Genomic DNA, 288,358 nt, shown 5'->3' on the forward strand with positions numbered 1-288,358 from the left:
AATACAGTCATTTTTTATATATAATTTAACGGTATGAACCCTGTTAGTTCTGTTCACCAAAACTGCCCAAAATAAACTCAAAAACAGTATTTTCTTCCATAATTGCTGGCAAAGTTATATATTATTAGATCCCTGACATAAAATATACAGGCGAAAAAAACTGTGTCGCTAAAACCGTTACAACTTTAAAAATAACCCGTTTTGAAACGTTGTCAAGATAGTTTTTCAATACATTTATTCTAAATTGTACACCTCAAGAAAGTGTCCGAATGGTCAAAGTGCGCTGCAATTGGGTTATGTAAAACTGTCGCAACAAGCTGGTGTCATGTAAACTCGTCAACGGAGTCAAGTATTTCTAACGGCGATATTTCTACATGAAAACCATCGGGAGAAACTGTACAACGTTGCCTAACTACGCTTACCGTTGTTGTCTTATGTTTTATCGGACACAAAGCGATATGTACATCACGTGAGGTGACGTTCGTAAATATCAAACAGATGAAAAAAAATAAGGAATACGCTAGTGCTTGGGCTAGTAATGAGACCGTTGGCAAAATTGCAATAAGCAGAATTTTTGAGTCGTTGACAACTGGCAGGAACGGTAACGGTTTTGTCAAATGCTCCTCCGTTCTTGAATTATGACAAGTTTTAAGAAGAAAATGTGTTCTAGTGAAGGGATAGGATTTGCTAAAGACAAAGGTAACAACAATTCCAATTTAGTGCTGACTTCGTGTCTACTGGGGCAATCAGGAATACAAAGTCTTGCATTTGATTTGGACAACGGCAAGCGGAATCACATTGCTGTGGATGCCGAATTATAATCAGATTTAGGATCGCGTTTTGCTGGCAATCCTAGCAAATTTCCCCTCCTCAACGGACACTCCCGGAACATCGTCCGCACACACACACACACACACACACACACACACACACACACACACACACACACACACACACACACACAAACACACACACACACGCGATACAGGGCGGGGGCTGCCGTATATACCAGCGAAAGTGCCATCGGAATCGGATGGTTGGCTGGGCGTGCGATGGAAAATAAGTCTGCATTGTGATTGACAACACGCAAGGGTCGAAACTAGACTCGATACAGGTACCGTGGCGTCAGCCGATGGTCGGACCGGGAACCCGCACACTGTTGAAGTGGGAAAGTCGAGCGACAGAGCGCGTTTGGAAAATGTCAAAGTGTGCTGGCGGCGGTCACGACACTGCCGCGAATATCACGATTGTGTGCATTTCGCTCGTGCGCAACGACAAATGCACTCGTATGTGACTACATCGACCGCTCTGGAAACGGTTCAAGACATTTTAAATCTCACTGCCTTTATAACAAACACAACAAAAGTACCACGAATGATTTCCTAATATCGGAAATTCTCGAATAATTTAATCAAACCTAGAATGCCAAGATGGAGTCAGCCATATAGAAACAAGTGACATCTGTAAGCCATTTTCACTGTAAGCCCAAACATTCTATTGAAGAAAAAGCAACATGATTCATTTGATTGAGTTATCCACGACAGGTGCGACGTGGGTCCAAAGTTTACATCACAAAATATTAACTCATTTTTTGTCCTCTTAACAGCACACGGTGTTATACAATCAGACCTCAGGCACGTGCAATTTCGACTTCGTCGATTGTCACCAGCTTGGCAAAACAAAAAATATATATATGACAAACATTTGGATTTTTGTTTCCATCTTAACGACAAAGTGATGTCTACGTCGAAAACTGTAAAACTTACTGAGATTTTCTCCTTAGGCCTGACCACGGTAAATGCCGCAAACGTTAGCCATATTCTGCCTCATTTCATCGTTCGGCTCATCAATAGAAATAAGTCCAAATAAACCAATTAAATAGATACGACCTTCTGTTTGGAAAGAGATAGCTCGTCCTGTTTCGATCCCATCACTAACTACATATGTACAAACTGAACATTATTTACAATGTACGGAAAATGAAACGATAATGTTCATTGAATGACGATAGCGGCAGCTCTTGCTGTTTGTTTGGATTTCACATTTGACTATTTCCTAATTGTTGTTGGTTTTTAATCCAGTTTTTTTTTCTCATGATATCAAATTTTCAACACTAAAATTGTTCACTGATATGCGATGTACGAGATTTCCATTCGAGGGCCTGGTTGCACTTTCCCGGGCTTGTCTTGAGCTTACTCTAAGATCTTCGGGCATCAGGCTTTGGAACGAAGAAGAGGACGACGAGGCAGCGGCGGCGGCGGCAGCAGCAGCAGCAGCGAGCGAGGCTTGATGGGCGGCGTGCGCTGGTAGCTGTGCTTTGGCCAAGTGCGTTTGTGCCCTGACGTGGTGCTGCAGGGCCTCCAGTGCTGGGTATCGGTAGCCAGGTGGCAAAAGTCCTTGGTAGTAGGGAGCTAAAATGCCGTGGTGGTAGGCCGCTGGTGTGGGACCGACTAGAGCGGCGCTGATTCCTGGTCCGGAGACGGCATACCCGAGAAGTTTGCTTCTTTCGTAAAGTTCATGTTGGTGCAAAATTAGTCTCTGGTGTTCAACGCCGTTCACACTGACTATCCTACCTGGCCATGCTCCGTGCGACGGTGCAGCAACAACCACAGTTGAATCGGTCTGCAGAAGATGGGAATTTTCATCCGTGGCCTTGCCGAGTATGCTGTCGATGGCAAAGGGACTGTTGAACTTCTTTCCGCTAGCGTCCCCGAGGGAAGCAACTTCGTCACATCGCTTAGCTGCATCACTCTTCGACCTTTTGCGATTTATTCTCTTTCTGCGGCGTCGGAAAACTCCGTCAGCGAAAGTATATTCGCTGTTTTCGTTGATCGTCCAGTAGTTATCTTTGCCCCAGGGTCGCGAGGGGTCCCTCAACACTTTGGTGAAGCACTCGTTGAGCGAAAGGTTATGCCGTACGGAGTTTCTCCAACCGGTGTAACTTCCACGAAAGAACGGATATTTTTTCATTAAATAGTCATTAATCTCGGCCAAGGTTAATTTCTGGGTTGGCGATTCTTGAATCGCCATAGCAATCAAGGCGATGTACGACAACGGGGGCTTCGGATGGCGATGATAAGTCGGTTTCCCCGTCGTCGTCGCGCCGGTCGTCGTCGTCGTCGTCATCTTTGGCATCGCGGAAGAAGCTTGCTTTTCTTCGCCGGCCACATGATGCACCGCTCCATGGTTAGATTCGGATTCTTTTGTGTCGGCTGTGATCTGGGAGTCGTGTTCGGCGATCTCTTCCGTCTCGTCGTTGGCGGGGGACATACTGTGGTGCGGCATTGAGTCTTCCAGCAGGATAGAATCTATCATCTTCGCGTGAGATGAGCGTGAAAAAAGAATAAGAAGGCCGACGGGGACGACAAATTTCCTAAACGGCGGAAACGTCCACTTCCAGATTTTATCAGGAACACTCGAGTTCCGATACCAAATAACTGTTTATGTATATATAAGAGCTGTCTCCTGTGTGTACACCTGACGGGACAATATAACTTACGTGAAGTATGGATAGGCCCGCTCTTTCCTCTTCGCTCCCGCTCAAATAAACTGAGTACGATTCAAGTGGACGGTTGAACTTTCGTAGTGGTGCCTTCCTGTGGCTCACACGTCGAGTGTTGGAGGCATAATGTTTTTTTATGAAAAAAGTTACCTTCCAAATGGCCAACGCTGAAGAGCATGGAGCGAGCTTTTGAAGCTGTCTGTCTGCAGAGGGCGGGGCAACTGTCAGATAAATTATGACCGCCCTAGCCACGTGATGCATTTCGCTATGGCTTTCACGACCCCCTCCCCCAGGTCAACCCTTCGGTGGGCGTCGAAAAAAGGTGTTATAGAAAACACAAATTATCACGCTTTCTCTCTCTTTCGAGACGAAAAACCAACTTAAACAGTGTTTGCATGTCAATTAAGTCCAAGGAGGTTTCGGCAAGCTGACCTTCATCAGAAAGTGAACTTCATGTTGTAGCTATTAGTTTCGCACAAAATCGTGATGGAAATATTATTCTTTGTTTATTCACTGAAATTAATGGTTTAAGTGCGGGCGTGCACGTCTATATCTGTAGTTCAGTGGCCCTGCCAATAATCTATCGTCTAAATTACTTATGTTCGCTGTCGGTATTCATTAAATTTTACTTATTTCTCTGCCCTTTCAGTTAAGCTGAGTTTATGTATCATCAACGGAGCCGGTTTAATGAGGTTGCAAAAACGACCCAAATCGAGAAGGTGGCGATCTCGGTGACCTTGCTTGCCGCAGTCCGCATTCTTGATCGTGTTTGTCTTTAGAAAGTGATGGCAAGGTCTCAATCCAAGCAACGCATCGAAATGTTATTTTCGACTTGGAGGTAAACTCTGTAAAGGTTCGCAATTACCTATGAAGCTAGAGGGCCTTTATACATGTGAGGGAGAACTACCGACCGCCCACCAGGCCGCCGTGCATCCAGTGTTCTGCTGTCGCGCAGCAGTTCATGCAGGTATCCACTGTATCCCACGCTCGTTCACCTGGTAAAATACAGAGAGCGGCCGGTTTTTCGGTCTTAGATGATTTTTTTACTCGTGAAATATCGTGCGCGCTGTGGCCAAAGCTTCGCATGCGCATTCTGATTAACCAACGCGGAGTTTCCGATGTGTGTCCGGCAACGCTTTCTCGGAGTCGCTTTCCCCTGAACTCCACAAAGCGACATGTTTAAATTACTAGCTTGCGAAAAAATGGAAGTAAGCTTACTGTTAGAATAAAGAGTTGTGACAGCGCCCCTTTTGTGCAAAGGGCACTGTTTGCTAACATGTCAAGCCGGAGTACAAACAGAAAGTGACTCGATCGACCTGGACGAGGTGAACGTTACCGGTGATGGGGTCAATCTACTCTCACAGAGGGGGGTTTGAACAAGATTTACTGAACAGAAATTTATTTTCACCATCGCACCGAAGCGGTTCAGTTTCGTTGGCATCGAAGATTCAAGCTTTACGTTTACGCCGATACGGACATTCTTTTGTGTCATATTTTTTTTATATAAACAGTACGCATCCACTCTGGAGTTTGAGCTCATGAACAGACGAAGTTATGCATGGTCACGAACCATCCACAAGGCTCAATTGACATAATGTGTTCATTTGACAGTCTGTGTGTCGTAAACATCGATTAAAAACGGTCCCGTCGTGTTTGTTTCTCCCCATCCCTGTCATCTTTTCTGCCATGATTAATGGCTGGAAAGCAAACCTAAAAAAGCCACCTTGTTTCCATGGCAACCCCCGAGGTCAGGTCAGAGGTGTGTGCCCTCTCGAGACAGAATGTCTCGGGGCACGGTGGCGAAAAGCGGAAGTGGCGATATTTTCAGCCAGATCGAGAAATAAGTCTCGAGCAAAGTGTCTGTAGTGATTGGGAATTTAAAATCTCTATCATATGTCGCTTTGTCTGTCTTTCTCAGCCATGTCATTAAGTCTCTGACATATATATTCTTCGTTACGCTGAAATTAGTTTGTGTAATTTGCCTAATAAAGTTTGCATGTCTGTGAGTCCCCTTTCCCTCGTTGGCTGCCCGGATAAAAAAAATCACTCAACAAATTTTAAACATGATGGATTTGTTAATGGTGGAGTGTAATACGTGTTGAAATCTAAAAGCATGGCACCCCATCTTGTTCAATATTTGCAAACTCATTTTCATAATTTGTTGTTGTTGACAGGCTGTTTTATAGGGCGTCTGTCTGTTTTGTTCCGATTCTTCTTTCCCGCCCTCAGCTGCCAGGTGTTTAGCGAATTCCCTGGGCTTTCTCCCAGACATTACAATGGATGGTGAATAATTACCCCGAAACGGGGAAATGTAAATCACGCGAAAAAAATAAATAAATATATGGGGCATGAACGGAACATCACTTAACCTCGTGTTTGTTTAATCTTTTGTCGAGTGTTGTTTGATGTATGCAAATAGTTAAATTACGCCATTCATCAAGGTGATTGACAGATGGTGAAGTGACAGATATGTTGGAAGCATGGAAGATATGCTGCCTTTTGGTGGATGGTGTTGGATGAACAGAACTAAGAGAGACATACGAAGGCATCTGTATAGGAAAATCGACAACCGATCGTCCCGTCAGACAAAAAAGGACAGTTGACAGACAAACGAATGGTAATACATACAGAAGAAAAAAAACAGGATGGGCAAGCATAGACAGAGGGGCAGACAGTCAGACAGACTAAACCCTGATGAGAAACAACAGACTTTAAATCCTGCCCCGTCCATCATAGTCGCGATACTGCAGGACAAGATAATTCTACAAAGCTGTCAAATTACCAAAGTTGAGGCCTGAACTACAGTGAGATGTTTTCTGCTTTCGAACATATCAACTTTCATAACAGTAAATTTGACCATAGATAGTAGAAGCGAGTCTAATGTCGATAATTTGACGTTTAAACGGTCTACTTTCCCTGTGTGTATCAACTTTAGTTTTTTTAAATCCTTTCCTAACGAATATTGAAAAACACGTTTCATCGGTTTATTTAGCCACAATTGTTCTTGTGGACAATTGAATTTTTGTCCGCATTTGAATTCAACAGACAAACACCCCCATGCCTCACGCATATCAGAGCTTAGTAAAAAAGAACCGGGTATTCCGCATTCTGTCGAGGGTTATGCCTAGAAAAAGATACCCATTCAACGAAAATCAAATTACATAAGGTTACTTTGGCCTTTAAGCGTCATGCATGTATGTATGTATGTATGTATGTATGTATGTATGTATGTATGTATGTATGTATGTATGTATGTATGTATGTATGTATGTATGTATGTATGTATGTATGTATGTATGTATGTATGTATGTATGTATGTATGTATGTATGTATGTATGTATGTATGTATGTATGTATGTATGTATGTATGTATGTATGTATGTATGCATGTATACTGTGTGAATGTATGTATGCATGTATGTGATATATGCTGTACATATAGAGATGTATGCATATATACACACATGAATATGTAATAAATATTCAAACACACAAACACATAATGTATATATGTGTGTGTTTGTGTCTGTGTGTGCTCCCTAAGTGGATATATTTTTGATCTTTTTTCCCCTCAAAAACATCTTATTAAACAATACTGTTCATCCTCTGTTAAAGGAAACTTTCCTTGTAACAAAACTTACAAGCAAATGGTGAATGAAAATAGATCTAGAGTCATTATGGACAAATGTGGATAACAGCACCTGTAGTTACATGTGGCTCATATAAATATAATACGTGACAAAGTACAGACGCATAAATAGAAAGTGGAATTATCAACGACAACAGAACAGAATTCAAATGCAAAAAAAAATTAGGAACAAGTAGGATATTTCAGGCAGATTTAGAATTTGAAAACTACGTCGGTGAAACAGACAACGGGAAAAGCTGATTATATTGCTTGACCAGCTTCTGGAATCATCATCTAAAATGGAGTCCGGGATGCTACATCTTGACAATTCTATCCAAAAAATCCACGTGATCTTTGTCAAAGTATTATGAGGATGAAGACGAGTGTCGTTGTAACATGTCCCGTTTCCAAGGAACAAGGAATTCAGCTGTGTGGCGCACCTGTAGAACATTGGTAACTTTAAGAAGAGTCTAATATAGTAAAATACGATTCCCCTTGTTTTGGTTGTATTCTCTCTCTCTCTCTCTCTCTCTCTCTCTCTCTCTCTCTCTCCTCTCTCTCTCTCTCTCTCTCTCTCTCTCTCTTATATATATATATATATATATACACACCGTGTATTGTATAAAACATTATATATATATATATATATATATATATATATATATATATATATATATATATATATATACACCGTGTATTGTATAAAAATAATATAAAATGGTTATAATAAAAGTCAATTAAACGTGAGTTGAAATCTAAAAAGCCTATTCACAGGGTAATTCTCAGCCCACCAAGTGAAATAAATCCATGACATACATCAGGTATAATGAGCATCATTTATTCTTTTTTGCGGGCATTTTTTCGGGTCAAAGGTCACTGTTGATTAACGAAGCTCTCCGTGACATTTGATTGCACGATTGTAAAGAAAACATCGTGACGAAGAAGCATCTTTTTTTTTTTGAAATATTAAAGTAAATACACAGAAATGCCTATTTTTTTTTTTTGGGGGGGGGGGTTATGAAACAGTACCAATGACGCACAAGGTATTTTTATTTCCCGATCTTCAGTTGACATGCATTTGCATTGCTTTATCATCGTTGTCGTCTTTGAAATTGTTTCCGTGTGCAGTTTACCCATTCGCTTCCTATTTACTTACATATCAAAAACCCTGTCGATTAGTATTTTGATTGTAATCAATCTGTGATGTCATCATCACCAACTGATCAACGAAAACAAAGTGTTATTTTTCGCCTCTATTTTGTTCTCTGTTTCAACAACTTTACCATTGTGAATTATGCGAACTTTGCGATCATGTCAATAATACAAGACTGCATCTGTAAACTGTTGTCGGGTATATGATAATGATTATGAAAGCTGCCACAGAGTGGGCGAATTTGAAAATGTCATTTCTGTGAGAAAACAAAAAGAGAAGCCATGTGGGGTGTTCAGCCGGTCTAAGCTGACAAAACCATCTGCTGACACTTAAAAGTACTTTTTGCAAAGTCGTATAAATGACACTAAAAATACCGCCTGACACCCGTCTGCAGTGCTAAAATGGAAGACCAAAACTCTCGTCTCGTTCAACTTTTTCTTTAGAAAAACTAGTTATCGGCTCCAAGTGTCACCTATCCTGAAGACGATTTTTCTTATTTCGATGTTGGCGGTAAAGCCGGTCACATTATATGATATCCAAACAAGTTTTTTCCTTCTTTCCGCGTTTGCCATATTAAAACTGTGCTATCGTACCAGAGCACTTCTGTATCAATCACGTTATTGTCTGCTTTTCGAGGTGGCTGGACGCCAATTGCTGTCAGGTGCGATTAGGGCAAAGCTATCCTAGGAGAAACAAAACACTTTTAATAAAAACTAATGCACCGCAGAATTCCTGCGGATTTTTCCTTTGGTCTCTGCACAAGGTAAATCGCTTTTTCACTGTCACAACACGTTGACGGCTGAGCGGTGTCGCAATAACTTCAGTGTCGTCCGTACGTCGTATATGCGCGTCTTTAGAAAGGATTTTTTTCGGCTTGCTTGACTTAGGGTGCCTTCCTCAATGAATAAGTATGAAAAGCTCTCCTCGAATGATGTTTAATTGTGTATGCGTTATCGCGGATCCTGAGTGTTCTCCAGCCCAGTCGAATCACGTGATAGGGCAACGAAAATTATACTGATAAAATTCACGTAAATCTTCTCCCCTTGGGTGTGGTCCCGCCCGTTTCTCCTCCTAAAGGCAGGTCGAAATAGCACACCCACACTGTCTCCCTCTGCAGCCTCCTTACAAAATCATTTCAAAACAATTTTTTCATGAGTGTGGCATCGTCAAAAAGCAACACATACGATCGCTGGAGATGTGAAGCACGAACGACATCTCAGTTTAAATATCTGTAAGTTATACAAATACATATATATATTTGCGAAGCTACCCTGCCAGTGTCAAGGTCATGAATCTGATGAGCTGAGGTGGAGGGCAAATGATCAGACTAAAAAGAGGTTAATATTTCAGCATTTGTGCTAAAGACAGCTGCAATGAGTTAATTGTCAAATAAGCGGGTAGCCTCCCCGTTGCTCGGCGTGACAATTACACGAAACGAGATCGCGCTTGCTCAAAGTTTCGTCGCGCGACAACACTGCCCTCAATTGGTAGTGTGAAACACAGCGCTTTACTCTCATCAACTCGCCACAATGTATACAGTTATTCTCGTTTGAGTTCTTTCACTGGGGTGGATAATTAAATCTATGGATAGGATGGTCAGGGCACTGGCATGCAATCTTTCTCATGTTTCCGAAATTTGACGAGTTTAATCGACTTTTGCTGATTTTACACGTTGACTTCATGCTCCGTTTCATGTGAATTTATCTCTCAAAAATCAGCGTGACCGCATAAAACACTTTCAAATTTCATTTTTGTAGAGTTTTCTCATTTATTACCATCCCTCCAAAGACATAGGTAAACGTTTGTAAGAGTCGAGAGACTTTCAGAGTTTAATATGTATGCTTGTGCATATATATATATATATATATATATATATATATATATATATATATATATATATATATATATATATATATATATATATAATATTATATATATGTATGTATGTATGTATGTATGTATGTATGTATGTATGTATGTATGTATGTATTATAGCATATTCTAGCACGCCACACACACGTGTATGGAGGGAGGCGGGGACAGAAACAGACAGGCAGACAAGCAGAGACAGACACACGGAGAATGAGACAGACTGAAACAGACATACTGTGGCAGACAGACAGAGGCACAGAGAGAAACAGAGGCTGACAGAAGGGGGATAGAGAAAGACAAAGGAAGAAGATAAGAGACAGAGGGACAGAGGCAGACGGAGCGTACGCAAGAGGGCGCACTGGGCACGCAATTTTGAGAAGGCAGGGCTACTTTCGTTGACAACGCAAAGACAAAACCAACATAGATTCCCAAGAAGGCTATAATGCTTTGTCATTTCGCCAGTGGGACGGAAACACTCAGACTATATACGTCATAAACCCAACCGTATAAGGTTTGTCAGAGCAGCAGAATGACTCGTAAATCCATAGAAAGTCAAACAACACATTTATTATTCGTATCCAAATTTGTAAGAACTGAGGGTACCGTCCACTGCACGAAGTCAATAGGAAGAACACAAATATTCTTTCACCAGTAAAATTAGGGTGATGGGTCTTATTGTGCTATTCTTATGCGTGTCAATGGGCACTGAACTTGCCATAAACATATGTTTTCAATCGTACAGAATACATTAAAAAAGCCACCGCTTTCGAGTAAAGCTACATGACTCTTGACCCAATGACTACATAGGTTTTAATCAATGACAGTTTAACTGTGACAGTTTAACTGTCTATGCCGTGACCAGCAAACCTTCGCTGTTGTCCTGTCTACATTATGCCATTTTCTGGAAGATTTTTCGCAAACTTTGTGATGATTTTATTTCGAGACAAGGAGTAGAAATCCTTATCAATTTTTATCGTCCAGCGAGATAATGTAATAGTTACAGTGGCGATAACGAATCTCATTCTAAGATTCAAAAATCCATCCACCAAACTTAAAACCTTGTTAGCATGAGGGGAATATCTTGTAAATATAAATGAACGTTCATTATGGATGCTTGCGTATTTTGTCGCGCAAAGTCTGAAGTCATGAATACGACGGAAAAGTCAAAATTCGGCAGGCCGCTTGGGTTTGTGGCCTTTCCGTCTGCAACAAGTGTGTCGAGAACACGTTCTGTCCTGCCGGGAGTCATGCTTCAAGAGCAGCGATTTGGTAACAGTGTATTAAACATATCCATGTACTGCTATCACGAAGCAACGTCCGTCAAGCACGACCGCTCTTTTACGACCCAGGTTCATTGCCTTGTACAGTACTCTGTCGGTTGACCATTCTATTCGTGGTCACTGCCTTTGAGCTCCGCAAGTCTAGTGAGAATGTTGGTCGGCAGTTAAGGTAGAACGCGCTTTGATCGGGACAGATATTGAGACTGAAACATTTCAAATTCTTTTCTGATCTGCCACTAGCGAAGGCTCATTTCGAAGCCCTTTGAGTGAGAAAAACTTTCACCGACTTACTTTTTTGAAAATCGGAACTTTTTGTTGTTCGCAGCTTCATTAACTGGTAGATTCCTGTCCTTTTTTTTGTTTTGTTCCGTGCTTATTGTGTAGATCATGTCTATTTGTTTATTTTGCTTTTTGTACATGTATCTATTGTACATTTTAACTTTGGAATTAGTTCAAATGGATGAAAATCTGCCTATGACTCTTCACAAAGAAATGAATGAATGGAACTCTGTCACAAAGAAATGAATGAATGGATAAATAAATAGATAAATCAATCAATCAATCGATCAATCTATCAATCCTCAGTCCAGTCAAAAGGCAATAAATATCATACATGGAAAATAAGGTAAAGACAGTTCAAACACAGCATTTTGGTATGCGGCCACGGAGGGACCGTGATACAGCATTTCTCAGTCGGTGGTTCCACTACGCTGTACCAACGGCACGCAGATTTCACAAACTTTTGTGAGCCTTTTTCAGTCCTCGCAATGTCATAATATTCTTTACAGCTCCATCGGTAGGCCTTCGCTGCCAAAAAACATGGTGTTCACTGGCTTCCACCGCACGGTTGTATTGAAACTTGGCTGAAAGTTGAAAAGGGTTTGGGGAATTAATAATTCTATGTCGTCCGTGGAAATGACTCTTCTTGTATCACAGACTGTAATGTTTGAAATATAAAGTAAGCAGCTTGATGAAACATAGTTCGTAAAATCAAAGTAAAAAGGGAATATGAATGTCCAACTATTGAGACGACGAGGGATGAAAGTTCGATCACTGATAATTGATTGCAAAAAGGAAAGACAAAGCTGCCGATTTCACATTGTTTCCAGCTATTTCCCACATTTCACATTTTAGTACTTTAGAAACCATAAACTGACGAGAGAGAGAGAGAGAGAGAGAGAGAGAGAGAGAGAGAGAGAGAGAGAGAGAGAGAGAGAGAGAGAGAGAGAGAGAGAGAGAGAGAGAGAGAGAGAGAGAGAGAGAGAGAGAGAGAGAGAGAGAGAGAGAGACAGACAGACAGACAGACAGACAGACAGACAGACAGACAGACAGACAGACAGAGGGGGGGGGGATAAAGATGAACTTCCCATTGTGTGATTCCCAGAATCTTATCTACACATAGCATGACTTTCTCTGGCCCAGGTTTACTAACATGCGTTTTCAGAGAAAGCAATCGATCAAACTAATAATACAGACACTCGCCTCGAAAATAGAGACGTCACTGTCATATTTTACAATGTACGGGTGCCTGCTCCCTCACAAGCTGGATTGTGGTGAACCTGCCCTTTGTAAAGAGACATTAATAAAAACGGACACCTATTTTTGATGCTTTTGTTTAGCCGTCAATGAGAGATTAAACGGACATCAACAGATGTTTGCACTGTTACACAATTCATTTGAATGAGCAAAGCAGAAGGTACAACGCTGATCTTTTTTTAAGGGTTGTCCGTGTATAGGACATGCTTGTCGAATGACTTTGCTGAAGGTCGTTTGTGCCACAGGGAGTAGCGGAGAGTAACTTGCGGAATTACCGCAGTATGCGCCTCGGAAGTGAAAGACGTAAGGTAGTTCGCGCCTCGAAAGTAAAAGACTTAAAATTTCGCTCAAAATTTCCTTAAGGAATCTGTCAACTATTCACTTAAAAAATCAAGAATAAAAATCGGGGGTCACAGTGAAAATTTTGGTACTAGAGAAACAAATAACTCAAGATTTACCGATATTTGAAATTCAAAATGGCCGCCATCCCTGTGTGAACTCTATGGAGAAAAATGAAATATTCTGATTTCGAAAAAAATAAGCCGGTTAAAAGTTTCTTTACACCAAGAGCTTTAAAATGAACCCCCACAGCTGTATCTTCTGGCGATTTTTCCGTTAGTTTTGATTGAAATGATCACTGGCTCATGTTGAATAGCCTGTCAAGTAACAGAGAATCGCATATTATTCGGAAACATTACGTGCCCTACAACTAAATAACATGTGATTTTACAACAAAAAATTCAATTTTTGTCCGGACAGAAATACAAACTCTGTTGACACGCGGATTGCAACGTAGGCATTCTTCTGCGCCTGCGCGAACCATTTACAGTAATTTCAAAATAAATATTCATTACTTATGCCCGGTACTTACGTCGTAGTCCATTGTCCGAGCACGTTGCGTAGCCAGATGTCTGGCAATCCACGACGCGATGTTGTTTTGATCCCGCAATAAACGTGAACTTGTACATCTCGCATGATCGCGGCGTCACCATATCTGCGTTCTCCCCTGCACGCTGAGCATGCCAGACGTCAACAAACGAGCTCGGAAGGGCAACACGTTTGAACAAAAATTAGCAGTTTTATGTGGCTATAACATCACTAATCATGTTTGTTTCTTCGTAAAACAACACTTTGCAACAAATATGAGCCTCCAACATGGGATTTTCCGAGGTAAAAAATGGTCAAAAGTTACAAATAATGGCCCTTTAATGTTTGTTATTTCATTTTTTTTTTGGTGACACGACTTGTCTTCTCTACCAAGGGTTTTCTCTCCCTTCACTGAACGCGGAGATCCTTAATTTCTGATTCTCGCGTATGTCCTCGTTGACATTGACTATTTACAAGAAGCTGATCCTTTGTTCTCTTTTGTGCGTCTTCGGTTACAATCTTTGGTTACAAAGCTGATGTAAACCTGGCTTTTCATGTGAAGGGAGAGAAGGCCGTTATTATTTACAAAGGAAAGTCGTTGCAGACAATTTATGAACTTTCCACAATCGCCCTCAAATTATCAATAAGCCTTAATACTGACAGATTCATCGCTGGTTATAATTTGAAGGTGTCACTGCATATATATAAAAAGTGTGCCTGACAATTTGTGTGAATGCCTTTAAAATCATAAACAGTATTCTTGCCTCGGCACATTTTTTATCGTTGTCAAAATTCCAAGAGACAGATCATCTTAAATGCGGAAAACGACGGCAATAATCGGAGACACGCTTTCCAATTAAGCTTATGCCGCACAGCTGAGAATACACAATAATGTCACGAGTATGTTCATTTGCGCGCCCAGTCACTGAGAATGATGCTGTTCTCCTTTGAAACCGTGTGATAGTTTCGCACTGAAATCTATTAGCCCTAGCACATGACGAGTTATTTCGCGCCGCTCATCAGGCCACACTAAGCTTGAGCAATTATGACCCCTCTGGTCTTCGAATAGTACCGTTCTCTCTTTTATGGTTCGGTTAAAGCCCCATTAGCTGTGTCTTGTTGGGTTTGACTTACCGAAAAAAGTTCATCCGATGTTCGGGGAGATGTTTTTGATTCATGTTCTATTGTCTTTGAAAATTTCACCATCTCAACCCTAGTGATGGATTCGGTCTATTTAATTCAGGCGCTTAAAGGGCCATTATTTGTAACTTTTGACCATTTTTTACCTCGGAAAATTCCATGTTGGAGGCTCATATTTGTTGCAAAGTGTTGTTTTACGAAGAAACAAACATGATTAGTGATGTTATAGCCACATAAAACTGCTAATTTTTGTTCAAACGTGTTGCCCTTCCGAGCTCGTTTGTTGACGTCTGGCATGCTCAGCGTGCTGGGGAGAACGCAGATAATGTTGACGCCGCGATCACGCCAGATGTACAAGTTCACGTTTATTGTGGGATCAAGACAACATTGCGTCTCGGATTGCAAGACATCTGGCTACGCAACGTGCTCGGACAATGGACTACGACGTAAGTACCGGGCATAAGCAATGAATATTTATTTTGAAATCGCTGTGAATGGCTCGCGCAGGTGCAGAAGAATGCTTACGTTGCAATCCGCGTGTCAACAGAGTTTGTATTTCTGTCCGGACAAAAATTGAAAATTTCGTTGTAAAATCACATGTTATTTAGTTGTAGGGCACGTAATGTTTCCGAACAATATGCGATTCTCTGTTATTTGACAGGCTATTCAACAAGAGCCAGTGATCATTTCAATCAAAACTAACGGAAAAATCGCAAGAAGATACAGCTAATGGAACGCGTACATGCCGCGGCCATATTTTAATCGCAACTCGAAAGTTATTCTCTCGTTTAAATTTTAAGTTGTGCGTCCGTTGCCAATCTTTGGAAAACCTTCTGCGGTCACACTTCGGTGAGCTCTATTACGTAAGTTGCCTTGATTTCAAACAAAGTTACTGAAAAAAGGTACCAGTGGAACTGAATGCGCAAAGGAAACAAAAAACCTGACTTTGTTTAAGAAACTTTTTATTGCTTGCCAGGTCTATGGATTGTGGGGGCCCATTTTAAACGTTTTTACCAATTTGGGGAGCTGTCATTCATTTACGGCCGGAGGTCGGGAAGAATGGTTGGGGAGGGGTCACCAAAATGATGCACAGTGTAGTAAAGCGATACTCAATATGATAAACAAGGGGGGTTACGCAAAAATGTTCACGTGTCGACAAAATAGTTCGAATTATCACAAAATGTCATTATTTTAAAATAAAAGTTTCAAACATTTCCAACTCCCTCCAGCGTTAAATTTCCCCACCTTCTAAACCCCCTCCCCCATGCCAGTGGATTCACTGCTTTACAGCTGTCTGGTCATCAAACACACATGCCGGTATAATGCAGTGACTGTATACAAACACCACATTTGGCTTGGATGTGCTTGCCTTTCTTGCATCTCCTGCTGGAGGATCCCAAGGCAGTTATTGTTGGACACCACACGTATCAATGTATGTTTGACGCACAGCTTGTACTTTTATACTGCCAGGGCTGTCACTTTCCCATCTGCCAATTGAAGTCAGAAAAAAGATGTATTGAAGCAAAACTGGCAGTCTTTTAACTACTCAGTATAGTATGTTATAGCAAGTTTAGTCATTAAAAACCATCTATGCTGTATCTGTTTCTGAGGGCCTTCAAATGTCTAAGTCTTTGATTAAATGCAAAATTGTCATGCTTTGCCTTGCTGGTATTAACCAACTTGACCTGAGTGATGGTGACATGAACTTGGCAGGATATGTCAGATGTGATTAAGTGTTCTAGATATAACATAATGATACAATTTCAAAGTAACGTTTTCAAAAAGTGCAGTACATGGACGGAAACTCCCCCTATTCCCCAGAGTCGGTTGCTTAACAAACACGAGTTAGAGAGATTTTCATGCCTATAATCACTTAATATTACATCCCAAAAGCTAAATAATTTTTTCAGCAATCACCGAATATAAGAGACAAATCTATCGGTTTTTGATACAACAGAATCTCATGTTATGGGAAAAAAAATTCGAGGGAACAAGGGAGGTTGTTGAAAATTCGCTCCCGGGGGAGGGGGCTGCTCAAGATGCCTTAATGCCCGAGACAATTCTTTCGAAAACTCCTCCCCCGACTGTAAATTATTATTTTATATGTGAAAATCGGAAACGTAATTTTCATCGTTGAATTAACACAGGGATGGCGGCCATTTTAAATTTCAGATTTGTTTCCATAGTATCGAAATTTGCAAGGAGACCCTGGATTTTCATTTCTTATTTTGGAAGAGAACGTTGAATGTTTCGTCTATGAAAGCACGGTTACTCTACTAGTAGAGAAATCTTGATGAAAGTTTGAGTCTTTCATTTTCGGGGGGCGAACTTCCTTGATTTAACACAAGATATTAGGCACCGGCGGAGCTTTCATCTTTTAATTTGCCTTCCATGTATTACTGGTTATAGGCAAATGTATATTCCCACATTTGAGCACTCGTGGTCGAGTTCACAGTCCCTAGAAGCGAATAGTAATACTTGGGCAATAATATGTTTGTTAGAGCGATATAAGGAGTATATAGTCACGACCGAGTGGACAGTATGAAAGTAGGCGGTGATATTTTCCAACAGCTCCATCATGAGGAACAAACTCTGATGAATATTAATCGCCTTTATAGGTACATCTATTACTTCGTTCATGAGAGTTTTACATTTAACATCACAATAAAGCGCTATCTACCATCGTAGCATTGAAAGAAAAGGAACTGCTCTGCGTGTGCATGTTAACATGGTAGCAATTCGATCAGGAGAAAACGTTTACGCTGTCCAGTATTGTCCATGGCCTTTGTACATTTTGACATCGTTAGCATATGAAACAAAAGATTTGAAGTTGATGATTCGCGCCGAATATGTTCAAACACCACAGATGGTCTATCGACATAGCGTGCGTTCTCTGTTTATTTCTGATCCATCCACACAGCTAAAATTCTTCAAGTACAACTTTGGGCAATTTTTGAAGCTGCCTTTCCAACTCTACAGAAGAGGAACACCGAACGTCGCTGCCGTGCTTTCTACTCTTGTCACTTAACTTTGTAATCGTCATAAGTTGTGAGACGTCGTCTGTGCAAATAACGGTTTGATAGAAATACAGCCAGCGCCCCACACCACTACATGGCAGTACGTCTCTAGGGTACCCACGCCGACACAAATGCTCCCCCTATCGCATATATACCTTTTGTTAGTGTTGGAAGCACTGAGTATATCTCACAAAACTGCTCTCGATTTACATACCTTTGTTTCAATGGGATACAAATGAGTGAGTATTTTTTCAGGATTTTGTCGCGGAGAAAGATGCCAAACAAGAGCACTGTTATTTACATTCAAGAACCGTGAAGTTCAAATTGTGCACTGCGAGTCATTTTCACGTCTGTACATTAGTATGCCTGTTTTCATAAATCGTGTAAATATTAACAGAAAAGAAAGTTGTAATATTTTTATCCGTGATACCAAGCGATTAACGGAACAGCTGGCGACAGGTAAACAGAGTGGGCTCAGGAAAAAACTACAAAACATAAGCAAATAATTTCCTTCAATGGTTTGTTTGACTCTACGTTTATAGAACATCAGCGACAAGGTAAACAATCCTACATTAGAAATGGTGCCGTGCAGTACTCAGGGACGTCTAATGCTAAGACGTGGTACTTGTCTGAGTCCAATGTAACGGTAGAAGTAGAAACCAAGTGTAATTCAGTAAATACGTTTATATTTGAACCTTTGAATGCAGGGGATATTTCTGTGGTTGTCGAAAGACAGTCGCTAGAGGGCGTGCTTCGCTACACGTTCATGTTTGGTGCCAGTTGTGTGGTATACGTGTACACTTGCAGCGACATAGCAGTCGTCAGGGACGGGTGGATGTATGTTCTAAAAGATCCACCATCTGTAATTTTGACACATTTTCCAGTCTTTTTATTGCGACGTTTTTTCTGTAAAGACGGTGTCTCTTGTCAGACTCCCAAAATCCAGTCGAAATACTTCGGTTTCAACTCGCTAATGCAGCCTGTTTGTTTGTACCCTGTACAACTTTGTCAACAACAATAAATTGATGCATACTGTACAACCTATGTTGTGTTTCTATAGCTGGTGTATTGTATTTCGACATATCTTAGGATGGAGAGTCAAGATAATGTATTTGTTTTGATAGGATAGTTTTATACTTGCAGTTATTGAACCTCTGCTGCATCAAAGGATATATGTTACTCGCAACTGCACGAAGATTTCTATGAGATATGCAACGGTCAGGTTTATTCCAACGGTTCTCAGCTGGTGACCAGCCCGTACATGTAGACATCCTAGGAAAACTGATTTCCAATACCGCTCAGACCGAACACCAAGCAATGTGCTGTATACTTCAGAATGGTTAAAGAAGCATGTGGAATGTGGTGTAGATTCGGTTTTCAGAGGACTGGGAGGCTGCCGTGAAATCACTTTGTAAGTACTGAAGTGAAAGTACTGTTCAACGTCTTTCACTCGGTTTTTTACAGAATCATTTTGTAAATTGTTTTAATAGCTTGAAGCCACAATTTGGAGTTCTTTCGCAATCGACGACTTTGCGTGCCGCAAATCTCCATAGAAAATCGGAGAGAGATATCAAATCCCTATGATGAAAATTCGATCATTGAAAATTGATCAGGAAAAACAAAGCTGTTGATTTGTTTCCAGTTTCCACCACAGTTTATTACTTTAGAAACCATGAACTGACGAGAGAGAGAGAGAGAGAGAGAGAGAGAGAGAGAGAGAGAGAGAGAGAGAGAGAGAGAGAGAGAGAGAAGAGAGAGAGAGAGAGGAGAGAGAGAGAGAGAGGAGAGAGAGGAGAGGAGAGAGAGAGAGAGGGAGAGGGGGGGAGATTTTCAAAGCCGTTACGCCCATTACAGATAATTCTGCTAGCAATGTCAGATTTCACATTTTTCTATATCGCTTTAGTTTACAACATTTCTGAGTCGTTATTGAGAGTTTCACAAAGAGCTCATTTTCATACTTGGGCCATGTTGATGACTAGTTTGGCGAGTCAGACTTTACTGCAATAATACTGTACACGAAACTCTTTCAGTGCGATAGAGCACGCCCTAGCTGCGGAAACTACCCAGAGCGCCACCACCGGTGACGGCTATTGTTTGCTCGAATGTGGCGGATGCCAACTGCTTGTCACATACAAGATGTTGCAGATAACAGTATCCATGTCAAAGGAAAACTGACTTTATTCAGAAAATCGAGAGTCCAAGTACTGAATAAGGAAGCTCTAGTACCATTAGTACATCAGTGCTCATATCAAAGGAAGCTCGACTTCGGCAAAAAACAACAACAACAAAACAAAACAAAAAAAAAAAAACAAAACAAACAAACAAACAAAACCCAGTCTTTCCACGATGGTGAGGGACAATGCGCCACAGTCTTGTGGAGGGTCTGTCATGAATACACAGAGAAATGTCACCAAATAGATCCACCATAATAAAAAAACGTAGACAAACACGTGATAATATACTGTATACAATTCTGAAAACAGAACCTTCGAATTTAACAATGAGTTCAGCCTCTAAATGTAGAATTACCCCTCCCCCAACCCCCCTCAGCTGCACCGGAAGTAGCCGACATTACATTTTGCGAGGCGGAAAGGATACAAAATCAAGCCACGAAAATTTTTCACTTGTTTCTATTCAAGACGGACTTGATATAAGTGTCACTAAATTGAGAACCCCCCTCCCTTCAAAGTTTCTTTAGAAACCATATCTCATTGTAGCGTGTCATGTCAATTCATGTCAATCGATCAACAACGGAGGTAGCAGAAACACAGGTCTAAGTTTCGACAATAATTCTTTCCATTTTCTAAAACATTCGTGCAATCCGATGTAAACAGTCAAGAGAGAACATTCAAAAACATTTGAACGCGCAACAAGGAAAGACAAATTCGTCGTTAAAGAAGAAAACACTCGGTATTAAAGGTATTCGGTCACCTGTTTTTTAATAGCAAATCAGATTTTACGCGGGTGGCCGCTTTTTAAAAAGGGCGCCTCCACACGACCAGCCACGGCATACTCAGCAGCATAGACCACTACCATGTTCTTTGACGTATCAAATATGTAGGACCGACAGCTACAGGTGTTACGGGGTAGTACGCTAAGCCCCGCCCCTTCACCATATATGGAATATGCAAATTTACGGCGACCAATCTCGGAGTCAATATACACTGATGTACACATTGAAAGTAGTATGCACCTCAAAAGTGGAAGACTTAAAGGTATACAGTCACCTGTAATCTAAATATGCCCATATATGGTCAAAGGGGCGTTCCTTGGTATTAAAATTGCTCATGTGAGGGCGCTGTTTTTAAAAAGCGGCCGCCCGCTTAAAATCTGTGATTGGTTAGATATTCTCTTTCCATGGTAACTGTAGCAAAATTGGAACAAGTGACAGTATACCTTTAAACTTTTGCCTGAACTTTCCTCAATGATTGAAACTTTCAATCATTCTCTTATCAAATCAACAACAAAAGTCATGGGTCACTATGTTAAGTTTTTGTACTAGAAAAATACATTACCTAACATATGCCGATATTTGAAATTCAAAATGACCACCACCCTTGTGTTAACTGTACGGGGAAAATTTTCGAAAAATTAAGGTAGCATCGCCTCGAAAGTGAAAGTTGTAAACTTTTGCGCAAACTTTCTTGAAGGCATCTTTTAACTATTCTCTTTTAAAATCAAGAATAAAATTTTGCGCAGATTTTTGTACTAGAGAAACAAATGACAAAATTTACCGATAATTGTTCAAATTGGCCGCCATCTCTATGCAGAAAAATAAAATTTTCAAATTTCGAAAAACTAAACCGGTGAAAAGTTTTCTTACACCAAGAGCTTTAAAATGAACCCCCGCTAGTGGTATACCAGAACAGAATTCTAAAAGTTTGAGAGTCCGAAAAAATATTGTGAAAAGATGAGAGTCTAAATATTTTTCCCGAGGCGTATAGAAGTGTGCTTTGACTCCAGGACTCAATGACTCAATCGAACCCATGTTTCCGGCTGTAATAGTGGAAGCACAAAACATGTAGGCAACAGGAAATTGCTCAGATCATAGACAAAAGAACGTTCCACTGTCCACGCACAGAACAAGGGAACAACAATACGGCAATCCAACCACGGTTACCGTGATGACGCCTACAGGATAACAAACAGCGTTTCGGTAATAAGACGGTTTTGCGGTATGGCGACAAGCAGTCCAAACGTCCAGGCAAAGTCATGTCAGAAAGCGAACGTTGTCGAAAAACAGTCTGTCCTAAAAAAACAAGGACGTTGCAAAAATCGAAACCCGATCGAAATCATCATCCAATGCAAAATGGACAGAATGATGAGCGATGCAAACGTTTGCAAATGTGGCAATTCCACAACAGGTACTACATATGGTGAACACTTGAGGAAGACCGAAATCACACTCCCGTCACCATCCCACAATCCCTGTGTGAATGGCTGTGGTCATGAAAATGCGCATATATCCAAACGTTCTATGACTTGGAGTACAAAATCGAAACAAATGTTGGCAAAACATGAGGGAAATCCCATCTTTACTGTCTAACAGCATCCTTTTTAGCTCCGTGCTAAGACTAAGAGCGAACGCATTCTATACAAAGCGTTTTTTTTGTGTGAGAGTTTGATTTGCCCCACGTGGCGTAGAGTAGCCGAGCCCGAAGCCATGTCCCCTACATGCAATTAATTTCAAGTTATCATAGACTTGAAGGTGAACATGGCACAAATTTATAGAACTGACCGATTTGACCACAGTTAGGCCACACAAAAAATTTGTTCATTACCGGTACCATAAGTTTACCTCTCAAATAAGGGTAGGTACTTGGTTGCAGGAATTTTTATTTACTTTTTTCACCCTTTACCGAGACCCATACGATATAAAATTTGGAGAATTTACTCTATTTTATTTGAAAATACCAAAAAGTGTCTTGGTTTTTCTAGATTCGATAAGTTTACCGGAAACACATATATTTATTTGGCCTTACTCTACACGTGCTCACTGCCTCCATATCCCATGCACATGATAAGATCAGCGGTTAGATCTCGCTTCTTATGGTCTGAGGTTGCACCGAGTGTATTCTCTGACATGATCTCCAGCCCTATGCACGGAGCACACTCGACTCCCTGTCTGTGACTCAACGAATGAAACATATAAACTGTAATGGTTGTAGAAGAGAGATTCTGAGAAAGTCACCAAAGTTGCTGACTGCTATGTCGACAACCCAGGTATGGTACAGTGCATGACCCCAACTTTCAAGACGGTGATGTTGAACGTCAAAGTCGTCACCACAGGCTCTCCTATAGATCAGCCACAGACTAGCACTGTGTCAATCGTTTGTCCATGTTTCAATACTAGATCGGGAAGTTATAGTTGAACTTATTATAAACGTGAAAAGTACCCTGTTGTCAGTCCGGACTAAAATTCGGAGTGCAGTCTTTACACGTACAGGTTGAAATCACACGCTAGTCAGAATACTGCTGCAGTTCCGCAACCCACAACTTTCCCGGTTTTTTTTTGGTTTCTCCACCAATCAAAATCGTCGGCGAAAGTTGGTTAGCACAAGAAGTTGGAAATAAGGATTTATTTTTATATGAGTTTGAATTAAGAGTAAAAGATGTCTGTAAACAGCAATGGTGGGTTAACATAAGTGGAAAACCAAAAATGCGTAATTATGTTAATTTCAAAAGTGCACTTGAACCTGAAAAATACTTGACCCTTCAACTTAATTTTAAATTTCTTCAGTTGTTTGCTTGTTTTCGTTGTGGGTGTCTTCCACTAAATATTGAAGAAGGTAGACACACGGGCATAATATCTAGTGAAAGATTTTGTACCTTATGCAATCTTAACAAAGTCGAGGATGAATTTCACTTCTTATTAGAATGTCCTGCCTATAAAGATTTTCGTGTACTTTATATTTCAAGTGAAACTTATATCCATCCAAATTATTGTAAATTTAACCGTTTGCTACAATCATCAAATGAAGGAACGATACGTAAGCTGTGTATATTTATTTATAAGGCATTTAATTTCCGAAAACAATGTCTTAGTAATTAATTTTCCTAACGATTGTAAATACTTTGTTTCATACTATATTTACTTCATACCAAATTGTAACTTTTCTTGTGTAATGTAACTCTTTGCAATGGGGCCGGAGGCCTTGAAATGCAAATAAAACAAACAAACTAGCCACAGACTAGCACTGTGTCAATCGTTTGTCCATGTTTCAATACTAGATCGGGAAGTTATAGTTGAACTTATTATAAACGTGAAAAGTACCCTGTTGTCAGTCCGGACTAAAATTCGGAGTGCAGTCTTTACACGTACAGGTTGAAATCACACGCTAGTCAGAATACTGCTGCAGTTCCGCAACCCACAACTTTCCCGGTTTTTTTTTTGGTTTCTCCACCAATCAAAATCGTCGGCGAAAGTTCTGGGCTGCGCAGCTCACGGACGTCCTGTTTTAGCTCCATGCGCTACTGCAGTAAATATAGATACTGCGTATTCCAACCAGCTTTTGGGATTAGAACTTTGGTTGATATTAAAATCAGAAATATTTCAATAATCACCCAAAGTTACAGTAGGGTTACTACAACGTCACTGTCAAATATATCTTTTGTATGAAGTACTAGTATTTCATTTCATCTATGAAAGTTTTCATTCTGTATCATGGTTGGCTGTCGGCAGAAAGATTTCGCCGTCCCTCATTTGCCTTTCACCGCATAACTGGCGACGCAACAAAGCATTTGGTGAAGTTTTACTCCTTAATATATCTCAGACAACTACCACAAGCGTCGAGGTTTTTAGATTTCAGGTGTGTTCATGTTCGTAGTGATGAAGGCGATACTGTGTAGTTTCGATGACGCCGACTCCTCTGACTGAATCGAGATGTGTTGTTTATTGCGCAAGACACTTGATTAGCATAATGCACAGGACAAGCATCGTAATTTTCAATCCCAGTTTCGTTCCCTCTTATGACTGAGGACAGAAAGACTGCCTTTGTCCATAGATAGTCCCCCTCTACTGTCTATACTTTGTCTTATCATAGATGTAATAATGGCATTTTTTCTAAATTTCGACGTTTGAAGTTTTTTTAGAATGAGTATAGAATGAAAAGTCTGTTCACTGAACCGATAACATTCGTTCCGTATTCGCCCTTGAATTTCTATGTCCAATGCTTTGCTTCGCAGAGCAAATGGATTTCCAGGATATCATCGGTACAGGATAAAACCTAACAGTCCAGTCAGTCATAGCTCTGCATGGCAGGGCTGTGTGTTACCGGCATTATACGGTCTCCCACCGGGCCGTATAACGCCGGTAGCACACAGCTCTGCCATGCAGAGCTAAGTCAGTCAATGATGACGAAAAACGTTCTGTGGAATATGTGTGCATAAGTCATTTCTCACAAAAAGGGAGTCCACACTGCGATTATCCATTTAAAAGAAAAGAGAGAAACTGTGATTTCATATTTCTGTTCAAATAAACTTTCGATTTTTGTAAACCTAGCTGGATATCACACTTTTGACCACAATGTTTATTCAACTGTTACCGGACGAGTGACTTTCCGGAAAAACCACTTTCACGGCCATGGTCGGATTAAGGGACGATGAAAGCAAAACACGAAATGGAGGGATTAACGGGTAACCAGCTGACTTGTTCTGCTGGATGCCGGGTTGGGTTTAGTTTATCTGCTCACCGGGAAAATTGGAAAAATAAATTCATTGATGAATGAATTTGTTTTCATTTCAGCCACGTCTGTTCCTGAGTCGCGTGATTATCATTGTCCATGGATAGACAATGAGATAGAATGATAGATAGGATAGATCATGGAACGGGGGGAGAGAGAGAGAGAGAGAGAGAGAGAGAGAGAGAGAGAGAGAGAGAGAGAGAGAAAAAGAGAGAGAGAGAGAGAGAGAGAGAGAGAGAGAGAGAGAGAGAGAGAGAGAGAGAGACTTTGACAAGCAAAAATTAGTACTTTTTGCATCTAGGCTTGGCCTAGACTTGCTCCAAGTCTGTGGGCATATAAGATCAAAACATTTTATAAATTGAAGGACTAAACATCAGCAGACCGGTCTCGCTATAAGTGATTGATCGCTGGGTAAACGCCTTGGCCAACAGGCGCTTTGCCAGCCAGTAACTCAGCTGCCGAGGAAAGCCGGGCGACTCGGGCCAGTTAACACTTGGTCCAAAACAGCATGACATGGCCCAAAGCCTGTGGTCTTCGTTAGGGGTGAACCATTTGATTTCCGGGGGGGAATGGAGGAAATGGGTGGGGCAACAAATTTTTTTTCCCATGACTGTGACAGCAAATTTTTTTCTATTGTCAGTCCTGCATCAAATTATTTTTTCTGTATGCAGTGGCAAAGCAAATTTTTTTTCTCGCTTGCCAATTTTTAATACAATATGCTATACATACACGTTATTGGTTCACAACCGGATGTTTTAATAACTTGTTGTGTTCATGGTTCTGCTATTAAAATTTTATGTACAACAAATAACTAGTAAAAAACCAGACTGACAAACTTGACCAGCTGTACTTAAGCTGTGTAGCAGACGTGGAAAAACTCAACAAGAAATCTGCGTCATACCAAGAAAGTATGGTTTTCTACCACTCTCTACAAGCCAAGGTCAAGGCAGTTGTGCAAATGGTAAATGAGAAAATGGCCACCATATCAGCTGTGCATGAGAAATACAAAGAACTGTACGGAGCTAGCCAGCAGGCAGCAGCCAATAAAAGGAGAGCTGCTAACGAAAACAGAAAGAAGAAGAAAAGAGCTGCGATATCAGCATCACTCAATACCAATCCACATGTCAAGGCAAAGTGCCGAAGAGAGATGGCAAAGGACATCCACTCAACTGACATTGCCACTTTATTCAACAGACAAGAAAGGGGAGACAAAGGTAGTCATATAAGCAGATTATTTTGAGTGATGACTTTGTTTATGTTGGAGTAATATAAAAATGCATATAAAAATCACCAATATTAACGCTTTTGTCCCTTTCCAAAGTGAGAAACCTTTTAATCAAACACAAAACTACTGCAGACAATTTTTAATAAAAATAACAATTTTCCTTTCTTTCAATTTTCCTTTCTTACAGGTGCTCAGCAGGTACCTGCATGTACCGAACCAAAAAGATATGGGATCTGCCTACTGTCATCCATGAAGCCACTGCCATAGTCTCCTGAGTAGAGTAATAGTAGCCTGGTTAAACCAGACCGCTGATCTGTTCAATCCACTGAACAGATCAGCCGTCTGGTTAAACCAGGCTGATAGTGACTAGTATAGAAGTGTAGTGATCATACAGTTGTGAAAGTCAGTACTATAGCTGTGTTTTATATAAAATCAGTACTGTCAACTTCTTAGGAAAGAAGTCATGTTTTACAAAAGTTGTGTTTGTATTTCATTATTTGTTATTGTATTTTCATTGCAAGGAAAGACATATATTTTGAGAATAATATATTGCTTTTAAAAGTAGTTCATTGAATCGTGTCGTTTGTTTTAAATTTTCAGTAGATACAGATCACAGCAAGTCCAATGGTTCCCCTTTTAATACTGACTGTGTCAATGCTTTATTGCAACGTATTTAAAACACTGTCATCACAATGAAACTTTGAACGTCTTGAAGTATTCAAGTTTATTTATATGCCAGATTTTTAACATCAGGATTCACTCTAAAATATTGAAAATATTAGTGCCGCCGTAGGCGGCCGCCCTCCAGCGGTTTTTTTAGAATCAGTCCCAAACTTTGGTGATTTTAGCACATGGCGACAAATTTTTTTTTCTGTCCTGTCTGTTGGAACAATTTTTTTTCTCAAGCCATTGTTGGATCAATTTTTTTTTCTGTCCTTCACCTGCCGACAAATTTTTTCCCCAGATCCTCCATCCCCCCCCCCAGAAATCAAATGGTTTTCCCTTATGTCACAATGCAGTGGGTAGCATGATTGGTGTTTTCGCGTCAAATTTTGTATGAACGAGTATGCCCAGCCACGGACTCTCTGCGATAGAGGAACCGTGGCCTAGCAGAGGCTTTCTCCATGGGGTCCGTAGCTGAGCAGTGGAGGTAGTTTTCTGACGGGTTTCCTGTCTTTCATGTGCTGATTTTGACTTCGACGACTTTTTACACCACCACCGTGGTGACGGCACAGTCGTTTGGAGAGCTATTCAGCGCTGGGACTATTCGCCCTATAGACGAGTGTGCAGAAGCGAGAAATACTCGCTTCTGCACACTCGTCTATAGGGCGAATAGTCCCAGCGCTGAATAGCTCTCCAAACGACTGTGGTGACGGTGATGCGCACAAGACGGAAAGCCTTCAGAAAACGATCACCACGACTTCTAACCAACAGCTAAGCAAAGGCAAACATTCAAAACGTATCAAATGATGAAAATTTGTAATACAAATAAGAGGCGGGAACAACTAACGACATATGTAAAGAAAGAAAAGCTAAGCTTACAGTAGGATAGTCAAGTTTGCATCGTCAACTAGGGTTAAAGATCATACGCAAGCGTACAGAGATTAGGAACTTTGATATAGATGCCTATAAACACCATGAAACTTTTCACCGCTTTTGCCTAGAACATTGAGGCATGGAGCTTTAGCTCCATGATTGAGGCAAGCTTGTCCCTTTGTGCCTGTACATGCCCATCGGCTATCATTACACCTAAGTGCACTCTCTACTGGTACTTGCATTATGAAATGTACACAAGGAACCATCATGAATATTCATGCCATTCCTTATCAACGAAGCCTGCATAACGTGCTACTAATCGGCTATTTTATGAGGAAATGGAGCATTACTTATGGAAATCCCGCGAACAATACCCGTGTTGACACTTCACCTGTCGAAAGCTGTCAGCTTTGAAAAGAAAATTGTTATCAGTTTGACATTTACAGTGATTGGGGAAGAATAGAGAACCAATTGTGATAAATCTCTCGCTTCTACTGTCAATGAACTCGATAACGAGTAAATAGAGTGAATTTTATCTTTGACGGTCAAAGCAGGGCTACAATTTTTGTCATAATGTACAGTCTTTTATGGCCTTTTCTTGTTTTTTTTTGAAAATAAGGTTTCCTGTCCCCTAGTGTAAACTCGTCAATGGCGATAACCTGTGTATTATATTCGATGTCATTGTTTGCGACTTCTGTTTCAAGGGCTAGAATTGAGTTGTCAACGTGTTTTACATAATGTGTGTGTGTTTGCAAAGGTGGTAGTTTTTAGTTTACTCACAGTTTAGAGGGAAGTAGAAAGAAGTTTAATGGTAATTTTAATAAAGCAACAACTACTTGCAAAATTCAAGCCATACCCTAGGAGCTAATATTGATTGTAAACCCAGGAGACGTTAAGTCGAAAAGTTGTCATTTTGAAATTATGAACCGTCGATCACGAAAACTGGTGCATGTGAAATGCTAGAGCTTTATTTCCGCTTCATAATGCTCTGCAGAAATTTTGGAGGTCTCGCTTCTACTATTCCTTGGCAAAATAACAAACACACTTTTTTGGGGGTCAGACTGTTGCCGCAAACAGGCCAGTGGTTTACAACGGTGGCGACACGTAATTCTTTCGTTTTTATAGCTTAACCCCCTTTATCTATCCTCCAAAGGAAATTTCTCCATGTGTCCGTGATTTCCAACTAAATTTGTATCTCTATTCATTTTTGAGGGCATAGTAACTTATTTTATAATCTGGTGTATCTGGTGTATCTGAAAACACAAAATCACAAAATTCAACGCACCAAAACAAAGGGGATATATGTGTGCAGACAATTCAAAACTTTTCCTCAAGAACATTCACCCCCCACCCCCCCGGTCCCCGCCCGCCCTGCCTCTTGCATATGATCTTGCCTCCATGGTTACGGCAGTTGTCGCGTGCAGCTCAACATCAAACAAGCTTACAACGCGGCTTATACCATCGCTTGACACCATCCGCACAACTTCTATTGTTGAGACAGGAAGTTCTAACATCGCGAAGGTGTTGAGGTGATGATCGTTGGGCAAACTGTGAAAATCGAACAAATACAACCATTGGAAGAAAAGGGCGAACCAGGTAGGGTGAAAAAAAACCCGAAAAATATCCCCCGTGTGTTTGAGTCCATTTCGTTGCAAGTGTCACGGTATCATTAAATCGATTATCTTTTTAGAATAAGGACGCAGTTGCACCTCGTCGCGTGCGAGGTGCTACATGGCTTGGGCGGTGCTAAGTAATCATTTTCTCATTAATTGCCAGCATCGGATTATGCAAAGCGTTTCTTCCCGGGTGGTTGCCTACACCTTCTAGCAGATAATCCAAGGTGTCAAAAGCTTAATCCGTCGTTGGAACACTATAAACGAGTGAGATTTCGGCATTGTAGTTCATTCATTTTGCTCGTTCAAGAAGCAGCACACCGAACTTACAAGACAGCGCTTGAAAAATGGCCAACTCGAACGGAGATTCCCTGGCTCGGCAGTCCCGCACCAGAGGCGTTACGCGGCCACACTACACGAGACACAGCAAACCGCCGTTCTCCTTCGTGGAGCTGATCACCATAGCCATCGAGTCGTCCCTGACTAAAATGCTTACCTTGCGAGAAATAACAGATTACTTGGAGCGAACCTTCGTCTGCTTTCAGGGTGACTACACGGGCTGGAAGAACAGCGTTCGCCACAACCTCTCCGCCAGCGGCCGCTTCGATAAAGTGCTGCGGGACTTCCGCCGGCCGTTCGGGAAGGACAACTTCTGGGCAGTGAAACCGAATTCCAAACTGGACATCAAGAAGATGCAGGCACGACTTGTGAGCTATCTGGCCAAGGACGCCGCATCGTCGACCAAAACAGGTACGAAGCATATCAGTTATTTCGAATCCCTGAAGAACAACTCAACGACAGCCTTGCAATCTTGCAGAGTACCGACACAAGGCCGCTCTGCTGCAGAACTAAACCGACATCAGAAAATTCAAACCCAGTCGGCACCTCCCTCGATAAGTGAGACGACGGGCTGTCAACGGCAGAGTGGCGAAGCGTTGCACGGCGATCAGTCGTACGGACAGTATCGACACATGCAACAATGGTACCCGAATTACTTTTACCACACGACACCGTCTTCGCAAAACCAGCAAGATTTCTACACCCCTGCAAACCACCAGACCCACTGTCAATTTGAACAGAGTGCGACAAGTCCCAACCACATCACAGCTTACTCCGACAGCGCGTGCCCGGACGATGGAGGAGTACAGAACAGATTCGCGAACGACGCCCGTGACCAAGAAGCACCATCAGGTCTTTCAACAGAACTCACTGACCATTACGACGAAAATTTCTACTCCTTTGCAGAAGACAGCAAACATTTTCAAAGCAAAATGCCAAGCTCTCAACCGGATCAGGTAAGCAATTTTCTTTAAAGAAAACAGTAATTCTACATTATATGACAGCAACTTTGCATTGTTTGCCCGAGAATCAATATTCAAGTAAACAACGATGCTGCCAATGTAGCATAAAGCGTCCAGGGATGAAAATTTTATTATTTGAACTCTGAACCATTTTAATCTTGAATAGGATTGTTGAAGTGACGAAGATAAATTTGGTCTCTTTATGATTTATTTGATCACAAAGTGAAAAGCACAAACCAAAAGCTCCTTCACATCATCAGAGCTGATGGGAGAGGTAGCGCTTAGAAATTTTGCATTCTTTTGTCACAGATGAAGTTTTCCTTAATCACTATTTGCGCTTTTGACGATACACACAACAATCAAACACCCTATGATTACAATTATCATTTTATGTGTCGTGAAAACTGTGGTGTTGACATTTAAAAGATTGCCACTCGACGAAATGTTTGATCGTTAGTCGCATTAGCGAGAATTATGGTACACATACATTAATCACTTCCGACACTTTTGGCAAACGCTACTTATTATCTACGGATTTTCTGTAATCACTAGCATGATTGGAGTCAAATCAACGACGCCCCCACTCGTATTCTGTACTTATGCTTTTGTTTTTCTTCCATCGACAGAAACCCCAGTGGACGCACTTCAGAAGCGGGGACCAGAGTTCGGAGATCAACGCACCAATCTACGACCGAGTTACGGAGTGCACATGTTCATACAATCACACCAACAGCATCGTGAACGCCAAGACGGGTGACTACCAATCGGTGCACGACGTCCTCGATGAAATGTCTGCTATGGTGGATGACACAAGCCTAGATTCCCTGGCAGCGATAGCTATGGCCAGGTATTTCTAGTCCGGTCACGGTGATAACGACACTACGACGTACCAATGAAGGACGAACAAGGCCCTGAAGATGAACCTGAAACAGTCGCATTTAAATTACTGAACATCTTTAATTCATACATAATCAAGAGATTGGTTTTTTATGTATATATTATGATTTTAACTTTTATGAGTTTTTTTCCCTTTGTATAACATGACACAATTGACAATCAATTTCAAACGGACAAAGCAGGCTGTCAGTTGTTTCTCGATATTTGTTTTTGAAACAAAATTTTTATGAGTAAATGAACTTTATTATTTTACCCTCACTGTTCTGAGGACATACAACATTTAGTAACTTGTTGGCATCAGTCATAACGTTGACATTGACATCAAATCATGACGCCGAATGTCAGGTTGTAAATGTTTTTCACAAATGGCTGTAAAAGCTGCTACATTGAACTTTTGAGTGCTGTAATTTATCATAAGAAAACTGATCACAAAATGGAAAGCAAGACGCAGTAGTTTTCTTTCATTAGTACAGTTTATTTGACTCCAGGCCAAATGAAAACTTGTTACAGAGAGGTTAATGCACCCATGGAACTGCCAGAACATATATTTTCCTTAATCTGTGTACGTTTATACAACGCTAAGGACAATTTCATTACCTTTAGATGTACAAGTTTACGTACAATCTTGAGCAAAAAGCATCCCTGGTCCGGAAAACAGACATATCATATGCCACTCTCCTCGTTACTGTAACAAGCCTAGCTCCTTCCATGCATTAGTCCTAAGATATGTGCGACAATATTCAAAACAAATTACTCAAAAATGGAATGCAAGTGTTCTAAAGCACAAACCAACAAAATACACAATTTGCACTGTATTACAGCAATAATTATTTCATCCTTTGTTTTGCAATTGTTTTTAAAATAAAATTTGTAAATGTGAAATCTTGGGTGTGATTCCTCTTGTTAATTACTGATCACTTTTTCCAAGTTCCAATCTTTTGTCATTATTTACTGGCAATGGATCAACATTCTCAAAGTGACATTCACCACTGTTTTTTTCAAAGCTGAAACAATCTAGTATAGTATGTACATGCAGGTCAACAGAAAACACGGTCAAGACTCAAAAAGATTATATGAATATGGTGTAAATCAACTATACAGTTTTTTAAAATTTCAGAGTTACTTGGATAACTGAAAAGTGTCCTGATACGGGCGACTGTCCTGGAAGGTAAAGAAATGTAAAAATGCTCCTAAATACGATTATATGCCGTGATTTTAATTTTCATTTTTTTTTACCCTGACCCTTTATCCTTTGAACTTTGACCCCTGGTAACTTATGACAAATCATCACGCAGAGATTTTCATGGTGCAAAGGGTTAATTGCGACAAGAAAACTTTTGGACTAGGTTTTTGCACGTTTGTGTAACATAACTCAAAGTAAAACACTAACTTTCAAAATAATATGGCTTGATGAGTGAATCTTTCACCATAACATAGACTCTCGGTTACGCTTAGATCCACTCTAAAAATTCACATCTTTTCATATTTAAAGAGGTATAAATTGACACAAGTATTTTCATTGATTGGGCCATCTTAGGGACGCCATTGGTTCAATTCTGTTGTCTTTCTTTTTCTCTTTTGTTTGGACCTCTGGGGATATGCAGAACAGATTTGGCATCTGAGGGTCAGGAGGTCACTCAACAAACAAAGGCAGACATCTACATCAACACTTCCAGCAGTGGTGGCGCTCTAGAAGTGGCTCACACCACTGCAATTACAAGTTGAACAACTGTGGTGTTTTACCACTTTTTGTGGAAAGTCATAAAGAACCATCCCTATTTGGGAATTTAATGCACAGGATAACTCTACTTGCATCTAAAATCACGGAACACTGTAAGAGAACATGTTCACCATCATTTGGTAAAAAATATTTGTGGATGAAATATTTCCTAACATGAAAAACCTTGTTGTGACATTAGGTGGCAACACTGAAGTGTCTTTTTGGTGCAAGTCAAGTTGTATATTGCTGTGATGTGAGGCTTATCTAGAGCGCCACCAACGCCGTCATCTTTCACAAGCATCGTTTGCCCACACTCTGTTGTTACCGACAGTGAGTGTAGACTCCGTTCTTGGTAATGTGAGTGAGAAAGGTTACAACAGCTATTATATTTCACAGACATTATAAATGATCAAGCGCCTATAAACACATGGGGTGTAGAAATGTATGACATCTGTAAAGGTAAACAGCGTAGCAGTACTTGCACTATGTACACACCTTGAGTACGTGTATATAAAATCTTGCAGGAAAAAATGAAACACAGAAACACATCTTGAATTGTTGTTAATTGAACCACGATTTGGGACAGAGGGATCGTGGATTGAACAGAGTAAGTCTTAGGAAATAAGAGTTCAAGGCAATGGTTCTCATGAAACCTCATGGGTAACAGAAACTGTTCCCATTACGAAATTCAAAATAACACAAAACTAAAGTAAACCTAGAAGAATATCCAACTTAAAGGTCTGTCTGCTTCCCGAAAAAAAAAGAAGAGATTTTGTTATTGTCATTGTAATGTGGAAAATGTACAAGATTTTGAAAATTGCAACTGTAATATGTACAAACATATTTTGTCATGTGTATGCAAGTACATTTTTATGAACAAGACATTTCTGAAGTCAAATTCCATGATGAAACGTGGAGAAAATCGGCAAAACAGCTATTTTTGTCTCATTATTTCACCCCTTAACTCTCCAAATAACTCAAAAGCCCTATTAGGATTTAACTGTTTTCTATAGTCTCGCTGGCTATTGGCCATGAAAACCTCCGTGAAGAGGTGCCTCATAAACAGGGAATATCATTCGTAAAACATCAGGCATCCTGCACGTTGTACAGTGACAAGTTTATGAGGAAAGTATACAAATAACCCTCAATACAAAGGAAAAATAAATTGAGTAATTCTTTATACAGTAAGAGTTGAGAGCTATGGCAAACAGTTTGGGATAAATTCTTGTTTGATCAGCTTAATATAACAAAACAATGATATTCAAGATATATTGCTCGTAATTGGTTATTTGAAGGGAATGGCCATTACCATATAATGAATGACCTTTCAACTGTCTCCTCACGGTCGGTACACATATTTCATTTATCTTATTGTCAAAATCAATCTCATACATTGTACACAAAAAGTACACAGGAGTGCAGTTGATGTCTTGCCATGTATGAGTATGGGCATCTAATCAAGAAAATCTGAAGCCAAAAAAAAATCCATGCTTCTGCCACAGCATGCCTTTGTATGTACATTCTGATATATATATTCAAAGTTAGTATATAGTTTCGTGTTCTCTATTAATTTGTCTGTCTGGGAACTAACCATCTGGTTGATCCAAAGCTGAAAATCATATTAGGCAATATCACAAACACTTTCTGACAAGTCTATGTACATTTTGCAATTTTTGCATGGAGTTCTGTAAAGTAATTGGCAAATACACAAGGAAAAATTTCCATCATCTTGAGAAAGTATACATGCAACAATAAAGTAATGTTCTTTCCCCTCCCTAAATAACTTCCCTTCTATTAGAAATGTACCTTACTTGAAGCACAATGGCACCTTTGAATATCATTAGCTACTGGAAAGTGTAAAGACGTAATATCTCAGAGCATGCAGCTGCTATGTTAAAGTCCAGTCAGACTCTTTGGAAAGTACAAAAATGTAATTAGACTAAATTTTATATCAATTAGATGAGTTGTCTGTTTGAAAATCAACAAAGGATGTTTGCGGTGCAACGACTGCAAAAAAGTGAACTTTTAGTGCTTTAAAAAGTGCACTTGTATGTATGTATTTATAATACACAGCATGTAAGAACTACCCTAAACTTGATCAGCTTACTAAGTTATAATAAATTTTAGTGATATTTTTGACATACTTAAAACAGTATAAACTAGCACTTTTGGGTAATAGTAACTCGTAATTCTAATTCATATTTCAAACACTGTGACTCTATCATTGAAAATTGAATAGAGAACATGTTAACCCTACATGTCCTTTGTATTTCTTAACATATATTTTGCGTGCTTTTTTCGTATCTGGTTTGAAACACATTTTTACCCCTTCTCTGATTTGCTTCGTTACACTGAGTTTATCAGGATTGTAATACATTGCTGTAAATTTGAAATATTTTTGACTGAAACAAACAAAATGAAGAAATCTAAAACACATGAAGCAAGTATGATACACACATCCCCATACTTTGAGAGTTAACCACTCAACTCAACGAGCAGTGTCAATAAGCACTGTATTGCAGAGATCAGTGTCAGGGCACAAAGTATTAAATTCTGGGCTTTCACAGCGCCCAGCATCCCTGCCACCACGATCAGCAGTCTGATAAATATATTTCAAAAATTAATCTTGGTATATACATGAAATGATTTATCAATTTCATCACGACAAATTAATCATTTTTCGGTAGTTCATGACACAGTTTTAAAACATGTGTCCTCTACCTACAATTTTTTGTAGTTCAGACCTGGTTTGATTGGAGTAGTGGTAGTACTGTTATGTACCATGGGCAGTCTCCGAGGTTTCACAGCTGTCAAGTTGGCTCAATCATGTGACATCACAAACGCACACTCTCACCTTGGCTCTTGCAAGGGAAGACGTTGCTGTACCAACTGAAACCAAAAGTCAAAATAAATGGAATTATTGTCACATAAGTATTGCAATTCACAACAATCACGTTTAGCCATTGTCGTGTGCATTGGTCAGCCTTTTTCAAGGAACATCTTTGAAGGAAATTGATGTTACTTGGCATTTTAAAAACTGTTAGTACTCGGTTTACAAAATATAGGAAGAAATGTGTGACACTTATAAATCAGACTGCAAAGTTCTATCTTTCGCTTTTCACATGTTCTTAAGATGTGTACATTTTTGTATTCCAGAAATGTCAATGAAATGTAGCTGAAATGTCAAAATGGCTGACATGGGTGTATTTTCTGAACATGTTTTCCATGAAAAAAGTTCAAATATTTTATGTTGGCAATCAACCTGTGACCTAAATATCGTCAAAAGGCTGACATGCACAACAGAAACCTATTCATTTGTTTCTTGCCGGCTATTTTTGTTTGGAGACATACGAATATAACTTTCAAGCTAAGACTTACATGAGAAAGCAAAGTGTTTCAGACTTGTTTGATAAGGATAGAGGGAACATGGTGAGGGCATTAACTGACAAGGGAAGGCAACACCATTTTAGTTATATGGTTTGTGACTAGACTCATATTCTCTGTCTACTCCACACTCTCCCAATCTGACCCTACCTACATTGGGCTATCCATGATCTAATATAAGATGTTATGTAGGGATTTTTGTGGATTTCAAACAAGGAAAGACTCAGACACAGCATAAACCTTAAAGCTTCTACAAAGAATATCACTGGTGGAAAAAAAGATTATAATCAGATGTAGAGATGACACTTGCTGGTATCACTTCTCTGTAGAAAGTTGTATTGCGTATCCCTAAATCTGATTTTATTAAAATTGAACCAGGTTCCTCTTTGGTAGGTGATAGAGCATGTAGTGTTAATGCCATACAGCGCCCTCTATGGCATGAATATGCACTGTCTTCTACACATGGCAAGAAAACATGCAGAACCACTCACCTCAAGCAGCCTGTGAGTGTATTGGGCTATGGTGTCTTTCTTTCGATCTGGAACCTTGATTTCGTTTCTCTTCAAAATAGTTGAAAGGGTGTCTGCTTTGAACATGACAGCTGGATCAATTTGCTTGTTCTTGATGAGCTCAACCAGATATTCGGAGTAATGGATTCTGCAATGCAGGAAATGAGAAGAATGTTGCAAAATGACGGTGTTGCGATCTAAAATAACTGCTGACAGTATAGGGTACAGTAATGTGAAGTCAATGATTTGCTTTCAGAATAACAAAGGATGCACATTGTTTCAAAGACCCAGTACACCAAAGAGATCATGTGATCGCTGTACAAAAACCCATAACTACCGGTACATACAAATGGAAATACAAGTAGATCTCCGTTTGTACACAAGATTTTGTTTGTACCATGGTCCATTTGAATTCCTGGTTTGACCTATCATGACTACATATGCAATAATGAAGTAATTACTCTTCAGACATAGCGGTGGATGCTAAATCTTTCAAGCTTTTTCCTCTACTCATCAATTTACAGGCTACAGACCTTACCACCTTACTTTTGTCTCCAAGAATTACAGATATTTCTCTTTTTCTGTTATTTTGTCATGTACATGTCACCATACTTACTTGCAGAGGCCTGCGTATCCCGGCATGGTTTCTCTGCCGCAGAAATCATCCTTCAGACCGTCGGTGGTCTCCTTCTGTTCTTCAACTCTGCATTTCCCCGCGGGAGGTAGAGCGGCCGCGGCGCCCTCCTCCTGCTGGTTGGCAGCCTCTGCATTCTGCTGGGGGGCCTCGGTATCAAAGGCCACGATGTGATCCTGCAGACAAACCAAGAAAATTAATGGAGGATGAAAGCAGTGTCATCTCATTGACAGGGGCTCAGTCTATAGCCTTTGGTGGCTCTGTATCTAGTATTTTTCATTGTGAATGAAAAACAATATATGTACATATATTTTGATCAATTGTTTGATATATAAAGTTTAGACTGATTCTGTTAATGAGATTGTAAATACATTCCTCCAGTGAGCTGTAATATGACACTCGGCTAAATTAAGGGAATCTACTGACAACATCTCTCTGTCATGAACAATGGTAGGTCAGTCGTGCAATGTTACTCTTCCACCCACATTTCCCTGTGTGGAGGTCCAACTTTGCCATAGGAAACAATGGGACTGGGTCAAACCACAGTGGTGAAGGGTTAATTGGAAGGGGCAGGGCCATTCTACTTTGGTATTGATTTGTCAATTTTGTGCCACTTGAGAAGTCAGCTGTGTTGGCTAGGACTTTAAAACATGCTGAAATAGTGGTCCACTGGTGAACAGAACAGATATAGGAAACCATGGCAACTACTTTTAGAAATAAATGCGGACAGGAAATGACTGCGCAGAGAAACTGAGACACTTCTCATGCATAATCATCATTATAATACGCTCAGCTCAAATCTGGCCATCTGATTGGCTGGTTTGTGATCTCAACAAGACCTGTGTGACATACAGAAACTCACGCAAATTTCAAACTCCAGCCTGACAGCTCAGTGAACCATTATCTAATTATTGATGAAGTTTGTGTTTGACACATAGGGTTTTCATGAAGGTTCTGTTTGATACAAAAAAAATGCAACTTTGTCCATACCAGCAAATTTTCCACAGAAATCAGTGTGGCAGCCAATTGGCATAACAATGTATAATTTGCATATTCATATTTCTTTGATGTGAAAAATGTATTTTTTTTGTTGTTGTCAAAACATATGAATAGACTGCTTGGAAAAAACAAAGGGGGTGACCCAACCCCTAGACAACCTCCTTGCAGAGAACCCTGGCACACTAACCTTGAGTAACTTTTGAAGATCCTCGATGTTTTCATCTCGGAGATAAAAGAGACAGTTCCTAGGGTGATGGGCATGCAGGCCCTTCTTGCTGACAGCTCTTGAACTGGTTACATTTTGTCTTGAAAGGCTTGTAGCAACCACTGCAGAATTCATGGCGGCACTGCGTACACTTGAAATGCATACAGCCGCCTTTGGCCAGTGCGTAGCGGAATTTGCAGTTTGGACAGTCTGGCAACAAATTACAAAGGCATGTAAATATGTGTGTTGACTATAATTATACGATACCGTTATATTGATGGCACAAATGAAGTGATGTGATTGGTCATGGTGTGAAAATACCCGTGCTATATACATGTGTAGTGGCCCTGCACATTGTTTTAGTTCTTATCCAACGGCTTGTATCCATTTACATGTATTTGTATTTGCACTGTAAATCCCATCTTTACCACAGTGATGTGATGAAAACATTATCAGATATTTACCTATGCCATTCTCTTTGAGATGTGCGGCCAGACCAGCTGCCTGCCGATCTGGGTCGTTTGCTTCCTTCCACGCCTGAAAGGCTTCGCATGATATTCCCTCGTGCTGATCCAGCCACTTTATAAAGTTAAGATGAAGAAATTATGATTAGTGCTGTTAGGATATTCACTCTACCCTGAAATTTTTGTAAAAAAGTTTTCTTATCAGTAATGAGGGTGATTCTCCACTTGGGAAAGGCAAGTTGCTTAAAGTAGAAACAGACTTCACTGATAATTTTGCTGCCTGACAAACAAACCCAGCCTTGAATTACGGACACTTAGTATTTGATATATCGGCTCCCCATTTTGACTGTGACAAACACGTGGCATTTTACATGTTAAAGGTCTACAACAGAACAGCCATTTCTCTGATGTAGTCAGTGGCCACATGCAATTGCTCCTATTGGGAACAAAACCTGTATATAATGGTCAGCATATTTGAATTTGAATGTTGAATGACCTCTGCCAGAAAATGATTTGAATGGAAAGCAAAAAATGGGTCTATTTAAACTGATTTTATAGCTGCAAAATGATTCTTTCAGAAATAAAATTCATATACCGCGATTTTCATGAGATTTATGATATTGAACTTTATTACTGCCGTTATCTGTTCCTAAATTTCTCACTCAGCACACCACCTACAGTGAAAGTAATGCCACACCCACCAACTGTAGAAAGGCCACCTCCATATAGTGGTCACTCTTTCTTGGTCCATTGAGTGACCACTATACACAGCTTTGACTGTATACAGAGGTTTACTTGGCAAAATTGAAGAATGTTCTGTAGGGGATGTACACATTGAGCCTGGATGGAATATTAGACCATGATTCACTGATAGTAAGAGGCACACTAGCCAACAATTGGATCAGCAGACCAGACTTGTGTGCTTATCACTTGTGCCATATAATAGCTGCAAACTCACTGAACAGGGCAGATAAGTGGTGGACTTCTGACTTACCGGTTTTTTACAATCGAAGCATGTCAACTGCTTACACTCTGGACAGTGCATTTTCTTTCTGTTGGGATTTTCATTCAAGAAGCCAAAGTCACACTGAAGATAGAAGGAGAGACATCACGGAGATGTTAGCATGACATACAATAGCAAGGATGCTCTTACATTTAAATGTAATGTGGTCATTCCATGCCATATGGATACAAAAATACTAGATATCGGTGCAACTTTTTATATACTGGATCATATGATCATATGTAATGAAAGCACGATGTGATAGTTGTTTTGGGGGACATAATTTTTGTACATTCAGGTCATCGTCATACTGTTCTTTCTTTCACCAAACTATAATTGAATATTGAGAAGTATTGACGTTGAATGCGATTCAGAGACATTTATGTAGGACAGTGAAACATTTACAATACTTCCTGGTCTGGTTCTTGCATAGACTCATGTTGCAGTCTATGCAGTAAACGAAGATTTTAAGGTAGTGTGCGCCTCGAAAGTGAAAGACTTAAACTTTTGCTCAAGCTTTCCTCAGGGAATCTTTCAACCATTCTCTTTAAAATCAAGAATACAAATTGGCGGTCACCGTGCAAATTTTGGTACTAGAGTGACAAGTACCCCAAGATTTACTGATATTTGAAATTCAAAATGGCCGCCAACCCTGTGTTAACTCTATGGAGAAAAATAAAATTTTTTTGAATTTCAAAAAACTATGCTGATGAAAGTTTTCTTACATCAAGAGCTTTGTATATCAGAAAAGAATTGGACAAGTTTGAGAGTCCGAATATCTGTCCCTAAGGTACATTCTACCTTAACAATTTACTTTTGTGAAAATCTAAACTTAATTCTTTACTCATTGAATACACAGAGTATAGCGGCTATTTTGAATTTTGTATTTTGATAAATTTCAGGAAATTTATTACTTTATTTCTCTAATCACAAAATGATGCATAATTTTTATCTTCAAATACTTAAAGGGGAAGTTCACCACGGATGATTTTTACATATGTGGTAGCTCTGTGGTCATTTACCAAGGAAAAACTATTTTCACCATTTATAACTCGCAAGAATTTTTACAAAAACGATAAAAATAGTACAGGAAGTTGCCCATGTAATTTGAATCATGGGAAAAAAGCTCCAAGCTTGGAGCTTGCATAATGTGATATGGAAGGGACCATCTTCGGATGGGTATGGCCCCACGTTGTCCTCTCACAGTAACACAGTAGTAAACAGCAACACAAAATCTGACAGAGGAAAGTTTATTATAAGTGATTCATTGTTTATGCAAGGATACTCAGTATAGACAAAAATTATGTAAATACGCACAGCCTGGTTTAAGCAAGGGTGAGTGGACAATGCCATACCCATGGAAAATGGTCCCTTCCATATCACATTATGCAAGCTCCAAGCTTGGCGCTTTTTCCCATGATTCAAATTACATGGGCAACTTCCTGTACTATTTCTATCGTTTTTTGTAAAAAATCTTGCAAGTTATAAATGGCGAAAATAGCTTTTCCGGGGTAAGTGACCACAAAACTAGCACATATGTAAAAATTATCCTTGATGAACTTCCCCTTTAAGAGAAAAAGTTCAAAACTTTCTGTTTTGAATCACATAAGGGTTGCCACAAATGTTAAGCACTTTTTTGGATTTTATGTCAGAGTCAGGGGTCTTGGGTCTTCCATTAGAAAGTCTATACAAACGATAACTGAGTCATACTTACAATCGAGCACCATCGAAAATTTGGGTCTTTCATCAGGTTCATATCTCTCAGTTTCTGCTGGTACAGTGTGTAAATTTCCTCCTCAAAGTAGTACTGGACCTAATAGGTAAAGAAAGCAATGGAAGCATGGATATATGGCCTTGATTCTCATTATAGCCATGGGGACTACAGCTTTCTAGCCTTGGAATCAGAACTCCACTTGTTCAGGGCCTGGGGAAACGTGTTTTTGATTTGATTTGATTTGATTTGATTTGATTTGATTTGATTTGATTTGATTTTGATGTGATGTGATTTTGATGTGATTTGATTTGATTTGGGTGTGATGTGATTTGATTTGATTTTGTTTGATTTGATTTGATTTGATTTTGATGTGATTTGATTTGATTTGATTTGATGTGATTTTATTTGATTTGATGTTTGATTGCCATTTTGGCAGCCTAGTTGGTTGCTGAGCTAAAAGTGTAGTTGCATATTTCTGAATACAAAGAAAATCACTGTCCATGTACACTTGACGACTCTAATGCACTGCTTGTCCAGGGATATCAAGAGTCCCATAGAAGTTGGTGGTGCCTCCACGTACTGAACATGGTTTGAACACATCTTGACACAGTTCAGCTGCTGATACCCTTTCTGTAATGCTGTGCTACAACTTTTGTTGTTCAAGAGCGCCCTCAATTGACAAAATTTACTTTCAGACTTGATTTCATCTTGAAGACCTGAAATCCATGACACCGAAAATCCCCTATAGAGTAGAGACATGACATTCAGGAAAGGTGAACTCACAACATTGTCCAAAAACTGGAAATACTGCTCGGCAATCTCAGCATCCTCCATGTCCGGTAGACCGCACACTGGGCAAACACACTGGCGTATGTTCTTTTCTCGGATCTGAATACGGAAATAATCCACCATGCACTCTTTACACATCTTGCACTGACAGTGAAACAGTGTCACCAGCTGTGTAAAAACAGACAAAGGAAAAAAAAAAGAATATTAGATTTTTTGCAAGATATAGTTCGGGAGGTGTAGACAAATTTCTGCATGCCCTTTCAATGAGATGACCATTTTTGCAAATGACCCAAGTTTCATATAGGGCACATACAATACCTAGTTATAAATCTACTTGTTTATCAGCACATTTTGCTATATATTTACGAATTTCACTCTGATCTTCAAAGTGACTCAAATTTATTCTGTACAGACTTTTGTCAGTGATGATTAAAACATACATATACATGAATGCTGAAAATGTTTTTGAAACTGACCTGATGGTGAAATATCAACTTGGCGGGAAAAGGGTTAAAATACTTGGAAGGTACCAAGATTACTTGAAATTGAGTATGTAAATATACTGAGTATGTATTATAACAGGGCATTCACAAAATGAATATCTCTTTCAATGCGTGATCCATGAGTGTCTTGTCATGTACATGCTGATATCATCCAGCCCTAGCCTTGGGACTAGACTACATCATACCTTGTTCATGGAAACCGTAGCGTAGCAGATTTCACATTCCTTTTCCAGGAACTCCTTGGCCCTCTGCAATGTGCCACACTCCTTGGCGGCAATGATGGCGTCTTCCGTGTCATACTTGCCCATGTCTACGAGTTTGATCGCAGTCTCTGCGCGTCCCCAGCTCGGCATGGTGTACTCGGCCAAGACCAAACGCACCCGAATCTGAAATTTAAACGTAGTTGAGTCGATGAAGGTGACCCTATCGCACTTTGATTTCGGTTATTCACTAAAAGCTTATGATCCGTTGCAACAAAAATCATTTGGAAGTTGCCGATGCAATGAAAGATATCGTGAAATCATAGTATGGTTTTTGGTGTTATAGGTAGGGCACTTCCATCTAGTCAAAAGCTAATTAATGATAGCAGTTTTGTGGCATGTATGGTATGTCAAAAAGTGGTTTTTAAATCAAGCTTTTGAAGTAATCAAACTACTGTAATATTCTACAGGTGACTACAAATGGAAGAACTGTCCTTGAACTACATTTACATTATCAGTGTTTGTAATAAACTAGTACAATAGTGTTCCGATGCTAGATTCATGCTTCCCTGAATCACAGAAAAATCACAAAGGCCTATGGTCAAACTCGGTGTCTTTCTCTCCTCCAAAGAGAACACAAAAATAGAAGAAAACCAATCCACTGACAGACTTTTTAAACAATTCCGAACACACATACAATGAATGCAATTTTTGTTGACAAGTGGTTCTTTTCAATGAAGTCTCTGTATCTTTGATAAGAACATTATTTGTCACTCTATCTGTGTTTATAACACGTATTGAACTAGCTTGTAGATGTTCAGTGTAAAGCAGAAAACACTGTACAAGACAATACCAAATGTGTTTCACTATTCCCGGTGTTCTACCATTTTAAAGTTTCCACACGTCACACAGTCGGGCAAAGGCCAAGAAAAGTAGCCCCAGAAAAGAGTGAGCTATGTCTTTCCCAGCTAATCCTCAGTTAATGATATCTCACAAGGGCAAGACTGCAGAATACTGGTACCATGCTAATCTGTAGTGCAATTCGACATTATCATAGGGAGCGTGCTTGTATTCACCATGAGGGGGGTCCTAAGACAAGCACCAGTGTCCACTATGAGAAGGATGTGTCCTCTTATTTCATCGGGATTCACAGCTTCCTACTCTACTAACCTCATGTTCCACATTCTTGTCATTAGCGCGAGTCTGGTGTATTCCACTGCTTCCGTCACTCAGTTGCCACAGCCGATCAAGGAAGGGTTGCACAATCTGCTGCTGTAGATCCACCAACGCCTTGTCGACGTCGCCTTTGTTTCTCTTCAGCGCTTCGCCGGCATTATCTCGGCTGAAGTTGCCTAAATCAAGTATCTCGTCAATCTGCGGAACAGGGTAATACCATGCTGAGTATGAGTGGTCTGTCACTCAAGAAACAGTGGCTTAATCACAAAGATACCCATACGTACCCATCCATACGTGAGTTGGTGTGCATAGAATTATCAACCTCACATAATTTCAACTTTTGAGACTTTGATGAGTGGCAATACATTTCAACACAAAATTCGTAGAATGGAAATACTGGACTTAAGATAATTGAAACAAGTCATCGTTGATGACACAGTCCCCACTTGTTAATGGGTATTTTGATTACAGGTCCTCAGAGAGGATAGAGTCCTCTTCATTAGGTCTGTGATAAAAATACTTTTGAATGAATTCGCTTGATACATGTCTGAGTTATGGTTCAGGACATGAAAAAATCGTAATAAAATGGTCGCACAGTGGCCATATTGGATCGCATCACAAAACAAATTGATGTGCATAGCTATGACATTGGTCGATGTCCTTGTACCAACTTTAAATGAAATCGGTTGAAACATGCGGATATGCCTGAGAAACGGCTCTGTACATGAAAAAATCGTAATAAAATGGCCTCCTGGCGGCCATATTGGATCGTATCACAAAACAAATTGACGTGCATATGTATGACATAGGTCAATGTCCTTGTACCAACTTTGAATAAAATCAATTGAGATATGCCTGAGTTATGGCTTTGTAAATGAAAAAATCGTAATAAAATGGCTGCAGAGCGGCCATTTTGGATTGTATCACAAAACAAATTGACGTTCACAGCTATGACATTTGTCAATAATGTTGTACCAAGTTTGAATAAAATCAGTTGAAAAGTGCCTGAGTAATGGCTCTGTACATGAAAAAATTGTAAAAAAATGGCCGCCTGGCGGCCATATTGGATCGTATCACAAAACAAATTGACGTGCATATCTATGACATTGGTCAATGTCCTTGTACCAACTTTGAATAAAATCGGTTGGAACATGCCTGAGTTATGGCTCTGTACATGAAAAAATCGTAATAAAATGGCCGCCTGGCGGCCATATTGGATCGCATCACAAAACAAATTGACGTGCATCTGTATGACATATGAAGTAATCCTTGTACCAAGTTTGAATGAAATCGCTCCAGGCATCTCTGAGATATCTGCGTGAACGGACGGATGGACGCACGCACGCAAGCACGCACGCACACACGGACATGACCAAACCTATAAGTCCCCCCGGACGGTGTCCGTGGGGACTAATAATGCTTCAGTAGTAATTGTAAATGGCCAATGCCTAAAAAAAGTTTTGTAATGACCATCAAATGATGACTTTTCGGGCAATTTGTATAGATTTCTTTTACGCAAGTTCCACAAAGCAATCTGTTCAACAAGAATTCACTTCATGATCCAGGCTGGCTTCGATTGCCACTAAAGAATGTCTGAGACCACAATTACCAGCACCTTAATGAGGCTGCAATGACTTACCTTCTTTCTCCTTTGGTTGACGCATTCTTCAACAGCTTTTTCCACATTACCGTTGTGACGCTTGAGGGCCTCCTTGGCTTCGTGGATGCTGGTTTCTCCCAGGCCGCCGCCTTCCCTGTGATTGGTCACCATGGCGGCGACGGTCTCAATCCTGTTCGGCCACTGCTCTTTCAACCACTTGAGGGGGTCTCCATTCTCTGCAAAGTTCATGGCCATCTCCAGCTCCTCAGCCTCAAATTCAAAAGCTTCAGCTTCCTATATAATGGCCAAAAAAAATTGACAATAATAATAATTTTTGTACAGCCTAGTCCTACTGGGCACTTGACCAAATGAAGCACTGGAAATTGCTTGCTTGATATAAGTAACCAAAATATCAAAGCTTCTGCAGAATATTTTTGAACACTGACTGCAGCATATTGAATTAAAAATATTGCTGTCTTAGGATGTTGTTTTTGTCAATTTTGTACCATTTTTAGCATTATCTATTGTTCATTACACCACAGCACCATGAAACAGAGAGAGGTCACTACAAATTTTCAGCCCTGCTTCCAGGCACAGTGGATAAAGAAAGCATGTACAACATCATCAATCAAATACACGCTGATGTGCTCACATTTGCTCGAGCACTTATCAAACCTTGAATTAAGCCCATCTATACTTGACATTCATCAATCACTCATCAGCATTTGTACTCAAGGTCTGTTTTGGAGGGCATTTGCATCTTTCTTCACATACAGAAACACCAGTGAATACAGACTTCAAGCCCTTCACCCATTCGGAGTATTTGCTGATTTGCATTTTTTCTCCATTGCTGATTCTGTTTTTGCTGTTATACCTGTTTCCCATTGTCATGAGACAAGCATTTTGGTACAACAGTCTTGTCAGATGCCAAGAATAGTCACCAAGGTGATATCTCAACACTTGTCACTGTGTAAAAATAAACACAAACTTATTGTGTGCTCGAGAAGGAAAATCTTCATGCGGCTATTATGTTATTGACATGAATGATCATTTCTGGAGGAGGAAAGGAATCATAAAAGAAAACCATTTTTAAAAGTGAATGCAATAACCAACGCCATCAGCTAACTGTACCAAACATCACAACCAACCTATCTTTAACCCTACCCTCTAGGGTTAAAGATAATGATGCAATGAGAGTTAAGAATGCGTAACATACCCTTAGTAGAGTTACAAATTTCAGTCCGTCGGTTCTCTGCTCTTCAAGCAGTTTCTTTTCCCTAAGGTCCTGTGCCATGAGGTCCTGTTTCTGCCAAGTTTGCTGAAGTTGATCCTTGTCTCTGTTGAGCTCGTCCACTCTGCCCTGCTCCCATTTGGAGATGTCGATTTTGTTTGGCTTTGTTTGCGGTCTGTCAAACACTGGCTTATCAGGAATTGCTGGCTTTGCCGCTGTAACATGATCAACCGCAGAGGGTGAGTTCGGATGTTGTTGGTTAGGCTGTTGGCCTGTATGAGACTGGCTGGCAGTGGGTTCAGGTGGGTTGGGGCGGGTTTGTTGATGAGCTGGGGCTTGGTAGGGAGGGGCCCTTGGTGGGAAGTAGAAAATGTAGTGGCGACGCCTTGATGAGAGTTGACTGGCAGTCTGCTTGGACTGGAAATTTGACCTTTGTTGGACATTGTTGATATTAGGATTTTGCCTTGTTCTGGGACTTAAAGAATATTGGCGGGCGCTGGGGTCATACTGGAAGTGGTGAGCATTGGGGTAATACTGGGCTTGGCCGGAACCAGGTCTGTTCTGGAATTGATTGGGCTGGTATTGACCATTGGATGACTTTGACCAGTGGTAAACACTGTAGTTTCCCTGGTGGTGGCCAGCATTCAAAGCCCAGAATCCATTTTCGCCGTAAAGCCAGTACTGTTGGTCGGGCTGGCATTGGTACACGTGAGCTTGCTGTTGGTATCTAGTACATGTAGCTTGTTGCCAGTTGTACTGCAAAGCTAATAATTCTGGAGGCGCCATTGTCAATGGTTTGCTTGTTTTCTATCCCACACGCAGACGATCTGGGTTCAGCATAGACCCTCGAGAAAAACGGGACAGGCAACTGCTGAGGTTTCTTTGTGCGATCTATCTTGGAATATATTAAAGTTTATTTACCAAGCGGTCCCCGACAACAATACTTCGTACTTAACACTGAATCTCATTAACGATCAAACTGACGTTCTGAATATGTACAGTTTGCTCTTGCATGGCACGTTCCGAGTAATGACACAGAGAATTTGAGGGTTTTTTGATACTAGTCATGGTGAATGTTCTGGTAACGATGAAGATCACATTTTGGTTTCTAGCCGAAGCCAACGGGGAAAAAACAGACAATAAAAACAGTGTACATTTAGCCATAGACGCTGCAGAAAACTCTTGCTAGTATCGACAATATAAGTTTACATTCCCTACCATAAAAATCTCCTATAACAACAAACATTTACAAGTTAGACAGCTTTACACTTCCCCAGTCCTGCGAAACGAAAATCTGACCTTTATTTCATCTGTCACGTAACATTTGACGAAAATCAGGGAACAAAAAATGACTACTCCATCGGAGCTCAAATACACGACCTCTAACATTTTGGTACTGTTTTAGCCTAAAGAAACACCAAAATTCGGATAAGATACACAGGTTTACATCCGCAAAGTACTAGAAAATACATTTGTAACACTGACTTTCGCTGTCAGGAGAAACTTCGCGATAAATCGGGACTAGCCATCGGTTGATGGAGTCTGAAGCGGTAAGGTAGACATGCATTTACACAAAGCTGAACGCTGTCCTCGTAAATTTGGCCGTTGACAGTTTTCAAACAACAACATTTCAGTAGTTAACATACATACTTTACCGAATCATGGAGCACTCCTCGCACAGAAAATATTCCGACGGTTAAAAAACTGCAAAAACGAGGGAAAATTCGGAGATACACGGACGATTGTGGAATGTAAACAACTCTGTGATGTCAACTGCTGTTAAGTCTGGAACTGCAGCGGTATGTGTTTCAGATTTCTATTCAAAACTTGTCACTATACAGCAACATACTGACTCCCTGCAGACTTCTAGTTGCATCGAATCTCGCTACCAATATGTAAAAAGTACTTTAAAACCATTTTGACGAATTCTTCTCAAAATAGTTGTAACACTTTTATTTCTAAAAATGGACTTGCGGGTAATCCGAAATAACTTGTAATCTGAAAACATTATACCGTATACCCGCATGCACGTGTCTATGAACCGGACGTTGTGCAGTCGATCGGTCCAGCTTCATTCCGTCCCCGACCCATTAACACCTCTTAATTATTCCAAGATAGATCGCAGGCTGCTAATCCCATAGACCCTTTGTTCTCTATCGCAGTTGCCTGTCCCGTTTTTCTCGAGGGTCTATGGTTTCAGCAACAGCAACTTTGCAGCTTGCACTTTTATGACAACAATGCTCTACAACACAGGCTGAATTGGGAAAACAACAGATCATGAGTTTTTCTTTCTGCTCAAATTTATGCAAAACTTCCAGAATTTCACAGCTGCTGAATGACCCAACCTGCAGGGCAAACATCTGAATACAGATATAACCTTTACTGATTGGCTGGTTTCAGATGATGATTTAAATATTATGCAAATGAAACATTCTCGACTGCATGGAGACCTACACCTGATTGAAGATACCAACAACAGAGGTAATAAATATGGAAGTACAGTTTCAATAACTGTTCTTTGATCAATACTAGTTCTACTCAATATGCTGCTTTGTTTTCATTGCTTTACATTTTATAACATGTTTCAAAGCTTGACATAAACCAGTACATCTAACACAGCTGTCTTCTGAAACTCTGTACTTCTTAACCCTTTGAACCCGGCTCGGACAGAAATGTCCGATGACGTCATAGAGTACCAGGGGGTCAGGGTGCAAAGGGTTAATAAACAACAAAGTGGGACTCTGATATTTCAAAGAAAGGAGCTTATGAGTGAATGACTGTGTGTTTATTTCATTTCTTAAATTTTTTGTGAGTGGTCCTGGCAAACTTGTAGTTATCGAGTTTTTCAAAACGTTGTGCATCAGTCTATCTCTTGGATCTGAGGCCTCAAATGCAATGGATTTTATCATAATCCATGGTTAAAGTTATTACTTGATATAATAATCCCTGAATCCTTCGAAGTATACCAGTGTGTTGCTTGATGCACTTTAACAAGGCAAGCATAAAATATACCATAATTCTCCTCAGGCAGAAGACATTTTGTGTTCAATGAAATATCACAATTTCAACTGAACTAATGACATGGAAATCTCACTGAGAAAATCAACAAGTCTGTGTGTTATATTTTGGTAAATTTTTTTTACCTTCTCTCAATAAAAAATTGGCTGGATCTGGCGCTTTCACCGGTGCTTCAATGCCTTTCTCTTTGCTGCTTTCATTTCTTCTTCTTCTTTCTTCAGCCTTTCTTCCCATTCTTTCTTGGCTTGTAGCTTCTCCTTCACAACCTGGTTTTTTTTTCCGTACATGGAAACAAGACCTCAATCAGTATAGTAATTGTACACAAAATAGCCTCATGAGCTCAAAATGGTGAACATAATATCGAGAACTAAACAGTAGTACTGCTTAGGAAGTTGAAAAACAACAGATATTGATGCTTTCATATGTTTCTTCACTGCCACATGAGAATGGCGATGAATTTCTGTCAATTACAACTGTACATACCTGTTCTTGTTCCTCTTGCATATGAACAAAGCGTTGTGGAACGTTATCGGCTGGTTCTGTGGTCGAGTTGCCTGCTGCTTTGGGCACGGGAGATGGTGGGCTGTCTGTTGCCGCAGCAAAGGACCTTCTGTGTTCAAGCGTTGGCTTGGGTTTGATTTCCGGTTTCTTCTTCAGCGGGATGGAGAGGCTAGTCTTGTCACATATTGAGCATATGCGGGTATTGGGGTCCGTGTTCAGGAAGGTGCAGTGTTCGCACGCCCAGGCTTGGTTTCCTGCCAGCCGATCTTCGGCCTTTGAGGGCTGGGGGACCACCACTGGTGGCTGCACCAGTGGTGATGCTGCCTGACCGCTGTCAGCACGGAGAAAGTTGTATGCGGGTGGCTGGTGCGATGATGTAAAGTTTACCCTGTCAGTCACCGAGAGTGTATTAAAGCACTTTGCACATCGTTTGCTGTCGTGCAAGTTATAATGTCCACAGCCATCACACATATTTGCCCCTGGCATGTGGGGAGACATGTTTGCAAACCGCTGTTCGGCGCCATGTTTCATTTGTCCGGATTCAACCCCTCCGTGAGGATGGGGGAACTGGCTGTATGGCGGTGGTGCACCAAGCCTGTCAGCCGGGCCTGATACCATGTGGTCATACGCGCCATACTGCGGTATCTGTTGCATCTGGGGCGCATTAACCGACCCGTGCCGCATACCAGCCATGGGGTAATACATGGACGCTGCTATTCCTTTGTCCCCAGCTGATGGCTGCCCTTCGTGGGACCAGTGCAAATCGTTCGGGGGACGAGTCACAGTTGGTGGCAGCGACTGATTCACGTGTCTCGCATCGGACATGTACGCCCTTTTCTCTGCTTGATGTTCTGCCAGTTGGTTGTTTATATCTTCTAACTCCTGCATGAATTCCTCAAGTCCTTTCATTTTGAACTTCATCGAGTGCTCTAGTTCCTGATACTGAGTTGATTGTTTTGCAGCCGGATCGCTTGTACTCAATCGACTCAGTTGCAAACAGATTTCTTCAATTTCTCTTCTTGCCACCTCAATGTCGATAGTCTTCAGTTCGTGGGTCAACTTCAACCGCTTCTCCTCTTCCGGGGACAAAATTTTCCGACGCTTGGGTTCAAAGAACGCTGGGTAAGGGGTGCTTTCGATTAGGGTATTGGACTGTGCCTGAGGAGGGTATGCCGTGGGACCATTTACTGATGGTGCGAACTGCCCGTAGTGCTGGTCAGGTCTGGCTGCAGGTCTTGGTGGAGTCGGTGGCTTCCTGGGTAATGTTTGTGACTTCATTTCCATGTTCTCCTGTTGGCAAAAACACACCAAGTGTTGGAACAGAGTAAGCGAAACACGACCATGGCAAAGTAGGGAAATTTATTCTATCATTCTATGAGCACTGAATTCAAATTAAGCCACAATGTACCCCCTCGTGGCCCATAATGGCCAAAAGCAAGCTTTGCATGACATACCGGTAATGTACAAGGCAAAGCTGAGAACATTATGGAGTGCACAGTCTTTTTCAGTCCATTATGGGCCACGATGGGGTACATTATTGCTATAGTTTTGGTGTGGTGAATTTGTAGATGCAGAAAACATCCGGGCCACAATGCTGGATCATCAGATACATCATCAGTGATAATCTGAGGGTATGATGTCACAAAATTTATTGGTATTGACAAAGATGTAATATAATGTTACATAAGGTGTTAATATTCTTTAAAATTAGGTTTAAGTTTAAGTCTTTTAATGTTGAGGCAAGAACTACCTTAACAACTAAAAATGGGTGAATGTGTTTGACATTGCTACATCATGAGCTTATTTTGAGATTTTGAGGACTAGGTAATCAAGTTGATTTTCATACTTACACTGAAGTTGGCTGATGTTGTTCTGGGGAGTGTTTGACTTAGTGTGGTCAACCCTGAACTCAGTGTTGACCCCTCTGGCAGACTTCCCAGCCGTTTTGATCTCGGTGCAGGAATTGGTTTCTTGACGGAGAGCAGGCTTGGGTCACTTCTGTGAGTAAAATCAATGACACAGAAAACCAGAGTTGAAACAAAGGCAGCCTATGGAACTAAATATTCTTGCCGGTAAAGATCGTGTAGAATTAAAGAGGGACCATGTATTGTCAAACGTACAATTATAGTGATTTCACTTTCAACAAAGCAGTTATTTTTTTTGGCAATAAGTTAAGCCACTACCCATTTTTGACATTCACACTGATACTGAGACGGAAATGCAGACTGACTGTCTTGCTGAACAGTGACTAAAATCACGGAATTGGAATGATTGGACAGACATCATCAGTGGGAGAACTTGTAAAATGCTAGGTAAACAGACAGAATGAAAGGGCTATCACACGGATGACAGACTGCTACAAACAATAAGTGATGGAAGACAGAGGAACTGAAAATAGACCACCACCATGATAACGAGCGAACACATGTGACAGTAATGTATGTATGACCATCAAAATTGTATGGGAAAACCCTCATAAAAGCCCAACAGTGAAAATTTGCAGGCAAATAAAATTGTCCCGGTTTCACTGACAGATGTGTGGCAATAACCATGCAGGTAGAATGGCCAGACTTACAGTATTGTACATCTTATTGGCCCCTTTCATGACCCCTACCTTGACTTTACATCCTTGAATAAAATCTTGCTGCAAAACTAATGCAAACTTTTGCTTGAAAATAACTCACAGAGACAATCCAGTAAAGAATTCAGTGCTTACGCTTGGCTTTTACAGAGCATTGAATAAACTCGTTGATTAAAACTGCCAGAGTATACCCAAGATGTCTTGCGTCATGTGGGGATCATGAAAATGGCTATTTTTTTTATTGGTTGCATAGATATCACCTAGTGTTCATGACATTTTTGAAATTGACGTTGCAAAGGGGAGCCCTGTATGGGTAGCATGAATGTATGTTATATCTTACAATTCAGAAGTGTAGACTGGAATATCCATGGTATGAAGGCATTCCCAAATTTGCTGAAGGGACTGCCCTGACCAGGGGGGATTTTCCCCTTTACCAGAACATTTAGGGGGATTTCACCAGTTCATGTGTTCTACTCGTATCTCTCAGGTGTGACTGGCACCATTTTCATGGGGGGATGGTCCCCTTAACAAATTACTTGGGGGTGCCGACATGTCAGCAGAGGGGGAATCCCCATCCCCCTGTCTAGATGAAACACTGCCTGATACAAGAGACTAATTTTGTGCAATCCTGAGAAGATATTTCAACATAAAAATCTTGTCTTCAAAACAAATATAATTACAATACATACTGGCTTTTCGTAATGGACCTGCCAGTAGTATCATCAGCCTGGATTTCCCGTCTCTCAAAGTTCTCATAGCTACGCCTGCTTGGTGTCGTTGGTGAAGGTATTATCTGCGTCCGCTTGTGGTCCCTTCTGGCTGCATGTTTATGCCATCGCTCGTCACACTCGTCGCAGCGCTTGTCACCGCATGTTTCGCATGCCTTGGTTGCTGCCTCTTCGCCACAGAGATCACATAATTTTTCCTCATCTGTTGATAAATTCATAAATTAATAATTTACGCAACACTTGCCATGATTTTTGTGACCATATCTGTCATATTTCCCCCAGTAATTGAGGTCAGAAACAGTGTACAGTTACCAAATGCTTCATATAAAGATCTAATAAATAATAAATAAATAAATAAATAAATAAATAAATAAATAAATAAGTAAACAGAAAAATAAATAACTAAACATTTGCAAGTGATTGAGATAAAAAACTACTCGGTTGTTTGTTAAACAGCAGTGTAAATATTGCACACCATGAATTGTACACAGAACAAGTACAGTCAATTAGTCATTCTGGTTTTATTTTTTGAGTGCATAACAGAATCAAAATATTTATGATATGCTGTGGTATTTTTGGTGAAGCAAAACTCACCTTTGTGGATTCTTTCCTTTTTGACATGTTGAACCATGAACTTTTTAAAGTTCTGTCATCGTACAGTATATCACCACGAATGCGAACGGAAGTTTTTTTAGTGATGATTGATACAACATTGGAGTTTGCTGTCTGACTTCAAAGTGCCCTTAAATGCTACATATATCAGTAATAAGGTATCCTTCACTGAAGTTGATACTTAAGCAAGCTTGGTAAATTTGTATTCCAAGCTGCATTTCAAGGAAAATATAGGTCATAAAACTTACTATGACCTTGAACTGACCAAGACTCTACGTGACCTTATGGTACTACTATGACCTTGAGCTGACCAAGACACTATTTAACCTTACCTAGAACTTTCCTAAGTGGAAACTGTGGCTCTGATGGACTTCTCTTCGGCTGTGCTGGCTTTGGTGATAGAGGGCTGGATGCCATCATTTGGTAAGGGGAGACAGGGCCAGCAGTTGTACTGGGCAGCAGAGTGCTTGGCCTCACAGGGGCACCAGGGCTTAATAGGCCATGTCTGGACACGACAAAATCTTCCGGTTTCTTAAGATAGGTTGTATCAGGGTCGCTGGACATTGAGGAACCGGGTGATGTGGAGTTTAGCCCATCTGTCACAAGGCCAGAAGAGGCTATGGCCGATGATGATGAAACTGCAGGTTTTAAATTCGCTTGACCAGCTGACTGGGTTTGTTCTGCGTCCTTCGCTGTCCTTGTTCTTCCTTCCTGGTTAGTGTTTGTTCCTGCTCCTGGGGTGGCGGTGGTGTTGATTTGATGGCTTCTACTGGTGGCCGTTTGATTCCCAAGGCACCTGGCACCTAGTGGACATTCAGCCAATACACACAAAAGTTAAATGTAGAAATCAACATTAGACTCTCTGACTCTCCTCAGATTTCAATTTGAATATAAATAATCGTACTTTGCATTCATAATTTTCTCTGAATTACACTTGAAGAAACTTTCCCTGTTTCAAATGCACAAACTATTAATTTTACTCTATTTATCCTGCGGGATAAATTGTGCAAGATGAATTTTTTGAATTTTTTCAAGGATTTTAACACTGATATTATAGAGTATTACTATTTTTAAACGTGGGTGTACGGTATTGACGCTAGTAACCTCTTCCATATACAGGCAAATCACAAAAACATGCACTCAAGACTCCGAAAACTGAGTTCTCTAAAACTATGATGAGACCTGTACAAGGTTAACGGTCTTGAAATAACAAAGACTATTTGTCATACCATTCCTGGTAAGGCTATGGCTCCCGCTGCAAGTGCTTTGGGTGGTAACGTCCCACTGGGTTGCCTTCTCAACATCTGCTGGGCAGATTTCACCTGGCCGCCCATGTACTGTTTTGTGGAGTCTGGGTTAGGGTGGCTGTTAGTTCTCAAACAGTCCACTTCGTGCTTGGCTATGATCAGATCAGCTGTGAGTTTGGTGACTTCCTCCATGTTCGGCGCCTCAACTTCGTCGGGGTAGGCGAGGCCATCTTCGATGTCTTTTGTGTAGCCAAGAAGCTTGAGGATGTCCCTAGCACCCTGTGATTTGACAGAAATAGACGACAAGTTTATATTTGCAGGTAAACGTCAACTTTATAAAGTGACATAGAGCTGGAAAATCTCAAAGCATGTTTAAGAGTACTGTTTGGTTTGTTCAAACAAACAGTAATAATAACTTTATTACATAATAATAATAACTTTGGTAATATACACTTTGAACATTTGATCATAAACTATACTACATTAATTACACAAAAGACAACTTTGACTATACTGGTTTTCAAAATTAGTTTCATTTTACAGCGAGTGATGTGAGTAAAATTTGCTGTCGTTTGATAATGATAAATATACATGTACGTATCCCAGTATTATTATTGTTTTACAAAACATTGGAGAATGCAAATTGTAAACACAGGTCCAGAGTATGACTCATTGTAACCCAAGCAAATGGCCCGAGTCTTGAATTTTGTCATGCAAAATGCGCCATGCACTGCAAGAAATCAACCATGACCAAACGCAAAACCTTCGCAATAATTTTGCTCATGTAGCTATGTATGTATCGTAGGCCATACTATTTGTTCCCTATTAAACGTTTAACATCCTGGTACACATAAAACAATTGTTTAGAATTCTTATTGACATGTCAAACATCCCCAAGGACAATCAACGCCTTCAGGCCACACCTCAGTGACCTTTGAAATCATTGACAAAGGCTACCCGCACTGAAGATAGTACATACTAGCAGTGTTTGAGCTGAATGAGGAAATGAATTTGGAAGGAAAATAGTGACTGACTAATCTCTGTACTGGCAATAACAAAACGTTGGCTTCATTGAATAAATTGTTTCATAGAAGGGCTCTTCAAAAGGAAACCTCTGCATGTTCATCATCATATTTTTACACTCACTGATTGATCATATGTGTATGAAATACGTACGACAGTGGCTATTTAGAGTTTTCTACTGATTCTGCTTTTGTCTGCCTCACTAAATTTGCTGTATAAACTTCCTATGTGCGACGAACAGAGAGAAAGCATATTTGCCTTGTGTTGCCAACTAGAATTGAAGATAAAATATAGGCATTCATCACAAAACACACAATGCACAAATTATCTGTGATGTTGGAATCACAAACACCTATTCAACAAAAATTTTGAGAACTACTGACTCTACCTAAGGATTCAGTGAGTCATATCATGGCTTCAAATACGCAAACAAGTTTAAGAAAAGTTGTGATGCTGTTTCACTTTCGTTTTAACATTGACAGCAACTGTACAATTTTATCTCCCTCATGTTTGTCACACATATTTTGCAGTCTCTTTGACTTCTTGGTTTAACATTTGTGTTTATTTTAGTTTATTTATTTACTGGTTTTGCTTGTCTTTTTTGTTTCTCTTTAGTCTCTTTCGTTTTGTCTTAATTGCTTGTTGACTTGTTTGTGTTTGTTTTTGTGTTTATTTGTTCGTTATTCAGCCTGACGAGGCCCCCCTACAGTTTTATCATCGCTGATCAGGTAATGTTCATATATCATCATTTCTGTATCCTGACAAGTTTATTGTGTTTACAAGTCAACAACACTAGACATTTGCATGTACATGTACTGTAACAGTCATTATTGCTTACATCGAGGCACAACTGGCAGACTTCTAGCAAAATTTGAGATACTCTACACTGTACCATAATTAATCTTCCGTGTCTGTTTCTCTTTCAAAAGTATTTTAGTTTACACAAAACATCACAAGTGTATTTATTGTTTCATAAACGTGGGCCCAGTGAAAAGACAGACAGCAGAATAGGGCATACAAGAGCTTAATTTGAAATGTTAAGTACATTTGAAAGGAAGATTGAACTCTGCGACCAAGGTTTGTTATTTACAGCTGTTAAGGTAACAACACCTATAATATGATTCAACTCCTTGCAAAGTTCCCCTTGGGCTAACTTACTTCACCATACCCAGACACCAGTTCTAACCGCCTTTCTCAGTGTCCATAATACCGGTCACATTCTGGCTGACATTTGACCTTTGTACCTGTTACTTGTTCAAGCCTGCATAACAAATTACCTCAATAATGTCCACTTTCTGGTTGAAGACTGCGTTTGAAAAACGAACGCATCGCCACACAGCTGGCTTGTTTTCCCGGAGTAGATTCCGTCCATATTTGGCTAGGATTCCCAGCGCTGATGCAAGGGTGGGCAATGCTTCTTGACCCTGAAAGAGACATTGAACTTGATACATTACTTGGAGTGGGGGTGGGGGATGAATAAAACACACATGTATGCATTGTACGAGTGCAAGTTGTTCTGAATTTTGTGTTTGTCAACAAAATTCGATAATGTTTTTATCATTATCCACAAGACAGGATTCTTAGAAAAATAAATTTACAGAATTTCAGAATATTTGACTCGCATAACTGAAGTGTGCTCTTTCTCTGTCTATATCCTTGTGTATGTGTGTGTGCGTTTGTCTGTGTCTCTCTCCTCATACCTCTATATTAAAATTTACATTAAAAATTTTCATTTTATTGTGTAGCCGGGTCTTTAGATATTACACAAAAACAGCACAGTGACTGAATTTGTTTGTACTGAGAACGTTGGCGTCACTAAATGAAGACTCGTGAAGCAAAATCTTAATGACAATGACAAAAGGTGAAGTTATGTAGACAGAACCACAGCGATAAACAAGCACTTTCTTTGGTTACACAGACAGCTACAGTCTATAGCTGAAAAAATGAATTGCATCTTATAGTGAAAAGTGTGACAACATGTGTCTATCCCCGATTATACACTCACCAAAACATTTACAAGAAATATTTGTAATTAAATACATTGGGTACAAGTTGTAAGAGTATCAGCCTTGCAAACACAATGCTTGTATACAGTATGTACTGTTTTCATTGATGAATAAATTATAGTCTAGATTAATGTCAATATGTCATGTCAGTATTGAGTGTAATATCCTTACAAACATAATGCTTGCACATGTGTGGAGGGACTGTGCCTACAATCATAGACGGTAGAGGGGGGAAGACCCCTTCCCCTCTACTGTCTATGATACAACATGCAATATACAATGTTTTCGTTGCAAAATAATTCTTGCCAAGACAAAACTTCATCGACAAAGCCATGGGCATTACACACAGACAGCCTGTGTTAACGACGAGTTGAATACTCGGTAAATTTCAACACAATTTTTGGGAGAAGAACAAGAGTTTCTGGATTTTCCTAACAAGCAAAAATTACTGTTGAAAATAGACTTGAAATCGTTGCAAATCATCATTTGGTAGTCTCTGCTAAGTTTAATCAGGGGGGAATACCCAGTGACAATTGGTGTCTGATGTTGATGGTTTACTACATTTGATGGTAGATACGCCTACAGTATATTGTATAACATCCAGTGAGTCATTCATGAAAAATGTAACACATGTAAAGATTCTTTTCTGCATGCAAAACATATAACATGAAGATCAAACTAAAATTACACACTAAGGTCAATGTCGCGAAACTCATGTTAAATGTCAGATAAACAAAGCAACATTAGCTTGACCAACTACCAGCAATGATATTTGGGATCTGTAGGACATGTACTATTTGATTGTAAAGAGTTGGCAAATGTGCTGTTTATCATGTTATCACTCTTTATACATCAACGATTAATGAGGACTGCCGTTGTCGGTCAGCAATGCTTGTATGACGGTATTTCTGAAAATGGCATACTTATGAATTTATCACCGCATCATAATAAATTCTAAAGTGTAAATGGAATTTTTGAAAATATTTTGGACATCTGCCGTGCACCACTTCAAAACACTTTGACTTTGAGTGGAAGACAACAGAATTATGTATGTTTTCTGGAAGATACCTGACTCTGTTTACATGTATTTTTACCTCTCCAAAGGAAAGTGCGCCGCAAAGATTCCAAATAACATGAGATAATTTGGATATTTGAAAAAATTGGCACCATTTAGACTCCTGGGGTGGGCATTGCATAAAATCAAACTGTGATAGTTAGAACTGCCATATCACTGTGCATTGGGCATACTTTCCGCTGGATTCATCTTACAAGGTTTGAATTGGACCACGTACATGTACTCCTAACCATTCCCCTATGTCAAAGAAAAAACTAATACTGTCACTTCTCTCCCTGTTCACATGTATATTCAAACATACTTGCAAACAATACTAACGGGACCAAATTATTGCAATAATAAAATTAATTATAATTATATATAAATCATAATCATATAAATAAATTATAATTATATAATTATCTTCCCAAATTGTGCCTTCTGTAACCAGGTAGGTAGAATGCGTCATGAACTTGTTATTTGGAATCTTTGCGGCGCTTTTTTTGGAGAGGTAAAAATACATTGTACATGTAAACAGAGTCAGGCATCTTCCAGAAAACATAAATGTATAAAACCTGTACTGTATTGTATTGGTTTCCATTGCTAGCCTTACATGTATGGTCTGAAGAATTCATGTTTACATGACAACGCGCTGTAACTTATGATCACTCCAGCTACATGTACGAAAGTCACATACAATGTACACATAGTATTTATCTAACTTTTTAGACATTTGTGCCATGACATTGTTACATATTTACTCATCGTGTTTAATTAATAGTGTTCCATGGTTACAGGCTTTGGACAACACTCTGGGCAAGGTCGCTCCTTTGTAGAGTGACCGTAGATGACTTTGCCAATGGTCAATGTACACTGGGAATTTCCAACACTGTACAGTACAGTGCACACCATGTTATGGCACTACAGCGACATCGAAACAACTGCTGACAAATTTTGTTATAAATAAACAATTTATAACAACCACACTCTGGTCAATATATTGGAAGTTTTAACAGATTGACTGGAACCAATAAAGTACTACAGAAGGGCAGTGGACTGTATAAGCGGGCTGGTACAATGGCTAGGTGTGGGGGTGGTAGGGTTATGGAGCAATGCATAGCAGGTTGGTTACAGTAGCTGTGGGGGTGGAACTAGTAGGGTTATAGGGCATATGCGGCATACACATAATATTACTATCAAACCAAATCTTAAATTCAGCGATGTATCCAACTCAAGGCCATAATAACACTATTCTGTTCACTGGAAGACATCACCAGATCAGTGCTTGTTCAAGATTATACAGACATGTTGATTACATGATCCTAAATCTCTGCAAACGACAGCTTGTCTCCAAATCTAGTCCACCTACACAAATGCCAAGATCACTGTGGTAGCGCCTATACAGTTATATCATATTCAAATAAACTCATTGGTACATTTTCCCATTAAGAAGGCTAAGTATCCAGATTATGAGTTCCATAGTGGACTCTTTCTTGTGCATTTGATTGAATTTATTCCTACACAGACACATTTTTAACCCTTTCACCACTGTGGTTTGGCCCAAACCTATTGTTATCAATGATGATTGTGGACCTGTTTACAGGGAATTGGGGGTGGACAGGTTCATACTGTAACACCTTCCTTTAAATCTTGGCATGTTATTGTTCACATAGCAGTGTTTACTAGTGTTACTTTGGCAGGCATTCTACGCTAGAATTCATAATCAAAAATTAATTTTCCTCCTTTTCCTTGTATGTCAGGAGTATTTTTTCAAACTACGGAAACCGTTGTACCTATTGAGGAAGTATATCGCCGAAATCTCCTGCATGTTATGAAGTACTGTAAAAGCCTGAATTATCCACTGGATTTAATTTCGCTATTTTCGCTGAAACATAAAATCCGCCAACTTAAATCTCAGTGAAAAATGTTAAATAACAATCTATTGTTTTACTGGCAAAAACAGTGAACATATCCAGTGAAATGTCTCAAACAACAAAATGGGGAAATAAAATCCTCGTGAAAATTAATGATTTTACATGTAATATTTAGTTATGTTGAAATCATCCAGGGCAGGAATGGCAGTTTCTTGAATATTTGTGAAAAAAAAAAAGAAAAAACAAAAAAAGACATTTAATTTGAAGGTCTGCACCACGATTGAAGGTAGCTGATAAGTTAGTTACCGAATATACATTTTGCTTCAGGACAGTTGCTGCTCTGTGCGATTAATCAGCAGACCAACTGACACATGATTTTTTTAGTTATTGTCAAAACAACTGGTACATGTACTTCACACAAAGAGTACTGTTTTCATGACTCCTGCAGGACTTATATCTTACTAAAGTTTAACCCCCTTGAGTGCTGTAATTTCTCCCCACCAATTTAAATGTAGCATTTTACCGATTTTCATGAATTTTTCTGTAATTTTTTGATGGTTTTGGACCAAACAGACATAACTTTTCATTGGCTACAGTTTTTGATCAAAATTTCGGGAAAAATCTGAAGAAATTTTCTACAATAGCGCTGTTCACGGTTACAGGTGTGTTACTAAATATAGCTGTACGCGCGCGACATCGGACAAGCAGCTTGAAATGCGGACAAATTTTATCAATGTTGCATACATGGCTGTTTTGGCAGCTTGTACTCTGAGTTGTGAATATGTTTTTTTTTAGTATTCACTGTTACACTAGCAGTCGCCCACTGAGATGTATTTTCGTCGTTCTTGCATGCGTAATTTTCAAAAGTGTAATCTAAAAATGCGGACAAATATTTATTTTTGCATATTAATGAGAGAACAGTGACGTAAACTGTGAACAGCCCTATTGAAAAATGTAGTTGGTGTTTTACTCTGATAGGGGCAACAAAAATTGACTCTGGCACTCAAAGGGTTAATACAAATTTTGGACAAATATTATTTTGGTATAATGGTGAGATAAGTGTGACTACATCCAAAATCAACCTTATTTGAGTTGAGTCAGTTATTTTGCCCTCTTATGACAGCATCGCCGGCTTCCAAGATGATGAAATAATCAACAGAAAAAGTGCTAACTTTGTGAAATGGAGCCACGGCAGGCAAATTTTCTATTGAATCAGAGAAGGATATTGCAATAGCTGAATAGGACATGTTGCAACTAAAGTTTAGTCCAGCCTCCAGTCATTGTATATGTGTCTGCCATAATGACTCAGCTGATCTAAATCTATCAACACACCCTACAGCTCAATGATATCACAAAGCAAGGGACGGACAGCAGTAAACAAGTACTGTATATAGCTAACCATTCAATTTTACAGCATACTTGTTGTACAGTATATCGATTACACTTCGCCAATCAATTTAAAAAAATTTGTACGCTAACAATTTTTAGGTCAGGTCAGCACAACCAGCAATTAGATTCAAACAATCAAGGTACATGTGTGCTCCAAAAGGTAAATTTGTATCATCAACATCTCTATGTGACTGTCTCTGGTATTTCTACATGCGTTAAGGGGGCTTAAAATCATTATTTCAGTTACAATACATTTTCCTTCTATCATGGGACATATGTAAAGTTGGACACAATATAGAATAGAATATAGGATGTTTTGTTTTCATTGACCCAACATGGAAATAGCAGCAAAGCTTGTTGGAAAACGCTTTCAAAGCTTACTTTCACTTTGACAGTTCTGGCTAGAACACACAAGTTTTTGACTTCATAAACACAATAAACAGTTTCCTGCCTTGTTCACCTCAGATCGAGCTGGTTATATGATATTCAGAGTACAAAAATGATTGATCCATGAAAACGAATCAGCCATCGTCCATGAAACACAGCCTGAGTTTGAAATAAAACAAAAAGCTAGTATTGTACACATGCATGCTCACGCCAATTGAAATTACCACCACACACGATTATTCTGTTTATCCTAAATGCGTGTACAATACCCTTACAGGAATACAAGTATGACATGTATGCCATATATATTAATCAAAAGTAACATTAGGTAATATTAATTAAAAGTACAAAGATTTGGCGTGCCATAGTTCCTCTTGATCCAAACACGCTTCCCAGAAATAGAAGTGAAACTGATGACAGCATAACAACACTCCATTACAGTGTAGCATGCTGCCCATGGATCTTTTGCAGATTAAATATAGACAATGACGGCAAAAATATCATCCTATATCTCACATACATCATATGGTGAACCAGTTTCTCTTTAATATTTGGAAGTTAATTATACAAACACCTTCATGTTCATAATGCGTATACCGTTAAGCGGTGTCCTGTTTTAATGTCTATGGTTTATAGATGTCTGTTTCTATTGTGCATCGTTCATTTAAAACTAAACAATCCATAAAAATATTACAGGTTCATTTCAACATAGCAAAGTTGAATATGGAAACAACACGTAGCAGCATGATTACTCCACACACACCTAAGGAGTCTATTCACTGGATACCATGTGTGAGGGCCCTCTAGCAATTCTCAAAGACCAAAACATATTCTTGAATCCATCTATCTTCCAATGGCCTTTTCTGTCATTCAAATGATTTTTTCCCATATGTCAAGATATTGAATGTTTTGCGTATGGAGTATTTTCCGCAGATCTACAGTGTTTATCTGTCTTCAAAAAACATACATCTTTGTTTCTGCCATACCTTTATGACTATAGAATCAATTCTGTGTTTTGCCATTTCAGGGATGGTTTGTCACACACCATAGCAGACAGAGTCTTGAACTTGAAGCCTAGTTTGTGGTCCAGCTTAGTGAACTTGATCATTAAATTTTGTAAGCATTATGCATATCAGACCAGTTGATCAGAGATTTCACACTCACAGTATATATGAATAACTCTGGTGGTTCCACACCTTGAACCTTTCGATATTGGTGACCCTTCCATGGAATCAAGTTTCAGAAATCTGTATTCTGTGTTACGATTAGTCTTTCAGTTGATCAGAATACAAAATACGTTCCTTCATTGATTCCAAAGACTACACATGTGGACCATCACTCTACCATAACAATGCACAGAAATAATGCAATTTTGCTAATATTAGAAGCAATCTAATTATGGTGGCATCGTTTTCTTGCTTACAAACGGGCTCAATTATTATACCAATTTGACCTTGACTTTGTAAAATTGATAAACACCTGATGGCTATTGAGGACAGGTTTGAATTACATCCATCCGAGTTATAAGTTCTAGAGGCTAAACAATCTTTACCACCACTCCTTTTGTCTTTATTGTAACTCCCTATGAAGATGTTATTCATAATGATATAACACACCTTTGTGCATCTGTTCAAAATCAGAATTTTTTTTTGAGGGTACATGTAGAATGCCTCTCACAGACAATTCTTTTCTGATCTACAATGTATGGGGCTCATTTCTCATTTTAAAGCTGTTGGAGTAAGAAAAAAATTCATCATCTTAGATTTTTGACAATTTAAATCCCCCAAATAGTCTTAACACATAGATGGCGGCCATTTTGAATTTCAAATATTGGTACATGTAAATGTTCCGTAATTTGATTCTCTAGTATCAAAATTTGCATTTTATTCTTGTTTTGGTAAGAGAATGGTTTAAAGGTTTAAAGTATCATTTAGGGAAGTTTAAACAAAAGGTGAAGTCTTTCTCTTTCAACTTTGCCTGTACATGTGTTGATCACATTGTTATTGTTAACAAGTAAATTTAAGTCACGACCAGAATTCAAATGTATACAATTAATAATTCATTATTCATCATCTAATTTACAAAATCTCAAAAAAGTTCATATCTGAAATGCCTCTATTAGTATTGTGAATGTTTCTCTTCATACAAAACTGGCTACCAATTGTTGGCGATTAAGGTGGAAATGTGCCCCGGGCACCGATATTTGGACTCCAAAATTATTACAATATTATTTTAACCTTCCTCTTGTAGGTGCTCATTTTGACACTTACTGAGTAAATAAAGTTTTCACTGGCTTAGTTTTGTGAAAATCATGAATTCCCCCCACACCTCCCCAGAGTAGCACTGGGATGGAGCAACTTTTGAATTTCAAACATTATTAAATACCGGATAATTTGTTTCCCTGGAAACTACATTTGTACAGTGACAGGTCCCCCAATTTTTATTCTTTATTTGAAAGAGAAGGTTCAATGTGGTTGAAAGTTTGCTTGTGGAAAGTTGGAGCAAACGTTTATGGATTTCATTTTCAGGGGTTATCTTATGTAGACATTTTTTGACAGCAAAAATGAATGAGAGGTATTGCAGATCATCAGACACAAAGAATAATCCCCAATATAAAATTAATACAACGATTTTACGATATATATTTATAATTTTCGCATGTTTACAATCTGGGATAATACGTAATATAGTCTGGAATGCATAATTTGCAAAAAAGTGCAGTTGAGAAAAAGTTTGATGAAGTATGAGTAATCTCTAACCTACCTTTACAGCTGTGTTTCTTTTCAGCAAATCCGGGAAATCCAGTTTGGTGTATTTCATTCCCAGAGGACACGGAATGTTCACCACATCAGCGGCGAGCTGCACAGTCTCATCGCTGTTGGCAGCGTTGTCTTGCAAATGCTGCTCAAGCCTGGCTCTCGTATTCCGTATTGTCTGTTCGACGGTGAGAGCGAGGGTGGTGTGTGGCACTTGGCTGCCGGTGTTGGCAGACTGACTGCTATTGGTGTCACCACCGTCATCACTTCTGTCCGGTGATGGGAGGGGGATTCTTGGATCAAAGTGTGGGGCTGAATATCCTTCAATTACAGACATCTTGAACAAAAAACAAACTTCGTTGACTTTTTAATCACCGGAAACTAACTTTTAGTTACTGGGCTGCCTGAAAAACAGAAGTAAAAATATTCACTCAACACCTGTTTATATAACATGAAAGGCAAAACCAAACCACCTGAAATTTGCAGATCAATCATGTGACCTTACCTCGATCAGGGGGTCATCTCTACATGCCCCTTACCATCTTTGCAGACAACAATGCTTGAAACTGCCCAATATTCACCGGGATCAACATTTGTGACTTTCTTGTAAATGTTTTGTCATTGGCATTATATAGTTCTTGTGTAGTTTAAACATCTTTCGATGCAACTGGAATGAAAACTGGGGCTGTGCATTTCAGTATGATTACATTTTCAGTAATGGACAATTTTTTCCAATATATTCAATGGATGTTCATTGAAAACATTTCTTTTAAGACTTTTACTGCCACTTTCACTTGTCTGCCAAATAATCATTACATCCAGTGAGCATTCTGCAGGTTGATAATGAGATTTTCACAGGGGATGTCCGACAGTCGTCAAAGTAAATGTGACACTGACATTACCAATGCGCTTCATCCCCTGTCAATGAAGACTTAACGGTAGTTATTAATCTGGAATATGTGTACTTGTTCCTCTTTGCCAATTTTCATGAGAAAATTTAAGACGATTTTAGGAACTTACACACCCAGAGATTCTTCTTCTAGAGAAGTATTAAAAGGATACTTATACATAGGGACAATGTCCCTGAAGCTTTTAAAAGTGTTAGTGATTGAATTCCAGGGCATGACTTTGATGTTAAAAAGTACTCATGGAGTTGATCCACATGGCTGAAATACATATTTCATGTCAATGACAATTATGTCTTTTTGCAGACGACATCACAGTCACTATTGAGTATCATTGAATAAATGCGAAAATATGCAAAGAAAGCAATTGTGAACTTTTCCAGAACAATATAATCCAATCTAAAATTTGATAGTGAACATACTGGTTCACCTTTTTTGAATGCCCAAATGTCTATTAAATTGCAAAGAACCACTCTGTCAAAAGAAGTCTCCATATCGGGAGAAATTCTCCTGATCAGGGGGGTCATTTTTCTCCCGATACTTTAGTATTAGTTTACCTTGCAGCTTGCTGTCCTATAAGTAAAGGCTGGACTTAGATTAGAAAGAAACACCATAAGGGCTGGTACTAGAGGGCGCAGTGGGTTGTTGCATGGAAGCAGCAGCGATTCTACCTCCATAGTTATTGAAGGTTACCAACAAGAATGCATGAGGGGAATCCCTAGGTTATGACACATCAACACATGCTGTGGAATGGTGTTGTGTACTTATGCTTCCTTGTATGATGATTCCTGGCTTGTCAAAAATTCTGTCTTCCAATACATGATTACACTTACAGCCAGGGAGGAAAGGGTAGCTGCAACTTTAAGACAATCAAATGTCCCGTCACAGAAAACTACTGGCTTTACGTATTGGAAGCACCACAGACACAAATAACAAGAGATAAATTTGACGACGCAGCAATGATTTGAAAATGGCGTAAATATGAAGCAAATTCAACTTCCGCTTGAATTTTAGGCTACGTTCATCGAAGTCTAAACGAGTGCTTTAATATGGTGACGAAAAGCCTGATTACGAGTCTTGAAATTTACTTTTTTTTTACATACACTATGCAGTATGGGGAACAAAAGGTCTTATCTCTCGCTCTCTCAAAGTCTGTGGCATGTGGAGTCCAGAGCAGAGAACGCGTCCTGGTTTGAAATTTTAGAGACAGTTTAGCAAGTGGCCAGTTGAACGTCGCGATAAAATATACCTCACACGATACTATCAATAATGTATTAGATAAAGCTTCTAGAAATACCAACTAGAGGCAGATAAAATAAGTTCGTATCCGTTAGCTGCCTATGGCACAATCTCTTAGCTCGAAAACGTTGGTATGTTTACCTTAGAACCCAGCAATGGACAGGAACACTGAGGCGGCCATATTGCGCGGTCGTTACTTACAGATTGAACAGTGAGCTTACGAAAAACACTTCGTTCGTGTTGAAACGTTGATTCTGTGAGTGTACAAATATTACTTGGAACAACATCTTTTAGGTGGGCATTCTGGTAGCACCTGCAAAACACGTTTCCGCAAATCCAACAACCAAGAGCAGTCAGTGCTTTTTGTACGTCAACAACCAGACTAAATTTAGTCATAAAGTAATGCAAACGGTACATCGCATCCCGTGATGAGGGACTTTCCCATTACCTCTGACCTGTACATTACGTCATCATTTTGCCGATCAACAAAGACAGTAGAAAAAAATAAGATATCTTTATCACGGTCGATTTTTTTTTCTTATCTTACCTATTCATTTTTGTAGATTTTACAGTGCTTAACGTACAGATGTGTGAAAAAAATGTTCTTTGTTCATTGTATCGTGTGTGCCCAGTCATCTGTGCGCAAGGGTTTGTGGGTACAGGATGGAGGGGATTCCCAGAATTGCATGCAAATTCGTGATGTTTTAAAAACGAAAATACCACGGCTGCCGCTAGCCGGGGAACCTACGGGGACCCAGAAGTCTGGCTGTTGTTATTGTTATTTTTATTGTTTTGTTGTCTGTGTTTATTAGTCGTGTTCTTGTTCTTGTTCTTGTTGACCAATAAAATTAAACGAACATAACTATTGTGTTGTTGTTGTTGTTGTTGTTGTTGTTGTTTCAAAAGTAATCATTATGAATAGAGTGTACGTTTAGAGAGTGAGATAATGATAACGTCCTTACAGTCCTTTGTTAGGACATTGATATTCAGTTTGAAACGACAAAAACAACAACACAGTAGTTATGTTCGTTGAATTTTTTGGTCAACAACAACAACACGACTACTGAACATAAACCACAACACAAACAACAACAACAAAACAACAACAACAACGGACTTTTAGGTCCCATGTGGGGCAACAACTTCGCTTTTGTCAGTCCTTCAGGGTCTTGATATATATTTACTAAGATATCTGCTGATATTTACAAAAAGGGTCATAAATTTTGTATGACTCGTTTCTATCGTGGACATACGTCCAAGTACGCCGGATGTTCTGTCTATTTTTTTGTTTAATCATGTTTATTTGTTCTTTGCTCTTCCATTCAATTTATTTATTTATATATTTCATAGTATATTGTAAGGATGTTGTTGTTTTCCTTTAAGGATGGAGGGTTCATGATAACTGGGATATGATAGCTTATGTTCATATTTTTTTTGAAAAAGATAAATTTATTTCAACGCAGTCGCAAATAAAAACAAATCTACATAACTGTGAATGCGTTAAATGCAACTTGCCTGAAAAAAAACCCCCAAAAATCAGTCATTTAACTACAACGATCATCATATAAATGCATTCAGAATGGATTCATCTCCTTCAAGTCTTACAAGGCTTGAAAACTTTGTGATAAAACTTCTATGTTGGTATTAGCTACCACGGTTTGTATCAGCGCAGACGCCGCCAACGACGAAACTGTGAAACAGCTACCCTGAGATAACGGAATCAATTCAATGTGCTTTGCTTGAAAAGTCACCGTAAAAACAGGTTCAATATATTAGTTTCTTTTCTGCTCTTCAGTACATGGAAATTTTTCAAGTCACCAAATGCATGAAATGGATCACATTTGACATGATTGTTGACGGCGTGTTTAAAATAGTATCTGTGTAGGCCTATACAGTCAAACCAAAATAAAGTCCATATATAATAATATGGATATTTTTGATATATGAGAGCATAAGTGCCCTGCAAGTGCCTGTGTATCGGAGTATATTGTGTCATGATATTTTTGTCTTTCAAAATTATTTTACAGAAATCGCATTTATTTACAGAAAGTGTGTGCGCGTTAGTTGTTAGAGATACTTCATCATTGAATCTTGGGAGGCAGTAAAAATGGCGGGAAACAATATTTTTCGCATTCATTCTTAATTTCGGATTTTGCATGGCATATAAAATGCATCTCAAAATAATATCAACCTTCTCAACCTACCTTCATTTGAATGTTATTTGAGCGGACCAATAAGTTTATGGCTGCATGAAAAATCTTGTATCCATTTCCCGCTCTGATCACTCCCGCCAAAGATCTAATTGTTGAATCCTTATTATCAGTCCCTCCGCCTACCTGGAATGTGACATTCAGTCGAGTCTTTGCATACACCTCACCCGCAACTGCTGCCAATAGCCGCTTTTGTGCGGCAGAGATCAGAGTCTTTGTGGACGCATCCTGCGACGCCTCGCTGGGGTGCGACCTCTAGCGACAGCATTCATAAAACTTTCGGTTGGTCAGGTTCGAGGGACACGAGTCGAAGAGTGAGTTCATCTGAATTTTGAATCCCGGAACCTCGCATCAATGCATCCTGCATGTAATGATAGATAATAAGCCTACAGGTTCTGAAAATGCAGAAACTGCAATTCGTCCATTTTCTTCATTGTTGCAGAAATTCTTTAATAGTGTAGAAGACGGACAACAAAAACAAAGTATTTTAACTGAAGACCTTACTTGGAATAATTTCTCATTTCAACAGGATCGCTCATTGATTCCTTGCGACGGTGACAGCTCTTGTGAACACTTGATAGCAAGATCGCGATTTGTTGCACTCTAAAAGGATGGTGCTCCTGACGGAAACATTGATGATGCTAGCGTCGAAGGCGAGGGTCACATCAATATTACCGTCATGAGCACCAGCACGACACGCACACACCCAAGATATGAACGACGAGTGGAGTTCCTTTAACTTTATTTCACCCGCTCTGTTGATGATCCGCTTAACAACAAAAATGGCTGCACGGTAGAATATACATAATATTATGAATGGGATGAATGCGCATATTCATATCGTGAAAGCACATCATAACAACATAAACACAACTGATATTATAGTAAATGCTTACCTCAACGTAATAAATCCACATAATATATGATACATGCATGCACACCACGATGTGATAATGCATATAATGGTATAATAAATGCACACCACAATGTTAATGTACATAGTGATATAATAAATGATAAATGCAAATAATGATATAATAAATGCACACAAAAACATGACAAATGCACGCCGGGCACAATATGATATAGCAAATGTACACCATAACATAATAACACACATGCACATAATGATATGGCAAATGCACACCATGACATGACAAATGCACATAATGATATAGCAAATGTACACCACAGCGTGACAAATGCACACAATGATATAATAAGTGACACCACAGCGTGATAAATGCATATAATTGCACACAAAAACAGCATGCACAGAGTGATGTAAGTTATTCAGGGCTCGAAATTAGCGGTAGTCCCGCGTCCACACGTCCCGCGTCCACGTCCGACTTTTCCCTGGGGCTAATAAAACCCATGAAATGGTAGTCCACACGGACTACCAAAGCCTGGGACACGAAATTACTCAGTGGGCGACAAGATGTTGATCTCTGTGAGATGACCGGCTCTCATACAGTCAACGCAGCTGGACACAGAATGGACAGAATATGACTTTGTTATGCAAATTGAAAGGTGACATTGCAGTCGAATTTGTTGCGACAAACTTTTAATAAAATATCATTATCTGAACTGATGTACTCAGATGACAGGCTCGGGAAATAATGGCCGATGAAAATTCATTTTCATAGTTATTTAATCACAATGTATCAATCACAATTAAACACAAAGTTATTCAAACTGCAAAGAAAAAGCTGTCGGGCCATCCACAAATTACGCTTTCCGAAGTGTACAAGATCATCCCATGATAGTGTACTATGGTGGAGAAATATTGTCAAAACGAAAGTATTAGGAACGTGACTGTACCAAGTTAGGCCAATTTAGCCATGTTATGTTTATACGTGCTGAGTGAAGTGTCATGGCGAACATCAAAATTTGCATATAAGCTCTGCGTATGTGTCAAACTTTGAGGCGTCATCGTTCTATTAAGGCTATGATAATCTGCGGGTATTGATGTAAAAATAAATCTTTCATTGTCTAGATATAAATAAAAATATCCTTTACAGAGAAAATTCTTCATTCATGCATGGGCTACCAGACCATGTCACTGGACTACCAACTTCAGAATATGGTAGCCCAATGGGACTACAAGGGAAAAAAGTTAATTTCGAGCCCTGTTACATGCCTTAATGTGCGTGCAAAGCAGTGGATTGATTTGAATAGGAACACCCGGGGAGTTAGCGGGCCGTGTGAACGATGAACTGACCGGTTTTCATAGTTACCAGGTCTGGTGAAGCCATTTCACGTTTTCAACGTGAAACTAGACGCTTAACGCTAAATGTAAAATATCAATGTGCGCACTGCTATTTTGACTTTTTTGTTAAAATCTGTTTGATGCTGGTCGATGATGGTAAAATTGTTTGTGAATGCCCAGTGGTAAAGGCACATATTTATGTTCTAAATGAACACCTTGGTTCAGCGAATGCCCATATTGACGCAGTAATTGCAAATGGAGAAGTGATGAATTCACAAATAGTGTGGAAAATGGACAACATGTGACAGCAAGCAACTGCATTCCATAGTGTACAGTTATAACACGCCATATGCCCGTTTTTTTTCACAGGTGCCTGGGCATTGCCGGTGTGGTATACATACACGAGACGGCAAGATGCGCTGAAATACCTGCTGATTTGTCAACTTTTTATTGGTAAGAGGTAAAAATGTTTGAGTATGATTGAGAAGGACTAATGTGCTTTGACCCTACGTCGAATGTTACCACTTTCGATGCTTGATAGGTGCATTTTTGGCGATGGCAAAATGTGCGTGAAAATGAAGAGACATCCCTTGTGTATAGTTGGGCTGTATTGAATTTTGCAGCGCATACTTTGTTCTTTTCTGCAAATGCGATCAACAACAACAACTTTACTGAGTCCAAACATATTTTTATTTTTCTTCATTTTTTAAATGTTTAATCATCATCATCATCATCATCATCATCATCATCATCATCATCATCATCGTAGATCGAGGCACCTCAGTATAGTACTACACGTCAAGAGACTGAACGATTCAGTCGTGTACGGGTCTCCAGAACTCCAATCCTAACAACTTTTTCATATTCCAGTTGGTGAAAACCATTACACGATTGAATCTTTCAGTCTAAACTATCCATCGCTTTCAAGTTTGCGAAAATATGTTTTAAATACAAATTTTTCAACTGTCTCGTTTATACATCAGCATAGCTAATATTGTCATTTCTTGAGACGCGTTTTTCGACCTATTACTCACTACCGTACGCGCACAGCTGTTTAGCAATGCACAGAACTTTCTACATTTAAAAGCAAAATAAAAACAAAAACTCAATTAGTCAAATAGTCTAAATATTCAGATACTTTGTAAATGTTGCCAACATCTCTTTATTGAAGATATATACAAACGTACATGAACTAACCTATGGTGTAAAAAAATATATGATATGCAAATACCTGTAACTTATGATGTGCTTTCCACTATTCCAATATGATTAAATCCTCTCAAATATAATGCTTAGTATACATCTTTTCAGCACTGTCTATAAGCTTACTGAATGTATTGATCTGTGTAATTGTAAGCTACTGAACTTCGGTCCGGACAAGAATCCATTTATCAACAATAAATTTATATTGTTTACGAGGTGTTCTTTTGCCGAGACAAATACTTTCAAGTTTAGATAAAATTTAGACAAACGCTTCAAATGGTAACTTTGGCAAGTTAAATGAATTGGAAATTGTTTTGTAGGTAGATTTCAAAAACCTTCAGTACAATAATAGCTGATACAGCCTTCATGTGATTGATTGCGGGTTGCTTTTGTAACTTTTAGTAGGCCAAACTGATAGAGAATACAAAGGTCAACAAAAATGAACAATTTCAGAGACTTCCTCTCCAAGCGTGAAGTCAGGTGCAGCCAATGAAATAAAAAGGTGTTCATGCGTTGTTTTTCAGCAGGCAGGCCAATTTAAGTTAGGGCAGATTACCTTCAAAAGTTACACATGATTATCTTACAAGTACTCAAGACTGTGCACAGTGTCAACTTTCCTAGGCACACAAATTCTGAAGAGCAAATGATATAAAATAAGTTTTAAGATGAATGAAACACGGTTATTAAGCAAACCCTGCCCACTGCAGCCAAATGATAAATTCAGTCAATTTTACAAAAATCATCACGAAACATATTTTTAAGCTCATATACTGATTTTACGTGTTTTTGACCTTGACCTTATAATTTGGAAGGGAAAGAGAAGCTGTTCATAACTGCCCACCCACAAGCATACACGAAAACATGCGCTCCGACTTAATCATAATGCCCTTCAGTATCTATGGTCTGCCAACCCCCCTCTCCCCACAATAATTCAAGCTCCCCACTGCCCTCTCCCAACCACGACTGACGCTTCTTAATATTCCCTAAAGTTTTATCAGCCACTGCATTCCCTTCCCTCTACCTATTTTCCAGTATTCACTGTCAGGAATTTTCTGCCCGCCTCGCGCAGAAACTTAAATTTCTTCCCAGTCCACAATAAAATTTGACTTTTCCTCCCTACCAACTGATGTATATTTAAATTGGCCTGCCTGCTGAAAAACAACGCATGAACACCTTTTTATTTCATTGGCTGCACCTGACTTCACGCTTGGAGAGGAAGTCTCTGAAATTGTTCATTTTTGTTGACCTTTGTATTCTCTATCAGTTTGGCTTACTAAAAGTGACAAAAGCAACCCGCAATCAATCACATGAAGGCTGCATCAGCTATTATTGTACTGATCCACTATTTGTTGTTATTTACTGCAGCATCATACGCCGGGGGAGGAACGGACGGATTCGATTCTCCCGTGGACGGCTGCGGAGGCGGTGGATACATTGGGCTGTAGGCGGCCGGGGTCGGTGGGTTAATCCCTTGTGGAGGAGGAGGATACATAGTCAAGGGTTGCAAATGTCCTGGAGGAGGGTATGCAGGATCATTCATCGACCCTGGAAGAGGCGGTGGATAGGTCGATTCAGGGGATGGGTTAATCCCTTGTGGCGGAGGAGGATACATAGTCGAAGATTGCCCTCCAGGAGGGTATGTAGGATCATTCACCGAACCTGAAAAAGGCGGTGGATAGGTCGATTCATCGGGGAGCTGTGCCCATTCCAGGTGGTTGTGGGTATCCCTGGCCCTTATCTTGTCCAAAAGTAGGATTGTTGTAAGTGTTGTGATTGGCAGGAGCGGAAGGCTGATAGTATCCAGTCAGACTTGTAGACAAAGGAGCTCTGTGTAAAAAGGTGAAAAAGAAATGCAAGTTGTAAACATTGATATCAGACTGACAAACAAGCGACTTTTCGGCCGATAGAGCATCGCTGTATTATGTAGAGACTAACTATTTGTGAAAAATGTTTTGCTGAAGGTGGAAATCTTTCACAGTCTTTGATATGTTTGAAGGTGAAATAAAGACATGGGACTCATTCAGATGAATTAAGGCCAAGAACCTCTGGTCTTGCTGAGTGACAGGAAGGATAAAACTTACATGTCTGACCTTGACCTTGACTTTGATTAAGGTCATTCCTAAGAAAATGTCTACCAAATATAAAAGGTATCAGACAAGCAGTTTTTGAAAAACAAATATTTTGACCAAAAATGGCAAAATTTGCCCTCCCTCCCGATTTTATCACAATTTCAATATATCACATTTTGATCATCCATATGAACCTGCATACCAAATATCAAAGTTATAAGAAAAGCGTTTTGGTGAAATAAATTTTTGACCAAAAATGACACAAAAAATGCCCTAAAATACAAATCTAAGGACCTGTATCCCAAATATCAAGGTATGAAGACTTTTTGACAAAACATTACAAAATTTACCCTAAAAATACAAATTTGTATATTTCATCACAATTTGAACAAATCTGGAGGAGGTCATTCCTAGGGACTTGTATTCGAAATGTTAAAGCTGTCGGTCCAGTTGTAAAGGAGAAAATATTTTTGCCTAAAAATAGCAAAATTAACATGGAAAATACAAATTTGCGTATTTCATCAAAATTTGAACAAATCTGATGAAAGTAATCCCTGGGACCTGTACTCCAAATATAAAAGGAATAGAACCGGCTGTTTAGAAGAAGAAGCTGGGAATGTAAAACGATGCCGGACTCTGGAGGTCGGACACTGGACAACGTACACCGCCACTCGTCCACCTATAGATAAGTATAGATAAGCTCCGCGTCGATGACAGCGAAGTTAACAATTTGGCAAGAATCATGATGTGTTTCATTCCACCGTGGTGAAAAATGAGTGAAATGGAAGTTTAAGATTGGTCATTATGCGATATTGACAGAAAACACTTTGTTGAGTTCTAAACAGTAGCCGACGATGAGGAGATGCACGCAAATTCTTTTATGAAATCAATCTCACTTATATTTGCGAGTTGAAAAAGTTAGTAATAATCACAAAGATTACGTACGTTTCTCTGGGTTCGGCTTGTGTTCTGGCTGTAGCTCTGTTTGTCGTGTTGGTTGAAGGCGATATTGAAGATTTTTGTTTACAACAACACACAACGAAGATGAGGGCGGTGACAATAATCACGGTAGTACCGGGCACTCCAGCAGCAATGACAGCGACTAAGATGAATATATTTTAAAAAAAGAATTAAAATAAGCGAGGAAACAGGAAATTCTCCTCTGCTCTCTGTGTGCGGAGTGGTCTTCGCTCAAGACTGTTTCCAGTACTAGAGACATCTTTTTTGTCAAACCCCCTCTGGCTGATTTTTTTCATTGATATTTGCCGGGAATCTTTTTTTTCGAAAATCTCCCAGACCCCCCAGATGTCAAATGGTCCACTTCTTAGTACTTCCACGGTCACTGACAGACACACAGAGAGGTGAGATCGTTTCGCTATACTGCTGTGCTGCTTTCTATTCAATAATCGAAGGAAACTTGTGGCATATATGTGAAGCGAAATACACACAAAGACTTGGTTCATTTGCCTTTCACCAGAGATTTCACATTTCAAATACGGTGTACTATATTCGCCCGGGAATATACCCTGTTATGTAGGTCATTCCCCCACACTCATGACCTGAGATTAATTAGTCTAGAACATTCTCAAGGTCACTGTCCTTCACGACCTCACGACCTTGAAGTCAATTAGATGTGTTTGGAACGTTTTGGAAATTCAATTAGTCGTAGTCGTGTGTTTACTGTAAGTGGAGATAATTTTGGAACAGCAATAAGCACTTCAATAGAAGTTCCAGAATGTTCTTATTACATAACCACATGAGTATAAATACTGGGACAGCAGGCTTGCAGTCAGGCATTTGGGATTGTGTCTCTTGCGTGTTATACTTCAAGTCTTTGGAAACTCCAGCATGCAATATTGATGTCAAGACTTTTCAAGACCTTCACTGCCATGCTCGATTTATACTGAGTGTGGACTTTGTGCAACTTCGAGCCTGCAAGTCAACGGACTGTTCATTCGTCCGACTGACTGTCACAACTCTGAGACTGGAGCTTTGCCGTCCCAGCTGAGATAAGTAGCCTGTACACTTTTACAGTTTGTATTCTATCCCTTGACTTAGTGATTGGTTTTATTTATTTTTCGTAATAAATTGCGTTTTAAAAGGAAACTGCTGAGTTCGCATTTTGTTCGTTTTCTCTCAGGTAACAACCCTTTGATTGGTTTGCTGACATAAATACCCATGTTTTCGAACGCAATAGTGTCGGGAGGGTCAGGATAGGAGTTTCACACCTGCCGTATAACACAGGGATTATCTTGCCGCAGGGCAAGGAGACCCACCTGAATACTGTGAAGTTGCATTCCTGCCATCACTTCCCCCTGAACCTGTCGAATAGGTGGCGAAGAATCCTCTCCCAGTGACACTCCCGTCGGAATGAAAGTGAACAACAAGACTTCGTCCTGACGACGTGATCTGCGAGACGATCCACGTTCCAGAGTACTGGCCGAGCGACGTGGACGACACTGTGTTTCCGTCGAAGATTTCAACCGTGTCACAACATAGCTCCGTCTCAAACATAGTAAACTCCAGCTGGAAAGAGATTTGAATGGATATTACTGTGTTCTATAATAAAGCTTATTGCTCTCAGTCTTATGGGGCACCACTGTGGTTCAACTATTCTGTAACATTCATGAGAAAACTGAAAGTCCCCTATAAACAATTGTGAAAGCATTATGTTTGTAAGAAGGCAACTGTATAGTCTGAGACAAAGATTCTCGGTGAGTAGCAATTGTATATGTGACCTATTTCAAGTCTCAGACGGTCAAGCTATGGAACAAACTACTTTATCGTTGATTCATCTAGCAAATCTTATCTTTATTATCTGCAACAGTTCTCTTTCAATTCATGTCATACATGGACAGTGTTGTCCACAAACAAGTGATTGACAATGACATAGTCCCCACTTGTTATGGGGAATTTGTCACTGGAAGTTACGAAATTGAAGACGATATAATGCGCATAAAAAAGGAAAATGCGTGTACCGAAGCCCTGTCTCTGACTGATAACCATATCGGATTGTATTGTAAACAAGTAGACAGTAAAAGTATGAATGGTATCGGGTTTATCCTTTTAAGAACTTGGGCAGAATTATGTATGTCATGCCCTGGCTCTTGAAATGTCAAAATTCAACTAATCTGTAAGAAACTGGTCAAGGCATGTCTGAGTAATGGCTCTTGACATTAAAAGAATCAGAACATCAGCCTAATAACAAAAATTCATTAAATATGCAAATCAGCAATTAAATTGACATGATACGGCTAAATGTCTTTGCATGCTACTACAACACTTTGAATCAACATCTGTACCGAGTTTCTAGACATATAACACTTATTATGAAAGTTCATTAAATATGCAAATTAGCATTTGACATGATACCACTTAATGTCTTTCTTCACTATTGCTTAACAGCCTTACGAAGTTTCATGAATTCGCTGCAGAGTTTCTAAACATATCACCTTAATTACGAAAATTCATTAAATATGCAAATTTGCAATTAATTGATTTGACCCTGCTAAATACCTTTGTACACAGTTAAAGCTCTGTACATTTGTATTAAAGTTCATCAAATTTGAATCAGTATTTCTTGACATATTACGGAAATTATGAAATTCATTAAATATGCAAATTAGCAATTAATAAACACAATACTGACAAATGTCTTTGTATGCTATAAGAGCTCTGTGTGACCAACATCTGTATAGAGTTTCATCAAATTTGGCGCAGTCTCTCAAGAAAGATACTTCTTTTCAAGAATCACTAATTATGCAAATTAGCACTAATTATGCCTGGCAGACCAAAAATAATAGACATTCATATGTATGCCATAGTGCTTTATGCTTGTACCAAATTTGAAAGGAATTGGCTCAGACCTGTCTGAGATATCAGCGTGGAGGTACGGACAGACGGACTCACGGAGGCATAGACTCACGGACAGATGGAGCCCAAACCATAAGTCCAACGAACTTCGTCCGCAGGAACTAATAATAATATACACATGATAAGCCCCTGGAAGTTTGTCACAATATGGATAATCTGTATTTTTGAGACACTGCAAGCTACTCAACGAACTTGTGTTCACAAAGTTAGTACTTTGTACTTTAACAGCGTACGTTACTGAGAGGAAGAAGAAAATGAACTTGATTTGCAAAATAAGAAAAAGTAATATTATGAAAATTTGTGGGTCTCATTGCTTGAAGCTTTTGGTAGTGTAAATGTCGTAAAATATTGATTTGCAGATTAAGTTCATATCACGTTCCAGTGATCGCTGTTTGCATACTTCATGCCGATGCCCTTTAACCTGGGAGCGATTGACCTCTAGTTTCAATGCAAGCCATGGAAATAAATGGATAATTTATTGAAGAAAGCTATATGTTATCAATCCGTGGCACATTTCGGCCAACCAATAAACCAATTTGCACCTTCAAAAAAGAAAATCGAAATGAAGCTGATTTTCAATTTTCAAAATCTTGATTATTAACTTTTAGGCCTATTATTAAATTTAAAATCTTTGGTCTGAGGACGGCACTTTTCGGCCATTTAAATTTCCCTCTAACAAACTCTATTTCCCACAATGCATATTTCCGTTTTCCCAATTTTCAATTTAACAAAGATCTCATTTTCCTATTTTCTTTTGGGCTTGACAGCTGAGAGTATCTATCTTTGGCCTTGGAATGCATCAAATTGTGACAGTTATTTGCGCGGGCAACTTGTTCAATGGATCGAGTAACGAACATAGAAGAACCAGTTGTGTTGCCGCCGGAAACGAAAGCCCGATATAATCAGTTTACCTGACCTGCTAAAGTTTTGCGCGCTTCCCGTCGATGTCACACACTTGTACGCTGTTTAAAAAAATTGTGACAGCCATCAGCCCAATCAGAGTGCGGCATGCACATTTAATTTTATCTGATTAATTTATTCAGCTGTCAATCTTTGTACGCAACGATGTTCTCAGCATAATGATCTAAGTACCCCGTTATAGTTTTTTAAACCGTATGCCGGTCCACTTTATGAATTGCATGCGTTACAACCCGATCCAAATCTTGACCTTGAAGGCGTTAGATATCATGTTTGAGACAGTATCGTCTTACACTTCGTTCAGAGATACCACTTGCACTAAAACATTTTGGCGATGAACACTTATTTTGCGGTGACTTCTTCCTTTATCAACCGTTTCTTGAATTTCTTGCGGCTGAACGCACCAACTTAACTCCATTGCCTGAAGTACATGCACTCTACCAACCAAAGAACAGTGTTTGCTCCTCTTACAGTATAACTATGTCGGTTATGAGACAATGTTATTCTCTGCCAATTTTTAAAATTATCTTGTGCAATTATCGTTACCGAGCCCCCCCCAGTACAAGTACATTTGTTACACCTTAATTCCAATTCGATACATTTATTTCTGACATAGTATCCAAAGATTATAAAGACACTGCGCCACGCCCCCAATGAAATGGGAAGATTTGATATTTAGTATATTGGAAATGTGCGGAAATAGAGTTTGTCAGAGGGAAATTTGAATGGCCGCAAAGTGCCATCCTCAGGAATCCGTGGCACTTTGCGGCCACTCCATTTTCTTATTACGGTATTCAATTAGAAAATAGAATGAAGGGTAATTATCAAATTTCAAATATTTTAGGCGAGCAGATGAAGCGCATTTGGCCCTTTTATAAATATATTAGATTTTGCCTAAAGTTCAAGTATGAGAAATAAGTAAAAAGCTTTGTGAGGATGGTACATTGCGGAGGGAGAAAGCATATTTGACAGCGACCGAAAATTCAATTCAGTTAAAAAACATTGACACAGAAAAGTATAACTTTGTTGAAATATCTAAGTGATATGTCAATCGCTGTATGGTTCAATTTGATTGGCTGTTTCGAGATGTCCATCATTTACGTCAGGGGGAATTCCAATAGACCACGCCTAAACTCAAATAGAAATTAGGATTTTGGATCGAATTTGCAGTATGCTTTTCAACATGGCATATGGCCATTCGGACATTGATAAAGTGAAATGCGATTTGACAAACGACTTTTGGAAAGTTAAAAGGAAAATAAATAGGTATTAGTTAAACAGAATTTTGAAAAAGATAGGATTTTCAAATATCGAATGAAGCTTTCCCAGCAAAATTCTGATTGGCCGCAATGTACCATCCTCACAAGGCTTTTTACTTATTTCTCACTCTTTAACTTTAGGCAAAATCTAATATAATTAAAAAAAGGCCAAATGCGCTTCATCTGCTCGCCTAAAATAATTGAAATTTGATAATTACCCTTCATTCTATTTTTTAATTGAATACCTAAATTAGAAAATGAAGTGGCCGCAAAGTGCCACGGATTCTCACAGCAGTATACACCTGTTTCCTATATTTCAATCTCAGCCCAAAGATTATAAATTTAATAAAAGACCATAAAGTTAATAATCAAGATGATACAACCATTTGAAAATTGAAAATTAGCTTCATTTCGATTTTCTTTTTTGAAGGTGCAAATTGTTTTTTTGGATGGCCGAAATGTGCCTCAGATTGTTATCACATGAAATCACTTTTCCTTACCGTTACTACACTGCCTTCAGAAACTGCTATATAATAGTAACAATCCTGGCTATCCGGGTAATCGGAGGGATATGACGGAGAAGCAAAGAAACCGCTGTCTCTAGTGAAGCTGCCTCCGCAGTCTCCAAGCGTGTTCTCTTGGTTTGACGTGACGGCGGTGTATGTTGCGAGAAAGCCTTGGTAAGTGATGGAGCCATCTGACGTAAACTGAACCGTCAATGTCCAGCCCAAAGACACGTACGTTTCAGGCAAGGTGCTACCGGAGTATTCGGCATCTGCATTTACAGAGGGATACGTCTCGTATATCTTGACCGCGTCGTGAGTCGCCTCGGTGTGAAACAAGGTGAAATCCAGCTGTGTGTTTCAACAATTAGTCAAAGGTTAGTGTGTAACTTTTGCCGCTTCAGTGCTGACGGCTATGGAATGAAGGTGCTATGATACATTTACCCACTGTAGGCATAACCAATTGTGCATTTTGGGATAAAAGCATGGAATTTGGTATGGATGTAGATTATCATAGCATAAATCAATATGGATAGCGAGCCATCACGGATTGAACCTCATTCTGGCGTGGTAGACATTTTTAAATATGGCGACCATCAATCACTGTTAATCCCATAGTTGCTGCTCCACGCATGATTCTGTGGTAAACAGTGAACGTATTTCCATCATAAATGCCTATTGAGATTACTATTTGTCTTTTTATTTTGTTTTAAAATCAATTTGGATAGCGAGATCTCACTAGATCGGCCCATGGCGGTGGTGGGAGGGTATGAAGCATCCGAATGGAACAGCCTGTCCTCTGTTCTGCCAATTAATGCATGGGGTGTCTTGGGTAGAAACGTTGAATATGTTCAATATTTTGACATTCTATTTATTCTATTAGTATCATTTCTAAACTTTATAAATTAGCGCATCGACGAGTTTTTGCAGGGCGTTCTTCATCATTAGGCCGAACATGCAAAATTATGCGGGAAATGTAACCCGATCTCTCGTTCTCGTTCATCTACATTCACAGGTAGGCCTAGAAACAAAAAAGGACAATAATATTTACTGTATAACAAATCTTGAAGTTTTACTGCTGAAAACAATAACATTTTGGGGAAAAATCTCTTAAATATCTCATATTTGCCAATGTTAGCGATTTAACATGTAAACTACAATTAGTACATTATTGGCTCCATTAAAAAAATGACCACGTGGAGAACTTGATCATATTTTTATATTGTTTTTGGCTATATGTATTATGTTTTATACATAATTAATTTCACATAAAACTGATCCTGTGTGATTTGATATTAATTTCCTGATTTAGAAAAATTGGTTTTAGAGTTATTTCAACGTCAATGGTCCATGGACCTGGTAATGTATTACCTTGAATGAAAATGATTATTGGACCAGTTTAATGTCATATAGATATGGATTCATGCTCATAATATTTTGGTCATCGTATATTTTGGTACTAATTTCTTGGTTGAACATGATTTGTTATTCAAATGCAAAAACCTGGTAACATAGTCATAACAAACATGAGAGGTAGGGAAAGCAAAGCTCAAACACAATCCTATACACTCTGTCAGTCATGTCCGTGCTTGGCACTCCCCGGACCTTTGCTGGCTTTTGCATGGATAGTCGGCTGGCGAAGAGTGTTTTATTCCTTTTCATGGTGTTTACATAGGCTCAGACAATAAGTTTAAACGCCAATCTTAAACATTTGCCAATCATTTTCTTGTTATCCACTTGACACGTACACCCCAGACCTAAGCAGGTAATGTTGGCTGGCCAATTAGTTGATCAAATTCGACGTATTCCTTCCTATACAAACAGTGACACTCTAATCCAGATCGAAACATAAACCTCGGAGATTTTACGTGGTTCAATTGCACATTCAGTGACATACAATTACAGCAAAATGTTCCCAAATTTTGAACGTTTTGAACACTGATGTCAGCCCAGCTAAACGTGAACTACTTTATAAAGTGTAGAAACAATAATTAGATCGAGTAAGTATCGGATACATATTTTTAAACTGTATAACATCCGGTTAAACTTGAGTTAATTCTTAAAGATTAGAAAACGATAATAAGATCGGCTCAATATCGCGATCGTATACATCCAAGAAATATTTTACTCAAGAATGCCCAGCTAAACCTGAGCTACTTTATAAAGTCTAGAAACGATAATTAAATCGACTAAATATCTGGTATATCCAGGATAGAGTACAAAAGAACGGCAAGCTAAATTTCTGCTTATTTACAATGTTTAGAAACTTTCATTAGAGCAGCTAAATATTGGTTATATCTATCTTTTTGGTTAATGAAGAAAGCTCAACTATATGACATATGTATAGAAACTTCTGCTAATTTATGAACTTTAGAAAAGATAATTAGAGCAGCTGAATAGCAGATATATCAATAATATTTTGTTAATGAAGAAATTCCAGCTTTCTGACATTCTATTAGAGGTTTTCTTCAGGAACGCCCAGGTAAACTTGATGTAATGTATAATGTTTAATGAAACGATTATTGGATCAGCTAAAATGTTCCTAATTAGCTGTGCTTATCGTATAAAACTAGTTTAGCCGAATATACTTTATATATAGTTCAGCAAACAAAACCTATAAAGGTACACTCCGAACCTTACTCCTCATTCAGTTGCTTGCATGATTCAGTATAATGCCTTTTTTTCTTCTCTTTAACAGCTGGTAGACTTAGTTTTCAAAAAGTTGCTCTGCCAAAAAATATTAAATTAGATCGTTAGATAATAACTTTGTAAGTCACATCTTACAAAGCAATTAATATGCCATGTTGATGATATTTATAGAATCATCCATGACTATTATTTTGGCTGACTACTTTCATAAAGATGAGTATGATAAAATGTATATGTTTCAGGAAATTTGCCATATCTGGTCCCCCTCTAAATATGATCCAAATAGCAAATAAATCATATCTTCCCGTCAAAAGTTTATTTCGTATTTTTGAGATACTTCTGTTCAAGCATTGCCTTCTGTATTATGTGTAGCCAAAAAACGTAGAATGTAAGGTAAACCGTAATTTGCGATTTATTTTTTTGGGTATCGGGTAAGTCTTGTCCTATTTCATGGAAACTATAGCGGATATTGCATATTTTAATGTCATCTTAAAGAGAAGTAAATGGCCTTACTAATGATAACCTAAAAACTAGGGAGTGTGTAAGTTAGGCCTAGCAGATGACTTACAAGAAGACAGGTTTTACAAAAATGCTGTGGGGTCTCAAAATCGCGATTTTACAGTATCCTTCAAAACATGATCGTAACAGCTATTGCATCACAATATTTTTTCTGTTAAAGCCTATTTCATATTTTTGACATGTTCTTGTAGCAACGATAACAGATTTCATACTAAGCGTTGCCTTTTGTAATATGTCTAAGTAAAAAATTGGTAGAATTTGAGATAAGCTGTGACAGTAATTTGCAATATAAACTTTGGGGTATGGGATAAATTTTGTCATTTTTCATAAAAACTATGGAAGATATTGCATATTACAATATGTCATCTTAAAGAATTATAAAATGCTTTGCCAATGATACTCCACAAGCCACGTTATGTTAAAAAATAAGCTCAGCAGATTACTTACAAGAAGATACGTTTACAAAAAAAGATGCGATTGGCAATGCTGTGACTTCCCTTCAAACCATGGCCGTAACAGACATTGCATCCCAATAGTTTTTCTGTTAAAAGTCTATTTAATATTTTGACATGTCCCTGTAGCAAATAAAACAAATTTCATGCAAAACATTGCCTTTTGTAATATGTCTAGGTAGAAAATAAGTGGAATTTGACATAAGCTGTGACAGTAATTTGCAATATAAAATTTGGCATTAGGTAAGTTTTTGTCATACTTTATAAAAAAATCTATGGAAGATATTGCATATTGTAAGAGACGAATTGAATGTCTTATCAATGTTACCCACAAGCTGTGTTATGTTAAAAATAAGCTCAGCAGATGATTTACAAGAAGAAGAAATGTATGCAAGTCGACAACACTGTGATTTTCCGGTACCCTTCAAAATATAATCGGTAGAGCTCTAGCATCCCAATATTTATTCTGTCAAAAGTCTATTTCATATTTGTCACATGTCCCTGTCGGACATAAAACAGGTTTCATACAAAGCATTGCCTTTTGTGTTATGCCAAGGTGAAAAAATTGTTAGAATTTGAGATTAGCTATAATCTGCGTTAGAGACTTTGGTTATGGGGTAAGTTTTAGTCCTATTTCATAAAAATCTCTTGAAGATATTGCATATTACAATATGTCATTTTAAAGAGGAATAAATTGCCTTTCTAATGATAACCAAAAAGTCCGGCTATGTTAAGAAAGCTGAGAAATAGTAGATGACTTACAAGTACGTCGTGTACTTACAAGTAAATCGTTATTTTTCTGTGCCCTTCAAACATGACCGTGACATTTATTGCATCCTATATTTTTTCTGTTAAAAATCCATTTCGTATTATAGGGATCTCAAGGCTTCTGAAAATACAGGTTTGTTATCCTTTGGGGTGCACGTAGACCCCTCTAGCCCACGGCCTAATACTTCTTGACTGCTGACATAGTGCGATCCTTTGATAGGATCCAATAGCGTGAATCCGTTAAGCAAGTCAGGTGGTGACGAAAACTTTGAAAGACTGTGCAAATTACCCTTCTCAAAGTTTCTAGTTGAAAATATCCCACCAAAAGTTACGCAATGTCTTCTGCAGTTGATATTTACTAGATGAGAAATACCTTGTCTGGCGGCCATTTTAAAAAAATGGCTGCCATGGCAACGCTTTAGCAGATCTTCAGAGGCTTGCTATCTGAATTTGTTCAATATACATTAAGACACATCTGAGCCAAGTTTGGAGCTTTTATCAAAAAATGCAATGGATTTGCCATGCTGTACCACTGCACCATGTTTCTCTATATTATATAGCCACATTGATCGATTCAATATACCGCATCATTAACAAAGGCAGAAAACGATGTGTGAAGTTGCCCTCACTTTCCCTTTGGTCTCTAACAACTGCCAGTGCATGGTTGGAAAATGCGCGAGTTGTAAATATACAGTGGACAGAAAGGGGTAACTGTCTTGATACCAGAATGGATTTTCTTAATGGAATCATGTCATCGGCCTTGTGTATGAAATCACGTACATAATTGTTACAACTGTAGCCCCTTATATTGCCTATTGCCGCAATAATTTATTTCTGAATATTTGTTTGACTTCATGTTTAGGTGCACCTATATCCGGTTGTCATGAGTATTCCCAAAGCTACCCGATTCATGAGTATAGTTAAGAATGCAACAACAGGCGTATAATCATGGTTTATAAAAATATCATTCAGAACAGTCAAACTTTCTTTAATGCGGTAAGAAGCGAGAAAAAAACAACAACAACGAAAACACCATATTGAGCTTTCTGACCGGGCAATTTGTTTAGATCTTCAAATACAACAACATATGCGCGGCGACTGCGATTAATTTAAAGACATCAATATGCAGAGAGAGAGAGAGAGAGAGAGAGAGAGAAAGAAACAGACAAAGAAACACAGAGAGAGACAGAGTGAGCTCGTAGGTACAGCTAATTTCAATGTTATCAATCTGCACAAAACTGTGACTTTTCTGGTCTTCAACAGAACTGAAAGTGAGAGTGTATTTCTGTTTACTGAGAAGAAAATAAACCAATTCAAATCAGCATGGGGCTTCGTGTTGTTCATTTTACAATTTATCATATTGTGTTAATGATACATAATTTTTGAAACGTCCGAAAATAAACTGGAAATATAAAGATATTGATTGAAAATATATACTTTACAAAGTATTAACAGAAGAAAATGAGAATGATTTGCTCTACCTGGACTGAATATCCAATTGAGACAGTGATGTAGTAGATACAATTTTCATAGTTGTTATATAAGTTTGGATATCCGGGTGACGAGAACTGGCCGGAGTCGTTGACGAAACTTCCACCACAATCTCCAATGGCCCTGGGCTCTTCAAAAATATAATACAGAGGACATTTATAAGTGAAGTACACTTTACAATGATCATTAAAGATACCATCTTTTCTGTAAGACTGTCTCCTCAATTATGAAGGGGGTTGGTTGTCACCATTCAAGATTAGGCGAAGTGAGAAAAACTAGATAAGTCTCTTTTCAGCTTTCACCGTGCTCATACAATGTCTTGTAAAGTCAAAAACTCAGCGATTGATTTTGCCGAATTTTGAATGCACCGGTGCATTATTCTCTGCCAATCGTAACGTATCGTCTGGCATGTTTTATTCTTACCCTCCTCATCTTAACTACGAAACTACTTGACCTTGCGGTAATATGCGCCTCGAAAATGAAAGTTTTAAACTGTATCTCATGAAAACTTTTGAAAAGCGTTCTCTTTCATAATCAGAATAAAAAATACTTTAAATTCAGCATGTAAAGTTCGGATTTACACAAACAAATTACTTAAAATTTTATATGTTTGAAATTCAAAATATCCTGTGTTAACTCTTTGGTGAATAATTATGTTTCGATTTTCAATATACCCTAAAACATACAAAAAGCAAAACTATGATAGACAAAACACCTTAACATGTGATTGAATCTACACGTAAAGCAGGTCAGTAGAGTATTGCAAAATTTTAGAGTCTGAATATCTATGCCTATGGCATAGTCAACCTGATAATACAGTTTACATTCAAGACCAATGTCAGGTTCCCCGTGCGATTTGAACTTCTTTGGGAATCACAGAGGTTCAGAAGTGACGAATCAGTTAATATTTCATGCCCTACCTATATCGTGGAGAGCAATGTCCATGTTCTTCTCATTAGCTTCAATCTCCGTTGTCTCGATGACCTGGCACACACACATGGTGAGTGCTGCGGCCAGTAGTTGTACTCTGTACCCTGTCATTTGTTTTTAATGTTAGTATCCCTTATGCGTTCTCCACTGAAGTAGTTTCTCTCTTGTCTTGAATACGCTTGGCTGAACCCTTAATTTCTTCAAGTTTGTCTGGTACAGAAAAAACAGGAGGAATACAATATATATATATATATATATATATATATATATATATATATATATATATATATATATATATATATATATATATTTCTATCTCGAACTATACAGATGTCCTCGTGGGAAATTACTGTGCTTGGTGTTGAAGCAGAGCGTTATAAATATTAACACTCCAAGTACAAAGTAATGATATCTGTTACTCAAGTTTGTTACTGGTGATTGCAGAATGCATGAAACTTAAGTTAAGATATCATTACTCTGTACTTGAAATATTTGGGTTATTTTATTGTGTTATTTTATTATATATATATATATATATATATATATATATATATATATATATATATATATATATATATATATATATGTGTGTGTGTGTGTGTATCTCAGACAAGAAGTTTTAGAGAAAGAGAATTGTTGACCAAAAACAGGCAAAAGTTGTCCAAAAATACAAAATTTTAGATTTCATCAATATTTCAATATATCATAAATAAGATAACACCGAGGAAAAAATGTAGATTCCATCATACTTTCGATCACATTTAGTTTATCTGTATGGACTTGCATACCAAGTATCAAAGCTATCAGGTGAGTACTTTTTGAGTAAATAACATTTTATCTAAAATTGCCCCAAAAGTACAAAATTGAAAATTGCATCATAATTTGAATATATCACATTTTTATTCTCCCTATGAACCTGTTTACCAAATATCAAAGCTGTCAGATAAGTGGTCTTGGTGAAATAAACGTTTGGCAAAAACTGACAAATATTGCCTTATAATACAAATTTACATATTTCTGCGTAATTTAAACAAATCGGAGGTCATCCCTAGGGACTTGTATCTCAAATATCAAAGCTGTCTTATCTACAGTTTTGAAGATGAGTTTTAAATATTTTTGACCAAAAATGACAAAAATTGCATTATAATTTAAATATGCATATTTCACCACAATTTGAAGCAACCTTACTGAGGTCACCCCAGTGTCCACCAATTTATTCACACTAAATGTCAAAGCCGAATGGGCGATGTAAAATATTATCGGCTGACAATGTTAGTTTTTCGCGCCAAGATGCGATTCGACTCGACTGTCGTGACAGTATCATTTTGAAGTTGATGTGCATGCCCCACTGTGCTACCTGCACGATGTAACAAGCGGGATCTTTAGTTCTCGTTGACGCAAAGTTGCTTATACTGCGTGATTGCGCCACAGAATAATATACTACACGCCAGAAACCGTGCTAGGTCAGAGAAAGAGATGTCCTGGTTTGAAAGAGCCGGGGACCGGACAGAAACCACAATGGGGTGTTTCGTGTCGCAGGAAATTTCTCCAGAAAAATATATCAACAATGCTTGCCGTCTTCGGATCAAGCTTTTGGAAATACCAGCTAGAGAGGCAGATAAAGAGACGTTCGTATCGGTTGGCTGCCGCCTATCGCTCAAGCTCTGAAAAACGTGCGGAGTATGCTTACCTGTAAACCACAGTCACTTGTTGGCTGCAATTCCGCTCTGCGCCTACGCGGCCCATAGACGTCGGAGTTTGACGTGGATACACACGTCTATGGACTGCGTCTATAGGTGGAGAGTGGAATTGCAGCCAACAACAAGTGACTGTGCTGTACTTTAAGCCAACATGGCAACAGGAACATATTAAGTCATATTGTTTTCGGTACAGATCGAACATTGAGCAACCATCACTTCGTTCGTGTTAAAATGTAGTTTAAATAAGTGTACAAATATTACCTTGGGGCAACATCTTTTAGGATGGCATTCTGGTAGCACCTGGAAAACAGTCGTTTCCGCAAATTCAACGAGCAGTCAGGTTCTTGTATTATACGTTGACAACCGGACTAAGTAAGCATTCTGACCTCTGACCCTCTACATTACGTAATCATTTCACCAGCGGTCGATATAAGTATTGACACACAAAGTAGGACAATAACAGACAAGAAATGGGCATTGTTGAAGACGTGAAGTGGTCGCTCAATCCCCTGACGGCTCGGCACAGGCAGCCCTCGACTTTGCTCTGCTTTCCGAAGATATCCGAACATACTACCTTCGGTAGTTTCCGGATTTTCGCCGATTTTAAGCGAAAGTATTGTCGTTTAGGGAGCCGTCATTATTTACGGCCTGGGGGTCGGAGGAATCTGAGGGGGGGTCACTCAAAAAATTGAAAGCTACAAGGGGGTCACTCAAAATGTGGAGAGAAAGATGGGGATAACTCAAAATTTCGGTGCAAAATTAATTGAAAGACGTCTCAGATTGCACCATTACACACATCAATTTCTAAAAATTTTCGATGCGAGAGGGGGGACACCTTTATTAAAGTGGCACTCCCACTTTGTAACATTTTTAAAGCACATTTTTTTAATGCCAACGGTCGATATTTGACGTGGCGACTGCGCGCGGATCGCGAGATATCGATAAAAACATGTCTTCAAAAAAGTAAAAGTTTGAATTCCGGTGGCCCACCTAAATTCAGCTTCCGAACATCGAACGTTCGGCACTGGGGCCATTGTCAACTAAGCTATGGAGTACGAGTCTACGCTAACGCTGCTGTACACCACAGTACCACTCGCGTCGGTGATCGGTCATGCCCCGTGGGAGAAAGCTGTGTCTTACTGACTTGGCCAAGAAACGAAAAACAATTTTTGCTGATTCCACCAGAATTCGCGTAGGTGACTAGCACAGTTACGTGCGGTTGATACATAACGGCCGCCGCGTGGTATGCATAGACTCATACCACGCGCGCGGCGAACCACACGTACTGTATGACAGACGACAAAATGTAGTCATCGGAGGCGGCTAATATTTAACACGTAAAAACTTATGTTTATGTGGTATTGGTTAAAAATATAATACAACTGATTTAGAATAATGAAAACGACAAAAGCTAAGAAGAAGTTTTCAAAAACTGACCTGTGGTAAAGGCATAATGCTGTATATAAAGTCTTTGCAGTGGGAAGTAAATTAATTGCGTCGTTCGAACTTATTGTAGACTCCCTAGAATATCGTCAATCAGCACAACAACAAACCTTCGGGGGATTTCGGGTCAAAATCAGAAACGATCGTAAAACTTCGGGATGTGAAAAATACGCTCGGGAAATGACATGTTTTTATCGATATCTCGCAATCCGCGCGCAGTCGCCACGTCAAATATCGACCGTTGGCATTGAAAAAATGTGTTTTAAAAATTATACCTAGTGGGAGTGCCTCTTTAAAATCACGGAAACATATATTCAGTTCAATCACCATTTTGACATTTAACCATACCGTATTCAGGGTTTTCATTAGAAGCTGGCAGCTATAGAAATTGCACAGCTGGTGAGGTTCCAAACAGACAGTGAATGGATTAAAAAATACTGACTCTGACTGATGGTCCTCTAATATCGTTACGGAAATGTAAGATTTTGTAAATGACACAAGAAAGTCGCAGATTTTACATTCCTGCATATTCTTTGGTCTTCAATCTCTGGCAAACGTCAACTGAGAACTTTGTTTCACAAATTGTCTTACAAAATTTATTGTTGTTGCTGTGTTGTTGAATGATGTAATAAAAATATCAGTGTTCAATGTCATTGTCAACAGTTTTACCGAGTGCAAAATAAATTGAAACACTTCTCAGATCGCATCATTACAAATATCAATTTCTAAAAATTTTCTATGCGAGAGGGGGACCCCTCTCGCCCCTTTGGGTGTTCTAACAGTTTTACTCAGTAAAAAAAGCCACTTAAAAACACCTCTCAGATTACACTAGACTGCACCATCGCACATACCATTTTCTCAAAATTTTCCGCACAGGATAGGGGACAAACCCTCCCCCCCGACACTTCCTCCCTAGCCTCTCACATGTTCATCCCCTGTACCTTCAAATTCTGCCCAGTCAGATATCCTAGTGAAAACCCTGTCACGATACCCATCCGAATTACACAATACTATATTGTTGGATACTTGTTATACAGTGAGCTTTCTGTGACATTGAATTTCATTTTGTTGGCTTCGCCTTTTTTCAACCGTCTTGAGATAACCAATGATAATCTAGCAAGGTACACCAGGATTTGAAAGGTCTTTACTTTTGCTATATGTTTTAAAAATTTAACAAATACATGTATTGATTCAAAGCGGGGGTATTCAAAATTTCTGTGTTAAAAAGGGGTTACTGAAATTCATCATTGTTGGCCGGGGGAGGGTTACTCGAATCGGGGTTCCCACTTAATTCCTCCGACCCTCCAGACCGTAAATAATGCCGGCTCCCTTAGCGCTAAGCAGAAGTGCCGTGCCCAGCGAAAGCGGGAGCGAGGAGAAAGTTAAAGCTTTGGGGAGGCCATTTTTGCATTTTCAAAATTTCTCTCACTTTTTTCGGAATATATAACAAGTGTGTTTAAGCCAAATATGAAAGTCTTTTATTGACACCGTTAGAATTTATCCAATAGTTTACGATCAGTCACTATTGTCTCCTACAAGTTCGTCATGGAAGGAAGTGTTTATGAAACTTCGGGAATTTTAAGTTTCGATCGGCGTGAAGCAGTGTTTCGGGCCTGAGAGCAACGCAAAGTAAACATGGTTGCGACAGGCGGTACGATACCACTGACTTGTCAAAATCTCAAGGAAAGGCCCGATGTTTTGGGTACGATTTAAGGCTGCGTTCACAAATAACGATTAGGGCTGGAGGAATAGCGATTGAAATCTTGTTTTTTCTATCCCCCTCAATACCCTAAAAAAATTTTCAAGTCCCCTCCGTCTGTATTGTCAAAATTTTTCAAGTGCCCCCCTCAAATTATCATATAGCCATATATTTATTAGAGATGCACATAAAGATAAAATACACATGTATTTGGCAGTTCTGCTCGCAGATGTTCAACACTACCTTTTATTAGCAGTTCGTAGAGCCATATTCCTAAGGCAAGTTCTTAAATTGATTCATTTTTAAACACAACGGTGGACGTTTTTGATTTATCAGTCAAAGCCGATTTCAGTCAATCAAACTCTGGCCAACTCTGGCACCCACTGAAGAGCACACGAAATGACCATTATGAGAGAGTATGCGAATTGCGAATTTAAAATAATTCCATTTAGTCACACATTTTTTCGTTTAAATTAGATTCGTTACTGTACAAAGTTTTACTTTTGTGTTATTTTACAGTGAGAATATGAAAATTTAGAAAATCAAGCATGGTGACCCCTATCTTTTCTCTTTAATATTTGATTAGTCTCATATGCAAGAATTAAAAATTTCCCTGATAACTTTCAAGTCACCTGGTCCTCCATGTGTTGGTTTCTGGCCTGTGTACAAGTATGTTTCACTGTCATGAGCGTCACGTTATACCCGAACTCTTCTTCAGCTACTTCATAGTCAGAGCTATCCCTGTCACTGCCGGTATGCAGTGACAGTGACAGTGCCCGTAGGTGCAGTAGCAGGGCAGTAGCTGTATTAGTTTTGATAATTTTGACAACGTTTTTGTGGTTTATACAACTGCGTCCTTGTTCTACTCCCTACTGCATGTTGAACTGTCCAGTATTCAGCTTGCCAACACAGCCGCATTTGTATAATTAACAAACGACTTTCAGTCTGGACTCTAATTCAATACATGTGCGGGCTTTTGTCGACATACTGAATATTATGTGTTTAAGCATGCTGTAGGTAGACAGCAAGAAACTGAATTTGATATATTGCACAGAAATAGTGAAAAAAATTTTAACAGTTGCAGCTTCTGCCCCGATAAAAGGCCTACTTGTTTATTTGAGACAAAAGTAATGAAACGAAACAAAATGGTCCTAGATTTTGTTCAATTATTACTAACATTGGAACAATTGGATAACATTAAAATGTATTCAGTTTTCATTGAATTACCCACCAAACCGTGGAATCGTAAAGAAAGAAAGGAAACCAAAACATTTTCAGGTCCCCCTTTAGGCAGAGCAAAATTTTCAAGTCCCCCTTTACTACCCCCAAAATTTTCGAAGTCCCCCTGAATTCCTCCGACCCCGACCCCCCTCACTTTGTTTTTGAATGCAGCCTAACAGATCGTATGTTTTCCTCTTTGCCCCGAGGTAAGTTTTAGGCACATTGGGTGCTTGCTTGCGAGTCAAAACTGTTTTATTCAGGTATGAAAATGAAAGTAATCATACTTTTCTCTCGGCATGACATCAGTTCCCAGTTCGTCTACAGCTTGATATTCTTCCGAAATTGACAAACCAAAATCACTCTCAAAGCTATCTTTCTCCTTGTCTGTGATAGACAGAAGAAAAAAACAAGATATGTCAATCAAGGGTAAATTTTTTCCTTATCTTCACTTTTTTATCGCATGAACTGGTCCGAATCACCACCTTTGTGGTGTAGAACAGGACGGACAAAGAATCCGAATTACCACTGTCGCGTCATCAAGTGGACTTTCCGCTTCTTGCACCAGTACCGTTCATACACGCAATGCTTGCGCGCACGGACCGATCTGTCCCCATCGATGCCGTGTTCCCATGACATTTTTACGAAAAGGTGATGATATGAATTCAGACATGGAAGCATGGAGGGCATATTCAACAAAAAACCTAACCGACGAATACTGAGATAGAAACCCCCGATACACTATATACAAGTGGAAAGCCTGTACATACTTTGCAACCCACCTGGGGTCATTTCGTTGTAATTTTATACAGGATCACATGATACGAAATTTAAATTTCCTCTAAGAAATCAGTTTTCAGTACTTCTTTTGACAACGCTGAGATATTTCCCATCGAAATTTGCAGCAAAACAGCAGTTGGAGTGTTTTCAAAATGTGTGTCTGCGATTTCTCTTTATTTTTGTTTAAAGTTATGGGTTCAAACGTGCATTTTAATCGCTCAAAATAGATATTATGTTATGAAAAAATTATTAGTGAACCGCAACAAAATCAAGAAACACTTTTTAAGGATAGAATAACATCTTTCCACCACATAAATATCTTAAATAAAATATCTTAATTGAACAAATATTTTTCCTTGATACCTATCAGTACCGCCTTATCAATTAGTAACATACAGATGCAACTCCAACTGGACAAAAAAATTCATAAAAGATAAGAGTATTGTTTTCTCATTTTTTCATATAATTCTTATCTGAATGAAAAGGGTGTCTCTATGACACGAATCTGTTGACATCATGTGGATTCCAACATTACTATACAACCAAATGCAGCTTAGTATTTATAGTTATTTGAGTAATGAATATGACAACATAACCGCTTTGTCAAGGTCAAACCCACTCCCCAGTGTTTTACGAAAGAGTAGATCATTAAAAAATATATATCATGAGGAATAAATCAAACATTTATTGCTGTGCAAACTTCTACGATTTTTTCGTCTGTTGTACCACGACTCTCTTGAATTGGAGAACACCAACCATCGGCAAGTATTGAAGTCTGGCGTCTACAATGTGTAAAACTTTGTAAATATATTCATTTATTCCATTCTAGTTTACAGTTTGTCTGGTTGTACTTATTTGCCGCAATGATAGCATTTCAAAAAAGTCGCACATTCCGATATCTTTGCCAGAAATATGCTATTTTTACATAAAACATGAAAGACTTTTGAGTATACAGCATATAGGACTACCTAAGCTATTCAGAGACGCGAATCATATACCACACAAAAACATGAAAAAAAGCTGTACAGATAAAAAGTGGTTTTACGTTCCGATAGTAGCAGATATCTGAGCTGTTTCATGGATAGAAATCAAGATGGATCGTTTGCATGCACATAGCAAGGGATAAGATTGGAAAGGGATAAATACAACATGGCGCTGCATCGGAAACACTTTTACAAGCCGAACGACACGCTCACCACACATTCTGATAGCATTATCTGTGACAAACGTTCAGCAAGACTCTCATACCTATGTAACACATCTCCTCGTCTGTCAGCAGCCTGGACAAACTGCCACTTACGTGGTCAAAAAACAAACTCGGTGTCGTCCATGTTCAAAATTAACTTCAGGGTTGGGTCCCCACGTGTTTTGGACTCCCTAACAAAGTGATGAGTAACTTCATGTACAATGACATCTTTGAATTTTGCAAGACGCATTTGACTATTTGTATGCTCATTTTGGCCTGTGTTCGTCGGTTTGTGTTCTAGGGAACCTCCATGAGTCAGTCAAAATGAGAGTTCGAAAGTTGAAAATGCGACTATCTACGAGTCCAATGGGAGTTCGAATTATAGCCTTGTCAATGATTACGCGCCATAACCAACAGTCCAAACAACTTTTTAATCTTTCAGTCTTAACTGTCCATCGCTTTCAAGTTTGTGAAAACAAGTTTAAAATGCATATTTATTTACAACTGTCCTGTACATACATCTGCATAGCTAATATTGTAATTTCTTGATATGCGCTTGTCGACGTCGACTAATAATAGTACTATCAAGCACACGCACATGGCTGTTTAAGAATGTATGGAACTTTATATTTGAAAGCAAAATACAAAGCAAAAACTCGATTGATTAGACAGTATAAATAGCCAGATATTTTGTAAATGTCGCTAAATATCTTTAAAAGAATTTAAGCTATATACATATGTAGATGAACTAACCTATGACGTAAAAAGGCATGATAACTGTAACTTTTGATGTTTTCCATTAATTCTCGTATCTCTTTAAAAATGCATCGTTTTAGTTCCATTACTAAAATCGTGTCAAATGCTTAGTGTACTTGTCAGCACTGTCTGTAAGCTTACTGAAATGTAGTGATCTGGGTAATTGCCTATTTCCGAACTTCTGTCCGAATTAGAACTCATTTATGAACAACATTTTTCGTTGTTTACAAGTTCTTCTTCTGACGAGGCCAATGCTTTCAATTTTAGACAAACTTTGGGGTAAATAATAAGAAATTGTACCCATTTCACAGAGCAATATAAAGTCAATAGTTATGGCTCTTGCCCCTGTAATATATCAAAAGAAAAACCGAATAATTTTTTCAAATAAGAAAACACGTGTAACTGCCCCTCTGATTGAGTAGCTAAAACAATCTTCTGTTTCGTACGCGATCATAACATAACAGCCAAAGATATAAATGTGTAACAAGAAGTGAATACGGCGGAATTGTCGGTTTTACACAGACTTTTGATCTGTGTGTCGCGCCATGTCATATAAAAGTGGTCAAGTTAAGAGTTTAAGTTGTCGCGTCAATCTCTAATAAATTATAAAAATGGACGGATAGCAAAAATGTGAAATACGTTCTCGGCAAATGTACAATTCTCACAAGAACGACGAAGAGCCCTAACAAAATATGGGTAGTAAAACCAGTGGCCGCACATTCTGGACGTCGTTTATGACAGTATGTGTGCGAGTAGGTTGTATTACTCCTGTGATAAATATTTGAACACAATAAAACTCGGGGGGAACAAAATTTCCCCTGATTTCATATTAAAACATGGAAGAAATTGAAAGGACGACAAGTGTTTGCTGGAAACAGGAAGATCCGTCACTCGAGGGCGCCGTCTAAAGAGCGCCCTCGAGCGACGAACCAGACGTTAACTTTGCTAAGTTAAATGAATTAGAAACGGTTTTGCAAGCTGATTTCGAAGCCTTCAAAAGGCACACATGATTATCGTACGTGTAGGCAAAACTGCACAGTATCACCTTTCCTCAGCGCGAAAATTCTGAAGAGTCGAAGATACAAATAAGTTTTTAAGATGAATGAAACACGGTTATATATCAAGCAAACCCTGGCCACTTCACAGGTTCAGCCAACTTATAAATTCAATGAATTTTACAAAATAATCACAAAATACGTTTCTTAAGCTGATACACTAATTTTATGTATTCTGGACCTCAAACTTATAATATGGAGGGGAAAGTGAAGCTGTTATTAACTGCCGTCCAACTAGCATAGGCCGCAAAAACTGAATTATGATTCCTACTGCACGCCCCCCCCCCCCTAATCTATGTTCTGGCCCCTCACCTCTTCCCACAACAGTTCAAGCTCCCCAATGCCCTCTGCAAACCGCTGAAACCGCTGAAACCGCTTAACTAATGTTCTATCAACCCCAGCATACGCCTCCCTCTACCTGTTTTCCGCTCCCCACCGCCAGGAATTTTCTCCCGCCCGCTGTAAAATTAAGTTTTTTCCCTGTCCACAAGAACATTTGACTTTTTCTTCCCACCCACTGATTATTTTCAAATTAGCCTGCCAGCTAAAATACTGCGCACGAACACCTTTTTGCTTGCGTAGTTGGCTGGCTTCACCTTTTTTCACACTTGGAAGTCTCCTGACCTTTCTATTGTCTATCAGCTTTGCTCATTGAAAATGACGAAGGAAACCCGCAATCAGTCGCTCGAAGGCTGCATCAGCTATTGCTGTGCCGATCCACTATTGTTGAGATTTACTGCAGCGTCATACGCCGGGGGAGGAGCGGACGGATTCGATTCTCCCGTGGACGGCTGCGGAGGCGGCGGATACATTGGGTCGTAGGCGGCCGGGGTCGGTGGATTAATCCCTTGTGGAGGAGGAGGATACATAGCCGAGGGTTGTCCTTGAGGAGGGTACGAAGGGTCGTTCACCGAGCCTGGAAGAGGCGGCGGATAGGTCGATTCAGGGGGAGCTGTGCCGAGTCCGGGTGGTTGTGAGTATCCCTGGCCCTGATCTTGTCCAAAAGTAGGATTGTTGTAGGTGTTGTGATAGGCTGGAGCGGCGGGCTGATAGTATCCAGCGTACGCACTGTTCGCATAAGGACTTGGACCATTCAAACTGATCGATACGGTTGGTCTATTACAAAAAAAGGCGAAAAGAAATACAAGTTGTAAACATTGGTATCAGACTCACAAAAATGCGCCAAGAATCATGATGTGTTTCATTAACATTCCATCCAACGCGGTGAAAAGTCAGTAACGTAGAATTAAGGCTGGTCACATCGAGCGTTGTTGACAGAAACACTCACATATATTTTGGGGTTTAAACAAATTCGCAATAATCACAAAGTTTACGTACATTTCAGCCGGTTTCGGTTGCGTCAGGGCTGTAGCTCTGTTTGATGCATTCGTTGAGGGCGATGTTGAAGATTTTTGTTTACAACAATACACCACGATGATGATGGCGATGACAATAACCACGATAGTACCGGCCACTCCAGCAGCAATGGCAGTGACTAAGATGAATACAAAAAAAAGAATTAAAATAAGCAAGGAGAGAGGATATTCTCCCCTGCTCTGTGTGTGCGAAACGGTCTCCCCTCAAGACTGTTTCCAGTACTGGAATGTTTGAATTGTCAGTATAGCATACATTTAGGTTGCAATCATAGGTATACATAATTTGAATGTAATTGCGGGGACAGCGTAAATTTAAAAAAAAAAGAAAAAAGAGAAAGAAGAGGATATGTCTTTCTATCTACCAGGCTATCAGCTAAAGTTAAAAGGCATTGCGTACAAATCCACGACGAGATTAAACAATGTTGGGAGTATCATACAGAACCCCCTCAGGACTGTTAGGCTGGGCGCAGGTCCGGCTGCTACTGGGGTCGATACAGACCAACATGCGTCCTCTTGGGCCTTATATTTTACAATTCACGTAATTTTTCGAATTTTCTCTTTCAAGAACATAGTTTTGTTCTCCTTAGATAACGCGTAACATAGATTTGATGACGCACCGTTCAAGCAGCTGTCTTCGTCCTCGCCATTTTCACAGTGTTCGTGGTCATCACAGCGCAGTGTGGACGACACGCATTGGTAACTGTTTTCACACAGGTAGGCGTCGCCGTTGTAGCATGAGGAATAGCCTTTGGTATCGGGTTGAAAAGAAAAAAGATGAATGCAAGAAAACGACATTTTATAAAATCTCGAACTGTTGATATTCCCAGCCTCTGGTGTGCAATTCAAAGACGCAAGTTTGTGCTGCCGCCGAGGGAGTGATTTTTGCGCGACTCCTCGTTCGCACTGAACTGTGAATATCAGAATGGTGAACAATGGGATTACCCAACCTCACTCCCCTCGCCTATAAAAAAACGAGGTAATGTAGTAGCGAAATATGCAAAGTAGATATCACCTCGTAATTATATCTATATCTATATCTATATATATATATATATATATATATATATATATATATATATATATATATATATATATATATATATATATATATATATATATATATATATATGTTGACTAAGCAAAATATATGTTTTTCCCTAGGTATTCAGACTCTCAAAACTTGATTTTTAGTCTCGAAAATGGTCTGGTTTAAAGTTCTCTCACCAAAAGTCTAAAAGTCTTAATTTAAAGCGCACACTGCCAAGTCACCAATCACGTGTATCACAAGTTGTAACCAGAGTTGCCACATACTATACTCCACCATGTCACTAAGTAACTTGTTGGTATAAAGGGAAGGCAGGTTCGCTCATTACATGTTATATTAATAGACTTTTCTGGTTTGATTCTGAGAATGGCTTAGTTTGAAAGTTAGCTTTAAGGGAACACTGCACTGTAGTGAGGGTCTTGTTGAGTACACTTATATGGTAAGGTGGGGCTCGCAGTAAAGAGGGCGATCACCAGAAACGAAGGTGGTGGAAGTTTGGCGATGGTTCTATGCTATTCACACGGTTACATAGAGAGCAGGGCAGTTAAGACAGACGAAATCTATTTCATAATGTACACTAACCAGTGTAATATAATGCGTATGTGGCCTGGAATCCCTTGTAGGTGCCATAGTGGGTGCCGGAATGGAATGTAATGGTAATACTGTCGCTGGAGGAGTACGACGTCCCGGCTTCGTAACTGAAACACAGAGTCGCCAGTGTCGTAGAGCCGTAGTCATAGACTCGTACGTAGTCGTAACCCGAGTTGCCACAGTACCCTGAAAGTTATATCAATGTATCGATTACGTAAGACCGATATAAAAAAAAGAATTTAGAAAAAAGGCTTGGTCTGAAGCTTGACCTCAATTTTTTATGGCGAGAATCAATACATGACATGACGGGTCTAATTTTTTATTCGTAAGTCCTTTGCGTTGTCCAAGCTGGTGCAACAACCGGAACCGAACAGCGGGAAAGCTTAGAATTTATCTTTAAAGATATACAATCACCTGTAATCTAAATATGCCCATATATGGTCAAAGGGGCGTTCTCTGGTATTCAAAATGTCCATGTGAGGGCGCTGTTTTTTTAAAAAAGTGGCCACCCGCTTAAAATCTGTGATTGGTTAGATTTTCTCTTTCCCTGGTAACTATGGCAAAATTGGAACAGGTGACAGTATACCTTTAACTGTGTCAAGTTAACTCCATTTCTGAGAGTTGCGGTTGATATTTTTATAATTTTTCTTGTCTACTAGTTTTTACATGTAAAGTGCAGTATTAAAAGATCCTAATTATTCCTACCATATTTTATGCTATCTATTGTCCAGCAAGTAGTAAAAAGCTCAACGTCGCAAATACGGCGATCACACCCTCGTCACAAATTCACTATCTTCCAATCAGGAGTACGGTACATCAGAGCTATCCACTGGCGCAATGGCGCCTGCTGTAATATTTACTCATTCGTCGATACATACCTACATGAAAGCATATAGCTGTTGACACTTCATCTAACTAATTCCTTAAAAGCGCTAACTCACCGTAGGTGTCGTGGTACAGATCGATCTCCACAAACTTCACGAAGACCCGGTCGTACACCCCGGATGCCGTAATGATAAGGGAACAATCTCTATCATTGGGATAGTCCAATGGGTAGTTTGGAGACTGGATAACTCCGCCGTAGTCAATCAACGTAGACTGATCGCAAACTGTCAGATTAAAGTATGACGGTGTCAGAGATTGAGTAAAGGTTACGCAGCTGTAACTTTTCGTGATTTTTTCACTGGTTTTGTTTAATATGTCAATTGTCCTACTTCCCAAAGCATGTTCATAGACCTATACTGTCTTGCATATCAGCATATAGCCTCCGTTACATAGCGTCTATAAGGGACTGGTCAGTATCTTCGGCCTGGTGGGGGGGGGCTGTGGATTCAGGGGGGGGGGTCACCCTGTGTTTGGCTTTCGAGATGGGGGTCACCATGCTTTTGAAATGCTCAATAGGCGGAGGGGGTGGTCAATGTGTTTTCGAATTACAACAAAAGCTCATGTTTGCCTAAAGTACATCATACCGGCCACAAATTTTATCATTCAGGTGAATTTTCGGCTCGCCATTCGGGCGCGTAACTTTAATATATTAGACATATATTTGAAATTTGTTTTACAAAACATCATATCGGCCACAAACTGCATCATTCAGTCAAAATATTTGAAGCGCCCTTCGGTCGCATACCTTTAATAGGTCAAGGATATCTGAGTGTTCAAAAAGAAAGTCTGTTTCGCTAAAATGTACTAATTATTATGGATTCTGCATTTCGAAAAGCATGAGAAAGAATGGTTCTTTTCCGTTTTCTCTATGATAATTCAGTATAAGAAACCAACTGAAGTTTTTGGTTTACTGCTGTCCTCTCTTTGATATTATGTGATTGACATCCATTTATGTACAACAGTCCTGGACATTTGGTTATGCAAAGAAAGTGTGAAATACATTCACAGCTCATTCAAAATACTGTATTCAAGTTTAAAATTGACACTTTGAAATTTCTAGCTTAAAGCTGACATGTCAACAAGTTCACAAACATAAACACAGATATGCCTGAATGTTATATTTCACCGAAAAATTATACATTATATATATATATATATATATATATATATATATATATATATATATATATATATATATATATTCACCTTTTATTTTACCTTTGTCCCCGGGGGTGTCACCTTATTTTCAAAAGTTGAAATGGGAGGAGGTCACCCTCATTTAGAAAGATGGAAGGGGGAGGGTCCGCCCACTTTTTGACGTCCGCAAAAAAATAACCCACCGCCCCAAGGCCGAAGAAACTCACCAGTCCCTAAGTGTACAATGCACTGTTATTGTTTATATTGACTTCTAGTCCTGACCAGAATTCACTTCTCATCAACAAAAAAGTAGTTTATACATGCACGGGCTGTGTTAACAAGCTGAATACTGTGCATCTCAACATGTTTTGTTTTGGTTTTTTTTGGAGTAGAACAAGAAACTGTTGTTGACCTAAATGACATAAATAGTAAAAAACGTTGAAAATTTAACAAAGCCATCAATATGTATAGTTAAGCCAATGACACAGCTGTGATTGGCATCTTTTGTGGGCCTGTATCACTTTTGGAATTCAATGTTCAATCACAGACAGTACTCGGGTTCAATCATCATCATGGACCGCTCCATTGTCTATTGTCCAATGCCCCATTCGAGGTAACGACGGCATATTTGTAACACGATTGTTTAAGCGTTCTTGTCGAATTTCAGCCTAAAATTTACTTCTCAGAATGCAAAATGAGGAACGATGTTCAGGCACCCAGTGAACAGCTAGTTAGATCATTTCGTTTCTTAGGGGGTGAACCATTTGATATCCTGGGGGTCTGGAAGATTGATGAGGTAGCATTTTTAAACCTGATCCATTGTAAATTATTTATTCCATTCTCCCATCTTTTTGTCAAGCCTTCTATGGCTGATTTTTTTCATTGACATTTGCTAGGAATATTTTTTTTCGAAAATCTTCTAGACCCTCCCCCAGGATATCAAATGGTTCACCCCTTAGTGTCTCCATAGTCAAACAGATAGACAGACAGAGCTCGAAGTGAGATCGTTTACGGTTTATTGCTGTGCTTCTTGTAATTCAAGAATCGAAGGAAATTTGTGGCATATTTATGAAGCAAAACATACAATAAATATATGGGTTCGTTAGCTTTCCCCGGAGATTTCTCATACTTTCAAATACGATATACAATATACCCCGGGAATATTACCCTTTGATTGGTTGTTGACATACCAAACCCATGTTTCCGAATGCAATAGTGTCAGGGTCAGGATAGGAGTTTGACACCCGCTGTGTGATAGAGGGACTATATTGCCACAAGGCAAGGAGACCCACCTGAATACTGCGTACTTCCACTCCCGCCATCGCTTCCCCCTGGACCTGTCGAATAGGTGGCGTAGAATCCCCTCTCGCTGACACTCGTGTCGGAATGAAAGTGAACAACGAGACTTCGTCCTGACGACGTGATCTGTGGGACGAAGGACGTTCCGGAGTACTGGCCGAGCGACGTGGACGACGCAGTGTTTCCGTCGAAGATTTCGACCCTGTCGCAACATCGCTCCGTCTCAAATATAGTGAACTCCAGCTGGAAAGAGATTGGAATGAAATATTTCGTCAAGCTCGTTGTATGTTCCATTCTGAAGCAAGTTACTATCAGTCTTGTGGGGGACTACTGGGGTCCAATTATTCCATAACAGTTATGAGAAAACTGAAAGTCGCCTATAGGTTACAATGCTGCGTGACTATTGTTAACATATGAAAAACGAGTTGTACAATCTCGATGTTTGTAAGAAAAGGCTGTGATTAGCAACACAATTGTGCAGTGTACATGTGACCTGTTGCTTTTCAAGTCTTAGACGGTCAAGCTATGGAACAAACTACTTTGACTCATCTAGCAAAGCAGTTCTTTTTCAATTTATATAATATATAGACTGTCTTGTCAATAATAATAATAATAATAATAATAATAATAATAATAATAATAATAGTAATAGTAATTTACCCTATATGCGTTGCTAGTTAAGCCCTTGAAAGGTTGTAACCATATCGAAAACCCATATTATTGACACACTGCAAGCTATACTTTGCATTTTAACAAACGTTACCGAGAGGAAGAAGAAAATGAACTTGTTTTACAAAACAAGAAAAAATAATATTATCAAAAGTTTGGTTAATATAAAGCTTTTGGTAGTTTAATTGTCGTAAAATGTTGATTTGTCGATGAAGGTCACAACACGTTCCTGTGACCCCTCCTTGTATACTTCTGCCAGACACTCTCTAACCTGGGAGCGATTGAACCGGGCCTTCTAGTTTCATGTCAAGCCACGGAAATTAATGGATAATTAGATGTAGAAAGTTATATGTTATCACGTGAAATCACCACTTTTCCTTACCGTTACTACACTGCCTTCAGAAACTGTTATATAATAGTAACATTCCTGGTCGCTCGGGTAATCGAAGGGATATAACGGAGAAGCAAAGAAACCGCTGTCTTGCGTGAAGCTGCCTCCGCAGTCTCCAAGCGTGTACCCTTGGTTTGTCGTGACGGCGGTGTATGTTGCGAGAAAACCCTGGCGGGTTGAGGAGCCATCTGACGTGAACACAACGGTCAATGTCGAGCCCGAAGATAGGTACACATCAGGCAAGGTGGTACCTGAGTATTCGGCATCGGCAGTTACAGAAGGATACGTCTCGTATATCTTGACCTTGTCGTAATTCTCCTCGGTGTTGAACGGGTTGAAAACCAGCTGTGTGTGTGTTTCAACGATTCAGCAAGGTTAGTGTGTAACTTTACATTGCTTCAGTGATGACTGCTTTGGAATGAATGAAGGTTCTATGATACATTTACATACACTGCTTACCAACCGGACCCTTCCCTCATAGGTATACAGTCACCTGCAATCTAAATATATGGTCAAAGGGGCGTTCCTCGGTATTCAAAATGCCCATGTGAGGGCGCTGTTTTTAAAAAGCGGCCACCCGCTTAAAATCTGTGATTGGTTAGATCTTCTCTTTCCATGGTAACTGTGGCAACATTAGAACAGGCGACAGTATACCTTTAACCCTATCCTCAATAACCGCTACTGTAAGGTTGAAAAATGCCCGAGGGGACCGAGAGGGTAAGCGTCTTGATACCGGAAAAGGCTATTTTTAACGGAATCACGTCATCAGCGTTGTGAACAAAATCACCTACAATCTGTACTGAACTTCGAGAATTGATAATTAAATGATACACAACAGCGATAATATGCGGTATGCGGTGGTCGTCACACCCCACGAGCGTACTGTGTACCCTCGAAAAACTCACCACTTTTATTTACACAATTCCCCCCCTTACAACGCATTGTCTAAAGGCAACGGACTTACAAGATCTATAAAACTGCATCACAAGATTTAGAGAATATACTCATAAAAAAATACTTGTATGGACATCGTGGAGTTTCGACCAAGACTGAAGACAAAAGACCTTTACACCAATATATACGCATTCAACACCTGGTGACACAAAGGAATTCTCTTATGTAACGAATAGATAGTAATTATATGCTAATCTTCGAAACGCATATAATTGTTCATATTTGTTACATCCGTTGCCCCTTAGGGAGTGTTCAGTTATTATGGCCGGGGTGTACCGGCAAATTCTTCCTGTGCATCAGTCAGAATAAGTGAACCCCTCACCCATTGCAGCAAAAAATTGATGACCCCCTTTTAAGACTCTTTACTCACGCAATATGGGGGGGGGGGAGTTTCCATGGAATTTTTGTCATCGGATGACACAAATTCCATGGAAACCCCCTCCCCCCACATTGCTTGAGTAAAGCTGCACTCACAAACACCTCTGGGAGCGTGATTGAATTCAATAAAATGTTTTGTGATTTTTTTCAAATGCCCCCTAACAAACTCACAATGAGTTCAAATACTCCCTTCTGACTTGCTGTAATTTTAAAATCTCCCTCAAAGGCCAGGGATTGGACATAAATTACAGGTGGGTCATATTTTTTTGCGCGAGCATTTTTGAAGGGTTATTAAATTCCATGCATGACTTTTAGGGAAGGTCACAATTTTTACACAACTTTTAGAAAACAAAATGCAGCCGATATAGTGCTTAGTCCTAAATATAAATTCATAATACATGGGAGTCTATTGGGCAGACTATAAACATTTTACCATAAAGAACAAGCTATATCTGAACATTCAAATATGTTTGATAACTTCTTGAAGTAATAATTAATAAGTGGATGTGTATACAACAAAAAATTTGGATTTAACTGATAATGTTAATTCACTGTACACGGGAGTCTATGAGAAAGCTGTAAATGTTTTTTTTTTCAAATTAAACCTCGCTACAATTGTGTATATTAGAGTTGGACAATTGACATAATTGTACTTGATTAGGATGGTTACAAGCGTATTTGTGTTCAAAAATTTTGATTCTGGAAAATTCTTAAAAGTGTGACAGTGGGTACAAATATATTGATTCAAATAGGGGGTTTGAAGGTGCTGATTTGGACAACAATACAATCAAACTCTTTCAAGCTGCAGAACCTCATAGCCAAGCAGTTGTTTTAATCGACATGTATCAGTGATAGGTATTATACCTTCATGCATTGACACAGCAGGGCTTAATGTGGTCTTGTTTACATTTTTAATCAGCTACACTCTCTCAGTTACGCAACTCACGCCAGAAAGAGAAACAAAAATAAATCACAACACTTTTCAATGTCAATGCCATGTGTTTTGTAAATATCATTGATATTGGGATTAAAACAGCTCGTTGGCTAATGAGGTTCTGCAGCTCTAAAAAATTTAATTGTAGTTATGATATTGGAAATTCGCGTCAAAGTATTAGTTTACTTCTTATGGTAGTCCACAGGTAAACTATTAAGTATTTTCCCTGATTTCTCTGATAAAACTTGCTATATCTCTAATATAAGTAATGTGTAGGAATTGTTCATTGCCCTCAGCGAGCTCGATTTACAAGAAGACAAGCCTTTATAGAGTTGCCAAGGCAAGAGGTTCATGTGACAGATAATTATACTTTTATTCAAATATAAAATTAAATGACAGAGAATGAAATCGATTATTATTTTTCAGAATATTTTTGAACACTGAAACTGCTTTTTAACGGAATAATAGATACTTATGAAAATCAAGTAACACCCCACCCTCCTCTGTGCAATTTGAAAAATACGTCCCACCCCCCTTTGCAGTTTTCAAATTTAAGGTGACCCCTGGATTTTACCGGCCCACCCACAGCCGTAATAACTGAACGCTCCCTTATATTGTTACCCATTACCGTCATAATTCAATTTTAACATTTTCTGTTTGACTTCATGTTTGATGCAGGTATACCCAGTTGAAATAAGTATTCAGAAAGCTATCTGATTCGCGAGTTTAACGAATGTTTCGACAGGCATGTAATCGTGATTCGGCTCATAAAAATATTATTTCGAACAAGCAAACTTTCCAGATAAGAATACGGTAAGAAGCGAGCAATTAAAACATAGGGCCAAAGTCCCTGAAGCTATTATAGACATAGATACAAAATTAAGCATTTCCTTACTGTATGAAATTATCTCACTAAGGTCATCCTGGGGAAATGTAAACCAAACATTAAAGCTGTCTGACCAGCGGTTTTGAAAAAGAAGCGACCCAACAGTTGACAGAGCTCTGCTGTGTTATGTAGAGAATAACCTTTTGTGACACATGTATTGATGAAGAAGGTGGACATCTTGGATAGCTCATTTCAGGATGGCCTGACCAAAAATGGCAAAATTAGCTGCAAAAATTCAAAATTGATACTTTCATTATAATTTCAATATATTACATTAGGATAAAGCCTAGGAACCTGTATACCAAATATCAAAGCTATCAGATGAGTAACTTTTGCGAAACAAATATTTTGACCAAAAATGGCAAAAATTGACCAAAAAATACAAAAATTGAAGATTTCATCAAATGTCAATATATCACTCTAAGACAACCCCTAGGAACCTGTATACAAAATATCAAAGGCATCAGACAAGTAGTTTTTGAGAAACACATTTTTGACCAAAAATGGCAAAAATTGCACCAAAAATACAAAATTGCAGATTTCGTCATATATTCCATATATCATATTAAGTTAATCTGTAGGAACCTGTATACCAGATATCAAAGCTGTCAGACGAGGGCTTTTGATGAAATAAAATTTTGACCAAAAATGACAAAAAAATTCCTTAAAAATACAGACTTGCTTATTTCATCACAATCGGAACAAATCTAAGTTGGGTTATCCCTAGGAATCTGTATACCAAATAACAAAGCTGTCTGACCAGCGGTTGTGAAGAAGAACATTTTTTAACGAAAACGACTTTTTGGCACTAATTTGCATATTTTCAACAATATCAAAAAATTAAAAAAAAAGTTTCTCATATTCAAAATCATTTTTTTCATCTACACATCAGATATAAAATCAGTAAGTACTGCGGTTCTCAAGATATTTGAGTGGACGGACGCCTCACAAACGGACATACATACATACATACATACATACATACATACATACATACATACATACATACATACATACACACACACACACACACACACACACACACACACACACACACATACATACATACATACATACATACATACATACATACATACATACATACATACATACATACATACATACATACATACATACATACATACATACATACATACATACATGCAGACATACATACAGACTGACGACGGACGCCGGACGGATACCCATCCCAATAGCTTCTATAGACTATAGTCTATAGTAGCTAAAAACAACAAAAACACTCTGTTGAGTTTTGTGACCGCCAGAGTTGTTTAGATATTCAAATACAACGACATATGTGCGACAACGGCGATTATTTAAAGACATCAATGTGCACAGAGAGAGAGAGAGAGAGAGAGAGAGAGAGAGAGAGAGAGAGAGAGAGAGAGAGAGAGAGAGAGAGAGAGAGAGCGAGAGAGAGAGAGAGAGAGAGAGAGAGAGAGAGAGAGAGAGAGAGAGAGAGGAGAGAGAGAGAGAGAGAGAGAGAGAGAGAGAGAGAGAGCTCACCGGTACGGCTAAAATGTAATCAATCTGCAAAAACTGTGACTATGCTGATTGTCAACATAATTGAAAGTAAAAGTATATTCCTGTTCATTGAGAATAAATAAACCAATTTAAATTGGGCTGCATGTTGTTCATTTTACAATTTCTCATATTTTGTTAATGATACATAATTTTTGCAACCTCCGCTAAAATTGGAAATATAAAGATATTGATCGCAAATATATACTTGACAAAGTATTAACAGAGGGAAATGAGAATGATTTGTTCTACCTGGACTAAATGTCCGAGTGGGACAGTGATGTAGTACACGCAATTTGCATTGTCGCTGTAGGAGTTTGGATATCCAGGTGAAGAGAACTGGCCAGAGTCGTCGACGAAACTTCCACCACAGTCCCCAATGGCCCTGCGCTCTTCAAAAATAATACAGAGGACTTAGAGAAGCGAAACCCTTGAACATGACTATGCAATAAACAATCTTTTCTGCAACATCGTCTCCTTAATTATGAAGGAGGTTGTCACAAATCACCATTTGGCGAAGTAAGAAATAACTAAGTCTGTTTCCAGATTTTACCGACCCCATACAGTGTCTTAATTTCAAAAACGCTGCGATGAATTTTACCGAAATTTGATGTTTTCTTTCAAAGCAAGTCAGATTATAAAACAAAAATAGAGAGTTCCCTTCGACAAGGACGGCCCTTTGAGATTTGTGTTCTCCCCTGTTTCCATCGCTCAGTTTGTCACCTATAGTTGTCTCTGTATATACTTATCATTTCCTGTCTCTGTCACAGTGCAGCGTTGTTATACTAATCATTCTCTACCAATCGTCGGGTACCGTCTTTCATGTTTTGCTCCTACCCTCCTCATCTTAACCCTTTGAGCACCAAAGTCAATTGTTGTCACCTTTATAAATTTTACCCCAGTCAATTTTTTTCAGATTTTTACCGAAATTTTGACAAAAACTGGAGCCAATAAAATATGATGTCCATTTTTCCAAAATTATTGTAAGACTCACAGAAAAATTAATGAAAAATGGTAAAATGTTGCACTAAAATTGTTGGGAAAAATTACAGCACTCAAAGGGTTAAATACGAAACTACTTGACCTTGGGGTAATACGCGCCTGAAAATGAAAGTTTTAACTGTCGTTCGTGGAAGCTTTAAAAGCGTTCTCTTTCATAATCAGAATAAAAAACTTTACAATGCGGTTTCAGCGTGTTTTATGGAAACAAATTTTACCCAAACTTTAACATGTTTGCAATTCAAAATATCCTGTGTTAACTCTAAAGTAAATAATTACATTTTCGATTTAAAAACAAACCCAAAACATATCAAAACAAGATTAGCAAAACTACGATAGACAAATAAAACCAACAAGACAGTCAAAACTTTACTTACTCCATGTGACATCAAAACGAATCAGAAGCGGGCCAGCAGAGTGTTGTAAAATTTTAGACTCCGAATATATGTATCCCCATGGCACAGTCTATACTTTGTAAAATTAATGATATGGTTTACATTCAAGACAATGCCGGGCAATTTGTACGATTTGAACTTCTCGACGAAGAAGTTTCGTGGCATACCTATTTTATGGAGAGCGCCCTCGTTGTAATCTACGACGTTCTTCTCATTCGTGTCGATCTCCGTTGTCTTGACGACTCCGCACACGCACACGGTGAGTGCTGCGGCCAGTAGTTGTACTCTGTGCCCTATCATTTGTTGAAATATCCCTTGTGCGTTCTCCACTGAAGTAGATCGTGTCTTTGTCTTTTCTGAACTCTTTATTACTTTAAGTTTATGTGGTACAGAAAAGGCTGTAGGAATACAAAATATTATCGTTAATTCATATATACCGTTTGCGATATGAACAAACCAACATAAAAACATATTCCGCCCTTCTATACACACTTTCGTCATTATTTGATCGCTCATACCATGAAAACTCTGTAGAGAGACCGTTTGTTTGATATTTGTGTAGTCAGAAAACACAAAACAAGTATTTGCATTTGCTGTGTGAAGGACCGCCCTGTGCCGTTGGTTCGCATATCGGATGACATTTTGATATCAATGACCGCCATTCTTTGTCTATGTAGGCTGTATGAACGAAAGCAGAGTCTGTTTGTAGACCAGACTATGCATTGCAGGCTGCGTGATTGGTTGATTATAGGACTGGACATAAATTACGGGGGGGGGGGGGGTGTTTTGGGGGTGGGTCGCAATTTTTCGCGCAAGCATTTTTGAAGAGCGATGACATTTCACGCATGCCTTTGGGGGAGGGTCACCCAATTTTTGCACATTAGAAGCGGGCCAAGATACGGCTCATATAGCGCTTCGTCCATAAACATCAAATTGTAATACATGGGAGTCTATTGGGCAAACAATTAACAATTCCCCTACAACACTATTGGAACTAATTTGGGATAATTTGATGGTGAAGTAATGTCTTTAAAATCAGCAAATGTACATGTAAGCTAATCTGGGTTTTTTTGTGTCACACACTTGTTTTTATGAGTAATTTGTAATATTCAGACATTCAGCTATAGAGAACCTAACATTTTTGAGAAATTTGAAAATTATGAAGATCCAATTTCCCAAATTAGTTCCAATCGTGTTCCACAAAACAGGCTGTTTGTCCTTTTTGATTTTAGTAGCCAAATGTACTGCAATTGGTTGATATAATTATTTATCAAATGTGATCTTTTTTCATTCAATTACTTGAAAAAAAAACTTGCATAAGGCCAAAAAAAAAAAAAGCTGTTCAACGGGCGGGATGACTTCAAAGTTGGGTAGGTAGGTCGGATTTTTTTTTTTTTTTGAATTTATTTTTTTTTTGTTTTGAATTTATTTTTTTTGGTTTTCTTAAACAGAACATATAATATAAACACTTTTTGTGTGTTTCATGCTTTTCTTAGTCACATAACATATATTGGATATGTTGTTTAGTACGTTCATGATTTTTTCAATTTTTTATTAACATGGGTTGGTTGTCTCACAACAGCTTCTTTGCCTTCACTTCTACAGTTCAATCTACAGGTGCCGCCAACAGGTAAATTTCATGAATTTCTCAAAATCATCACAAAACCCTGTTTTGAAGGCTGATATACCGATTTTTCTTATTTTGACCCAGACCGAAAATTTGGAGGGGAAAGTTAGAGCTGTTCGTAACTGCCCTCCCACTGGTATACACTGAAAATGTGCTCTCCCACTGAATTTTGATGCCCACTGCCCTCCGGTATCTACAGTCTGCCCGCTCCCCACTCCTCACAACAATTCAAGCTCCCCGCTGCCCTCTCCCCACTACTGAAATTCCCCATTGCCAACTAGATGCCCACTAGGCAACCCAGATCAACACAAAACCATGCAAGCAGTTAGCAGTATACCTTGGAACATTGCCCCCCCTCTAGTTAGGTTCTATTAAGCACGCAGCTTTCCCCTCCCTCAAAGTATTTTCCGGTGCCCACTGTCAAAAATGTTCTCCCTGCCTGCTGGAAGTAATGAAATTTCTTCCCCGCCTACAATAAATATCGATATTTTCTCCCCTCCCGCTCATTAGTTTTGAAATCTGCCCGCCCACTGAAAACTTCGCACGAACACCTTTTTGCACGAACAGCTTCGTTGGGGCGGCACCTGAATCTAACGGAGCCAATTTCTGTGTTGGTGTCACCAGCCATATGAGCACGGTGCATTCCAACCAAAACTCGCGACTCAGGAAACTGACGGATCAGCCCCGGGAATGTCCGGGGTGACGTCGTCGAACGAGGGAGCGAAATTAGACCATTCTTCCTGTGTCCAAGTCAAACAAATGTCACAAGGTTGACTCCTTGTGCAGTCTCGACAACGGGAACACAAATCATGTCCGTCCTGCAGTGAGAACTGCTGCTTACAATCACACATTCGATAGGAGAAAGCCATGACGAAAATCGGAACGAGTGATAACTCAAAGAACAATAAAGAATTTTCAAGGAACACTGAAAATAGGAACACTAGAAAATATAGACTGTACAACCAGTTGGACGTGAAATAAACGCCGGTGAAACAATACAGTACAGAGTGTCTAAGCTATACGGAACACGTGGCGTAATAGTTTATTTTCCACGGCGTAACCCTGCCCTTCACCTTGACCAAATGTTTGTGATGCGCTTCCACCTTTACTCTTCAAATCATAGCCTGTATCAATCTCACTCAAGTCAATGTCATCGAAAATGTGAAGGTCATTCATCTTACAGACAGATGTTCACTGAATAACATCTCCGCGTTTCTTCAGATTCGTAAAGATTTCGGGGGGAAAAAAAGAAAAATGTGGAGTGGTCCAAATATGGGTCGGTCGGGCCCGTTGAACAGATAATTTTTTTTTTCTCGCCTAAAAGTGATTATTTTAACGACTAAAAAGTGATCTTTGAAAGTTCAAAGGTCAAATGAGAAATTGGATGTAAATTAAGACATTAATATGTAATGTGACACGAAGGCAGAGGTTCACTGTTTTTCGCGCTTAGAAATTTTTGAGGGTTATTTTTTTACTCAAGCGCTTTTGAAGGATCAGTATATTTCGCGCGACGTCATTTTGAAAAAACATCGCCCCCCCCCCTGTAATTTATGTCAGGTCCCTTAATGTCCAACTGCAGTACCAGCAAAATCTGTAAATACTATGTCGTGACGTCAAGCGATAATTGTATTTAATTTTTACGCCAGCTAGCGGGATTCTACTGGAAATAAGGGCTATACTAGATCAACGTTGTCGGTAAAAAATTTCACACGACCAGTTTTAATCATCTGTGTCGAATAGGGTGTTTATCCGGCGTTGGACTTTAAAGGTAGCCTGACCTGCATATTTATTGTTCATTTTTACTGATCACTAGAGCAGGAACGCAAAGAGGTGACGTAATTGAGGCAGCCCAATTACGATGGTCTTGCACATGTGATAAGGCTACTTATAACGATATTGAAACAACAACAGCAACAGATTCCATCAAATTTATTCTCCGTGAACGACATACATACGTCTGAGTCCCCTTTGTTTATACCGCAATTGTAAAAATGAAAACAAGTCACTATATTTGTAATATAGTTCATTAACTCACAATAGACTGTCCCACTAAAAGAGAGGTCAGAGTTTCCTGCCAAAAACGCGGGAAAACACCTTTGGCAAAACAGACAGCGAACGTAAACAAACTTACACATAGGTAACAATCGCCTTGAGGATCATGACTCTTTAAGAACATGATGATATTAGAAACGACGTGTATGAAGTACTGGTATGCATATTGCTACACTGTCCCCAACAGTGTAAGGTCAAGATTTATTTCAAGTTCCTGCAGGGTATTTGCTAAAATATAAGGTAAACACGATGATCTTCTCCAATTTTCCTGTCCCCTTTGTTTGAAATCGGAGGCAGTCTGTCTATAAGTTCTCACCTAGAAAATTCAAAAAAACTTCTCCTTTTTACCAATGGATGGTTATGAAAGGAACACGGTTCAATTCACAATTCACAATACCCTATGTGGAGTCTATAAATAGTTGTTTCCGGGAGCATAACTTCAAGGTGAGGGAAACTGAAAGACTTAAACTTTGCTCAAATTCCATACAAAGACTTTGACCAATTGCCTTTCGAAATAAAAAATAAAATCTGGGGTCACCAGACAAAATCTGGTATCAATTTGCCTATTCTTTGCCGACATTTGAAATTCAAAATGGCCACCATCCCTGTGTTAACTCTATGGGGACAAATTTAATTTTCGATTTTCACGAAAAAAAGGCTGGTGAAAACTCTATTTACCCCGTAAGATTTCAAAATGACTGCCATTGTAAACGTTTAAGAGTCAGAATACCTGTGCCAAACGCACTCTACTCCTTCAATAATTGAACAATTTTTCGGAACACTATTACAGCGTGGTTCTGGAAGTGGTGACCAATAACAAGTCAATATTTTGGCCCAAGATTATGTTCGCTTCAGTTGTTGATACACATTTCATTTCTAAAAGGAAAAACGTGACCTGGGTATAGTTGTCGCATTTCCTTAAATTCACCTTTCACCCCTGGCGTCGTGTGCCTTATCGACTGAATGTGATACTATGGTGAGTAACTATATGTTTGACATGCCTTCAAAGGAGTCCAGATATGTTTGTGTACATAGGAGTGATTAATGAAACACATGCCTTGCTAGTCATGCTAGTGAAACGTTGTCACTCAAATGAAGAGTCCGCATATTTAGTGCGATATACTTTCGGGCAATATGGAAATTCGAGCTTGCTTACAATTCATTTGCTTTGACAAAAAAACCCAGCAAATTTTTTTGTGATTTCATGTTTCCCTTTCCTGAAACAATTAGATCAGTCCATTACCTGCAATGTATTCTTTATGTCCTCTCATTTTGTACACACACTATTTTATATCACATCCAAAACATTTCGCAATACCCGCTATTTAACCTACCGACACAGCTTGTGATACGACTGCAATCATGTACAATGTTATTGTTGACAGCTGAATAGTCCGAACCAGGATACATTAAAAACAACATTGAATGTCTTACATAATGCTTTGTGTGTGCAAGTTGATGTTTTGTATTCCGACATACTTTGATGTGACGAATAAAATAACACATTTGTTTTACAGAACGAATATAATGAAAATATGAAGAGTTTCAGCTGTTGCCCCATGCAAATAGGTTTAGTCGCTGCAGGTTTACAGAAACACAAGTTTTTTTCCTTCTCGTGTTGCTAGGATTTGTGCGTGGCGTACTGATTAATGACATTAGGAGTGAAATGACAGACACAGATTATGACTTTCGAATACTTCTCCGGAAGCAAAATTGAATATGAAAAATGTTTTGACACATAAATTCTATGCCGAGCGTATTTGTGATGTCAAAGAGGTCACAGTAACAACAAGGGATATGCAAATTTCGGTGAAAGAGCTGTCCATAGTGGTTACATTTTATAATTTTATGAGTTTATATCTTGCGTTGAAATCCCTCATCTGTACCAAACTGCAATGTAATTTCCCGAAGCACCATTTGATGGGAAATTATGTCATCGAAATCCAGGCTGTTTGAGAGAACCCTAAGGTCATGGTCGTTCGCACAACTACCAATTGCTGCTAAAATAGTCCGTATTTTATCCGTGTCCCATTGCAGGTTTAAATTTTAAAACACAGGCTAAACAACGAAAACAATATCTCTATCAGTGAAATTCTCCATCCTTTAGAAAATGACACAACTAGAAGCAAACGAGTTCATCATGTTAAGAACAACTGCACTGTAACATATGGGACATAGTCTACCGGATAAATTTACTAGTATAAATAGCAGGTGATATATCGGGAAACACGAATTGTGAATTTCATTATGACGTATTTTGTTTCGCTACACTTATTCTGCCTATATATCCCTATTACAGTCATGTGGCTAAGAATACCTTTGAAGCTTCATTGACAAGCCGTGAATTCGCTGAACTGTCAAACCATGATGTTAATGACAGGAAAAACCTTGAGGTTGATGAATAGTGAAAATTCTCTTATTGGTGCTGGTATCAATACATATATTATGTGTGGTAGCCTGTTCTGGAAAAGACTTTTGTTCTGATTGCTTAAAGTTTTCTTTCCTTTCCATTGTGTATTAGGTTTTTAATAGTTTGTGTCCCCCTTTTTTCTGTACATTTTTTGCTGTATGAGCTAGCTCTCGAAATAAATAAATAAATAAAATAAAAAAAAATCAATATGACGCCACAAATGAGATTCCAAATATGTCAAACTGCAATGAATGTGTGTTACTTTTCAATTGTCATATGTCGGAGAACAAGGTGTAATGCTTTGATACGAAAAAAGAAAGTTTATCTCCAAAATCAACAAGGTTCGTGTTGTGAATTGTAAAGGTGAGAGGGGTCGACTACAGGTTGGTCAAGAAATAACATGGGCGAGAGTCTCATTTTGTACCACAAATATGCTAATTTTATCACAGACTCTCCCCTCTCTTTCTTATAAGGCATACATGGCATACACTTAAAGGTATCAATGGCCGTTTTGTGTTAACCGGATCCGGTAGAAAGCGGGCGATGTGCATTTCTGTCAATTAATTGCAATTCATCGTGATTTCGAAAGCGTGTGAAATGTTAGGTAGACGTTTGTCCGATACAGGTTGTCATGCTGTGAATTGACGATGGCATCGATAGTTGATTGGAAGTTGATTGGCCGAAACGTGACACATTTAACTCATATGAGCGCCGTTTTGCGCTTGTCATAGCTACATACGTCAGCGCCTTCAACGAAGACAGGTGCACTGTAGTACCCTTTCTACACGACGCGACGCCATTGCTACATCTACGACCAGTCAATATCATACAGCCTAATAAAGCAGAGTTCGTCAAGCACAAGTGATAAATGCAGTCCCAACATTGCCTTGACATAGAAATCAAATGTGAACTATCTATTCATTACGCTTGTCGGTGCTCCGACACGACACGACAACCAAGGTAAACCGCTCGCACACAAGAACAGCCTTGGGTATAGGAATACACTCAAGGTCTGTAATCCCAGTAGGCAATCCGTTCAACGCGGATTGAATCAAATCAAAATTATCGAAGGGACCGAGTTCTAGAAACGGTGAAAATGGCAGTCGAAGACACAGCTTTTTTAGAATTAGGAAGACAAAAATCGTCACACACTTACTGTATACGTCCAGATAGGGCTAAACTTCACATAATAGGTGTTTAAATCCGTCTTGATATAGTACCTTTGTGCATATGTCGTCATATACTGTGTACGCCTCTCCCTGGCGACAGTGTATAGAAACAGTCTACGCAAAGCAAACGACACAATAGGGGGCTAAATGGGTCTTTTCGCTCTACGTCACAGCATATATTAACCTTGACGCCAGTGCTTGTTCGCACACAATATCCCTTGAATAGGTACGCCCCTGGGCTTGAAGCGACTAGAATCCACCGCTTGAGGTATGCTACAGTTTTGGACTTCAGTGTGGTTCAAGTAATCCACTTCCAGAAGAGAAATATCATTTTCAACCGTATGTCGTTCACCCAGCCAGTCTTAGGAGTAGCAACAAATCTGGGATTAATAATTATAATAACTTTATTACGCAACTTTATCGTCTGTGGATATAGTATGGCAAAATAATAATAAATAGATTGCTCCTCGCCGCATTGAAATCTCGAATTTCAACATTTTGGAACTATGGGGTTATGCATGACCTAGATTCATTGTATTCCGCCCTCCATAGGAGCGCCGGGGAGTTCAATCCATGACCTGAAAAAAATGGCGGTTAAAAAGTAAACGTAGATGTAGCTCACAGTAAAATATGTTTTATTTCGACATCAGAGGCGACCAAACGGGATTCATACGGGAGGTCTGCAGTGGCGAGAAAGATCCACCCGTACCTAGCAAACCTTTGGCATATATCAGAGGCTGGAAATACAACGCAGGATTCTAAGCATTAGATGATGTTTTTGATTATATCTCTGTAGACTGAAAAGCTGCATAAAATACGTTGAAGTTAAACTTTTCGGAAGATGAAACGAAATAAGGCAAAGGCATCTGTCATGCGAATGCATTTTATAGCATTCAATCCGAAGATTTAATCTTTCTTGGAAGAAGACATGGACATAAATGACGCGCGCATGTTTATTACGTGCTTATAAAGCTGGCCAAGACAATTACCGCGCGGACAATTACCCCCTCTTATAAAAAATATTTTCGACGAAGCAATATTGTCGTTATAAATACTGTTAGGGGGTAAATATCCGGGTGGTAAATGGTTGGTGGTAATTCGCCGGGGGGGGGGGGTAAATGTCTGGTGGTAATTGTCAAGGGGGTATTTGTCTGGGTGGTAACTGTCCTAGAACCAGCGCATGAAGCTGGTGTAAGCTACAATGCGCCCTCGGGGGACAGATATTCGGACTCCCAAACTTTTACAATTCTTTTCTGATCTACCACCTGTGACAGCTCATTTTAAAACTCTTGGAGTAAGAAATATTTCACTGTCTCAGTTTTTCGAAAATCGAAAATTGCATTACTGCCCATAGAGTTAACAAAGGGATGGCGGCCATTTTGAATGTCAAAATATCAGTAAATGTTAGGTAATTTGTTTCTCTAGTACTAAAATTGCACGGTTACCCCTGATTATTATTCTTGATTTGGTAAGAGTATGGCTGAAAGTTTCATAAAGGAAAGTTTGAGCAAACGTTTACGTCTTTCACTTTAAAGGCGCATAATACCTAATGTCATATCTTGCAAATCGTAGACAATTTTAATGTGTAGTGTAGACTCTGATAAGCCACTATGATCCCGTTGATACTGGTACACCTCAAAAGTCTGTCCTCGGCCATATACTTTTCAATATTTACTACACATTTCTCGGTGATGTGATTTCCAAACACGGTTGTAAATACCATGATTCAAGAATGTCTCTCAGACGGCAAATATGCAGTTTCAGTCACGAATCTTCAACATTTATCTCTGACATCAGAAACGGGATGTGGCCAAACTACCTTTGTCTAAATGATGACAAAACAGAGTTTGTTATTTTTAATTTTCTTTATGTAATGATTCCACTGATAGTGGGGCGAAAAAAAAATAATTTTGGAATATACATTTATGCAGCCAAGTGTAATGCAAAAAGTCTTGGAGATCTTGATTCACGTCTTTCTATGAAATTCCGCGTCAGGTCGATATGTCGAGCCACCATCTTTCACGTTCGTCCTCATCCGTAAAAGTATCATTGTTAAAATTAACCTGTATCTTTCCGGACCAAACATCAAAGAGCAGTGCGCATGGAGCCTTAGAAAGCTCAGACTTGTGAAAACGTTGCTGTGAAAGTATGTACTTGTAAAGAATTTGGCTTGTGCAATCGCCTGGATGTCTTCAGTTGTTTGCGATGAAAAGAAAAAAAAATTAACCTGGACGGTTTCGCCATGTTATTGTTCGAATGCTCCCCTGTTGGCTTTCCTTGCCCAATTGCTATGCTCAATGACGTCACGTCACAACACCGCTAACAATTACCATTCATTTCATTCATTCATTTGATACATGTATACGCTTTGTTGACGACAACAATCAGGTTTTCCGATGTTATTGACGAGCAGAACAAAAATCCGCAATGGATAATAAACGGCAAATATAGTTGACTGAGTGGAACAGATATCAAAAATGTCCTCTTTTCAATTTTGTTCGATGACCCTCACTTCAAGGTTTGTATGAGTGTCAGTTGTTTCGATGGATGGAGTTGTGTCGTATATGCACAGTCCCCTCAGACTATGGCATACGTCAGCAACGTTGGTTGTCGAGATTGGAGAAGTCTGCCCGTTATGACTCCCTGGGTCTCCTGCCTTCAATTTTTCGAATGCGCGACAGTATTATGAGCATTTGAAGTGTACCAGGTCGACAAAGGTTTAGCAACAGCTATATAATGACTACATCAACCATTCACTGCGATAACATTGTGCTATAGAGAGACCCATTACACTTTTTTTAGGTCGGTCACAAGGACCAACTGTGTGGAAAAAACTGAGTCCTGCAGAAAACGGTCGGTCTAGGACAAAGGGACTGACATCGACTTCGCATGCTTATCCTCTCGGTAGAACTTGCTAATTTTTAATGTAAGTTCTTTTTTATTCAAAAGTCGATAATTTACGTGTTTGCAAATCTTAATTGACTACTGTTAGTTACTGTAGCAACATCATACTGGCCAATCGTGATACAAGCGACCTCATTAACAGCTATAGGGCCTGCTACCTGACGTTGCTGTTTTTACGAATGTTGACAGGCATGTGATGACAACAGCCGTTAATCAGTTCAATAAACATGCTGGATGTCGATACTGGGGCTTTAAAGGTATACAGGCACCTGTAATCTAAATATGCCCATATATGGTCAAAGGGGCGTTCCTTGGTATTCAAAATGCCCATATAAGGGCGCTGTTTTTAAAAAGCGGCCACCCGCTTAAAATCTGTGATTGGTTAGATTTTCTCTTTCCATAGTAACTGTGGCAAAATTGGAACAGGTGACTGTATACCTTTAAGTCAATTCTCCTATTAACATCTGTATTGGCATATAAACCCTTGATAATAATTTTCCAGATAATATTTACATGTTTTTGATACAAAGTATTGATTATGCGGTCTACCACTTTCCCAGACTTTTCTGGCAACAATCAAAGTACCGATGTTTGACAGTGTCTCCAATTCGATTGACAGTTTCTCCAACATTACAACATTCACACACTGCGTTCCAGCGTTTGTTCCATTTATACAGTTATACTTATTTATATAAGTTCTGTGTAAAACTTTCCAGTCTAAAGCTCTTAATTCTGGGACATTAACTCCGTGGAAATTCAGCCTCCGGAAACCTACCTTTACCGTTTTTCTCTCTGGTGGGCTCAGTCTCTGACTTTTGGTCTTTCAGAGACGCGGCCAGAGATGCCATCTTTTTTTTAAAAAGATGCCATTTGAAAAGCCAAAGGTCTTAGATAGCGCCCTCTAGAGAGGCAACTCTAGCTGAATCTCGATCTCCAGCTACCTCCCTTGAGAAGGAAATGTGCGGGTGTTGAAACGTACTGGACTATCTCCATTCATATAAAAAACAGCAGTGAAATCAGCAGTTGTTCATTATTTTTGTTCTTTTGGGAAAGTGGGTTTCTACTCGGTATTCGTGAGTAGTAAAATAAAGGTGGTCAACTGTGATAAATAAGAATTTTTACACCCATTTTATTCATTTATCTACATGAAGTGAAGGAAAAATTAACCATCCATGTAACTAAAGTGTGACCCTGACCTATATATGAACTCACTCACGCGCAACAGGGGTGACGCAGCAGTGCATTGTCCTGAACTAAGCGGGGAAATTCCCTGCTGAGTCAGATCCTGGACTTGCGCAATGCAGTAGCTGGGGACTACTAGTGGACATGTAGAAACTTGTTCTGTCTGACCTAAATACACAACATGTATAAACATGTACGGGAAATTCCGTGTGAGTCATCACCATCAAACTAGCCTATATAAAGGGACTTTTACCCCCCGTTGTCAGTCAGTCGCGGAGTCTAGCTGATGTGAATTTTTTCCTACTGCATGACTGAGGTCTGAATTTCCGGTAGGTTTTTTTTTGAACTCGGAGTTCCTATCGGGGCGAACTTGTTCACCTAATAGATAAAATTTTAGTAATTTCCTCTGAACTTAAAATGTGACGGAAGACCATTACTTCAAATAATATGAGACGTTTCAGATGAATGGTACTGATATCTAAAGTGTTCACTCTTTTATCTCTACGTACAAATGTAGTTCCTAAGTCGTTCTCTATTCTATTCCCACCAACAAAACATTCAATACTCATTTCATTACGATCTTTATCGATACTTATGATAATATCACAAGTTGTTCTGTTATCTGTTTTCATAGCATAATATCCAACCAAATCGTCAAATTCATCTCCAGTAGCTAACTTTACACATCTAATGAGAACTGTACCATGTTGAAGTATTTTCATATTATCAGTCATCTGTTGATTTACTGTCTGTAAAGTTAATTCAGCTGCCTCATCACCGACACTTTTAAGACCCAGTTTCTTTAAAGTTGTGTCCCAAAATAATCTTACTGGAACTCCGCTAGCTGTATACGAGCAATAATTCTCCCCCTCGTTTATCCACCTTCTTAGTGTATTATCTGCCTTCATTATGTTATTAAGAGGACTAATTTTAAGGTGAATCGGTATACCAAGAAGTGCAATGTATGGATTCGTAGGAGTAAGCCAACTACGAAAATCTAACAATTTATATTTGTTTACATTGCTATCAAAATAAATCACATTCGGAGTTCCTGGTGGTTCAGCAACACCTCCTGCAATTTCACTATCCAATATATCTAAGATGTTACGCGGCACATTATAAGGCATGAATTTCTGACTAGCCGAATCCCATGTCAGAGCAAAAGGAGTAGGATCATTCGAAGCCTTTGTGGCGTCAATTACAGTTTCATCAATGTCTTTAAGTTCGGAAAATTCTACAGCATGTTCGTGGGGTGGCGCCGCGGCATTGGCTAAAACGAAATATTTTTCGCGGTCTTTATAACGAAGGACGTAATCCTTATTATGATTAGCAGCCATCTTAGTATTATTGTTAACTTTAACATCACTCAGATCTTCAAGCTCAAGATTTTGCATACGAATTGTACCTAGACCGAAGCCACTTGGATCAGACATACTCCGTAGGGACCTATATACAGTGAAAATTAAAATAATACCTTGTAATATACACAACCATGGCTTCAGCTATAGGAATGACAGTTCTCGGTGCTGTATTAAATGCAACAGCATTCACAGGAGGAAATATTATCGGACAAAAGCTTTCCGGAAATGGTGAGGCTCTTATTGAAGAAAAGGTCCGACATGATAAAGCATTAGAAAAATTTGAACATGATCGCAACGTCTGGTCAGAAAAAAGATTACTCCAGGCTGACTGGGAAAGAGAAAATCAGGCAAAGGACGTGCATGCTGCGGCAGAATTAAGAGATACAGATGCAGAAATCCTGGAAGAAGCAGAAGCGGTGCAAAGCAACTCTACGTCAAGTCCAGCGCAAGCGTTAGCGCAATTCTCAGATTATTATCAACCCAGTCCTGAGCAAAAGAAATATGAGATGATCTATATTGCTGGAGGATTGGTCGGGGATGGTTTATCTTGGTCGTGGGATGGTTTATCTTCCGGTAGGGGGGGCTCCTTCGGAACGCTTCGGAACGACTACAGCAATTCAATACAAAAGCTAATTGGCCAGTTATTGAAATCGATCATGTTCCCATCCTGATCCGTTATCCAGATACGAATTGAATTCATGTAATCTCCCCCTTTTCTCAATGGCATAGAAATTGCTCCGTTTTAAAATCGTAAGTAACCTTTTCACTTATTTCTCTCGTATCCGGATGGGAAGTATTTGTAAACAGTTCGATACTTTCCCCTGTATGTATTCACCCGAACCAAATGAAACATAATTTCCAGTAACATCGACTACATCTGAATGAACTATATATTTAGTGACTGTTAAGAAATCCACTTTCTTCGGACTCATAGTACTTTTTATAACTGGGTTGTCCTCTGGCTTATCTGAAAAGCCAACGACGTTGGCGAAGCTACCTGTAGCATTGAAATAAACTTTAACATCTTTAGCCAAAGTTAGAAGAACGTGGTTTGTCGGCAGATGTTTTTCAAAATTAATTTTTTGCTTCAACCCGATTGCTTTGTTCAACGTATCGATATTGTAGTTACCTGGACGTATTGATTTAGTCTTCTTCGCTTGGTCACCTTCTTGGTATTTTAGTACATTATTCGTCGATGTTATGTTATGCCATGAATTGTACAGTCCACACTCTAGCAGCCTTATCTTCGTAAACTGTGTCGTGTCAATGCAAGGGTAAAAATTAACAGTGACTGGTTCACCTGTTTGGCTTATGTTATGCCATGAATTGTACAGTCCACACTCTAGCAGCCTTATCTTCGTAAACTGTGTCGTGTCAATGCAAGGGTAAAAATTAACAGTGACTGGTTCACCTGTTTGGCTTTCAATCCAAATGATCATTGTTGTACGTTGTATATATTACTAAGTATAAGTGTTCGATGAATATTATTATTATTCCGAAGGTGTCCATTACGAAGTATAAGGTTCAGCAGGAATAATATTTTTCTGTTCAAGGAGATCTTTGGTCGCAACCGCAGCAGCAGTAGCACCGCCTAATTTTGCCAATCGAGTCAAATTTGGACGACTTGGATCGCCCATATCAATTTTTAGAAATTTGCTGGAGATCATAAGATATCCCATCGCAAGTCCTGCGATTACAATACCATCGTACATTGTGTTTACAACTGTTTTAATATCCATGATTGCTGACTAGTATATAAAATAAAAAATAAAAATAAAAAATATGGGGAGTTAATCCATCTCATACAATGTAGAGGAGCTGGGTCCCCCCTCCCCCTCCCCCTCCCCTCCCCTCGGAACTGTTCTGGAGGGAGCCGCTACGGGCTCTGTTTTTTTCGCTTTCTGAAGCGGTTCATCTTTCCGGGGAGGACAGGGGGTATGCCGAGCACGCCCCCAATATAGCCCTAATGCAGTCAATGAAACTCCCACAATTCCTAAAACAAGATAACATTTATTATACCAGCGTGAGCTATCACACTGTTCTTTCATTGTAGGCGGTAGGTCTGCTACCGCATCGCTATCATTCCCCTCCATTGCTTTTAGTTTCTTCTCCCTGTTTTGCCTGTTCCATTCCGCTAATTTCTTGCCCGCAGCAACTCTCCCTGGATGCTTCGGCGGTAACGTCATTTTCTCTATGTTGCGCTGTGTCGGAGGTGTCGGTGTTGGTGGTAGGATCGTCCCTGACGGAGTCCCTGGCGGAGTCGTTTGCTGAGTCGGTGAAGTTGAATCCATTTATTTCGGGTATTATATTAAACCCAATTTTTTTAAAATTTAAATGTTTACCCGTAATTAAACCGGTGGAAATTAGAGCAATCAGGGGCCCCCATGTGTACCCTATCCGTCCTGATAATCGTTTTATTTCACTGTTTAGAATAAAATCCTTTTTAAGATCAGTGGCATAGTTATCTCGATCATCGATTGGAACTACCTGGCTAATTGCGCGGGCTCCTAGATCTATGAAACTTTGAGTGATATTATCACTTATAAGAGAACTGTATTTCGCTTCATACATTTTGAAGGCTTTATTCACTGTTTCATCTCCCCATTTTTCTACGTCAGCAACTGAAATCTCCTTGCCAAAAAATAACTTACTTTGACCACTTGCAATGACACAGAGTATTTTTTCACGTTTCGTCTCTATTATGGATCGATTATTGTCCGACGCTGCGGTTGGCCCTTCGGAACCGTTCCGGTAGGCCGCTGTCGTATTTGCCGCTGCCGATGTCTTTATTAAATTCTCCATTGTTTGCAGTATGTTATCTATTCTTAGTAAAAAATAAAAAATTCGTTTAAACCTGAATCCGAAATAAAGTATTAACATAGTCTGGAATGTTAGTACCCCTAACAGAACGATTCCGACAGGGATTCCGGGAAAATTCTCCTCCATTTAAATCTATATGTATATAGAAACACGAATAATGAGTACAGACTTATTCCCAGTTGCTTTTCAATTGAATAAGACGAGCATACCAACAGTACAGCATTCTGATATTCCTTCCAAACCGAATGGAGGAATAAAACCTATTCTCATGGACTTAGAAATATATGTAACGCCGACAGAAAAATTTACTTTTCATCCACGGGATATATTTAAAGATAACGTAATCACTCATCGATCAGCTAAAGAAAGTAATGTCTGGCTGGGCAGCCCAAAGATGAAATACTGGGACCAGCAACTGAATTTCGCTGTATGTGTAGCACTACTGGTTGTGGTATATCATTCGCCCATCTCTTTGGTTCCAAAGGGAAATTTCCGCCGCAAATACGATCATTCTGCCGTTTCCATGTATATTTTACAATACGTCGTATTCTTCATGAAATGGGCGTTGCACTTCCAGACGATACCCCCACCTTCAAAGCGGGCGACAATCCATACAATCTCGTCCAATATGAACTTCTATGTACAGAATTTGGAAATATAAGTCCAACGAAGTCCGACTTTCGTTATCGAAAAGGTCAAAATAAAGGTCTTGGTTATGGATATGAATATTACACTAATCGTGGCCCTGTTCGACAGCCAAAAGCGATATACAACGGTCGGGACTTTTTCCTCTCCTCCGACGGAGGCGTTTTCTATACACATACCATTTTTGGAAAGAAAAAACATGTACTGCCCGACAAAGAACGACCGCACTACTATTTCTTCCGAAATGATGGATCGGAGGGACAATACAATAGTTTCATTCCTCTGACAGGAGACTCGGGATTGACAAAGGCCGGTCTCGCTCGCCTCAACGAAAGTCTTGAAGCCTACGTATATTGCATACTCGGTGCACAAGCAAATATTCGCAGTACCATTGTGGGCGATACTGGCAGTGCACAGCAAGTCCGAAAAGAATTCGGTGTTCTCCTCGAAGATGAAATTCGTAATACCGACAAAGTAATCAGTTATCGGCGATATCAAGACACAATAATGAATACTGGTGTCAAACTTGATATGGCAGTCTCACCAAATTTACTTCTCTTACCGTCTGAAATGGTCATTCTTTCGGGCCCGGCGATCTCAGGTTATAATAATGAATTGCAATACGCAACAGAATCTATGTCCTTCGGGGTGAATGGTGATATAAACACGGAAGTTCGAGAAAGTGCTGTACACGAGATGGAAGGAGGAGGGGAGGAGGAGGATCCCGTGAAGTGGCAGGACGAGCCCGGAGAGTCACCACCACCTCACAATGACACGACTCGGGGGCCTCCCCTCCCCTCCCCAGAACGGGCAGCATCTGCAGACCCTATTCACGAATATGGTAAAATTGGTTTGTTATCTTTAGCAATATTCATTACTATTGTAGGTACTGGAATAAAGTCACTAAATATATAGATCCAGAGGAAATTCAATATACGTAACCCCACCATTCAACATGATTATAACTGGACCGACATATTCTGGCAAAACAGAATTTATGTTGGACCTCCTCACCGGTCCATACTTAAGGAAATTCGAATATGTGATATTCATTTGTCCAACATTCATGAATAATAAAGCGTATAATAGAAGATTCATTTTCACCGATGATAATGTGTTTATATTTCCAGTCGGACTCGATGCAGTGGATGATACATTAACCTACGTACATAAAGAATGGGCTGGAACGAACACTTTAATAATCCTCAATGACTGCGCCTCGTCCAAAGATATGAAGAAGCGCAGTAACGTTTTAGTCCAACTTGGTTTCAGCGCAAGACATGACGGATTATCTGTCTGGGTTCTGACTCAACAATATACTAGTATTAGTAAACCATTCAGGGAAAACATACAGATGTTAGTACTATTTTACACACCGAACAAGATAGACAACAAAACTATTATAAAAGAATATGGAATGGAGGTGTCAGAACGGGAAGCCGTGGGCCTAATCAAGCAATTGAAAAGTAGGCCATTCAGTAAACTAGTATTTCGTTTACGGAATCCGTACGACATAAAATTATTCGTATAATATAGCAATTATGGAAGCTGAAGGTTTCACCCCCGAAGGTACTCTTAGAGAATTATATTACAACCCGAAAACTGGTTTTGGAGGTGTACAAAAATTGTATGACGCAGCACGCGCCAGCGGACTGAAAGTGACCAAGAAAGAGGTGCAGGAGTGGTTAAAAACTCAGCTAACTTATAATCTACATAAACCGGTCCCTCGTACTCGTGCTACGGGCGGCCGGCGCGTTTTTGTAACATCGATAGACGCTCAATGGGAAGCGGATCTCGTGGAATTCCCTCCCCCATTCGCAAAAGAGAATCGTAACATTCGATACATGCTAACAGTAATCGATGTACTCAGTAAATACGCATGGGCCAGGCCGATACAGTCAAAAACGGCTGATGATACGTTGCAGGCGCTACAAGACGTGATTAAGAAATCCGGGAGAAGGCCCGACAAACTTCAGACAGATGAGGGGCGGGAATTTACTAACCGAAAAATGCAGGGGTGGCTCCAGGAGTCTTCCATTCATTGGTTTCACACCTACAGTGACAAAAAAGCTAGCGTCGTTGAACGTTTTAATCGAACCCTCAAGACGATGATGTGGAAATACTTTACATATAAACAGACACGTTCCTGGCTCCCCATTCTACCACAACTTCTCGAGAATTACAATAACACCGTTCACGGAAGTATCAAAATGAAACCCAGGGACGTAACAGAGGAGAACGATTGGCAGGCATTTTATACACTATTCGGTCCTGAGTTGGCAGCCGGGGGAGTTAACCCTGAATTCAAGCCGGGAGAACGAGTCCGAATTACAAAATACAAGACCACTTTCAAGAAAGGATATTTACCAAATTGGACAGAGGAGATTTTCGTGGTTTCAAAAGTTGTGTACGCAGCTGGCTTGGGAACGCCGCCAGTTTACAAAATAAAAGATCTGAATGGAGAGGAAATACTCGGCACTTTCTACTCCGATGAACTTCAGAGCGCCCTTTCGGAACGGGGAGCCGACGAGCTGTACAGAGTAGAACGAATTTTGAAGACGAAAAAAATTAGAGGAAAGAAATATTATCTGATAAAATGGAAAGGTTATCCAGAAAGTTTCAATAGTTGGGAGCCAGAGGAAAATGTTATTAGTACTACGTAAGTTCCTGTCCATGGTACTTGTCAAGTACTACGTAAGTACTACGTAAGTACTAACGTAAGTATTTACGAAAGTTATTCAATAAGTACCATGGAAAAAGTCTTAATTTCTTGAAAGCCGAAAGTGTCAGTTTACCACCCCACTTCCACCCCCACTGGCCAAGTATTTATCATGTACTGTCGTAAGTAATGTTCACTTACTGCATCTTTTTCGGCAGTATGTGGATGAGGTGGTATATCAGTTCCTGAACATATTAAGTTTGCAAGATCTTCAAAACGACTTCTCATGTTACCACAGTCCGTTCTTTCGAGTCCCCCTTGTTCAGCTTTATCGATAAGTTCTGGTTGAAGTATAATGTACACAACTGACATGAGCCATAGACAAGTAACTTCAAAGTCCCCCCTTTTCATAATGTCAAGTGCTCGTAGGTCAAACGAAGCATTATAAGCACACACAGATTCACAAGCGTTAAGAAGTTTGTGTAGGTTCTTTAGTGACACTCGAGGTTGTTCTAGTTGTTCTTGACCAGGTGGGAAGTACGCTTTTTCAAGTTCCTCCTCCTTGAAACCGTCTATTAAAAATCCTTGGCTGCCGCCGCTCCATGCAATTCCAAAGTCAAAAGCTCGTGGATATTCTACTGGTCCGACTGTCTCGGTATCAATTGTTGGATTAAGTATATTCTTGAGAACGAGGGGCGTAAGAGATTGATGAATTACCAAACATGGAAGTCTGTAGTCGTGGCAAATTTCTAAGAAAGTCTGTTTGAACTTATTGTGAATCTCTTCTAGTTCTTTTAAGGCGGTTATTTCATATTGTCTGGCTCGAGTCAACACATTCCGCCTGCAATAATCCCAAGGCATATCTTTGAATATGATAATGAAACTGGGTAAATGGTCAAATGCTCTAGAAACAATCTTTTTTTCTTCCGCTGCCACGGAAACGCCCCGGATTCGAGAAAAAGTCAGATGTTGAATTATGGAAGAGTCACAAATAATGTAGTGTTCTGAAGGGAGCCCAGCCTGACATTGTAAACTAAGCGTATGTTCTATAAACTGTTTCTGAAAATCGGCAATCGAAACAACGACACGCCCATTATAAAAGTCGGCAATGTTGCTGGAAAAACTAGTGTCAAATTCTGGTACGTGACACGGATCCAAATTTACTGCATCGTAACTCTTACCACTTCCAGTTGGTCCATTTATGAATATGTATGACATTTTAGGATACTATATCATAGAAAAAAATTTTTTTTAAATTATTTTATTAAGATATATACGATAAGACAATGACAATCCTTTCTATTTCAACTGCAATAAAAATACTTGAAACCGGAGAAGAGAATATTCAAATCAGTGACGGCAAACTCATATTGGTGAATCTTTGGTAGATCCTTTCATATACGTAGACAGTGAGCTAGAAGTAGTTTTCCCCATCGGACCTAAGTACGGTTCTAGAGATCCTGCTACATGCGATGGGGTGTGTGTCCGTTGGCAACCGAGTCTTCAAAAGTTTACTGATTTAATAATATTCCGTACCCTAGGTGAAAGTTTCGATGCATCTACTGCTAAAAGTTATGCTCTAAGCCTGGCCGCTCACTCCAAGAATACTACTGGATTTTACAATCCATCTAAAGTGTATCAGAAGCGAGGGAGCGGGGCGCAGCCAGTGGCGTATTTTAAATTTCAGTTTAAAAGAGGGGGAGGGGCTCACGATTTCGCTACATGTATTGATATGGTTCAAGAAATTGACTGCGGTTTTAAACAGTGAGCCCATTGCCAGTCCGAGAAAATCCTGCTATTGTACCTCGTAATATCCGGAAAGGTAGTAAGATAGAATTCTTAGCATTTAAACCGCGCTTAAGTAAGCGTGCTCTTTCTTTCACTGTTGAGAGGTTATTTTGTGCTGCGCCTAATAAACCAGAAATTCAAGATGCGGAAGAACTAGTCGACTTAGAAAGATTAGGTGAGATATATAAAACAAATAAATGCTGACAAAAATATTATAGTGGATTTTGATGACTTATCATAGAATAATTATTTTTTCATTTTAAAAATTTTTAGGATAGTATATATCATAAAGATTATTATGGCCCGTCGATTACATACAGCATTCAAGGGAGCAGTTTTACGAAAAGAATTTCCTGAAGTCAAGCGAGTCAAGGATATCGGGGAGCTGGTGGATATTGAAGGTATGGTTAAAGAAAGCCATTCGGAACGAAAGATGTACTCTGTTTATACTGAAATGGAAGTCAAATTATCGGATCCGAAAACTGGTAATACACCAAATCGTACATTGCATGTTAAATTAAAAGATACATACACAAAAGATGTAAGAGGGACGGATGTGGGGCAACAATTAATAGATCGCTACGACCTTATGCTTGATACAATTGAAAATGTTGAGGGTTCTGGTCTCGTTCTCGAGGAGATACTTAATTTTGAAGTAATTCTAGTAGAAGTTTTACTCGGGGCTGGCCCGGGGGCTGGGATTCAACTTCCCGGATGGTTAAAAAATAAGCATTGTGTTAGCGATCTTATTCTACCGGTGGGGGCTGAGAACTGTTTTCAATACGCCATCGTAGCAAGTTTAAAGTTGACCGACCCCGAGTTTCGTGAAAAGAGGGGTGGTCAGGTAAGGAGAAAATGGAATACGTACGCCCCATTTATGGCTGACTACTGTTGGGAAGGTATTCCCTTTCCTACGCCCGCCGATATGACTGTATTCAGGCGCTTCGAGCAGCAAAATCCGAGCGTCAAACTTCAAGTATTTCAGATCTACGAGAATGATCCCGATCCGTCCGGCATAAATGTGTTATATAGTAGCTGTAGCGGAGCCGAAGGTGGAGCCCGTTCCGAAGGTGATAGGAATCAAATAGCAAATATCTTACTGATAGTTGGCGAAGCCCGAAGGTGCCACTTCATACCAATTACTGCGTTAAATCGCCTTCGTAATTCTCGTACTAATCGAAGAATGAGCGCAGACGGAAGTGTATTTGTATGGTTTGTAAAAGAGGTTTTAAGTCAACAGAAGAATTAGAAATACATCAGGTGTACTGTGGAACAGACGACGCCCAGCCAGTTTTTCCTAAGGAAGTATGTCAATTCGAAGGACATCGGAAGAAGGTTCCTTCTCCCTACGTCGTCTATGCAGATACTGAGGCAATTATTGAGAAGGGGACCGGTCGACATATTCCAATTTGTCTTTCGTATGTTATGGTGGAACGGGGGTGGGGAGGATCGAATCCTTCGGAACGAGGCCCGGGCCGACCCACTGTTTATGGTAAAAGAACATTCACAGGTCTCTCCTGTGTTACAGAATTTCTAAAGGATATGAAAGAACGGGCCGAGTATTATTCGAAATCGTATTATTGGAAAATAATACCGATGAAAGATAGATCTAATTACCGGCGTGACGGATGTGATCCAGTCTGTATTGCATGTGGAGAGCCGGCAGGATACCGAGTAGTGAAGGAGGAGGCGACTTTTTATTGCGAGGGATGTCGCCCGTCGAGAACCATTCCTATCTACTTTCACAACCTCAAGGGATACGATGGTTCTTTTATTTTGAAAAAGTTACATGAAATAGATGATGGTCCCGGACAAGAGCCAAATTTAATAGCTAAGACGAGCAATGGTGGAATTATGGGTCTCTCGAAAACATTTATTTTTAGTGGCTCAATTGTTGTCGATGGGAAGAGGGAGATAAAGAGACGTTTATTTTCTATAAAGTTTATGGACAGTGCTCAGTTGATGATGGGGTCATTGGCGAAGTTGGCAAAAACTGTGCCGGAGGATGGATGGACGGCGGCGCCACTTTCGTACCCGGACATTCAAAGGGCGAAAGGTTTCTTCCCGTACGAATATTTAGACTCGGTTGACAGACTGGGAGAGAACCAGCTCCCGGAGAGGGGGAAATTTTATAGCGAATTGACGGAAGAGGGGATTTCTGAGTCTGATTACGAACATGCATTGAAGGTGTGGGACGAAGTTGAGTGTAAGACGATTCGTGATTATATGGAATTCTATTGCGAGACTGACGTTCTCCTTCTTGCGAATATATTCGAAAATTTCCGTGACACATGTTTAGAAGCATATAAGTTAGATCCGGCCCATTACATGTCAGCGCCCGGCTTGACATGGGATGCTATGTTACTTTATACGGGTAATAAATTTAAACTCATTCAAGATGCCGACCAGATGAATTTCGTACAGAGGGGAATTCGAGGCGGTATCAGCCAGTGTAATATTCATTATTTACAGACAAATCATCCTGCTTATGGGAATTACGATCCGGAGAAACCGGTGACCGAAATAAAATATCTCGATGCAAACAATCTCTACGGCTGGGCAATGAGTCAACCAATGCCTACGGGCGGACTTCATTGGATGACGATGGAAGAGTGGGAGGAATGGGGAGCGGGTTCCGGAGGGTGGGGACCTGGTTCCACCTTTCCACCAAGTTTTCTAGAGTAGACTAGAATATCCCCCCGAATTACATGAAGAACACAGCGATTTGCCATTAGCACCGCCATCACTATACGAGATTTCCGAGGCAGGGCGGTCGACTGATTACAAGTGTGATGGATAGAGAGAGATACGTCTTACACTACAAGTTGCTGGAATTCTATCTTCGGATGGGAATGAGATTGAAAAAGATTTATCGGGTGCTTGCTTTCGATGAGAGGGCATGTCTCGCGGAATATATTGACTTTAACACTAAAATGAGGACAAAGGGGAGGACAGATTTCGAAAAGAATTTCTATAAGCTGATGAATAATGCAATGTTCGGTAAGACAATAGAAGATGTTCGAAAGTACAGAGACTTTAATTTGTTTCGGACTGGAACGGTACGGATAGTGGTCGTAAAAAGATTCAGAAGTATAATCCAAAGATGAAACATATAACTTTCATAACTTCCGAAGAGGATGGTGATTCCTGCGACAGTGCCCTACTGGAACTGAAAACGGATGAGCATAATATGTAAACCAGTTTTCATCGGCGCCGCAGTACTGGAACTTTCTAAGCTGCTTATGTATGAGACGCATTACAATTACTTTCGGGCCCAGTTCCCTGGAATACGATTAGCCTACATGGATACTGACAGTTTTGTTTACAGTGTGCCGATCCCGGACCCGGACGTAACTTTCAATGATATAGTCCGAGAAGATGTTGAAAAGAATGGTGAGAAGTCTATATATGATACTAGTGGGATGAGTGGACCCAACTTTCCGAAGATTAATAAAAAAGTGATAGGTAAATTTAAAGATGAGTTGAATGGTGAACCTATTCTTGATTTTGTCGGCATACGCTCGAAAGTGTATGCTTTTTCGAACTCCCGTTTCGAGACGAAAAAAAATAAAGGGGTGAAAGATGTTTGTGTTAGAAAACATTTGAACTTTGAAGATTATAAAGATCTGTTTGAAACTGGGAAGAAGCCGGAGCCGGCACAGTTTGTACAGTTTGTACGGAAAAAGGCTGGAGAAATCCGTAGTGAAAAGCGCAGTAAAATCATGATGGCGCCAAATGATATCAAACGTGTGCAGTTATACAATCCGGACACGGGCGAATGGTTGGCAGAAACATGGCCGATAGGAATGACGGGTCATGGTTTAAAATTGTAAAGACATTAATCTACTATTTTCAATAGAGACCAGGGCATCACTGATAACATAAATGTGGGCAAATATATTATCATTGTGAGCGTCATCGCCACCCCACGAGGCATCTTTCTTCAGGATCTCAAGCTGTATTCCGTCCTTTGTGTTCATTACTTTTAAACCATTTCCATGAAATTCAATATCTTTAAAGCTACGCAGATCGATAAACAGACAGAATTTATTCTTCAAATAATCGGCCTCATCTATATCAATTTCACACCAATCTTTATCTTCAGCAAAATACCGTCGCACCTCTCGCCAAAATTGTCTTGGTATCATCTTCTGAGCGTACACTTTATTTGCAATGCCTTCGATTGATACAGACACAGATTCAATGGATGGGTTAAAGAAAAGTTCACTGTTCAGTTCTGTCTGATTCTGATTTTTAGTGAAGAGTATAGCGATACCTCTAATGCTACGTCGTGGTACATTTATATTTTCATTGATAACCGTGTCCGATTCTTTGAATGGGATTGTTCTAAAATAATGTATATGCTCGTAAAGGTAACTTTTTCCACCGTTGTAATAACCAGCAGTTGACCTCGCGAGATCGAGGTCAGAAATTGTCTCGTATTCCATTTGAATGTTTTTTAATTTATAATTGGCTGTAACAACATTATTACTGACAAGTAATTGGGAGGCGGGTGCCAACGTAATTTCCCATTCAATATGACTCCCTAACGCTTTTGGATATGCAACTCCATGACCTGTTATGAGGGGATGAGTGAGACGAATAGCATATTTTGTTTTATATGTGTCGAAAAGTAACTTATCGCCCACGACGTTTTGATCTGCATCGGTCGAACCGCTTCTTAATTTTCTTAGATTTTCGTTCTGAATTCCGTACAGTGTCATGTTCGTTCTCTCCTTTTTATGTTTGAAGAGATCACGATAGCATTCAATAAAGTTATATTTACTCAAATCGGAAAGTGTCTGACCCTCAAATGTGAGTTTCATACGCTCCACCAAATTTTTTGCAACATTTTGTACTACTCGGTTATATTCATCTCCCATTACTTCGAGATCAAAAACCAGGTCGAAAGTATCTGGAACTAAGAGTACTCCGCTTTCTAACTTCGGACATCGTATGATAAGTGTCTGGCCTGGATCTGCCTCACTTGGATTATGAGCAATCACGTGATGAGTTCTTTCTGACTTTGTTCCATTCGGTATTCGGTTGGTGAAAGTCGGTGATAATGTTCTATCGTACCCCATTTTTCGTGTAATGTATATAGTAGAAGAAAAAAAGAAAATTAAGTTTCACTTCGTGTATATAGTAACTTAGAAGGAAAAATCACATCTTTACATAAATATTTCCGTCTGACTGAAAGATAAATCGATTGCCTGTGTCGCGAATCAATCGAAGAACCCAATATTCTTGGAGATGTTGGACTTCCATTTCATCATTGTCAATCTCCTGAAAGACGTTTATGAATTCTAGTCGCTTAAAGAAGTTAGTCTTTTGACATTCCTTCACGAAAGCTAATATGTTATGATATAGATTATCATCTTTGAGTCGGACACCTGGATTTGCTCGAAGTATATGTCGATTTACTCGTCGGAGTTTGCACCATTCCAATTCGACGGAGAAACCAAACAGGTCTTTATTTTTAGAAAGAAACTTTGCAATATTCTTTTCACCAAACATGTTGATGCCGTAGGGGAGTGTGATATATTAATACATAATTTTATTTATAATGACTAATGTTAATCCAGTTAAAAATATCCATAGCTGTTCTCCAACAAATCCAACCACCGATCCTGCTGTTTTTAATAGAAAACTGACAAGGGAGCCGATTAAACCTGGTATTGCAGCAGCACTTTTTGCGGCCAAGGTTTTTAACCATTCGCCAAATTGCTTTACAATTTCTTTCGCTTTTGTATATACTTTGGGCGGACCTGAACCTCCTGTGTTTGCTCCTCCTCCTCCTGCTCCCGCTCCTCCTCCTCCTCCTCTAGTCACAGCTAGGGCAATTGTTGATATTGTCATTCCAAGGGCAGTCAGTATTGCAGCGATTGTAATACCATTTCGTTTAAATAACTCTGTCAGCTTCAGCCTGAGTGACAATTCTGGATCGGAAATTACATCACGAAGAGACCTAGTCGTAGCCAGACTTTCACGTGCCTCACTGATCTTACCATGTTCGTATTCAATTCGATTGTCAACTTTAGCTTCTCTTGTTATGAGTTCAGCTAGTAGTTTTTCGGCTTTTCCTTTTCCTTGGGTGCTCGTTTCAGGATCCTTTAACTGTTTTTCAACTTCTCTTTTCTCTAGCCTTATTTTAACTTTTTCGTTGTTAAGCTCGCCAAGATGCATATTCGCAATCTTTAATTCATCATTAATAGCTCTATATTCTGGGTTTAGATTGTTCCATTGTTCGATTTTATTTTCAAAAGCTTGTATTTTATCTGCATTACCAGAAGCATCTTGCCGTAACTCTGTCAGTTTATCTTTGTATATACCCATGTCTTTTGGCGTCATCTTCTCAGCCGGTATTTTATCGTTTTCCACATCTACAGAATACAATGTACGACTCACATATTCGGGCTCTGCGCTGCTCCCCCTCAAACTGTATACTTTACTTACAAATTCATATCCTCCTTCTTGTCTTTTTACTGTCTCGAGTGATCTAAATCCACGTCCTGTAGTTTTTGATAGCCTGAGGTTTTTATAATACAGCTTTCCATCCCTAATCTTTGCATTAGTAATCATTTCAATTCGTGCTGCTTCATCAGTAATATTATTTTCAACTAAGAATTTTTTAGCCATTTGTATTTTAAGTTCTACTTTATATCTAGTCGTAGGATCTACCTGCGGGCTCCGCGCGCTTGAGACGGCCTGGGAAGAATCGGCTTCTGCAAAGGCATCATCATCGAAAAAAGTTGTTTCAGCAGTAGCGTCATCATCATCATTTAAATTTGCATCATCGAAATCCTGGAGTGGTATATTTTCTTCTCCTCCTTCTGCCATATTGTCTTTCTATATTACTACAATTATTTTTATCATCCCTTACATATACAGTAAAAAAAAATGCACATCTCAGTTGTTGAAAGCGTTGAACAATTGGCCGACTATATCGAAAGAACTAGCGCCGCATATCGACGAAGTTATAAATTAATGGGTCGAATTGATATGGCTCTCAATATTACTAAGGGAATTCTTGTAAGTTCTGCTGTAATAGCAGCAATTCCAACAGTTCCGGTACTGTTAGCCTTAACTCCTATACCTGGCGTCGTTATTGATGTAATACAAGGAAAAACGGGAGTATCAAAAAGAAGAGAGAAATATAAACATTATTACGTTCAATATAAACAGCTGCTTACACAAATACAAGAAAAAGGTGCAACAACAGAGGCCCCGGGGTCAGAACTTATTCAGAACATATTTCATCAGGCGCTAGAAATACAAAAACAAGAAGGATTTAGTCCGCCGCTGGAGCGATATCTACGATATTATGGATTGAATGGATATGAAAGTTAGTTAACTTCGTGTTCAACATCAGCTAGACTCCGCGACTGACTGACAACGGGGGGTAAAAGTCCCTTTATATAGGCTAGTTTGATGGTGATGACTCACACGGAATTTCCCGTACATGTTTATACATGTTGTGTATTTAGGTCAGACAGAACAAGTTTCTACATGTCCACTAGTAGTCCCCAGCTACTGTATTGCGCAAGTCCAGGATCTGACTCAGCAGGGAATTTCCCCGCTTAGTTCAGGACAATGCACTGCTGCGTCACCCCTGTTGCGCGTGAGTGAGTTCATATATAGGTCAGGGTCACACTTTAGTTACATGGATGGTTAATTTTTCCTTCACTTCATGTAGATAAATGAATAAAATGGGTGTAAAAATTCTTATTTATCACAGTTGACCACCTTTATTTTACTACTTTCGTGTTTGTCACAGACGGTTTTTATTCGAGTAGATACCGGAAGGCGACTAATTCAAAGAGTAGTCTATATCATAACAATCGTCATAAATCATGAAGCAAGTCGCGTCGGACCATGATACAAAAAAAGTTTGCACGAATAAAATTCTCTAGTACATTGAAATTTCTACTGAAAATGCCTATTTCGTCTATATCGATAACTCCTTCGTCATGATTACGTCTATACAGATTGCTTTGGACGTAATGGTCAAAACCTCTATATTCACATAACAATATAAAAAATAGATGTACTGTCATCAATTTGTATCTTCAAGAGTAATCAGTCCATCTGTTTCTCTGTGTCTCTTTCTGTCAGCCTGCCTGACTCTCACCTCAAAATAGCCGGACAGTGTTCAGTGGTTTTTACCGATAGTTTGTGTCGAACGAAAATTGAATTCTGTTCGTCGATGAGAACTCGGTGTGATGACAAGGAAATCACTGAATGGTTATGTTCGGATATTGCCAACTACATTGCTTAAGCGCAGTTATAAAAAGAAATTCAAGTTATTTGGCAAGATTGATTACCTAAAGTTGAAATATTTTTACACAATAGCGATGAGTCGAATACGTGACATCGCTTCAACTTGATTCTAGTCTCATAGCTATGACACCATGCATGAAATGTAACGCTATAGCTCATGGTGCTAACGGGACGTGGGCAAAACGGCGACGCCTCTTTTACATCACATGCTACAAAGTCTTCTCAAGCTAAATGACGCGTAGTGTGAAAACAATGAAGATCAAAGCGCTAGAATATACGAAAAGTAAAATAGAGCATTGCATACTAACCAAAATGACACATCGACCTCTTCAAATCGTTTGTCGAACACTGTTTTGGTCACTGGTTTTCAAGATTAGTTGATATGCTTTATTGCAAATTAGTTGCCCACGATAAACAAACTTGGATATAATGTACTCTCGAATCGGCTAATGTAATGATAACGATGATTAAGGTGATTAAGATAATTATGATGATGATCAAGATGATGATGATGATGATGATGATGATGATGATGATGATGGTTATGGTGGTGGTGGTGGTGGTGGTGTTTGGTGGTGTAGGATTAGACGGAGATGGTGGGTTTATGACGACAAGGTATCATCTGTTTGACCACGACAGTGCCTGCAACTTGTGACTGTTTTCGACAACGTCTGTGTACGGAGGGTCGGGATTATCCAGTTTTCATGTATGTCACCAGTGATAGTTATGATCTGTAGGGAGGTGATTGGACTTGAACGGTAAGATTATCTTGGTGGTAGTGACTGTAGTGAACTCTCCCGATAGATCCTAGATGGATCGTTTGTTCGACATCCGGATCATCATCAATGTCAGGTCTACGTAAATAAGGACAACAAAATCGCGACATAGGAATACTTAAAAAATAAACTAGTCACAGCGACAAAAATGTGTTTGCCCCATTAATCATAAGTTGAAATAGGTGCTCTTCCCCTAGTTCTAAGTTTAAATGGGGTCAGAGCTTTAATGTGAACTGTTCCCTCCTTTCGAAATCGAAAGACAAATGATGCCAAGCAGCCTGAAGCAAATCTCAAGGAAATCCTCGTATCATTCTGTTTATATGGTACAGTTTCTTGATTTCTGCCTTCATTCCCCTTAGCGGTGCATGCAAAGTCAGTCAGATTCATGGTGAAATTATCTTCTTTCGCAGTTCTCCCTGCGGCCTAGAATAGGCCAGAACACTCACCTGGAACAACCTATCGTCATCGACTGAACTTCCCTCGGCTGTGAGGGCGCTGTCGCTTTCTTCTTGTGGAAACAGCAGATAGCGGTGATCACCAACACAAAGATCACGACACCCAATCCAGCCCCAGCTGTGCCTCCGACAATGTACCAAAAGTTAGATTGGTGTTCTAAGAGCAGAAACATACAAACGATAGAGGCATAAAAACAGATAGAATATTTTCTGAGACTTGATACTCCGCATGTTGAAATGTTTTACATATGTATAACCACATCATTACTTCTCTCTTTTGTATCCACATATTTTCTCCTCTATCCTCTATCGTGTTTCAATTATGTTGGCAATAGTACGTCTGCAAAAGCTGAATTAATTGGCATGACGTGGAATCAGATGGTCAGATTTGATGAAGACACCATCATGAAATTTGAAAAGGAAACATCTCCCTATCGTTGTGAGGTGTAAATCTTCATACCATTTTACAGATTTTGACATTATTTCAGCATTTTTACAGACTAAGGAGTTTACATAACCAAGCTGTCGACCAGTGTGAGGTTCCCCATACCTTCAATCTGAAGCCTGTATGTAGCGTAGAATCCTCCATACTTATGTGAGTAGTCCGAATGAAAGTGGACGAAGAGACTCCGTCCCGTCGACTTCATCTCGGCTTCCACGTTGGAGCCGAAATACTTCCCCATCGACGTAATGGCGGACTTGGAGTCTCCGTCAAAAACTTCAACGAAATCACAGCACACTTCGGTGTCAAAGTAATCAAAATGAAGCTGAAAGAAATTGCGAACATACGATTTGAACAACCATATGCAAGTTGGAGACACTGTTTAATACAGAACTACTCTGCAGTTAAGTACGGAATTTTACGTACAGTCGCGATGGTTATATTTCTCACTTGAGTTTCTGTCGTGTTGTTGATGGCGAATAAAATCAAAGGCTTTTTTTGATGTTGTCGTTATTTGTAAATGTACGAGAATAAAAAAGATGTAATCGGGCTTCCTTAACATCGCCTCCGTGGAGGTATCCTGATTTCACCGCGCTCACAGTTCCTAAACACACCACGCACTCGTACTCACAAATAGTTGTATGCCGCATATATACTGCAATGTTGAAAAAATTCTGAAGAACAACAATGACAACGAGAGTGTCTTTCGATTTTATTCGCCGCGAACGACAGAACCAGAGACTGGAGCTCCAGTGGTTTATCTGGAAGATTTCAATTCGGCCCGGGAAAACAACTTTAATTGTGTAAAAATCAGCGTCTGTTTCACACTAGCGGAGCTGATATTTTCGATGAAAATACGTAGCATGTATAAAGAAGCTGAAACAAACTCGTATTATCGACATGAAACTATCGTTAATGTCTCACCACAATCTCGTTGCCTTCAGAAACAGTTATGACGTAATAACAATCCTGCTGGTTCGCGTAGTATCCTGGATATGACGGTGACGAAAACGAGCCAGTGTCGCTGGTGTAGTTCCCGCCACAACCGTTTTCATAATCATAGTTTTCAACCGTCGTGTATTCCCAGACATTAGCGGAGGTGACAAAGACAGTGGGAGGGGTCCACCACCATACCCACGTCGTGGCTTCGTAGTAGTTCAGAGCATATGATCCTGGAGGCGAATTAAGAGACTCAAGTTCCGTGATGTGAATTTTCTTTTTTTCTGTGGAATTGTGACGTCATTTGTAAACCCGAGTTTAGTATACAGTGTATAGCTGTGTGAAGTGATCATTTCTGGCTGGAGTACAGGAAAAGTCCATGGTTGAAACAACATATGAGTTCCATTTCTAGTGTTTTTTTCCTTTGTTACGTTTGTGTGAATTTTATGTGAGAAATGAAAGAATAATAACTTTTAACAAAATTATAATATTGAGGTTGGCTGTTGCTTGGATATATCGCATATTCACCATGCGGTGTCCATAAAGCCAAAAAGTTGTCACTTCCGCACAATGTGTGGAAGTGACCTTTCTGTAAAGAATTGTGTGTAATAAAAAAGTTGCATTTGGTCAGTATACACTTGACTTATCCAGCTTTGTTAATTCAATAATGAACAAAATTTTTGTAGTCTTCATACATTTTAACAACGCGAATGCCCTCTAAAGTAACACCGGTAAGAAGGAAGTTCAATGCAAAGTGAAGAAAGGCCAAAATGAAGCCCTACTTCAGTTTGGTCACAGTTTTCACTCACTCTCTGTGCCCTTTGGTGACGCAAAAAATCACCATCCCCTCTAATGTAACTGAACTTTGTACCTCTTTTGACGGCTCGGTACTGCACATATACACTATATGCAGAATGAACATTTTGATAAATGTGGACACACAGACTTCGTCCTGTAGATGTAACTCTGAGCCATCCATAGTAGACATTGAATTTGCCCAAGAGTGTGTCTGATTGAGACACCCCGTCAAACACTTCGATGACAAATGTGTTGGGGCAACAGTTGATGTCCATATCTGTCTGTAGAATGAAAGCATCCTTAAAGCATAAACAATGTTATGTTCTGGTCGTTTCATTTACTTACAACAGCAAGTTACTACATCCCACGGTTCAGATGGTTTGGAAAATTGAGAGTTTACTTGAAATTGTTCAAAGGTAAGTTAGGATTCCTGAGAAGTTTGCATTTTATTGAAACAAGTTATAACTTCACACAGAGAAACCTCAAATTACTAGTATTCTGTGTGAAAAATTATACAACTAATGTACACTTACTGAATTTGGAATACAACGTGGCTGTGTAGATGTGTTCCTGTATGTCAATTATTTACACACGTGACGCGATACTAATTCTTTTCTACATCTTAATGAGTCAACACTGTGGATTGATCACTAAGGAACTGAGAGATCGTATTTTCGAATATGTGCCACAGTCTCATTCTGCCTAATTTACAAAAAAACAATTAAATACATTTTTATTTCAGTCTACAAAAAGTTTACACAACAAAGATAAAAATTGTTGGAAGCTTTACATATTTAGTCAACTATTACTAGTATGCCATTTACTCTGTGTAAAAACCCTGTAAAAAAGCCTCTCACTTTTGCATGTGTTCGTCAAGCTTGCCAGAGCGTTTAGCTATAAATAACTCTAACCTGTAAATGCCATAAAGAAAGGGTTTAAAATGGGATTTTTTTGGGATTTTTATCACATATACAGGTACAGATGAATCTCTTAGCAGTCAATATGAGAAAATGACAGAGACTTGGTTAAGTGCCATCTCCGATCAGAACTTGTCCTTGCATTTACCACATGCCAATAAGGAAGTTCTGCCTAAAACTTTGCTTTTCAACCTTTGACCTGCCGTACTGCAAAGGGTTACTCAAGAAAAGAGTTTTGACTTATTTTGAAAAGTTCGCATGGCAGCGACACGTTGTTGCCTTTCATGTATTACTGTATCTGGACGTTTATAAATCTTCCCTGTTATTTCTTATCGATTCCGCCTCATTGTCCTTTATTTTCGCCTTTTGCGCGTCTCAACATGAAATACAATTAATCTGCCCAAGACATCAATAAGCCTAGGGCACCGCGACGGTTTGCCGATGGTGGCAGGTGCAGCAAATGTGACATTTGGAACTACAATGGGTTTCAACTCGGTGCCACAACTCTATGTGTGAGACGACAGATACATTGAATTACAACCATTTGCAGTAATAGAGCGCGAAGCCACTGCAGTAAACTGCAATGAAACTGCTTGTACTAATTAGTTTCAGCTGTAGCCGTGGCCACTTTGGTGTTGAACAAGGCTACTTGATAAAGACCAAAAAGTCTGCTTGTACAAAGGCAAAACTAGCTCTGTCTGAGGCTCGAGTTGTAAATGAGAGTTTACGATTGGCACCCTGTGTTCAAGATTAAGATACAATGTAACATTACCATGCACTGGTCCATGTACAAATCTTTTTTTATTTCAACTTCCCCAGACAAACTTTCTGCATGGGACATACAATGTTGTCGACTTTGCCAGCTGGCTACAGCTGAAACTAATTAGTGTGAGCAGTTTTATTGCAGTTCACTGCAGTGGCTTCGCGCTCTATTACTGAAAAGGGTAGTAATTAGATTGAATGTACAATGTAAACGACTAGCTTTGGTATCACCATACGTTTCAGAGTCATCGACTCAGTAATTAATAACATTAAACCAGCATATGACACCGGCAACTCTGTCTGGACCGATAGTTGAACAGTTTATTGCTCTTGATCTAACAACGTAGCTAGATTTTTTTGTGACAATTACAGCCGAAAGTCAGAAAATGTTTTCTCAGCTAAAACTGTTTCACACAGAGTTGTGGCTCAGAATTGAAACCAACTGTAGGGCAACTATGTGATGGTATTCGAAGTCAGAACAATCACTTAAGGTACAATAGCTGTGACCTTTGACCATATGTTCACCCACCTTTTCGCAAAAAGTATATTGTTTTCTTCTCTCAAAAGTATTTCGAGACGCATCGTGCACAATATGCGACATGTTATTATCGAAAAACTAAATTCTAACCCGCGGATTAAACTTCAACTGTAAGCACTGTAAGCAATAACAGCCTAGCAGGTGATCGAGTGAAGTCTTACCTGCACTTTGTAGCCTTGCGATACAATTATAATGTAGTAACAATCATAAATTCCATAGTCGTACCAATCTCTCCAAGTGAAGCTACCGGAATCTGATATGAAGACCAGCCTGCCGTCGTCACGTGTTGCTGAGAACGCGGTGTAGTTCGCGAGAAACCCCGTGCGTGTTGCGGAGAAGTCCGATGTGAAGGTGACCGCCAGAACGTTACCCGTCGACAGTACCGCCGGTGGAATTGATGAACCTGAGTACTCTCCGATCAGTGTGCCAGTCAGCGACAGTCCGTCGTAAATTCTGACTACGTCGTGTGTTGGTTCCGTGTTGAAGGTAATAAATTCCAGCTGCAAAGCAAAGTCATCGGCAATTGGGAAGTGCTGACACTTGGGTTCTGTTTTTCGCTCATCATCAACTTTGCAATGTGATTACGAGTGAAGAGATTTACAGATCAAACGAAATCAAACATCTTTCTCAGATTGTGTTACATAAAGCTCTTTTCAATATCGATGTATCCACTGGATACGCTGAAAAGACGCGATCAGTCTAAAGATGACAGTTATGTATTATATGCGCTTACCAGTATGCGCGCATCGTCGTTAGGTATAAACATCACATAAATGCATTCTTGTTTGTTGCTGTAGTACCAGGGGTGTCCCGGGGACGAGAATTGGCCAGAATATGCGTAAAATGTGCCACCACAGTCTCCCACCGCTCTCTTGTCTGTAAATATGTGAGTCGCATGTTAAAATCACGTGGACCCTTAAAGTTTGCCCACGGAAATCGTAGCTAGTATCTTTAACACCACAGTGAAATATTTTTGTGTGAGAAAATTGCTCAGACAAACGACGTTTGGGCACTGCTTTAGCGTGTATTAAAATATTGACATATTTACGTTGTATTCTTATCGTCATCGATTCATTGGGTTCATAAAATCACTCTCTGTAGAGGCAAATTTTCATTCCTTGAAAGTACGTTTCGAGTCGCTAACTGCGATCATGTTTCGTACATTCAATGCTGCAGTATTCCGAGAAAATGACTGTGGTTTTTCCTTATATTGTTTCTGGTTAATAATACCCTGACATTGACTACGCATCATCCTTGAAACTTGATTCGAAGCAACGTAGATTCGAAATGTGGACTACCTAAACGTCAGTGTCTTAACAGTAACTGGTGTAAAAACTGGACTACGAGTGACACGTCATCGAGGAGCGTCCCAAGCTAAACTTCGCTAACTTTTATAGTCCTTTTCGATATGAATATCGTTTATTTCCGTACTCAATTAACCTTGCTAAATATCCATATTTACTGACCGATAGCTATGTCGGCAACTTTATCAACGGCTATGAGACCGCCATCTGATATTTCTGTTTTGACGAGTGTTGACAGGGACGAGACCACAACCAACAGCTGTACCCGCAGTCTAATAAACATGCTGTACGTCGATGGCTGTCAGTCGATTGGATTTATGTATGGTTGTATTTTTCTTGATTATTTGTACCTGTAAAGAAACGATTAATTTTCTAAAGAATGTCACAGAAGAAACTTTAGAATTAGTGAAGTGACATACTGGTTCTATCACAAAATGTGACGAATAATGACTTGTCATGATTAATGACACGGAAATCTGTGTATTAGAATTCTGTAGTGAATATTTAAGAGTTGATAAGAATCTTAATGTTCCCGACTCATTTAGAAATATAACTTTGCAACTACTCACTTTTGTTTGTTCGATGCATACATGCGCATTTCGCGCAAAACAAAGAAAGTATTTGGTGTTCATACTAGAATTTTAGATAACAGGTATATGGTTGAGTGGAGTGAATGGAAGCAGTCAGTGAAAAAGGAGCTATCAAATATGTTTTCAATCTCTTAAATGCACGTTTTGAAACTCCTGCATCAAAGTTGAAAACCTACATTTTGACAGAATTATAACCTGTATTTTTACACACTTCTGTCTGATTGTATCCATTCGTCTGCTTCACTGCTTATCCATGTGTCTCAAGATAAACAGATTTGCTTCCGTCTGCTAAAAATGTATTCTAAGTTTTTGTATCTACCTAGGTTGTTGTCCTAATTAACTATAGCAATCTGTATGGGTATTATGAACATGATAAGTAATTTGGCAAAGGTGTTGTGTAGTGCATCCAAACACCTGAGTCGGTTCTTTTCATCTTCTCTGTTATCTAGTTGTACAAAATTTGTTTGTGCAAAAAGAAACAAAATGTAGGCATGTAGGCAGCTCTTCAGAATGTCTGATCTGACCCTTAAAGAGGCACTCCCACTTGGTAACATTTTTAAAACACATTTTTTTAATGCCAACGGTCGATATTTGACGTGGCGACTGCGCACGGGTCGCGAGATATCGATAAAACATGCCATTTATCGAGCGTTTTTTTCACATCCCGAAGTTTCTGATTATGACCCGAAATCCCCCAAAGGTTTGTTGTTGTGCTGATGGACGATATTCTTGGGAGTCCCAAAACGTTCGAATGACGTAATTGATTTACCTCCCGCTGCGAAGACTTTATATGCATCATTATGCCTTTACCTCAGGTAATTTTTTTTAAACTTCTCCTTAATTTTTGTCGTTTTCATTATTCTCAATCAGTTGTATTAGACTTTTAACCAATATCACATAGATATCAGTTTTTTACGTGTAAAATATAAGCTGCCTCTGATGACTACATTTTGTCGTCTGCCACACAGTTACGCGTGGTTCGTATAGCGGCCGCCACGTGGTATGCGTCTGCATACCACGCGGCGGACGCTATGTATCAACCAAACGTAACTGTGCTGGTCACCTATGGGAATTCTGGTGGAATCAGCAAACTTTTTTTTTCGTTTTTTTGCCGAGTCAGTAAGACTCAGCTTACCCCCACGGGGTATGACTGATCACCGACGCCAGTGGTACTGTGGCGTACAGCAGCGTCAGCGTAGACTCGTACTCCATAGCTTAGTTAACAATGGCCCCAGTGCCGAACGTTCGATGCTCGGAAGCTGAATTTAGGTGGGCCACCGGAATTCAAACTTTTACTTTTTTGAGGACATGTTTTTATCGATATCTCGCGATCCGCGCGCAGTCGCCACGTCAAATATCGACCGTTGGCATTAAAAAATGTTTTTTTAAAAATGTTACCAAGTGGGAGTGCCATTTTAAAATTGCTATTGATCATGATTATGCCCTAAAATTTGAAAGGAAAGTTAATCCTTACCTCTGTGTTAAGGTTGAAAGACCACAGTGAAAGTGAAATATATTAATCTCTGTTAAAGCGAGCAAGTTAAAATCGTCGAATGGCGATTTCACAATCATGACTTGGTGTAATTTCTATTTCAGTCATGAGAAAAGGGCAGTCTCTGACGATCTAAATAATTGCAAGCCGAAAGTGACTCAGTAACGTGAAATTTGCGTGAAGCAAGCGACAGAAGTGCCTAAATAGGCGAATAAGGTTACAAATGTCAATATCGCACTGCACTGGTCTTACCTGTTTGCCTCATCAACTTCCCTTCTGTTCGACATGGGAACTCAGAGTGTCACACAAACGTGCAAGGCTGCTGACCATTGGCCCGAATGTCAGTTTACTGCAGCGGGTTACCAGGGCAACAGAGACGCGATAAAAATATACGGAATGGCAAAGGTCGAACAGTCGGTAGTATTGTTTCTCACAGAACCATATCGGTAAACAATACGTTTGGATGTAATTCAGGTGATTCGTGACAGACACGACTTGGGTCATTAAGTAAGGTCACTAAAGAAGTGAAGTAACAATAGTGCACCGATATGCTCTAAATGACACAGAAAGTGCTTGCAACATTATTTCTTTATTTACTAACCAGATAGAATAGAGACAAAAACGTAAATGATGTTCCTGGTGCTAATTAACATCGGAAAGACTTTAACAAGCATATTACTGACGACATTAATTTTAAAATTTATGAAATGGAAGAATAAGGATTGCAATAAGGTGACGACGTGTTCACGATGTGTTTACAAGAAATTAGTTAAAGCGCGTGACTTGATCATATCATTTGCCCGGAGGTTTTTCTTTCTCTTCCTGGTGTCTAGTTATATCTTATAGGATAAGCACGTTTCCCGTAAGAACAACGTTGATGCTTGGCCAATACAGATTTTAAGCAGGATAGTTCCCCGTCAACCAATCAAACGTTTGCATTGACGAGGGAAACAAACATCGGTGGCCAATGTACGTAATATCTTGAATTCTAACCATACAGATAATATCAATGGCAGGTTGTACATGACATGCAACAAAGCAACTCCAAAGGTATGGCTAAATTTAGCTGTCTGCCTCTAGAAAGGACCAGAGTCAAAGCGAAGGTAATGATAGTGGAGATACACATGACTGCCTTGGATAAACATCTACGTACTGCTGAAATCACTAATGTATGCAAAACGTAAAAACAAAGACACTGCCGCCAGCACGTCTGACCGCAACATTTCCCGGCTGTCAGCCAGACTTGTCAACCGAAAACATGAACCCGCCAAATACAAACATCGACGCGCGAAACAGAAAAGTTTGACTCCCCAGACCAAAAAGATAAAACCACGCCCACCTTCCAAACGCCGACCACCGCACACTTACACTGCGTTTGAAGCGTGTCAGTGGACAGCTTTTCCAGTCTGAAAGGAGCCTATGAAATTTGCATAAAAGTTCGTGTTGTAGAGCCTCGTTTTCGTCACGCTGACCGCCACTGCAGTGAGGGATAAAATGCGGCGAAAGGGCGGGCTTTAAATATCGACGTGCAGCAAAACGTACAATAGCTAGAACTATAATTTTTGCTTTCAGTTGTAGCATACATACTAATGATCTGTTTTCCTAGGGTTAACTCACAAAAGTTGAGAAGATTTTATTTAAATCGCTACAAAGTGGGTGGCGAGGTCGACCCGCCAAATGCGGAAGTAAACTTCACCTTTTTCGTAAAACAGCTCGATAATGACCTTAGAGGTCTTAAGCCAAGCCGAAAATTTCAGAAAATATTCATTTAACTATTATCAACATTTGGTGAAATTTTCATGACCGTGCGACCATGGACATGTATTTGCGGCAGTGTTGAATGTTGGCATGCAGTTACCATATCGCTGTATACGTAGATCTCGAGGGTCTATGAGTATACGAACACCCGTCACGCTACGTACACTCCACGCTGTTTACTGCGACCAAACCACTTGTCGTTCACACGGCGCAGGCGTTACACGATTAATCTTTCATTTTTTTCAAAGTTTACTCCTATAATCGGGTCACTGATGTAATATATAAATAAAGTATATAATTAATGTCACATTATGACCATCAATACTTTAAAAAACCCCAAAATTTTTGCTAGGGCCTACATGAGTTATAAAATGTGCCATGTCTAATTCGAGCACGCACCGTTGCCGGCAATGCTAGCAGGGACGGCCGCAGCGCGCAGCTGTTCACCGGCTATCATTCTAGCCGCATCTATTGTATATTCACGTACTCGTGTGCGCGTGTGCGGGATACAGGGTAGCCGTATTTATCCATGGAGATTTTTTGCGGCCGATGTTATTTCCTACAGTTTTTGTATGATTGCTAGCTACTAGAATGCGAAAACGGAAAAAAATCACTCATAAACGAAACAGCACTGCTAGTCAGTACGACGGGTGTCTTCCACTATACTAAGTGTAAGGCCGCATTAACAGTGATAAACGTAGCCCTTCTGTCGCGGTGTCACCGTAGTGTTTTTTTCCATTTGCGCTGTCCACGACTTTACCGAGAAGCCAGCCAGGCAGATTGTGTTGGCCAGTGAGGTAACACAAGCTTGCAGTCTGGCTTCCTCGTCACAATCATTGAAAACATAAATAGAACCGAAAAAATCTGCTAAGCCGAGAAAGAGCTGAGAGAGTCTACGTGTACACCTCACGCCGCGCTGCGCTGTACGCTGGTCGCCATGTTAGATTTAACACATGAACGGCGCTGCATAGTCAACTTCAACGAGACGTGTTTCAAAAACGGAGGCTTAAGCCACTGAGATTTTTTCAGATCGTATGGACCTACTCAAGATACGTCTCCTCCCTACTTCTCATGGAAATTTGACTTTGGATATGCTTTTGCGGCAGTGTTTAGTGAACGGCATTTTCGGTCGCTCGAAAACCATGAAAATTAGGCTAACGCAAAAACGAATCGATAAAACCCCACAAAAATTCATCGGCGAAAACTAACTAAGAGTACAATTCAGCCGCTAACTTGAAACAGGACGGATGCTAAACGAAGGCTGAGATATCTGCGGATAAAATTCTGGCGAAAAATGCCATAACCGTCACTCACTGGCTAGAGGGCGCTGTTCGAATTTGAACTAAATCCCTAATTATGCATGCAAATGAAGTACCCTCCTTTCAGACTGTTCTCTCCATTTACTTACTGGTTTACTAGACTTGGTTCAAGTGCGTGATTTGTGAACGTGTGAGTTGGGTGAACGTCTGGAATGCAACGATTTGTGTTCTGTTTTCATGTGAAACGTGTGAGTAGGATGATGTGAACACGTTGAGTGGGGTGAACGCGATACAGGGGAGTTTCATCCGGCACAGACTAACTCACTACTGCACAGACTCAATAAAAACGCGTTCGATCGCTAGGAAAACATGACCTGGGCTGCCAAATTTTACGCGGGGAACTTTTGCAAATCAGTTTATTTTTTGAAAATTCACCGACTTGAACCAAGGCTACTGGTTTACCTTCGTCATGTGACACCCTAATGGCTGAATACATCTTCACTAATTCAAACGGAGATTTAGGAGTGGGAAGACAATCTTGCCCGAGTTAGGCCTACAGGATTCGATTGCCATGGAAATCTTACTGCTTGGTCGAGATCAAAATACTGGTGTTTTTCTCGACATTCACAGAGGTGGCGAAAAGTTCCGTTTCAGCGATTGTAAAGCGTTGGATATCTCCTGAAGAAAAAAAATCGACAAATATGGCGATAGTGAAGATGTCTCAACCAGTGCCGTCGCATGAGGTCTGAGGAGCCAATGGCCAGATGGGTAATGGACTTTAAAAAACTGACGCCAGTTGTAGCCTATGAAAAATTCACCGATGAGAATATTCCTTACTGTGATGAATATGTGAATTTTTTACTGGACAACACCAAAACAAAATCCGGTTCTTTGATTTCAAGTTCTTGCACATTTCACAAAGTCCGAGTCAATATTTTAAAGCCATGCTTCTAGTCGTTTCTCCCGCTGCCTATCGGTGTTCTGTCAGGGTAAATCCTGTTCATCATCTCACAATTTGACAATTTTACAAAGATGAACGACAGAATGGCCGCCGGCCGCACCAATCGACAAGACCACATGTCTGAACAACGTCTGAGAAATGGGTTGATCGTGAAAAATTGAGGTCAAAATTTGAGGCGTGGTTTAACAGATTTGCTCTGGCGGGTAAAACGTTTCTATTTCGCGCCACGATCTTTGAGTTTGGCGGGTTGATGTTTTTACATGACAAGTTGGGTGACAGCTGGAAATATCTTGTGGTGAGACGCGCTGGCGGCTGGGCCTTTGTTTTGACGTTTTGAACACATCAGTGATTTTAGCAGTACAGTGCAGAGCTAATAAGTTTCTTTGTTGAACAGGGTGAACAAGTGATACATGATAATCAATCGACCACTTAATATCTTGTACTGGGGCTCATTTCAATGACATTTCGCGACCTGAAGTCTGTAACATGCATTCGGACGAAGTCCAACGATTACTGCCGGTGAATGGACGGCACTGGTACATCGAAGTCTAGCGCCCTCGTACGACTGTCCGTGTACGCACAAACCATAGAGGCAGAATACCACCGTGAGTAAACAGAGTTCAGAAACTCCACACTCAACGACAGAATGACCCACTATGCTGTCAAACGACTCTCCAAGTCTCTATTCAAGATGATGATGCCATTTCAAAAATATTTCCTGCCCAAAGTCGATTCTTGTGCACAAGTGCAAATCTCAAATTGTCAAGAACAGCCAAAATAGAACTTACTTATAGGTTCCATGTCGTACCAAGTGAACTCTGAGATTGGCTTCCCTGATTTGGAATTTCGAAATATACGAGCATCATTGATTTAGGGACTGGTCAGTTTCTTCGGCCTGTGGAGGCGGTGGATTCATGGGATGAGTTACCCTGTTTTTGACTTTGGTGATGGGGGGTCACCATGTCTTTGGCCAATTTTTCGTGGGGAGGAGGTAGCATGATTTGAATTTCGACACGGGCACATACTTGCCTAAAATGCATCGTTCCAACTACGAGTTTCATCATTCAGTTGCATTTTTTTCACGCGCCCTTCGGCGCGTAACTTTAATATATCAGAGATATCTGTATGTTTAATATTTTTCGGCCCGTCTTTCGGGAGGGGTACTTTTATGTATCAGATATATATGTCAGAGGTATCTTGATGTTTATAAATTGAAAGTCTGGTTTGCAAAGTATACCATTATGAAATCTGCAGTTCATATGAAGAAATTGACCAGTCCCTTACTTGCATATACATAGTGTTAACTTTACCCATTGTGTACGCATCAACCTATTGCCATAATCTTACCGTAATTTTTACGATTATGACACTGGTCACCATAGTGATCACCGCTTTTTGAAATTCAGTAGATTGTACTAAGTCAGCATTTCAAAGCCATAGTTCGAATACATTTGAATGGCGAATAGCTGTGATATTCGCACAGTGCACAGTATATACATGTAAATCAATTATTGTAGCCTTCGCCCACGCCTACAGCTTGCATTGTATATGAGCAACAGCACCATTTCATAACATATTACATGTCCTTTGATTGTGTTTTTCAACTCAGAGTAATGGCCTCACAGTTCCTCAGAAACCATTACTACTTGTATGGAAATACAGTTCCACAATAGGCATTTCTACGAACTCATTACCTATGCAGACCGTTTACCTTTTGTCACCTCTACAAAGGGTAAGCTTTTGGCTGTTTATGATTGTCCTTGAGCAGTCTTGGACACTGACACAGGACAATTCAGTGAAAAGCAAATACTTCACAGCCGCCGTTAACTTTTATTTTTGGACAGTCTTTTCTGATTACCGTAGTTTGCTGGTAACATTTGGACTATAGTATGCATGAACGAACTACTCGCAGGAGTCCCAAGGTTTGTTCGGTCTGTCAGCGTTGTCAATCTCAAGTTTATGAAAATACCACAACTTTCTTTTCCCTTTCTCTCAGCATGATACTGATCTTTTTAACTAGTTTTCTCTCTTTCTGGAGCGAGCCTTGGTCTACTAGTAATCAGCAGAAAATCACGACAGCCAACAAAACGAAAGCTGCCACCCCTGATCTGGCTTTAATGCACGCAAACTTTAATAAACAGTAACGTTTTGGTGACCCATTTGGTATCGTAGACCGATTTCAGGTTAACGTTCAAAACAGGTATCCACCTTTTCGATGTCATGTAGATTATGAATAGCTGGTTTAAGGATAAATTGCTTATTATATCGATGATCTATTCGTCGGATCATTTAAAAATACCGTCAATGATACTGGGCTCACATTTGTTTCGATGTGGCAGGCCAGAGTGAGTATTTAACCAAGTTTTCCCCTGGGAACATGCATACCAAGTTACAAAGCAATCGGACGAGGGATTTCAAAGGAAATGGGGAACATTGCCCAAAATTACAAATATGAAAATTTCGCCACAATTTGAAGACACTCAACTAAAGTTGCCTCTAGGTACATACATACCAAGTTTCAAAGCAATCAGAATACTAGCTAATTCAGAGAAAATGATTTTTTGACCAAAATGCAAAAAAATTCCCCAAAACAAATTACAAAAATTTCACCACAATTTTTACAGCAACCCTAGGATCAAGAGTATCAAGTTTTAAAGCAATCCAACAAGAACTTTGTGAGAAAATGATTTTTTGACCAATAATGGGGAAAATTGCCCCAAAAATACAAATATGAAAATTTCCCAACAATTTGCACAAATCTAACAGAAGCCAACCCTAGGATCATGCAAACCAAATTTCAGGGCAATGGGAAGAGCGCTTTCGGAGAAAATTTTTTTTACCAAATACAGGAAAAAATTGTCCCAAAGCTACAAATATCAAAATTTCACCACAATTTGAACCAATGTAAATTAAGTCGCCTTCAAGCATCTGATCGCGGATGAATATTGCATATATTTAATCAATGTTATCTTGCACAGTATAGGCAACATGAAAATGACCAGTTCGCGGGCAGAGAGTATGATATGACTGCTTTCGTTAGTCTGCCAATAAGCAGGGAAAAAGCAAGTAACAAATTGGTGGTAGTAGTTGCCTAAACTGTGGGTAGAGGACAAAAGAGCGCTCCCTGGATTGGCATTGGGAAGCGGAGCCGGGGATTTTAAAGATGTTGAGAGGAAAAAACTAATGACCGAAAGGAGAATTTTTTAAATCGCAGCGATAGGGCCGATGCGAAGTTATTTTCTTATTTCGCATTTCTTCCTTTTATATCATTTCACTCATTGTAATAATCTCGGTTACCCAGGCTGCTCTGCGGGGCTCTCATTCGACTGCCCCTGTATACTCAGTCAGGGATTTACCCAGATCTGTAGGGCGGTCGGATGAGAGCCTCGCAGAGCAGTCTGGGTAACCGAGACTAGCACTGTTATAGCATGTTGAATAAATTTATAGTTGAAATATCCTCATCAATTGGTTGTTACTGCCCTGGTGCATGCTTTCATGAATGTCGTTTTGAAAGTGTGTAGTCTACAAGCACATTTCACATATCGTTAACAAGAAAACTATTTTAAGTCCGGTAAGAACCACTCGACAGATTTCCGCATTCTAAATTTCTTCAACTGCAATATTTTTTATCTCTAAGCAACAGAAGGCTGAAATATGCTATATACGGGTGGACAACACGGCTAGAATTTAATGTAATATGAATGTTTTATTAAGTTGTATCTGGTATGAATAAGGTATATATTCAAGAGCAAATCATTGTGATTTCGACTTCTCTATCAGGGCATCGGTCCTGATTGACGATACAAATTCACGAATTGGAAAGATAAGGAACCGTGCATGGGTGATTAAAACACGCTAATGACAAACGAAACATATTATGTGTAGAGGGGAGGGAGTTCATTTTTTTTCGATCATCAAGAGCAAATTCGCACAAACGAGATCGATACCGTGTAAATCCGTGATATTCAACTCACCATATGCATTCAGATTATATAATTTTAAAATGTTCGTTGTAGAAAACCCTAATTCAGTAATTTTTCGTATATTTGGGAAGATCAACCCGTCATTTCGTCGTCCGATTTTCGCACTTTTTCTAGTGATGGGTGTTTTATATTAAACGCAACGAATTTCGTTTGACTTTCGCGTGTTTTAACGGTCCATGGTCCCCTAAAAACGAGTATACATTCAATTAAGCATTACGGGATACATTAGGCAACGTCTTTCTTTTTTACCAAAATTATATCACGTAGATTTACAAAATTTCGAAAAAATAGACACATTTTGCAATCTAGATTTCTTATGATATTACCTATAATATTCAAATCGAAAAAGGATTCTGAGATATATATCTCTTGACTATTTTAGTGTCCAGAATACACAGTATGTGGTCACCAAAACTGAACTCAGATTAGCGCACGCTGTTTAGCCTCGTTTTGAAAAAGGTTACTATATCTATATCTGGTAAAATTCGTCACGTGAAAACAATTATTATATTCATTAAGTTCCCGAATTGGTAAATATATACATTACTTATGAAGGAAAAATTCAAACAATATATATAATTAGTATTAGGGATTTTTCTCTACAAGATAGCCATTTGATCTCCGTTTATCTGTATACTTCTTAATAAATTCAAAAAAGTAGTGTCACAGATGCCACTTTAGCATGGCGAGACATTTACTCTGAACCAAAACAGATCATGGTTGTGTAGAAGGTCATATAAAATAGCTTAAGAAATTTGCCATATGAAAAGTATGCTACTCGTCTGTGAACTGATTGTCACTTGTACATGAATAACGGAGGACGGTGGACCAAGGAGACAAGTGAATGCTATTGGTAAATTATGTGGGTTTATTCGCCATTTACGTTTTCATTGATGATATCAGGCAATAATTTCGCATGTACAATGCACTGCCTTCTTATCACCAACAACCTACACTGAGTGATTATTCTTCACAAAGACTGTACTTGTTCTTCGAAAACCTGCATGCATTTAATTTTCTGTAGTGTACAGACCACTGAGACAAGGTGTGTAGTGGTCTTTAAACAATAAAATTATTATCATTAATGTCTTTGACAAAAATAATCGTATCATAAACAAGGTCAGGCGATATACCCCTTCTTCACGATTTTTCCCAGGTCTATTCTCAAGTAACAGAAATAATCTATTTTGAAGTTATCGTGAGAAAGTATCACTTATTATCAAGATCATACATGTGCTATCATTGTACTTAACACAATCATAAAACATTTGAAGCTTCAGAATACATGGTCCTAATCCAAAACGTAGACAACAGAATATGTAACTTTTTGTTAAAGAAAAGAATTAAGTAAGAGAAAACACAGAGTATATCATTTATTTTGACACTATATGTAATACAATTTATATATATTGTAGCCTTGCATTAAATTTCTCACACATTTTATCATTTTTAATTAAGTTGAAAAAACTGATTCTAGAGTTTAGTAAGATAAAATCAAATAACAATTGTGACACGTTTCTACATGTCATCCAAAATAAGCATAATTGTAACATTCTACCATATCCAGTCGAATTTCAGATTAATACTTTTGGTATAGTGATGTCTCTTATATTATTTCGTGTTCATTTGCCGTAGCAATTAAACAGGCCAATTGTTTACACAAGTGTGTCGGTTTAGGGCGAGCCACATTGTAGTAATGTTCTTCGTTCAGCAGATACTTTCCCAACAATTTTTAAATCTGTCATTATAGTTGCATATGTATCATTCCTAATTTTAACAATCAACCCTATTTGTAACACTAACCCAATTAGTAACAAATCTTAAGCCTATTTGTAACACTTACCCAATTTGTAAAAAAAACTAAATGGTGTTAACTGTTGTTACAAATTGGGTGAGAATGACTTGTGTTAGAAAAGAAGATTTTTCACATTTTTTTGACCGACATTGTGAACATTGTCCAATAAATACGATTTGGCATATATCTGCACAACTTGATTATATCTTACGAGTATTATCCCTGGGAAGCTTAACACATAAATTCAGAACAATCTGACGAGCAGTTTCCGAAAAAATGAGTTTGAACATGATAAAAACAGGAAAATCGCCCCCAAAGTACAAATATGCAAATTTCATTAAACTTTAAACAAAAACGGTCTTTGTTTACAAATAAAGTTATTGTTACAAATCGGGTTAGTATTACAAATAGGGTAAGGGTTTGTTAAAAATAGGGTTTGTGTTACAAATAGGGGTGATACAGCTTATTTTAGATACTGCTGTGAGTAGTATTTTTACTTTTCAGAAATGTTGGTTGTGCTGAAGAAGACGGGTTCGGAAGGAGACCGCATTGTTGCCATTCTCCCATGTGTTTGTTTTTAATATTAGCGTCGGTTTGGTCTTCGACCTCTTCTATTATAGTGTCCCCGTCCTCTTCCTCTTCGCGTACCTCTTTGTGCAACACCAGTCCCGGCCATCATGCCGCCATAATTCATCGCGTGAACACCAGCATCGTAAGCAAATCCTCCGCCGGGATAGGAATGATAACCACCCATTGCAGTACCAGTTCTTGAGGCATCCCTGAAGTTCGTTTGGCCGTGGTTAGGCACAGATGGTTGTACGTTTACATTAAAATAACCACCGCGGGAACCCTGAAAAGTCAGTAAAGATATAAAAATGAACGAGGATGCAATGACATACAATCCAGTGGGCAATAGGCAACTTACTGCAAGTGTTCAACCTCTCCAATCACTAAGTAACTACCACAAATGATTCTTTGTCTTTAGTCTTCCCATCAAACTGTGATCATTTCACAAGACTATTTTTGCGTTTGCAATCATATTTAAAGAAAATAATTATAGAGAATTGTTGAAAGTCTTTGTCATCAGTCTGACATCAATCAAATGATGAGCAAAATCTGACCTATTACAAAACAGTAACCTTCGACAGAAACCCGGTCAAATTTGAAGCCTACATACAATGAAATGCTTCGATTTTCGCAAGCCAAAAATGTGAGTATAAGGTTTTTTAAGTGATTTACCTTATTTTTTCTTCTTCTGTTTCCCGAACGAGAGCCGCTTGGCGTTTGGCCAACATACGCCGAGCCTTGGATACCCCGATGCTGGACCTAATGTCAAAAAGAAAGTGAACTTGTCGACTTATGGTCTCTCTTTCATGGTAGATGATTGCAAGGTGTAGGAAGTAGATCATAGTGTCATATCTAAAATTTATGTTCGTAAACCTATAAAATGTTTCACCTTGTCAAGCATCTTTCGTTTTTGTCTTATAATGCAATGTTTTATAAAGATAGCCATTGATTAATCTAATCGACTGAATAATTATACTGAGATAAAAATGTAAATTGTCTTATAAGAGTCAACAGTATTCATGCAAAGATCCTTTCTTTCAAATAGCATAAAAGTGCCACAGTCTAGTGATTGACATTCCTGTACCTTTGGCACTGTGTCCCATTTATAGTGAGAAGTCCCAACCTAGTAGCACACCGCCACAATAGCTGGACAAGACTCGCCGAAACAGCACTTGACCTTACAGTTTAAAGTTATAATTTGAGACCATACCTGCACTGGTGCGGGGTACATGCTGTATGGCAGATTCCAATCTGAATGCACAGATGACGCTAATTTCCTGTCAGCTTCCTAATTGCAAAATATATGAAACTATAAGTTAATATCTTACAAAATTCCTTCCTACTAAAACACAGTATCTGTTATCAGAAATTACGTTTTGTCATTGTTTGGGAATTTACACAGGTATTAAAATTTATAATGCTAATGCTACATCAGGATTGCAATTTAGTTTGGAGTATGAACACAAATATAAATGATAATCTGAGAATAATAATACCTGTTTCATACATGCAGCCATAACATCTTTTATTGCTGCTTTTATATCTGTAAAGTTCTTGTGAAAGATGAATGTTTCAGATTAAAATCCGTATGTAGTGCTATGAGTTCATCTTTAATTACTCACTGCTGCAATGTTCACTGGAAACTTCCAGACATCATTCCTTTGGTCAGTATGCCGCTTGAATGTTTTGGGGCATTGGTCACATACCGGTCCTGATATGTTCTGTTCATCGTTGGAGTTGGATTGTTCGGGTGTCTTTGCAGCATGGTAAAATATATGACCATGGCTGCATTTGTACCATTCATCTTTTCCAAATGTTCTGAGGCTGCCAACTGTGCAGGGGTTAAGTTCAGGTGGAATACTAAGCCTGGTAAACATTTCCGGATAAAGGCTTTTGAATGCTGATAGAGCATTAGATAGTGCGGCAGGACGCAGCTCCTCGAGGAGGACACTCTCAGTGTAATCATAAAGGTCATGCACAGGTCTTCCTCCTACTGATCTCAATGACAAACCTTGAAGTTTTGACTCCTCAGAGAAAACGTGCCTATTCTGTAGTTGATAAGTGGCGAGAAGAACGCAGCTCTGGAGAACAATACTTCGAAATTCTTTTCTATTTTGGGGACAGAGCGGGTCGTTTCCACAGCCTGCGAGGTGTAACAATTGCTCATCAATCGACGTTTTGAGAGTTGTCGCCTTGTTAGTGATCATACCGAGAACTTTGGAATCAGGAGTGTCTTTGTTTACGTCTTTACAGTTTATTACAGCAGATAACACTTTTTCTGTCTGTATTTTTGCATGCCAAAGCTGTTCGTATGTTCTTATGCTGTTCTCGATGGGTATCATTGCTGATAAGCTGGTTGTTTTCTCAATGGAATTCTCAAATTTTGGTCGGTGTATGCCCGGTATTGTGGTTCTCACTAGCTTCTTAAGGTGCTCTCTCGCTGGAACCATGAAATTAAACATGTCAGGAACTGTGTTCATGTGATCAATTGTAGCAATGACAAATTTAGTCAAAGCATTGTAACGATTACAGCCTGCGGCAGGTTTGTGGCATTTTGGACACGTTTTCATAATCAGTGGGTATACTCGATTTCCGTCAGTTGCCTTGATTCCGAGCATCGATTTGTCCATATCCTGAGTCTCAAAAACATCTTTGCATCTGAGCTGAATAAAACGACTTTCATCTGTGTACGGTCTTCCGAAGAATTCAGCAGTTGCTTCTATTTTCTTTCTGTGGCAATTTCTACACAGCTCTGGACACATTTCTCCGCAAAGTCCGACGCAACTGTGACCACACTTTAGTTTCTTCATGCATGGGTTGTTACATAATGGTCTTTCACAAGGTTCCCAACACAGATTGTTGCATTGATGATGTACACAATTCCATGTGCATCGCATATTGCAACGTTTACCATGTACTTTATGCTCACAAGGGTGTGGGTGCTTCATTGTGCACACACTGCATATTTCATAACATTTGTTCATGCATGGATGGCCACAGAGAAGCATTCGCTCACATTTCTGGGTGCATATGTTATGACGACCACTTGAACGTTTACAAATGCCACATATACCAGTACATTTGTGTCCACAGTCAAGAACAGAGTCGCATTTCAGAGGACAAAACGGTCTTCTTTCATAACATTTTGTTTTAGTTTTGTGACCACACTCTTCAAACGTCTTCTTTACGTCTTTCAAACATATGTCATTACACTGTTCACAACACAGTTTGGTACAATTGTGACCACACTTTAAGGTTCTATTGCAAGGCATTTTGCAATCACTGTGAATTCCGTTCTTAATGCAGTCACCACAAATTCCCTGACAGTTATGTCCACATGGTAATATTACATTACATCTTTGGTTGCAGTTTTCTGATGTGTAGAAACAAGGACCTTTCACTTTATGGCCACATGACCAATCGTAATGTGTAATTTGCACCCGGCACAGAGTGACACATTCTTCACCACATTTATTTGGACAAGCATGGGCACAGCTCAGATTTCTTTCACAGGGAAGTTTGCATGTGTACGTCGACTCGTCTTCTGAACACTTCATAGTTTGATTATGGCCGCATCTTGTCAGTGTTCTTTCAATCATTACTTGACATTCATCAGGACAGTCATCTGAACATCTTTCTGTACACCTGTGTCCACAGCCGAGAACTTTCTTGCATTTTTCTTGGCATCGGAATTCCGATGGATTTATAGAGCATCTCATTTGTTGCACATGATAGCAACTAGGCAACAACTTATTCACTGAAACTGTACATTCTTTGCATCCCTGGAAACAAAGCAAGGGACAAGGGTGTTTCCGCTCACACATTTCAGGACATGCTTGCTTACAATCGAAGTCCGAAGGGTCTTGATAGCATGGTACATTCTGTATATGATCACATTTAGGAATCCGTTTCTCGACCTTGATGATACATTTATCACACCCTTTAAAACAGAGCAGTGGACATGGATGCCCATTTTCACACTTCTTTTGGCAAGGTTTCTGACATTTGAAACTTCTAGGGTCCTGATAACAAGGTACCATTTGCATGTGACCGCATGAGGGCATTTCTTTTTCAATCTTCACTATACACAGTCTACATGCTTCGTGGCATTTTAAAGGGCATGTATGACCTCTTTCACACTTATTTTCACAAGGTGCCTGGCATCTGAAATTTCGTGGGTCTTGACAACATGGTACCATCTGCTTGTGTCCACAACTTGGGATAGTTTTCTCAATGTTCACCATGCAGAGGCTACATTGTACATAACATCGAAATGGACAAGGGTGTCCCTCTGTGCAGGAATGTTTGCATTTCTCTTGACAGAGAAATTCTTCTGAATTTTCATAGCAGAACATTTCTTGGACATGGCCACATTTTGGGATTGTTTTTGCCACTCTTACAAAACACTTTCCACAGTCTCTATAACAAATCAATTTACAGGGGTGCCCAGCATTACAAACTCTCGCACAGGCTTTCTGACACTTGTATTCTTCATGGTTTGAGTCGTAAGGATGGCAGAAGAGTACGCAGACATGGCCACATTCTAATCTTGTCTCACAAAGACGACTGCACCCCCCTTCTGGAGCAGCATCAAAATCTTCTCCACGGGCACACTTCAGAATGGTTTGAGGATGATTTCTGCAGAATATCTTTAATGATTTTCCAATTTTGCCAGCTATTTGTAGGTCTCCAACAATATTTTTCCACAGTTGACTTTTCAGGCCAAGAAGTTTAAAATTTCCTATGCAGTAGAAGCCCATCTTTGCTCTGCTTAAAGCTACACAGACTCTGTTCTCTATGTTAAGGAATCCGATCTTTCCCTGTTCATTGCTTCGTACAAGTGACAACAGAATAATGTCATTTTCTTCACCTTGAAAGTTATCGACTGGGCAGATTCTTACGCCTTCAAACACAGACCGCGGCATCATGTTTTTCAGCTGGATAACTTGGGCGGTATACATAGTTAGAATTGTTATTTGAGTAGGCTTGTAACCCTGTTTTAGTAGATAGCGGCAAAGAGCAACAAGAAAAGTAGCCTCATGTGCATTCGACCTGCTTCTTATGTCATCCATAAAGGTTTCTTGCTCTTCATGGTTTACAAAGAAAATGTTACCGCTCACACCCATGATGTCGCCATAGGCCTCTACAGATGGGTGATTTTGCAAATCATTGTAGATGTGTTTCATCAAGCATGCTATCTCTGGTCTCATTCTGTGTTGGATGTTTAAAGTACTGTACCGCAGATTGTTCTCTATCATGCGTTCAAAGAGTGACATGTCTAAATTGAAATCTTTTGCAAGTCTATACACTGTTGGATTAGGACGAAGCTGTTGGTGGTCTCCGATCAGTATAAGGTGTTGACATTCTGATGTGAGTGTAGTGATTATGTGTGACTCGAGGACTTCTGCTGCTTCCTCCACCACAATTATCTGCGGTCGTACCATGCGTAACAGGGAACTATATTTTGCAGCTCCGGTTGTTGTCATGCCAATCACCTTTGCATTCTTCAAAACATCCAAGTCTATCTCTTCCCTGACTTCCTTTAGTCTCAAAGCTTCTCTCTCGTAGTCACCCACAGTCTTCAATAGTGCGTCGATAATCTTCTTATGCAATTGAAAAGACCAGTACCGGAACAATTTCCACCTGTCTTGTAAGTTAAGAGCCCATACATTTGAGATTTGCCCAGCTTCTTCTGTTGTCATTGAAGCAGTATCGGCCATGAGATCTTGTAGAATTGCGCCCTGAAATTCAATGTGTTGATCCCTGGCAGGTGTTATGGAATTATATTTCTTCTTTGACTTTACCTCTTCTGTTTTCATGGACCAGGTATAATGTTTTTCCAAAAGTTCTTGAAGTTCATCATAGAGAGTGTTACTGAAAGCTTTTTGTGTATCCCTTTCAGTTTCAAGCATTCTCTGACGATTGATGTAGTCTGCTTCCCCTTCAACATCAATAGTTTTTTCCATTGCACAGTCTGATCTTGAGGTGACATCAGCTATGTTGGCAGCCATGTCTGTGTCAGCATGATTTCTTCCTTGCTTGTTCTCATGAGAGATGTTTGCTATATCATTTTGGTTCAATGATTTCATTTGCACTAGCGGATTTCTAAGCTCAGATATTTTCTCTATCAACCAGAAATTTATAGCATTGTGAATATTGTCTTGTTTCTTTTTCCCACCAAAGACTACTTCGTGCTGCAACATACTTTTTATTTGATCATCGGATATAACATTTCTTATTGTATTTGTACTGTTCTTCTTTGCAGAATTGTAGCTCTCAGTAATGAGAGATTCGTGAGCTCTCAAACTTTCACGAACGTGATTGCTTGCACCCCTGTCACCATGTGTTCGTCTAAGCTTCGACAATTGAAACTCTTCTAAAATCTCGCTTTTACTCCTTCCACCAATTCGTACAATACCATGTTCCAAAAACTGAAGTATGCCTTCGAGAAACTGGTCGAGTGCATGATTTGTATAACATACGACCAAAATAGGTGAACAGCTATGACGTTCTGCATTTTCCACTTTACTTTCATTACAAGTGTCACACCAGCGGCTGTGATTGTGGAAGGAGCATTCTCATTATTTTCAGACCAACATGTGTTTTTCCTGTGCCTGGAGGTCCTTGGATTACAACAAACTCCTCTGTAAGTGCAGTTTTTAGTGCTTTTAGCTGAGATTCATTCAAACCTAGGCAATCAGCTGTTGGCCATTGTGACGTATCAAGAACATGTACAGGAAACCTGTCTTGCATCTGCTCGTCCTCGAACGTAAAATAATTACGTCGGAAACGTGGATGCATCTTCCAGTTCTGATACACCAGAGGTGCAAAATCATACACTAGACTGCGATTGTCGTTCACATGCAGGTATTGCGGTTGTCCAATGATGCTTTCACAGTGAACAATATATTTCTCGAAAGGAAATTTACCGTCATCAAGTTCTTGTAGACCTGCGAGAACATATCTATTTGCCTCGAAGTAAGCGGTTGTCTCAACCATGATGAAGGAATTTTCAGGCGCTGACTTTAGAGTTTCCCCTATACTGTGGAACTTCAATATGACTCTGCACCTTTTCAACTGATCAATGTTCCTGTTGGCAACTGTTGCAAACATGACTGTCTTGAAATTATCCTTCGTCAGGCAAACCAAACCACCGTACAACAAACGTTTTGTGTAATTCCATCGCACATGCTTCAGCTGATTTTTGTCAAGACTTACTTCATGGCAAATACCCTCATTCTCCATACAGACAGGTTGTAGAATGTGCACATTGATATACATGCGAACATCACTTAGCCGCTGTTGTTGTGATCTCGGCAATCCCAAATTTCTGAGGATCTCGCCAACGCCATCTCTCAGAGGCGCAATGAAATCTTCTCTAAGAAGTCTGAATTGTATGTCCAGGTAGTCATTTACATCTTCAAATGAGCCCTTTGGTTTGTTTGGTCGAATAAATGGCCTAGAGTCAGTTACAACATCCTGTTGTCTCGGGAAGATTGGTATTTCCCGAAAATCTTCAGTTGGTCTTCGTTTCACCCACATCTTCTTTTGACCAGTGAACTTTGCATGACTTGAAGACTGGAAAACTCCTTCTCGAATATTCTTAAGTTCAGCGTTTATATCTTCTTCCAATCTTTGGACTTCTTCTTTGATATCTTCGTCAATGTTTATTTTCGTTTTTTCGAGCATCCTCACTATTTCTATGATGAGATTCAGAGTTGATGCCAAATCCTTGAACTTTCCGGGCATACGTCGAAAGATATTCTTTGTTATGGCAACAAGGAGTCTCAAAGTGGCTTCAGACTCACCATCGAATTTATCTCTTTGAATCGCAACCATAATTGAACTGAGATGACGTGGTACAGTCACTTTGAAGAAATTACATTCACTCACCAAAATGAGGATGTGGATAACACTCTGTGGGACAGTCGAGCAAGTGATAGCCCGTCTCAGTATTCTCAGGGTCATGCGAAAATCATCATCTGATAATGGCTGTTCATCTATAAGCTTTATGAACGCATTTGCTTCTTTTGCAATGGTCATTACAATTTCTCTTGGGTCAGCCTCGTACAGTTTTGTTAGTCTTTCAAAATTAAGTTGCTTGAGCTTGCCTCGCTTAGGACCACGTTCGATTGACGCCTTGTTTTTGATGGTCTCCTTCTTTCTTGCACCACGTTTCTCATGTTCCTTTGATGAGCTTTCTTCATTACCTTGGCAATCAGTCTGGTTCTCTTTTCTATCTCCCTGATTCGGTGAGTCAATTTGATCTGTTTTCCATTCCAGAGACAGCTTGCTCTTCTTTTTCTGCCACGGTCTAAGCCGTTCTCTACAGCTTTGCACTTGCTGGCAAGATGTTGCGGGAGAGCAATATTCTCTATCTAGTAAAGACGGACGATCATGCGTGCCTTGTTCTGCCATGATAGTTGTGGTATCTTCAGAGGAAATAAGAATCCTATACATAAAACGTAACACACTTGCGTGTTTAAACAGTGACGAGTTTGACCTCTAAAAAGATTAAAGATGCAGGAAAGAAAAGCAAAATTATCTTTTTCCTATGACCAATGGGTATATTTCAACACGTCGTACGGCTATAATTAAAGATAGAGTTTAGTTTCTGTATTTATAAACAGCTTATGCCATACTTGAGTCTGTCTGTCTGTGTTTGTCTCTCTGTCTGTCTCCCTGTCTCTCTGTCTGTCTGAACAATATAGTGTCTAAAATTAGCCGACCCGATTCAAATCAATATGTTTTCAAAATGGCAAAAAATGGTCGTGACATTGATAATCTATTAGTCTAGTCGGAAGGTAGGGTTCCCATGCACCCCATGGATGTATTTTTAACCTACATTTTTGGAATCCTTAGTGTCTGTAGTTTATGAATTTTGATGTTTCCAAAAATCAAATATTGTTCCATTTGGTTCATTTGGCGTCATCTTGGCCGCCATCTTGGATTTCAACAATTGGTAGGGGTCACATATATACCGCTCGACGGAAATAGAAACAGTAAAATACTACAATGTTATATTTTTAGAAAGCCCAGATAATTGCCTTTTCATTGATATGTAACTTAATGGGGATAAATTAATATTCAAACGTCGATTAGACTTTATATCGGCCATTGACCGTAAATCGTAAAATTTTGATTAATTTCAAAGTTCCAGTTCTTCTAAACAAGTTTTCAAAAGGTATTTATATAATTTTGGGAAGAATTTAGTGCAATAAACAAAAAAGAACAACATTAAAAGTATGTGTCTTGAGATTTAGTGGGTGCATGAGTTTGTTTTATTAAAAAATCACTTAAAATCGACTCAAACTGAAAGGTTTAAGCTTTTTAACTTTCAAATACGCGACTTTTCCCCATAAATTCATTTATGTTTAGAAAGGCCTGGTTCAGCACTTTCAAAAAAATGTAACATATTTATGGTTTCATCATTCATGAGTTTGCTAGAGTGAATTTACTACAGTTTTCAGGTCATATCAACGTTCATTATGTGAATAATTCGGCTACTGACCGCCATGTATATACGGAATATTGGTGCTGTACATATCACAAAAGTAATAAACTTATAGAAAAATTACAAACAACCCGAAATTGGCAATTTCGTAAGGTGAATTACCGATGAAAGTTGACTAAATTGAATTCATCTGAACATGGAAGGAGGAACGTCAGGAAAATGATGGGAAATAGCTAAACGGCGACGTCATGACCGATCGCTCTAAAAATAAAAAAATAAAGGAAGTTCACGACATCGCGTACGGGTCGAGACTTCCTCGACTCTCGTGTATCACGATATTTGTAATAGCAATCTCGGTCGGCTGCTCAGTTGCGTAGCGGGTGACATTGACAACTCATCAAGAGTTATGTTTATTGTCGGAGCAATTGCAAGTTTTGTTCGAAACGTTTGTTAACCTTCGATTTGAAGCAATTACAGACTGGGTCCATCTCATATATTGAAGAAATTAAAAGTCCAGCCTTTGTCGAATATTATTACGATGTAGCGCGGAATCAATGAGCTGTCGTCCGACACGCGTATCCTATAGTGTTTACAAGATCTGGTGATGGCGCTTACTTGCTAACCTTGAACTGACAGATACAATGTTTCAACTGTTCAAATGTCTTACAATTTTTGTTTAATTCTCCTCACAGAAGTCCAACTGTATCGGTATGTCAAAACCTTACCAGCCCTCGAACACGACTTGTCATTTCCACGTACATGGAGCTCCATGACGTGTCGGTACCGTCAATTTCGGCCGTAGATTTGGAAGGGGGAAGTTGTTGAAAACATGCATCTCTTCGACTGACTATAATTGAATTATCATGGACGCTACCGCCATGTTTTGATTGTTGTTTTCGATGTCATTCTCAGTGCAAACTACGGACTCTGCCTATACAGTTTTGTTTTAAAAGGTTTACGCGCTTTTCGCAAGAATGCATTGTACTACCAGTACTGACTAGTCCTCTTGCTTAGTCACGACTGAAAATGGTTCACTTTCGTGATGTCATTGCACCATAGACGCTAGCAAAAGAGTTGATGACAACACAAAGTTTTCATCTTTTGCCCGCTGATATAACTCTAAGCGTACATATGGTTTGTTTACATCGTAATTGTTCTCGTATGCACAGCAAATGTTTGACCAGTTTATACCTCTGCCCGTCACCGAATGATTGACAATTGTTTGAATCATGGAACGACTGCCGCCCGAGGGCCATTCCCTTTGTTCAGAAAGCGATTTTCCCTTAATCGTCGTAGTTTTTTAAAAAAAACTTTGTCAAACTTTGCGGATACCTGTATGGCCTAGGTATTTATGAAACAGTCTGTGTTCATGGTATGCTAATAATATTTGTTTGAAAAGCTCATTTGCATATTAAATTAAATGTTGTAATTAGTGATTTTACTCTGAGAGTACTGTGCGAAAGTTGATAAAACCTGCCACATATAATGATATAACGGATATCTGATTGTTCTGTGAAGCATACCACCATTAATGAACCTGTTGTAAAACACGTGTGCACATTCAGTTCACATCTTGTTATTACATATGTGTTAGCTTTGGTGTCGCTAATTCCGAAAAGCCGTTTTCGCCTTTTATATGTTTTGCAAAAACGGATTAAAATACTAGCGGAAGTTGCACTTTAGCGCTTCATCAACTTCATGTATTTTGTATCATGGGAAAAAAGCGCCAAGCTTGGCGGTTTCATCACAAGGTACCACCTTCCAATGGGTATAGCTTTGTCATTCACGTTCACACCGGGCTGTGAGTATTTGCATAACTATTGTTCAGACTCAAAGTTCAACTGTGATTCAGAAAACACTGAAACTTGCCACAGACAGTGGAGACATAAATAATGACATTAAAAAGACGATTAACAGTATAAAGTAAGTTCATTTCGAATTTGCACTTCTGTAATTGTTTTTGATACAGAACGAAATAATAACAGTTCACATCCTCATAGTGGCCGACCTCGGTGTCAACCACTATATGGCAAGTTTTAATGGTTCATGAATAATTCATTGGGTTTCAAAAGCGTCTTTTCGGACATTGCGCGACAGCGTAAATAACTTTATTTTCGACGACTCTTTCGAAATATTTGTGGCAATTCAACGTAGATATATATACAATAATATCTCGATCAGTTTATAGACTGAAGATATTATTCATTTAGTAGATATAGTCATGTTCGACTCGGGACGTTGCAAAATGTCCATGTTTTTCACAGCAGCATTGGTTACTAAGCTCAAGTTGGCCCCGTAACTCTCACCATTACACAAAAATCGTGTAAATGTTGGAGCTGCAACGTTGTAGTTTTGTATTTAGTTCACGTTAAAGGTTTACTGTCAATCAAAATTGTCAAAATTTGTCAAAATCAAACAAAGCAAACATCATCGGTAACACGACACGCTGTCAACTCTAATATTTAATAATTCGATCGACAACTACGGCAGCTGGTATCAATATTCTCATAAGGAAACAGATCGTTGTGTTTTCGCATTAACCTGCGTGCAAGAATTCAAAAATCTGAATATGATACAAGTGATAACACCAAGCTGTTGTAGCTGTTGTTTCAATCTTGTTGCTGTTGCTGCAAACACGTGTAAAGGAACACAATAATAATCAAATGGATTTAATAGCTGTAAATATCGGGGAAGTGCTGACCCGGGGTACTAAGTACAGAGCCGACCGAAGGAGGTGCAGAAGCTTGTCAATCTTGTCAGTGAAGTAATGTCTATTTTTCTTTTTTAAGTTATACACTTGTTTTTATGAGTAATTTGTAATATGGCAACATTAAGCTATAGGGCTCCTAACACTTTTGTGAAATATTAAAAATATAAAGATCCAATTATCCCAAATTAGTTCCAATCATGTTTTACTAAACAATCTTTGTTATGTCGAGCCTCTTTCAAAGCTACACGTATTCATCTTGTCGGTTTTACTTTCTTTTTACTGTCAAAGCACACTGGACATTTACTAAAAAGTTCATGAAACCTTTACGGCATCTAACAGCATGCAACAAAGCATTTGCTAATGATGTGTAGACTCTCTCTTTCCTCTGCAGTATGATATTATAAATAGATTTACCACATTTTCGGTAGCTGCGAACCTCCCTCGGGTATTTCAGCTTAACTATTCTAACCGAAAGGTTTTATCAAGACTCACTTTGCTTACCTATACCCTTGAATGCAACTGTATGTCATATGACACCCCACTTTCGCCAAAAGTAACAATGACAAATTGAAACTGTTGACATAACTCACCTCTGTTTCTGACGATGATAAGGGACTGTTGTCAGAGTCAGCTAGAACACATGCGTCTCCCCGACGTAAATGCGTCTATCCCCTTCGATTCGTGTTGCAGAGTCCATGTCCCGGAAGTGCCAAGCTTTCAGCCCTAAAGACAGTACGGTAATGGCGTTGACGGTCATCATATGCGTAACCAATGCTCCAGTTATGAGAACTCACGACGCAGGGACAACATTACAATCGAGGCAGTACCAGATTTGAAATACAGACCAGTTGCGACAAGTTTTTGTTGATTTGTTGTCACAACACAACACAACACAACACAACACAACACAACACAACACAACGTCTGACTTAGGGAGACTACTCGTAAGGTCAAGCACTGCGCAGCCTTCTTTGTACTAGATACGCCCTTTCCCCGAACTCATTACATATGTACCAATTTGACCTTTGCTTGTTGATTTATAAAGTGAATTTTACGGAACAATCTGTTGAAAATTGTGAACTGGTGAGTTATGCCTTGCTTGTAGCTTACGTGTTCAAACGCGTGAGCAACAGAGATGTGAACATTTTCAGTTCACATCTGGTCAAATAACTGTCGACGGAAAGCTGGCTAAAGTGAAAGTTCAATCGTAACATAGCTTATTAAACAACCCATCATGGCAGTGACGACGATTTTGCTGATCACGTGACGTGACCAAAGATAAAACTTGGCGCATGCACAGCCCTCCGTCATCTGTCTGGAAACACGGCTTGTTTCTCTATGACACGGGCTTCATAAACAAAAAAAATATTTTATTCAATTCATCATCGAGCAGGCAAACGCCAAATTACAGGACAAGGTACCAATAACCCACTACAATGGAGCAATGAGGAGTCAAATGGCTTGCTCAAGCGCACAGCACAGTGCTGGGGTCCCGAACTCATAATCTTCCGACATTGGGTCAGTTAATCTGGACCTGTGGGGTCTCGAATTCACCATCCTTCGGTAGTGAGTGTCGTGAGGCCGTAGTGAATGTTGTGCACGATTTTTACTCCTTATTACAACGTTTCATGTTTTCCATGTTGCCGGTATAAAATCTCGCAAAACTGGTAGCGGTTTAATCTCGAACAAACTTTTGATGGCTTTTTTCTCAGTTTTGCGTAAACTGCAATTGCTACAGTGTAATGACCCTACATAGAAATGGATGTTCAAAGATTTCTCCATTTTGAAGCTGACTGTTTTACTTTAGGCCCAACAAAAAATTGTGCTGTTCCGATAACCCGACCTACCGTATTTTTTTACCTTTCGACCCTAAACTTTTTAGAGCTACGTAAACACGGAAGTAAAAAAGAAATAAAAAAACTATAGTAAAATCACGCGTTCGTTACTTGGCATTTGATTTTTGCCTGACCGAGGATGTCTTTTATGTTCCATTCCTTTTATATGTATGATACATTTTCTGGAAATGTTGTGACCAGTGTTTGACCGCCCCGAGCCCTGAAGAAAACGCATATTTAAAAATAAAATTATTTTGGAAAAAAAATTTCCTGCCGATCTACATACCCTATTTTTGAAAACCATGTTATCGGAACAGCACAATTTATATTTTTGGCCTTAGCACATTAAAATGTACTTCTTAATATTTTTAGTATAAAATCAACGAATCACCAATTTATCCAAGTTAAGCAAGCTATTCACTATTGATAATCAGAAAAGAGTGACACATTCTGAGACCAAATCCATATCACGCCTCGTCCTTGCAGTAGAGGTAAACCATACCTTAAAACCCTTCAGGGTCTTGGAACACATCTGACTTTATATTAGTGCCTACTCTGTGATTGCTCTTGGCCTTCCTTTGTCCTCAGCCTCTGTCAAGCCATTGCTACACGACAGAAATCAAATTTGTGGCTTTACTTTTAGTTTGGCACTCGATAAAAACGCTGTATGTGTATGAGTTGTGTATGACATAGGCGGCCGGCAGGCCGGCCAGGGCGCCCAATAAACTAGGAGTACATTGGACGCCCTGGCCGGCCGGCTATGTCATACACAACTCATATACATACAGCGGTTTTATCGAGTGCTGCTCCGCAGAAAGGAAGCTCCACCCGGATGAAATACTAACTTGGTTTTAATGATATGCGATTTATTATTTTGAATAATTACGTAAATAATATCATATTTTAGGCTATTAATGTCTAGTTCGCCTGCGGTCAATATGTGACACATAACCTATTGTTCATGTACAAATTTCGACAGAAGCGGCGTGTAACTCAATACGCATTTCAATAACATACAGTGACCTGAACATCACTGACAGGCGTTCGCAGAGGTCCAACTACTGTTTGTGAAATAAGTAACGCTGGCAAATCAAAGAATAGCGCCCTCGTGTAGCGGATTTGACTTAATTGCAAATGTGCAACGTACTTAGCAAACCGTAAAAGCAACCTCTGCATTCAACGAAAGAATGTCATCACAGTCTGTCAAACTGCTTTTCATGTGCGATGGCGTTCATTAGCAGCGACAGTCATTGTGATATGACAAAATCACCATGAAAATAGTTCGCACGACTCACCGATGATGACGTTGAACGTGCCTGCAGATTATCTGCATCCGATGATAAGTTTGCCTGCTCTTCGTTTTTCAAAGCCTCCTTCTGACACAACAGAAGTACCCTGTCTCGATTCACATTGATGATCTCCTTTCCAAAAGTGTTTCATGCCAAAGCCAAAGTGTGTATCCCTACTGTAAGTGTCCAGTGTCGTAAACGGTCCCGGTCAATTTTAATCACTTAGCGACAGGCACTGAAATGAATTATGGGTTCTATATCGTATCAAATGTAGTTGATCCGAGTCAATGGAGGAAACTGGGATTCGCTACACTGATTTGGAATTCTGAAATAAACGACAAACATTGCTACAATGTCTATCTCAAATTAAGAAACACCGATTCCCACTTGTCTTAGCATAATATTCGGCTTAAAAAACTTGACATGTTCTATTATCATGCAAGGGGGGGGGGGAACATTCGGTTTACGCATCCGCAAATTGAATGTACACGACATTGTCTCCAATTGTCTAATTTTTCAAGGTAGCGTTCAAAAAAGCAAGCCGCGCTATCTGCATCGATTTGCGTGCCCATTTTGATGCCAATTACTTCAGTACACTGGTATATGCGGCTTTACATAGGGGCCACCCAACAGAGTCTTTATACGAAAAAAGCTCTCCTTCAGCAATATGTTAGGGAGCTTCTTATAGGGAGGTGGTGGTGGAAATCAGAGACGGTTGAATTTACAAACCGGTAATGGAGAGGGTTAAAAGTTTACTAGACACAGATTGAAAGAGGGGTGACATCTCAGAAATTTTGTATCGAACAATGAGATTACCAAAATAGAACTGAAAATTTAAAAACAATGGAAAAGAATGTAATTTAAAAGGGTAAATAGCCTACAACTTACATAGATCAAGTTTGAAACAATTTTGACCGGGGGTCACTTTTTACAGTTGATGAATTGTGGATGACACGATTTAGAATGTCAAACCGGTTTTACTATATGGCTCAGAGATTTGGGGACAAGACTTCATGGATTATAAGCAGTGCGATAAATCAGCAATCGAAAAAATTCACCTCAAATTTTGTAAGAACATTTTACATTGTAACAGACACGCTTGTAATGCAGCTGTAGGGGTGAACTAGAACAATTTCCACTTCTACTTGAGATCAAACTTAATATTGTTTAATACTGGATTCATATTGTACAACTCCAACACAATAATCTTGCTAAAGAAGCTTTCTTGGATCAAATGGTAAACAACACTAACAATAAATCCTGGTTTAACTGTTTAAGTGCTTCAATTAAAGAAAATGGAATGAAATTTCTCCATCACTTAAACACCAAAACGTTATAGCTGGATTAATGAAAACAAATTTAACAAACAATTACGAGGTCTTCTGGAAAAAATTAATCACTGATGAAAATAGTAAATTAAGAATGTACGCCAAAATAAAACATCATTTTAGATTAGAACCCTACTTAACACAGTTACAAGGTGAGAAAAGAAAATTACTCACCAAGCTTCGTATAAGGAAACATGATCTAGCAATTGAAAAAAGGGAGACACATGGTACTGCAATCAATGTAACACCAACAGTATTGAAAATGAAATACATTTTTTATTAGTCAGTCAGAAATATAAAGTCCAAAGGAAGAACTTTTTCAGTAAAATCAATTTCCAAAATGATACAACTGAAAAACCAGCTTATTTTTCTACTACAAAAACAAGAGTTATCTTTTAATGAACAGCTTGCAGATTGTATTATTACTTAATATAAACAAAGAAATACCGAGTTATATTTATTATTAGCTACCTTTATTATACTATATTACTTTATTGGAGAAAAGTTTGAACTTGTTAATTTTGTATCACACTTTTGTTGCTACAAATGTGATGTAAATCCTATATATTTACAAGCAAGCAAAAATCTATTATTATGAACGTACGTTTCTTAAATTCCCCCATCCCCTCCCTGCTTATAACGAAGGCTCCTTTAGCGGGCAGGCGGTAATATTCCTACCTAAGCGGCCGGGGAAATACCCTGTATATAAGGGTTGACACCACAGATTGAATGTGCATTTTTTTATTCGTGACATTTCATATTGTACGGACATGAATAAGGTAGAATGCGCCTCGCGGACAGATATTCTGACTCTCAAACTTTGACAAAACGTTTTTGGTCTACCACTTTTGGGAGTTTATTTGAAAGCTCACGAAGAAAATTAATCTTGTAACCAGCTTATTTTTGTGAAAATCGAAAAATTGATTTTTCTCCATAGAGTTAACGCAGGATGGTTACCATTTTGAAGTTAGACAGTGGGTAAATATTGGGTACTTTGTCTTTCTTGTACATTTTGCTGAACCCTGACTTTTATTTACATCCGAATCGAAAGGGATGGGTTCAAGTTTCCTTGAAGAAAGTTTGAGCGAAAGTTTATCCTCTAATTTCTAGGCTCTTACTACCATCAGGAAAATACAATGTGTTAAAGAGCAGGTCATCCTAATTTGGACATTTATCTAGGCCTCCGCCATTTCTGTCAAATACATTCACGAAATCGGAAAGATAAGGGACCGTGGGTGATTAAAACAGGCACATAACAAAGGCAACTCATTGCGTATAGAGGGGAGGGGTTCATCTCTATTTCGACTATCGTGTGCAAAGTCGCAAAACATACATTCCACAGTTAAGGCATGAAAACCTTGATACAAACCGTGACTCTAAATATTAACCATTATGACTCTGTTTTCTTCAAGTGTTTCTTGTTCAAGAACTTGTTAGTCAAACTTGCAAAAACCTATTTCAGTAAATTTTCGTGTTTAGGGAAAGTTCAATCATAATTCGTTGTCGGATTTTCGCACTTATATACTTTGGTTTAGGAAAGGTGGATGGGAGTTATGGTCGAATGTAACGAGCTTCGTTAGACAGGCGTGTGTTTGAACCGTTCATTGTCCATATCAGCAAGTCAAACAAATATAAATTTAAACAAAATAGCAGACATATTTGCTCTAGTTAAAATAGTAGTATCTCCTTCCTTCTTGGAATCTAAAAGCATAATACACAGTAGTATCGAATAGCATAACGCGTGTTTTAACTGTAGTGATCATGTGGCATCATGACTGTAAGGTGAAGTGGTAAAAGATTCTGACATGCATGCATGTCTTGATTAACTTAGCTTGTCTAGGGCAAATCGCCAAACAGAGGATATGATCATATGGTGGAGATGCTCAAATTCTTGCGACACCGTGAACTCTACTCTTTTCGATACAAGTGAGTGAGAAATACAAAATTAGATTGTATATGTATACATATATATATATATATATATATATATATATATATATATATATATATATATATATATATATATATATATATATATATATATAAATTTGGTTGCTTTGGTCGCCGTTTACATACACGGTAAGAATTTCGCATATACAATTAACATCGCAAATGGATATTATCAACGCATAGTGAGAGAGATATCTTCAAAAAAGCTGTTTGTTCTTAAAAACCTCAATATTTCTTTAGAAAAACTTATTAATAATTGCATCGAGATAAACACGAGGGTGAAGCGATATCCAACCTCGTAACGACAATAGATCTACTATATCTTTAATGTCTGCTGTTTGTTTGAAAACATAAATCCAGATTCATGGATTTCGAATGAGAAAAAATCGCTAACTAAGATCTGACATGTGTATTTAAAAAAAAAATTCATAAATATTAACGCATTTCAATATTACGTTTTTTACTGAAAATGATCTCGGAATATGTTTTTGTAAACCAGAAGAAGGAAATAAAGAAAGTTTAAAAATTTAAAGTGATGTTTATTCCCGTCGTTAACAATAATCATTGCTGTATTCTATCATACTTGGTTGAATTGCAGATTAATGATACTTTGTATTGGGTTAGCAGAGAAATGTATCTTATACTATATTTTGTAAATTTATTTGAAGGTCTATGTGAGTTTTTGATCTCGCAAGAAACAATGTTTAACTCTGGTGAATGTTGTTCAATTACTATCGACGACAGCAATCTAAACGGTAACGCGGGAAGTTTTATGTATAAACATAATAAGAGACCGAAACCTACATGTAAGCAACATATATTATTGCATTGTACTTGTGGTTTAGTTTATCCAACATGAATATTTAAGCTAAAATGTATGATTCAACTGTGTTATGAAAATTATGCATACATTTATGACTGGCAATTTTGTTTCGTTTAAGCATGGTGCTATAGTGTGAGTGTTGGAGACAGGCGGAACCTCAATACCAGTCAAAGTTGCTATTTTCCTCTTCATATTCAATACTAGCGCGTCGGCTTGGTCTTCGACCTCTTCGATTGTTTTGTCCGCGTCCCCTTCCTCCTCGATTACCTCTGGATGAATTTCCTCTTCCGGCTGTACTGCCATAATTCGTCCCATGAACACCTGTATTGTAAGTAGATCCCCTGCCTGGACTGGAACCCGTTCCCCTTCCGAAACCACCCCTCAAGAAACCACCATAGTTCGTACGGTTATGATTTGAGGCAGGTCGTGTCACGTTTGCATTATATACACCACCGCGGGAACCCTGGAAAAGTCAATGTAAAATTCACATAATGTAAAACGATATGCAAAATGGGGTCACTACCTCATTTTCACAAGTGTTCCCTTCATCTGTCTTCCCATGAGACTGCGATATAGATACGTACACATGATAAGCCTTTCCTCACTATATTTTAACAAACGGTGGCATTGCAGTAGTGAGTTATGGGAAATGTTAGGAATGGCGAGGTGAGCTATAGGTCTTTCTTTACTGTGCTGACGCTGTAGACACGGTTTCAACTCCTGATACAATGACTGTTTATCAGTTCTACCTCAATCAAATAATAGGAAAGCTGTCACAATCATAATTGAACTACTTTCGACAGAAACTTGGTCAATTTATAAAGTCTACGTGGAATGGTATACTTCAGTAGAGTCACATCTAAGCTTCCAAATATAGATGAAGGGTCGGTTTTCATGTACGTCACCCACCTTAGTTTTCCTTCTCCTGTTCCCTGAATGAAAGTCAGTTGACGTTCTGGCTTGATTAACACCAAAGTGCTGTACCTAATATAATAAGAAGATGATTTATTAAGTTTCTATTTATTTCATGCAACATGTGTCAATGCCCATGTACGTAGTAAGTCTGAATTCCATATTTAAATATTATATTTTAATTCACAACCTTGTCAAATAAGTGGCTTTCCCGTTATAACACACCAATGAATAGCCCTCCGTTGTTTAATTAGGCTAAGATGAAAAACACCCTCTGAAAAAATTACTTAAAGGGCTACCGGTATGTTCTTAGGATGAAAAAGAATATGTACTTTAAAAGGTTTTGTGCATTCTCTGCACTTAAAACCAGCATGTATATGTCAGTGACTAATGATTGACCTTACAATTACCCAAACCTTTCAAGTCTTTGTCTTGGGTTGCGTAGCAGCTAAGAGAAGCCACAGTAGCATGACACCAGAATAGATTGATTTGCAACTCTATGCGTTAGATTACGTTTCCTTTGATACATGTCCCCTTTACGCACGCAAACGTGATCTCACAGTTTGAAGTGATATTAAGACGGTACCTGCATTGATGCTGTGTTCACGCCGTACGGTACATTCCGATCTGAACGGGCAGATGATGACAATTTCCTGTCAGCCTCCTAATTCCAAATCAATATAATGTTATAAGTCTGTATTAAAAAAACAAACTCTTCCACCCAAACACAACATCTACTATGTAAAGTCATGACCTGCCATTATTTTGAAGATGAGAGAGTACACGAGTTAGACATTGGTTGAGTCATATCCACAAAATGTCAATTCTGCAGCAATTTAAGAATTTTATCATTAGAGAAGCATTGCATGTAATTGCAGATCAATATTTTGATGCAGTTTAGTTATGAAATATCAACGATAATGAGAAAATAACAATATAATTTTTGATGTGGTTCATATATCGTTTATGGCTACTTATTCCATCAGTAACCTTCTTGTTCACATTTTTACAGTGGATAATGTTTCGGATTAAAATCTGTATATTATGTTATCATTTGGTCTGTCATTACTCACGTTTGCAATATTTTCAGGGAATCTCCAGACATCATTCCTCTGGTCTTTGTGCTGCCTCGCTGTTGTAGGACATTGGTCACATACTGGTCCTTGTATGTTCTGGTCATTGTGCGAGTTGGCTTGTTTGGGTGTCTCTGTAGCATGGTAAAATATATGACCCTGGCTGCATTTGTACCATTCATCTTTTCCAAATGTTCTGAGGCTGCCAACTGTGCATGGGTTAAGTTCATACGGAATTCTCTGTCCTGCAAGTACTTCCGGATGAAGGCTTTTAAATGTTGATAGCGCATTTAATAGTGTGGCAGGACGTAGCTCCTCGAGCAGGACACTCTCAGTGTAATCTAAGAAGTCATGCACAGGTCGTCCTCGTACTGACCTCTGTGCCGAACCTTTTGGTGTCGACACCTCAGAGAAAACATGTCTATTCTGGAGTCGATACGTGGCAAGAAGAACGCTGCTCTGGAGAATAATACTTCGAAACTCTTCTCTCTCTTCAGGACAGAGCGGATCACTTTTGCAGCCTGCAACTTTAAATATTTGTTCATCAATTGACATCTGTAATGATCTAGCCTTATGGGTGATCATATCTAGAACTTTAGAATCAGGCGTGCCCTTGTTTGTGTCTTTACAGTTCATTACGGCAGATGCCACTTTTTCTGCCTGTATTTTGGCATCTACAAGCTGTTCATAGATCCTTATACTGTTCTCGATGGGTATCATTGCTGATAAACTGGTTGTTGTCTCAATGGCCTGCTCAAATAGGGGATGGTGCATAAGAGGTATTGTGGTTCGTACTAGCTTCTTAAGGTGTTCTTTTGCTGGAACCACAAAATTAAACATGTCAGGCACTGTGTTCATGTGATCAATTGTAGCGATGATATATTTGGTCAAAGTATTGTATCGATTACAGCCTATGACAGTCTTCCGGCATTTTGGACATATTTTCATAATCAGAGGGTATACTCGATTGCCACCGATTGCTGTGATTCCAAGCATCCATCGATCCATATCATTTACCTCAAAGACATCTTTACATCTAAGCTGAATAAAACGGCTTTCATTCGTGTACGTTCTTCCGAAGAAAGCAGCAGTTGCTGCTACTTTCTTTTTATGGCACTGCCGGCACAATTCTGGACATATTTCTCCACAAAGTCCGACACAATCGTGACCACACTTCAGTTTCTTCATGCATGGGTTGTTACAGGGTGGTCTTTCACAAGGTTCCCAACAAAGATTGTTGCATTGATGATGTACACAATTCCATGTGCATCGCATATTGCAACGTTTACCATGTACTTTATGCTCACAAGGGTGTGGGTGCTTCATCGTGCACACACTACATATTTCGTAACATTTGTTCATGCATGGATGGCCACAGAGAAGCATCCGCTCACATTTCAAGTTGCATATGTTATGACGACCGCTTGAACTTTTACAAATGCCACATATACCAGTACATTTGTGGCCACACTCAAGAATTGAGTCGCATTTCAGAGGGCAAAATGGTTTTCTTTCACAGCATTTGATTTGAATGATGTGAGTACATTCTTCAAATGTTTTCTGTACTCCTTTCAAACATATTTCATTACACTGTTCAGAGCACAGTTTAGTACACATGTGACCACATTTCAAGTTTCTAATGCAAGGCATATTGCAATCACTGTGAATATCATGCTTAATGCAATCACCACAAATTCCCTGGCAGGTATGTCCACATGGTAATAGTACACCACATATCTGGTTGCAGTTCTTTTCTGTGTAGAAACAAGGACCTTTGACGTTGTGACCACATGACCAATCTTTATGTATTATCTGCACCTTGCATTTAAGAACACATTCTTCACCACATTTATTAGGACAAGCATGGGTACAGTTCAGTTTTCTTTCACAAGGAAGTTTGCATATGTATGTCAACTCGTCTTCTGAACACTTCATAGTCTGAGTATGGCCGCATTTTGTCAGCGATTTTTTCCACAATTACTTGACATTCATCAGGGCAGTCATCTGAACATTTTTCTATACACCTGTGCCCACAGTCGAATGCTTTCCTGCACTTGTCTTGACATTTGAATTCGGATGGATTTTGAGAGCATTTCATTTGTTGTACATGATAGCAACCGGGCAACAATTTATGTACTGAAACTGTACAGTCCTCGCATCCCTGAAAACATTTTAAGGGACAAGGGTGTTTTCGCTCACACATCTTAGGACATGCTTGCTTACAATTGAAGTCGGAAGGGTCTTGATAGCATGGTACATTCTGTATATGATAACATTTAGGAATTCGTTTCTCAATCTTGATGGTACATACACTACACCCTTCAAAACATCGCAATGGACAGGGATGTCCTTTTCCACACTTCTTTTTGCAAGGTTCCTGACAATTAAAATCTCTAGGATCCAGGTGGCAAGGTACCATTTGCAAGTGTTCACATATGGGAATTTCTTTTGCCACCTTTTCAATACATGGTCTGCATTTTTCGTGGCATTTTAAAGGGCATGTATGACCTCTTTCACACTCATTTTCACATGCTGCTTTGCATCTGAAAGTTTCTGGGTTTTGATAACATGGTACTTTTTGCTTGTGTCTGCAACTTGGGATAACCTTCTCCATATTCACCATACAGGGTCTACATTTTACATAACAAGGCAATGGGCAGGGGTGTCCTTCCGTACAGGAATGTTTGCATTTTTCTTGACAGTCGAATTCTTCTGGTTTTTCATAGCAGAACATCTTTTGGACGTGACCACATTTTGGGATCATTCTTTCCACTGTAATTCTACACTTTCCACAGTCTTTATAACAAATCAATTTACAATGGTGTTGTCCAGCATCACAGGTTCTTGCACAAGGCTTCTGACACTTGTATTCTTTATGGTTTGAGTCATAGGGATGGCAAAAGAGTACGCAGACATGGCCACATTCCAACCTTGTCTCACAAAGACGACTGCACCCACCTTCTGGAGCAGCATCAAAATCTTCTCCACGGGCACACTTCAGCATGGTTGCGGGATGATTTCTGCAGAATATTTTCAGTGACTTTCCTATTTTGCCAGCTTTTTGTAGTTCTCCAACAATATTTTTCCACAGTTGATTTTTCAGACCAAGAAGTTTAAAGTTTCCTATGCAATAGAAGCCCATCTTTGCTCTGCTTAAGGCTACACAGACTCTGTTCTCTATGTTAAGGAATCCGATCTTTCCTTGTTCATTGCTGCGAACGAGTGACAACAGAATAATATCATTTTCTTCACCTTGAAAGTTGTCGACAGGGCAGATTCTTACGCCTTCAAAGACAGACCGCGGCATCATGTTTTTCAGCTGGATAACTTGAGCTGTATACATGGTTAGAATTGATATTTGAGTTGGTTTATAACCCTGCTTCAAGAGGTAGCGGCAAAGAGCAACAAGAAACTTGGCCTCGTGTACATTTGACCTGCTTCTTATGTCATCCATAAAGGTTTCTTGTTGTTCATGGTTTACAAAGTAAATGTTACTACTCACACCCATAATGTCGTCATAGGCCTCTACAGATGGGTGGTTTTCCAGATCACTGTAGATGTGTTTCATCAGGCTAGCTATTTCTGGTCTCATTCTGTGTTGGATATTTAGAGTATTGTACTGCAAGTTGTTTTCAATCATGCGTTCAAAGAGTGACATATCTAAATTGAAATCTTTCGCAAGTCTATACACTGTTGGATTCGGGCGAAGCTGTTGGTGATCCCCGATCAATATGAGGTGTTGACAGTCTGATGTCAGTGTTGTTATTATGTGCGACTCGAGGACTTCTGCTGCTTCCTCCACCACAATTATCTGCGGTCGTACCATGCGTAACAGGGAACTATATTTTGCAGCTCCGGTTGTTGTCATGCCAATCACCTTTGCATCCTTCAAGACACGAAGGTCTTCCTCTTGACGGACTTCCTTTAGTCTCAGGGTTTCTCTGTCGTATTCACCAACAACTTCCAAAAGTGAGTCTATGATCTTCTTATGCAACTTGAAGGACCAATAGCGATAAAGTTTCCACCTGTCGTGTAAGTTTAGAGACCATACATTGGATATTTCGTTAGCTTCTTCCTCTGTCATTGACGATGTATCAGCAATGAGGTCTTGTAAAATTGTCAGTTGGTACTCAATATGTTTGTCTTTCATAGCCGTTGTGACATCGGTCTTCCTTGATTTTTCTGTTGCCGTTCTGTTGGATCTAGTGTAGAGTTCTTCCAAAAGCTCTCGAAGCTGATCATAGAGAATGTTGTGGCTGGCTTGCAGCGTACCTGCATCAGTGTCATCATTTTCTAGCATTCTCGATCTATTGATATAGTCTGCTTCTCCTTCAACATTGATGGTCCTTTCTGTTGCACAGTCGACATAGGAGGCATCATGTGTTAGAATATTGATAATGTTTGTGTCATTATGACCTCTTTCCAGTTTGTTCTCACGAGATATCTTCTTTATATCGTCCATGTGTGATGTTTTCATCTGAACTTGTGGATCCCGTAGCTCAGAAATGTTCTCTATCAACCAGAGATTCATAACATCATGAATATTGTTGAAATCTTTCTTCTGATTATCCGCGACCGTGTTATTTTTCAACATACTGTTCTTTTGAATGTTTAACATGACACTTTGGATGTTATATACACCACTAGCTTTTGCATTATTGAAGCTCCTTGTTATTGTAGATTTCTGAGATTCCAAGTTTTTACGGATGGTGTAGCTAGCATGTCTGCCACGGAGGGTGGATCTTATCTTTGACAGTTGAAATCTTTCCAAAATCTCACTCTTACTCCTAGAACCAATTCGTACAATACCATGTTCCAAAAAGTGGAAGATACCTTCGAGAAACTGGTCAAGTGCATGGTTTGTATAACACACAATCAAAATAGGTGAACAAGCATCATCCGTTTCGATCTCGTCATCATTACATCCTTTACACCATAAACTGTGGTTGTGGAGAAGCATTTTCATAATCTTCAAACCAACGTGCGTTTTTCCTGTACCAGGGGGTCCTTGTATGATGGCGAATTCTTTCGTGAGAGCAGTTTTAAGTGCTTTTAATTGAGATTCATTTAGATGTAACTCCTCTGCTGTTGGCCATTGAGATGTACCAAGGACACATACGGGGAACTCCCCATATAGCATCATGGTATCAGAGTCTTCTTTGGGCATCTTCCAGTCCTGATAAATCAGAGGTGCAAAGTCATATATATGGTTACTATTTTCAGTCAAGTATTGTGGTTCATCAATGGCTCTTTCACAGTAAACTATGTATTTCTCAAAAGGAAGATTGCCATCACCAAGTTCCTGTAGACCTTCAAGAACATATCTATTCGCCTCAAAGTAAGCAGTAGTCTCAACCATCTTAAAGGCGTCTTCAGGCGCTGTTCTGAGTGTGTCCTCTATACTGTGGAACTTCAGTACAACCCTGAACCTTTTCAATTGATCAATGTCCCTGTTGGCAACTGTCGCAAACATCACTGTCTGGAAATTGTCCTTTGTAAGGCAGACCAAACCACCATACAACAGACGCTTTGTGTGGTTCCATTGTACATGCCGCAACTGATGTTTGTCAAGACTTACTTCATGACAAATTCCCTCACTCTCCATGCAGACTGGTTGTAGTACATGCACGTTGTAATACATACGAACATCACTTAGCCGCTGTTGTTGTGATTTCGGCAGTAGCAAATTTCTTCGGATCTCACTGATACCATCTCTTAGGGGTGCAATGAAATCTTCTCTGAGCAGTCTAAATTGCACGTCAAGGTAGTCATCTGTGTCTTCAAATGAACCTTTTGGTTTGTTTGGTCGAATGAAGGGCTTGATGTCAGTCACAACATCCTGTAATCTTGGGAAGATCGGTGTTTCCCGAAAATCTTCACTTGGTTCTTGTTTCAGCCATGCCTCGCTTTGGCTTGTAAACTGAGCATTACTTGAAGGCTGTAAAACCGCTCTTCTTTCACGAATGTTCTTAATTTCAGAGTCCCTATCTTCTTCCAAACCTCGGACATCCTCTTTAATGCCTTCCTCAATGTCTATCTTTTTATCATCCAGCATACGGACTATGTCTATGATGAGATTTAGAGTTGGTGCTAGGTCTTTGAATTTCCCAGGCATTCGTCTGAATAGTATCTTTGTGATGGTTACAAGTTGTCTCAGAGTGGCTTCAGAGCCACCGTCGAATTGACCCCTTTGGATATCAACAAGGATTGTACTGAGATAACGTGGTATAGTTAATTTGAAGAAAGCACATTCACTGACCATGATAAGGATGTGGATAACACTTTGTGGGACAGTCGAGCAAGTGACAGCCCGACTCAGTGTCCTGAGAATAAGAAGAAAGTCATTATACGATATTGACGGCTCATCTATCAGTTTAATAAATCCATTTGCTTCTTCTGAGATAGTCATTACAATTTCTCTCGGCTCAGTCTCGTACAACTTCGTAAGCTTCGCAAAGTTAAGTTGCTTTTTGATGCCTCGCCTACGAGCATGCTCGATCGAGCTTTTATTTCTAAAGTTGTCCTTCTGTCTTGCACCACCTGTTTCGTACATCTTTGGTCTTTTCTCTAGGTCAGATTTTATTACATTCTGTCTATTATGTCCATATCCAGATGATTTAATTTTGCCCTCTTTTAGTGGTTGTGATTGATTAACATTTCCTTCCGTCTGCAATGAATGATGTTGTTCCCTTCGAATATGCATTTGCTTCGAACTTGTGGAAGAAGTGTAGCCGCCTTTAAAGCTGTGTTGTGACGTCACATGCCTACCTTCTTCTGCCATGACCTGCTGCATTTGCTTTGAAGTAGCGGAGGAAATGAAATTGTCTCCAGATCCGTGTCGTAAAGATGAAGTCATATGTGCACCTTCTTCTTCAATATCCTCGATAATCCTCGGCGGGTAAAGAAACCTCAATCTGTATATCAAAGATCCTAAATACGCACTTCTTTTTGAAGGAACGTTTTAGACTTCGGAAAAGGTTATGCGATTCATATTGCGTCTACAAGGAGAAGAAGGAAAATCACATTTCATCTGAAACAAAAAAAAGTCATGATATGCAGCTTATGATTACACATTGCGTCTTATTCTATGAAATTTAAAGATTACCAAAGGAAACTATTACGAAAAGACCACTAAAACGTACTTCCAAATATTAGGTCATCCATATATTGATGTAGGAGGCACGAAACTGTCACACACTACAACCAGATGTAAACTGAAATTGCAGAGTTGTACGCAAATCGATTTTTCTTTTCATTGTCATTAGTCCCACCAGTTTGCAGTTTCATTCAATTTACAATTCACTATAGGAAAAAATGCGAGACTAGAGCGAGAACGTGACGCTTTCTCGCAATTGGTGAGAATCTCCTGTTATTCTCTCCTATTGCCACTGGTTAGAAGTGAGAAATGCATTCCTTAGTGAGAATCAAGTATGATACAAGATTCTCACCGGTGAGACCGGAAATTCTCACCCAACACAATGAGAATTGTTATTTTCACGGTGAGAAGAAATCATACTCATTATTCACTTGTGAGAATCAACCAGACTCATTGGCGAGAATCCGCCAGACTTGTTGTTCACATGGTGAGAATCACTCTGGTTAATTCTCACCAGTGAATAACGAGTCTAGTCCATTCTCACCAATGAACGGCGAGTCTGGTTGATTCTCACCAATAAATGACGAGTATGAAACATTCTCACGGAGAAAATTACCATTATGACTAGTCTTGGTGAGAATTTTCAATCTCACCAGTGAGAATCTGTTACCTAGTGATTAGTGACTATGTGACATGACTGAAAAAAATGATTTACAATATGCTACAGTTCTACCTTGATATACAACACTAGCAGAAGTCATTACATTTGATTCATTAAATTTGTAGTTACAGAAAGTGTATCGAGTTCATTCAATGTGCAAGGAACTATCGTTTGACATTACACTGTGATATGTCTTTCAGGTAATGCATACATTGTTATGAGCAATAGCCGTACAATTTCATCTTATTTGATGCAGCCACAATTCGAATGTGCTATCAGCTAAAATATGATAAAATAAAATAAATTATCAAAGCTGACAGGAAATCGCTATCAGTTCCTTCCAAATGTATATACCTTACTGTAAAACTAAGTCCATTAAATATACATTTAGCAATTGGTTGAGGAGAAACTGCTAGACGTCTATCACCACTGTCATATCATCAATATGTGAAACATGTGTCATGATCTTTGGCCATAACCAGCTAATTGTGAAAGATCATTAGTTAGGCAAATTATTAATAAGCTGACGTGCTAAATTTCTTTATTTTTTATATAATTATATCATCAATTTATATCAAATGAACTGTAGTAGAGTCCTTTTTGTGAAAAAAATATTTTTCCGTGAAAGTTATTTTAGTATATTAATGAATAATGCCATTGTGTTGAATCTGCAGAATGACCTTTAAATATTTCATATGTTTCCATGATCTTTATTAATAGCAAGATTCGTACGATTTTATTCAATTATTCTAAGAAATGGTTTCTGAACGAGTAACCATCCAATTGCCATTGAGCATTAAGCAACGCCCGCCCAAAAATCAATCGCTTCTTATCAATCCTGATTAGAACATTTACATCAAGTTTGATTATTCGGTGAACCTTTGAACTTTTTGAGACATAGCGTCCAGGGACAGAAAAACAGAAAACCAGATGTTACAGCAATACCAAATAGCTCATTTATTCATATATGCGAGCTTAAAAGTGGAACAAAGCTCTTTACCATGATATCGCATAGTGGGTAGCAACATCAGCACAAGTTAGCAATAGAGTGTGCTGTAGTATTTAGGTCGAGAATGCCAACAAAAAAACAACTCGACAGTATATCAGCTGAATTTTTGAGTAGGCATCTATTCTAGTGGTTAATATTTAGTTGGACTTTGTTAATGTTTGCTCCAGCCTGATGTGATCATTACTTCCTCGTAATCGAACACCCCAGCTTATCTGGGTCATATAACATTGACCGAATTTCTTTTCCAAAACAAGATCACGTTTTTCATGAAGTTCACTTTCACTTAGTATAGACAATCACACACAGCTTCCTATGGTAGACCGTGCCGAGTACGCGCTGGAATAAGTGTTACATTTTGGCATACACAAACACTCTGACTTGAAATAAGTCTCAATCTTTTAACCGGCATTGACAAGAGCAGAATATCTTAAAATAATGTATGCGAAGCCGTTTCCAAATTCATGTGCCCAAACACTGACTAAAACACAAAGGTACGTTTTGAAGCCATTTGACCAGTGATGATGACCAGCCCACTGTGCTCAAGATTGTTATCTCGCTAATAAATATAGATCTTATCAACAGCAGTTATTTTTTCGATTAAGTTATCATAAGAATAATTATCAAATGGATTTATTCTTTTTTCATGCATGCCTATGACGATTTATATTTAAAATATTACCTATGCCCATTATATCCAATCATCGAATAAAACGAAAATGAAAGAAGAAATCGCGCATGATAGAACGTGTGTGACGGCAGAAATATTATCTTCATAGTATCAATTCCGCTCGAGCTCTGTCAAAGCTATCATATTATAGGATTCTCTTTCTTTTAGAATTTTTGAAAAGTTAATTTATTACAGTAGATCTCGCCAAGGGGTCCCATTATTAAACTCTGGCAGGATCCAACAGCATGAAAGAAATACTGTTTAGGGGCTCTGTAAACAGCTTTGTCTCACCAATTTGAGTAGTTGCGACTTACCCGCTTGGCTTTGGGATATCGTTTCCCTTACGCAGTTGCTAGCTTATGGTGCTCGTAACACGACTATACACAATAGCAGTTCATCAATCGCAACAATTCAAAACAGCGGATCTTCGAACTAACCTTTTTCTCACTCACTCAATATCGAGAGAATATTGCTTAGCTAGAACATACACACACCGCTCGACTTCAATACCTGGGTCACCTCAGTTCTGTCGTCAAGGAAGTAGAGTATAGACATGGCGTCAAGCGTTGTCTCTTGCTTCAGCTGTTGCTTGAAGTGACTTCGGCTCACTACAGTCGTATACAGACAAACCCAACAATAGTGCTCAGAGTATTGTCCGGTGTCAGGCTGTAACCTCAACGAAGCATAGCGACTGCTGACTGAAAAGGAATGCTTCTTCATGTATTAAATCACGAAACACTGCGCAGTCTGCTCATTAACATATACGCCCCTTTCCACGAAGTCATTATATATGCAATTGATGACCTTTGTTCGTTTAGTTAAAACGAAAGAATGTCACAGATCATTTATGTTTTAGTTTGTTGGCCATTTTTCGAACATGTGGAAAAGGTCCGGGAGAGCACTGTTTGTATATAATATCAGCGGGGACAGAAAGGTGCCAAAGGGTCAGTTGAAGGTGTGTAGGTATATTTAATCGACTCGACTGAGTACAGTCGCTGTGATGATTTGAGCGACGATAAATTCCATGTAATGATTGATTACGTTTGTCACGAAAGAAGAAGTTTGGCACATACGGAAAAAGATGTCAAGGTAAGTCATTAACCTTTTATGACTTCAAACTCATTATTTTCAGTCCAAACTTTGTAATGTAGATAACGGACTTAAAAGTCAAACTCCGAACTTTGGTTGGTTCACTTGGATAACGTTGTCACTTATGGAAGTTTGATACAAGCATAGAATGCCAATATACATAACAGCTGAGAAGAGCGTTGATACTAAAAATACGAACCTCACTTCTACAACACCGATTGTAGGCACACACGGAATTATAACAGTCGGTGCAGGAACTACCCACTGAAGAGCAATGTTACTGCCTTGCCATATAAAGATGGGAAGCAGTCACGGCTTTTTTCGCTGAGCTAACTACGAGGCGACAGCAAGAGAATACCGCGCAAGTAAAGACGTCGTCGTACTCTACATCTGATTTTAATCAGATTGTACGTGAAGGAATGAAATCACTACTGAATACATCAATACTAAACAGGGATTCTACTTTTTCTATAGTTAATCATTGTTTGTTTTAAGTCCATTTTCTTTGTTTCAATTTGTTTCTACCTGTGGATTGTTGAGTAAATTTCTTTAATGTTTTAACATTCCATTAACTGTGTTTCGATAATCGTTTCCTCAATCTTTTCCGTCGACTTGCACTATTTTGGGAAGTTTGAGAAATAAAGCTCTTCGCTCGTTTCATGATATTTTCATGATATTTTGTTTCTTTATTGTCGTGAACATTCGCATACAGGAATTTGTTGACCCATTGGTGCCAAATTAATCGGCGATTGCCGATAATTGGGCACCACTGCGTCAACGAGTGACAGGGTCGCACTTGTACGTCACAAAATATTTTTGCAATATAAGATAGAATGCGTCTCGGAAACAGACAAGTCTGTTTGGTCTATCATTTTGGGGGTTGTTTTGAATCTCTTGGAGGAGGTAAAGTTTTCACCGGCTTTGTTTTCGAAAATCGGGAGATAACACAGTGATGGCTGTCATTTAGAATTTCAAATATTGGTAAATATTGGGTAATTTGTTTCTTTTTTACCAAAATTTGGTACAATTACCCCGCTTTTGATTTATTGATTTTGAAAGAGCGTGGTTGAAAGTCTGCCTGAGGAAAGTGTGAGCAGCCAAAAAAAGAAAGTCAATGTCTTTCAAATTTGAGGCGCGAACTACCTTGGAATAGTTTAACTATTGTCTTTCAAAGTCAAGAATAAAAGTTGGGGGTCACCATGCAATTTTGGTACTGGAGGTACAAATAACTCAAGATTTACAGATATTTGAAATTCAACATGACCTCCGTCCCTGTGTTAACTCCATAGAGAAAATTAAGATTTGGTATTTTCGAAAACTTAAGACGGTAAAAAGTTTTCTTATACCAAGGACTTTAAAATGAACCCCACAAGTGGTTGATCAGAAAAGAATTGTAAAAGTTGAGAGCTCGACCATCTGTCCCAGAGGTGCATGTTACATTTGTATCGGTTTGTACCCCCTGGCGTGGTATAAGGCCAAAAAAAGTGTTTTGCCATGTGAAAAGATGCGCGTCACGACTTTTTTACATCCGGGGTTTCAATCTCAGGATATGTTCAATGTCAGTTTGTAAATTTTACGAAAGAAAATTTCACGTTTCCATTTCGAATTCGGGATAATTTCCTATAGAAACCCCAGTGTGTAAGCTGTTTTTGTTGTGAAAGTACCACAATAAGACCAACAATCTTCAGTCAAGGTAAAACTTTGCATTGTTTTGTAACATTGTCTTATATTTTCAAGACTGTTGACTTGATGAAGTTTATTTTTACATGATAATGTCATGTCTCCTCTTCATGTTATATTGTTTGCTAAAATCAGATTAATTTTTTTCGGGTAACTCTAGCATGGCATTGGTATGAAAGAGAAAGTGATGTCATGATATGTGAATGGTGAAAAGGGAAGAAGTTATATTACTTCTCGATAGGTTGCAACTCTATCACAAAAGACAACCGTTACTGTTGAAAACACGCCTAAATAAAGAAGAATGACAGCTGCTGCTTTGCCTCAGCTGGAGATAATGCACATTTGTAGATTTAACTGAAACTTGTGAAAGCTCCAGGTAACATTCTTTAACTCCTGAAAACGATTGTAATCTTGATGATCGTGAATCGCAATTTTGTTGTAACAACAGAATAGACTGTAGGATGACAATAAAGGTGTTATAAAATGAAGTATGCATTTATGTTTCCATAATTATTCATTGTTGTCGATACAAAATAGTTGTCGCTTTTGCTGGTTCAATGTACCAAATTGCAAATTCTCAGTGTAATAACAACTTTAAAAATTTACTTAAACTTTTGACATCATTACTAAGAATTATCAGGAGAGGGAAACCAGTTGTTGTGATGGAACTAGCAGAAATATAACATTTATATGTGAATTTATATTTTAGATAAGTTAATGGGTTCAATAAATGTTCTGAAATGTTCCCCTCGTTTGTTTCTTTCGGTGGCAGCCATCTTACGTTTTGACGGCCATGTTTTGCTCTCCCCCCCCCCCCCCCGAAAAAAGAAATTCGCATGACCGTATCAATTTTGAGTTCACCCAAGGATGGGTAACATGCATTTTGTTTTATATTTTGGCCTAGCCATAGGAGTCATCGAACTTAGTATTGTTCACGCGCAGAAAGATATAATTTTGCAGACGGAGGGAGGTGAATGTTCTGTACTCTGCGCGCCAAAGTTGGCAATCACAAGTTTACTGACCTAGTGACCTGCTGAGGTCAGGTGTTCAGTTTCTCGGGTGCTTTGGCCTGCGCGGCTGTGGCAAGCGAAGGGCCAGTGGGGACCTGGGCGGGAATACATACATAGTTCTGCTGTTGTACACAAAATGTATAATTATTCAATGTCGATTATTCCGTAGTCTTTGAATTTTTCACAAAGATATTTTCTAACCCTTGCTGGCTGGTCATGTAGTACACGTGTACAGTCGGATGTACAAGTTTGTCGTTTTTCATCCCTGCACGTAAAGACTGAAGTGAACTGCTGTCGATCCTTCCAGGCCAGATAACGTTTGACAGACATATTTCGTTATCAATGAAATGAGTCCTGAGAATGGTTGGCCGATATCGTTTTTCGCACGACTGGCGAAGTGAAAACCAATCTCCCTTATTCGGCGAAGTATATTTAGATGTAATGTAACTTGGCCTTGATCGATCATCGATCAGATCATGGAGCTAGTCAAATCGTCACGTTTCCATAGTATTTTGGAAGGGTTTTCGTAATGTATAAAACATTTATAGCGAAAAAGATATCCAATTAGAAGTGACATGTTCGTGTGGTTTCATTTCCGGAGACTTAGTGTTTAAAATTAATAGTCGTCACAGCAATAGTACGTGGAAGCATACAGGACCTGGGTACCTGAGTGTTGGAATTCAGTTGTGCCTTGACAATCGGTTTTTGGATTGGGCTGGCTTTCACATTAGATCAGATTCTCTTTGTTGTAATTGATTTCACGTGAGAGTCGTTATAAGAAAGTCCAAGGACGAATTGAAAGTATAATTATGTCGTTTTCAGGAGATCGCTGATAAACATTGTATCTATTTAATTAATATTATCTCAGATCGCTCAGCAGGCAACTTGAAAATGACCAGTCTGTTGGCAGAGAGTATGATATGGTTGTTTGTGTGAGTTTGCCAACAAGAAGGGGAAAGGTCAGTGACAAAGAGGTGGCAGCAGTTACCTAAACACTGGATAGAGGACAGAAGAGAGTTGCCTAGATGGGCATTGGGAAGCGGGGCCGCGAAATTTCAAGATATGAGGAGGTCGGAAAAACTAATGACCTAAAGGAGAATTGTTTAGATCGTGATAGGAGGGCATTTGCGAACATTTATCATTTTCCCTTTTTCGCATTTCTTCCTTTTCAATTATTTTACTTTGTATAATAATCTCGGTCACCCAGATTGCTCTGCGGCGCACCCATCCGCCTGCCCCTATACACAGTCTGGGGTTTCCCAAGATCTGTGTAGGGCGGCGGCATGTGAGCTCCACAGAGCAGTCTGGGTAATTGAGATTGCCACTCTAAGTGTCAATAGCATGTTGAACTAATTTATAGTTGCTATTTCCCTAATCGGCTGGTTGTTGCTGCCCTGATGCACGTTTAAGTGAACATCGTTTTCAAAATATGTAATCTGCAAGCATATTTCATTTAAAAAACAGTTATAATTGGGTAAGAACAATTCGACAGATTTCCGCATTCTAAATTTCTTTAGGCCTAATTGGCATATTTTTCTGTCAGCAAGAGAAAGCTGAAACATTCTACAAGGGGTCAACAACATGACTTGAATTTAACGCAACAAGAATCTTTATTGTGTTCTATCTGGTATGAATATTGTAAATATTTAAGCACAAATCATTGCGATTTTGACCTCTCTATCAGGGCATCGGCTCCGAGTACCAACATATATTCACAAAATCGGAAAGATTAAGAACCGTGTATGGGTTATTAAAACACGCTAATGACAAACGATATCTTGTGTGTAGAGGGGAGAGGGTTCATCTCTTTTTCGATCATCTTAAGCAAAATCGGACAAACAAGACCAAAACCGTGTAAATCTGCGATATTCAACTCACCATCCAAATTTTATTTTGAAATTTTTGTTGCAGAAAAACCTATTTTCAGCAATTAGTCGTATTATAGGAAGATCAAATTATAATTTCATCGTCCGCGTTTTAATATAAAACGTAACGAATTTCGTTCGACTTTGGCGTGTTTTATTGTCTACGGTCACCCCAAAACGAGTAAATAGTAAAGCACATATTACGTAGGGGATATATAAAATCGCAGCATCTTTACTTTTTACCAAAAGTATAAGATGCAAACCTACAAAGTCTCTAATAGGAAATGCATATTTGCTGTGTAGATTCTAATTATACTAATTATATGTGATAAATCGACAAACTTCCGATGTATATCTCTTGACTAATTACAATAATTAGATATTATTCCCTAATATTTTTCTTCGTTAAGCGAAGGAAAATACGAGTGACGTAATGACCGTGTCACCACGAGTCGAAGACGAGTGGTGACACGGTCATTACGTCACGAGTATTTTCCGAGCTGAACGAAGAAAAATATTAGGGAATAATATACTTATCACATGCACAAGCCAAGAATTCGTTATTTTTTGCAAAATAAAATAAGTTTTCCATGACGATTCCGCGTTTAAACTTTTGAACTACTTTAGGAATAATATCAGTACGCCGTGCACAAGTTGTCAATCATTTCCAGTCGTCCGTCGTGTGCGTTAGCAGGTTAGCGCTCACGTTCGTTAGTGTGTGGAGCAAATGACAGCTCTCGATCTACACGTAGGCTACCTTTCGCTAAGTTATACTGTATTTCAAAGATAGCATAGTCCTAGAAATTTATCACAGACGAAGATACGCTATTTTTCGGGAACAAATATCGACTGAATCTCGACGGCGCGAACACTGTAAACGTCGCGCCTGACCCTGTTTGCAATGCGTACGGAACCCCACGGTATACGCGACCAGCTTCGAGTTCGTTGTTTCCGCAAATTATTCACGTAATTCCTTCGGAATATTCAGGCGGTACACTCTTGTGTTTACATTGTTCGGATTATTAATGTCGTAGTCTGTGAAAATATCGATTTCATTACATGACTTTTGATCGTGGGAGAAACATCGGCCGCCATGTTGTTTGTTTACATATTTACGAGCACACCGAAGATCGACAAAAAAAGGTCCGACGCATCAAAATTGATGACATAGACGCGGGTTGTCGTGACGTAGAACGACCAGAGAATAAATCCCGTATTTTTTGTTCGGAGACGACAAACTTGGCTTGTGCATGTGATAAGATGTATGATACACTGTAAAATAGAGGGATATTATCACAAGTACATCCGACGAGTGAAATTTCGCTCATTGTCATGAACACTGTTTTCGTTAAGTCTTTGTTTTACTAGGACCAAACTACTATCAAGAAAATATCAAAGAGCAGATCATCCTATTTGTGTCAAATACATTCACGAAATCGCAAAGATAAGGGGAAAGACCGAGGGTGATAAAAACACGCACATGACAAAGGCAACTCATTGCGTATAAAGGGGAGGGGGCTCATCTCTATTTCGACTATCGTGTGCAAATTCGGAAAACATACATTCCAAAGTTTCGGCATGAAAACCGTGATACAGACCGTGACTCTAAGTAACCATTATGACTTTGTTTTCTTGAAGTGTTTCTTGTTCAAGAACTTGTCAGTCAAACTTGCGAAAACGTATTTCAGTAACTTTTCGTGTTCAAGTTCAAATCATAATTCGTTCTCGGATTTTCGCCTTTCCATGCTTTAGTTTAGGAGAGGCGGATGGGAGTTAAGGTCAAATGCAACGAGCTTCGTGCGACAGGCGTGTGTTTCAATCGTTCATTGTCTATATCAGCAAGTCAAACAAGTACAACTTTTTAAAAAATAGCAGAAATATATGGTTTTGTTAAAATAGCTGTATCTCCTACCTTCTTCAAAATTCTAAAAGCAAAATACACAATTATACAGTAGTTTCGAAGAGTATAACGCATGTTGTAACTTTAGTGAACGTGTGACATGATGAATGTAAGGTGAGTTGTAAATAGATTATGATACACACATCTTGATTAATTTAGCGTGTCTGGGGCACACAGTCAACAAGAGGACATGATTACATGTACATTCGACCATGGGGTGGGATCTCTCTCATGCTTCGTGAATTATTAAATTGAACGCATCATGAAGATGCTCAAATTATTATCTCAACTTCGTCAAAAATCTACTCTGTTTGATACAAGTGCGTGAAAAAATGTACAAAATTGAGCTGTATATATAAAACATGCAGGAAACTGGCGTTCCACATATATTTATATGGAAGTACATCGCTGTCCATTCCAAGGTTTGTAACAGTTACGTAACTATCAGTGGTAATAATCAAGTTAATGTGCAACACAACAGCGCTAATAATTAATACTGTAATCTCCTTTCTGTTTACCACTCCCAAGTTTCAGCGAAGAATATACAGCAGTTTACTAATAATGACGAAAGGTTATTAAAATATCGATTCGGTCTTAAATGCATATACTGCATTTGGCAAGTCTACGCACACAATTTTATATTTGGAAATAAGGACACATTAGCCATGTATATTGACAAAACATATCGGTAATATACCTTATATACATTGTAAAACCGTAAAAGTAATAACATTGAAAAAGTTGAAACGATCAGAACAAATGAATATCTTTTTTATATAGCTCTGTTGACTTAAAATTGTCTGCATGCACCATGCAAAATAAACAAAAGTAATTCATAGACACCCTATAGCATGGCGACACCTTTTCTTTGTACCAATTTATGAGTTGTGTTAAAGGTCGTATGCTCAGAGTCAAGAAATTGGCGAAATTGAATAATAAACAATATTAATAATTTCATCGAGATAAACGACAAGGTCTAGCAATATCAACCTTGTAACAATAATAGATTTACAATATCTTTCAAGTCTACTATTTGAAAACAGAAATCCAGATTTATGGATTTAGAAAGAAAAAAATCACAAATAGGATCTGAGATGAGTATGATTTAAAAAATTTCAAAATGTTAACGCATAAGAAAATTATATTTTTAACGGAACATTAAGCGTCCGAATATGTATTTGTAAACTTTCAGAAGAAATTAAAGAAAATGTCAAAAACTAAAGAGATGTTTATCCCCATCGTTCATAATAATCATCATTGCAATATTCTATCACTATACCTGGTTGAATTTAAGATAAAGTAATGTCGCTTATAATTTTTGTGGATTTATTTGAAGCTGTCTTTGAGTTTTTGATTTTGCAACAAAAAAAGTTTATCTCTGGCGAATGTCGTTCACTATTGACCATAAACTAAACGGTGACGCGGAAAGTATTATATATAAACATATTAAGACACCGAAACCTACATGTAAGCAACAGATATTATTACATTGGATGTACTTATGGTTGTATTTGTCTGTTTAGGGCGTATAAGTTGCAATTCAGAATCAAACAGGAATATTTAAGCCATGATGTAAGATTCAACTCTGTCATGAAAATTATGCAAACATACTTCCGTGACTGGCATTTTTATTTTGTAACGCATGTTGCCACTGGTGGTGTAGAAGACAGGTGGAACCTCAATGCACGTCACGGTTGCCATTTCCCTCTTCACCTTCGATATTAGCGTCGGCTTGGTCTTCGACCTCTTCGATTGTTTTGTCCGCGTCCCCTTCCTCTTCGATTACCTCTGAATGAATCTCCTCTTCCAGCTGTACTGCCATGATTCGTCGCATGAACACCTGAATTGTAAGTAGATCCCCCGCCTGGACTGGAACCTGATCCATCCCTTGCAAAACCACCCCTCGAGAAACCACCAAAGTTTCCACGGCCATGATTGGAGGCAGGTCGTGTCACGTTCTCATTATAGAAATCACCGCGGAAACCTGAAAAAGTCAGATTTAAAATTCACGTAATGTACTACGATATGCAAACTAGGGTCACTGCCCAACTTTCACAAGTGTTTCAGTTATCTATCTTCCTATGAGACCGCGATATAGATACGCACACATCATGAGCCTCGAGCCTTTCCTCAGTATATTTTACCAAACTGGGAATTACAGTAGCAAGTTAGTGGAAATGTTTCTTAGAAATGGCGACGTAACCTACGGGTCCTTCTTAAAACTGTGCTGACGCTGAAGACACGGCTTCAACTCCTGATATAGACTCTCCACAGTCGCTGTGCCTTGTTTTGTGCGCGCCGCGATGGGTCTGCATTCGAAGGCTGTGCAGCTGTGAGCACGCGCTGCCAGACACAGCGACTGTCCGTTCTTGCAAGGATATGAATATTCATAAGGGTAGTGACGTCAAAAGAAACACCTATCTAACTGGGCGGAGAGAATATATACTAGTAGCTGGTAGACCTATATACGCTGTATGTTTTTATTTTTCATTTTTAATTTTATTTGGCTATGGTACTTGTCATTTTTGTTTTGATTAACGGATGTGTGGAGTTCTATAAAGTACCCGGATCAGGCAGAAATCCGACCGGTCGCTTGCAAGAACGTCCAGACCCTGGGATTCGCGTCGCGTCTCTGAAGGGCGCGCGCGTGTTCCAACAGGGAAGAACGCGAATCGCAGGGTCTCTGCCAGACTACTCCTGATACAATCACTGTTTATCAGTTATACCATCAATCATATAATAGGAAAGATGTGACCAATCATAATTGAACTACCTTTAACAGAACCTTGGTAAATTTATGAAGTCTACGTGGAATGTTATACTTAAGTTGAGTGAGTCAACAATTAAGCTTCCAAATACGCATGACAGATTGGTTCTCATGTATGTCACATACCTCGGTTTTCCTTCATTCTTCTGTTACCTGAATGGTCTGATCGATTACCTCTAGATGAATCCCCTCTTCCGGCTGTACTGCCATGATTTGTCGCATGAACACCTGCATTGTAAGTAGATCCCCCGCCCGGATTGGAGTCCAATCCACCCCTTCCAAAACCACCTCTCGAGAAACCACCAAAGTTCCCTCGGCCATGGTTGGAGGCAGGTCGTGTCACGTTGTCATGATAGAAACCACCGCGGAACCCTGAAAAAAAGTCAGATGTAAAATTCACATAACGTGCCTCGATATACAAACTAGGGTCACTCCCCCACTTTCACAAGTGTTTCAGTTATCTATCTTCCCATGAAACCGCGATATAGATACGCACACACCATGAGCCTTACCTCAGAATATATATGGGAAATGTTTTTTAGGAATGGCGACGTGACCTACGGGTCTTTCCTAAAACTGTGCTGACGCTGTAGACATGGCTTCAACTCCTGATACAATCACTGCTTATCAGTTATACTATCAATCTTATATTAGGAAAGATGTGACCAATCATAATTGAATTACCCTTAACAGAACCTTGGTCAATTTATAAGGCCTGCGTGAAATGGTATATTTAAATTGAGTGAATCAACATTTAAGCTTTCAAGCATGCATGATGGATTGTTTTTCATGTATGTCACATACCTTGGTTTTCCTGAATTCTTCTGTTACCTGAATGGTCTGATCGATAACCTCTAGATGAATCTCCCCTTCCGGCTGTACTGCCATGATTCGTCGCATGAACACCTGCATTGTAAGTAGATCCCCCGCCCGTATTGGAGTCCAATCCACCCCTTCCAAAACCACCTCTCGAGAAACCACCAAAGTTTCCACGGCCATGGTTGGAGGCAGGTCGTGTCACGTTGTCATGATAGAAACCACCGCGGAAACCTGAAAAAGTCAGATTTAAAACTCACATAACGTACTACGATATGCAAACTAGGGTCACTGCCCCACTTTCACAAGTGTTTCATTCATCTATCTTCCCATGAAAATTCGAGATATAGATACGCACACACCATGTGCCTTTCCTCAGTATATTTTAACAATTGGGGAATGGCAGTAGCGAGTTATGGGAAAGGTTTGTTAGGAATGGCGAGGTGACCTACGGGTCGTTCTTAAAACTGTGCTGACGCTGTAGACATAGCTTCAACTCCTGATACAATCACTGCTTATCAGTTCCACAATCAATCAAATAATAGGAAAGATGTGACCAATCATAATTGAAGCACCTTTATTAGAACCTTGGTCAATTTATAAAGCCTGTGTGGAATGGTTTACTCAAGTTGAGTGACTCAACATTTAAACTTTCAAGCATGCATGATGGATTGGTTCCCATGTATATCACATACCTTGATTTTCCTGAATTCTTCTGTTCCCTGAATAAGAGTCAGTTGACATTCGGGCCTGGCGAAAATCGTAAAAGCTTTGCTTACCCAAGTGCTGTACTTGGAAGATGATTTGTTGAGTTAAGTTGCTGTTTATTTCATGGTAAATACGCGTAAATGTCCACGTACGTTCTGAATACCATATTTACTTTTATATTTTAATTCACATTCTTGTCAAACAAGTGGTCTTCCCTTTATTACACGACGTCAATAGTCCTCTGTTGTTTTGATCGCCTTTATGATTTGACTTAGATGGAAAATAAACCTCTGAAAATATCTGACAAGAGCCAACGGTATGTTCTTAGTGTTAAAAATAACATTCGTGCAGAGTTTATGTACATTTCCTACATATAGGGATCGATCATATATTTGCCACTGACTAATGATTGGCCTTACAGTTACCCTCATTTTCAAGTCTGTGTCTTAGGTCCCGTGAGAGCTAAACGTGAAGCTATGGTAGAATGACACAAGAATATATTTATGTGCAAATCTGTACGGTATATTAGGTTTCTTTTTGACATATGTCCCCATTACATAAGCAAACTTGATACAGTACCTGTACGGATGCTGTTTTCATTCTGTATGGTAGATACCAATCTGAATGTGCAGGTGATGCAAACTGCCTGTCGGCCTCCTAATTCCAAAATCAATATCGTGTAATAGAAGTTAATACTTTAGAAAAGAAGGCTTTCTATCCAAACACAACATCTACTGTGCAAAGTCATGTCCTGCCACTATTTGGAAGATAAGAGTACACAATTTGACATCTGGTGAGTCATACATACGAAATGTCAACTCTACAGCCACTTGAGAATTTCATAAGCGTTTGAGAAGCATTGAATTGAATCATAACCCTCAATCACAGATCAATATTATAATGTAATTTTCAGCTATGAAATGTTAATGATAATTAGAGAATAACAATGTTAATTTCTTTCATGTGTTCCACACATCGTTTATGGCTACATTTTAAATATGTAAAGTTAATGTTTTGTAATATTTGTGCAGTTTTGGATACATGTTTTTGAAATTAAATCTGTATATTATACTATTAATTAGTCTGTCATTACTCACTTTTGCAATATTTTCCGGAAATCTCCAGACATCATTCCTTTGGTCAGTGTATTGCCTAACTCTTTGGGGACATTGGTCACATACTGGTCCTTGTACGTTCTGTTCATTGTTTAAGTTTGATTGCTCAGGTGTCTCTATGGCATGGTAAAATATATGACCATGGGTGCACTTGTACCATTCATCTTTTCCAAATGTTCTGAGGCTGCCAACCGTGCAGGGATTAAGTTCAGGCGGAATACTGTGTCCTGCAAGTACTTCAGGATGAAGGCTTTTAAATGTTGATAGCACATTTAATAGTGTGGTAGGATGTAGCTCCTCGAGCAGGACTTTTTCAGCGTAATCACAAAAATCATGCACAGGTCGTCCTGGTAACGACCTATATGCCGAACGTTTTGGTGTCGACACCTCAGAGAAAACATGTCTGTTTTGGAGACCATACACGGCAACAAGAATGCAGGTCTGGAGAACAATACTTCGATACTCTTCACTCTCTTCAGGACAGAGCGGATCACTTTCGCAGCCTGCAACTTTAAATATCTGTTCATCAATCGACATTTGTAATGATCTAGCCTTATGGGTGATCATATCTAGAACTTTAGAATCAGGAGTGCCCTTCTTTGTGTCTTTACAGTTCATTACGGCAGATAACACTTCTTCTGTCTGTATTTTGGCATCTACAAGCTGTTCATAGGTCCTTATACTGTTCTCGATGGGTATCATTGTTGATAAGCTGGTTGTTGTCTCAATGGCCTGCTCAAATAGGGGACGGTGTATACGAAGAACACTAGTGCGTACTAGCTTCTTAAGGTGTTCTCGTAATGGAACTACAAAATTAAACATGTCAGGCACTTTGTTCATATGATCAATTGTAGCAATGATATATTTGGTCAAAGTATTGTAACGATTACAGCCTATGACAGGCTTCTGGCACTTTGGACAAGTTTTCATACACAGTTGGTGTACTCGATTACAATCATTCGTTATAATTCCGAGCATCCATCGATCCATATCGTGTACCGCAAAGACATCTTTGCATCTTAGCTGAATAAAACGACTTCCATCAGAGTACGTTCTTCCAAAGAAAGCAGCAATTGCTTCTAGTTTCTTCCTATGGCAATGCCTGCACACTTCCGGACACATTTCGCCACAGAGTCCAACACAAGTGTGACCACATTTCAGTTCTTTCATGCATGGGTTGTTACATGGTGGTCTTTCACAAGGTTCCCAACACAGATTGTTGCATTGATGATGTACACAAGTCCATTTGCATCGCATATTGCAACGTTTACCAAGTGATTTATGCTCACAAGGATGTGGGTGCTTCATTGTGCACACACTGCATATTTCATAACATTTGTTCATGCATGGATGGCCACAGAGAAGCATCCGCTCACATTTCTGGGTGCATATGTTATGACGACCCCTTGAAAGTTTACAAATGCCACATATACCAGTGCATTTGTGGCCACAGTCAAGAACTGAGTCGCATTTCAGAGGACAAAACGGTTTTCTTTCACAACATTTTATGCTAATTTTATGACCACACTCTTCAAAAATCTTCCGGACGTCCTTCAAACAGATGTCATCACACTTTTCACAACACAGTTTGGTACAATTATGACCACACTTCAATGTTCTATCGCAAGGCCATTTACAATCACTGTGAATCCCATTCTTAATGCAGTCACCGCAAAGTCCCTGACATACATGCCGGCATTGTAATAGTACACCACATCTTTGGTTGCAGTTCTTTTCTGTGTAGAAACAAGGACCTTTGACTTTGTGGCCACAAGACCAGTCCTGATGTATTATCTGCACGTGACATAGATTTGCACATTTTTCACCACATTTCTTTGGACAAGTATGGGTACAGCTCAGTTTTCTTTCACATGGGAGTTTGCATACGTACATCGACTCGTCTTCCGAACACTTCATAGTCTGAGTATGGCTACACTTTGTCGGTTTTTTCTTCATCATTACTTGGCATTCATCAGGGCAGTCATCTGAACATTTCTCGGTACACCGGTGCCCGCAGTCAAATACTTTCGTACACTTGTCTTGGCATTTGAATTCAGATGGATTTTGAGAGCATCTCATCTTTTGTTCATGATTGCAAATAGGTAACAATTTTTGCACTGAAACTGTACAGTCCTTGCATCCCTCGAAACATTGCAGAGGACAAGGGTGTTTTCGCTCGCACATCTTAGGACATGGTTGCTTACAATCGAAGTCAGCAGGGTCTTGATAGCATGGTACATTCTGTATATGACCACATTTAGGAATTTGTTTCTCGACCTTGATGATACATTTATCACAGCCTTTAAAACAGAGCAATGGACATGGATGCCCATTTTCACACTTCTTTTGGCAAGATTTGCGACATTTGAAACTTCCAGGGTCCTGATAACAAGGTACCATTTGCAGGTGACCACATGAGGGGATTTCTTTTTCCATCTTCACTATACAGGGTCTGCATTTTTCATGACATTTTAAAGGACAGGCATGACCTCTTTCACACTTCTTTTCACATGGCGCTTTGCACCTGAACTCCTGTGGGTCTTGATAGCATGGCACCATCTGCCTGTGTTCACAGTTGGGGATAATCTTCTCCACAGGCACCATACAGTGTCTGCATTGTATGTAACACTTAAATGGACAAGGATGCCCTTTTGCACAGATATGTTTGCATTTTTCTTGACAGTCGAAATTTTCGGGCTCTTCAAAACAGTACATTTCTTGGACATGGCCACATTCTGGGATCGTTCTTTCCACTCTAATTCTGCACTTTCCACAGTCTTTATAACAAATCAAATTACAGTTGTGTTGTCCAGCATCACAGGTTCTTGCACAAGGCTTCCGACACTTGTATTCTTCATGGTTTGCATCGTAAGGATGGCAAAAAAGTGTGCAGACATGGCCACATTCCAACCTAGTTTCACAAAGACGACTGCATCCGCCTTCTGGAGCAGCATTAAAATCGTCTCCACGGGCACACTTAAGGATGGTTGCGGGATGATTTCTGCAGAATATTTTCAGTGACTTTCCTATTTTGCCAGCTTTTTGTAGGTCTCCAACAATATTTTTCCACAGCTGGTTTTTCAGACCAAGAAGTTTAAAATTTCCTATGCAGTAGAAGCCCATCTTTGCTCTGCTTAAGGCTACACAGACTCTGTTCTCTATTTTAAGAAATCCGATCTGTCCCTGTTCATTGCTCCGTACAAGTGACAACAGAATGATATCATTTTCTTCACCTTGAAAGTTGTCGACTGGGCAGATTCTTACGCCTTCAAACACAGACCGCGGCATCATGTTTTTCAGCTGGATAACTTGAGCTGTATACATGGTCAGAATTGATATTTGAGTAGGTTTATAACCCTGCTTCAAGAGGTAATGGCAAAAGGCAACAAGAAACTTGGCCTCGTGTACATTTGACCTGCTTCTTATGTCATCCATAAAGGTTTCTTGTTGTTCATGGTTTACAAAGTAAATATTACTACTCACACCCATGATGTCGTCATAAGCATCTACAGAAGGGTGATTATGCAGATCACTGTAGATGTGTTTCATCAGGCTAGCTATTTCAGGTCTCATTCTGTGTTGGATATTTAGAGTATTGTACTGCAAGTTGTTTTCAATCATGCGTTCAAAGAGTGACATGTCTAAATTGAAATCTTTTGCAAGTCTATACACTGTTGGATTTGGGCGAAGCTGTTGGTGGTCTCCGATCAATATAAGGTGTTGACATTCTGATGTGAGTGTTGTGATTATGTGTGACTCGAGGACTTCTGCTGCTTCCTCCACCACAATTATCTTTGGTCGTACCATGCGTAACAGGGAACTATATTTTGCAGCTCCGGTTGTTGTCATGCCAATCACCTTTGCATCCTTCAAGACACGAAGGTCTTCCTCTTGACGCACTTCCTTAAGTCTCAGAGTTTCTCTGTCGTATTCTCCCACAGCTTCCAAAAGTGAGTCAACAATCTTCCTATGCAAAGCAAAGGACCAGTAGCGATAAAGTTTCCACCTTTCATGTAAGTTAAGAGCCCATACGTTGGATATTTTATTAACTTCTTCCTCTGTCATTGACGCTGTATCAGTTATGAGATCTTGTAAAATAGTAATTTGATACTCAATATGTTTGTCTTTCATTGCCGCTGTGACATCAGTCTTCCTTGATTTTGCGTTTGCTGTTCTATTGGACCTTGTGTAGTGCTCTTCCAAAAGCACCCGAAGCTGATCATAGAGATGGTCGTGGTCGGCTTGCTGCGCACCAATATCAATTTCATCATTTTCTAGCATTCTAGATCTATTGATGTAGTCAGCTTCTCCTTCAGCTTCGATTGTCCTTTCTGTTGCACAGTCAACATTGGATAAGTCTTGTGACATGATATCAGTAATGTTTGTGATAGTATGACCTCTTAGCTGTTTGTTCTCACGGGATATCTTCTCTATATCGTCCTGGTGTGATGTTTTCATTTGCACTTGTGGATGCCGTAACTCAGATATTTTCTCTATCAACCAGAAGTTTATAATATCACAGATGTCTTTGTCATCTTCCTTCTGCTTTCCCACGACCATTTTATTTGTCAACATACTTTTCTTTTGTATGTCTAACATGACATGTATGATATTATATGTGCCACTAGCTTTTGCATTATCGAAGCGCTGCGTAATTGTAGATTTCTGAGATTCCAAGGTTTTACGAATAGTGTAGCTAGCATCTCTCCCATGGAGGGTAGATCGTATCTTTGAAAGTTGAAACTTTTCTAAAATCTCACTTTTACTCCTTGAACCAATTCGTACAATGCCGTGTTCCAAAAACTGGAAGACGCCTTCAAGAAACTGGTCAAGTGCATGATTTGTATAACATACAATCAAAATAGGTGAACAAACATCATGCTCACCTGTTTCAATCTGCTCATCGTTACATCTTCTACACCATACTTTGTGGTTGTGGAGAAGCATTTTCATTATCTTCAAACCAACATGTGTTTTTCCTGTACCAGGGGGTCCTTGTATGATCGCGAATTCTTTTGTGAGAGCAGTTTTAAGTGCCCTTAACTGAGATTCATTAAGTCGTAACTTCTCTGCTGTTGGCCATCGTGACATATCAAGAACACATACAGGGAACTCTCTATATACCATTTCACGCGTGACTCGATGACGGTTACGTCGGAAGAATGGAAGAGCAAAGTCTTTTTCTGGCATCTTCCAGTCTTGATACATCAGAGGTGCAAAGTCATATAAGGGGTTCTGATTTTCATTCAAACGCAAGTATTGTGGTTCATCAATGGATCTTTTACAGTAAACTATGTATTTCTCAAAAGGAAGTTTACCCTCACCAAGTTCTTGTAGACCTTCGAGAACATATCTATTTGCCTCAAAGTAAGCAGTAGTCTCAACCATCTTAAAGGCATCTTCAGGTGCTGTTCTGAGCGTGTCCTCTATACTGTGGAACTTCAGTACAACCCTGAACCTTTTCAATTTATCAATGTCCCTGTTGGCAACTGTCGCAAACATCACTGTCTGGAAATTGTCCTTTGTAAGGCAGACCAAACCACCATATAGCAGACGCTTTGTGTGATTCCATTGCACATGCCTCAACTGATGTTTGTCAAGACTTACTTCATGACAAATCCCCTCACTTTGCATGCAGTCTGGTTGTAGTACATGCACGTTGTAATACATACGAACATCAGTTAGCCGCTGTTGTTGTGATTTCTGCAATTTCGAATTCATTCGGACCTCACTGATACCATCTCTTAGAGGTGCCATGAAATCTTCTCTAAGCAGTCTAAATTGCACGTCAAGGTAGTCATCTATATCTGCAAATGAACCTTTTGGTTTGTTTGGTCGAATGAAGGGCTTGATATCAGTAACAACATCCTCTAATCTTGGGAAGATCGGTATTTTTCGAAAATCTTCAGTTGGTTCTTGTATCACCCATTCCTCCCTTTGGCCTGTAAACTGACCACTACTTGAAAACTTTGAAACCACTCTTCCTTCACGAATTTTCTTAATTTCAGAGTCCCTGTCTTCTTCCAAGGCATAAACATCCTCTTTAATACCTTCCTCAATGTCTATGTTTTTATCATCCAGCATACGGACTATGTCTATGATGAGATTTAGAGTTGGTGCTAGGTCTTTGAATTTCCCAGGCATTCGTCGGAATAGTATCTTTGTGATGGTTACAAGTTGTCTCAGAATGGCTTCCGACCCACCGTCGAATTTACCTCTTTGGATATCAAGAAGGATTGTACTGAGATAACGTGGTACAGTTAATTTGAAAACATTACATTCACTGACCATGATAAGGGTGTGAATAACACTTTGTGGGGCAGTCGAGCAAGTGACAGCTCGACTCAGCGTCCTGAGAAGAAGGAGAAAATTATCATTCGATATTGTTGGCTTATCTATCAGTTCTGTGAATCCATTTGATTCATCTGATATAGTCATTACAATATCTCTAGGCTCAGCCTCGTACAACCTTGCAAGCTTTGTAAAATTCAGCTGTTTTTTCGTGTCTCGCCTACGAGCACGCTCGATCGAGTTTTCATTTCTAAAGTTGTCCTTCTTTCTTGCACCACCTGTATCGTGCACCTTTGGTCTTTTCTCAGGGTCAGAGTTAACAACGTTCCGTCCATATCCTGATGAGTCGGGTTTGCCATGTTTTACTGGCTGAGATGGATTTACATTTCCTTCATTCTTCAATGACCGATGTTGTTTCCTTCGAATAGGCATTTGCCTTGAAGTGGTTGAGGAAGTGTAATCGTCTCTTAAACTCTGTTGTGAGGGCACATGCCTACCGTCTTCTGCTATGTTCTGCTGCAATGATCTATGTCGCTCCATACGGGTATGCTTTTGCTTTGAATTAGTAGCAGAAATGAAACTTTCTCCAGATCTGCGTCGTGAAGATGAAGCCATACGTGCACCGTCTTCTATATCCTCTGTAATCTTCGGTATATATAGTAATCTCAATATGTATATCAGAGTTCCTAATAACGAACTTCTTTGTGAAGGGACGTTTTAGACATCAGAAAAGATTAAGCAATTCTTATGGTGTCTAAAGGGAGAAGGAGGAAAATAATATTTCATCTGAAACAAAATTTAAAGTAGTCATAATTTGCAACTAGCGTTGACTCATTACGTCTAATTTTATAAACGATTGCCCAAGAAACACAAAGCAAAGAACACTAATTACTGACGTACTTACCAATATTATGTCATTATGTAGGAGACACACACTATGAATCAGATATAAACTGGAAATTCTCAGGTATTTTGTACATGCCGAGTTGTCCGTGAATATGTTTACTTTTCACCATCATTGGTCCCACTTGTTTGCAGTTTCATTAATTTACATTTACCAACTAAATGGCTAAAAACTGGAAAATTGTTTTACAGTATGCTTAAGTACTGCAATGATAAATATTACTAAGAAAACTAATCAAATTTGAACCATTAATTTTGGAGATAACAGAAAACTTTTATAAATTCATTCAATATGCAGAAAACTATTGTTGCACATGATACTGTAATAGGTCTTTCAGGGTGTATATGTTGATATGAGGAATATCCGTACAGTTTCATCCAATGTGGCTTCAACTCTTTCTCCGTACCGGTACATCTCTGTATCATATCTGTAGCAAATTTTATGAACTTTGGTCAATTCTTTCCGAATATATAACCCTACTGTAAACATCGAATCCATTGAATATGCAAATTAGCAATCAGTTTAGAAGAAACTTCTGCCATATCATTAATTTGTGAAGCGTGTCATAATCTTTGGCCATATACACTTAATTGTGAAATTCATGACTTGTTCAAATTCTAATAAGCTAACGTTCCAAATGTCTAAATTCTTCATTAGGGAAAGACTGCATTAACTTGAATGGTACCCGAAACCCGGTTCCTTGCCTGACCAACTCCAAAAGACTTTTAATCCCCAAAGGTGTTAATGTTCCATTGTTACGTTTATCTTACTCAGCTGATGCTTTGATAGGAACGTAAAGTCTGTGAAGACTGGCTCCATACCGCGGGCACATACATATGCTTGCACATGAAACCACGTTGACAGGAAAAATGAACTCTCTATTTTTCAAGGTCAAGTTATATACTTTTTTAAATTTAGACTCTAAGTTTTACAAATATGGCGAAACAAAATATCGTCATTCGTTCATTTTCATTCAGCTTCCTATTTTCAGACGCTTCAATTCAGTAACGCACACTGATCATATGCAAATGTGACCAGAACAGCATGCAACGTTCCTTCATGTGCAGCTTATTCATTAGACTTGGTCCAAGTCTGTGATTTGTGAATGTTTGAGTGGAGTGAACGCAATGATTTGTATTCTGCTTTCATGTGAAACGCGCGCGTGCGTGGACGCGATGAGTAGGGTGAACGCGATGAGTGGAGTGAACGCTATCGGCTGACTCGCAGCGTGTTTGCAAGGTTATATCTGATTGGTCGATTGTCACTATTCACAGCAACTTAGGGAGTTTATTTGTATTATTTCATTATAACGGTACGATTCTGCCAACCAATTGGATAACAGCTTCGAAATCGCTGCGAGTCTGCCCAACGCTATACAGCGGAGTTTCATCCGGAATCACATGAATGAATCCGGCAGAAACTAACTCACTACTGCGCAGACTCAAACGTGACGCATTCAATCGCTGGGAAAACCTGGCGTGAGCTGCCAAATTCCGGATAGGTTTGTACGAAATAGGAGAGACACAAGAGAAACTATTATAAATGATTTTATTTTTTTTTAAATTCACCGACTTGAACGAAGTCTACTTATTCATGCAAAAGCTACCAACGGCAAATGTGTGCTCGTTTTTACTTCCAAAAGCTGTGGTGCTCGATCCTGTGATATCACCGATAAATCACATGAGTTGCTAGCCAGAAACCTATATTAAATCAGTATGGCCACTCTTACATGTCAGCGGGGTAAATGGTCGAGGCAGTTGACGAGGCTTGCCGGTGGTCCGTGGCAAGAGTTATTGACACAGTCGACGATGGAAAAATTGCAGTGACTTTTCCTGGCTGGATTAAGAAATACAACATGGTACTTTCTCCTGATATGGTTCGACCAACAACCACTGCTAATATTCAGGGTGAATATTCCGTTTTGATTGAAATGAAAACGATCTCTGTAGGATTCAAATTTTCCCCTTATGACGGCAGCCATGTTTGATTTATCGACGCACACAGTGGTGACCCGAGATCCGAAAAAACTTTGATTACTTTTGATTGCCCTATAATTTAAGACAGGGGCTTGTGAGATTTCAGAACCATCATTCATCGGTAATTGACAAGTAAAAAGGCTGAATCCACGATGTTTAGCTCTGGTACAGTAAAACCGAGAACGTCCCGTGTAAATTGTACATGCATTGTACGGAGAGAGTGGCGACCACAGGCATTCGACTAAATGCAAACAAATCTTCACTGCCATAGAACGAGTGCATCAGTGACGATTTGCTTGCATTTAGGCAAATGCCTGTCGTGGCGACCGCCACGCTTGTTTGATTTCTATCGACGCTGAGGTCAGAACTCTGGTACGTAGGATCGTTTGGCATATTTTCGTGGCCACCTGAAGCACAATTTAAATTACGAAACTGCTTATTTTGATAAGCAGTGATATGATAACCAAGTATAGGGAAGTGGAGCTTTCCCTTAATGCATATCATTGTATCATCAATTGACGTCGAGTTCTTTCAGTTAAAAAAATTTACGTTATCGTGAACCGCTTCTTGCCAATCCCTAATAGAACCTGTACACAAGTTTGATTCTGATCCGATGAACCATTGTACTTCTTGAGATATAGCGCCCACAGACAGAAAAGCACAAGGACAGATGTGACAGCGATACCAAAACAGCTCAAGTATTCATACAAGTGAGTTTCACCATGATATCACATCGTTGACAGCATCCCAGTCAAGGCTGCTAACCATAAAACATCTCGACAAGGATGTCAGGTGAAATTTTTAGAAGCATGTATTCTAGTGGTAAATATTTTACCGAATTATTACCCCAGCCTGAAGTAATCATTAATTATTGGTTTGCCCTACTTCCCCGTAATCGAACAACCTGTTTACCTGGGTCGTATAACACTGGCCGAATTAGTTCTCCACAACTAGATGACGTTTTCAGTGAGTCTATTTTCACTTTTGGCTGGAGGCAGTGGAGGGATGTGACGTAGACAATCACACATAGCATTCCAATAGTGAGCCCATGCTGAGTAATCACGGAAAAATATATAGTCCGCTAATTTGTGTATATGCAAACACTCAGACTTGAAACAAGTCTCAATATTTTAATTGGCATTGACGAGAACAGAATAACTTAAAACAATGTATGCGAAGCCGTTTTCAAATTCATTTACAAAACATCGACTAAAACACAAGGTTCTTCTGAAGCCATTCGACCAGCGATGACCAGCCCTCTGTGCTGTAGATTGTTATATCTCTATGGTAGATCTTATCAACAGCAGTTATTTTTTTCCATTATTTAAATGAACTGATTTTGCATAAGTTAGTTTTTTTTTTGAGAACCATTTTCAAATGGATTTATCCTTTTTTCATGCGTCCATGATAATTTATATTTATAATATTACCTATGACCGTTATACCATATCATACATGGAATAAAACGAAAGTAAAAAGAAATCGCGTATGATAGAAAGTTTTTGAAGACAGAAATATTTGATTCGTAATATAAACTCGCTGTCAAAGCTACATGACAGTAATCACATTATGGAATTGTCTTTCTTTTACAATCTTTGTACAGTAATGTCATTTAACCTTAGATCTCGCCCTGGGGCACATGATTAAACTCTGACAGGATCAAACGGCATGAAACAAACAAAGAGTTTAGGGACTTAGTCTGTTCGTGACTTTAAACGGGAAATTACATGACCGTGGACGCACAATAGGGGATTACTGATGACGCAGCCATTTCCATGCACTCGGCGGGAGTTTTCGAATTCTGATAGCATCGATTTGACCGTATGAGAAATTTGAATAACCATGATGGGCAATTTCGTGACATATCCTCCACAAACTGTGGACATATGCAAAGAGGTGTCAAATAGTCGTACAAGGAACTGGTTTTGAAACATATGCGTTCTCCGACAAAAAGCGGAACATTTTTTCAGTTTATTTTCAACTCAAGTTTTATAGTCGCAATATATTCACAGACATCATATGCAAGATTCAAATACAATGAACGCCTAAAACATGTCAAAATCATGGGATTTTGGGACCAAACACGGCACATTCGATCAGTAGCGTTGCTTTTTTGACATTTGCATAGATTTACGATAATGCGGCTTTTATAGGTTAAGTTCCTGTTTAAGGATAATTCTGTGAAAAGCTTTAGCAATTTGAGTAGTTGACATACCCACTCGGCTTTGGAATATCTTTCCCGGTCGAATTTTTTTATCCCCGATACTCAGGTTTGTAGCTTATCATGCTAACCGTGCTTGTAACACGACTACAAACTATTGCGTTTCATCAATCGCAGCAATACAAAACAGTGGATCTTCGAACTAACATTTCTCTCTCACTCACTCAATATCGAAAGAATGTTGCCGTACTTAGCTAGAATATACGCACGCCGCCCGACTTCAATACTGGGTCGCCTCGGTTGTGTCGTCAAGGAAGTACAGTACAGACATGGCGTCAAGCGTTGTCTCTTGCTTGAAGGATACTTCTGATATGAACAACGCGACTTAGGCCAAGCTATACAGACAAATCAAACAATAATATTGTCCGTTGTCAGGTTGTAGCCTCAACGAAACAAAGCGACTGGCTGAACAAGAATGCATTCATGTGATCACGAAATACTGCGCAGTCTGCCTGTGAAGATGTACGCCCTTTTCCACTAACTCATTACATATACAAAGGATGACGTATGTTCGTTTAGATAAAACGAAAGAATGTAACAGATATTTACGTTTAAGTTTTTGAGTCATTTATCGTCGAGCAAGACTTGTGGAAATATTCGGGAGTGCACTGTTTGTACGTTTGTCATATCAGGGGGGACAGAAAGATGCCAAGCGAAACTTTACATGTAGGGGCCTGTTCAAGTTGCTTTATAATTTTACCGACTCAACTATGTAGTGTGGTGAATTGAGTGACGATATAATGATTGATTACGTTTGTCACGGAAAAAAGAACTTTGGTTCATATAGAAAAGAGGAATCGCGGTAACTCATATACGTTTTATGACTTCAGACTCACCTTTAAACTGTCGACAGTTGTTTGCGGCATCTTCCAGTTTCGTCACTGCATTAACACTGGACCGGCCACGGCTGGCGCCCTGTGCCTCGGCACTCGCCGTCATGCCTTCGGCATTCCAGACAACACAGACACAGAAGGTATTGTTGTGCTAAGGATGCCGTCTCCAGGACATAAAATGTGCAATGCTAATAAAATCATTGTATTATAGAAATAACGGACGACGCGCTGACCATTGACGTTTATTTATGGGCAAGGGCGAAACGAAAGCCAAAAATTAACGGGCGAGGCAAGCCTCGCCCGTTAATTTTTGGCTTTCCTCGAGCCCGCGCCCATAAATAAACGTTAATGGTCAGAGCGGCGTCTGTTATTTCCATTATATTATCAGCGAACCCAAGAAAACCGTCAAAATTTGTGAAAATTTCCGGAGCGAACGACAACTGGGCCCCAGAAACTGAGCAATACGCGACGCACTGTCACGCGCGCTGTAAAAAATTGGCAAATCCGGAGATGTTTTCAGAAAAAAGTATCTCAACTTGACCCCGAACTTGACCTACAAGTGCTCCATTTTATTTTGTGATTGATTATGATTTACGTTTGAGCTGTAAAGTTACGATACTTTGAGTTGTTAATCTTATTATTCATATTCACGGGCATGTTACAAACAAACCATTACTGTGTATTTGTGGTCAGTCACGTGGTTCAGCTCGACCAATCAAAATGCGACGGGCAGAGCATGGTAATATTATAAGATTTGTTCTATAACTTTGAAGTTGTCGGACACCTAATAGGCATCATGCACACACGTTGAATATTTGGAAAACAGCTATTGTCATGTTCCTCTGCTGTAGAAATTCAGTCATCGCGATTGTCATCACTATTCACACATATGCCCACTTAAAGTATAATTAAACTGCTGTCTCTGAGACACGTAACATGACACGTGGTTTGCATCAGCGTATAAAAATTGGTCCTTGAACTTTAAACTCGTACTCATTTGACAGCTACATGTCACATTTTCATCTACATATTTGAATGCTTTGGGAAATACTGTACGGTCCTTCTCTCGTCGGTCTGTCGACAGAGTCTGCACTTTACGTCCAGAACAAGTGTGAAATGAAAGATCACACCGGCAGTGAATTCTCGTAAGCCATGACTGTGGCACAATAAGTGGAGACTTGGAACTTTCCTATTATTTATGAAAACTGAGTCTGGCGTAACAGAAAAATGACGATACATAGGGAGCAAACGTAAAGCAATTTACATGGGAAAGACACCAACAAACGATGATTATTTATGCGTGAAAGACGTAAACAGCCCAATAGCTTTCACTATCATTTCATTAAAAACTACGGGTATGATTTTGATTTAAAGTCGGAATTCATTGCAATTCTGACACACTGGTCCTGCCTTTGCCTGTTAATTTTCATGTCGGACTTCATATGATACCTATTTAAGTGTATTTCATTAAACCTTGTTGGATATTTTCGCTGACCGTGAGTCGAACAGTAAAATTATTATTTGAAATTTATCAGAGACATCGGAAGTCGTGTATCTAAAAGATTTGCGAAAATGCAAAAATGAACCGTGTGTCTCCATCTTTGGCTGAACTTGAAATTTTATGTATTCGTGGTCTCGAAGTTACACTGCTAGCATCAATTATTTTGGCAAGGACTGATGAAATGCGAGCAGGAGGCCAAAATTAGACGATAACAAAAGTTAAGCGACCGCTTTCCCCTGGCCTCAACACAGTGTTTATACAGGGGTAGATTGACAACTTAACACGGGTGCAGTATGATTAATTAAAATACATTTGGAAATACAATGGGTCTTACATTTTCACTGTGCGCAGTGGGCCAGAATAATAATTGACTGGCCTATAAGAACTCAACAATTTGTCCAAAAATACAAAGAGTTTAACACAAATATTCAAAACCCGCCCGTCATTACTTACATAATGTAAGTAGCTATGGCTGCTGAGGCGATTTCCGTGATATCAGAGGAGGACGAAGTCCGAGGTTGAGATCATGGACATTGCCGAGTTAGTCATACAATATTTAACATACGCAACGAGTGAGCGGTGCAGGTCCCTCTACATCTGAACATCCCTTAAACGACGCGAAGCGGTTGATGTCCCGGGTTGATGTCAGCCTAAATTTCAGAATTGTATGCTCCTACTTGACCATTAAACTTTTTGCATCTGGGATGTATGTACTTGGATTACCGAACTCAACCAATTATGTGACTTCGCACATGTTTCTTCCGATGGGCTGTGCATGTTTTACACGTGCACAATGACATGTGAACTAGTATAAATGCACGGCCACGTAAACGTGTTATACCGGACGGTTACCCACCACTCACAAAGGAAACAAAGTGCTTCATCATGGGCTAAGTCATCGAGTCGAGGACACTGGACGGTGCACTCTCGTACAGTTAGAGACCAGCCTAGTGTTTCACAGTCCTTCTCAAGGGACGATCGCTTGAGGCCAAGATCTCATCGACTAATTGATCGACATGGACATCCAGGATTCCATCAGAGCCATAAATCACGCCAGTCCAGAGAAGGTTAGTATCGTCCACCCCATGGAAAGGGGGTGCCATATGAGAAGGGACAAAAGCCATATTGACAGGACTATTACCATCAACAGTTGCTGAAAATCCCTTTGGTCAGTAAAAATCTGCCATTGTGATTGTAAAAACAAACTTAATGGGTGGATCGACGTTAAAAACACATAATAATTGTTTCTGGTCATTCAATTTTCAGATTTTGCAACAATTCTGTATAGGTGTCATTGACCTTTTGAAAAGCTTGTACACACTTTCACGAGTCGTGAAAATTATTCTAAATGCCATCAATAATGTTCCTTCTTAGAACAATATGACCACGTCCAAATGTGACTATTGATTCATATAAATACATATTTGTTGGATCTGTTTAGTATAATTAGCTCCGAAAATATATATCACTGTTACGTTCTTGATTTTCTACATGGAGATTCAATAAGTTTTTGGACTTACTGTGAGTGTGACTGTTTTCAATTGTCCATTATTTGCATGATGTCTGTACGTTTCAAGTTAGAAGGTTTATTTTTTCGGCTATTATTTCATATCACCTGGTATGAAAAATTATTGACGCTTTTCTCACAAAGTTTGGTGCAAACTAATTGACCATTAAGAACGAGCAATGTTGTGGCTTATGGTCAGACTCCCTAGCTAGGTTATAATTGTCCATGCTGCGCTACAATCTCTGTATAGGAATTGGTTAGTTTTCTGTTCCGCCAATTGTTTGACAATTACATGCAGCCAAAATGAAAACACTTTAAGATTCTTGAAATCTTTGAACTCTTTGCCGGTCCACAGTTTTTATGAGCATGTTTTAAAAGTTTATGGAGAAAAATTATTTTTGCGACGCATTTTTTACACAATTGAAACTTAAATGTCCTATGGCGTCAACACAGACAGTGGAGCTGATATGTATTGTACACGTGAAATCGCTTATCTTACAAAGAAAATATGTACACGCCGGTGACCCTATCTATATTCTTAGATAAAAAAAGAAAATAGTTGCGGACCCTTTAGCAAAAACCATGAAGAAAAATTCTAAAGCGTTCGTGTTTTAGATGATTTTCATCTGAAATAAACATTGTACGTAGATCTGAAACGAAACGCTAAAAGTAACATAAGCCAAATGGTCTCCAGTTTTGATAACACAAATGCAAAGGTGTTATCCATTCCCGTATATTGAACATGAAAGACTTTACAACTGTCCAGAGACCAAGGTATCGAACATATAATGTATAACATATAAATACATATATTATGATAATATATATAATATACATTATGTATACATATAAATGTATAACATATAATGATAAAAATTACAAATACTTCGACAATAAGTAGGTTGCGTCTCTGATGGAGATAATCGACAAATGCTGGACTTTAAAGTCGGCGTAAGTGTAAAGTGAAAGCTGGTATTTACCGTGAATTCTAGGAATCAATGACAAACAATTTTCTGAAAAAAAAAAAACCGGGACCTTCCCGTCATGGGCGTAACCTGTGATGAAAGCCGCTCAAAGTGAAAAACCTTACCTAACAACTTCTCAAAATACAACAGAAATATTAAAAATGATTCAGATCTATGGGACGACCGTACACTGCGAATCTCCTGGCCCTACATTTTAATAAGTCAACGATGATCACAAGCCATTATTGTGACATACACCTACAAGCTGCACCCAACGACCGCGTCATTCATAAAATACGTTTGTACTTTCATCGAACGACAGAATGGCGAGGGTGGTGCACCGAGCTTGCATTGTACGACGTTGTCAAGAACCCAAAACACATTAGTTTTTCATGGCAGACTATTTAACCTCTCCTAATTGTACTTCATTTTACTCCTGCCAGTCAAGTAAAAAATTACACAATGATTATTTGACAATTTGCTTGACGGAAATACTGCAACGATGTTTGAAATGTGCGAGACAACGGCAATGTAAAAGTTTGTGTAGATGTTTGATGTTCTTAACCTGCAAGGTAATGTTTTCATCGTACTAACGCACATAAACATCTATTTATAGCTATTTGAATAGTTGATCATATCGCATATACGATCTTGACGAGATCTAAAATCAAAAGTTTGGTGAAATTAGCACTTCTTTTGACAAGGGAAGAATAATTAAACATGGGCATGCGGCTAAATTTAGATATTACCGAATCACATACACTACACTGGGGTTTTAATGATGTACGGGGAAATACAAAGTTTACAACAATGTGCTTGCTTACAATAGGCATTGTTAAATTGACAACAGATCTATATAAGTCTCAGCAACGAGGTAGACCATCCAGTTCTCTTGATCGCTTGTAAGAATTTAAATTGAAAGTGGACAGAACGCGTCGTCTCAGTTGTAACGAAAATTTCGCCGGATATTGTATGAAAATTAATCAGTCGATTAAGGTAAGTTTCTAAAATTTAAACACGAAACCTAAATCCTCATTGGTTGTTAAGTGAAATCTGTGGTTTATATAGCTGTGAGTATTTTGTTTCAAACACGATTGTAACTAATTTAGGATAATTGGATCTTCATATTTTGTGCCCTTTAGCTGAATGTTACAAAACGAGTGTATAACTTAAAACGAAATACAGATGGGCTTACATTTCCAGATTAAACAAATATTACTTCACCATCCAATTATCTCAAATTGGTTCCAGTCGTGTTTTCAATTATTTTTCTTACATAGGTATATAAGGGTACAAAAGTCTAGCAGACATAGAATACAAGCGTAAGCTCTTACTGGCATAGTAACAGTGCAAAGCCAGTCGAGTATACTACGGACTCTAAACTTTAAGGTGTGCTGTAGAGTGAATAGTTTACCTAAATTAACTTTGGGGAAAATATACCTCGGAAACTGTTAGTGCCTTGTTATGCTTAAATCATTGATTTCGTCTCTCTGACATCCATAACTTTGACAGTTGTTTAGTAGTATGTTACTAGCTCTAAAAGCAAATGATATATGCAGGGTGAGAGAAATACTTTAACAAATACCAGACACACTCCGTAACCTGGCATGCTAGTAAGACTATTGTTTTCTGCATTCAAAAATTATCAAGATTATGCTTAAATTAAAACCATAATCGTAAAATGCGAACGTTTCAAACTACTGAGCCTCTTTAAAGTTACAGAACTGGAGGGAGCTGTCGACTGCTAAATATGACATCGCGATTTACAATAAAACACATTCAGTTGATTATTCCGAGGTTGTCGTATGTTTCTAATATTAAAACCTATATTTTCATTTATCGATAGTTGTGAATACCCAGTACGTTTCTACAATATTTAAGAAAGTCGATTGTTGCCATGTATTCATCGCTTTCATGTGTGATAGTGAGTGTACGAATCTTTTTGAGATTGGGGACTTGGCCGAACTGTTTTGTCTGTGGCTTCTCCGCTATGTGAATGGGTAGTACATTATGAGTTTAAACCCGATCGAAAACACCGTATTGTGTATGCACTTCGGCATTGATAAGTTACAGGATTTTACGAGTCGTGATGCCATAGGAAATGTCAATCGAAGAGAGGCTGAAAACATGAGAATATATAGCCACAAATTGAACTGTGAAATACAAGACCTTTTCCCCTAAACCAGACATGACTAGGTTGTATCCGAAATATCTTAAACCTTCTTTACGCTTATAAAACTCGATTTACCATAGCAAACAGACTGGATTCGTAGATATATACTTCCTAATGATTTCGAAATATTCGATCAGATGATGAAGTTGTTTGCAATCTACTATACGGAAGTTGAATCACGACTACCAGCTCTTGGACGTTTCTCGCAAATCCTACCAGAAGCCTTCGTCGAAAGAGCCGCAAATATTTTCAACAGAAAGGTCAGAGCGGCCATCTTATGGTCATATTAACGAAAAAGAGGGGAGCATAACATGCTCTTATTGCGGTGAATGGGACCACAAGAGTATAGATTGTCATCGTCCAACAAATAAATGTAACCAGGAAATAGGATCAGGATTCAAAATTTTGTTACAAAAGAGGAAAGTTCCAGTGGCACTTTAACTCGGGCCTAGACAAGATAGTAGCCAAGAGCCGTTGGGCCGGATGCTCCCATCGAAATGGTCTCTATAGCAGATGTACAGGAGTCGATCCGACACAAATCCAGGGTTTCCCGGGACTGTTACAAGAAAAATGGAATGAGCATGATACAAACATTTCAAAACAAAGGGTCTGATAACCTTCGGGCTTAAGGTTACATGAAGGGTAAAAAGCGAAGAAAAGGCCAGTTTGTCATCGCCAGAAAAACAAATAACACGATTGCAACTAATTTGGGATAATTTGATCTTCAAATTTTCAAATTTCTCAAAAGTGTTAGGTGCCACATAGTTGAATGTTGCAATATTACAAATTACTCATAAAAGCAAGTGTGTAACTTAAAATGAAAAACAGATGAGCTTACTTTTGCAGGTTAAAACGACCTTACTTCACCATCCAATTATCCCAAATTAGTTCCAATCGTGTTAAATGAAACCGTTGCGAAAAAAGTGCTCACGATTAAAAGGTTCTGTTACACACAAAAGGACAAAGTGCATTTGAACCGGTTAAACCCACCAGCCTGCCTGCCTCATTTTGTACTAGGACCATGCTTCTACACAAAGAATACATTGAGGTGCTGTATGTATTCTTCATGTACTTGTAGAAGGGGACGCAATATGTCTTCAATTTGAGAATGCAAAGAATGCACCGAATGTTTATGAAAAAAACAAGTATCGTGTTTTTAAATTAAAATAAACAAACAAACAAAACCAAATATTTTAAACACTGTACAGACAACTGCCAAACATAACATATTAGGTCCCTACATTGTGAATGGGGTAGCACAGGTCAGGTATGTCGACAAAATAGATGTTATAATATAATCTTTCAATATTAGCAAACATTAGTAAATGATTGCAAATAATATAATAACCGAATAGAAACCTTAACACTAGTAAATAAAATACAATTGTATCGAAGCATGTCCTTTTCAGCCTTCGTGATTCTTGGTTCAATCTATTCCAAATTTAGTTTAATGTATCTGAACTTTAGCACACTCTTGAGATAGCGACCTTTCACATCATTAGCATGAACCAATCATCTTGGTGTTAATTATACGAAGACTACAATTTCAAATGTAAATGAATGTGTCATCAATTGTACATAAAATCGTAAAAAAAGCGCACAGTTTAATCTGGCTAACTTGTCCAAAGGTGATTTTATGCCTTCTTGCAAACGTAATTAATTGCGCTTAAACTTTAAAACAAACGCCAGATCGTCTGACAATGGGTTGTTGAGTATTAATCCTATCAAGTGCAAGGTCCCTACAGTTTCATTGAAAAGTAATGTTCTTTTATTCCCATAGAGAGTCGATACCCATAGGTTGATTAGAGCCAATAGTATGCGAGATCTCGATGTCATTATCGATAAAAGATTAAAGTTTTGCGATCACGTGATCAGCGTGATTAGAAGAGCTATTGGGATTAGTATGAGGCAATACTCATTGTATTAATAATGATCATGTCCTAAATTGTTGCACATTACCATTGTTATGTCTAAACTTAAATACGCTTCTGTTAAATGGAAAACTATACGTAAACACCAGTCTGACAAAACTCAAAGAGTGCAGCGTAAATCTTTAACATTTCCTGATAATTGATCGTTAAATTGTTGAAGAGTAATTTGGTGAGAAAGGTGGCAAAATGTACACGGTCCGTCGCGTTTCAGTTAAAGGCGAATGTTCTCCGTTCCTCAAAATGTGGTTCTTACTTGTTCATATATGGTAAATTTTCTTCGACATGACGATATTAGCTCGGGATTAGCATCATCGACAGATTTTGTCCGTCACGTTTTTACATCATCAGGAAATAATTGACTCAAACTTTGTAGAAATCGTTTGTAAAAACCGTTTCCATTCCCGTCTTACACTCCGAAATTGCGATGTTGTTGTCAGGTGCTCGATCAAATAGTTTATAAAATACTAATAAACAGAGACCGTCTCCAAGAGCTCACGGCCCGGCCTTCAAGAAAAACATTTTCAGTCTTTTTGTAAAGCTCAGTAAAGATGGACGTATCGAACTCAACTGACCTTTTAGCTAAACACTGTAGGTGCCATTATTACTCTCCGTGTGACAGCTTGCTGGCATCGGTGCATATTTCAGTGTCCACATACCCCCAAGGCCGCATTCCAGTCCAGGCGAAGAAAGGTTCAAAAATCAACCTTTGCCCTGTACAAGTACTAACATACCTAAGCATTTCGTGAATCACACTGCACAAAGAAGCTAGCCGCTTTCATCGACGTGAAGATGATTCATACACCAGTAATTCGCAAATTTGAAAAGATGAAGAATGCAAACACCTATTTGTGTATAGATCTTTTGTCTTCCTTGGAGACATAAAATACGTACATGTTGTCAAATTGTAGTCGACCCGCAAATGGCCTATCTTTCACGTCATATGTCTTGAAAGGGGAGATCTACAAAACGAAATTATAGAGAAGACGTTAACGTAAGTGAAGGCTATATTGAGGTGTTTTTTTTTCTCATCCAAATCCGGTAACCTATTCGTCTCTTGTTCAAAAGCCTTTTGGAATTGTGTTCAGTAACTGTTCAAATTTAATCTTTCGAAACTGACAATACCACTTTCATGTCATGTTTTAAACTTTGCCAAAATGTAATTTTTCCTTTTGGAACTCATTTTGAAGCTCGTGAAGTACATTAGGTAAAAATTGTATTGTTTGTGCAACGATTGATTTTGTTGGGTTCTTTCTAGTGGCATGATATCGTGCAAAACTCAAAATAAATTGTTTCGGATTGAAGAGGGTTTAACCTTAACTTCATAGTCTACACGTAAGAAGGAAACATTTATCAACTACCATAAACAAATAGGTGCACACACTTTGCATATTTTGAAAGCATAGCTATTGCAATGTTCCTCTGCTGTAGAAATTCGGTCATCACTATTGACATGTCGGTCATCTCTATTCACACATATGCACACTTAGGGAATAATTGAACTGCTGTCTCTTAGGCACGTAACATGAAACATAGTTTGGATCAGTGTATTAAAACTGGTCCTTGAACTTTAAACTTTTACTTTTTGGACAGCTACAAGTCACATTTTCACCTGTACATTTTGAATACTTTGGTAATTACTGTAACGTGCTTCTCTAGTCACACCTTTCGACAGATTCTTCACTTTACGACCAGAACAAGTGTGAATGAAAGTTTACACCAGGGATGAATTCTCGGAAGCAATAACTATGGCGTAATAGGTGAAAACTTTGGACTTCCCTATTATTTATGGCGTCATAGGAAAAAATGACGATAAATACGGAGCAAAACTAATCTTTATTTATGAGAAAGAGGCCAACAAACCATCATTATTTATGCTGTGAAAAATGTAGACAGTTTATGTGGCTTTCACTAACATTTAATTAAAAAAAAATAAAAAGTCATCCTTAAGTTTCAAAAGCGGGAATTAATTGCAATTCTTAAACCCTGGTCCTTGCTTGGATAGTTTATTCATCATGTCAGACTTCATATTATCCCTATTTATGTGTATTTCATTAAAACCGTGTCAGTCATATTCGCTGACCTTGAGACGAACAATAAAATTATTCTATGAAATTATCGGAAACTCACCGGAAGTCATGCATTTACAAATTTAGATTTGCGAAACATGCGAGAATGAACTATATAATGTGTCTCCATACTTGGCTGATTATGTATTCGTAGTCTTGAAGATACACTGCTACGACCAAGTATTTTGACAAGGACTGACTTAATCTTAGCAGGAGGCCAAAACTAGACATTAACAAAAGTTATGTAACCGTTTTCCCCATCTCCTCGACACAATGTATACAGGTGTAAATAGACAACATGTATGCAGTACGATTTCCTTCACAATTAACACAGCTCTCCATCAAAAACCCGATATGATAATTGTACCCTTCAAACTATTCTATAATGGATTTTGACAGCATGACGTACTGTCCTTTATTATATGCGAGTGCTAATCAGTGCACTGATTTAAATAGGAACATTTAGCGGGTCGTGTGTACGGACCGGTTTCCATAGTTACCCGGTCCGCCGAAGCCCTTCGACGTTTCCGACGTCAAGGTAGACGCTTAAGGCGATACCGAAGGATTCAAATTGCTAAGCAACGGTTTATAAGGGTATTTTCCAAAATCAATCAAAATGCAAAGTTTTCATGGTTTTCTTTGCATAATAAAGATTCACAGAACCATACAATTCCAAAATAAGCAGGTTTGTCGCGCGATTGGTCAGTGACGTCACACATATACAAATTTTCACAGCTCTACTTTAAAACGTTTCAGCTCCTACAAATTTGCACAAAATTTTCCAAAATTTCACAATGTAACATATGAGATACCTGTTAAGAGCCCTTAGTATGGATTAAATTATTAGTACAAGTACAAACGATTTTTGAACAGAAAAATATCTACTGTGTCATTTTGTGAAATTTTGAAGGTTTTTACGGCGATATCTCATAAACGGTCCGGAATTTTTAGAAACGCCTGCTTATTTATATTCTCATGTAAAACTTTAATAATCCTACCAAAAGTGACCTAAATTGGTTTACAATTGAGAGTGTTGAAAGATTTTGAGCATTTTCAAAATACCAGGAGTCGAAAATCCATAGAAAACAACGGAACGGTAAGATTTTGCACGTGCAAAAGTGCGCGTTTGGAACGTTGCCAGCAATAGCAACCAACGCGCGCCTTGAATTCTTCGGTATCGCCTTAACACTAGATGTAAAATATTCATGCGCACACTCCTATTTTGACTTTCTTTAAAATCTGTTTGATGCTGGTCGAAATTAGTAAAATTGTTTGACAATGTGCTGCATATAACTAAATGTTATTGTTAATTGTGAAGAGGGATATAATAAAATATACAAAAATTTAACTGTTGGCTACTCTAGCACTAAACAACAACAATAACAAAGTAATAATAACAATAACAAGGCAGTATTGCTGAAGGCAATGAGTACTTGGGCCGTGATAGAGTAATTTTGAGGACAATATATACTACTATTCAAATATGGTTTTGAATTTCCTCCTGTCAATTAGGCATTTGATTAACTGGTTATTAAACGAAGCAATTGCATGACAACGGCAAAATATGTCTAGCAACTTTTGTGGAGTTTTAGGCAGGGGTTCTTTATTTATAGTGGAAATTGCTTAAACTCCTTAAATATTCAAATTACAGCAAATTTCTTTTGTTCTCGATGGTAGATGTCTTATATTTAGATGGGCATATTTAGATTTCTACCCTATAGTTATCCCTATATACCAAAAATCGGACATCCAGCTCTATTGGCTTGCTCAGAATTAGATATGCGCATAATTAATGAGGTACAATATGTAGTGTCATAAGGTGTCCCATCATACCAAATATGAAGGGTGTAGCACTTGTGGTTACTGAGTTGTGGACAAATATATATATATTTGAGGTCAAAGTTCATTGAGGTCACGTGACATTTTGTCAAAATAATTGTATTGCTAAGTTATTTCTATATACCAAAAATCACACCTCTACCTCTATTGGCTCGCTCAAAATAAGATATGTGCATAATTAATGAGGTACAATATATGGTGTCATAAGGTGTCCTATCATACCAAATATGAAGGGTGTAGCACTTGTGGTTACTGAGTTGTTGGCAAATATGTATATTTGAGGTCAAAGGTCATTGAAGTCACGTGACGTTTTGTCAAACAAATTATATTGTTAACTTATCCCTATATATCAAAAATCAGACCTCCAGCTCTATTGGCTCGCTCAAAATTAGATATGCGCATAATTAATGGGCTACAATATGTGGCGTCATAAGGTGTCCCATCATACCAAATATGAAAGGTTTAGCACTTGTGGTTACTGAGTTATGGACAATAATGTATATTTGAGGTCAAAGGTCACCAAGGTCACATGATATTTTGTCAAAATGTCTGAGATATCTGCGTGAACAGATGGACTCACTGATGGACTCACTGACGGATATGACCCGATCTATAAGCCCCCTGGACTTTATCCGTGGGGACAAAAACTGTGTCACTGCATCCTTTAGGCAATATGAATACGACGAGAACCTAAATTTTTATTTTTCTTGGCCTTATACATGGGAGTCTATGGAGAACTGCCTTATACATGGGAGTCTATGGAGGTGTAAACTAAAAAGTCCTCTAACACGGCCAAATTCGATCGCATTGTGAAACAAATCGACGTGCATCTGTATGGGGTTGGGTACTATTCTTGTGCAAAGTTTGAAAGAAATTGACCAGGGCATGTCTGAGATATCTGCGTGAACGGACGGACGGACGGACTGACATGACCAAACCTATAACTCCCCCAGGACTTCGTCCGTGGGCACTAAAAACAACGCAACAGTTATTACAGCTACACCGGCGGTAGGTTCATATCCAGAGCCCCGTACGGTCTGCCGCCGTCACTTGAAAACAATCTCATAAACCTGGCCATATGGGCAACTGTGTATGGGCAGCTGGATGCTTGACTTCCCGGACAAGGCGAGCTGTCACGTTCAAGCTCAGGATTATTTGTCGATCAAATTTCAGTAAATTTACCTTACCTAAATGAAATTTTGTCTATAGGCTGAAATTTCACCGAAGTTTGACAAAATTGCATCGATTTTTCAGGTTCATATCCGACATTTTTGAGTTTCGAGTGCAGACAGAAATAAGTTTTGAGGCAACATGGCTGCGACCCAATGTTGACCCCTAGCCCTGCGTACGATGCTATGTGCTACAGCTAACACGTACACACAGCATCGTACGTAGGGCTAGCGAGAGAGTTGCCGACATCGACGGTTATTTATGAGAAGTGAATAAAAGACTGTCATTTTTGGAAGCGATCGAGTAGCTGAGGTAGGCTGGGATACGACTTGGGCCCAAGAATGCTGAATTTCGGCAGTAATTTGGCTTTTTACGTCAAGTCCCAAAATGGATTTGAAGTCACCGACCCTACGTACGGGTTTTTACAGGGCTGTGGTGAGCGGGGCGATTAGCTGTAGCGGAATACACAGCATCGTACGCAGGGCTAGTTGAGCCCAAGTGAAAATGTGTTCGCGATCAAATCTTCCTATATTTTTTTCAGAATTTTCGACAAAATCATTGCTTCTTAAATCTTTTGTAAAATATAAAATACTAAAATAAAAATGCGATGTGCCATGTCTCCAGATTTCTATCGTTCGTTGACCGTTCGACGGAATACTCATTTCGCAAACTTGTGACGCAGTTGAAATTCAATACTGACCGCCAAATAATCTTAATGAGACGAGAACATTCTAGACATCCTCCAAATTATCCAACCATTAGCGTTAGAGTTCAGCTCGCTTAGAGTATCATAACATTCTTTGGCCTTCGTTTAGATCGACCCTAATCTCTCCCATTTTGGAAATAAAAACACAAGCTACCTTGACAAAACTTTGTGCACCATCCAGGACCAAACGCACTACAAATCTGTCTTGACTTCATCATCTCCTTGCATGGTAATCGGCATACCGTATTTTTTAGCAAAGGAGACACAGAATACGTCGGAGTATTCAGTTTCAAAACGTATTACATTGTGTGATGTTGTCAAAAAAAGGTAATGTTACTGCAGTGGTATAAATTACAAAACACAAAAGTTCAAATCAGTTTATTTTGGACTGGCTTTACCCAACATTTCATATTGTTTCTTATGCCAGATTTGACCACGTGCTTACTGGGGACCCCTTTACATGCAAATTTTGTGTCAAATGGTGTGTTCTCCTGGAAAAACAAACGTACGATTTCTATATGAAGGAGGCGAAATTTGCCCTCAAAACTCGAAACTACCCTTTATGGGGTGTACCTAGCTATTTTGAACGAGCTTCTCGAATCTGCAGCTCTATTTCGAAATGATGGTCTGGTTTTCTCAGCTCAAGGATAAGTGTTCTCCATCGCTGTGGGCATTACTATTCTCAACTGGGGGTACAGTTTCCAGTCGTAATGTTTTTCATTGTGTCCGGGATATAAAACCGTTCCTTTTCACACTTTTACTTTGATTAACACTAGTCCATATCTTGTCAGCGATTAAACATGTTTCAAGTTTAAATGTTAAATTCTGGTCTCGAGCCCTCTTGTTCGACCAAACTGAAATTACCCCTCCCACTTTGGCTCGTCCATTGGGTGTAGCAAGGGTCGTGCCATCGCCTAGGAAACGGAGGGTGCATTAATTGTTGCATTTCGATGCACATTTTGATTATATTCAGAAGATTTTGTGGCAAAAACTCAGATAGAGAAGCATTAATATTCACATCTCACTTATTCAAGACTGGCTGAGAGCAGCACTTCCATTCAGTTAACATCATTACGCCATTTATTATGCCAAGAAAGATGAAGCCAAGATATTTTGCCCTCCCTGGTCTCAGCCAGAAATGGTTATACCTTACAGAGTTTTTTCCCACGGAATAAAAACAAATGTACTTGGGCTGAGGCCCAAGTACAATAAGAGACAGACACACAGTGTTTGGGGATCAAGGTCAACTACTTTAATACAAGTTGACAGGCTGCAAGCCAAAGTCCGCCAAAGTTTGTGTTTGGAGGAGCAACGTCGATTTTCTTTGACGCTCGAGGGTCAAAGCTAACAATGAACACTCCAGGGTAGCCTCGTTCCCACGATATCAAGCACAGCCTCGAATCCGCCCCATTTAAATTACAATAAAACAAGTATCATCGCACACAATATTGTCGGAATACCTGGGTTTATGTACCCTCGCAGCAGGAGACAATTTGCCCTCCTTGCGTCAGGCAAAGTGTCACCTGTTCTCGGGCACATAAACCCATGTATTCAGGCAATACTACATGTCATGCTATTCTCCAGTAAAAGTAATATCACTTTCCCTTGCCTATCATTTCTAGGAAATGTTGTCCTGCACACTAGCACGTCAACAAAATACTGTTTCGCTCCTTAGTCAGGTTTTCCATTCGTCTTCAATATCCTTCACTTTTGTTCTTTGTCCTTGCTAATCAATCCAATGTTCTTCATATGTCCTCTAAACGATGTACAGAACTTTTATGTTCACTTTGCAGCTTGCAACAAACACAATGTAACAACCATGCTAAAATTTTCATCGGTTTCTACCAAACAGGTTGCCAATATGGGAGTTGAGCGTCTGACTACCTTCATCAGAAACAACAGTGACTCGCTAGTGGATGATTATGAGTTACACAACACGAAAGTCGTGATCGATGGCAATAGCCTCGCTTACCACCTATACCTTGACCAGGACAAGAATATTGACTGCATGCATGGTGGCAACTACCGAGAGTATCAGGATGAGTGCATGAAGTTTTTTGAAGTACTAGAGGAATGCAGAATAAAACCGTATGTTCTCCTCGATGGAGCAAACGACCAGGGGGACGCCAAGATGCACAAGATTATGGGTCGTGCGAAAAGGAAGCTCATAATATCTTTGAATAGCCACAAAGGCAAAAAGTTCGATCAAGGGCTGATTCCACTTTTTACTCATGAGGTATTTATTCAAACTATGATCAAGAAAGATATACCTTATACTGTATGTGATTTCGAAGCCGACAATGATATCGTAGCACTCGCTAATGAATTGAAGTGCCCCGTTATCGGTGCAGACAGTGATTTTTTCATCTTCGACATCACATCCGGGTATATACCAATTTCTTGGCTTCAGTGGCGTGACAACACTCCAGATAGGCCAGATACAGATAGTGCTGTTCTGAAGACAAAAATCTACCATCTCGAAAAACTGCTGAGAATGTTCCGCGTTGAAAAGGAGCTCATGCCTCTCTTTGCAATTCTTGTTGGAAATGACTACATTCCAGGTTGCATGTTTGAAACCTTTTATCACAGATATATATTACCAGAATGTTGTGGTGAAGATGAGAAGATAATAAATACACTAAACTGGTTGTCCGGCAGAAGCATCGCTGATGTCAAATGTGAGATATTCGATTACATGATCGCATGTTAAAGAATGCTCTAGAAATATATGACGTAAAGGAAGGATCGAAGTTTCTTGAATGTCTTGCAGGTGGTTCAACAAAACCTAAGATGCAACATTTACCTGACAGCTGTACTGAACGTTATCGACATAGAAAGTTGACACCCAGTATAATTAATGTGATTACTAACAAACGGCTAATCACGAGAGCTACAAATGAAAATGTTGATCAACCAAGCTGCAACAAATCCTCGCTCAATATAAGGAAAACTCTGTATGGTATACTGTTGAAAGAGGAAATTGATGGAGGAAGCTCAGAGGCTAACCCAGTCAGAGTAACTGAATACATTCGAAAAGATGGCGAATGCTACCATGTACCTTCAATAATAACACTCAAGAATGAGGAGTGTCATACATTACCATGTCTAGGTGACGTTCAATCAGCAAACGATTCAGTAAAAAAAGCGGTCATTTCCAAAACTCTTAAAGTGAACATGCAGAAATTAGATGATCAGTTAAATGATCATCAATTGCGACTTCCGATAGCGGTTACCATTTACTGGATTAATAATGCAAACCCGAAAGTGTTTGACAGTGAACTGCATGCATTGCTTCGTTGCTTCCACAAAGGATATTTAGAAAATCCCTCGGCTGGCCAGCAGGCGAAAAGAGACGAATCATCCGTGTGTAGACAGAAACATTGTTTCCAGGCCTATGCACAGTGGCAGAGTTGTATGTACTATGCATTATATCTGAACAGCGTCCTGGGTGAACCCTATCCGATGCCGGACATGACAAAATTGTACGAAGGAACAACGATTCACCAGACATGCGAAACATTAGAATCAAGTAATCGTGAGGTAAATCTGGACAACGCAATCAGAACAATGTTCGGAGAAAAATCGTCACTACGAGACACGTATCGGCTAATGTACGATGTTGTTGAACACCACCTGGGACCCGAAGAGCTACAGACGTTTAAACGTAACTTTGCTCTACCGATAACTGATGGTAGACAACAGCGCAACACGTCTCAAGCCACACGCGATGCAACAGCTCCAAAGTTTGAGACGTCATATCCTGCATCTCCAAGTCAACGGTATAATCAATACAAAATATGCTACAGGTGTGGCGGTCAATTTCATCCTGCCTGTGACTGTCCTGCCCAAGACTTTCACTGCACAAACTGCGGAGGAAAGGTCATTTCACAAAGCAATGTAAAAACCGAAAATGTTCACCCGACAAAGTACCAGGGAGAAGTGACGTTGATGATTGGAGACGCTAACATCAGTCAAATACTATGATCTATTATGAAGGGCAGTTCATCAAACTTGTTTCCTGTGTCTCTTTCTATGCACCTTGACTTAGATAAAGAAATACAAAGAATAAAAAAGATGACCGGCAAACGCACACAGAAGTTACCCTGCGAATTTGAATAAATTACGATACAAATAAGAGTAAAAGAGAACAGAAACAGATATTTTATATTTGATAATATTTTTACCACCAACAAACTAAATTCGCGGATATGCGAAAGAAGTTATGGTGTGTAAATGACATTTTTAGTCATACTGCATGTAAGCAAAGCGATCGCAAATTCCTTCATGGAATGGCCTATGCGTCGTTTGGCTTGTGTTGACACTCCAAGAACTTACTTGAACTCAGACCTGCGCCGATGCATATAGTCCCACTCGGTTGGTAAACAACTAGCCTATTGAACATGTACGCCGCAAGTCTGGCAAATTCTCGCCTTATGGTGAAGTACTACGAATTACGTCAAAATTAGATTGTGGTGTCATTTTCTTGAAACTTTGCACAAATATTCTTGGAAGTTGTGCAAGTGCAAAAATGAAATACAAAATGGGGGTCACCAAGCTCGTTTCGATGGAAACAGACGTTAAAATGGCGACGTTAGAAATAAATAAACATGATATAATTCACTTAAACTAAAGACAGCAATTATAAAATGCATAGTAAATGAGTTAATTTTAATAAATACCAAAACTTAAGATCCATATCTTTCGAATGTATAGTTTTCATGATGTTTGTAAAGAAATTTTAAGATAAGGATCGATTACTGAATGACGATATCGAAATTATATAACTACATAATTTTCGAACTTTCTTCCTGTCGCTTTGAATGGTGTCATTTTGACCAAACTTTGCGAATAAAATCCTGACATAATACCATTTAGTTTACACTTTTAATAAAAGGGTGTCACCACGCTACTTTTTACAATATCTCCAGGTGAATGGGTAATATGCGCCTTGTAAATTGGAGAGAAATGTTACTTTTTCGCTCATATTGAATAAAAACCAGCTTCCTAGGGGGTCAAAATTTGACAATGTTATAGGTCACATGTATTTCTAAGAGACTGGGTCAAAAAATTAGGTAAAAGCGCAATTTCAACAATGACAGGTGATGTTAAATACATGCGCTACAAAATAACCCATTTGCGGCAGGCTGGACTTAAATCTGCGCAGAAACGTTCTAAAGCGCGTGCGCGTCCGAATTCGTCGCACTTTACCTTAAGAGGAAACCGCCATTCGATACATGGTAAAATTAAGTGATCGTACCACAATATTCAACCAAACGACTTAGAAAATGAATAAGGAACAGTAAACAATCACTATGGGGTGTTTTCGTCAGCCAACGTGTGAATGATGCATTAATGTATAACTAACTTTGTATATTTTAGGGCTACCGTAAATAATAAATGATTTTACAAGTTTACAAGCAAGTAATGCGCTTGAAGGATGTATATTTGCTCCTTTGAAGTACATTTGAATATTGTTCAGTGAATAGTCACTTGCTGTAATTGATGTCACTCATTTTGAGAATTTAGGCTGGCTTCCAGTTGAACAAAGGATTTCATATTTAAAAGTAACGTTAATGTATAAGGTAATTCATGGCCAAGGACCGTCTTGTTTGTCTTCAACTGTACTCATAAGACAAATTTTCATAATTATAACTTTCGACATGAAAATTTGTCTGTCTATATACCATTTGGAGCTAACGTCTCTCAAAATGGGTTTCATTATGCAACATACAACTCTAGAATAATTTACCATGTAACATCAGGAATGTTGTTTAGAATTGTGCCTTTAAATGAAAAGTAAAAAACTATTTACTCGGTGTTCTTGTCGCAAGATAAGATCCAAAAATGAATTACGTTGTTTCTCTGTTAATTGTAAATTTTGCGTGTGTTTTGTTCACTGTCGACATTTGAGGTCGTGTGGTGTTTTTGGACCACAGTGAAAATAAATCTTATGACTTTTCTGCGTTATTCATGAGCATGTAGGTTTTGATCGTGAGTTTTTTATATGTGCTATTGTTAATCCGTGTTTGTCTAATTTTCTATTGTTTTGTTTACTATTTTGTACAAAATAAATAAATGTTTGTGAAATGGAAGTCAAAGGTAATCCTGGTCACATGATATTTGTCAAAAATATTTGCCCCAATGCTTATACCTGTGTGCAAAAAGTCAGACCTGTAGCGCTATTGGCTAGCCTAGAAATAGTTATTTGCATAATTAATGAGGTTAACGATGTGGCACCATAAGGTCTCCAATCTCAAGAAATATGAAGGATGTAGCACTTGTGGTTACTGATTTACAGGCCTATTCGTGAAATCAAGGTCACAGGTCATCCTGGTCATATGACATTCTGTAAAAAAACTTTTCTCCCATACTTGTCTCTATGTAACAATGATCAGACCTCTGGCTCCACTAAAATGCCAATAACTACATATGTGCATAATTTTAGGGCTTCAAAATGCGACACAACAAGGTCGGTCCTCCATCCTACTGAATCTGAAAGAGGTTGGACTTAGCTTCTGTTTTTCAGGCCTATTGGTACATGGTCCTGGTCAAAGATCATCGAACGTCATTTGGGACACGTGGTAAACGTGGGTTATTTCTCAAACGGATATTGACATACCATACAAGTCGCTTGGAAAAGATTGATGAAAAGATTAATGAAACGCAGTTAATATAATGAAATGAATAAAAAGTCCAAAAAATTTACTTAACATTCCACCATTAGAATCAAGTTTAAACAAAAGTAATGGGACTTAAAAACAAAACGCGTAATACTTAATTATAGCAAAGGCAGACCTGCTATGTAGTATTGTCGTTCTGCTTCATCCTCCTACTTACCTGTCACTATTACTTTTGGGTTATCTCATTTGCTGCCTTCCAGAACGAGGCAAAAATTTAAATACACGTGATCTCATCCCAGGCGGAAACCGCCATGAGATTCCATATTCAAACAGTTCTCATTTGCCTCGGTGTGTGAAAACACACCGTGTTTCAGCCTTCCAGTATATGGTTTTTTGACGTCCGTTTTTGCTCTACTGTTCCTTCCTGGGAGCGTGAGTTACGGTATCGTCTATTATTTCCTGTTTATTTGCTCTCTTTAGCAGTCAGTTTGGTTTGACGGTAGTTTTTCAGGCCGTTTTAAGTTCTGCTTTGAGTTTCTGTAGCAAGTGTGTGTTTGCTATTGTTTGCTTTCCACGCTTTTGAATGCAGTGACGTGTTTGGTCAGTCTGCAGCTGTGCGAGCCATTTTCTCGTGCATTGTGTATTGTACTTATGGTAATTTATCGCGCTGGTTTTTGTGTACTGTAGGTTTACCGGTTCTGCTTGTATCATGGACCTATGTGATGTTCCTGCGAGTGACGGTTCTAAGGTTTGCGCTGCAACTAGATGTAGGAAGATTATTCCTGCTGATGACAGCCATGACAAGTGTCTTGCATGTCGCAAGTGTTCAAAGGCTAAGCCTTGTGATATTTGCAAGGATTGGTCGGATGAACTATGGCGCATTTTTACTAATCCTGAATTGCTGCAAGGTAGGCAAACTTCAAAAGGTAAGTCTCAGAAGGACAAGTCCAGGAAGTCGGCTAGTAGTGCAGCTGCTAGTTTGCCCTCTGACGAGTCGTATGTTTCTAAGGACGAGATTGAGGGTATTCTGGACACTAGATTTGAGCAATTTTCGGAGAAGGTTTCTTCTTTGTTGGCTGGTTTTCTTGCTCAATCTCAGAGTGCTGGTGTAGCAGAGGGCAATCATGTGGAGCCCCACACCAAAAGCACAGTCTGAATAGGGATTTACATGTGGACCCTACAGAGGTGATAAGTAATCAGGAGACGGCAACTGTGTCGGGAGTTGTTCCACAGCCGTCCTACAAGTATAGAGATCCTGATTCTATTCCTTGTTTGCTCCGAGTGATCTTGATGAGAGCGCAGATGGAGACAGTCATTCTATGTCTAAGTCACAGGATTATGTGCGAAGTGACATTGCTCATTCTGATACTCATTCAGAAATTTCTACTACTGATGCTGACATGTGTCAGAAGCTTTGTCTGGGAAATGGCATGACATTATTAACATTATTGGCAATGTGCTTGGCTGTACAAAAGATGATAGCAGTCATAGTCAACGTCAGTCCTTTTTACTTGGTGGAGATAGTACAGTCACAGGTGCTCCTCGTTTGCCCATTGAGGGACTGATTGCACAAAGATGGACAGCTATTGAGAAGAGTTTGCCCAGAGTGTCTAAGTACACAAAGTCTGTAGACAAGAATTTCAGGTTCCTTGAGAAAGACTTTGAGGAGTTTGCCAGAGCGCCTAGTGTAGAAAGTTTTGTCCACACTAAATTGGCGGCTGATAAGAAACATTTTTCAGCTAAGGATTTGAGAAGTTTACACAATAAGGCTGATCTTGGACATCTTATGGTAGATAAAGCTCTGAGAGTTTTACTGAGATGCATTTCACATTCATTGTTGGCAACTGCTTTTGTACATACGGCAGTTTCGCCAGGCTCTAATATTCCTGATGACCAATTGTCTAAGGGTTTGGAATTTTTGCAGTTTTCTCTAACTTCTTCAGCAGATCAACTCTTGCGTGCCATTGCTTTGTCAGTTTCTGCCAGAAGAGAATTATTCCTTGATCAGATGGATTTCCTACTAGATCAACTCGAAATCGTTTGACTAAGCTTCCTATTCGGGTGATAAACTCTTCCATGGAGAAGTCTCAGATATTTTTCACCAGGAAGCTGAAGCAGCTAGAGATGTTAGGGAATAGTCTCCCTTTCTAGACCACGTCAGGGAGTTAAGCGACCTGCTTCTTTTCAGCCAAAGTCGCAGCCTTCCGCTAAACTAAACAGACTTTCTGCAAAGAAGTCTTTTTCTGCTACACCTAGTAATTACTTTAAGGGTAAAAGGATAATAAGGGCTTTAGACCCCCACCGCCCGTTCCGCCTTTCCGGATAAGCCCAGAGACCATTCTTTTAAGCAATGACGGTTTGCCAGTGGCTCAGTGTGTAAATCTAGCACAGTTAAATATTCAAATTCCATTTCCAGAGGTGCCAGTAGGGGGAAGATTATCTCTTTTCAGTCAGCACTGGGCCAAGATAACCAACGACCCGTGGGTGTTAGGGGTAGTTTCAGAAGGTTATCGATTGGAATTTCTTCAAGTTCCCCCTCTTACAAGCAAGGTTATAAATTTTCCTCTTCCGTCGGGTTTAGGAAAGAGAAATGCTATCCTTCAGGAAATAGATTCATTAATCTCAAAGAGGGCTATCGAGCCTGTCACAGACAGATCAAAAGGTTTTTACAGCTCAATGTTTCTAATTCCAAGAGATCAGGGGGTTGGAGACCAATTTTAAATCTCCGCCCGTTAAACCATTTTCTCAAAAAGAAACACTTCAAGATGGAAACTCTACGTTCAGTATTATCAGATCTGTCAAAAGGGGATTATGCAGTTTCAATCGATCTAACAGACGCTTATCAACATATCCTTATTCACCCAGACTGCAGACATTTTCTCAGGTTTGCAGTGCAGGGCAAGGTGTTTCAGTTTCGGACACTGCCTTTCAGTCTGTCGTCAGCACCCCGTGTGTTTACCAAGGTCACAGCAGTTTTGGGTGCCTTTCTTCGAAAGCAACAATTTATGTACACATGTATCTGGACGATTGGCTAGCCAGGCAGACGCAGATCAGGTTATTGCAGCGGGATACAGCACGTATTTTAAGGACAGCTGTCAGTCTAGGCTGGCTACCAAACGAAAAGAAGTCAGAACTTTGCCCCAGTCAGAACATTCATTATATAGGGGCGAAAATAGATTTGGAGGAAGGGATTGCTACTCCTATGCCAGAGCGCTTTCAAGCTATTTGCGAAATGGTAAGTCATCTCTTGCCCGCCAGTTTTCAGACGGCGCGGCATTTTCTTCGCCTCCTAGGTCTAATGGCATCTTGCGTTCAGCTCATACCTTTGGCAAGGTTGAACATGAGGCCAGTGCAAATATTCCTTCTGTCTCAATGGAGACCACATCAGAATCCTCTAAGTCATCCTATAAGGGTAGACGCCCTGTTAATACAGCATCTTCATTGGTGGACCAACAGAGTCAAGTTTTTCAAGGGAGTTTCACTGTCCCTGGAGCCCCAGAGGTTACAATAACCACGGATGCTTCAATGCAAGGTTGGGGGGCTCATATGGGAGATTTGACCATTTCAGGAGTCTGGTCAGTAGCCCAGAGACAAGAGCACATAAATTTTCTCGAGCTTCAGGCAGTATGGGAAAGTTTAAAGGCCTTCGTCCGTCATATCTTAGGGAGATTGGTTCTTGTAAGGTCAGACAATTCAACCGTAGTATCATATTTGAACAGGCAAGGGGGAACACGGTCTCCATCTCTCTGCATCCTCACTTGGCATCTAATGAATTGGTGCATTATCAGAAATATCAGGATCAGGGCAGCTCACATACCAGGCAGGTGCAATCTAATAGCAGATGCTCTGTCCAGGAGACGACCTATCCCAACAGAGTGGATGTTAAAACATCAGGTGGTAGAGTCCCTTTTCAAGGTGTTAGACAGGCCTCACATAGATCTGTTTGCAACCCACACACATGCCCACCTGCAGGTGTATTGTTCTCCAGTTCCAGACCAAAGAGCAGAGGCAGTGGATGCCTTTTCAGTTCCTGGACAAACATGTTCGCATACGCGTTTCCTCCAGTGTCTCTGATTCCCAGAGTACTAAGCAAGATGAGACACGAGGAGTGTGTTGTCATTCTGATAGCGCCGAATTGGCCAAGACAACCGTGGTTTCCTCGATTGCTGGAGTTGCTAATAGAGATTCCAATAAAGCTACCAGAGACCCAAGACATTTTGAGCCAACCATTGTCGGGTTTTCTTCACCCAGATCCATCAGTCCTCCAGTTGACTGCTTGGAAACTGTCAAGAAACGTTTTTGCTCAGAGGGATTTTCAGCGAGAGCTGCAGAATATGCAGCGAACTCTCGTAGATCATCAACCATTAAATCATACAATTACAGGTTCAGAGTATTCAGTGATTGGTGCAAAGAACATGATGTCGATCCCATGCATCCACCTCTAAGTTCTGTGGGTGATTTTCTTGTTTTTCTTTTTGAGGCTAGAGGTCTAAAGCCCCAAACTATTTCAACATATCGTTCAGCGTTGAGTTCTTTCCTTCCGAGTTATGGTGAACATAGTGTAGGTCAGCATCCTCTTTTGGATAGTCTGATTAAAGGGTTTTTGTTAAGCGTCCTCCTCAGAGGAGACTTTTGCCTTCTTGGAGTCTTCCTTTGGTGTTAGACTCATTAAGGCCAGCTCCTTACGAGCCTATTAGTGAATCTGGTTTGAAGTATTTAACTATGAAGACTGTTTTTCTCATAGCTGTGGCGTCTGGGCGTAGACGTAGTGAGATTCACGCTTTGTCTATCAACAGTGCTTAGGGACTGGTCAGTTTCTTCAGCCTGGGGGGGGCCGGTGGATTCATGGGGGGGTCACCCTGTTTTTGACTTTGGTGATAGGGGGGGTCACCATGTTTTTGAAATGCCCAATAGGGGGGGTCAGTGTGTTTTTGAATTTTGACACAGGCTCATCATTGCCTAAAATGCTAGTGTCAGCCACAAATTTCATCATTCAGTTGTATTTTTCGGCGCGCCCTTCGGGCGCGTGTAACTTTAATAATCAGTCGTATGTTTCAGCACGCCCAACTTTAACATATCAAGCATACATATATCAGAGATATCTGTATTCAATATTTTTCAGCGTTCCCTTCAAGCTCATTACTTTAATATATCAGACATTTTTCAGCACGCCCTTCAGGTGCATGACTTTAATATACAAGGCATATACATCAGAGATATCAGGATGTTTCATATTTTTCGGCGCGCCCTTCGGGCGCCATACTTTAATAAATCAAAGATATATGTCAGAGATATCTTGATGTTTGCTATGTGAAAGTGTACCATTATGAACATCTGCAGTTCATATGTAAAGGATGACAAATTCCTGATACTTTTATGTTCTCTCAATGAGAATTCAGTATGAGAAAGCAACATGCACTAATATTTCACATATATATTTGATACAGTGACTTATTTTAGAGATAGAAAAATGACAAGATATCTTTCCTTCTCATTGATGCAATATTTCCTTGTTTCTCGGTTTTCTGTAGAAAGATGCTTTTTTAATAACAAAATAACAGTTAAAAAAGGCAGTTTTTGTCATTATTAGCTGTGCTTTTATGGTTTCAATGTTACAAGAAAAGGTATTCTCAAACACTGTAAACATCAGATTTGGCTAAAAAAGCTCTCTATGGCTCAAACTTTAAGATTGACACTTTGAAATTCCTGTCTTAAAACTGATATGTCAACAATTTCATTAAAACATAGAATGACTATTTAAAATATGTGTAAAATGTAAAATATAATATATATATATATATATATATATATATATATATATATATAATATATATATATATATATATATATATATATATAATTTATGTCCATCTTTTGTTTTACCTATGTCGCGCGGGGGGGGGGGGGGTCACCCTGTTTTCGAAATTTGGAATAGGGGGGGTCACCCTGTTTTCAAAATTTGGAATAGGGGGGGTCAGCCACTTTTTGACGTCGGCAAAAAATAATCCACCGGCCCCCCCCCAGGCCGAAGAAACTGACCAGTCCCTTATCTCAGATGGGAGCCTACAGGTGTTAGATTGTTGCCTAGGGCAGGTTTTCTGGCAAAGAATGAATCTGTATCTCGTGTTGGTACAGAGATATTCATTCCGAGTCTTGAAAATATTTCAAGTGATCCTCAGGATAAACTTATTTGTCCTTGTAGGGCTCTTCGTTACTACATTAAGATGACTGCACACCTTCGTGGTAATACAGAACAGTTGTTCATTAAGGTGTCTCCAGGTCAACATGGTCCAGCGTCCAAGGACACTATTTCTAGATGGTTAAGGGATACAATCCAACTTGCCTATGATTCTTCCGATGGCCATTGTAGACTTGTGCATTCCATCAGAGCACATGATACGCGAGCTATGGCTGCCTCGTGGGCTTTGTTTAAAGGAGTGTCAGTGGATGACATTTTTAAAGCTGGTTTTTGGGCTTCTCCAAATACCTTTATTAACTTTTACCTCAAGGATGTCCTATGGAAGCTAGTTTTGCTTTAGGTTCTTTGAGTGTGGTTCTACCTAGGTTGGGAGTATTTGTTTGACATACCCTCCTCCAATTAAGCTTTGGATTCTGTGTAACCCAAAAGTAATAGTGACAGGTAAGTAGGAGGATGAAGCAGAATGAAAGTTTCCCCCCAGGAAACATCTTTCTGCAGAACTCCTACTTACCTGTCACTCCTCCCTCCCTCCTCCCCACTATTTGATAGTCTATTATGGAGGTTGAGAACTGTTTGAATATGGAATCTCATGGCGGTTTCCGCCTGGGATGAGATCACGTGTATTTAAATTTTTGCCTCGTTCTGGAAGGCAGCAAATGAGATAACCCAAAAGTAATAGTGACAGGTAAGTAGGAGTTCTCGCAGAAAGATGTTTCCTGGGGGGAAACTTTCATATTCCTTAAGGACTTTGTTCACATACAGATAAGCGGCAAAATCTTTCATGTATGAATAACAGTTTTTCATCGTTACATAATGAGGGCAAGGTAATAAGAGTTACTTATGGTCAGATTGCACTTCACTAGAAAAATCCTGCACTGACTACGTTTTTCTTATGTGTGTGTGTGTGTGTGTGTGTGTGTGTGTGTGTGTGTGTGTGTGTGTGTGTGTTTGTGTTTGTGCCTACAATCGGTGTTGTAGAAATGAGATTAATATCAATGCTCGGCTCAGCTGTTACAGAGCATGTTGACATTATATTCTATGCTTATATAAAACATCCATAAGTGACAACCGGATCTAGGTGATCCAAAGTTCGGAGTTCGACCGTAAGTCCATTATAGACATTACAAAGTTTAGGATGAAAACAACGTGCAGAGGCTGAAACTTAGCAGTTAAGATTTCATGACTTCGATATTTTGTAAGGTGAAGGGGTAAATCTGGAATGGATCTGGATTAAATCCTCAAAATTGCAAGAGTCGAACATTTGGAATATTTCATCGATAGGATAAATCTGTTGTTATCGCGTTTGTGTACATTTGATAACTTATCTATGTTCTTGGTGAGAGGTTCCAAATTGAATCAATGTACAGGGATGCCGGAAAGTTGTAGCTGATGGTGAAAGGTTTATTTGAAGCGTAACTAAAACCAGAAATAATCTAGATCGGCAAGTCTAACGCTACACATCAAAGCTTAGCTTTAAGATAGACGAAATTCAGTAGCTAGAAATAGAGAATACTTAACATGAAGCAAATCAAAGTTTTAAAAAGTTTAAATGTGAGAAACTTAGTACATTGAATAACAGGTAAAATCTGATATACTTTATTAGATTTACATATTCATGCTGAAATATTGAGGCATAGAAGATGCTTACTATAATTCATGAATTCTTTGAAGTAGTTCTAGCGCATATCAGTAGCACTCTGTCGTTCCTATGTGAATGTGATACCTGTGAAAGAAAGTTCCAATGTCTAGGCTTGTTTTAGCCAAAACTATGGTTCTCCTTTGTCTTACTCGAGTGTCCGCTACGTTGTGGCAAAGGCATGACTATTACTGATAGTAAACATGTTTTGTTTGTATTTAATGAAAGTGACCTTCCTGTTCTTACTTCTTTGTTTCCAAACGGAACTTCAGTAGTGAAATTAACTTTAATTTACAACAATTAGAAAATGCAGTTTTGAAGGTCTGCCGACAGCATAAAAAAGTTTGCCGCACGTTTTGTTCATGCAACTTTCCAATAAAAATTACAATCTCTTTTCTACAGCAATGCCAAAAAAAATCTTGTTACACTATAAAGCATTTATGTATATTTTGGCTAAAATTACAACAAGCCGACGTCGTTGAAAAGTCGCTTAATGTGAAGAATGAAAAGATCTGCCAGTCATCAAATTAGTTTTCACAAATTCATGTCCTACAATTTTATCAAAGAAGAGTAACTTTGTTCATTTTATGACTACAATCATATGATTTACATTCAAAATTGTGTACACACAAACATCAACAATTACACCTAATCAGCAAACTGTCGTCACTACAATTTTTGTAGTATATGCTTGTCATGATAAACAACGACAGTGCACCATCTAAGTATCATTTACATCAAATTCTATTGCTGCTGAACTTCGTCACAGAGTTGTATACCTTAACATCCATTTGCGTCAATGCATATATATTCTGTATATCCTGTATATCATGTACACCATGACGAACCTCGATTTACACAGGATTTAACCCTTGAGTGCTGTAATTTTTACCACTAAAATTTTAGTGCAATATTTCACCAATTTTTATGAATTTTTCTGTAAATTTTGTGATAATTTTGAACCCAATGGCCATCACATTTCATTGGCTACAATTTCCTGTCAAAATTTTGGCAAAAATCTGAAAAAAATTGACAGGGGTACATTTTATACAGGCGGCAAAAGTTGAATTTGGCGCTCAAAGGGTTAATACTATTTTATCCACATCACAACCAATGTATAGGTATATCAGCATATTACGCTGGATTGAAACTCTCCTCAATAAAATTTTCAACAGTTCTCTTAAAGTAAGAATAAAAGTCAGGGTTCACAATGCAAATTTTGGTTCTAGAATAACCAATTACCTTACATTTAGCGATATTTGCCATTCAAAATGGCCGACATCTCTGTATTAACTCTATGGCGAAAAAGGTTTTTTATAATTTTACAAAATGAAGACGGTAAAAGCTTACCCTAATCAAAGAGAATCACAATGGAGTGGGCTTCAACGATCAGCAGACCAGAAGAGAACTATAAAATTATTGAGAGTTCGAATATATGTCTACCTTAACTCAGAAAATGTTATTTGCCATATGATCTGATACGCTGTTAAATTATAAAAATGAAGAACATACCAAGGGGGTCTTCGTGCCAATTGAAGTAGATAAACATACTATGTTAAATCAACATTTCTATACTCAAATGCCTGTATAGGAAAACTCCAAAACAATAGCACTTCTGAAATGTACATCGAAATTACAATCTACACTTGCAATAATGTTTATAAATGAAAAAGATGAGTTATGGATTACCATTCTCCTGAACAGTGGGTTCGTAAATAATTACTAGTACCTAATTTCAAGGTATAAAGCGTCTTAAAACGGTTATTAGAATGACAGAACCCGATTATCGCAATGAGAAAAATCACAACTCTCTTCACAAAAACATCTCATTGCCTAACTACATAATTGTTGTGGGTGTAAAAGTGTCCATTCAGTACAATGTGGAATCTGAATTAAATAATCTAAATATACAATGTTGTTCTCCTTGACATAAAAAGAACATATGTATTTTTGCATAAACAATGATAAGTCAGAAACCGGCGGAACATGAAGACTTTTCATTTAGTATTATTGCCGTTTAGTCTCACACACCGGGTAACTGCTTGTTTGGACGCGACAGTGTCCCATGAGCAAATGTCTCATCGTCATTCATTCTGTGTTGCTTCTTGCTGTAACGTTGGCGCGAAACTTATCAACATCGTTCGAAGCCACTTATATTTCGAGAAAGTTTGAAATCAGTATTATTCGGATCGCTCGTTAAATATATACTTCCCTGGGGTATTGGTATCACGGTAAGTAATCCTCCAATTTTCTACAAAAGGTAAAAGTATGAATGTCATTTACTCACAGACGATAAGAACTAATGAATGTCTTTGCTATACAAAATCAAGAATAACTTCAATTATTGCAATGTAATTAAACTGAACCTCGGAACACATTTAAGGGTACAGCAAATACTTCCACTCCTTAAAACTAAATCTATTTTTTTGAATTTTCGTCAACACTTCAGTTTTCATTAAAAGAAGGCGACCATACGCATAAAATAGACAAAACACGAATGTGATTTTTGAGTACAGTATGTTAGATCTGAAAAATAAACATTTATATCAGACTGATAAGAAAATAGTTAAATTTGATCTCTGTAAGGTTTAAACCGCCCCGAAGTTGTCGATTTTGGTGTCATTCCAAGTACAACACCCACAACGTGGCGGTCTCGAATGTATATATTTTAACGAACCTTTTGCAAATTAGCACGATTGGGTAGTAAGTTTCACCTATTTGACCCGTTAATATCTAACTGATCTTCAATGAACATAAAAGGAACATCATTACAAAACTATATTATTCGCGAATGCTTATGACTTTGACCAATCTGGTTGAAAAAAAAACCGATTATGTCATGTTATTATATATATTTTAATAAACTGATATATCAAGATGCGCGGTACATTTCTGGCATATTCTTTTTCCTTCCACTTTAAAGGTTTAGCTTGTAGTGCGAATAATCATAAATACCGTTTCAGATATTCCGTATGCTACAAGAAAAGTATTCTCTCACCTATTCTTGGCCAATATCCTGATTGAAACATTCACAGCATTGCGGTACCATGTCTCTTTGAGCCACTGATGTCAAGGGATAATAGAATACATGACCATTGGTGCACTTGAACCAGTCGCCACTAGCCCAGCTACGATATGAAATTGATGACACATCAAATGTTGAAGGGATGATCATTGTTGATAGAACCTGTGGATGTTTTCGCTGTAGATTCTTCAACATTTTCAGTGAATAGAGCCCATCAGCTGGTTCCGGCGGGATCGGATTATTGTGCTCATGGAGGCGGAAGAAAGCGTAATTATAACAACCTCTCATTTCACTTTCTGATGGCGATGAGTGACTGTATACAGGTGAATAAGCGTTCGCCATTTGTTGGTCCATTTCTTCAACAATCCTCTTAACGTCATTTTCAAATGAAGGAGGAAATGAATTCACCAGGTATGACTCTTCAGATTTGTGCTTCTCCATGGCAGATAGGACACTCTGCAGCATACACTTCACTGTTGCAATGTCTCTGTAACGTATGATGCTATACTCAATGCGGGCCATTTCACTCAGGCTGGCAGCTTCTTCCACTCTGTTCAGGAATAATTCTCGTTGATCGAGTGAAATAATGGCTCTGACCAGATACCTGATATTTGCTTTTGCAGAGGGGACGTATATGTCTTCATTCGCATACTTTAACCTTTTAATCACTGCTGTAATGTCATTGTAATTTTGTTTGATCAACGTCTTATAACGAGTGCATGTCAGGATACTCTTTTTGCATTTCGGGCAGGTTTTCATACCTACTGGGTAGACTCTGTTGCGGGATAGAGTAGGTGCCATGTGACGATCAAGATCTCTGACTTCGAACAAATGGCCGCAATAAAGCTGAACAAACCGACTCTTCTTCGTGTATTTTCTCCCAAAGAAGGATGCAGCTGCTACTACCTGGTCCCTGTTGCAAGACCTGCACACACTCGGACAACCCTCTCCACACAGACCAGTACACTTGTGGTCGCGGCCACATGACAGCCTTGCGTTACATGGTTCATTACATCTTTGTCTGTCGCAAGGCTCATAACATCGCTTTAGACATTGATGATGACTGCAACTCCAGACACAGTTGAGAAGACACAGCTTTCCACGAGTTCTGTGCTCACATAACTGGTTGTGGTTCATTTCGCAAGGACCACAGGTTTGGTAACATGGCTTCAAACAGGTATGTCCACAAACAAGCTTGCGACAACATTTCTGGGTACAAATATTGTGACTTCCAATTGATCGACAGACACCACACTTGCCAGTGCACCTGTGATCACATGATAGAGGGGCTCTACAGGCGTGAGGACATAATATCATCCTTTCACAGCATTTTATTTTGACTGCATGACCACAGGATTCAAACGTTTTGGACACAGTCTCCATACAAGTAGTATGGCACTCCTCATGGCACAGATTGTTGCATTTGTGACTACATGAAAGTAGCCTTTCACATGGCATTTTGCACGGGACGTGAAATTTTCCATTTTCGCATTGCCCACATTTGCTTTTACAGTAATGCCCGCATTCTAGAGTACTCTGACATGGCATTGGACATTCAGCAGCGGTCATCCAGCATGGTCCCTCGTAATTATGGTGGCATGGCCAATCGTCATGTAGAACTTGAACACAACACTTGTCCGCACAAGGTTCCCCACAATTATTTGGGCAAGGATGGCCACACATAAGAACCTTGCTACAAGACATTTTACATTTGTAACTGAGAGGATCTTCATGGCATGCCATCATTTGTTTGTGTCCACAGACTCCAACCTCCTTTTCAACCAGTTTCTCACATTGAGAGGGACATGGTTCATAGCACTGTTTGTCACACTGATGACCACAATAAAGTTGCTTTAAACAAGGTTCCTGACAGGAAACTGTGCTTGCATCTTTGTAACATGGCACAAGTTGATTATGACCACACATTGGGATTATTTTTATCATTTCACTTTTGCAATCTCCACATACTTCATGGCAAGGTAAGGGGCACTTGTGTCCTCGTTCACACAAGTGCTCACAAGGTTCTTCGCACATGTATTCTTCATGATCTAAGTCACATGGATGACAATGTTGTTTGCACATATGATCACAAGGCAATCTATATCCGCACAGGGCTTCACAACCTCCATTAGGAACTGCTTTGAAGTCATCACTTTTGGAACAATTTACCATAGTTTCAGGATGGTTTCTGCAGAATAGTTTCAGAGAGCTACCTATGTTTCCACTTGTCTGTAGATCTGCCGTTATTTTACGCCAAAGTTTGTTCTTTTGTGATAGCAGCTGAAAGTTTCCTATGCAGTAAAACCCCATGCGCGCTCTGCTAAGGGCAACACACACTCGATTAGAGATATTTAAAAACCCAATGCTTCCTTCCTGATTACTTCTTACTAGTGATAACAGAATGATATCATTTTCTTCACCTTGAAAATTGTCAACTGGACATACCCGAACACCACTGAACACATCCTTTGGCATCAACCGGTGAAGTTCGATCAACTGGGCTGTATACATAGTCAGTATGGTTATCTGTGATGGCCTATATCCTTGTTGAAGCAGATATTTACACAGGGCCACGAGATATGTGGCTTCATGGGTGTTTGAACGACTTCTTATATCCTCCATAAGTTCTTCGTCTTCTTGGTGGTTGATAAAGAATATGTTCTTTCCAACACCTCTGACACTTTCATAGATTTTCACACTGTCATGGTTTTGCAAATTCTCATAGATATGTTTCATAGGTGCTGCTATCTCTGGTCTCATACGGTGCTGAAGGCGTAGCTTTTCAAAGTGTAAACCATTGTTGATCATTCTTTCGAAAAGAGAAATATCTAGATTGTATGACTTAGCAAGCTCGTAGACTGTCGGATTTGGACGAAGCTGTTGGTGGTCGCCAATCAGAATTAAGTGCTCACACTCAGGAGTGATAGTTGTGATAATATGAGATTCAAGCACCTCCGCTGCCTCTTCTATGATCACAATTTTGGGATTTATTTGCTTCAGTATGGAGCGATATTTAGCAGCTCCAGTTGTTGTCATTCCAATAACCTGGGCATCTTTCAGTAATTTTAAGTCTTCTTCTTCGTGTGTTTCCTTCAGTTGCAATGCAAGTCTCTCATATTGACTTATATTATGCCGCATTCTAATAGCTCTCAATGGTTTCGCTTGGCTCACCCAGTAGTAGTACAGCTGCCAACGTTTGTGTAGGTTGAGGGACCAGACATCATTGATTTTTAAGGCCTCTTCTTCACTCATCGCCTCTGTGTTTCGCACGAGCATGTCAAACTGGTGTTTCAATTTCTTTTTTCTCTTTTTGGTATTTCTTTTATCTTCTTGGAATCCGTCACCCGTTTCACTAGGGACTTCATTTTTCACACTGTCAAGTATCTTCGACAAATTTATCTCATTCACTTTACTGCCCATCATTGCACTTGAATCATTTCCAGAAAATTCAGACTCCACAGAGTGCTCAACTGTTCCTTCAGTGTCAATTGTACGAAGCTCATTGATGAATTCACCTTGACCTTCAACTTCGATTTTGGGACAGTTGCCCTGGCTTCCATATCCTCTGTCAACTGCTCGATGTTGACTCTTGTTTCGACTCCATCAGACTTTGATTGTAATGTAAGATCTTCTTCTCCCATTTCTTTTATCTTCTCAAGCAACCATGCCTTGATGACTCCTTGGTCACTGCAACTTTGTAGGAGGCTAGTTTTATGGGATTCGGGCATCGCAGAAAGTATTTCTTCTTCATTAAAAGTCTTCTGCATCTTGCCGTCGTCTTCCACATCATTCTTTATTTCTTTTTCTATTTCTCTCATCATTTCATAAATGCATCTGCCAGTCCCCTTTCGTCTTTTGTTTGCAATTTGGAATCTTTCGAGCTTCTCACTCTTACTTCTACTTCCAACTCGAACGATGCCGTCATCTACAAAGCTGGTAATTCCCTCAAGAAATTGATCAAGAGCATGATTGGTGTAACATACGACTAAAATCGGAAGGTTTGCCGTCTCTACCATTTCTCCAAAGCCTGTCATATCAGACTCTCGCTTGTGATTGTTCAACAGAACATCGACCATTTTTAAACCAATGTACGTCTTTCCGGTACCTGGTGGTCCTTGAATGACTACAAGTTCCCTTGTTAATGCAGTTTGCAATGCTTTCAATTGTGAGTCGTCAAGGCTCATAGCATTTCCTGAGGGCCATTTGTCAAGCTCCAAAATCGGGAGATTCGTACAACTTTGGCGAATTTCCTCATCTGCATCTGTCAGGAGGCAACTTATGTCATAGTAGGCTGTATTTTGCTCTCTTAGATAGTTTGGCGGTGATACATCATTCTCACAGTAGACAATGTGTTTGCTGAATGGCAGTGAATCGCCATTAAGCTCTTGCAGCCCTTCGAGCACATACCGATAGGCTTCAAAAAAGGCTGCTGACTCAATCATAGTGAAAGACTCAGAGGTAGACTCGTCAAGGGCTTCATCTACAGTTTGAAACCTTAGTGTTGTCATCCCCTGTTCAAGGTCACTGACATCTCTCTTTGCTACTGTTGCAAACATTATGGTCTTGAAATTGTTCTTTGACAGGCATACCAATGATCCATACAGAAGGCGTTTACTGGTAGACCATCGAACATTTTTCAAGTTAGAATTTTGAAATGTGACAACATGACATATGCCTTCTGCTCCGTGGCATACAGGCTTCCGAATTTTTACGCTTTCGTAGGTCCGAATGTCTGTTACCCTCACTCTTTCTTCCTTTGGTAAACTCTGGTTGTTCAAGTACTTTGTAATTCCGTCACGCATTGGAGCTATGAAATCTTCCCTTAAAAGTCGAAATTGGACATCTAGGTAATGATCTGCATCTCTGAATGCACCCTTTGGGATATTTGGACGCAAGAAAGGTTCAATATTGGTCATGATGTCAGCAAAGCCAGGAAATACAGCAATATATCTAAAGTTGTTTGGTGGTTCATTTGTTTCTCCGGATACGTCTTCAGTGTAGTCTCCTCTTTTCTGCAGTTTCTTCTGCCCAGTACGGACTTTTTCAATCTCAGAATTTACTTGCTCTTGCAGTTCATCCAGATCTTCCAGAATCTCATCATCAAGGTCTATGCCATTCTGTCTTGAAGATTGTAGTATTGTGTCCAACAGACTGACCAATGGGGACATTTCTAGAAATCTGCTAGGCGTGCGCGTCATGGTGCACTTGATTAAGGTAAGTGCATATCGTATTAAAGCCTCTGATCGACTATTGAAAGTTCCAAGTGTCATTTCGACCAGTAAGTTGGCCAAGCGAGGTGTGACGTGTTGAGTAAAGAAATTACTTCCATTCAGTGTGTTTATCACGTGGATTACACTCTGAGGCACCGTTTCGCAGATGCTTGCTCTAGCCAACACTCTCAATAGAAGAAGGAAATAATCCTTTGTCATGTGTGATTCATCTAATTGTCGGCGAAATGCTCTTGTCTCTTGGCAAAGGAAGAGGACCACTTCTTTTGGATCCTTATCATATAGCTTATCCAAATTTGGATAACTGAATGGCCGTCTGTCCTCAAATGTTTGAGTTTTTGGTTTATTCTCAAGACCTGAACTGTAGTCTTCGTTTGGCGTTCTCTGACTAGATTTCGTAATGTGTTGCTTTTTCCGATTTGCAGGATTTGGTTTATGCGTCCCTCTACCAGTCATCGCATGATACGCAGGTGTCCCCATCTGAAAGCCGAAACGTCCTTGCTTTATACCTTCAGAAGGTATGCTTTGATCTTCCATCTTCCGGAGAGGATTTTTTATAGAATTGTGTTTTGATCTTCAAGACAGCTTAGTTTCGCAATCTTGGAATGCTCCTATGTCAGTCCAGTGCCTTTTGTGATGAGTTAATTGTTAGTCACCATTTCCTTGGTTCACCGACTGATGTTTCTCACCACATTGGTCTTGGTCTGTATTATTGGGATGAGTTTCTGCCACAGCTGTGGGAAAGAGATCTTATTTCCATATGCCTTATATATTGTTAAACAGACAGATAGATAGATAGATAGATAGATAGATAGATAGATAGATAGATAGATAGATAGATAGATGGATGGATGGATGGATAGAAAGATCGATTGATTGATTGATTGATAGATACAAACACATACATACATACATACACACATACATACATACATACATACATACATACATACATGCATACATGCATGCATGCATGCATGCATACATGCATACATACATACATACATACATACATACATACATACATACATACATACATACATACATACATACATACATACAATAAAATTAATATCAATATCGTCAAAAGTTGGTTTCCAAATTGTATTCTTACAATCGCGAGTTTTAGCTTAAGAACTGAATGAGCTTGATATCTGTCAATTAGAGGGCTTGTTATTTGTTACGTGCAGAGAAAACGAACAAAAGGGTGAACTCAGCAGTTTCCGTTTAAACAAAATTTATTACGAAAACAAAACTAATTGCTAAGTTAGGGACAGAGTACAAGCTTTAAAAGTGTACAGACTACTTATCTCAGCTGGGACGGCAAAGCTCCAGTCTCAGAGTTGTAACAGTCAGTTGGATGAATGAACAGTCCTTTGGCTTGCAGGCTTGAAGCTGCACAAAGACCACAGTATAATCCAGCGTTGACAGTGAAGGTCTTGAAAAGTCTTGAGAATGACTACTGCTGGAGTTTAGTAACACACAAGAGACACAATCCCAAAAGTCTGACTGGAAGCTGTGCACGTCCCTTTTATAAAGGCATGTAAGAACAATCTAGAACCTTTTATTGACATGCTAATTACTGTTCTAAAATTATCTCCCTTACACAACTAATCAACTTTCCAGAACATTCCAAACATGACTAATTGAATTCAAGGTTGTGAGGTCATCAAGGGCAGTGACCTTGGGAATGTTCTAGACTGATTGAACTCAGGTCATGATGAGTGTGGGGTAAATGACCTACATGACACACCCCCTCTTCAAAAAAGAAAATTTTTCAATGAAAAATCTTTCTTTTACAAATGTAATCTTAAAAGTGTGAACAACAATAAGTTCTAAATACGAGAGAGACAGTCTGCAATTAAATTGTCTCTGCCTTTGATATGTCTAATGTCAAGATTAAACTCCTGTAACATTAAACTCCATCTTAGCAATCTCTGATTTTTGCCTTTAAATTTCTGCAGAAAAACAAGAGGGTTGTGATCAATATAAACCACTATTGGCTGATTTGAAGAAGTAACATAAACTTCAAAATGCTGTAAAGCTAATATCAAAGATAAACACTCTTTTTCAATTGTAGAGTAGTTTCTCTGGGATTTGTTAAATTTGCGTGAAAAATAGCAAACAGGATGATCTACACCATGACTATCCTCTTGCAATAAAACAGCACCAGCAGCCGTATCACTAGCATCTACAGCTAATTTGAATGGCAAAGTGAAATCTGGTGCAGACAACACTGGGGCACTTTGCAGTATGGCTTTAAGTGTATCAAATGCCTGTTGGCATTGCTCTGACCAAACGAACTTTACTTTCTTTTTAAGTAAGTTAGTCAAAGGCTCAGTAATTGTGGAGAAATTTGGACAGAATTTTCTGTAGTAACCAGCCATACCGAGAAAGCGCATCAGTTGTCGTTTGCAGTTTGGTATGGGAAAACTTGAAATGGCACTGATTTTGGCATCAACAGGTTTTACCTCACCCTGTCCTACAGTATGTCCGAGGTAAGTTACCCTTGCCCAACCAAACTCAGATTTGGCAAGGTTGACAGTCAACATTGCTTTGCTCAGTCTCTCAAAGAACTTTCGCATGAGCTTGATGTGTTCCTCCCAGGTGTCACTATACAGGATGACGTCGTCAACGTAAGCTGCACACCCGTCTAGCCCGGATATGACGTCGTTGATCATCCGTTGGAACGTTGCCGGAGAGTTCTTCATTCCGAATGGCATCACCTTGTACTGGAACAATCCGTCTGGTGTAACAAAGGCGGATATTTCACGAGCACGATCCGTCAGAGGGACTTGCCAAAATCCCTTCAGTAGGTCAAATTTTGTCACATACTTGGCTTTTCCCACTCGGTCGATGCAGTCATCAATCCTCGGGATTGGGAAAGTGTCTGTCTTTGTTAAAGCGTTGACCTTCCTAAAGTCCGTGCACATACGATAACTGTGATCTGATTTGGGAACAAGTATGCACGGCGAACTCCAGTTACTTTTACTGGGTTCAATAAAGTCATTGTCCAGCAGGTATTTGACTTCTTCCTGGAGATATTTCGCTTTTGTTGGATTTAGTCTGTATGGATGTTGTTTTACAGGCGTACTGTCCCCAACATCAACGTCGTGATAGATGACGTTTGTCCTCGTTGGAACATCTTGAAACAGGTGTTTATATTCGTGGAGCAGTTCTTTCACCTGTTGTTGTTGTTCTGGCTGGAGGTGTGCCAACTTTGTAGACTCCAGCTTCTCCAGGATTTCTGAGTTCTGAAGCTTGACCGAGCCCAGCTTTGAGTTTAGAGTATTTTCACTTAAGTCAGTTTCAGTATCACTATCTTCATAATGGTTTGAACTGACTGCACTGACAGGCTGAGTTATAGTAGGATTATCCCTATCCAAATATGGCTTAAGCATATTTATGTGACATAGCTGTTTTTGTTTTCGCCTGTCAGGTGTTATTATGATGTAATTTAAATCACTCAATTTCTTATCAATTAGGTATGGCCCAAAGTAACGAGCATGGAGTGGTTTGCCAGGAATTGGAAGTAGAACAAGAACTTTTTGACCTGGTTCAAACTTCCGTTTTGAGGTGCTTTTATCATATTTGGTTTTCATTGACTGCTGAGATGACTCAAGATTTTCTCTGCTAATTCACATGCTTTAGAGAGTTTTGTACGAAAATCTGACACATATTGCAAAATATTCAGACAATCATCGTCGTCAGACAGGAATTTCTCTTTAACGAGCTTAAGTGGGCCACGGACTGTATGTCCAAATACAAGCTCAAATGGGCTAAAACCAAGAGACTCTTGAATTGACTCTCTAACAGCAAAGAGCAGAAAATGAATTCCTTCATCCCACTGCTTCTCTGTGTCAAAACAGTAGGTCCTAATCATGTTTTTCAAAGTTTGATGAAATCGCTCAAGAGCACCCTGACTTTCTGGATGATAGGCGGATGACCTATACTGTTTAATGCCTAGCTGATCCATTACTTGTTGAAAAATACCAGACATAAAGTTGGAGCCTTGATCGGACTGGACACATTTAGGGAGGCCAAATAAAGTGAAAAATTTGACTAAAGCTTTCACTATAGTCTTTGTCTTTATATTTCTCAGTGGTATGGCTTCGGGGAACCGAGTTGATGTACACATAATTGTCAACATGTACTCATTTCCTGATCTTGTTTTTGGTAGGGGCCCAACACAGTCTATTAGAATCCTACTAAATGGTTCTTGAAATGCAGGAATTGGCTGTAAAGGGGCCTTTGGAATGGTCTGATTCGGCTTTCCTACCATCTGACATGTGTGACAAGTTTTACAGAAATGTGTTACATCCTGCCTGAGATTAGGCCAATAAAAGTGACTGAGAATTTTATGATAAGTTTTCCTTACTCCCAAATGACCAGCCCAGGGCGTTTCATGGGCCAGGCGCAATATTTCAGCACGATAGGGCTTTGGAACCACAATTTGATGTTTTATAGCCCAGTCGTCATCAACCAAGACATCTGGAGGTCTCCATTTACGCATGAGAATACCAGATTTTGTATAATAGGAAACAGAGCTATCTGAAGTTTTATCTTCATCATCTACCCTGTCAAACAAACACAAAATATCTGGGTCTTTGTGTTGTTCTGCAATGAGATTTGATCTAGAAAATGTCTGACTTTGGTCAGCAGAAGTTTTACTGGAAGTTTCAAATCCACGAGGGATAACGGAATGATCCGTGTCAAACACCTGACTGAGAAAGGTGTCATTTAAGTCAACATCTGTGACATTATTTTTGAGAGTATTTTGATTCTCGGAAGTTTTCTTTGACATGGCTCGAGTAATGGCACATGAAGGAAATAAATCGGGTATCTCTTGTTCAATTGGCTCTGGATCCTGCTCTAAACTAGGATTATCAGTCACAAGTGGATTAGTAATGACCTTGTCCCCAGCAAGGTCGTTTCCAAGAAGAAGGTGAATCCCTTCAAAAGGCAAAAAAGGCCTAATACCTAAAGCCACAGGTCCAGAAACAAAGTCCGAAGACAAATAGACATTGTGGAGAGGAACAGGAATGTAGTCATTACAATCTACCCCCTTAATAAGAACTTTAGAACCTGAAAATGACTTTTCAGAAAACGGCAGGGTATCTGCCAACAAAAGAGACTGGGAAGCCCCGGTATCTCTTAAAATTTTGACAGGGGTAGCGGAAGAAAAATCACTAGAAAGTGATATAAAACCATCGTGAATAAATGGTTCGAAAATACCCATAATGCTATCTTGAGAAGAATTGACCTTGACCTCATTAATTGGGGATAAGAGGGGTTTAACCTCAGACAAATGTGTTACACACATTATTAGACTCTAATTGAGTTGATGAAGAAATAAAGCCGGTTGGCTTAGATCCACTTTGACCACTTTGACCTTCACGTTTTCTTTTCAATTTGAAACACTCTGACATTAAATGGCCGTCTTTCTTACAATAATTACAAGAAAGTGTACCAAACTGTTTGTCAGAAGGAGATTGAGACTTGGGATCTGATGATGTGGGAGTATTACTTGAACTCTGTGAACTGTTGTCATTTGATTTCCTACTGTCCTTTGAAAAATTCTTGGATGAAAAGGAGGAGTTAAATTTACCTGCATTGTTTCTGTATGAAAAGGACTGGGATGGTTTGCTGAGAAATGAAGATTTGTGGGTCAATGAATAATCATCGGCCAAACGTGCAGCAACCTCTAATGTATCTGCCTTTTGTTCATTGATAAACGTCTTGATGTCACTCCGGATGCACCTTTTAAATTCCTCAATCAAAACAAGTTGTCGTAATTGTCATAATTCTGACTGACCTTTTCAGAAGAACACCAGCGATCAAACAGTTGTTCTTTTGTTCGAGCAAATTCAACATAAGTTTGGTCTTTCGCCTTCTCACAATCCCTAAATTTCTGACGGTACGCTTCAGGCACCAACTCATAACCCTTGAGAATTAATTCCTTCACAGAATCATAATTTGAAGCCTGCTCTACTGACAACTGAATGTAAATTTCTCTGGCTTTACCCACCAAAGCACTCTGCAAAAGCATAGACCAGGACTCCTTAGGCCAACTCAGACTCTGAGCAATTTTCTCAAAATGAAGGAAATATTTATCAACATCCTTTTCTTGGAAAGGGGGAACTAACCTGAAATGCTTAGTGATGTCAAACTTGTCTGAAGGGAAGAATTTTCCTGACTGTCCAAGCTCCAAACGTTTCATTTCTAATCTTTCCTGCCTATCTTTCTCTCTCTGTCTTTCTTCCATTTCTAATTGCATTTGTATTTTTTCTTTTTCTAATGCCTGTCTCTCTTTTTCCATTTGTAATTCTAGTTTCTTGATCTCCAAATTTGTCTGCAATTCTATTCTAATTTTCTGAGTTCAGAGGTAGACTCGGGCTCATAATCTTTCAGGGTGGATTCCTCAAATTGGCCTAAATCAACTAGATGTTTGGCAATACGGTACTGTATTTCCCTCTTGCGCATAGATCTTTTGACTTCTACTTTAAGGAAATTGGCCAGTGTTATGAGGTCGTCTTTTCTGAGGGAATCAAATGTGTCCTGATCAAGGTCATCCATTTCCTCTGGTTTAAATGCCGCCATGATTAAATTTCGCTGAGTTCAAAGTATACAGTAGTTTTGAAAAGGCTGTCAAAATGTTGTCAAACGGCTCAAAATATTCGTCTCCCGGACAAGCCCCCAATTTGTTACGTGCAGAGAAAACGAACAAAAGGGTGAACTCAGCAGTTTCCGTTTAAACAAAATTTATTACGAAAACAAAACTAATTGCTAAGTTAGGGACAGAGTACAAGCTTTAAAAGTGTACAGACTACTTATCTCAGCTGGGACGGCAAAGCTCCAGTCTCAGAGTTGTAACAGTCAGTTGGATGAATGAACAGTCCTTTGGCTTGCAGGCTTGAAGCTGCACAAAGACCACAGTATAAATCCAGCGTTGACAGTGAAGGTCTTGAAAAGTCTTGAGAATGACTACTGCTGGAGTTTAGTAACACACAAGAGACACGATCCCAAAGTCTGACTGGAAGCTGTGCACGTCCCTTTTATAAAGGCATGTAAGAACAATCTAGAACTTTTATTGACATGCTAATTACTGTTCTAAAATTATCTCCCTTACACAACTAATCAACTTTCCAGAACATTCCAAACATGACTAATTGAATTCAAGGTTGTGAGGTCATCAAGGGCAGTGACCTTGGGAATGTTCTAGACTGATTGAACTCAGGTCATGATGAGTGTGGGGTAAATGACCTACATGACATACCCAAGACCAACATTGTACCTTTACACGCACCTGTATCGCCCAATAAAAAGGGGGGAAATGCGCCATGTGCGCGGTCTTTCAGATTTCTGACCCTTACGTTTTCAAAACATGGACCTGCTAATACGAAAAAGCAAATAAAACCCGCTTCATTTGAAGTTTTGGTTCTGTCGATTGTCATTGACACGTTCACGGTAACGTTTAGGTAAAACTTCCTAGTTTAAATTTTGAATTTTTCGTCTTAGGAACCTTCCACGCACTGTCACACCCGTAAATATCGAGGTTAGCGGTTTGTATCGTCTACTTTTACGGCAAGACGCATTTTGATCTTCACGTCTATGTATCCTACAAGGCAGAAATTATGCCACCGCTATTTTCTCTCATTTCTATTTCGTCGTAGAATGTGCGTCTGTTGTTCGTACATAGTTATTGACTTAGTCAATAGAATTCTGTTCAAGAGACTTCTCTTTGAATGCTTTCCGTTGAATACAAAAGCCGTTTCCCGTGTCAGATTCATAAGCATAGGCATTTGTTTACTTTGGTAAACGATTGTTATAGTCAACATTTGAAACATTTTCTAAAATCTTACGAAAGTGACCATTGGTCTGTACTGCATATTCTACATAGTTAAAAACAGATGTCTATATAAACATCTTAGATTTTTACTTTCATTTTTAAGGTAGAACACGCCTCGGGGACAGGTATTCGGTTTCTTAAACTTTTACAATTCTTTTCTGATATACGACTTGTGATAGTTCATTGTAAAGCTCGTTGTGTAAGAAAACCTTTCACCGGCTTAGTTTTTCGAAAGTTGAACACTTTATATTTCTCCATAGAGATAACACAGGGATGGCTGCCATTTTGAACTTTAAATATCGGTAAATCTCGGGTTAATTGTTTCTCGTACCAAAATTTGCGGGATGGCCCCTAATTTTCATTCTTGATTTTGAACTTAGAATGGTTGAAAGATTTCTTAAGGGAAGTTTGAGCAAAAGTTTGTCTTTAACTTTTGAGGCGCTACTACCTTAATTCGGAGAATTCGGTCTGGTGTCACATATTATTTTACGTGGTTACATGAGAAAGAGATTGATTCTTCAATTGTCCTCGATAGATATGGCGAAGATTAAACGTAGTTTACTTTCTCGATGTTAAAAATATGCGAATGTTGTGAAATATAATAATATGAAAGTCTACAGTTCATAAAGTTTTCCTGGCTTTAAGGTTTTTAGTAGCTATACCACTTTGCTTTGAAAGATTTAGAGCTCATTGGGTCTGTTGACAGTGTTATTAAGATCGACGATTAGTTGACGGTAGATATTAGCTACTAGTCGGAATTATCGATGGCATTAATCTTGCATGTCCCATTATCGGTAACATCAACATTATGAGTTCAGCAGCAGTCATACCGTAAAATACGCGTCACTTTCATTCATTTTAAATCAAATAAAGAGCAAATACATATTTTCGATGATTATTCATTTACATTCGTGCAATTAAACAAACAAAACCAAGCGCTATTATCTCGTATCTCGTATAGGCCCGCTGTGGTGACCTAAGTATTGAAGCAGATTTACTCTCCCCTTTATTGTAAGCACCTAGCTGTAGAAACGCAGCTATCTGTGGCGGTGTAGATTGCGTCTGTGCGGGTCAGCAAAAGTTTAACTCCGCCGTGGCGGGATTGACCTTTTGACGGCCCGCATAGACGCACGCCACCCCGCCACAGATAGCTGCGTTTCCACAGCTAGTAAGCACCAACCATGAAGGGATACATGCTGAAACTTTGTATGCATATTTCTATAAAGCCCCATTATGTGTGAAACAGAAAGGCACATGATAAAGTGTTAAAATGATATTCTTCATGTAAATAGTACCGTAACGTAGCAACCATAGCTTGCTTTGAAAAAAAACCAATGTGCAGAAACACAAATTGAGTTTGGCTGATTAGTTCGATAGCATCGACATTATCAACACAACCATAGCATTGTATAATACACAAACAAACAAGTCATTTTTCAGGTACTCTAGTTCTTCTTTCTTTCATTTTTATTCAGGGAATATTAGCGTCTATTCTGACGTATGCTTGCTCGTGTAGGGCGAAATTCGTGAAAGGGACTCAATATTAGTGATTGTCGATATATCTGGCAATAATTTAGGCGTAAGAAAATCGATCGTGTGTTTTCGTTGACAGGCCCTCAGAAAATAGGGTAGTCGGCCAGGGACTTTTTCTATTCAGTGTGACCCAGCAAAAACACAAACAAGCAGGATAATTCGGCATAATCATGCGTTATTTTTGAACTTGAGATAAAAAGTTTAGGGTCGATACAAATAGGGTAGATCTGGTTTCCATTTGACGGTAATAATAAGCTTCATAATGTTAAATCTTTCAGTTTGATTTTGGAGTTTGAATTAGAAATGAAAGCTGGTTACGGGGTTTGCTGATGCGGGTCAATGACAGAGGGTTGCTAGTCGCTGGAATTGCCTGTACCATTGCATCGTCCTGCCTCCTTCCATCCGGGTAACAAACACAAGTCAAATCTTATTGCACACCTTTTAAATGTTTTCATGCAAAAACTTGTGATATGAAAGAAAACAATCATGACTATGATTGTTCGAATAGAAAACCGTCACACTTATCGACGATTCAGATTCCTCTTTGAACTTGTTTGAGATGGCCCAACTGTAAAATAGGAGAAAGTTCACGGTAATGTCCTCCAGAAACGAGTACAAGAAATCTACAAATGTAAAAGTTTCATTTTAATACGAGTAAATCAATTAACCGTGCCAACGAGTACTTCACCACAGAGGGCGCCGTCAAAGATTCAAAGGCCCATAGCAAGGCATATACTGATTCCGGGTCAAGGTGAGACAAGGTCGGCCAGGTCACCCGACAGATTCAATAGTCGAGATCATTAAAAAAAAAAGTTTCATTCCGCATCAACCTAATGCAGTTTAATTTCTTGCGCCAGACTAAACAACCTTCACTTGAATCGGTGGCAACTGTCCGCACACCAGTGGTCATTTACACTGAGAGATATTTGATGATGATATATTTCCGCCTGCAACCGCAACATACAATAGGCCTAATGATAGATAATTTAGCCGATAAAGTTGATGAAACCCTGCTCTCTTTCAGTGTCACTACAGATAAACATGGAAGAAGACTAATTCTGCCGAATTGACCTACTTTCACTTTTAATTCGGAGAATTCCGACCCATTAATACAAATAGTGTTGATCGAATATTGGGAATTCTGTGAAAGGGACTCATTGTGCAGTGATCTCCTGCGAGTATGTTGACGATTATTTGTGTTTTGATTTGTCAGAACCATATATACAAGTTAAGTATATCAGTTATTTCTAACAGGATCGGAACTAAATTGGGATAATTGGATGGTGAAGTAATGTCGATTTAATCTACAAATGTTATCTCATCTGCTTTTCTTTTTATATTACACACTTGTTTTTATGAGTAATTTGCAATATTGCAACATTCAACTATACGGCACCTACCGCTTTTGAAAAATTTGAAAAATATGAAAATCCAATCATCCCAAATTAGTTCCAATCGTGTTTTCTCTATACAACTGGTGTTACCATAGACATTCTAATACTAATCTCAGACCCCGGCCAGACTACTTTTTCAATTTAGTAACTTTCACTTTGACCTCTGGTAATGGTGAGACAGGTCGGCCAGGTCACCCGACAGATTTTAATTGTCGAGATTATTCACAAAAACGTTTCATTCCACATCAACCTAATGCAGTTTAATTTCTTGCACCGGACTGAACAACCTTCGCTTGAATCGGTGGCGAATGTCTGCACACCAGTGGTCGTAGATACTGATGAGACATTTTAGGCTGTCTCGGAATTTCCGCAACATAGAACAATGATAGATAATTTAGCCAATAACGTCGTTAAAACCCTGCTCTCTTTCAGTGTTTCCATAGATAAACATGGAAGGAAATAACTTTCCTTTAAGGGAGACTAATTCTGCCGAATTGGCCTACTTTCACTTTTAATTCGGAGAATTCCGACCTATTAATACAAATAGTGTTGATCGAATATTGGGAATTCTGTGAAAGGGACGATTATGTGTACTTTGTTTTGTCAGAATCATAGATACAAGTATATAGGTATTATTTCCATGTAACTCCAGTTACCACGTGCATTTATATACAATTCTGCAACGGTCCCGACCAGACTGCTTTTCCAATTTAATAATTTTCACTTTGCTTTCGGAGAATTTGAAATGAAACCTGATCGTTCAGTTTGGGAGGTTAATGTTTATCAGTTGCTTAGGGATGGACCATTAGACCTTGGGAGGGGGGGTGGTCACAATGAAATTGTGAAAATTTTTTTTTTACTATTGTAAATTTCTGAAATTTTTTTTTCCAATTGAGATTAGCTGTGCAAATTTTGTTTTTCAGAGTAAATTTTCAGATTTATAATTTTTTTTTAGTTCGTCGCTGTCTGAAGATAAAGAGGGCAAAGATGTGGTGCCAAGCACCACAAGCGGCCACGAAGCGGTCACGGGGGGGGGGGAGGTCAGGAGAGGGGTGTCCCCCTGCTGCTGTTGGAGCTTTTGAAAAATAGATTAAACTTGGGGAGTATTTTTGCGGGGGGAGGTCAGGAGGGGGTTTCCCCCTCCTGCTGTTGGAGCTTTTGAAAAATAGAGATAAAAATGGTGTTATTTGGTGGCACTTTGGGAGCATCTTTTTCGGATTACACATCTTCCTCTGAAACATGGTCTTCTTGCTCCTCAGTAGCTTCCTATAGTTTTGAAAATTGACTATTTTGGTTTCCTGGCTTCCCTTTCTACTGCGTGGTGAAATGCCTACATTCACCCCACCAAACATCATGCATATCTCATGATTTACAATTGATTTTGACAAGCTGAGAAGCTAAAATAAGCTAAATAATATAGTTAAATTTGCATATTTGTGTTTTTAGAGCAATTGATGCACTTTTTTGATCAAAACATCTATTTCGCTGTAGCAGCATGTCCAAATTGATTGGATGTGTATAGATGTGTTGAAATTTCAATATTTGTCTTTTTAGGGCAATTTATGCCATTCATGGTAAAAAAATCTGTATTCTCTGAAAGGGCTTGTCCAATTTCTTTGAAATTTTCTACACAAAAACGATTATTCATGCAGATTTATTCAGTATTTGCTATCGAGAAACTTTCAAAGTTCAACCCTTTTGTGTGTTTTTGTGTTGGGATTTGTTGGATAGATGGCATTCTACGTAGTGTATTGTTGAATGTTAAAACATGTGTTGCTTTTGTTTTTTGAGGCTGTTTTTTGAGAAAAAAGAATTGAAAATGCCTTTTAAAAGCAAAATAATACATAATGCCTTGATATGTTGTTTTATCATTATTGACGTGTTTCTACTTGTTCACCCATTCTTGCATTCATCATTGCAATAAAATGCTGTGAAAAAAATGAAACTGATGTGGCCTGCATCTGTTTACCTTGATCTTAAAAGGCAAATACAACTTTCTGTCTTGACAACCATACCATAGTTTCAATGTTTTACCTAGTGTACCTGCTTGGTTTGTACGCAGGAAACAAGTAGAAAACAGGCTCTATAATTTCATAATTTTCAAGTGATCAGAATACAAAAGTCCTGAAAAGATAAGATAATCACCACTTCCAGTATAAGGGATACAGTCACTCTAAATGTATAAATTACAATTAAAATTGTGCCTGGAGAATGTACTAAAAATACAGAAAGTTGCTTTCTGTCGGTAAAATCTAAAAAAAATTCAAAATTTTAAAGACTTTTGCAGATTTTTTTTTACGCCTTTGTCTTCTGATTTATTTTTTTTTTATTTTGCAAACTAGTTTGAAGATTTTTTTTCCTAACTTTCTGCTCTGAAAATTTTTTTTTCTGTTTTGACCACCCCCCTCCCAAGATCTAATGGTCCGTCGCTTACTGTAAGGCTTTTTAGCCAAACTTTTCAATGATTGTGAATTTCTTCTGAAATTCAACTCTCACAGTAGATGGAACTAATCACGATTTTCATAGAACGTTCATAATGTGCCAAATGCCTGAAAATTGTCATACAACACCAACATGAATACATGACGTATAGTTTGTAAATTGTATAGATAAAAAAACAATTACGTTCCCGTTGCGGAACGGAAGTTAGTCGGCAGTCTCACCTTGTGACACTCTATTGATAGGCAAAAATGCAGATATTTCACTTACCACTTTTGACTGCGTATAGCCAGTGCACAGCTTGTTCACCGTCACACGGCAAAGTCAGTTTCAACGTCGAGGAAATGAGCGCTTGGCTGTCAAGTTTTCTCAGACAACGCACAAAATGTTTAAAGCCGAATACAAAACACCGCACCCTAGTCTATGGTAACTGGCGCGTGGAGCACTTCTCTATTCCAGTATGAACGATGCTTGCAAACCCCATGAGACACCAGCGATTGTTCTATAGTCTTGAAGTCTGACGTTCAGCGACCAACGTAGTGGCTTGGAGTGAAATTATTTTAGCTGTGAATAACAGTGTGATATCGCAGCGGCGCTGCATGCTGTGGCGTATCGTTCGCGCTCGAGTTAAGGGTCATCGCATCTAACCCTTGACCCGAGTGCAATACACAGCCCAGCACCGCTGACATATCACAGCTAGGAATTATCTCTGTTTGTTAACCACTGCACAATGAGTCCCTTTCACAGAATTCCCAATATTCGATCAACACTATTTGTATTAGTAGGTCGGAATTCTCCGAATTAAAAGTGAAAGTAGGTCAATTCGGCAGAATTAGTCTCCCTTAAAGGAAAGTTATTTCCTTCCATGTTTATCTGTGGTAACACTGAAAGAGAGCAGGGTTTTAACGACGTTATTGACTAAATTATCTATCATTGTTCTATGTTGCGGAAATTTCCCGAGACAGCCTAAAATATCTCATCAGTATCTACGACCACTGGTGTGCGGACAGTCGCCACCGATTCAAGCGAAGGTTGTTTAGTCTGGCGCAAGAAATTGAACTGCATTAGGTTGATGCGGAATGAAACGTTTTTGTGAATGATCTCGACTATTGAATCTGTCGGGTGACCTGGCCGACCTTGTCTCACCTTGACCCGAAATCAGTATATGCCTTGTTATGGGCCTTTAAGTCTTTGACGGCGCCCTCTGTGGTGTGTTAACGCGATATCACGAGAGTAACTGATCATACAAAAGTTTCCGCACCGGCTTCACATTGTCAGCGCCCACATTTGGATAATAATAATAATAATAATAATAATAATAATAATAATAATAATAATAAATAATAATAATAATAACTTTATTGCATAACAACACACTTCGGGAAGTGTGGTAGAGCAAGTTACAAAATCAAACGTTACACACATAATAATGAGCAAGTAGAGATTTTGCGGCCGCAAGAGACGATAAGATTTCGCGACGGCAGTTCATTACAGCGCAGAAACGTTATCATGAAGTGTCTGCGTCTGTATGTTTGTTAAGAGCAGCTAGGGCGATTTCGCGTTCGCACGAGCTTCTGTTTTTTCCGCATTCACAGTTAGGCATTCGCCGCCGACGTTATAATTAACCATGTCACTAAGTGTCTCGGCCAGTTTTCATCCAAGGTCAGGCTGTATAGTGTTAAGCAATTTTGACGCTGACTGATATTTTGTAGTCGCATAAAAATGTGGTTTGAGTTGTTGTTGTCGCATTAGAAGACGGCGCCGCTAAAAGTTATGTTGTAGCCGGGAGGTATTTTTTTGCGTATATTTCGACAGAAAACTTGTATGTTTTCAACCTATGCATTGTCAATGGGGAAAGTTTTCGCCGAGGGGTCCCCAACGGCTTTCCATGGTTAAGATATCCAAAACACGAAAGGTAGACATGATTTGCTGAACACATTTATGCCTGATATAATCATTGCACAGCTACTATCACACGCCCTAGGCCCTGTCAATGTTGAAGTTATGCCCTGCATAAAGATTTTCCCGCGCGATAAATTGTAGTTGGATAGACGCAGAAATACAAGTTCACAATATAATATTTGTTTATCTTGTAGTTGTCATCATGGTCCCCAGTTATGAAATACTTAACCACAACTTAACCACAACAATCTTTTCATAGAATCACTTTCTTTTGTTGGTCAAAACATAGACCCTCGAGAAAAACTCAAAATAATCAGTTCATATATCTGAACAAATGGCAATATCTCAGCCATGAGGAACGCCACGGTAAAATTACTTTATGGGAAAGTACAAGTCAATTCAAATATCAAATATCAAATTAAAAATAAACTAATACACAAGGTTTTAAGAACGAACAGTCGTAAATCTCATAACGATTTCGGGCATTTCTCACATATATGCCTAATCGATTTGTGAGATTCGTAAACGAAAAGTCAAACAAAGGCATTCCGATGATTTCTTGTCCAATAAATGACACGCACTCATGACTTACGATCGGTGAGGGAAACTTGTAAATACATCTGACAGAAGCATGTGAAGTTACCTGTCGAAGAAGAGAAATTAACTTTCTTGATCAACATTGTTATACCAGATTTGGATGAGATGAGGAAATCTTTTAACACAAAATTCTAATTCAAATGTATCAGATGATCTGGAAATGAAAATGCTGTAAGCGTCAGCGTACACCTTACTGAAATCAAACAATTTTTGCTCAGTTGTTACAGTGGTAAAATACACCTGCGATAACCCAATAGATTTAGATCAAAACTGACGACGTTCTTCGTTAATTGTGTTATCGTACCATCAACAGAACATACACACTACGTACAGGTGAGTGGGCTGGCATAGTGTTTATACCAAATTTATTCGTAAATGATTATCTAAGAGGATTAAGCTGGTGTAATTCTTGGAAATTCCTATTATATTTGTTCTGGAAAACACCTGAGTACATTAATGTTTTATTATGTTTGGTCTGCAAAACACCACTATACTTTTTTATTCTTTTTCCTGAAACATTTTTAAATGCAAATTTAGAGAGTTAATTTTTCAAACATAATAAATTGTGTACAATATGAATTCTAGTCTGTACTAGAATTCAGAAGTCAGAGATAGCATTTGACATTCCATACACACAGTCTATGTTGATAAGTTGAAATCCCAGTATTTCGACATAAATAGAGGAGTACGACGAGAAAATGTATTTTAAAAACCGAACGAAAATAAGTGTAATGTCACCAAAAGTTATGGCCCAAAGGACCTTTGAATTTACAATCATTTAGAATCTCTATGTCAGTTTCCGAAATCTTGAACTCGATGGTGAACATTGATGCGAAAACTTAAGCAAGGAAAACATTCTGACAGTCTCTTGACACTTACCTAATACCTTAACCATCGCCTTAGGTTTCTTCTTCCGGTAGAGTTGGCCAAGTAGGTAAACTGGAACACCGCTAAGGGTCACAGCCAGACCAGTGAGGGGTACCAGGGGTTCAGCATAGAACGGCACCACCACCAAGAACAAGCAAATGAGCGAGAAAACTATTGGGATCACAAGTCTTAGAGGAAGCTGCAAAGGAAATACAATTCTGTAAACTCAAACAGAAATGAACAAGATGGCATTGGTCTGGAAGATAGACCATTCATGTGGCAAAGGCCGATCGTAACGTTCATTCCTGGCAATTCTTTCTTATGCCAGTCGCAAAAAACCACTCCGACTCCAAACCCCTCTGCGGAAGTGCTCAGAGGTATCCGGAAACTAAAATAATGTGGAACTTGGACCAATACAAATCTTTACCATTTATATTATGATTGCAGGCATGCATAGTCTTTCTTCTTATATCAGTCAACTGATCCATCGGTTAATCTATCTGTATGTCCGTCTGATCTACTATCTTCCTGTTAATCAATCAATCAATCAATCAATCAATCAATCAATCTATCTATCTATCTATCTATCTATCTATCTATCTATCTATCTATCTATCTATCTATCTATCCATCTAACTATCTATCTATCTACTCACTAACCTACCTTCCTACCTACCTGTCCACCTACCTACTTACCTACCTACCTACCTACCTGCCTGCCGGCCTGCCTACCTAGCTAGCTAGCTAGATACATACATACATACATACATACAGACAGACAGACAGACAGACAGACAGACAGACAGACAGACAGACAGACATACATACATACATACATACATACATATTGCAGCATTTAATTTATCTTTCCATTGACTGATCGATCTGTGCGCCAATCCATCAACATATTAGTGGAACGTTTTACTCCCGACGATATCTCAATAAAATCTAGGGGAAGTAAATAAGGCTGTTTCCGAAAAAGATATGTTCAAAAGGCAACATGAGGGAATTTTACATGTTTGAGAGGTCGTACAATGAGCAATTATTACTCATTAACTTCTTCACCAAGTAACAATCACATGCCAGCGCGGCAAGGTCAGAATTATGTATCTCCATATTTTCAGTTGCACGCACCTTCCGGCGGCAAATATCGATCCGTTGGTCGCACCAGAGCTGACAAAGCCACGAAGAGAGGCATTATCCATGACATGACACCCAACGACGAGTCAGCTAATGTCTGTTTAAATAAAGAGTAATGTGCTACATTTACAGAGATTCATTTTTGTCAAAGTTGCAGCAATTCTCGATATGAACTATACGCAACAATCTTTCTCCTCACACAAAGTGGCTTAAAACATAATTAACACCTGAGATTTTAAAAAGATACAAGGAATAAAAAAGAATACTTTAGATAGTTTGAAAATTCGACCACAAGGCGTGCTTTTCTTTGAATGTGCGATCATTGAAGCACAATTTGCATAATCGGTTGAATGTAGAGTAGATCATATATGCATTATAGTACCATAACAGCTTGGTTGTCGAGTAAACTTTGCAAAATAGTGAACAATATAGGCATGCCCTCAGATTATCAACAATAGGAGACAGGGTGAAAAGGTTGACACGTTTGAGTTGTTTTCCACCTTTTTTCTTGTCTCTAAAATATAACGCCTTGTTCAACTCGAAAAGCAATTTCGATAATGAACATTATGCTTGTCAATATAGCCGGCATGGGCATACTGAATTGTCAAATGTACTTGACTACAAGTTAAGTCTGTAGCAGGATTGATTGTCCGATATCGACAAGACAAAACATGTCTGTCACGCCGTAAACATACTCTTCGTATTTCCATATCATCAACATTTTAAATTATTGTTTCTTAATTTACTGTCTATGACTTCGGTATATTGTCGTTTCGTCCAGATCCGATTTCTTCAAAAATTTACTTATGATGATCACCGAAAAGTAATGTCGCCCAAAACCGTTAGGTCACGAATATACTACATCACAAGTTTACTTCGGCGCGAACGCTTATATTACACTGTAGCTAAACCATATAGGACATAGTGAGCGCTGAACAGGTGATTTGGAATGAGAAGCTCACGTATGTATGTTACTTTTATTTTTTACAATAATAACAGAATCGTGAAGATGCAGTATGGTTGCATATATCGACGCAAAGTTGAATGTAAGGAATGACGTTTTGCCTCTATTGTTACAGAAGTGAGACTTTCTCGCGTGTAACCTGATCTCTGGACTATGATCGTGCAAGTTGGTCCCACTAAATTAAAGTTTAACTACAGAGACAATATTCAAAAAGTCAAGACAGCCAATCGATACATTTCGATCAAAGTTGTTTTACATTCATGTATATGTACTGTGCTAAGATATTTCGAATAAGTTAAATAAAATTTTGGCCAAAGAATACCCTTTTGCTCTTTTCCAATCAGGAAAGATCGTCAACTACCACCAAATTTCTTACAGCATACCGATAACACCAATAAACGATCCAGAGCAATTCCCTGCTTGCCCACTGTTTTGAAAGTTATCCGTTGAGCAAAAGAAAGGAGAATATATGATGACAGATAATAAAAATTGTCAGCCTGTCGACAGTGAAATGTCTATAAAGAACTTTTCACTCGAATAACTTTCGTGTCTGCTCCAAACGCAATATGAACATAACTATAAGCAAAACAGACGAAAGTTTGCACAGATTTTATAGTACAGGGAACGTTGTGCTGGCACTCTGAATTGCCCCTTTCAAAGTCCGCGTCCTTGGACCATAAAAGTGCAACTATTTTAACTTTCATCAATCGCCAATGTACTTTGGATACAATGTTTACATTGATCGTATAGGTCCATACGACCCCTGCCTTTGAAGGGCCAACGGTTTTCTTTTTCACTGTTTTTGTTTCTAATGTAAAATGCAGTTTCTTGCTCTACTGCCCAACACAGGTTCAAATACATAGTAGTCAGCTTGTCAATTCAGCCTGTACATGTGTAAACTGCATGCTTATTGCTTTTCACTCGAATAATTTAAGTATCTGCTCCCAACACAACATGAACATACTATAACCAAACCAGACAAAAGTTTGCGCAGATTTCATTGTACAGGGAACGTTGTTCTGACACTGAATTGTCCCATCCAAAGTCCGCGACCATTGACCCTAAAAGTGCAACTGACAAAACGTATAAGCGTGAAAACAATGAAGATGGCTTTTAAAAGTTTGAAAATTAGTGATTGGACCAATAGTGTAATGCCTTTAGATAAGACTGGACATGGGTAAGATGACTTGTGTCTGAAAATTTTCAATAGTTTGACATGAAAAGCAAAGAGTTTTAATTGTAACGACCAGAAACCTTTCACACCGTTTTCATAATTTATTTTGAAGTAAACATCGGACCGTCAATGTAAATGTACCTAATGATGAAGGACGTTCATAAAATTACAGTTTCTCAACTCTTAACCCTTTCACCCTGATTTTTCTTTGTAGAGACCGGCCACGTTGATGAAAGGGTGATAGATATATTACATTGCCCGGTGTTAAAGCGTAGTGGTCGTCGCGCTGCGCGTGCGCGAATTTTTTTGTTGATAAACATGAATTTTTGTAAACATAAGTCTTCTCAACTTCATCCTGAGTGAGATGGGAGCGGTCCCCCACTTTGTTAACGCCTATGTGAGACTCAACATCATGCAATAGTAAAATATTAAGATCGGAAACGAACTTCAGTGGTGTATTTCTAAACTCATGTAAGGCTACGAACATTGAGACACTAGGCTTCACTCGGCACATTATGTCGCTGAGTTTACTGCACGCAGTCACAGTGAACAAATGGGTTTGATCGCGCGCGGTCACGCTGGTTGTACACAATGCTATGTACAGTACAGTAAAAAATACATCACTAAAATGATCAACATTTTATATATATGTAGACTAGCAACAAGCACAACGCCTAACACAAAAATTACACTCAAGAGCATGATCGGCAAGCCAGAGCAGGGCACGGGAGATGCTGTTGCTTCAGTAAGGGAGACGGTCACTGCGTTGACGTACACAGATATAAGAGAATCCGGTCCCACAACGTACTGGCCCCGCGACGACTTGGCCCACGACCCACTGTTGATCACCATTTCTTACTTCTTCTAGTAATACGTGGCAAGAAATAGTCAAATGACAGGACACAATAGACAAAACGAGCAGGTTTTCGCGGCATTTGGCAGGAAAATTGCACGGCTACACATAGGGACGTATTGAGAGATCCTGTGCACGGTCATGGCAGAGATCCAACGGCTAGCTAGTGTAGGCCTACCAGTGCTACGCAAACTTCGTTGTTGTACCTCCTGATTGCCGGGTAGGTCTGAATCCTCTTTCAAATGAGATAACCCCCACATAACAAGAAGACCTATGAAAGGTCCTTCGCTTGACTTGATACCTGTACTCGGAATTCTCGTTTGCATCCCCTAACAGGGTAAACTTCGTAGTGGAGTTGGATTCTCCACAGCCGAGTGTAGTGCACCATATACCCGGTTCTCTTGGCAACGACGTTCATGCAGACCACAAAACATACGCTTCTTGCTGCAGCGGGCATTGCTCTGACAGCTGTAGATTTCTGTAGCTTGCGTTATTGTCAATTGTACGTTGGGCCTCTTGAAATGAAAGCTCTCGTTCTTGCTAATGCTAGAGATGTTGTAGACTAGAGCCCGGTCATTGATAGTCTGTTGGCATATACACACATACATGAATGCGGCTCCATGGCCCGAGCAATAACAGTAGCCGAGCCCCATTCAACTGATTCAAGAAAATCATGATCAAATGTGATCTTAATGCAGCGTGTAATTACTAGATTTGGTAAGTTGGTATGCTTGTGACAGATCAGCCGCCATTTTAACAAGCGGCAATATCGCAAACATTATAATCAACCCGTAACGTATAGTGGGGCATTCTTGGATATGTTGACAACAGGGGGGATCCCCTCAGGAGCATGCGCAGTGCGACGACCACTGCGCTTTAAGCTTTTTAAAGTAACCATTATATGTATAGACAGCAAGTGAATTATCGTAAACTGGAAACTTGCATACACGTTTGTACGACATAATCGATAAATTATTGCCCCATTCATTCACTGATGCTTGCGACCGATGTTTTCACACAACAGACTATCTCAGTAATTATATGTGCTTTGATAAATTCAAATAATAGAAGTTAGGTTTTCGCACTCAAAAACTTTCAATTTGGGAGGGGATGGGTTGTCAGCTCTACGTTTACCTTGCGCATATTTCAATCATCCCATAAACCCCTTATAGAGAGGTTATCTCCGCACTTTGTTTTTTCGACTTTCTTATGTACAAACAATGTATTTCTTGCAGGATATCTATATACATCACGCGAACATATAGATTTGTCTACATTTGACAAACATGTTTTAACTTTCAACAATCGCCAACGTACTTTGGATTCAATGTTTACATTGATCGTATAGGTCCATACGACCTTTGAGCGCAGTCTCGATGACCCCTGCCTTTGATAATAGTGACCAAAGTTTATCCACATGAAGATTAATGGATATTACAGTGATCTGCGATATATCAATTATAAGACTATTATTTCGATATGAAATTCGATATGAAATGATAAATTATTTATGAACTGAACGGAGCCTGATTCAATGATTTAATTTAATTTAATATCTTATGTTATATGAATAGAAATGATTATAGTTTTCATAGTTTCTGTTCCGGAAAGAAATCTCGGGTCAAAGGTCTAAAATACAAATAAATAAGAAACAAACAAAAAAAACAAAGTTTGGAAAACCTCCCGACTTTATTATTTGTTGTTTGTTGTTGTTTAGACCAAAACTGATTTTTGTTTATTGCTGTTTATCGTGTTTATCATGATTCCGGAAATTTGGCAAAATATGACATACTACAGTCGATGCTTTGAACACATACTGCGCATGACATAAAAACTTTGCTTAACAGAGACTTTTCTAGAGCTTGGACACAGCTTTGAGAATCTATGTACAGGCGATGGCTGAACTTTGAGAGTGGGGATTTAGTCGAGCGGTTCTCTCGGTGGCCTCTCCGCTAGGCGACTGATGCCGTATGTTGTGGGTTCGAACCCGATTGAAAACTAGCCGTATTTGACCGAAATGCACATTTTTCAGGACACTCATCACTGTGCATGTACAATGATTTATTTGCGCGGACTGTGTTAACATGGACATATTTGTCACAAAGTTTCCGGCAACAGTTGCTTCATAGTTTAATTTATTCGTGTTATTTTGTCGTGATTCTGGGGTTAAATTCTCATTACTACCAGATTTCCCATCATGCTTTTAAAACCTACAACGACAACGCACATGGATGCGGCGTGCTGCTCTGTACCGTGAGTTTAAACGTAATAAACCAATGTTTTTTTGTTCATCGAGAACTGTGAGTTTCTTCAGTGTCACTGGGAATGATCGGCGGCCAATATCACTACACTGAATATTCCCCACACTGAACGGTGGCGACCACGACGGGAGAAAGAGCGTGAGTACATCATATAGGACTTATAGTGTTGTACACAGCATTGCATCATCAATCAAATTAGACGAAGTTACCGTGGGAAAGCAGAACTAACGCTGTTGCAACGAGGTTTTTGCAGTCGAATAACTGTTGATCGCAGTGCTTACAAGCGTGCACAAAACACTGCATTTACCGAGGAGAGATTCAAACGACAGCTGGCTATTGCCGAAATCAAACTTGATGAAATTGCAGAGCTATCCAACAGTGAGGACACGGTAGACATTACCACGGCATATGAACAAATAGGAGAGTTGATCAAAAGATTAGACAAATTAAAAGACGAGACAGCCGAATATATGTTGGAAGCAGAATCAGACTTAGAACATGTGAAGGAGTGGACAACAACACAGAAAGAGTCCATCCAGTTATTTAGGGAGGCGCGGCAGCGTATCAGAAAACAGCTAGACGAAGCTGTGGAAAGAGACGTACAACTCAAGCTTGAAAAAGAGCTACATATCCAGCGCGTGGTAAATGAGCAACAATCAAAATACAGAGCACAACAACAAATGGAAATTGAGATGGCAGCAACACGCCAACAAAAATGAGAGGAAGAGTGGTATAGACAGAAACTAGATTTCGAGAGACAGATCGAAGCCAACCGTGCCGAACGAGTTGACCACAGGGGGGAGCATGCATCTTCAACAGCGCCCTCAACACAAGCAGTGAAGCTTCAGAAATATACAATCACGCCATTCTCTGGTGACTACAAGGACTGGTTACGCTTTTGGAATCAGTTTACAGTAGAGGTGGATGGTTCTAATCTTGCAGAAATCAGTAAGTTTAATTACTTACTAGAGCTAGTGAAAGACAAACCAAAGGAGGATATCCTGGGCCTACCACATACCTCAGAGGGATATCAGGTAGCCAAGAGAAAATACTTGTCGAGACGTATGGGAAGGACATTAAGGTGCACAAAGCCTTGATAAAGGAACTTGAGGAACTACCAGACCAACATTCACAAGTTGCGTGACATTCACGACTTTTATAACAGGCTTGCCAGGATAGTTCGCACTCTCACAACAATGAGGAAACTGACTACTGCACAAAGCTCAGTCTACACTCTGATGGACAAGCTTGGCCCAGTTCGAGAAGTTCTCGTACAAAAGGACGATGATTGGGAAGAGTGGGGATTGGAACATCTTGTTGAAAATCTACGAAAGTATGTTGAGAGAAATCCCCTGAGAGCTGGTGATGATAAGATTACCACAGGGAGAAGAGATGATACAGCAAGACACACGTCATGGAGGAAAAAAGAAGAAAAGTTACTTCTTGGCAGTAATGGAGAGTCTAAACAAGGTCGCAAGATTAAATGTGTGTATTGCAGTTCAGAAGATCATTCGAGTAACGGCTGTATGAAAGTACTGGATGTGGCCACCAAGAGAGCAATACTGAGAAGAAACAGGATGTGTTTCAACTGTACAGGATTTGGTCATCTTGCAGTCAACTGTAGATCCCGGGGATGCAAGAACTGTAAAGGAAAGCATCATACCTCAATTTGTGACAAAGGAAAATCAACGCTTGATGTGTCGGACAATACCAAAGTGGAAAAGGGATTGAGCTCAGTGATGGATCATGCCTCAGCATTACATGCCACTGTTATCGCCAAAGTTGGAAAGGAGAAAGTTCGAGTCATGTTTGACACAGGTGCGGGTAGTTCATACATATGTTCAGACTTGATTACAAAATTGCGTGTGAAGCCAGTGAAGACAGAACAGCGTTGTATTGAACAGATGTACGGCACTGTAAGGAAGATTGTTGAGGTGTACAGTATCACATTACAGTCCTTAGCAGTTGATGGTTTCTCATTCAATGTTGAGTGTGTGAATGCTGAGAAAGATATATTAACCCACCTGCCTAACCCAGGCATTCCTGCATTGAAGAAACAACACAGACGACTCAACCGGTTACATTTCAGCAAGGAAGAGACAATTGATGTTTCATTGCCAGTTCACATTATCTTAGGAGTGGCAGACTACCAGAGGATTCGCACGACAGAACCTCTAGTCCTTGGAACCCACCCAGATAAGGATCCAGGAACAGACTTCACGATGCTGGGTTGGACAATTTCTGGACGGCAGTCAGGGAGAGAGAGTCAGACAGAGAAACAGTTCTTTCTGAGATCCAGCCAAGAAGAATTTGAGAAGCTGTGCTCACTGGATGTTCTTGGAATCAAAGACGCAGATATAAAGGAAAGTGCAGCAATTCACAAAGAGTTCAAGAAACAGTTGACTAGGGCAGAGAGTGGATACTATGAAACAAAACTACCTTGGAAGGAAGATCATGTTCCACTTCCTACAAATAAGAGCTTGTGCACAGCTCGGCTATACAGCACAACAAAGAGACTAGAGAGAATCGGGAGATTAGAAGAGTACGACAAAATCATGAGAGAACAAATCAACATGGGAGTGATTGAGCCTGTACCAGCCAATCAGACAGGGGAGATAGTACATTATGTCCCACATCAAGCCGTCATTCGAGATAAGGCAGAAACAACAAAGATGAGAATAGTGTATGACTGCTCAGCGAGAGCCAACGTGAGAAGCCCTTCACTCAACGACTGCCTAGAGACGGGGCCACCACTACAACCACTCTTATTTGACATCATTGCAAGAAATCGCATGCGAAAGTTCTGTATCACAGGAGATATTCAGAAAGCTTTCCTGCAAATCAGAGTGCACGAACAAGACAGGGATGCACTGCGAGTTCTGTGGTACAACAATCTACAAGATCGTGAGGTGACAGAGTACAGATTCACACGGGTTATCTTTGGAGCGACGTCAAGTCCATATATTCTCGGTGTAACACTGCAGAAGCACATGAGGACTATAAACAGGAATATCCAGCAACAGTACACAGCTTGCTGGAAGATACATATGTTGATGATATTCAAGGAGGTGGAGATCAAGAAGATGATGTTGCGACTTTCAAGGTGGAGTCCACCAAAATACTGTCAGAGGGTGGTTTCAATCTTCACAACGGCATAGCAACATCGATCACCTCAGCGCAGAGAACGACAAGCAGGAAGAAGATACTTACACAACAAGGTTTCTTGACAACACATCTAGCAACGAGACAGATTTTTAGGTATTCTATGGAACAAGGAGGAGGACACATTGACGATCAGTTTTGAATCATGCCAGAAGAGCAGTGAACCAATCACTAAAAGGAAGATGTTAGCTGATATCAACAGCATCTTTGACATACTTGGATGGAGTTCTCCAGTTACTATCACTGCGAAGTTGATCTTCAGTGAAGTGTGCCTTCTTCAGCTACATTGGGATGAGGAAATTCCAAATGAAATTCGACGGAAATGGCAGATGTGGATAAACAGCTTGCAGCGTGCACCAACCATAACGGTACCACGCTGTGTGTTCACTGGCAACCCAACACATTATGAAATGCATGGATTTGTGGATGCAAGCAAGACTGCTGTTTGTGCTGCAATATACATCGTTGCGTATGAGAACTCAACACCGGTCAGCCAGAATCTACTCACAGCTAAGCAAGAATTGCTTCTAAACACATGAGCATTCCAAGGTTGGAGTTGATTGCCGCACATACACTAGCCAAACTACAGGATAATGTCAGCAAAGCTTTGTCCAATATCCATATCACGGCTTGTCACAGTTGGGTAGACAGCACCACTGTTTTATACTGGTTGTCTAATCATGGAGAATGGTCAACATTTGTGCGCAATCGGGTCAAGAAGATTGACGAGCTGACAGAGTCCAAGTGGAGATATGTGCCAACAGCAGAAAATCCAAGCGACCTTGGAACTAGAGGGTCAGCACCAAATCGACTCGGGACGATGTGGTTTCAAGGGCCAAGCTGGCTCTCAAGTGAAGGTGACAGACCAGTTCAACCAGAGATTTCAGAGTCAGAGGGAGCCAAGTCAGAGAAAAAGTCAACGAAGAAAAGAGAAGTGATTCTTCTACTGGAAGATGCAACTCAGAATGACACGAAAGCATGGTCACAAGAGCTTCTTAGCAAGTTCAAATTCTGGAAGCCTCTACGCATAACGTCATATATTAAGCGTTTCATAGATGGCTGTAAGGGGATAAGACGAGTGGGACCACTTACTAAATCAGAGATCACTGCATCAGAGAAGGTATGGATCAACACAACGCAGCAAACAAACAACATGGCTTCAGATGTTACATTAGCAGCAGATGAAGATGAAATAGTGAGGTGTCATGGCAGAGGTCCAGGTTACAACCCTATCTTCATCCCAAGAAGATCTGCCCTGGCGAGACGTATCATTGAGCACTGCCATCTTCAGACATTGCACGGGGGAGTTGCAACTACAATGAGTAAGGTCAGAGAGAAATACTGGATCCCAAAGCTACGATCCATAGTCAAATCTATACGACATGAATGCAGCTACTGTGCGAAGTATCGTGCAAAGGTGTTAGATGCTCCAGCTACATCAGCCCTGCCCACCTACAGAACGGAATTCACTGAGCCGTTCGATGTGACAGGTGTGGACTTTGCAGGGCCACTCATGTACAAATCAGAAAAGCATGAGACCAGAAAGGCTTACATTGCCCTCTTCACGTGTGCCAGCACCAGAGCTGTGCACCTCAAGCTTTGCAGAGACCTGTCTGTGAATGAATTCAAGCGACAGTTGAAGGAGTTTGTTGCTCGGAGAGGAACACCAAGTGTCATGGTGAGCGACAACGCCAAGACCTTCATCGCGACCAAACGGTGGTTGTCGACGTTACAAACGGATGAAGATTTTTTCAACTATTTGACAACACATAACATAGAGTGGAAGTTCAACATGTCACGTTCTCCATGGTGGGGTGGATTTTTTGAACGACTCATCGGCATCATAAAGAGAAGTCTGTCGAAAGCTATAGGAAGAGCATTACTGAAATTTGAAGAGCTCGAGGAAGTTCTACTCGATGTGGAGACGTTCATGAACAACAGACCATTGTGCTATATGGAAGAAAACTTCGAGCAAGTAGTGATCACCCCAAACCTGCTGTTGCGTGGACAACCAGCGCGTTTTTCTGGAGGAGAGCATCAATGACATGGACAGTGTTGTCCTTAGAAGCCGGGTGCCGGGTAAATAACCCGGCTGTTTTGCATTTTTTCCCGGCTACTTTTAACGTCATTAGATTCGGGATCGCACTGCCAGCTGTTAGACGGCACACGTACGATTAGCAGTTTCGCGACCCCTTTCCCCGCATGGAACTGCACAAACACAAAACAGTTTCTAAATCCCCAATTGTGGCTTTTTGAGCCCGATCTTTTATTCGTTAAATAGTGTGATTGGCTGATGGACGCACCTATGGTGTTGCCTTTGTTACGAGCAGTGTAATTGGTTTGACTAGTATGAAGGTCATCTTAGGTAATTTTTAACGATGGCGTCAAAAAGAAATGTGGCGTCGGCCACTGGCACCTTGCCGATGGAATATTTTTTCCCGAAGAAAGCCCAACAATACATTTAGTTTATGTATGAAAAACTTCAATTTCGCTGAATTTGTGAGAGAAAGGCGCCGAAAAGATGTGATTTTTATCGACGGTTCGAAGTTCATGAGACCATGGATGTAAAAAATATTTTTTACATCCATGATGAGATTGGCAAGCTAGTTTTCCGCCGCCGCGATGGCTGCCAACGTCACTACGAGTATGATCTTCTCAACAAATCAAGTTATTCTCAGAGCAATACCGACGCATTTTCTAGATTATTTTTTAAAAATGAGCTAGAACTGATTTTTTTAGAACCGACTGTTTATGTGAATGGGTATTTTATTTTCATTGATTATTTTTACGTTCTAGAAACCATGGTCACACTCACAGGCATGTGTGTTGCCGACCGTTGCCGACCGGCGAATCATCGTCACGGCTCACAGCTTCACCGTGGCGCTGATCCCCCGTTGTTTAAGACAACAGGACAATACGTCGTGGATTCCGGCATGGGTTCAGTTTCACTGCGCTTCTCCATGTTGGGTTGCCCGATAGTGTCTTTCGATGGAACCTCTGAATCATTTTTTTTCACTGACTCGTGGAGCAAATTTGAAAGAAAATAGAGTTGTTTCCTTCCGACGCCATACTGCATATCTGCTTTGATCAAATTTGGGAACTGCGAGACGGGACGATCTTGCACGGTTGACATTTATTAGTAATTTGTTGCAACATTTCTGTCAATCACTCACTTTGTGTCATAAGTTTCAGAAACTATGAGGTAATGAAGAATGGGAATGAGCAATGAAATGAGCAGACTGCAGGTGATTTAAGATTAAATGTTAAATCTTCACTGCAAATAAAACCATAAGTGTGTCATAGATAATACAAACAAAACAAAATCATGTTTGTTTGTTTTGTAGTATGTGAACCATGTCTGCAGCACGTCTAAGACACACAACAAAAGTACTGTTTCAGTCTCAGCTAAATGTCACCTCAGATGCCACCAGAGAACACCATTTCCACTCCAAAATTTCATTTTTCGCCTTGCGAGAGGGGGCACCCCCCTCTCGCGCTCTCCCCCCCCCCTCGTTCGCTATGCTCACTCGCCACTCGGTCGCTTCGCTCCCTCGCAGTACACCCGTCTACTTTCTTAAATTACCCGGCTACTTTTAAATGTAAGGACAACACTGCATGGATGACTCGAGAGATGTGATGAGTAAGCGGCTGAAGTACTTGAGATCCTGTAGAGAAAATGTTCGCAAACGTTGGTTAAATGAGTACCTTCACGCCTTGCAGGAACGTTACAGCAAGAGGATTGAGGCAAAGCATCAGGAGTTACCAAGAAAGAACTCGATTGTTCTACTCAAGGACACGACCAAGAATCGAGCAAATTGGAGGATAGGACGGATAGTAGACGACATAGTGGGTAAGGATGGAGTGATAAGAGGATACAAGATCCGGACAGGCAGTGGCTATGTTGTTGAGAGGCCACTCCAGTTGGTGTGTGATCTGGAAGTCAGCGGAACTAATGATGCAACAGGGGTTGGCGATATAGCTGATCCAGTGATTAACCAGACACGCACTTCAGCTGATGAAGAGGAAAGATCTCAAGCCAACCAAGAGTTGAGACGCCCTGCTCGGCGAGCAAAGACTGCTGCGGTAGATCGCCTTGTTGGTGTCATTGCTAACGAGAATGAGGACGATTAGGAAACCTCTATATTAAAGTTTAAGTAACTTTAATAGGGGGAGGGTGTGGAAAACCTACCGACTTTATTATTGTTATTTGTTGTTGTTTAGACCAAAACTGAATTTTGTTTATTGCTGTTTATCGTGTTTATCATGATTCCGGAAATTTGGCAAAATATTTTATACTACAGTCGATGCTTTGAACACATACTGCGCATGACATAAAAACTTCGCTCAACAGAGACTTTTCTGGAGCTTGGACACAGTTATGAGAATCTATGTACAGGCGATGGCTGAACTTTGACCGAAATGCACATTTTCAGTACACTCGTCACTGTGCATGTACTACGATTTATTTGCGCGGACTGTGTTAACATGGACATATTTGTCACAAAGTTTCCGGCAACAGTTGCTTCATAGTTTCATTTATTCGTGTTATTTTTCGTGATTCTGGGGTTAAATTCTCATTACTACCAGATTTCCCATCATGCTTTTAAAACCTTCAACGACAACGCACATGGATGCGGCGTGCTACTCTGTACCGTGAGTTTAAACGTAATAAACCAATGTTTTTTTTGTTCATCGAGAACTGTGAGTTTCTTCAGTGTCACTGGGAATGGTCGGCGGCCAATATCGCTACACTGAATATTCCCCACAAAAGGCGTAAATAAAGAAATAAAAATAATAATAAATTTGTAAGCACATATGATTCAATGCTTGAATAATTGATAAATAAATGAACGAACAAACAAACAACAAAAGACAAAAGACCTAACAAATAAACAAACAAATAAGATAAACGAGTGACTGAACTTAATAAGTATAAGACTATTGTAAAAAAAACTTTCAATATTCTTCATTTCTTCCGCCACGTAATTAAGAGCATTCCTTCAAATAGAAATATGATGCAGTCAGGCACGTATATTTAGATGCAGATGTAGTTAATAAATAACGCGTTCAGCTAAAAAAGGTAAATTGATATTGTTATTATCATCATCATTGTTTTATTCATTATCTCTAATGATGCTTTAGTTGTAATAGAAGTAGTATCTGAAGAACAATATAATTATGTATGTAAATTTATTCATTTAGTCTGGTTCATTAGCATGAATGAATCGTAAGTGAATGATTCTATCAATTTACTAAATTCCGTTGGTACAGACTCTCCACAGTAGATCCTTGCCTGTTTATCAGTCTCTCTGTGTTTGAATAGTATGCAAACATGCGTATGAAAACCATAACAAAATGAATGGTAAAATCAAAAGTACTTGCGCGCGCATGTTATCCTAGGCATCTATTACCAGTCATTTTAAAGTCCATTTGATAATTGTAGGATTTTCCCTAACTGGACAAAAATTTAACATATCAATATTTGTCACTTTATGATTTGTTTCAAATTTCAAGAAGTGTAAATTATATTTATTTGCTACACTACAATGCTATTGCCATCATGATTGTGTCAACGTCGGCGTGAACACCGTTTTGTCTTTTGAGGAAGAAAGTCGTATTGTCCATTCATGACTTGATGTTTTCTAGTAATAATGTTGTTTCGCTAGACTGAAAGATCCGTCGCTCGAGGACGCTTCCAACGCTCTCCTCCCTGTAAGAGGGGGAGCGTAGAGAGCGCCCTCGAGCGACGGATCTTCCAGTCTATAGTTTCGAGTATTGGAAGATTTACAGTTAAGCATGAGGAATTGCAAGTTTCAAATAAATTAAGTTAAGTTACGAGAGTACTGTGTTTGAACTGACCAGCCAGAATACGCCCATAAACCTGAATACATAGCAAGAGAGATGCTGTTGGCAAAGCCGTTCGTAAAACTGTCTGTGTGTCCTGAAAGGTAAAGAGTAATATGCATTAAGAACTGCTTTTGACATGGGCTATGTAGCGAATAAGTAGCATTTGTGTTGCCTCCAAAGCATGCGCATGTGTGTCACTTACTGCAAGCTGCCAACTCCAAAACAAACTTTCGATAAAACTTGTCGTCCTAAGCGAACAAAGATTGTTGAGAATTGTCTTACGTATTCGCCAGGAACCGTCCCTAATTTAGAAATTTCCGAGCAGACGAATTGAATCGTAGGTGATATGGAGAATTGGGAAGCAAATTGCACCGGTCCAATATTGATCACTGGAATCACGGCAAGGACTCATCAAATTATGTTTGTGTATTTTGCTTTGGTGATCCACTAAAAGGTTGGGCATAGTATATTTTTCAAGTAAATGGGTCATCAAATGCTAATGCTAATCATTTGATTGATTATTAGGTTTCTTTGACTCTCCCAGATAACCTCAAACTTTAAACACAGTGAGTTTAGAGAACATCATAGGAAGTTTTGTTAGTTAATATCGTTTTAATATGACATTAAACTGGTCCAATAATCATTTCCATTCAAGGTAATACATTACCAGGTCCATGGGACATTTGTGATTTACAAATTTTAGTAGGACCATCCTGAACCACGTCTGCATAATATAGAAATGCTATAGGCACAAGATGCTAACTGATTCCACAAGTACTCAGAGTAATTGTTGAGAGTAGACTTACTGATCTTATCTTTAGGAGGGCGTGTTTTAACAGTGAAATAAACTTGTTCGGGGGAGTCATTTCGTTCAGTTGAGAACAAGTAGTCTTATCTCCTACGCCTGCTAACTGTCACACATTGTTTCAACAGCATAACTCTCCGAGTGTACAGATCTTATCTTCTCGGACAAAACAAAACTTCAATTCTCTAAATATAAATATAGCCACTAATGACAGGGCTGGCCACCTTTACATACCTGTCCCTATAAGTAGTACAGGCCTGTCCCAATGATGATTGCTGTCGCCAATAGTTTGATATTTGAGAGGACGTTTGTAAGCCGAACCGTCCATTGAGTTCCAATACAGTTGAGGAATACAAGAAACACCTGAATATACCGGGAAGGCAAACGACCGCAAAAGTGTTTAGTATGTAACATTTAAGTTGCTGAGTCGACACATTAAATAACTTAAATCTGCAGACTGTAGTGCTTTGCCTACTTTCAAAACTGATATCGAAATTCCACCATGTCAAACTTGTGACACATTTCTTGCCGATAAGATATTTTTCATGGCAAAGGTTGGCCTCATATACTTTCGCAAAACTCATAACAGCCTTTTCATACGGCGCAAGATATTTTCGTATGCAAAGCACCAGAACAACATTGGTGCATATACTTACTCAGAGCTGCTAAAGCGACGAGGCGTTTCGGTAGCTGTTGGGTGATGTTACATTCCGAAAAC

General features: G+C 39.3%; 16 protein-coding genes and 1 pseudogene across 23 annotated transcripts; 7 read left to right on the top strand and 10 right to left on the bottom strand.

Annotated features, from left to right (window-relative positions):
* Window positions 1–1,375: 1,375 nt before the first annotated feature.
* LOC139147900 (forkhead box protein Q1-like) lies at window positions 1,376–3,702 on the bottom strand. Its single transcript, XM_070719116.1, has one exon. It carries the CDS (start codon window positions 3,313–3,315, stop codon window positions 2,092–2,094), a length of 1,224 nt encoding a protein of 407 aa, XP_070575217.1. The 5' UTR covers window positions 3,316–3,702; the 3' UTR covers window positions 1,376–2,091.
* A 22,623-nt stretch (window positions 3,703–26,325) lies between these two features.
* Window positions 26,326–27,467, top strand: LOC139148722 (uncharacterized). The gene is made up of 2 exons (XM_070720196.1): window positions 26,326–26,892; window positions 27,091–27,467. The coding sequence occupies exons 1-2, from the start codon at window positions 26,589–26,591 to the stop codon at window positions 27,168–27,170; spliced, it is 384 nt and encodes a 127-aa protein (XP_070576297.1). The 5' UTR covers window positions 26,326–26,588; the 3' UTR covers window positions 27,171–27,467.
* A 2,768-nt stretch (window positions 27,468–30,235) lies between these two features.
* LOC139147901 (forkhead box protein H1-like) lies at window positions 30,236–32,269 on the top strand. The gene is made up of 2 exons (XM_070719118.1): window positions 30,236–31,347; window positions 31,980–32,269. The coding sequence occupies exons 1-2, from the start codon at window positions 30,400–30,402 to the stop codon at window positions 32,208–32,210; spliced, it is 1,179 nt and encodes a 392-aa protein (XP_070575219.1). The 5' UTR covers window positions 30,236–30,399; the 3' UTR covers window positions 32,211–32,269.
* Window positions 32,270–32,704: 435 nt separating this feature from the next.
* On the bottom strand, window positions 32,705–70,141 carry LOC139148519 (uncharacterized). Its single transcript, XM_070720009.1, is given in 23 exon segments — window positions 32,705–36,859; window positions 37,846–38,011; window positions 38,480–38,673; window positions 39,684–39,771; window positions 39,773–39,911; window positions 40,166–40,280; window positions 41,160–41,252; window positions 42,883–42,981; window positions 43,666–43,839; window positions 44,360–44,560; window positions 45,545–45,748; window positions 47,190–47,444; window positions 48,367–49,188; window positions 51,579–51,665; window positions 51,883–53,190; window positions 53,751–53,898; window positions 55,171–55,411; window positions 56,154–56,417; window positions 56,492–56,624; window positions 57,051–57,347; window positions 59,369–59,515; window positions 67,565–67,961; window positions 69,843–70,141. Coding segments are annotated over 22 exon segments (5,544 nt in total). The 5' UTR covers window positions 67,895–67,961; window positions 69,843–70,141; the 3' UTR covers window positions 32,705–36,820.
* A 4,679-nt stretch (window positions 70,142–74,820) lies between these two features.
* Window positions 74,821–92,860, bottom strand: LOC139147902 (tolloid-like protein 2). 2 transcript variants are annotated; one of them, XR_011555830.1, is made up of 8 exons: window positions 92,716–92,860; window positions 90,745–90,964; window positions 89,815–89,954; window positions 83,943–84,296; window positions 79,669–79,918; window positions 78,338–78,494; window positions 75,880–77,150; window positions 74,821–75,658 (listed from the first exon to the last, which is right to left on the bottom strand). XR_011555830.1 is itself a non-coding variant. In XM_070719119.1 (7 exons), the coding sequence occupies exons 2-7, from the start codon at window positions 90,863–90,865 to the stop codon at window positions 77,009–77,011; spliced, it is 1,164 nt and encodes a 387-aa protein (XP_070575220.1). In that variant the 5' UTR covers window positions 90,866–90,964; window positions 92,716–92,860; the 3' UTR covers window positions 75,751–77,008. The 2 variants fall into 2 exon arrangements, 1 of the variants encoding a protein (XP_070575220.1); XM_070719119.1 differs by lacking the exon at window positions 74,821–75,658 and having other exon boundaries at window positions 75,751–77,150.
* A 6,379-nt stretch (window positions 92,861–99,239) lies between these two features.
* Window positions 99,240–121,710, bottom strand: LOC139147903 (scavenger receptor cysteine-rich domain-containing protein DMBT1-like). The gene is made up of 10 exons (XM_070719120.1): window positions 121,318–121,710; window positions 114,240–114,470; window positions 112,931–113,070; window positions 107,976–108,329; window positions 106,918–107,167; window positions 104,545–104,712; window positions 103,595–103,789; window positions 102,585–102,713; window positions 101,930–102,086; window positions 99,240–101,707 (listed from the first exon to the last, which is right to left on the bottom strand). The coding sequence occupies exons 2-10, from the start codon at window positions 114,370–114,372 to the stop codon at window positions 101,293–101,295; spliced, it is 1,941 nt and encodes a 646-aa protein (XP_070575221.1). The 5' UTR covers window positions 114,373–114,470; window positions 121,318–121,710; the 3' UTR covers window positions 99,240–101,292.
* Window positions 121,711–142,459: 20,749 nt separating this feature from the next.
* Window positions 142,460–152,434, bottom strand: LOC139147904 (scavenger receptor cysteine-rich domain-containing protein DMBT1-like). The gene is made up of 9 exons (XM_070719121.1): window positions 152,235–152,434; window positions 150,063–150,250; window positions 149,330–149,472; window positions 148,758–149,096; window positions 146,453–146,660; window positions 145,567–145,814; window positions 144,751–144,967; window positions 144,192–144,357; window positions 142,460–143,823 (listed from the first exon to the last, which is right to left on the bottom strand). The coding sequence occupies exons 2-9, from the start codon at window positions 150,181–150,183 to the stop codon at window positions 143,694–143,696; spliced, it is 1,572 nt and encodes a 523-aa protein (XP_070575222.1). The 5' UTR covers window positions 150,184–150,250; window positions 152,235–152,434; the 3' UTR covers window positions 142,460–143,693.
* A 7,209-nt stretch (window positions 152,435–159,643) lies between these two features.
* Window positions 159,644–168,508, bottom strand: LOC139147905 (NFX1-type zinc finger-containing protein 1-like). The gene is made up of 4 exons (XM_070719122.1): window positions 163,928–168,508; window positions 163,516–163,593; window positions 162,978–163,064; window positions 159,644–162,588 (listed from the first exon to the last, which is right to left on the bottom strand). The coding sequence occupies exons 1-4, from the start codon at window positions 168,506–168,508 to the stop codon at window positions 162,322–162,324; spliced, it is 5,013 nt and encodes a 1,670-aa protein (XP_070575223.1). The 3' UTR covers window positions 159,644–162,321.
* Window positions 168,509–168,847: 339 nt separating this feature from the next.
* LOC139147906 (NFX1-type zinc finger-containing protein 1-like) lies at window positions 168,848–175,411 on the bottom strand. Of its 3 annotated transcripts, none has more exons than XM_070719123.1 (2): window positions 175,060–175,411; window positions 168,848–170,757 (listed from the first exon to the last, which is right to left on the bottom strand). In XM_070719123.1, exon 2 carries the CDS (start codon window positions 170,721–170,723, stop codon window positions 168,849–168,851), a length of 1,875 nt encoding a protein of 624 aa, XP_070575224.1. In that variant the 5' UTR covers window positions 170,724–170,757; window positions 175,060–175,411; the 3' UTR covers window position 168,848. The 3 variants fall into 3 exon arrangements, with proteins under 3 accessions (XP_070575224.1, XP_070575225.1, XP_070575226.1); XM_070719124.1 differs by having other exon boundaries at window positions 168,848–170,737; window positions 175,060–175,409; XM_070719125.1 differs by having other exon boundaries at window positions 168,848–170,810; window positions 175,060–175,409.
* Window positions 175,412–180,074: 4,663 nt separating this feature from the next.
* Window positions 180,075–194,290, bottom strand: LOC139147909 (NFX1-type zinc finger-containing protein 1-like). Of its 3 annotated transcripts, none has more exons than XM_070719130.1 (5): window positions 193,550–194,290; window positions 183,680–190,677; window positions 183,193–183,270; window positions 182,604–182,678; window positions 180,075–182,157 (listed from the first exon to the last, which is right to left on the bottom strand). In XM_070719130.1, the coding sequence occupies exon 2, from the start codon at window positions 190,533–190,535 to the stop codon at window positions 185,565–185,567; it is 4,971 nt and encodes a 1,656-aa protein (XP_070575231.1). In that variant the 5' UTR covers window positions 190,536–190,677; window positions 193,550–194,290; the 3' UTR covers window positions 180,075–182,157; window positions 182,604–182,678; window positions 183,193–183,270; window positions 183,680–185,564. The 3 variants fall into 3 exon arrangements, with proteins under 3 accessions (XP_070575231.1, XP_070575228.1, XP_070575227.1); XM_070719127.1 differs by having other exon boundaries at window positions 183,680–190,709; XM_070719126.1 differs by having other exon boundaries at window positions 193,427–194,290.
* A 5,973-nt stretch (window positions 194,291–200,263) lies between these two features.
* LOC139147910 (NFX1-type zinc finger-containing protein 1-like) lies at window positions 200,264–213,096 on the bottom strand. Its single transcript, XM_070719131.1, has 6 exons — window positions 206,045–213,096; window positions 205,527–205,604; window positions 204,935–204,989; window positions 204,228–204,473; window positions 203,550–203,795; window positions 200,264–202,640 (listed from the first exon to the last, which is right to left on the bottom strand). The coding sequence occupies exons 1-6, from the start codon at window positions 212,966–212,968 to the stop codon at window positions 202,378–202,380; spliced, it is 7,812 nt and encodes a 2,603-aa protein (XP_070575232.1). The 5' UTR covers window positions 212,969–213,096; the 3' UTR covers window positions 200,264–202,377.
* Window positions 213,097–220,671: 7,575 nt separating this feature from the next.
* LOC139148723 (single-strand DNA endonuclease ASTE1-like) lies at window positions 220,672–235,852 on the top strand. Of its 3 annotated transcripts, none has more exons than XM_070720197.1 (2): window positions 220,672–220,855; window positions 233,998–235,852. In XM_070720197.1, exons 1-2 carry the CDS (start codon window positions 220,805–220,807, stop codon window positions 234,853–234,855), a joined length of 909 nt encoding a protein of 302 aa, XP_070576298.1. In that variant the 5' UTR covers window positions 220,672–220,804; the 3' UTR covers window positions 234,856–235,852. The 3 variants fall into 3 exon arrangements, 1 of the variants encoding a protein (XP_070576298.1); XR_011555983.1 differs by lacking the exon at window positions 220,672–220,855 and adding an exon at window positions 223,149–223,256; XR_011555984.1 differs by lacking the exon at window positions 220,672–220,855 and adding an exon at window positions 227,278–227,355.
* Window positions 235,853–246,344: 10,492 nt separating this feature from the next.
* Window positions 246,345–255,644, bottom strand: LOC139147908 (NFX1-type zinc finger-containing protein 1-like; annotated as a pseudogene).
* Window positions 255,645–279,022: 23,378 nt separating this feature from the next.
* On the top strand, window positions 279,023–280,984 carry LOC139148521 (uncharacterized). The gene has a single exon (XM_070720010.1). It carries the CDS (start codon window positions 279,023–279,025, stop codon window positions 280,982–280,984), a length of 1,962 nt encoding a protein of 653 aa, XP_070576111.1.
* A 186-nt stretch (window positions 280,985–281,170) lies between these two features.
* Window positions 281,171–281,527, top strand: LOC139148522 (uncharacterized). Its single transcript, XM_070720011.1, has one exon. The coding sequence runs from the start codon at window positions 281,171–281,173 to the stop codon at window positions 281,525–281,527; it is 357 nt and encodes a 118-aa protein (XP_070576112.1).
* Window positions 281,524–283,032, top strand: LOC139148523 (uncharacterized). The gene has a single exon (XM_070720012.1). It carries the CDS (start codon window positions 281,524–281,526, stop codon window positions 283,030–283,032), a length of 1,509 nt encoding a protein of 502 aa, XP_070576113.1.
* Window positions 283,033–284,603: 1,571 nt separating this feature from the next.
* On the top strand, window positions 284,604–285,119 carry LOC139148524 (uncharacterized). Its single transcript, XM_070720014.1, has one exon. The coding sequence runs from the start codon at window positions 284,604–284,606 to the stop codon at window positions 285,117–285,119; it is 516 nt and encodes a 171-aa protein (XP_070576115.1).
* The last annotated feature ends 3,239 nt before the right edge of the window (window positions 285,120–288,358 follow it).

This window comes from Ptychodera flava, chromosome 13 (genome assembly GCF_041260155.1).
Source record: "Ptychodera flava strain L36383 chromosome 13, AS_Pfla_20210202, whole genome shotgun sequence".
NCBI classification, from domain to species: domain Eukaryota; kingdom Metazoa; phylum Hemichordata; class Enteropneusta; family Ptychoderidae; genus Ptychodera; species Ptychodera flava.

Excerpts from the sequence above, each read along its gene's own strand:
- LOC139147900 (XM_070719116.1), bottom strand. The coding sequence starts at position 3,315 with ATGATAGATTCTATCCTGCTGGAAGACTCAATGCCGCACCACAGTATG.
- LOC139148722 (XM_070720196.1), top strand. The coding sequence starts at position 26,589 with ATGGTTTTCTACCACTCTCTACAAGCCAAGGTCAAGGCAGTTGTGCAA. Across the intron at positions 26,893-27,090 it reads ACAAGAAAGGGGAGACAAAG|GTGCTCAGCAGGTACCTGCA; the intron begins GTAGTCATATAA and ends CCTTTCTTACAG.
- LOC139147901 (XM_070719118.1), top strand. The coding sequence starts at position 30,400 with ATGGCCAACTCGAACGGAGATTCCCTGGCTCGGCAGTCCCGCACCAGA. Across the intron at positions 31,348-31,979 it reads CAAGCTCTCAACCGGATCAG|AAACCCCAGTGGACGCACTT; the intron begins GTAAGCAATTTT and ends TTCCATCGACAG.
- LOC139147902 (XM_070719119.1), bottom strand. The coding sequence starts at position 90,865 with ATGACAGGGTACAGAGTACAACTACTGGCCGCAGCACTCACCATGTGT. Across the intron at positions 84,297-89,814 it reads CAATTGGATATTCAGTCCAG|CTGGATTTCACCTTGTTTCA; the intron begins GTAGAGCAAATC and ends TGAAACACACAG. Across the intron at positions 77,151-78,337 it reads CAAGCCGAACCCAGAGAAAC|AGCTCCTTTGTCTACAAGTC; the intron begins GTACGTAATCTT and ends CTTTTTACACAG.
- LOC139147903 (XM_070719120.1), bottom strand. The coding sequence starts at position 114,372 with ATGATAGGGCACAGAGTACAACTACTGGCCGCAGCACTCACCGTGTGC. Across the intron at positions 108,330-112,930 it reads CACTCGGACATTTAGTCCAG|CTGGTTTTCAACCCGTTCAA; the intron begins GTAGAACAAATC and ends ACACACACACAG. Across the intron at positions 107,168-107,975 it reads CTGAAGGCAGTGTAGTAACG|CTGGAGTTCACTATATTTGA; the intron begins GTAAGGAAAAGT and ends ATCTCTTTCCAG.
- LOC139147904 (XM_070719121.1), bottom strand. The coding sequence starts at position 150,183 with ATGTTTATTAGACTGCGGGTACAGCTGTTGGTTGTGGTCTCGTCCCTG. Across the intron at positions 149,473-150,062 it reads AGTTGCCGACATAGCTATCG|ACAAGAGAGCGGTGGGAGAC; the intron begins GTCAGTAAATAT and ends ACATATTTACAG. Across the intron at positions 144,358-144,750 it reads ATACAGGCTTCAGATTGAAG|AACACCAATCTAACTTTTGG; the intron begins GTATGGGGAACC and ends TTCTGCTCTTAG.
- LOC139147905 (XM_070719122.1), bottom strand. The coding sequence starts at position 168,508 with ATGTTGCAGCACGAAGTAGTCTTTGGTGGGAAAAAGAAACAAGACAAT. Across the intron at positions 163,065-163,515 it reads TGTACCCCGCACCAGTGCAG|GTCCAGCATCGGGGTATCCA; the intron begins GTATGGTCTCAA and ends TTTTGACATTAG. Across the intron at positions 162,589-162,977 it reads ACAGAAGAAGAAAAAATAAG|GGTTCCCGCGGTGGTTATTT; the intron begins GTAAATCACTTA and ends CTGACTTTTCAG.
- LOC139147906 (XM_070719125.1), bottom strand. The coding sequence starts at position 170,765 with ATGTATAGGATTCTTATTTCCTCTGAAGATACCACAACTATCATGGCA.
- LOC139147909 (XM_070719130.1), bottom strand. The coding sequence starts at position 190,535 with ATGACTTCATCTTTACGACACGGATCTGGAGACAATTTCATTTCCTCC.
- LOC139147910 (XM_070719131.1), bottom strand. The coding sequence starts at position 212,968 with ATGGCTTCATCTTCACGACGCAGATCTGGAGAAAGTTTCATTTCTGCT. Across the intron at positions 205,605-206,044 it reads TTCCGGAAAATATTGCAAAA|GAGGCCGACAGGCAGTTTGC; the intron begins GTGAGTAATGAC and ends TTTTGGAATTAG. Across the intron at positions 204,474-204,934 it reads AAGAATTCAGGAAAATCAAG|GTTTCCGCGGTGGTTTCTAT; the intron begins GTATGTGATATA and ends TGACTTTTTCAG.
- LOC139148723 (XM_070720197.1), top strand. The coding sequence starts at position 220,805 with ATGGACATCCAGGATTCCATCAGAGCCATAAATCACGCCAGTCCAGAG. Across the intron at positions 220,856-233,997 it reads ATCACGCCAGTCCAGAGAAG|GTTGCCAATATGGGAGTTGA; the intron begins GTTAGTATCGTC and ends TCTACCAAACAG.
- LOC139148521 (XM_070720010.1), top strand. The coding sequence starts at position 279,023 with ATGAGGAAACTGACTACTGCACAAAGCTCAGTCTACACTCTGATGGAC.
- LOC139148522 (XM_070720011.1), top strand. The coding sequence starts at position 281,171 with ATGTTAGCTGATATCAACAGCATCTTTGACATACTTGGATGGAGTTCT.
- LOC139148523 (XM_070720012.1), top strand. The coding sequence starts at position 281,524 with ATGAGCATTCCAAGGTTGGAGTTGATTGCCGCACATACACTAGCCAAA.
- LOC139148524 (XM_070720014.1), top strand. The coding sequence starts at position 284,604 with ATGGATGACTCGAGAGATGTGATGAGTAAGCGGCTGAAGTACTTGAGA.